General features: G+C 46.3%; 1 protein-coding gene across 1 annotated transcript; it reads left to right on the forward strand.

The window, feature by feature from the left end:
* The first annotated feature begins 16,464 nt into the window (after nucleotides 1-16,464).
* Nucleotides 16,465-220,731, forward strand: LOC144783337 (maestro heat-like repeat-containing protein family member 2A). The gene is made up of 20 exons (XM_078662362.1): nucleotides 16,465-16,606; nucleotides 94,592-94,719; nucleotides 96,414-96,536; nucleotides 100,459-100,621; nucleotides 102,094-102,192; nucleotides 103,531-103,652; nucleotides 128,346-128,438; nucleotides 130,063-130,141; nucleotides 130,592-130,705; nucleotides 131,366-131,427; nucleotides 133,202-133,321; nucleotides 134,473-134,580; nucleotides 135,758-135,878; nucleotides 137,308-137,348; nucleotides 137,651-137,792; nucleotides 151,367-151,419; nucleotides 158,752-158,859; nucleotides 163,680-163,799; nucleotides 165,408-165,506; nucleotides 220,633-220,731. Exons 1-20 carry the CDS (start codon nucleotides 16,465-16,467, stop codon nucleotides 220,729-220,731), a joined length of 2,136 nt encoding a protein of 711 aa, XP_078518488.1.
* Nucleotides 220,732-288,358: the final 67,627 nt, after the last annotated feature.

Consider the following 288,358-nt stretch of genomic DNA (forward strand, 5'->3'; position numbering starts at 1 on the left):
CCAGATCCGCGTAAAAATCCTGCAGGGTACTATAAAGAATTGTCGCAAACTGCTGGGTCATGTATAATGAATTTGGCCGATATCGATATGTTATTCGGGAACGTTGTTCCACAGCCGTTATGGGGAAAAATTCGTCATGTAGATCATGACCAGGAATTAGGTGACACGTGGGCTAATATTACTGCTGCAGATGCACGACAAGTCGGTGGTGCCAAGCCTGAGCCTCTGATAGCGGAACTACCTGGTAGAATAGTAGATTACATGAAAACGATAATGCCTGCAATACGCGTAAATTGGGATAAGTTATCTGCATGCAAGCAAAAGAAAGAAGAAACTGTGTCAGATTTCTTCACCAGATTTGAAGAAACATTCATTGACCACAGCGGTCAAGATATGACCACAGAAGGTGGTCAGAGATTGTTTGTCGATAAATTTGTGCACAATCTACTTCCAGATTTGTGTAGGAAATTAAAAGATTCGGAAAGTTCTTGGGCAGTCTCATCTTCAGCCCAGATATTAGCTACCGCACAGTACTACGAGAATAGAGACAAAGATGAGAAAGATAAAGTAGAAAAGAAAACTAGAGAACTCAAAACGAAGGTTTTGCTACAGCAAGCCTATCCGCCACGTGGTGGTGGTAATAAAAATAATAATGGTCCGAATCACTACCAGAACACTTTTCAGCAGCCTCAGAGAAACTTGCAGAGATTCGATTACAATCAAAACCGCGTAGGTCCCAACCAGTGTTTATACTGCAAACAAGAGGGTCATTACAAATATGACTGTCCTGCCCTGCCACAACGTGCAAATGGAATTTCTGGCGTAAGAGGTCGTGGTAGTCAGCAAGCGCCTAGAGGTAGAGGGCGTGGAAACGCCCCTCAGGACGCACGTCCCCTTCCACCACAAAACTCTATGAACATGTTTGACCAGCAAAATAACGTATCTGACAGGACAGCTCAATACTACGTTGATGAGTATTACACAGAAAATGAGCAGTGGGAGAATAATGATTGCTAGGACAGCCTTAGACAAGGAGAGGGAGTTGTTTCAGTTCCAGTAGATCAGAGTGGACCTTACGTTGAGGTGATTACATCGGGTGTGTCAGAACCTTTTCTGTTGGATACTGGTGCTACAAAGAGTTCTATTATGCACTCCAAACTCCCTGGCGCACCTTTGTCTGGCGAAATGAACGTTTCCGTAGGTTTTTCTGGCGCCCCGGTTAGAAATCCGATTTCTGACCCTTTATCTCTTTCTGTTGGTCCTTGTGAATTCGAAGCACCCCTTATTTTGACAACAGGTTGTGGTGAAAATTTGCTAGGATTAGATTTGCTAAAAAGATTGTATGCGACTTTGTACTGTTCTCCCTCAGGAGTACAACTTACTTTAGGTAAGAAAGTGGTTTCTCCCATGTATTTGTCGAGAAATGCACTTCCAGCAGAATTGGCACTTCTTCCAGATATTCTTTGGGCTACTGGTCCGAATGATTTAGGTCTTTTAGAAATTCCACCATATGTTGTAACATTGAAGTCAAATGTCAAAATGCCACGAATTCCCCAATACAGAATATCCAATGAGGGCGAAAAAGCTTTGCTAGCGATTGTTTACGAGTTGATTGAAAAAGACGTAATTGAAGAAACACAAGGCAATGTTTGCAATAGTCCTGTTCTGCCTGTTTTAAAACGAACTGACCCTTCTCAGCCACCTGTGTATAGATTCGTGATTGATCTTAGAGAAGTAAATAAGATAGTGGTGCCACAATTCCCAGTTGTCCCCGACATTACAACATTATTGACTATGATTCCAGCCTCTGCCTCCTGGTTTTCGGTGATTGACCTGAAGAATGCTTTCTTCAGTATCCCGATTGCTGAGGAAAGCAGGGATATTTTTTCCTTTAGTTTAGGTGGTCGCAGCTTCCGCTTTAAACGCGCTCCTCAAGGCTACTGTGAAAGCCCCTCAATATACAGTCAAGCTCTGAAAAGTCAGCTTGACACAATGGTTTTGCCCAAAGGTGCCACTCTCGTACAGTACGTGGACGATTTGCTCATCGCTGCGGATACTGAGAAAATCTGTAAAATGGCCACGTTGGCATTACTGCGTCATCTATGTGATCTGCATCACAAGGTGTCACTTTCCAAGCTTCAATATTGCCGACAAGAAGTGACCTACTTAGGTCATCTCTTATCGAAGGAGGGAAGGAAACTGACCCCAGAAAGAATTCAGGCAATAGCTAAATTGAATGTGCCAAGAACGCAGAGAGAAGTACGCGCTTTCTTGGGCATTACATCGTACTGTAGACAGTGGATTCCAAATTTTTCGTTATTAGCCAAACCCTTATTGGCACTAACGTGTACAAATACACCCAATCCCATTCCTTGGTCTGATGAGTGTCAGAAAAGTTTTCTCGAATTACGCACAGCATTATGTTCGGCCCCTGTGTTAGGTAACCCCAACTATAGTAAGCCTTTCACATTATATGTCCACGAGAAGGAGGGCTGTGCATTGTCTGTGCTGACTCAGTTATACGGAGATAGACAGCGGCCATGCGCCTATTTTTCGTCAACTTTGGATCCGGTAGCACGAGCATTGCCAAGTTGTTTAAGGGCCACAGCAGCAGCAGCTGTTTCTATTCGACAGTCTGCAGGTCTAGTAATGAATAATACACTAATCGTGATGGTCCCGCATGCAGTAGACACATTGTTAAATAGGACCAAGACACAGCACTTAACTAGTGCTCGACTGTCCAGTTATGAATTGACACTACTAGCAAGCCATGTGCACATAAAAAGGTGCAGTACCTTGAACATAGCCACATTGTTACCAATTGCTGAGGAATCGGATGCTTCAGAACAGCACGATTGTTTCCTCAGAACAGAGGAAGAGACGAAAGGGAGAGTTGATTTATTCGACACTCCTCTTGCTGAATGTGATGGTACATTATGGGTGGATGGTTCATGCTTTAAACTCCCAAATGGTAATGTGACTACAGCATATGCTGTCACAACTTTGCACACAATCATTGAAACTGCGCGAATACCACATGGTTTAGCTCAAGCCGCTGAACTCGTGGCACTGACGAGAGCATGTGTGTTATCCAAAGGAATGAAAGTGACTGTCTATACCGACAGCCAGTATGCTTTTGGAGTGGCTCACAGTTTTGGACGATTGTGGAGAGAACGTGGGTTCCTGACTTCGCATGGAGCTAAGATTCAGCATGGTCAGTTGGTGAATGAGCTTCTTGAGTCACTGACGTTGCCCCTGAAAGTAGCGATCGTGAAATGTAGTGCTCACAAGAAAGTGATTGATGATGTTGGTCGTGGAAATGCATTTGCTGATGAAACTGCTAAGGAAACTGCAAAGAATATGATGAGCCGAATGTATGTTGCGAGCCCAGAAAGATGGACTGGTGATGTTGGAATATGTGAAGACACGATAGAAAGTGTGAAGTCCATCCAAGCTGAGGCCACGGAGAAAGAGTTAAGCATGTGGAGAGAAAGTACAGGGAGAATGGATGCAAATGGTTGTTGGATTGAATCGACAAAGCAACAGAGATGGTTGTTACCCGATGCATATGGGCCTGCAGTGGTTACAATGGCTCATGGGATGGCCCATATCGGCGCGAAAGGGATTTGCGAGTTGTTGGCCCCAGTGTGGAAGAATTCAGGGATTCCCAAGTGTGCAGAGAATGTTGTCAAGAATTGCATGGTATGTCTGAAGCACAATCCTGGTAGGGGAACCCCAACTCCAGCTGGTCATTTTGCACCTCCTACGTATCCGTTCGAGGTTTTGCAGCTAGATTTCATACACATGGAGAGGTGCAACAACTTAAAATATGTGCTCGTGGTTGTTTGTGCCTTCTCAAGATGGGTAGAAGCCTATCCCCTAAGGGACAATACTGCCTTGTCCACAGCGAAAGCTCTTGTGAAAGAGTTCTTCCCCAGGTTCGGAATGCCTAGAATGGTCTGGTCGGACAACGGAAGTGAATTTGTGGGTTGTGTGATGAAAAGAGTGTGTGAAGGGCTAGGCATTAGGCAGAAGTTCCACGCTGCAAATCACCCCCAATCAGCTGGATTAGTGGAATGTTACAATGGCACGCTTAAACTTAAATTGGCCAAAATCCAAGCTAGCACAGGTCTTAAATGGCCTGACGCTCTACCCTTAGCACTCCTATCCACCAGAATGACTGTGCATTCGCGAGTGAAACTCAGCCCCTATGAAATAATCTTTGGTCGGCCAGCCAACATATGGGGAGTGCCTAGGCCCACGAAGTTTAGCGAGCTGCAACATCCCATTTTGCTTGACTATTTGTATGAATTGACGGCTAAATTGCGTGTTTTATATCAACAGGTCCACAACACCTTGCCTCCGGTCTCTGAGACACCGGGTCACTCCATTGACCCCGGTTCCTGGGTGCTGGTCAGAAATTTCCGAAGAACAAGAAACGACCAGCCCAGATGGACCGGGCCTCACCTCGTCCTCCTGTCTACAAGGTCGGCTGTTAGGGTGGAGGGGAAGGCCAATTGGGTCCACGGGATCCATTGTAAGAAAATACCCTTCCCTCTGCCACATGACCAATGGGTCCGGAAAGGAGGCACTGACTCAGAGCGCACAACTGATGAACGTGTAAAAGAAGCTAATCCTGATTATGAAAGTGGGAAAAAGTTTCAAGAAACTGCGCCACCACCAGAACAATTGAACTCTGTGGAACCTGAGCTACTATTTCTGGACCAGACAGTACCCGGGAAAAGACGCTACAAATTGCGACCAAGAAAAACAGACTAAAGTAAAAGTGATTTATTTTATGATCCGAGAGAAAAACCTGTGGACTAATAAAAATGTGTGTTTTTCCCCAAATCCTATTTTTGAAAGTGCAGATTCTCCCATCTAGGTAACTTGCTTATTTTTGGGTTTTTTTTCGAACCGCCATCCGGGTTCCGCTGCTAGGGTCGCGGTTGATTAAAGACTTTTGGGTGCAGCTGACGACGATAGGTCGCTGGTTCCAGTTGGTCCAAGGGAGCTGCCCTAGACTGACGGAAGCATCCTTTAGCAGAAACAACCTACCACCGTGGGCAGCACCTTAGAGAGGATGGAGTTTCCTGATGTGGAGAGGCCTGCCAAACAAATGAACTTTAAGCAGAGACTTTTGAAAACAATGACGAAGAAAATGTTTATAATAATGTGTGTTTTTATGCTATTTAGCGTAATGGTCTTTTTGATAAGCTATGTTTTTTTCTCTTTTCATGTGACATTTGCGCCCACTACATCACCCATACCTCCTCCTACTGTTTCCTCTCATTCTTTCCACCCTTTGCCTGACCACGATTCAAATAGGAGATTAGAGTTCATTAATAACTCCTTCGTTCAGTTATTACACCAACACCAACTTGTAATGAACACAACCAACTGTTGGGTGTGTGGTCTCATGCCCCACACCACGGATAGAGGTATCCCCTATTTGGTCCTGCCATTTAGTCACAATGGGTCAGTATGGGCATATAGGACAATGTTCATATATGCACGAGAAATCCAACCCCTACGTTCTGTAAAAGACAACCTCAAGACTAGCGCCCTAGTCAAGGGTATAGTTGACATGATCAAGAAAGTAACTTCTTACGAAGATACCCCGGATGATGAGATACTTGCATATGTAGGTTGGAATGTGACCGGATATGGCACTACATTAAGTGAGAAACAGCAAGCCAAGAGATCGTCCCCTATCTGGATCGTACCCCATCAAGGTCACCTGTGTCTGCAAGGTATTGGTAGGAATCCCAGAGCTCAGCTAGGGAAGAGTGTCTGTACAGAAACGTACGTTTTTGGATCCCAGACTTCCCCTGCCTTTTTAGCCGCTAAGGGTACTTATTTCATCTGCCATGATAGAGCCTATACATGGTTGCCCCCTGACTTCTCGGGCTCATGTTTTGTTTCATTCCTGTTACCTCCCACCTACACAGCAGCGGCGAATTACCATCGGACAAGGGTAGTTAGAGGTGTTTTGAGTAAAGAAGACACTGCAGGTCAAGAATTTGGTGACTTTGCAATGGGTGTTCTGCCGTTCTGGGGAGCCATGGCTAACAGCAGAAACATAAGGCAATTGACAAGGGTAGTTGAATCCACCGTGATTGAAACTGCTGGTGCCCTTAGTAACCTGACTGCTGAGCTCCAGTCGGATCGACTTATGACCCTTCAGAACCGGGTCGCTTTGGATGTAATACTTGCGGACCGAGGTGGAGTATGCAAATTGATTCAGTCCAGTTGTTGCATTTTTATTCCAGATAATGCTCCAACAGTATACGGGGCCATCTCCAAACTACATAAAATTTCCGACTCTATTCATGTGGATAAAGGAGATTGGTCGTTAATGGGATGGTTCTGGGGACTGATATCTGCCTGGGGATGGAAAATTCTGATGGTCATTGGGATGGTCTTAGCCATTCTTTTCCTGTTCTGTCTATGCATACAGTGTGCTCCTGCAATATGTGGCCTCTGTGCTACATTATGTGTAAGGAAGCCTGTGTCAAGACATGAGCTCAGCACTAGAATGATGTTGCAGCAACATCTCAATGACTTTAGGAATATAGATCTGGACTCAGATTAACATGAGGATAGATTAATTGCCTATGTAAGGGCAAAAGGAGGGTCTGTGGTTCTGAAAAATCTGGATCCATAATAGTTCTGGACCCGAGAATAAAAACTTCGTCGAAATAGGACGAATTTGGTATCAAAAGACCGAGAATGACGAGTACATCAAGTACATGTATTTTCGGCATATTCGAGTGACGATTTCACCTCGAAATCGTCATTTACCTTCTAAACCCTTAGCTGCATGTTGCCCTTTACATAGGCCTTAATCCAGTTGAATTTGATTCCACAAGGACACATACTCCTTAATCGACTTCTCCCTGACCCCAGTACAAGTTAGAACCATTGCCCCAGGCCGAACTCGTTAGGTCAGTTCCCTCCCAGTGGCCGAGCAAGATAGCATCTAGGCCCAACCAGCCATAAAACCATTTCAGCGCGCACACCTGCCATATCTCGCTCACATCTTTCTCCACTCCTTTTCTTCACTTACTTTATGATGGGGAGGTGACCATTTTTATTAGGGGTCCAGCGATATCTGATGAAATGTTGGGCCTTGCCGGATGATTTGTTATGGGCAGCACGACGTGAAATATGTACATGTCATCATGACTCTGCTTTCCTTTTGTAATCAGTAACCATAAATGAAATACCACGAATCCAAGGAATGTCTTGCCCAAGGCTGAATATTATGTATAAGAAGAGAAGCCTAACTTCGTGAAAGTGTGCAGTCTCCTGAATATACTCGTATTGTACTTCTAGGACCCTGTCACCTTGGTTGCAGCCAATAAACTAATCTTTGACTTCACCTAGAAGACTCTGAAGTTTCTGTAGGTCTGACTCAGGAGAACCCGAGGTCTCTGGGTGTTGATCCCCTGGCACCGCTGGGTTACCGGTTCTGTACCGGTTCTTAAAAACCCAGTACCTCACTCCCAGCAGTGCCCAGACATGAGAGGTGTGGGTGCACAGGACTCCCAGCAGTGCCCAGACATGAGAGGGGTGGGCGCACAGGACTCCCAGAAGGGCACAGTTATAGGGGGGGGGGGGGCATTGTCAACATCATACCACAACTACATGGGTGTATGTTCACAACCCTAACCTGTGAGAGTCCTGATCGTGCCATAGCAACACATCACTTACAGCAGTGTCACACTACACTGATGATGGATTTCTAACACACACAGTGTGACACACCACATGTGGGTGTGATGTCAGATCCCACATGCATATCCACCCATGGAGGTTGCAGGCTACCCACACACTACCATCATGACACAATAGTGTATAGTCATGGAACAGCCCCACAGACAAAGACTGCAAAAGGGAACCAACACTGTCATGTACAACCCTGGTCTGATATGGATGCCCAGGTGCAGGTCAGAACACCAACATGTACTTGCTCATGGAAGGAATACAGTTGAAAGGCCTCAGATACAATGCACAAAATTCGGAGTCATGTGCACAAAGACCCTGCTGAACCAATACAAACATGAGGGTAAGGCTGTGATTATACCTCTGCATAGTGGGACAAAGGGTGAATGTGTCCATTAAGGCATTTCTACATACTCTAAACACAAGTATAGTGAGTTGCATGGATGGCACACAGTAATGAGCACTAGTCATCTGTGAGCAGGCATGGCCATTGTTGATGGAATGTTCAAAAACATAGGGAATATGCACACATGTCAGCACAACCATTGTGCAACTGTCTGTAGTGAAGTTCTCATCGTATAACTGAGGAAGGGATACTCCTTGGGACAATGTCTGTAGGCAAACTGAACACACACAACCAAAGATAAATTGCAGCAACATTGTGATGGCACATAAGTACCATGGTCCACCTCATTAACATCAGAAAAATTTACATATTTCACAATCTGAAAACATTACCATGACATCAACTCCTAGTCACACCGCACCAAAAGCAAGTGCCTGAAATGCAATAGTTCAGAATGAAAAAATAAAAGGCTTTATTCAGCTCCATAGTAAAAGTAATTTGAAAATGAGTCCTGTCTGAAACAAGGCCAATGGCCGGTCCATTTCCAAGTCTGGTTGGGGGACGTAGTGGAAGTTTTCACCCCTAACTTGCCTGCACATTCCGGAGCTAAAGGCTGGTTGACCCGTGGGGGGCATCATCAGAGTCAGGGGCTGGCACCGTAGGGACAGTAGAGGGAAGGGTAGGTGTTGTGGGTGCAGTGGGGGAGGAATCCTCCTCAGTGGTTTGTGCAGCGCCGAAGGTGATAATCACTTCATCGCTGCACACTGCTGCCAGTTCCGCCAGACCACCACCTGCACCCGGGGACACAATGGGAGTGGAGGTAGAGGGCTCTGAGTCATGCATACTGTCTCTGTGGCTGTGTGTCTGCCGTCTGACCCCTGTCCCTGTGGGTGTGCCTGCATCGCTCTGAGACTCTGTGCCAGGAGATCTGCGCTTACACTTAGGTGGTGGTGGTTTGCTGGTTGTGCGTGTTGGCGTGCGTGATCTTGTGCATCGGTGTGTGCTTGGTACAGGTATGGGAGAGGGGGGTGTCGATGGTTCAGAAGGAGGGGGGGACTGACCACTGCAGGAGTGAAACTGCTGCCGTCAGTGAGGAGTCCATGGACGCTAGTATCCGACATTGGTCAGACATTGCAGCTAACATACCCTCCATGAATGACAACAACTGTGTCAGAATGGCAGTGTGGCCATGGAGGACAGTCAGCATTGATGTCTGACCAACATGAATCTGCCGGAGCAGGTCCACAGACTCGGCACTGAGGGCAGCAGGGGAGACAGGGCCAGGGGCTGCAGTGCCAGGGACATAGGAGACATGGGGGATGCACGGACAGATGGGACTGGAGCAACTGGGAGGGTGGAGATGGGTCTGGAGGAGGTGGGGACGGACACATTAATGAAAGATGGTGTAGCTGTGTATTCCCCCTCCTCTTGGGAGTCAGAAGCCGAGCCGTCCGCATGGTACGAGGTGTCGCCTTCCAAAGGTCCGGCCGCCTGACTCCCCTCATCCTCCGTGCCACTAGCTCCCTCCAACTCCTCAGCAATGGTGGCACTGCAGCTGGGTCCCTCCTCCTGGTCCGTGCTCATGTCTCCTCCGGTGTCGGTTGATGATGCTATGGGCATGGATAAGAAACAAAAATGCATCAGTCACCTGTACACATCTGACACATGAGCACAAAGTCAGTAGGTCACACTGCAAATCATGGCAGCCATCATGACTAATAGCCAGATAAATCATCACATAATTGAGACTAGTATTACCCAGTTGGTATACACACAATTCTACTTGGACACTATGATCCAAAGAACAGACCAGGCCACAACTTGAATTAGAGTCACACTGAGGAGCTTCTGTTTGTTTTCTGGAAAGCAGATCTATACAATGAAGTGATGCCACCTCAAGTTCACAAAGAAAAGAACAGTTGGGTTGCCCATCAGGGCAAACTAACACACCTCACTCACCAAGGTGACCCCACACTCTGAGCCCTATAACAACAATTTGGTGAATACTAATGTGACGAATTGTTGGCATCTTGGGACTCACCATACTTCACATATTCAACATGGATTGCATGTGTGTATTTGGCATCCAGTGAAGATAACACGTAGGTGCCTGCTTGAACGATCTCTCACAAGGAAATGCACACCAAAAACATAGACACATTCATTGAAACAGCTGACACACTGTAAAATGAAACACTGTTACAAAATATGGCGTGGCCCATATACCATATACATGGTCCAAGGGAGGTCTTGATGTCTTGACATGCATTAGTCTGTACAATTGACAACAAAGGAGTCTCAAACACTCCAGAACACTATGTGGACATGTCTATGTAGATCAAGGCGCACTATCAATCACTAACACTGGCCTCCACCCAAAGCTGTCTGCTATTCATAAACATTGCAAATGTAGTTTGGTGTGCACTACCTTGTGAAACAACTATAATGCAGACACATAAGTGTTACCTACACAATTTGTCAAATGAACACATTCAAAACATGAACAACTCTTAACAAGTGTTGGGAGTGCCAAGGTACATACATCAATGAGAGACAACTTCAAATGTGTCAGTCCACACAGGGGCATCTATCACCGGAGCAAACAGTTGCTCGCACATAAGAACCACTGGATGTCATTTGAAGTGGACCACATGTCCCAAATCTGGACAAAACGTAAGGTAGCGTGCCTGCAAATTTGTACTCCAAAACCATTGCTGCATCGTGGGCACACCCTTATCCTAATGCTATTTTTCAATACCGTAGTGTGCACACCAAGACAAAACAGCTTGGCACCAGAAATACATACATGTGGTCAAAAATATTGAGGCACAATCAACTCTGGAAGCAAATGACATATCCTGTAAAGCTCCTAATGAGAGCACTGTCCACCATCACAGGGAAAGTGCCTATTTAAAAATTCTGCCACACAATTTGCATGCCAGAGGCAAAAACTGCCAAGCCCAAACAGGCCGGCCCATTACACCGCTCCAGCACAACACCGGCATCACTCAGTCAATGTGATTGATACAGCTCAAGAAGTGAGAACTCAGATTCAGGGTAACACACACAGTGCAGCAACTTCACAAAAAGTACACCAATGTCACCTTGTGGGGATGGCTATACATATTAGTCACAACCAACCAACAACAGATTGTTGTGAATAGGCACACAGGCACTGGCCAGTGTGAGCATGCACAAGCCAAATCGTTTATCCATGGACATTGTGCACATGTAGCTGACACATGATAAATACAAACTATGCAAGGCACCAATGCCACAGACGCTGACCCATCCTGAACAAACATTGAATGGCCCCAGTGTTGGATGACTGTAATAATCCAAGGAAAAATAGGCTTTTAAGATGATTTATTGTACAGCACAGCATCAAGTCCTAGCACAGCAATGTCCAGGTTATAACTGACAAACAGTACAGAATGCTGTGTGAAGAAAGCTCTGTTAAGAATACAGAACATGAGAGGAAACATAATATGGCACATGCAGTTTAAGGGACAGTATAAATATACATGACACAATAGCTATGTAGAATATAACACATCTCCCTCATTAACAAGAATAAACAAAATTATTAATCATATAAAATCCTGTAAAGTAGAAGGTCTTCTTCTGACACGCATATCATCTTTGACTCTTGATGCTACTGAGTCAGAAAAGGAATTTGAACTAGTCTTATCAATGGAATTGTCACATTGGTCAGAATATCTCTGATACTGGAAACCTGCATCATTCTGTGTAGGACATTTTGCAACCTTGCTCAAATTCCAGACCTTGCCATCTTGGGTGATGATAGAATTACTGAAAACTCTTTTAACTTGAATTGGTCTACCATACTTACTCATACCTTTGCTAACCATGAAAGGTTTCAAAATCCTGACCCAATCACCCACACACACACTATGTTCCCTTGTCTTCCACTTCTTGTTGTACCACACAGCTGACTTACTTTGTTTACAACTAACTCTATTCGCCACACTTTGGATATCAACTTCATCCTCTCTCAAATTTTTACATCTTTCCTTAAACCACCAGGGGAAAATATTTGACGCAGGATCCCTACCTTTAAGTAATTTGAAAGGACTAACCTCCGTGGTGGTATGGGGAGTTATATGATAGGTCCAAAGCTTCTCCCTAAGCACATTCAACCAATTGCCTTTCTCCTTAATGGCATCAGCAACAAAGCTCTTCAATACACGGTTAAAGCGTTCAACCTCTCCGTTCTCATGTGGTTCATAAAGGGAAGTCTTTATATGTCTAATATTGCAAGTTTGCAAGAAAGATCTCATTTCAGATGAAACTAACTGTACACCATTGTCCGACACCAACACAGAAGGACAACCTTCCCTTGCAAAAACTTCCTTAAAGAAGGCAATAACCACCTCAGAAGTCACCTTAGCTACAAATTTTACTTCTGGCCATTTGGAATGATAATCAATCATAACTAAAGCAAAACGTGAAGCTTCTGGTAAAATGTGAAAAGGGCCTGAAATATCAAAAGCTATTTTATTCCAAGGTAACTCAGGCCACTTCACAGTTTTAAGGGGTGGAACATACAACTTTAACATTTTATCCTTGGTACAACATCCGCTACATTCTCTAACTGTGCGGTCAATATATCTGTCCATCCCCGGCCACCAAAAATTCAACCTTATTAAACGTTTCATGGCTGAAATTCCAGGATGAGTACTGTGGGCTAACTTCAGAATCAATTCCTGTACACCAACTGGCGGTATGCATTTTCCAGATTTAAAAATGAAATCACCTTCACAAAACAACTCATCAGCCACATTATAAAAAGGAAGTAAATCATCCCTGACACTGGTTTTATTGGGCCAGCCCTTAAAAAGATAGCTTTTTAACATTACCAATTTCTCATCCTCACTTTGACATTTCATCCAAAACTGTTCAGTGATATCTTGATACTTAGGAGAAACCACGTCAGATAAACTTAACACAAAATCAAATTCACTAATACTGTTGACTTTGTCTTCTTGACTACTACAAGGAAGACGTGATAAGCAGTCCGCAGTAACATTTTTTTTTCCAGGTATGTATTCCACAGTAAAATTATATTCCTGTAACCTTGATGCCAAACGTGCAATCCTTGCTGTGGAGTTCCAACCTCCACCAACTGATAAAATATGTACAAGCGGCTTGTGATCGGTTCTCAGGACAAATTTGCTTCCCCATATATAAATTCTGTAATGTTCAATGGCCCAGACACATGAAAGTAATTCTCGTTCAATAACAGCATACCTGCGCTCTGTCTCATTCAAGGTTCTAGATGAAAAAGCCACATTCCATTCCATGATACCATCCGTCTGAGATAGCACACAACCCAAACCATATAAACTTGCATCAGTGGTGATGATACATTTTCCCACTCTAAAAGGTTTCAAGGTTGGGGAATTGACAATATCATGCTTAATCTCAGTAAAAGCCTTATCTTGCTCAGCTTCCGAAACAAATTCATTACTTTGCCTCAATAATTTTCTTAATGGTTCCATTTTTGTAGCAAAATTGACTACAAACTTGCTGTAGTATTCACACATGCCCGAAAAAGACAGTAGCTGTTCTTTATTGTTCGGAGCTGGAGCACTGAGAATGGCTTCAACATTTGATTTCTTGGGAATCAGACCTTCCCCAGATAATGTGTGTCCCAGGTGCTCAACAGATTTTCTAAACAGTTTGCATTTGTGTGCTTTGAGAGTGAGACCATACTTTTCCAATCTATTACATACTTCGTTCAAGTGTGAAGTATGTTTCACCTCATTTTTGGAGAAAATCAAGATGTCATCCTGAAAACACTTTACGAACAAATCCAAGTCTCTGAAAATTTGAAACATAACCCGTTGAAAAACGGAGGCTGCCGATGCCAACCCAAAAGGCCTCCTTTTGTATTGGAAAAGGCCCATGGGAGTGATGAAAGCCGTATACTTTTTGGAATCTTCAGTAAGCTCAATTTGATGATACGCAGACCTAAGATCTAACGTGGAGAAGATCTGCGCACCATCAAATAGAGAAACAAGCTCATTATTCTTTGGAAGTGGATGACAATCAATAATAATGTTGGAATTAAGAGCCCTCAAATCAATGCAAACTCTCAACTCTTGATCGGGTATGCGCACTAAAACTATGGGCGAAACCCATTCTGACGATTCAATGGGTTCTATAATGTTGTCTTTCAGTAAATCATTCAACATTTCCTTTAACTCCTCTCTGACATTTAAAGGAACCCCTCTTAGTTTTTGTTTAACCGGAAGGGCACCTTCCTTCAGCACAATCCTATGTGAAAAGTTTTCTAATTTCCCTAACCGCTCACAGAAGACTTTGTTAAACTTATAGCTCCAAAATGAAATATCATTTTTACTTTCATCACTAAAACAAATAGAATTTATCATTTCCTGCTCACTACAAAGAGAGATTGGATCCTTGGCTCGTGGATTTAGTTTGATACCAAGTTCCCATTGGTCATGCCAACCCAGAACATTGACCCCTTTCAAGGCAATGTATAATTTGATAAGGGCTGATCTACCTCTAAAACTTAGCGGTACATTTAAAAATCCCTCAATGTCAATCTTGTTCCCATTGAAACCTTCTGCAAAAATGTCCGAAGGTCGTAAGGTAGAAATGTCACACACGGTTTGTAATTTCTCATTAAAATATTCTTTAGTAATTATGGTCCATGGAGACCCGGAATCCAACGTAAGTTCAATATCAATAGTAAAAACTTGAAAAATACATTTCGGAGATTTCTTACTTGTTAAAACTATACACCCACTTTGGATAATAGAAACCACATAACCACGGTCAAGGTCTTGTTTAACTTCATCAACAGTACTAATGGAAGATACTTTTGTAGGGGTAAAAGTACTAGGCGGTGTATGTGATTGTCCTGCTCGTGACTGGACATTAAAACGTTTTTCTCTACACACATTACTAAAGTGTCCAATTTTTCCACAAATATTACATGTTTTGTTCAAAGCGGGACAACCTTGAAAAGAAGCAATGTGTGATTTGTTTCCACACCTATAACATGACATAGAACCGCTAGAAAAATCTGTTCTTCTATTAATGGGACTATAAGAATTCTTCGCTTTCACTTGAGTAGGAATAAAACTTTTGGTTTCTACTTTGGACTTAACTAGACATACTTCTTCTTCAGCATTATTTTTGCTAGTGTTTGAGCTTTGTTTAACCACAATGTCCATCCACTTTTCAGACATCTCAGTGGATTTGGCAATAGCAATGGTTTCTTCCAAATTAGGGTCACCTATACACCACAATTTATCCTGAACTTTCTTGTTCTTGACATGAACAATGATCTGGTCACGGATCATTTCATCCGACATAGCTCCAAAATTACAATGTAAAGTTAGAGCTCTTAAAGCCGTGAGAAAATCATCAAAAGATTCTTCTTGTTTTTGTGCCCTAGTGTAAAATTTAAAACGGTTCAAAGCAATATTAGCCGTGGGCTTGAACCTTTTCTCCAATCTACTAAGGGCTTCAGTATAAACATTCATAGTATCACCACTACCAGTGGGCACCGATAATTGGGGTAAAGTTCTGAAAATCTCTTGTCCTTCGGACCCTAAACAATGTAGTAAAATACTTTTTTTTCTCTCAGCTCCCATACGTTCCCCATCTATAGCTCTCATATAGTTGAAAAATTCCTCCTTCCACCTTGACCAAGGCATAGGAGGATCACCCTTGACTTGTAAAAATTTAGCAGGAGGATCAAATTGCATTATAATAGAGAGAAAATTGACTTAAATATGCACAATATAATACAATAAGAAAAGTCAAAAGAAATTGTCAAGAGCATACATACACTGAAATAATGGACAAAATTCCAAATGGCATATGTAAATAAACTGAGAAAAAAAAATAGTCAATGTTCCTTGAACTGAAGTAAGCAAAAAAAACTAGGATCTTCCAAAAAGAATAAACAGTCAAAGTACTTGTAAAATGAAGTAATGAAATACCAAGGTCTTTAAAAGAAACTGGCTGGAACTCTTCAGGTCTTGAATATCGTGTAACAAAAATTGCATCAAAATAAACACCAATATATGAAATAATTAAACGTACTATAGGCTGCACAAGGTGAAAGCGCTGCTCTGGAATGGTTAAAAAGGAAGTCAAAACGCTGCTTCAATTTAAGGTGTTCGCGTTAAAACGCGAACATTTTTGTGAGCTGGTTGCTAAGAAACAGAGATAAACAAAATGGAGGCACGTTGCGTGACGCGCGTCACGTGATGGTCGCCGCCTACGCGATGATGTTCCGATGACGTTTCCTGAAAGTAAACACTGCCCGCACTGCGCAGTGCCCCGCGTCTCCTGCAAGCTCCGGTAATGGCGTCTCCTAGCTCGTGGCAATGACGCTTCGTCAAACACAGAAGGCACAGAATGCTTTCCGCTTCCTTCGCTCCTCGCATCAGCAGAACGAGGGCACACACTGGAAGATGACGCTGAATCAGCTGTTGCCAGGCATCAGTATGACGAGTGGTTGTCATGCAGGTAAGACGCTATGACGAGTAGACTGGAATAGCGGTGCAGCGGCCAGCAATACTTAAAAAATGCAGACGATGATAATATGAGTTCAAAGCTACATCTGGCTGATATTTGGGCTACATTTGGGCTCTTTCTGGGCTTACCTGCTATTCGTGAGGAGTCGGACTTAATTTGACTTTCAAGCACTGCACCTACTTAAGGATGTGAATGTTACTCACCATGATGACTACAAGTCCCAGAAATCCCGGCGGGTCGTTGTGGCCACGCCCACTACTAAGTGTAATGATATGAATAAAAGAAATTGAATGGTGAGCCCCGCAGTGTTTGGTGTGTCTGCCCAAGAAGAAGAGGCGCAATGCCTCGAAACGCGTCGTCTTTGTACAACCATTACAGGGCGCAGAGAAGCGAGCTGCAGCGAGGCTGATAATGATGAGAACGCTGTCGAGTGCCCTCCCGCTGCTCAAGGGCAATTTGTACTGCAATCAATTTTCACGGCTGCTCCTGCCGTGGGGATGAGCACCGTTTTCAGACCATTTTTCAGACCAGAAAAAGAAGTCAGACTTGTGCTGTGTGTTTCCTTGCTTCCAGCCATCTACATTAACTGTTCGCGACACCCGCTTCGCGGGTGCCGCTCACCGCCTCTTTTGCCCCGTCCTCCCTGGTGTGAGCGGATCCACAGTCCGTGGTGAGTAACGCGCTCCCAGGTTGAGGATTATAACAACAGTTTGTGCGTGGAGCCTACCGGGGGACTGCGAGGTCCAGCAGCCTCAGCTGCACACAGCTGCTGCCTCTTCCCCCGGCGGCCACGCCCCCAGCCTCCGCATTTAACACCGCCTGGGTTCCTGGTTCACTGGCGCTTTCTGGGCTTACCTGCTATTCGTGAGGAGTCAGACTTGTGCTGTGTGTTTCCTTGCTTCCAGCCATCTACATTAACTGTTCGCGACACCCGCTTCGCGGGTGCCGCTCACCGCCTCTTTTGCCCCGTCCTCCCTGGTGTGAGTGGATCCACAGTCCGTGGTGAGTAACGCGCTCCCAGGTTGAGGATTATAACAACAGTTTGTGCGTGGAGCCTACCGGGGGACTGCGAGGTCCAGCAGCCTCAGCTGCACACAGCTGCTGCCTCTTCCCCCGGCGGCCACGCCCCCAGCCTCCGCATTTAACACCGCCTGGGTTCCTGGTTCACTGGCGCTTTCTGGGCTTACCTGCTATTCGTGAGGAGTCAGACTTGTGCTGTGTGTTTCCTTGCTTCCAGCCATCTACATTAACTGTTCGCGACACCCGCTTCGCGGGTGCCGCTCACCGCCTCTTTTGCCCCGTCCTCCCTGGTGTGAGCGGATCCACAGTCCGTGGTGAGTAACGCGCTCCCAGGTTGAGGATTATAACAACAGTTTGTGCGTGGAGCCTACCGGGGGACTGCGAGGTCCAGCAGCCTCAGCTGCACACAGCTGCTGCCTCTTCCCCCGGCGGCCACGCCCCCAGCCTCCGCATTTAACACCGCCTGGGTTCCTGGTTCACTGGCGCTTTCTGGGCTTACCTGCTATTCGTGAGGAGTCAGACCTGTGCTGTGTGTTTCCTTGCTTCCAGCCATCTACATTAACTGTTCGCGACACCCGCTTCGCGGGTGCCGCTCACCGCCTCTTTTGCCCCGTCCTCCCTGGTGTGAGCGGATCCACAGTCCGTGGTGAGTAACGCGCTCCCAGGTTGAGGATTATAACAACAGTTTGTGCGTGGAGCCTACCGGGGGACTGCGAGGTCCAGCAGCCTCAGCTGCACACAGCTGCTGCCTCTTCCCCCGGCGGCCACGCCCCCAGCCTCCGCATTTAACACCGCCTGGGTTCCTGGTTCACTGGCGCTTTCTGGGCTTACCTGCTCTTCGTGAGGAGTCAGACTTGTGCTGTGTGTTTCCTTGCTTCCAGCCATCTACATTAACTGTTCGCGACACCCGCTTCGCGGGTGCCGCTCACCGCCTCTTTTGCCCCGTCCTCCCTGGTGTGAGCGGATCCACAGTCCGTGGTGAGTAACGCGCTCCCAGGTTGAGGATTATAACAACAGTTTGTGCGTGGAGCCTACCGGGGGACTGCGAGGTCCAGCAGCCTCAGCTGCACACAGCTGCTGCCTCTTCCCCCGGCGGCCACGCCCCCAGCCTTCCCCTTCATTACTGGCTTCAGTTCTACCGCGACGCGGGACGCGCGCGGGGCGACTACCGGGGCGAAGACCGGGCAAAGAGCGGGCCGTTTAAGGCCGTTCAAGGACGGCAGAGGACGGCCCTGGCCCAGAACTCTTGTGTCTTCGACCCTGTCTACCATAACGTCTAAAATGTCGACCATACGCAACAGAACTCGAAGTTGCGCGAAAAAAGCTATGGCGGTAGCCCAGGTGACTGGACCTATTGATCTTTTTATTTCACGCGTGCACGAGACTATTGACCAAAGTATTGTATTATTGGAAAAAAGAGTCTCTATGGACCTTGCAAATGCTAGGCGCTCATCCTTGGGCCCTTTGGCAAAGGTTAAATCTCCTGCGGTGCAGTCTTTGAATAATTGCTCCTTACCCGTAACTATGCCTACTAACAGTGTTCCGACTGTACTGAATACTGTTGATTTATCGGTTGCCCCATCAGACTCGGATCCGTCCTTTGAGGACCTGGAGGTTACACCAGATCTAGAAACCTGCCAGTCACCTGACAAAGGGGAGCTGAGTCTGAGTGGGTCTAATGATGCGGAAACAGCCCCTGTACTCACTGTTCCCCGGAGAAGGGCTCCTAACCCGCCTAAGGTTACATCGAAGGGCAAAAGTAAAGCAAAAGCACCAGTTAGGAATCACAATTTGATTTCCCCCACTCCACAAATGACTTCAGGTATTCCGTGCTGGGTACAAAACATGGTTACTGATTTAAAACTAGACCTTGAAGCCACTTTAGCAGCACAAATCAAACCTTTAATTTCTAAAGTGGATAGGCTTACTTCCTTAATACACTCCAAATGGCCACAAAAAAAGCAGGGACAAGGGCATGTTCAGTTACAAGGGACCACAGAATTAGCTCCCGAATGTTTAACGAACATCCAGTCCCCCAAAGACGTATCAACTGAGGTTCAAGGTATTGCAGCCCCTGGGAACCCAGTTATATCCCTTGAATCGCAAATAGTGAACAACTCGGTCCAACCAATAACTGTATCGATTCCAAAGGAGAATGTCCCTGTTCTGGCGAACCAACATCCAGTTGATGATAACATTGCCACTACAACCATTCAAGCTAAAGAAGTAGCAGGGAAACCCAATCTAACCTCTGCACAAAATAAACCTGAAGGGCCTAAGCCAAAGCAGGCACGTTTCAGGTCTATTAATTTACCACCAGAGGTTTCTCCTTTTGTTGTCGTGTTGACAGCAGTTCCCCCATTGAAAGAGGGAGTAAAAGAAACGTTTACCGAGCTTAGAAATAAATGTGCTCAATGGCTCCATCTACATAAACCCCTACCTAATAACATGAACGGTGAAATTCTTACCGTGCGTAGAGGGGATTGGGTGGGCAGAAGCAAGAAATCAATAGTAGGGGACGTAATAACTGTTAATTTTAGGGATGTAGGGGCAGCAAGCTATGTATGTAATGCACCCAATAGTGGTCCTGCGACCCAAATTAAACCACTTCCTTTGTCGTATTTTTTACCAAAGCCTGCACGACCTAACCCTCCCTGTTCCACTTTTCAAAGTAACAGTGGACCGGGGTTTTTCCCACAGCAAGCCGTTAAACCTTGGCTGCAACCTCCTTACCCGTCCCCTTTTTTCCCACATTATGTTAATTTACAGCAGCAACCATCAAATGCCTCACCTTTTCCTATGCATCAAGTCAAAGCCCACTGGCAACACCCTTTTTATTTTCCGCCACCTGTACCTCAGTCTGCTTACCAATGGCAGCAATCTTTTCAGCCATCACAATTAGACAAACACCCGTGGCAACAAACGTGGCAGGACCCGCCCCACCCCCAAGACCCCTTGTCTGCACAATTCGCCCACCCAAACAGATACGCTGTGCTAGATGAGGTAGACTGACTTAGCCCTCTAGAAGCACTGGATCTAAACATCCCTAAGTCCATTCTTGATAAGGAGTGTTCCTCTTCCTTTGTCACGCCTCCTGCTGCACCTTACAAATCTACTATATTGTCACTACCAATACCTACCCAGTACATAGATAATCAGGGTAGCTCTGATATATGTATAACTATTGCTAGCCCGAGCCAAAGTTCAGTTACCACCTTTCGGGAAGAGGGTCCTGCCTTTCTACCACTAGCAAATCAGTCGGAGCTATCTGTTGTTGGTAATTCCGGTAAACCAGCAGGAATTTCTCTTATTTCTTGGAACATCGCTGGTCTTGCCGGCAAATTAGGTACACCCTTTTGGACCAGCTTCCTGGGTGAGGGATTTGACCTAATCCTACTTCAGGAAACTTGGTGTCCAGACCCTATTAACATTGAAGGGTATGTATCCTTCTGTCTTAGAGCAACCAAATCTAGCTCGGGAAGGGCTAAGGGGGGACTTTTATTGTTAGTGTCAACCAAGCTGTGTGACTGTACGGTCAAATATAGTACGACCGTGGGGACATACAGCCAAGTTATTAGGATGGAGTGTAGGAAGAATATTGATTTAGTCATTGTTAATTTCTATAATAATATTTTTGATATTAAAAGGGGGGATATTTTACCGCCTTTAGAAAGGGAAATCATTAAGGCTCTGGACATCTCGAAAAGAAAGGTTGAGGTGGTTTGGGCTGGTGATTTTAACTTGCAGCCCTGCCATCTGTCCAATGGGAACATTTGTGGCTTCGATACAGCATTAAAAAGCCATTGGGGAGACCAGGGGGGGAGGGAGGATTCTCCTCACTTCAAACACTTTCAACACTGCAGTTATGGTTCCACTATAAATAATATGCTAGTCACATTAGACATGACCCTGTTAAACTGCAATGTCAATAATCGGGCAATTACATGCCCTACATTTACGGGCAGAGGTGCAGGTTCATTCATAGATCATATTTTGTTGTCTAGCAGTGGAGACTACACGGATTTGTATGTGAATGAAGAAAGTCTCAGTGACCACAATAGCCTACGTGTTACCCTCTTGGGGCATGGTACTTCATTGGTTCCGGGTGGTAAATGTACAAATGATATAGCACCTACCAGACCTAAGGGCTTAAGGGTCAAATGGACTGGCCTAAATTCCAAAGTCAAACAGAAGGAGGTCGTTACTCTCTGTAAGAACCAAATTAGTTATTGTTTGGATGATGACAGTGACTCTGGCTGCTTAATAGATTATTTTGTATCCATGAATAGCATTATTGATGGTATTTTTACTAAGATCCCGTCAGCTAAGGGCGGTCCAAAGCAGGGGTGGTTTGATAAAACATGTATAGTCGCCCTCCGCGACCTAAAGAATGCGCTAGGCACTAGACCACGTGTTAAGACGGAGATACAATACCTCAGGGCCTGTTATAAAACAGCCATTGGTAATAGGAAGAAGGTATTACAGTCTGAGGCATGGGACAAGCTGAGGGAGGCTGCTGAGACCAAAAACAGTAAACTTTATTGGGAAACAATTAATAGCCCGTTTCTTAATAAAGAAAATGTTCCAGAACTGACCTCTCACGTGGCATGTAGCGACTGGGTTACCCATTTTTCTAAAATATTTAATCCAGAAAGGTCAACCTCTGAGTTATCTCCACCAGATCTAAGCCCATGGTTGCCCCTTTCGATAGATATAACACTAGATGAATGCCAGGAAGCTATCTCTTTAAGTAAAGGAAGCAAGGCTCCTGGCCCTGATGGGGTTCCGCTGGATTTATACAAAGACGAAATAGTGTTATGGGCTCCCATTTTGACGCGGGTTTTTAACTGTGCAGCTGAAAGTGAATTTCCTTCTACCTGGGGTCAATCGATCATCATTCCTCTACATAAGAAAGGTGACAAGTCAGAGGCCTCTAATTATCGTCCAATTTCATTATTGGACGCCTCTGTAAAGGTGATGAGTAGGATTTTGCTGAAGAGGCTAGAAGACTGGGCAACTGATTTTAACATTTTAACTAGAGTCCAATATGGCTTTCGCAAAGGCCTGGGTACACTGGACCAATGCGTAAATCTGGACCTTTTAATCAGTAAATATACTGTGGCTAAAAGTGGTAACCTCTTTTTATGTTTTGCTGATCTGAGCAGCGCATTTGATTTAGTTAACCATAACATTCTCTGGGAGGTTCTGCTTGATGCAGGGGCACCAAGGGAAATAGTGAATTTTTTAGCTAGATTGTATGAAAAACTTTCATGTAAAGTCCGCTATGGCACCCTTGGTGAATGTACCCCGTTTTTTAGAGTGTCTCGGGGCATACGTCAGGGTTGTGTTTTAGCCCCGCTTTTATTTTCCCTTTTCATTAATGGTGTTGACCGATCCCTGACTGACATCCCAGCAGATGCCCCTTTGATTGATGGTAAACCTGTTCCGCTGTTACTTTATGCGGATGACGCTGTTCTTTTATCTCGAACACAGTTGGGCCTTCAGCGCCTAATTGATAATTTCATGCAATTCATTCAAGCTAGGCGGCTTCGTGTGAATAAAACTAAGACATATGTAATGTCATGTGGTCAGGCAGCCAAGCAGGTTAAGCATACCTTCTTCCTTGACAAGGAAAAGCTAACTTCTGTTAAATCCTTTTGTTATCTGGGAATAACATATAATAATAGTGGGTCTTGGAACGCGGAATTTGATGCCGTAAAAATAAAAATGCTACGGTCCACTAGTAGCATATTTCGTTTTGCCTCCAAACTCGGCTCACGAAGTATTTCTGATATGGTGAACATATACAATGTATGTTGTGTTTCCTCTGCTCTGTATGGGGCAGGGGTATGGGGTCACTGTGAGGGTATTTCCCTGCAGAAGGAGGAAAACAAGTTCTTGAGGAGGCTGTTATGTGTTCCCCCTTCTGCCTCCATCCAGTTGATCCATGAAGAAGTTGGGATCGAGTATATTTCTGACTTAGCAGCAGTTCGGCCACTCTTACTGTGGCGTTCTATTTGGGCTAAGCCAGAGACTCGATTCACCAAGGATATTATCCTTGATTGTATAGGTTTGGATCACTCCTCACGTGTACTGTGGTTAAGATACATACATCGTTGGTATCTACTTCTTTTTAACATTGATGTGTTCCGTGAGCCTGAAAAGGTTGTTTCCTTTTCAAAAAAAGAAATTAAGATTACGTTCCTTAATTTTCGAAAGGCCGAACGAGACAAAGCCGTTGGCAATCTTGTTACTATGAAATTTTATAAAGACCTAAATCTAGCACCCGGATTACAACCCTATCTTGTATTTGTGACTCGCCCTTCTCACCAGTATGTCCTAACACGGGTTAGATTGGGCACTGTACACCACTTGGTTGCCTTTCCAAACACTAAAACTAGTTCAAACATACCCTGTCCATGCGATAGCACCTCCAGGCAAAGTAGTTGCCATTTCTTGCTTTTTTGTAAATTTTATCAGTTTTTTAGGTTAAAATACCTTAAACTCATTTTTATTAAATATAACATTTGTACCACACAAACAGCATTGATATTTTTATCTTCACTAGAGAACGAGGAGACTTGTTTCTTTTTGGCTACTTATATTTTAAAATGTACAGCTGCCAGGAAAAGTATTGTATTATAATGTTGTTTACTTACCTGTCTGTACTTATGCTATACAGCTGCCAGGATCTGTTAATGATGATATTACTGTTAAACAATCCTGTCTGTATATATATGCTCTCACTTTTATGATCTATATCAATTCCTGTAAATAAGGTATTATAAAACATAAAGTGGTCCACTGTATTGAATGCTTACTTAATAATTTTAATGTACAGTTCCCATGAAAAGCCTAGTGAGCAACTCCTACTGATCCCCAGTTAGTCATTGTAAGAATGTTCGTATTTTGTAATAACATGATGACCTATAGAGGCATGATCACTTTCTACTTGATGCACTTTAGCCTCTTTTCTTTTCCTTTTAGGAATGACTATATGGCGTCCTTTTTAATATTTCAATTATGTATTTTTGCTTGTATGATTTGTATGTACAAATCGAATAAAAGCTTTTTGAATTGAATTGAATTGAGTTCAAAGCAATCCAAAGTATTTCCACTAAATAAAATATCGGTAGGTGACACCTCCTGGTGGAGAGACAGCACGAAGAGTTCTCTCAAAGAATGAGTAGCCAGAAATTTATTAAAAATATCCAAAATGAACCAAAATTGCAGTAATGGATCCAAACTCCGCTCCTGTGCTGAAGATGGCCCGAGTAGGGTTGTCCTCGTCGCCAAATTTTGTAATATTCCAAGGAAAAATAGGCTTTTAAGATGATTTATTGTACAGCACAGCATCAAGTCCTAGCACAGCAATGTCCAGGTTATAACTGACAAACAGTACAGAATGCTGTGTGAAGAAAGCTCTGTTAAGAATACAGAACATGAGAGGAAACATAATATGGCACATGCAGTTAAAGGGACAGGATAAATATACATGACACAATAGCTATGTAGAATATAACAATGACACACATTATTTGGATACCAGGGTGTCTCAGGGGACTGTAGTGGGAGCACAGATCCATGGGTCTAGGAATTGCTGACTGTCTCAGGATTACCCATCATGACAATATGCATATCTCACAAATGATGTCTGAGAGTGCAACATGGGTCATGCATGCTGCAAGGGTGTACATTTTACACCTCACACTCCTATATTGAGACTCATTATCCGTGCAAACACATATGTAGTCCAAACACAGTGCACAGGTCATGGCACAGGCAAGGTACCAACACATGTCACAGACGTCCCTCACACATGAGGCACTAAACAATGTGCAGTCTAATTACCTTGCACCCTAGAGGAACATGAGCAAATGTGAAAACACACAGATCAGGGGACACCTGTGGAGGAGGGGAAGGGATGAAAAAGAGCACCAGCTGAATATGGGGATTTGAAAATACAAAGCACAAATAGCCTGTCTGACCAGACACCCCAACCGTGGGAGTGTTTCCAGGATTCATAGCACCTCAAGTAGCAGCTGACACACAACACTACAAACAGGCATGTACCTACCCCCTCCTTGCTGCTGTCCCTCCTGCACCTGCCTATGGAGGTCTGGAAAGACCACTGCCAGGACCCAGAGCATCTGGGGGGTGAGGTGGCACCTTCCACAATGCCGGCGTGGTGCCTTCATCTTCAGCTGGACCCAGGCGATACGACGGGTCCAGCACCGGATGTCTTGCCACCTCTCCCGGATGTTCCTCAGCTTCCAGCGATGGCCCACTGCACTCCTGACAGACCTGACGATCTCCATCCATATCTCTCCCTTCTCATAGGCAGATACCTGTCATGAAGACCAAGTGAAACAACATCAGTACACCTGCTCCATGTCCCAGAGACACACACTTGCACACCATTGACAATGTGAATAGGGCATAGGATCCTGACAGGACTTGCATCATTGTCCATGTGAATTAGGCACATGGGTAAACCCCAAACACAACATGCCTTTGAAAGGCAACATATGGGCTTTGTAGGTTGGGGGAATCTGTCTTCTTGGTTCAAGGCTGCCCCTAAATACTGTATTTTGGGGGTTTATTTGGTATCTCGAAGTCAGTATCCAATGAGCTACTGACCTTAGGGTGACTACACCCTTGGTGTGCTCACCGCATGTGGGGAAGTGGGCACAATCCCTGATCCTGATTAGAGAATGCCTGCCATCTACAAGATGACAGAAACTGAAGCTTGGACTTCACTTCAACTCCTCCAACTGAGGGGTGGAGTTGACATAGGTGTACACACCTTCTGGACTGTTCTAATTTTTCCCACCTGTCTTACTGCCGAAAAGGAGGGGAGATTGAAAGGGGGCCTGCTTCTGATAGCAGAATAGGCTGGGGGTCAAGTTACAAATGCGACTAGGCCTGTAAAGCTCTCCTGCCATGAATGGCTCTTCTTGACCTGGGGGAGGTGTGACCGCCTCTGCCCAGGAAAGGCTTTGTTTCTGGGCTCAGTGATCAAAGGATCCCACCCCAAGGGTCCAGAAACATGTCTTGTGGTGGGAGGCTGGTGTTCACTAAGATGCCCTCTGAGTACATGGTATAATACATCCCACACTGGCATCAGTGTGGGTTTTTATGCTATGAAGTTTGCTACCAAACTTCCCCGAATTCAGTAAAGCCAATATGGTGCTGTGGAGTTTGTAACGAAAAACTCTCATTTTTTTTTTTTTCCCCCGGTCCTATGATTATGCCTCCAAACTTCAGAGTCCACGGTGGCGGAAATGGACCTCGTGGTAGTCCCTACCTTGATGGAGTCTGTGTCGGGTATGGCTGGTCGCCACTCTTCACGAAATACCTCAGTAAACCCAGATTCGGTCTACCGCCAGAATATTCTCCAAAGAGGTGGAGATTGTGAGTGCGTGCTATCCCGAGTCGCACGAATAGGTGGTTGGCTATAAAGTTTGTGGGTAAGAGGTACAGGCAAATGAGGACAAAAAAGAAAAAAGAATAAAAAAAAAAAGAAAAACTCCCAGCCCATATACTCTTTATGACTTTCCTGCACTTATAATGTCTAAGAATGGACTTAGACACTGTAGGGACACAATTCATGCAACTGTACCCTCACCAGTGTTATAGTGCACCCGCTAGAGGGGTGTCTGACCTATACCATAGGCAGTGGGTTGCAGGCATGGAACACAGAAATGTGTGCCATGTCGACTCTTCACTTTCCTCTGCACCAAAACATGCAGCCTGCAATGGCAGTGTGTGTGTGTGTGTGTGTTAAGGTACAGGACCTCTAAGGAGGGCACAATATGTGCTGCAGCCCTTCGAAGTCTTTACTGGTCATAGTGGCCTTAGTACCCATGATACCTTTAACAAGGAACTTACATTTGGCTGGAGAGGTGCCAATTAGGGGTACAAAGGTACAGTTTTGGGAAAGAACACAGGCCTTGGGAACCTGATTGGCAGTGACCCAGGGCACATCAAGTCAAAGTGCATCAGAAATCTGGCAACAAGTGAGAGGTTACTGCAACAGAAACCCAGCTTCTTACACAAGCCCCCACCTGCCGAAAGGCCAGGAGACTCGGCCAAACTGGGGAGAGTGTTCCCAGTCTTTCTTTCAGGCAAGGAAGAGTAGAGAAACCCAACTTCCTATAGAAGGAAAATGTATACATTTTTTCTATACTAAAAAAAAAAAAAAGTTAACGGAGTGCCACAGCAATGCCTACAAAGTACCATGGTACTTACCGGAAAAATAAAAAAAGAAATATGTCAAATTAAAGAATACATAGGATTTTTCTTACACAGTTTTTTAAATAAAATTCAGTAGTGCAGCACGTTATAAGTAGTATTGCAATGCTGAATTATTATTCTTTTTTGAAGTATAAAAAGAAATGTTAATTGTACAACCAGTTTGGAACACTGTAAAATATAGTATAGTACAGTGTATTTTTAAATTTTGTACATATGTATTTGTTTGTAATTTCTTTCAAGTTCCACTGTACTTCCAAGATGGTACCTTAGTACTCTGTGATTTTTTTTTAAATATCCAGAAACGTATAGATAATTTGCCATACCGAGTACCACTTTATTAAACTGGTAGTAGATTACCCAGAACATCATGCAATCATATACTGCTTTGTTGTTAACAAGTACCGCAAAATTACTGTGAAATTTAGCTGTGTTTCACGGCCTTATATATCACTAAGTTTAAATGCTTTATAACGTTTAAAATGTATTCACTACTTACCTACAAACAAGTAAAAAGTGTATTGAAAAGGAATGTTTCAGGAAGAAACGTGTTTTTGGAACCTCTGATTGCTTTGCACACCCTTGACCAAACAACATGAAACTGTGCATCATCTGCCAATGTAGTAAAAGCAATAGGTCTGCAAAGGTTCATGGAGAATCATCAAAAAGGCTTACATTTATTAATGCTCAAATATCTATGAAGTTCCTAACTCAGGGGATCCTAACTATAACTAAAGGGTGTCTACCACCACTCTGTAATACATCTCATGCAATGTCGGTATTGAAAGTAATTCATGACAAAAGACAGTCCATGTGCGCACCAAAAAAGAGTGGACCAAAATGATAACAACACACAAAAAGTGTACAATTTGATAGCCACTGGTTTTTAGGTGTTGGATAACATTGGAAACTAATGCAAGTTAGCCTCAAGAATTGCCAAAAAATACATCTTGAAATTAGGATACCTTTCCCATGATGTAAATGGTAAAAAAGCAATGTCTGCTTTTTCATTAGAGTGTATAGAAAAGTGATGGATGGAATGCTTGAAATAATCTCATCCACTGGTAATTACTCGGTCCGTATCCCAATCCATAATTATTTTCCATATCATGCTTGCTCAGTTTAGACTCAGCCGTATGCAAATCAGTCTTGATTATGTTTCAATGGGAACAGGAAAGGTTCTCCCTGAACCAAAGCACAAGCAACTGAGCACTTGTTTTGCCCTAGTTAAGACTCATCAGACAGGTATAGCTTAGTTCCATGACAAAGAAAATGTCCATGTCAGAAATGGGGTTACCAATTCTACAGGGGGTAGCATGGAGCAGAGCGGGCAGGCCAAACTTCAGAGGAAACGTGTGAAGCATCCACGCAGTACCCACAGACGACACACCAGGCACACTACAAAAGAGACACAACACTGCTTCTGGTTGGAAAAAGAATACGTTTTGTATTATCTCCAACCTGCAAAGGTAAATACAATAATAGCAGTAATCAGAAAAGGGTGCTAACTGGTGCCAGGGCAATGAATGCAAGGGAGAATATTTACAAGGAAAAATGAGAGAAATAAGAAAAAAGGTTCAGGTAGTCCATTAGTGTCCAGCTGAAATAAAAAGAATGTTATCAAATGCATAAAACATAGGGTCAATATTGCAGGGCAAACACAGGCCTTAATCCTCGGCATCACCTTAGTAGTAGCATACAAGGAAACATTAGGCATAAACACAGCCGGCCTGGCATTAGCACCTCCTGCAAAAGAAACATGCGACACCTAGCGTCAACATCAGGCCTCAATATGCCATAGACCCAAAACATGAGACCGGGAACACTGCACATAAAAACGGCATAGAACATCAGCAATATCACTGTGAGGGGAAGAAACACTAGGCATCAGCCTTTGGGCATGTCAGCATGAAATAAAACATTTAGGCAGGAAGGCACATCATGCATGAACTCAGTAGGCCAGTAACACTGTGCGTATAAACATAGCCTAAACACCTGGGGCTTAACCTCAGGCAGGTAAGTACACCATAGGCCTAAAAATGTAAGAGGCATAAACTACACAGGTACGCAGTAGACTCTGGGACTGTAACATTTCCTAGGTCCGTGCGCCAGAGAACACCTTTCCTATGCACCCGGTCAGCAGCAACCACGTTTCCTGATCAAGGACAGGCTGCAAAGAACACTCCCCTAGTCAGGGGTTAACTTTAGCACCAAAAGAAAACAGTATCAAGGACACCGGCCACTGCAGGGGGCTAAACAGAGCTTGTAGACGCAGCGCTGTAAGAGACAGCAGTCCTGGCATAAGACAGGTCTTCCCAATAAAACAGTTCCTTCAGGCCAAGCAGTGCTTCTGCCGCACAGCGCTTGGGGGCACAGTCCTCCTAATACAGCGCTTAGGAACCAACAGTTCAGGCAGTAACACTTCCAGCAGTGCAGCGCTTCGCAGGGCAACAGCTTCTTCACGGCACAGCGCTTTAGGGTTCTAGCGCTTAGAGTACACAGCAGCGCTCACAGCGCTTGGGCCAGCAGCAGTTCCCAGCGTAATACAGCGCTTAAAACACTCACAGCAGGGCAGTCTTGGTCACGGCACTTTGGGGACACGAGGCAGTCTCCTGCAGGCCAGCGCTTTCAAGGGCACAGTTCTAGGCTGGATAGCGCTTCCAGGCACACAGCGCTTCTTCTCAGCACAACGCTCCCCAATAGCAGTTCCCAGGGAAATACAGCGCTTAACACACACAGCCGTTCAGGTGGGCCCAGTTCCCTTAACACAGCGCTGTAGGATTCTGCAGTGTAGCGCTCCCAGATTATAGGTCCTGGGGGGACACAATCCTTTAGCTTTAGCGCTTAGCAGGCAGTACTCACGAGGCACAGCAGTTTCCAGTGGCACCCAGCCCAAGGGGAGCGGACAGTCCCAGCAGCGAGCCCCAGGGTAACTCTTCTCACCTCCTGGGTGGTGGGGTCCAAGATGCTTCTTCCCTTCTCGGCGCTTCTTTGCGCAGCTCTTGCGTGGTGCAGGGTCCCGGCAGCTTCAGTGACCTTGAGGGGCCATCCTTCTTCAGGGGCCCTGGGGACAGAGCAGTAGGCACTACTGGGCCAGGTCAGCAGGTAGTGGGGGCATCATCAAAACAGGGTGGTAGGCTTTCACCATCCCCACTGCAGCGTGGCCCTCCTCCTACACAGCAGCCTGAACTCCTGGAGTGGGGCTTCCATTAGCCCTGGGGACAGTAGAGGGGTTCTAGGTGTGTGCAGGGTCCAGCACACAGGCCCAAGTGGCGGTATCCCCTGGCAGCATGTCCCCTCACATTCATGTTCCTGCTCTGTCTCTGCCCATGACAGCTCTACTGCTCTCCCTATACCAGAAAGACTGAAAGCTACTAGAAGGTCCCTCAAAATACTGGGATTGCTGGGTACCAGACAACTAGACCGCTAACCCACCTCAGACAGGCGAACTAGTTCTAACTGGCTCAGGGGGGGGAGTAGAGCACCCTGGGTGCAAGGCTTTCCCTCCAAATGCAGGGGTGGCTGGGTATCTAACAACTAGACTGCCAACCTCCTGCAGTCAGGTGGCACAGCGCATAGCCTTGGCAGCCATTTTAAATGCAAAACACAAATGCAGCATTTCACCAGGGTACATGTTTACAATGGGGGAAAATAAATATACACACCATTGCATTGCATTTAACACTACACAGGGCTTCTCATACCTCACATGGCCTATTCAGTAACCTTTACCATGGGGGAGACATCCTACATGTTGGGGGGTGAAAGCGAAAAAATTGGGGGAAAAGGGCCAAGTCCAACACAACTCCCCCCAGCCAAAAGCCAGGGTAGACCAATCATTGCCTTGATGGGCTTCCCTGGTTGGGGCGGAAAAAGGTGGACGCAGGTCCGTAACTACAGGAGCACCTGCAGTTTCTTCTCCACTCTAGAACCCAATGGTTCACTCTCGCAACCCTCCCTTCACCAACTAAACCACCCCACTGGTGTTCTCTAGTGGGATGTGGCCAGGACTGGCCTCTAGGCCATCCAGAAGTCTCTGGCCCTCGTTCTCTCACAGAGTGGGAGGCGTTAGCCTCAGGCCCGTAGTACCCTTTGACCACTCTCCTCCTACCAAACTGCCACTGTTCCTCCCACCTGGGGTACGAACCCTCAGGCTGACCAGCACTCAGGGGTGAGGCTCTCCTCCCCCTACCTCCCCTTCTGGAGTTCCGCCCTCTCCTCCTACGCGGAGCACCCTCAGAACACCACTCTCTCCCCAACCTTGAGTCGAAGCTCTCAGGTTGAACTGGTGACAGGGGCGAGTCCTCCCTCCCCCTGCACCCCCTCCCAGAGTTCCACACCCTCCTACCTGGAGAAGGACCCCTGGAAGCCAAACCGGTAGGGACCTTAATTACAGGTACCCCACCCTCCAGGTCAGGCAACCCCTGAACCTGGAACCCCAGTCCAGGATCTAAACCCTGTGACTGGTCAGACCCCCGAACCTCTGGAGCTCCGATTACAGATACTCCGGGTTCTCCTGGCACGAGGGGATCCCCTTCACTGGAAGGCACATCAGGACAACATAGGCTCCCAACCTGGGGTCCTCTTATGGAACTCTCCAGGCCCTGTGACGGCGGTTGGGACACATCAGAACACCTCCCGTCTCACTCCCTCCTGTAGATGGGATGTGAGGCCCTACAACCCTCTCACTATCCTGGGACCTAGCTGGGCTACTCCTCACCTCTCCCGCCTCGCTGGGTCAGAAGATCCCTGTACCACTCCCTTCAGGATCACTCCCAACTGCCCTTTCAAACTCTCTGGCACATACCCAAAGGTCTGCCTCCCGTGAAAGTTCCCTGGGGTCCGAGAACCTACACTGCAACAGGTGGCGCCGCAACTGGGGAAAACAACTGCATAGTAGGCGCTATTTGATGACTACCTGGAACAACCCTTCCCCATCATCCACTGTGCAATCCACCAACCAATCCTCCAATGCAGTCCAACACTCCTCCGCAAACTCCTTCCAGGACTGGTGAGACAGCTTTCCCCTGCCCCTGAACACTAACCCGTCCCCCTCTTCCTGGGAATCAGGCACAGTCTCCTGGGCTCGGGGAGTGGGACTACCTGCACTGGAACCACTCTCGCTGCCACCACTGGATCCCACCCTCACTGGGAATCCAGACCACAAAAACACTCTCAGGAGACAACCTACCCACCTGAGCTGATCTCTCTCTGGCGAAGACCCTTTCCGCCATCCTCTCTTGCGCTAGGACCATTTCCGTCTCTAGCCTCTGCTCTTCCACCCTCAGCTGCGCTAGCTCCTTGGCATGCCTGAGCTTCTCCAGCGCCAGCCGATGCTCTCTTTCTTCCCTTCTATCTACCCACTCTTCGGGGGACTGGGAAAGGGATGGGGCAATGCCCCCGGGACTAACCCAGTGCGAGACTCCCTATCTATGGTGTCCACTTCAGCTACTGGCGTCTCTGCCCTATTTGCTTCTTCCTCCTCTTCATCAGAGTAACCACCCTCCAGGGTTATGGAGTGGGAGCCCTCCCTCTGGTCTCTACCAAATCCACCCTTCAAATACACGGAGGGGTAATCAGACAGGTCTCCCCAGGTCTCTAAGGGTTCCCCCCTCTTGATAGCTTCATAGAGGAACAACTTCCTTTTAATATTGCTTACAGGGGGTATCCCTCTCTCTTTGCAGAAATCCAAAATTTCCTGCTTGGTGTAATCCATGAGGTCGTCCTCATTATAAACCAACCCCATCGTGACAAGGTACACCTGGGACACACCACCCACAGGGCACAAGGGGACACAATTCAAAAACACTTTTGAGGAGGAAGCAATAATGATAAAGAAAACACAATAATCAGCCAAACAATAATCCCCCAAAACTGTGATTACTTCTCAGTACTCTATTTGCAATGTAACCTGTGGCCGCTGTGGTACTGCGCAAACGCAAGTCCTATACCACCGCTCGCCAACAATGTCAGAAATGGGGTTACCAATTCTACAGGGGGTAGCATGGAGCAGAGCGTGCAGGCCAAACTTCAGAGGACACGTGTGAAGCATCCACGCAGTACCCACAGACGAAACACCAGGCACACTACATAAGAGACACAACACTGCTTCTGGTTGGAAAAAGAATACGTTTTGTATTATCTCCAACCTGCAAAGGTAAACACAATAATAGCAGTAATCACAAAAGTGCGCTAACTGGCGCCAGGGCAATGAATGCAAGGGAGAATATTTACAAGGAAAAATGTGAGAAATAAGAAAAAGGGTTCAGGAAGTCCATTAGTGTCCAGCTGAAATAATAAGAATGTTATCAAATGCATAAAACATAGGGTCAATATTGCAGGGCAAACACAGGCCTTAATCCTCGTCACCACCTTAGTAGTAGGCTTTTAGCATACAAGGAAACATTAGGCATAAACACAGCCGGCCTGGCATTAGCACCTCCTGCAAAAGAAACATGCAACACCTAGCGTCAACATCAGGCCTCAACATGCCATAGACCCAAATCATGAGGCCGGGAACACTGCACATAAAAATGGCATAGAACATCAGCAATATCACTGTGAGGGGAAAAAACACTAGGCATCAGCCTTTGGGCATGTCAGCATGAAATAAAACATTAGGCAGGAAGGCACATCATGCATGAACTCATTAGGCCAGTAACACTGTGCGTATAAACATAGCCTAAACAACTTGGGCTTAACCTCATGCAGGTAAGTACAACATAGGCCTAAAAATGTAAGAGGCATAAACTACACAGGTACGCAGTAGACTCAGGGACTGTAACATTTCCTAGGTCCGTGCGCCAGAGACAACCTTTCCTATGCACCCGGTCAGCATCAACCACGTTTCCTGATCAAGGACAGGCTGCAAAGAACACTCCCCTAGCCAGGGGTTAACTTTAGCACCAAAAGAAAACAGTATCAAGGACACCGGCCACTGCAGGGGGCTAAACAGAGCTTGTAGACGCAGCGCTGTAAGAGACAGCAGTCCTGGCATAAGACAGTTCTTCCCAATAAAACAGTTCCTTCAGGCCAAGGAGCGCTTCTGCCGCACAGCGCTTGGGGGCACAGTCCTCCTAATGCAGCGCTTAGGAACCAACAGTTCAGGCAGTAACACTTCCAGCAGTGCAGCGCTTCGCAGGGCAACAGTGTCTTCACGGCACAGCGCTTTAGGGTTCTAGCGCTTAGAGTACACAGCAGCGCTCACAGCGCTTGGGCCAGCAGCAGTTCCCAGGGTAATACAGCGCTTAAAACATTCACAGCAGGGCAGTCTTGATCAGGGCACTTTGGGGACACGAGGCAGTCTTCTGCAGCCCAGCGCTTTCAAGGGCACAGTTCTAGGCTGGATAGCGCTTCCAGGCACACAGCACTTCTTCTCAGCACAGCGCTCCCCAATAGCTGTTCCCAGGGAAATGCAGCGCTTAACACACACAGCCGTTCAGGTGGGCCCAGTTCCCTTAACACAGCGCTGTAGGATTCTGCAGTTTAGCGCTCCCAGATTATAGCTCCTGGGGGACACAATTCTTTAGCTTTAGCACTTAGCAGGCAGCACTCACGAGGCACAGCAGTTTCCAGTGGTACCCAGCGCAAGGGGGGCAGACAGTCCCAGAAGCGAGCCCCAGGGTAACTCTTCTCACCTCCTGGGTGGTGGGGTCCAAGATGCTCCTTCCCTTCTCGGCGCTTCATTGCGCAGCGCTTGCGTGGTGCAGGGTCCCGGCAGCTTCAGGGACCTTGAGGGGCCCTCCTCCTTCAGGGGCCCTCGGGACAGAGCAGTAGGCACTACTGGGCCAGGTCAGCAGGTAGTGGGGGCATCATCAAAACAGGGTGGTAGGCCTTCACCATCCCCACTGCAGCATTGCCCTCCTCCTACACAGCAGCCTGACCTCCTGGAGTGGGGCTTCTACTATCCCTGGGGACAGTAGAGGGTTTCTAGGTGGGTGCAGGGTCCAGCAAACAGGCCCAATTGGTGGTATCCCCTGACAGCAGGTCCCCTCACATTCATGTCCCTGCTCTGTCTCTGCCCATTACATCTCTACTGCTCTCCCTATACCAGAAAGGCTGGAAGCTTCTAGAAGGTCCCTCAAAATGCTGGGATTGCTGGGTACCAGACAACTAGACCGCTAACCCACCTCCAACAGGCGAACTAGTTCAAATGGCTCAGGGGGAGGAGTAGAGCACCCTGGGTGCCAGGCTTTCCCTCCAAATGCAGGGGTGGCTGGGTACCTAACAACTAGACTGCTAACCTCCTGCAATCAGGTGGCACAACGCATAGCCTTGGCAGCCATTTTAAATGCAAAACACAAATGCAGCATTTCACCAGGGTACATGTTTACAATGGGGGAAAATAAATGTACACACCATTGCATTGCATTTAACATTACACAGGGCTTCTCATACTTCACATGGCCTATTCAGTAACCTTTACCATGGGGGAGACATCCTACATGTTGGGGGGTAAAAGGGAAAAATATGGGGAAAACAGTCCAGATATGGTTTCTGTGACACTTTGTAACTGGAACAAATCTTTACCTGTATTGGAAAGCTTCTTGGCAGTTCCTTATTAAGGAACTATGACGTCCTCTGCATTTTATTTAAAGCTAATCCTGCTTCTTTTGTTTGTTGGAATTTCCCACACACCAGGATTCTCAACCTAGTCTTCCACCCCATACAGATTCTGTGTCTGTGACATCATCAGACATTGCCAGGTAGCAGAAATGGAAACATAACAAGCAGATGGTTGTTGACAGTGTCATGATGGCTCCATTGCTGTTGCCTAGGACACTGGGGATGAGAGTTCTAGATCTCAGGCACAGTGGTCACTTTCCTTGGAAACTTGGAAAGAGGCGGTTGGAGCTGTGTTAGCTTGTGAGAACTGCAATTCCTTTCAACACTGACATTTATTAGTGTGTTTGAATACTATTTCTACTGGTAAGTTCATTTGTGTATTAGATTGCTTGTCTGAGGGTCCTATTAAGAGTACGTGGATTATATACTCAGTCAAAATGGGACAGATACTTCTTCCGCCATATTACATGTGCCTTAGACTACAATACACTTGGAATATGATGGCTGGGACTTCTGTTACATTTTGACTCTAAATCATTATGTTCATATTTAACTAAAATAGAATTTAGACACTGTTCTACTTCTGAAGGCCTATGTATTTTCAGAATCCATGCACACTTACATACACACATACTGGGGACAAAAGATGAGACTTTATGTTAAAGTTCAGGGATGAGGGATTATGCAATAGGGGAATGGATGTGAGGGTAAGGGGTTTGAAATTTGTGGTTTTCGGTTAAGGGTATAACAGTTAAGGTGCTGAGGTACAGGTTTAAGTTTTAAGGGCTTTAGATATAATGTTAAGGAGTTAAAGGGTAGGAGTTAGAGTGATGACAGTTACAGACGATGCAGTTTGATATTGTTTGATGTATGGTATAAGTATTGACAATTCTGGGTGTAGAGTTAGTGGGTTAAGGGAATAGAGTTAAAAAAATTGAAAAATAAGGTATAGGGACAGAAGTATGGCTTAAGTATTTAGGGGATCTTTTTAAGGTTATCGGGGAGAGGATTCAGGGTATGGGTTACAGGATTAAAGAAACCCTGCTTTTATATTTCTTTAATAATAAAGATGGAAATGTTTTAGATATGAAGTACGCTATTGAGTGATTAGTGAATTTATTGCCCATCTGTAAGAAAAATATGCAGGTTCACTATTCACAAGTAACATTGCACTTAATTCATCTCAATGTGAAACACTTGACTTTACCGGTAATTCAATTAGAAGTGTTGCAAAAATAACTGGACCTATTTCGCAGTAAACAATGTGAATATCAAGGTACAAACACTCACTCACGCACCCCTTGAGTACATAGTTTTATTGTTATCTATAATAGTTTCTATGACAAATGTGTACGTCTCTACAATCTTCTTCTTTCTCAGCTTTCAATTAAGTACCCAAAGATATTTGTGCACCATGTGCCAGTTTAGATGATTTCTCACTTCGTAAAAAGATTATGATTTATGTTTCCATGTTTAATTTTGTGATTGATTTTATATATTCTTTTGTATTTTGAAAACATCTAAACATGCATTAATTGAGCGTGAAGTGTTTTAAGTGTTAGGGGCTGAAGGCTGTAAATGGTATGCTTTACGTAATTTGGAAAATTCTTTTATCATCAAACATTCCCTCAGTGATTTAGAGTTGTTTTTTTTTTTTAAATGAAAACATATTTTTTGTGATTTATTGCCCACAAAATTCTATAGGCATCTATTTTTGCAATGCTATTGCACACATTTAGGTTTTCTGATTAGTTTTGGTTTTTGCTGCTCAGTTGGGCTGGAATTGTTGTTAATAAACTCTGCTCCTCCTTCTGTTCATGAGAGTCTTGTCCTTGAGGACTCCCAAGTTGTACATACTTGTTATGAACCTGGGTAGTGTTACAGAACAAGAGGAAAACCTACAGGCTGTAGTGAAGTGGAAGAAGGATTACTTGTGTTCTGTTCAAATACTATTTTTCATCTAGAGATATCTAATACATGTTTACATTAGGGCTGGGCTTGTATACCTATCAAAGAGAAAAAAGAATAGATGCTTTTGAGGTATTTTTGCAGCTAATCAATGTCAGTGGTGATGGTTTCATATCTGTTGTTCAGCCTTACAACCTGCCAAAATATAAATATTCAGTGAGCCGATAATATTTGTTCTAGATGTTATGACCAGGAACAGAATGAGGTGGTGTTCAACTTGGCCCTGTATGCAAGGTCACCCCAGATTTTTTCCATCATTTTCTGAACCCGTTTTTTGTTAGCTTTTAGGACTCTGCGCACTTTGCTCCTGCTAATCAGTGGTAAAGTGATTTTGCTCTCACATCAAAACAGGGTAAAATTGGCCTATGCCTGATTGATTACATTTACTTTACATGTAGGACCCAAGTTTATTGGACTAAATGTACACAGGGCTTGGATATTATATGCTACTAGTGGGCTGTAGCAGTTTTTGTGCGCCCCCCCACTGAAGAAGCGCTGCAAAACATATCTCAGGCCCCCCACTGAAATCTGTAGTGCCTTTTAAAAACTGCTATTTACCCCCAGGGAAAACAAACCTTTTGCCAAGCCTAAACCTTCTTGCTTAATACTTATAAGTCACCCCTAAGTCCGACCCGAAAGGCTCATAGGGCAGTGTGCATTGTATTTAAAAAGTAGGCCATGTTTATTTCAGTTTTACATGACTGGACAAAGAAAAAATCCTAGAGGGAGTTTTCAATGTTGTAAAGCTAGCTCTCCCATAGACTAACACTGGGTTAACTTATTACACCATAACTTACATTTTGGACCTGAGAAAGAAACACTGTCCCACTCAAATAAATTGTAATTTGAAATACTCTTTAATGGAAAAGCCGGATTTTAAATTGTTTTCTGAAAAAGCCAATTTTAGACAGTGTGCATTTTTCTGCCAAGGTCAAGGATCACATGACCGTGAATGCCTCTCCTATGGTGTTTTGTGTATTACTTCCAGATACGGGGGCAACAGGGCCTTCTGACCAGGTAATCCTAGAAAGTTGTGCTCAGCCTTCCTGAGCTTCAAAGCATCAAAAACATTTTTGGATAGGCAATGTTGATGTTGCCTCAACACGTTTTGTGCCCTTGCATGTCAAGGGTACTTGGGCCTCCCACACAAGTGAGGCACCATTTTTATCATGAGACCTGGGGGAACACTGGGTGGTAGGAAATGTGTGTGAGTCCGGTGATGCCACACTTTCCCACACAAAAATGTATGAACAAACTGATTTTTTCAGCTAACATTGGGGGTTTGCATGGGATTCTGGGTAAGGGAAGGTTGGGGGATCCACGCAATCCATATCTTCTTGGAAGCCCCCGGGTGTCTAATTTTCAAAAATGTGTGGGCTTGGTAGGTTTCCCTAGATGGCCGCAGAGCACGGGGCCAAAAACTTCAGTGACCCGCATTGCAAAAGCAGGTGGTTTTGAGATAGGCATTTTTGATGTCGTCTCACTACGTTTGGGGCCCTTGCCTCTCGCAGGTACTTGCACCTTCCTCACAAGTGAGGCACCATTCTTATCGGGAGACCTGGGGGAACACTGGGTGGTAGGAAATCTGTGTGAGCCTGGTGATGCCACATTTTCCCACACAAAATTGTGTGAAAAAACAGTTTTATTCAGCTAAAATTGAGGTTTGCAAGGGATTTTGGGTAAGGGAACTTTGGGGGATCCACGCAAGCTATACCTCCTTGGAAGCCCTCGGGTGTCTGTTTTTCAAAAATATGTGGGCTTGGTAGGTTTCCCTAGATGGCCGCTGAGCACGGGGCCAAAAACCCAGGTGAGCCCCCTTACAAAACTAGGTGGTTTTGAGATAGGCAATTTTGATGTCACCTCACTACGTTTGGGGCCCTTGCCTGTCGTAGGTACTAGGGTCTCCCACACAAGTGATGCACCATTTTTATCGGGAGACCTGGGGGAATGTTGAGTGGTAGGAGATTGGTGTGAGCCTGGTGATGTCACACTTTCCCACACAAAAATGTGTGAAAAGGCAGATTTTTTCAGCTAAAATTGAGGTTTGCAAGGGATTCTGGGTAAGGGAACATTGAGGGATCCAAGCAAGCCATACCTCATTGGACTCCCCCGGGTGTCTAGTTATCAAACATTTTTGGGTTTGGTACTTTCCTAAGATGGCAGACGAGCTTGGGGGAAAAATCTCACGTGCTCCCCCCAAAAACGTTTTGCTATGGGTAATTTTGAAGTCTCCACAGTACGATTTGGGCCATTTCCTGTTGTAGCCACTATGCCTACCCACACAAGTGAGGTACCATTTATATCGGCAGACTTGGGGAAACACTAGGTGGGAGGAAATTTGTGGATCCATGCAGATTCCAGAACTTTCCCACACAGAAATGTGAGAAAAAAAGTAACTTTTTTGGCGAAATTTGCAGGTTTGCAGGGGATTCAAGGTAGGAGAATGATGGGGACCCAGGCAAACCATACCTCGCTATACTCACCTGAGTGTCTAGTTTCAAGAAATGTGCAGGTTAGGTAAGTTTCCCTAGATGGCCATGAGCCCTGAACCAAAATACCATGGGACCCCCCTTGCAAAACTAGGTTGGTTTGTGATAGGTAATTTTGATGTCGCCTCAATAGGTTTTGGACTCTTGCCTGTCGCGGGCACTAGGCCTACCCAAGCAAGTGAGGTACCATTTTTCTCTGAAGACTTTGGAGAACGCAGGGTAGGTGGAATTTTGTGCACCCACGCAGATTCCAGAACTTTCCACCACAGAAATGTGAGGAAAATGTGTTTTTTGGACACATTTTTAAGTTTTGCAAGGGATTCTGGGTAACAGAACCTGGTGAGAGCCAGTCAAGTCACCCCATCCTGGATTCCCCTGGGTGTCTACTTTTCAAAAATGTACAGGTTTGCTAGGTTTCAATATGTGCAGCTTGGGCCCAAATTCCACAGGTAGGCATATTGCTATAAAAAACTAGTCGGCTTTCTGCTGCCCGGGAGGGGATATCGGGGGGGGGGTTGCCCCATTATGCCCCCAAGGGCGACAGAAAGACTGTGGATATTTTTTGGGGGGGTTGGGGGCATTGGTATGCCCATTCTGGGCAGCCACCACCCCCATGCACAAAAAAAGCCAGCATAATCGTTGGTGACTAGTGGGCTTTTTGCCCCCCCCCCAGATGGGGCAAATTAGGGGCTAATGCCCCCATCTGCCCCCCAGGGGGGCAGAAAGCCAACTAGATGGAAGGGATTTTTTGGGGCAAATTTTAATTAGGGTGGAGGCTGCCCAAAACAGCAAGCCAATGCCCCCACCCTAATTTAAATTTTCCCCAAAAAAACCCTGGCGTCTAGTGGGCTTTCCCCCCCGAGGGGCAGATTGGGGGCTACTGCCCCAACTGCCCCCGAGGGGGGGGCAGGAAAGCTGTAATTTATGCGGGGGAGGGGGTGGGGGCATCGGCATGCCTGTTTTGGGCAGCCCCCACCCTAATAAAAATTTGCCCCCAAAAAATCCCTGCCGACTAGTGATCTTCCCCCCCTGGGGGTGCAGATTGGGGGCTAATGTCCCCATCTGCCCCTCAGGGGGTGCAGAAAGCCTACTAGGCACCTGTGATTTTTTTGGGCAAATTTAAATTAGGGTGGGGGCTGTCCAAAACTGTATGCCAATGCCCCCACCCTAAAAAAAAACTTCAAAAAACAAATCCCAGTGGGCTTTCTGCCCACCCAAAGGGGCAGATTAGAGGACAATGCCTGCCTCATCTGCCCCCCAGGGGGGGCAGAAAAACTGTAATATTTGCGGGGGTGGGGGCATGGGCATGCCCATTTTGGGCAGCCCCACCCTTATTTACACTTTCTAAAAAGAAACCTGGTGTCTAGTGGGCTTTCAGCCCCCCTTAATCGGTAGATTAGGGGCCAATACCCCATCTGCCCCCGGGGGGCAGAAAGACTGTAATAATTGTGGGGGTGGGGGCATGGGCATGCCCGTTTTGAGCAGCCCCCACCCTTATTTTAAATATATTTTAAAATTCCTGGTGTCTAGTGGGCTTTTTGCCCCCCGGGGGGGGGCAGATTAGGGGCTACTGCCCGCACCAGAGGGATTTCCAGGGGTGGGTGTGATAACGAGCTGAGCTCGTCATCAGCACACTAACACTATGTGCCATGAAAGCTCTGCTCGTCATCAGCAGGGAAGGGGCTAACTAGGCGTGTCCACCCTTTTGTTACCTTAGATAGTTTGGAGCCAAACACAGGAAAGAGGGACGTTTAGACAAAGGAGGCATCCCTCGCTTGCAGGCTGGCACTGAGGATAAAAGTGGCACTTTCAAAACCTCTCATCAAAACACTGCTGGACCTGTGGAAGATTCAGGAAAAGGACTACCCTGCTATCTGAAGAAGGCAAATGGGACCTGCTTGTCCTAAACTAAGGCTCTGCAGAACTGATTCCAAGAGTCAGTTGACCAACCTCCTGTTTGAGATACAGGGAATAAACAAGCTTCCACAGGCCTCCCTGCAACTATGAATCTGACCGGCACCAAATGGAACTGGTTGAGCCCTGGGGCTGGCCTCTGCTGAAGTGAGCGCTGATCCTAGAGAGGTGCCCATCCAGGTCCAGGACCTCTAGCTGGCATCAGAGTGTTCTCTCTTTGCCTGAAAAGCACAAGTCCTGAGTCCCAAGTGAAAATTCTAAGGTTTTTGGTACATGTGCAATTGGATGATATGTCACATAGATGACCTCAGAATGAATCTATCCTTTGTGGCATGGGGGCCAGTGATGCAGGGTTTTCAAGGATCTTTATTCAGACCTTTTCTAACTGATTCCCACTAATAATGATTTGATCAGACAATAAACAGAACACTCCTTTGCAAGACAAGACCATTGGAATTTCATGTGCACCTTGCAACAGAAAGTTATTGTCACGGTGTGCTATCATCAATTGTATATTTTCCCCAAAATGATTTAGCTATAAAGGACACTGTTCTTCAAGTTTAAGCTGAACCACAAAGGACCATCATCCTTTACAGGTTATATTATTCCTATTGACTGAATAATATTTATGGTCAAATGAATCGTGTAATCCACAAATAAATGCTAACGCTGATTATTGAATTAGATCCATTGACATTTCTCATGGATCAATGTAACATTATGACTAGCAAGCATTTAACACAACCCAGGGATCCCAGGTAGTATCAAATAGACAATAAGATCAAAGCTTGAGTTGTCTACACTGTATTTCAGTACCCTGATACAAAAACCATTGCCTTACTCAATGATAAGCTTGGTATTTTGCCTCGTCAGGTGGGGGCTGAGAAAAATGGGGGGTCCCAAAACACGTTTTCCCCATGTTAATTTCCATAGGAACTTTAGACAAAGCTACAGCCCGAACTGCTGAAAGGAATTTCGCCAAATCTGGCAAAAGGGTAGGTCTTGGTTCAGAAAGCGTGCTTTTTGTAAATGGTGTAAATCCGTTCAGTAGTATCTGAGAAATTAAAAAAATTTAAATATCGACACCTGAGCATGAGGAGTAATTGCGACTCCTCCCGAGCACAAGCTTCATTCTAATTGGCTGCCAACACTCCAAACCAAGTGTTGGTAGCCATCTTGTGACTCGGTAACTGAGTCACAAGAAAACATTAAAAAAAGGTAAAAAACAAGAAAAGGGGCTGGGTAGAAACACCTTGACCGCCTAGGCCTGCTCAGGGAGTCCAGGGCCAAAAAAAGCATTTTTTTAAATGAAATCGGCAGAATTCGCTCTTGGTACAGGAATCAGGCTGAAAATTTAAAAAAAACTAAGAAAGGTCTCCTGCGCTTCATTTAATTAAGCCCCTGCGTGGGCCAGGTCCCGGGGGTAATCACAAAATATAATGCAGGGGCATGTGGGAGCCCCCGAATCCCCGGGGACCACCACCTCGCTTGAGCCATGCCGATTATCTACGGGGGCACGCAGCCCCCCTGCAGTACCGGGGACAGCCACCACCCGGGGCTTTATAATAGTTAAAAGGCATAGAGGGGATTATGCCTCCCCCCATGCACGCCCAGGGGCTACCACCCCCCCGGGGCTTTATTAATTAAATGTGGGGGGCACGTAGCCCCTGCAGCCCCGGTAACTGCCACCTCCATGGGGCTCTGATTATAAAAAAAAGCACCCCCACATGGCCCCAGGGACCGCCACCTCCCCGGGGCATACTTCATTTACATATTGGAGTCTGTTGCAGGCCCTGGGAACCACCACCATGCTGGGGCTGTGCAAATGATGGGAGGGGGGCCACACGGCCCCCCTCCTGGAGCCCTCAATGGCCCTGGGGACCGACACCTGCCAGGGCCAGCTCCTGCAATGTCCCGGGGTAACCACCCCCGGGACATTGCCGTTTGCTATGGCAGGGTGGGAGCACGGCTCCCCCCCTGCAATAGCAAACTCTGCTTTGCTTCTTGGAAGCAAGAGCAGGGAACCTGCGCTTGCTTCCAAGAATCAATGCGGAATTGCTTTAGGACAAGGGAAACTGCATTTCAGCAGCTCCCCTGTCCAAAAGCAATGCCAGCTCCCACGGGAGGCGGGAAGCTCGCAGGGACCATGGGGGCATTGGGTCTCCCCCCATGGTCCCCATCAAAGAGGCCATGCCCCAAGGGATGGAATCCCTGGGGCCATGGAAGGGGGGCCACACCCCCCCTCCTTAAAAATATATTTTTTTAACAAAAGTAAATGTGTGGCAATGCCCCGGGGGATGGGGTCTTGGGGCTGAAATCGGTCATGGGAGGAAGGCCAGCGGCTCTCTTCCCATTTTTTAAAAAAAGGGGAAAAATGCTCAGGCTCTGGTGGACAGGGCTCCCAGTGCTCACAAATATTAAAGGGAAGCGGGGCCACACAGCCCCCTTCCAAAAAGGAAATTTTTAAAAAGCCGTTGTCTCGTGGGAGGCCCCGCCTCCTCCCTGCACCACTGTATAAACACATCTCCTGGCGCGATTTAAGTTGGGGGATTAAGTCCCCATGAATCCTAAGGGTCCCTGGGGGCCAACTAGCCCACCAGGTACCTCCAGTAAGCCACACACAGTGGGATTGTTGAGAGGTCGTCTGAGGCCATGCCCCTTTTTATACCTTTTGGCACATTGCATGTGGGGTAATGAGGTCTTTTTGTGTCCTGAGGACCTCAGGACTAAAGAGGACCTCATCCCGAGACAAAAAAAATAAGGAATCACTGATGAGCACTTCTGGACCTTGTCAGAGGTATGAGCAGGGCCACTTGATTATGCGACTTTTTGGCTGCACCAACTTTGGCACAAATATACATTTTCCGCATTAGCCACATAATTCATCATCTGCTGCCTAATCTGCAGATTTGAACAAAAAAGCCTTGTTTCTAACTCAAACAAATCAAACGTTACCAAAAATGCAGCTGCAAGTGTTACAGGATGGTGGAAGGTCCTTTGTAAACCTAGAATGGTCACCTGCTACTTATTGCTAAATGTGGGTGTTAAATTCGTACTAATGGTGTGCAAGCCACTCTTACTTCTTTCTGCACCTCTCATGCCCCTTTCTGCAATTCTGTTGCATCTTTCTGCACCTTTCTTTCTTTTTCTTCACTTCTCTTGCTGCTTTATGCTTGTCTCTTCTACTTTATGCACCTATTTTGTCTCTTTCTGCATGTCTGTTGCTTCTTTTTGCACCTCACTTGCTTCTTTGTGCTCCCCTCTTGTCCCTTTCTGTACCTCTCTTGCTTCTTTCTGCACCCTCTTTCCCTTTCTGTATGTCTGTTGCTTCTTTCTCCACCCCTCTTTCCCTTTCTGCATGTGTGTTGCTTTTTTTGTACTTCTCTTGTCTCTTTCTCCACCCCTCTTCCCTCTTTCTGCAACAGTTGCTTCTTTCTGCATTTATCTTGCATCTTTCTGTACCTCTCTTTCTTCTTTCTGCATCCCTTGTGCCTCTTTCTGCACCCCTCTTCTCTTTGTGCACTCCTCTTGCCTATTTCGGCACTTCTTTTGTTGCTTTATGTACCTCTCTTGATTCTTTATGTACCCCTCTTGCTTCTTTCTCCACCCCTCCTTCCCCATTCTGCATCTCTGTTGCTTCTTTCTGCACACCTTGTGCCTCTTTCTGTACCCCTCTTCTCTCTTTCTGCACACCTCTTGCCTCTTTCTGTACCTCTGTTGCTTCTTTCTGTACTTCTTTTGTTTCTTTCTGCACCTCTCTTGCTTCTTTCTGCACCCCTCTTGCTTCTTTCTCCACCCCTCCTCCCCCATTCTGCATCTCTGTAGCTTCTTTCTGCACCTCTCTTGCCGGTTTTTGCACCTCTGTCGCTTCCTTCTGTACTTCTTTTGTTTCTTTCTGCAACTTTCTTGATTCTTTCTGCATACCTCTTGCCTCTTTCTGTACCCCTCTTCCCTCTTTCTGGACTCCTCTTGCCTCTTCCTACACATCTGTTCCTTTTCTGCACTTCTTTTGTTTCTTTCTGTACCTTTCTTGCTTCTTTCTGCACCTCTCTTGCTTCTTTCTGCACCCCTCTTGCCTCTTCTGCACACCTGTTCCCTCTTTCTGCACCCCTTTGCCTGTTTCTGCAACTCTCTTGCCTCTTTTTGCAGTTCTCTTGCCACCTTCTGTACCTCACTCGCCTCTTTCTGCACATCTCTTACTCTTTCAGCACCTCTGTTGCTTCTTTCTGTACTCTTCTTCCTTCTTTCTGCACCCCTCCTGCCTCTTTCTGTATCTCTCCTGTCCCTTTGTGCACCTCTCTTTCCTTTTTCTGCACCCCTCTTGCATCCTTTTGCACCTCTGTTGGTTCTTTCTGCACTGCTGTTGCTTCTTTCTGTACCTCACTTGCCTCTTTCTGCACTTCTCTTGCTTCTTTCTATACCTCTATTGCTTCTTTCATCAATTCTCTTGCCTCTTCTGTACCCCCCTGCCTCTTTCTGTACCTCTCTTGCCTTTTTGTGTACCTCGCCTAACTCTTTCTGCTCCCCTCTTGCCTTTTTTAGCACCTCTCTTGGTTCATTCTGCACTGCTCTTGCTTCTTTCTGCACCTCACTTGCCTCTTTCTGCACTTCTCTTGCTTCTTTCTGCACCTCTGTTGCCTCTTTATGTACACTTTCTTCTTTCTGCACCTCTTGTACCTTCCTAGTGCTTGGGGATTGATCCAGGAGGGCGATCCCCAAGCAGGCAGCCACCTACTAGGCACCAGGGAGGGGAGAGCAGCCCCTTTGGCAAGGTATTTTGCTCCCCCATATGAATTTGGGCAAATGTAGTCTTTCTGCACCCCCTGTGGGGCAGATGGGGCAGTAGCCCCCAATCTGCCCCCCTGGGAGGGCAGAAAGCCCACTATATACCAGGGATTTTTGTTTACATTTTATTTAGGTATGGGGTTGCCTAATATGGGCATGCCAATGCACCCATCCCCGGCCACAAAATCACAGTCTTTATGCCCTATGGCCCCCAACCTGCCCCCCGGGGGAACAGAAAGCACCCTAGATGCCAGAGATTCTTTTTTTTCTAGGCTCGGGGTGGCGGCTGCCAAGAATGGGCATGCAAACGCCCCCACCCTACCACCCAAAGAAATCAAAAGACTTTCTGCCCCCCGGGGAGGCAGATGGGGCAATAGACCTCGATCTGCTCCCAGGGGGGGCAGAAAGCCCACTAAGTACCCGGGATTTTTTATATATATGTGTAGGGGTTGAGGCTGCCCAGAATGGGCATGTCAATGCCCCCACCCAAATACAAAATGCTACAGTCTTTCTGCACCCCCCTGGGAGGCAGATGGGGCAATAGCACCTTATCTGTACCCTCCAGGGGTAAAAAGCCCACTAGCCACTAGGGATTTTCTTTATTTCCAAAGTTCGGGGTGGGGTCTGCCAAAAATGGACATGCCAATGCCCCCATCCACCTCAAAAAGATGCCAAAGTCTTTCTTCAGGAGGTTCTGGGTAGGGAAACGTTGGGGGATCCACACAAGCCATAGCTCATTGGACTCCCCCTGGTGTCTAGTTTTCAGAAATGTGTGGGTTTGGTAGGTTTCCCTAGATGGCCGCCGAGCCCGGGGCCAAAAACCCAGGTGACCCCCTTTCAAAACCAGGTTGTTTTGTGATAGGTCATTTTGATGTCTCATCAATCATTTTAGGCCCTTGCCTGTTGCGGGTACTAGACCAACCCACACAAGTGAGGTACCATTTTTATCGAGAGACCTTGGTAAATACTGTGTAGAACGAAATTTGTGGATCCACGCAGATTCCCGAACTTTCCCACCAGAAATTTGAGAAAAAATGATTTTTTTTCAGCTAAATTTGAGGTTTGCAACTGATTCTGGGTAGGGAAATGTTGGGAGACCCACGCAAGCCATACCTTGCTAGACTTCCCTGGGTGTCTAGTTTTCAGAAATGTGTGTGTTTGGTAGGTTTCTTTAAATGGCTGCCGAGCCCGGGGCCAAAAACGTATGGTACCCCCCTTGTAAAACCGGGGTGTTTTGTGATAGGTAATTTTGATTTTGCCTCAATAGGTTTTGGGCCCTTGTCTGTCGCCGGTACTTGACCCACCCACACACGTGAGGTACCATTTTTCTCGAAAGACTTTGGGGAATGCGGGGTGAGTGGAATTTTGAGGATCCACACACATTCCAGAACTTTCCACCATAGAAATGTGAGGAAAATGTGTTTTATTTGGTGCAAATTTTGAGGTTTGCAAGGGATTCTGGGTAACAGACCCTAGTGAGATCCATACAAGTCACCCCATCCTGAATTCCCTTGAGTTTCAATTTTTTCAAAAATGTATAGGTTAGCTAGGTTTCCCTAGGTGCTGGCAGAGCTAGAGTTCAAAATCTACAGCTAGCACAATCTTTGCAAAATAGTGTCAGCTTTCATTGGAAAATGTGCTGTGTCCACGTTACGTTGGGCCGTTTCCTGTTGCAGGCACTAGGCCTACCCACACAAGTGAGGTATAATTTTTCTCGTAAGACTTTAGGGAATGCGGGTAAGTGGACCCACCCACACAAGTGAAGTACCATTTTTCTCGGCAGACTTTGGGGAATGCGGGGTGGGTGGAATTTTATGGATCCACGCTGATTCCAGAACTTTCTACCACAGAAATGTGAGGAAAATGTGCTGTTTTTTTAACCAAATTTTGAGGTTTGCAAGGGATTCGGGGTAACAGAACCAGGTGAGAGCCAGTCAAGTCACCCCATCCTGGATTCCCCTGGGTGTCTAGTTTTAAAAAATGTATAGGTTTGCTAGGTTTCCCTAGGTGCCGGCAGAGCTAGGGTTCAAAATCTACAGCTAGGCACTTTGCCAAAAAAGGGTCCATTTTCACTGGGAAAATGTGGAGTGTCCACGTTGCGTTTTGGGCCATTTTGTGCCGCGAGCACTAGGCCTACCCACACAAGTGAGGTACCATTTTTCTTGGAAGACTTTAGGGAACGCAGGGTGGGTGGAATTTTGTGGATTCACACAGATTCCAGAACTTTCCACCACAGAACTGTGAGGAAAATGTGTTTTTTACAAAGTTTTAAGTTTGCAAGGGATTCTGCGTAATAGAACCTGGTGGGAGCCAATCAAGTTACTCCATCCTGGATTTCCCTGGGTGTCTAGTTTACAATAGATATAGGTTTGCTAGGTTTCCCTAGGTGCCCGCAGAACTAGGGTTCAAAATCTACAGCTAGGCACTTTGCAAAAAAAGGGTCCGTTTTCACTGTAAAAATAAGCGTAAAAATAAAGTGTATCTACGTTGCGTTTTGAGTTGTTTCCTGTTGTGGGCACTAGGCCCACAGGTATCATTTTTCTCAGGAGACCTAGGGTAACACAGAATTGTAGAGCAACTGTTATTACCTATTGACTTTCGATGCATTTCTGCCTTGAAATTTGAAAGACAATGTGTAAAAAATAAGTATTTTGAAAAATGAGCTATAATTCTCATGCTAGTATGGGTACTCACAATTTCGAAAATGTGCAAATATCTACTGGTTCTAAACTCTATATTTTGTTCCATTTTCGAAATTCATAGGTGTTTCTCATACTGATTTTTCAATGTATATATTTTCCCACATTAATTGCGGTATACCCGGTACATAATAAAAAACTCTTGCAAGACGCTGCTCAGCTATTGGCTCTGGGTTCGTTGGGTTCTTGATGAAACTACAAGTCCCATATATCCCCACAACCAGAAAGGCCCAGCAGATGTAACAGTATATTGTTTTCAAACTGCTGTCATAATTAAAAGAAGTTACAGGTGAAAATGTTGAGACAAATGGCTGTTTTTTTCAACTAATGTACAATTTTGCCTATATTCAACTGTTAGTTTCTATAAAGAAACCTCAACTGATCTACACACATGACCCCTTGCTGAATTCAGATTGTTGTCTACTTTTCTAAAATGTATAGGATCTATTATTGCTTTCATACCCATTTCTACCATCAACTGGAAGGAGGTTGAAAGCACAAAAATAGCAAAGATAGGCTATGTCCCAGAAAAATGCCAAAACTGTGTAAAAAATGTTGGCTTTCTGACAAAAGTCTGCATGTGCCTGAAAGCTGGGAAGATGGTGATTTCATTACCATGCCCCCTTTTTTGATACCATTTGCAGGGTAAAAAATCAGACGCTTTCGTCTGTAGCCCTTTTTTCCCATTTTTCCCCCCAAAAAACAAATTTAGCTGTATTTGGCTAATTTCTGGGTCTCCTCCAAAGGAATCCACAAACCACGGGTACCTTTAGAATTGACATGTTGTTGGAAGAAAAGGACGCAAATTTGGCGTGTGTGCCTTATGTGGTCAAAAAGGTACAGGGACCTAAGCGCAAACTACCCCAAATAGCCCAAAAAAGACTTAGCATAGGGGAGGAAAAGGCCAAGCAGTAAAGGGATTAATGTATATGTATACATATATATATTTGTTCGCATTGCTTGTGTAGCAGCCACCGCAAACTCCTGACCAGAGGGCGTGTCGTCACGGGGGCTGCCTTGCAGAGACGTGTAAAGAGGCCACGCCACTTTTTACACCTCTCTGTAACGCAGCCCCCTCGCGCATACTGGAGGTTCCTAGTGGGCTAGTTGTTGGCCCCCAGGGACCCTCAGTATTCAAGGGGAATTAGTTCCCCCTCTGATAACGCGCCAGGGGGCTGCCTTGCAGAGATTTGAAAAGAAGCCATGCCCCTTTTTACACCTCTCTGCAACGCAGCCCCCTGGCGCATACTGGAGGATGTATGACGTTACAACACATACTTTTACAACGCATGCCTTTACAACGCATTTTTTACAATGCAACATCCTTTACAACGCATTCCATTACAACGTATGCCATTAAAACGAATTGTCTAAAAACTACCTGTACAACGCATTCCATTACAACGCATACTACCTTTACAACACATACCATTACAACGCATACCATTACATTGCATGTATGATAAGTATTGGATAGTATAGGGGTAAAAATTACTATTCTAACACCAGGGGGTACAACAGTAGGGTAAGTGTTGGATAGTATAGGGGTAAAAATTACTATTCTACCTCCAGGGGGTGCAACAGTAGGGTACGTGTTGGATAGTGTAGGGGTAAAAATTACTATTCTAACTCTACGGGGTGCAACAGTAGGGTAAGTTTTGGATAGTGAAAGGGTACCATGCGTTGTAATGGTATTCGTTGTAATGGTATGCGTTGTAATGACCGCGTTGTAATGAAATGCGTTGTAATGGTATGCGTTGCAGTGTCATGCATTGTGATGGTTTCGTTGTAGTGGCATGCGATGTAATGGATCTTGCGTTGTAAAAGTTTCGTTGTAATGCTAGTGCATTGTAAAAATTGCGTTGTAAAGGTTGTTTCCCATACTGGAGGTTCCTGGTGAGCTAGTTGGCCCCCAGGGATCCCCAGTATTCAAGGGGAATTAGTTCCCCCTCTGCAAACGCACCAGTGGGCTGCCTTGCAGAGATGTGTAAAGAGGCCACTCCCCTTTTTACACCTCTCTGAAACACAGCCCCCTGGCGCATACTGGAGGTTCCTGGTGGGCTAGTTGGCCCCCAAGGACCCCCAGTATTCAAGGGGAATTAGTTCCCGCTCTGCAAACGCACCAGGGGTCTGCGTTGCAGAGAGGTGTAATGAGGCCACACCCCTTTTTACACCTCTCTGCAACGCAGCCCCCTGGCGCATACTGGAGGTTCTTGGTAGGCTAGTTGGCTCCAGGGGACCCCCAATATGCAAGGGGAATTAGTTCCCTCTCTGCAAACGCGCCAGGGGCTGCATTGCAGAGAGGTGTAAAAAATGGCATGGCCTCAGAACACCTCTCTGCAACACAGCCCCCTGCTGCATACTGGAGGTTCCCGGTAGGCTAGCTGGCCCCCAGGGACCCCCAGTATGCAAGGGCAATTAGTTCCCCCTCTGCAAACAGGCCTGGGGCTGCCTTGCAAAGAGGTGTAAAAAGGGGCGTGACCTCATTACACCTCTCTGGAACGCAGCCCTCTGGCGCATACTGGAGGTTCCTGGTGGGCTAGTTGGCCCCCAGGGACCCCCAATATGCAAGGGGAATTAGTTCCCCCTCTGCAAACGGGCCAGGGGCTGCCTTGCAAAGAGGTGTAAAAAGGGGCGTGGCCTCATTACACCTCTCTGCAACGCAGCCCCCTGGCGCATACTGGAGGTTCCTGGTGGGCTAGTTGGCCCCCAGGGACCACCAGTATGCAAGGGGAATTAGTTCCCAATCTGCAAATGCACCAGGGGGCTGCATTGCAGAGAGGTGAAAAAAGGGGCGGGCCTCATTACACCTCTCTGCAACACAGTCCCCTGGCGAATACTGGAGGCCCCTGGTGGCCTAGTTGGCCGCCAGGGACCCCCAATATGCAAGAGGAATTAATTCCCCCTCTGAAAACGCGCCAGGGGCCTGCATTGCAGAGAGGTGTAAAAAAGGGCATGGCCTCAGAACACCTCTCTGCAACACAGCCCCCTGGTGCATACTAGAGGTTCCTGGTGGGCTAGTCGGCCCCCAGGGACCCCCAGTATGCAAGGGGAATTAGGTCCCCCTCTGCAAACGCACCAGGGGGCTGCGTTGCAGAGAGGTGTAAAAAGGTGCGTGACCTCATTACACCTCTCTGCAATGCAGCCCCCTGACACATACTGGAGGTTGCTGGTGGGCTAGTTGGCCCCCAGGAACCCCCAGTATGCAAGGGGAATTAGGTCCCCCTCTGCAAACGCACCAGGGGGCTGCGTTACAGGGAGGTGTAAAAGGGGCATGGCCTCATTACACCTCTCTGCAACACATATTTATGGTCAGTGACATCACACATGACATCACTGATGACATCTCAAATGACATCACTGATGACATCATCCTTGTGAAAGAGTGGTAGACCTCCTCTCGGCATAATATAACCTTTAATACACACATTCAAAAATAGAAACTACAATTTTCAAAAAAATGGAGATACCAATACCAGTAATTCCACCACCTACATACACATCCACTCATTCATCAACAGTTCTATATAGTCACTCATACATGTACTCACTCATCATTTGTGCTCATACACATATACATCATGTTACACACCGACACTCATCCATAGAGTTACTCACACACATACTCACACATGCAATAAACTATCAAACATCCATTTATTTCCATATACAGCTATACACACACAACTACACTTACTTTTACAGAAACGTACACATACTTACTCTCTTAAACAATGACATTTAGAAACACATAATTATTTATACAGGAACTCTTCCAATCTCTCACTCTCACATATAATCACTTATATACATCAATTCTCACATATACTAGATTAAAACATATGTAGTTACTCATAAAGATACTATTGAGACGGTCATTCTATCACTAACACACCCATACACACACTCATCCACCTATACAGTCCTGCACACATGCTGTCTTCAAAACACATACACAAAATCAATCAAAGGGCTGTCCCTGGATAGATACAACAAAAATTCTAATTCCAGCATGAGGGGGGTATTATAACCTCATCCACGACTCCCTCTAGGACCTACTGGTCGCTATACTGTGGTGTATTCTAATTCAAGAATAAACTACCATCAAAGACCCACCCATAAACTGAAAAATGTGTGGGAAGGAAAGAAAGCACCTCACGGTTGCAACACCAAGGGGGATGCTGACTGGTACTCGCCAGCAAACCCACAGACTGAGTGAGGAATTGCTCACTGAGATACTTGAACTCGAGAGACTATTAAAAGAGACAGCGCGATCACAGACGCTAAAGAACAACTAGCGAGAATACAGGGTGATTTACTGGAATATAAGACCTACATGGTAAACCAGAAAATCAAAGGTTTAACAAGGAATTTGGACGTTTCACACACAAGTGGGCATACCCGTATGTAGAAGACAGATACTACCAGACAACAACTGAGCAGGTTCACCATCAGAACCAACAGAGGGGTGGTCGTAGACAGACAAGACGAACCCTGTCCAATTGGACATTTGACCACACCTGTAGCGAAGAGAAAGAGCAAGGAGAACAACAAGCTACAACTTCCAATCAGAATAGAGTAAGATTGACCCCGGACACAAGTTCTAACGAGGACCTTGGCGATTTGTTGAGGTCTTTGTTAGGGCAACCCCACAGGGGGAATCTGGGTGGCGAGGGCCCAGCTCTGAGAGGCAGAGGCAGGTGCAGAGCAACCCACATACCAACATGGCAGACATACTCTCCCCGCAACACGCACAGTCGAGGCAGAACACATCAGTAGAACCTTCTGGAGCTGCTGCGCGCTGTGCCCAGCACTATGACAATGATATTGTGGTGAATCTGTCTAGTTACACACTGTCCCGGGATGACTCTAGAGTGCTGAACAAGGGTTTGGATACACGTAACTGGGTATGGGCTCCCAGGCAGCAAGGCCAAACCCTGCCTAAATTCTATTATAAAACAACTGACAGTGCTGCCAATGTGAATCACAATTCCTATTTATATCAACCACATACGAATTAAACGCTATGTAGGCGGACTCTTTTTTCAAAATTAATCTCTTTGATTTTAATTTTCGTTCACTTTATCATTTTTTCATTTGTTTAAGCAACTTTTTCGTTTTCAAAAGAAACATTTCGACAAAACATCAATCTATGTACATACACTTTATACAACATTAAACCCTTTCATGACTTTCATACACATTCTCTCTCAACAAATTTCTAACATTAAACACATACACACTCAATTATTCTAATAGCAAAAAATATTTTCTGTACAATTTGTATTATTTTTTACAGGAACCATAGTATACAGTTTTTGAAATAAATCGATCCAAATACAAATATCATTTATATTATCCTTATGGTTCAAACAATAGTAAGGTCTACGCTTTTCGAACTCTCCTTTGTTATGGGGTTCTCATCAGGACCGTAAACTCTCTATTATTGTTTCTGGTTAGAATTTCTTTACAACGACGCTGAACCTCTTATTTTCTGTGGATGATATTCTTTCACTAATTTAATTTTTGTGAGCGCCTCTCGTGTTAGGGGCTAAGACCAAGACACCTCCGTTAAGTGCCGGGACGGAGAGACCGGACCGCTTTACGGCGACGAAAGAAAATATAGAAAGGGGAGTTCGAAACGCGTAGACCTTACTATTGTTTGAACCATAAGGATAATATAAATTATATTTGTATTTGGATCGATTTATTTCAAAAACTGTATACTATGGTTCCTGTAAAAAATTATACAAATTGTACAGAAAATAATTCTTGCTATTAGAATAATTGAGTGTGTATGTGTTTAATGTGAGAAATTTGTTGAGAGAGAATGTGTATGAAAGTCATGAAAGGGTTTAATGTTGTATAAAGTGTATGTACATAGATTGATGTTTTGTCGAAATGTTTCTTTTGAAAACGAAAAAGTTGCTTAAACAAATGAAAAAATGATAAAGTGAATGAAAATTAAAATCAAAGAAATTAATTTTGAAAAAAGAGTCCGCCTACATAGCGTTTAATTCGTATGTGGTTGATATAAATAGGAATTGTGATTCACATTGGCAGCACTGGCAGTTGTTTCATAATAGAACAAGGGTTTGGGCTTTGTTTCAACTCCACGCCATGATTCGTTTAATTGTCGGACAGAAATTTATGAGTTAATGAGAAAGATTAAAATTCATACATTTTTCAATGGCAAAGACAGGGAAACCAGTCCATGTTTTCCACTGATTTGCGGAGACCGTCGAGCTTTTGTCCGCCCAGTACTTCAGTTGGCCCTGAGGTCGCTGTGTATGAGCAGCGGGTACTACATGACATAGAGGACCTTGAGCAGTCTTCGGCACAGGGCCATCAAAATAATATGAGCAAAGATGATTGGTTAGCTATAAAATCTCTACAGGACAATAAGCTCATTACAATTAAATCAGCCGATAAGGGCGGTGCTTATCGGCTGATTTATGGGTGGATCTTTGATGGTAGTTTATTCTTGAATTAGGATACACCACAGCATAGTGACCAGTAGGTCCTAGAGGGAGTCATGGATGAGGTTATAATACCCCCCTCATGCTAGAATTAGAGTTTTTATTGTATCTATACAGGGACAACCCTTTGATTGATTTTAAGTGCAGTGAGTGGGGGGCTGGCTGTCCTTTTGTTGCCCCTTTAGCTCCTATTGTATTGATGATTTAAGTACGGTGGCCCAGCCGTGAGAGCATTTCTTTAAAAAAGTTTAAAAAGAATAAAAGACAAAAGGAAATATTGTTTGATTGCGCCAGCAGTGAATCACACACCCTGTGCCTCTTCACGCGGTCCCTCTGCTCAGTTTTGAGCACAGGGGCTTCATTCCCCTACATTTCGATAAACTGGCCAAAGGGGTGGTATTGCTAGTGATATGGACAGGAATTGCCTTGCCTTCACCGATGAGGAAATAGCACTTAGTCTGTCAGGTACTTCGCTCCTGCCTGATGCGCCATTAACTACCAATCTAACGGCCAGAGAAGAGTGGGAAAAACGATCTAACACAAAGAAGAGACAGGTCCGTATTGCCCTTCATGGGGCGCTTATGACAGAATATCTTCAGTTTGGAGCGGCCCCACCCAATTTGTTGGTAAGGATTGAGCCTAAAATCTTTTTAGAGGACAAACAGTTCCGTGTGGATTGGAGCTACATAGCGAATAAGTGTACACGGGACTGGTTGGTTCTCATTAGTACCACCGCCAAGAGACTGAGTGAGGAATTGCTCACTAAGATACTTGAACTCAAAGACACTATTAAAAGGGACAGCACGATCACAGACGCTAAAGAACAACTAGCGAGAATATAGGGTGATTTACTGGAATATAAAACCTACATGGTAAACCAGAAAATCAAAGGTTTAACAAGGAATTTAGACCGTTTTACACCCGAGTGGGCATACTCGTATGTAGAAGACGGATACTACCAGACAACAACTGAGCAGGTTTACCATCAGATCTAACAGAGGGGTGGTGGTAGACAGACAAGACGAACCCCGTCCAATTGGACATTTGACAACACCAGTAGCAAAGAGGAAGGAGAACAACAGGCTACAACATCCAATCAGAATAGAGTTAGATGCACCCCGGACACAAGATCTAACGAGGATCTTGGCGCTTTGTTGAGGTCTTTTTTACAGGGGGAATCGGAGTGGCGGGGGCCCGGCTCTGAGCGGCAGAGGCAGGGGCAGAGCAACCCACATACCAACATGGCAGACCTACTCTCCCCGCATCATGCACAGCCGAGGCAGAACAAATCTGTAGAACCTTCTGGAGCTGCTGCACGCTGTGCCCAGCACAATGATATTGTGGTGAATCTGTCTAGTTACGCACTGTCCTGGGATGAATCTAGAGTGCTGAACAAGAGTTTGGGCTTTGTTCCGACTCCACGCCATGATTCGTTTAATTGTTGGACAGAAATTTATGAGTTAATGAGAAAGATTAAAATTCATACATTTTTCAGTGCAAAGACAAGGAAACCCAGTCCGTGTTTTCCACTGATTTGCTAGCTTTTGTCCACCCAGTACTTCAGTTGGCCCTGAGGTCGCTGTGTTTGAGCAGCGGGTACTACGTGACATAGAGGACCTTGAGTAGTCTTCGGCACAGGCCCGTCAAAATAATATGACCAAAGATGATTGGTTAGCTATAAAATCTCTACAGGACAATAAGCTCATTACAATTAAATCAGCCAATAAGGGCGGTGCTGTAGTAGTACTTAATACCAGTGACTACGAAGCAGAGGTACTTAGGTTGTTGGGGTCCCGCACTAACTACCATCAATTGATGAGGGACCCCACACCAGGTTTACAAGAGACCACCAAGGCCTGGGTGGTGGATGCATTGGAGAAAAAGTGGATACACATAAGGAGGCAGATTTCTTGATCAATCAGAAACTGAGGGTACCGGCATTCTACATCTTGCCGAAGTTTCACAAACCCTACGCCCACCCCCAGGCGGCCCGATTGTCTCGGGTATTCAGTCAGTATTAGAGCCCCTGTCCTAATTTTCAGATTTTTTTCTGAGGTAATCAGTTATTAATAAGCCTTCATTTGTGCAAGACACGACTGATGAATTGAATATCTTAAAAACGGTGGAATTTGATCCTAGGAATCAGTATCTGGTGACGATAGATATTGAATCATTATACACCAGCATACCCTAAGATGCTACGCTGGTGGCAGCAGCGCGGGCACTTGGGGCTATGGATTGGTATTATGACACCCCCCAGTCATTTGTCTTGAAATGCATCGAGTTAGCCCTCACTAAAAACTTTTTGGAATACCAGAACCAGCTGTATCTTCAGGTGTTCGGTTCTTCGATGGGGGCCACATTCACCTCGAGTCTGGCCTGCATTTATGTGGGCCAGTTTGAGGAAAATGTCATCTATCATCCTGCTTATCGCTTCAAAGAGAATATTTCTCTTTGGAGGAGATATATTGAGGATGTCCTCTGCATCTGGACTGGATCAGAGGATCGTCTGACTGCATTACTTACGTGGCTCAATCAGGCTGATGGCAGCTTGCGCTTCACTTGGGCTTACAGTAATACAACAGCTGTGTATCTGGATGTAGATATCACAGCTACCGATCAAGGTCTGGTTACTAATGTCCATCAGAAGCCAAGGAACTCTCTGTTACTTTACCGTTCCTTTCACCCCAGGTCCCTCCGGGACAATCTCCCGGTGGGGCACTTATTGCGTTATCGATGCAATTGTTCCACAACGGAGAAGTTTGTGGAACAGTCTGAGGAACTAGTGGGGAAGTTGCAAGCCAGAGGGTATCCTGGTAAAACCATCAAACAAGCATGTAAATGGGCATTGAACACCCACCGTGATGCCCTTCTGCAAAGAAATGTAAAAACTAAGTCTGAGTGTCTTCCAGTTGTCACTACGTTTGATCCCCTTTCAACGAGAGTGAGGCAAATAGTAAGAAAGCATTGGTCTATTTTAGATTCTCCAACCAATAAAATGCCGCTGCCTCGTTTTGCATTCAAAAGGGCTCCCAGTCTTCAAGACAAATTGGTGCATACACGTACACTGAGTACACCTCTTGGTTCTAAACTTCCCTCAGGCCATTACCCCTGTGGGGGGTGCACAGTATGTAGCTTGACGAAAGCTACGAAAAGTGTGGTGCTGGAGGGAGGGCGTGAATGGTTTTTAACCAATTTCAGTAATTGCAACACCAATAATGTTATATATAGACTGACGTGCAACTGTGGATTTCATTACATTGGTTTATCTTCAAGAAAAGTCAAAATCCGGATACAAGAACATCTGAGTACCTTAAAAGCCAAATAACGAACCTCCCGGTTAGTTCAGCACTTACAAGAAAAACAGCATGACCCCAGGGATCTGAGGTGGACTGTTCTTGAAAGGATCTTGGGTGACACCCATAATATTGAATCAATTCTGGTGAGAAAAGAGGCCAAATGGATATTTTCTGAAAAGACAGATAAAGTGGGATTGAACGACCTAATCGAGTGGAACAAGGTCACCAGGCATTAGAGTTGTCAATTTTGCTTTGGGTTTAATTCTGTTAGCTCATACTCCACATGCATTTGATTACAATTGTGCCTTTTTCTGAGAACAAGTAGGGCCCCCCCGCTATTTCATGAGGATACCCGGGCACTTGTATGCCTTTTCGAACTAGGGTCCTTGAATTACCTCGGGGAACATGCCTCACAATGGTGTTGAGTACTACACAGCATGCCTATATGTGCTGAAAACATGCTGCCCCGTGGAAGTAGATACACCAGGGGCAAACTTGCATGACTATCTGCCTTTCTCCCTTTTATAAAATGAATAGGTTCTTCACAAATAAGGAATATAATACCATGTGAAATTGTTTTTGAATTATATGCAATTCTGGAAATGTCCCCATTGTTAATTTCGGTGTTTAACTTTGTTTATAAACCGGTTACTGAAGTAGTAGGGGAATACTGACTAATGAATTAAAATCGTGTGCCCATTCCAGAATGGCGCCCTCATGGGACGCGTCCCGCGTGAATCACGTTTCGCACGTGATCAGGGGCGTGCAGGAACATCTATTTCTATCCTTGCCTGTTGTAACTGTGGCGGGATGATTTTGGACGCTGCCGAATCCCGGTTGCGGTAAACGATAGCGGGGAGTGAGACTAACCGGCAGGCATTGTGACGCCATGCTAGAGGCAGTTGCTTGTGGTAAAAGACCGGTATACCGCATTTAAAATAGATGGAATACTGGTTGGCATTGCTTTTGTTAACATTAGAGCAATGGGGATACGACATTGTGTGAAGTCGGCAACATGTGTGATACGGATAAACGTGTCGCGATGATGCTAGATGTAGTAACATTGCTTTCGTTAACATTAGAGTGATTGGGCTACGACATGGTGTGAAGCCGGCAGCATTTGTGATATGGATAAACGCGTCTCGAGGACACTAGATGTATTCACATTACAGAGTAATCACTATTTAAAAATGCGTGATGCGGAGAGAGAGTGCAGTGCTCTTGTGGGGGCTGTGTGGGCTAACATTGAACTCTGAGGTTTGCTCTGTCTCTTTAATTCTTACAGGTGACAAGACCCTTTGGCGGTCACTAAGCGGGCACGCGATCATCTGACGCGTGTCCTCCACTTTTTAAGGTTGCAGGTATGCAGTCTTGATGCAACCAAACGGAACGTACCATTTTTAATTCCCTGCATGAAGAATCATGCCACTACTGGGTTGTAATGTGTTTTACAGATGACGCTTTCTTTTGTTTTGGCTTTTACTACCTTCATAGGTTTGATGTGAACCCCCCATGAAATTCTAACTTGAAACCCCACTAGCCCTGAAGAAGTTGCTTGAAATTTGTTACAGCAATGAAACATGTTGGCTAATAGTGATTGACTATGGCTCTACGTGAGCCATTTTTAATTTGGAAGAGCTTACAGCACTGAATAAAAGTTATCATAAGCAAGTAAGCTTTACCAATTTTTAACTGTGTGGATTATTTGTGTATATTCTCATGGGGTCCATAATTTGTGCATTTTTATAGCATGTATAGGAAGTACATTCACATTTAGGTTTCTTCCATTCTGTTTGGTTTCATTGGGTTTTGGTCTACTTTACAAGTGCGCACACATTTATTTTCTGGAAAAAAAGCAACCTATGATGATAAGTGGGTTTGCTGGCGAGTACCAGTCAGCATCCCCCTTGGTGTTGCAACCGTGAGGTGCTTTCTTTCCTTCCCACACTTTTTTCAGTTTATGGGTGGATCTTTGATGGTAGTTTATTCTTGAATTAGGATACACCACAGCATAGCGACCAGTAGGTCCTAGAGGGAGTCGTGGATGAGGTTATAATACCCCCCTCGTGCTGGAATTAGAATTTTTGTTGTATCTATCCAGGGACAGCCCTTTGATTGATTTTGCTCCTATTGTGTTGATGGTTCAAAACACATACAAATAGTGAGTCACTCTTTCATGCATCTATGTGCTAAATAATACTCCCCACCGAACCATACAGAGACTCATACTAATACTCAAAAAACCAACTAATATCCCATATAGACACTCATGTAGCTACTCACCAACCCATCCAGCCACGTATAGACAAAGTGAGACACTGATACAGATATCTACATATTTAAAATTACTCGCTAATACATGTATTCACTAAGATACACTTAATAAGTTATGTTAAGTTATGTTATGTTATGTTAATTTGAATTTGTTGAGCGCTTAATACCAAAGGTCTCTAAGCGCTATAAGAAGATTGGCCACGGACCCAGACAGATTAGCAGGACTATTATGTCCAAGCTTCTGTGAACAGGATGGTTTTTAGTTGTTTTCTGAAGGGAAGAAGGTGGCTTTCCGCATGGAGATGGCTCGACAGCTTGTTCCAGAGAGTGGATAGGAGGCTAGAGAAGGCTCGTCCCCCTTTGGTGACGTAGTTGGAGCATGGGCATTTTAAAAGGCTCTCCGTGGAGGACCGTAGCGAGCGGCCTGGTACATATTTCTGAAGACATTGTTTAATATACACGGAGGCCTGACCGTGAATAGCTTTGTGAACGATGCAGAGGCCCTTAAATTTTGCTCTTTGTTTAAGAGGCAGCCAGTGAAGGCGTTAAAGGAGGGGTGATGCTTGCGTGTGCCTCGGTAGTTTGAAGATGAGACTGGCGGCATCGTTCATAACTCAGTTATGCAATAAGTCAGTTATGCAACCATTTTTACAAAAAAAACATCCATTTAGACACTTATTTACCCATTTATTCTTCCATCAACCTTTAGATATACATAAATAAAAAATATTTATTTTTCAGAAAGACACACATTCACTGGATGATGTCATCAGTGATGTCATTTGAGATGTCATCAGTGATGTCATGAGTGATGTCACTGACCATGTCATGAGTGATGTAATATGTGACGTCATCAGCAGTGCATTGCGGGCGCGCAAGTTATAGTTAGCTGAACTAACTATAACGGGGGAATTTCAATGGTTTTGTATGAGTGATAATGTCCAGCTAACTATAACATGTGTAAAACCGATGTTTTTTTCAGTGAATTTCTAAGGTTTTTTAAATGCTAATTCCTAACTATAATGTGGCTGCAACCTATGGTTTTTTCAGTGAATATATATATGTACATGGGCGGTCGACACCTTGTTAATAGAAAATCTTTAACCACAGATATCTCTATTATGGTTCACACAAACCTTTCCCTATGTCTATATTTTAAGAAATGTCACAATTTTAATGAGATTTTTTGTAATATAGTGTACAGCACAAAAACACACTAGAGGATGAAAGATTGTATGTTTGATCAGTCCACTTATAATAAATGACAGCAGCGGTGTTCAAGCCCATTGTTTCAAGCCATAGACCCAGATTTACCACTGTTTGTACATAATGTTGACATTTTGATATATATATGTAATCAGTGCGCTTTAACTCCAGATCATTTATTTTTCTTGCTTCGTAGTATTCACTGGTAAAAGAAAAATCCTGAAGAAGGCATTTGCCGAAACGCGTTGGTGGTATTCTGAAAATCACTACCAGTGTCTTTTTGTCTTTTTTTGTTTCTATGTTCACAATATGTTCAAATTTACTGTATAAAATGAGATAAGATGCAAAAACTCTGTCATATAATCCTAATTGTGATACCCAAATCAAATTTGTGTTTGAACTTATTGAAGTAATATATGCAACAATGTGTATTTTTATTCATGTGCATAATAGAAAAGTGAATGTAGATATATAGTATGTTTTAGATACTAAACAAAAAACAAACATTAATAAAACTATAAATATTTTCTTAACTGGATTGATACAGAGTTTATTATGTTAGAAAGTATCTACAGTTAGCGCGCAGATTCTTTGTATAAACAGCACTGAGCCCGGTGCTATTGCTTTTTTCTAAAAAAGTTTATTTCCCTGTTAGGGTTTATCCTTGTTTCAGGGTGTTTGTCATAGCAAATTTGGTGTAACACCACGCTCCAGCATTGTTTTGTAAATATGCCCCTTATCTTATACTGTTTCCTAATTGGGAGGATATGTCATTGATCTCAGAATTTCCCAACTCGTGGAATGTGTGGCAACTGAAGTTCTTTTATTTCACACACTAACTTTTTTTTAAATTCCTAGCTGTTTGCCTACCGTCCAGTTGGGTGAGCACCAACAACCACAGCTGACATTTGGATTTTACTCAATTCAAGATGTCCATCAATGTGAGTTTTTATTTCATGCCTGTGAGTGTAAATGAGGTATCATGCTTAGTTGTCATTATCAGGGTTTGAGTTTCTGAAATACAAAAGCGTACTCTTAATTAATGTGAAAGGTTACAGCTTAAGGGACCAAGACAATAGCAGCAAATATAGCAGAAAGAGCTAAAGTGAGCAAGGGAAAAGCATGAGACATATACATGTTTTTAAAATAGGAGAGGTATACCATGTAGTGTCACTAAAAACACAGGGATCGGTAATAGATTTTGGAGTAACCTTTAAACTTTGTTTTTGTTTGGTAACTGAGAAATGATTGGAGCTAGACATATGGTTCCTTCCCAACTCACAGCATGATTTTAAAGGATTGGGAGAATAAGTAGTGAGTAAATTATAGTGCTCACTTTAAAGTTAACCCCTTGATGAAAAGAGTTTGTCGATTGGGATGTTCACAGATTTGTTCACAGTTGATTCAGTGTCTCCAAAAAAGTGTCGGAGATTGATCTTTTTACCAAAGTTGCACAAACATCATGTTTAGTTCTCACCCCACTACAGGCCTTCAATGTGAAGTGAAAGAGTTACACAGAACAAAAATATTTACTTCCCCTTCAAGGCATGGGTGAAATATAGGGCAGCACACCAAGGAGGCTCAAAGAATGTGGTGAGGCCAGTAACATGGAGACCACGGCAGTTGAATATGTTGGTGTTCCTATGAGTAGTTAGCTACTACATTTCAACAAGAAGGTGGCTGCACAGGGCGTAACACCGTATAACAACATGACTTAATGGCAAAATCTAGTTTTAGAGAGAATGAGCTCATGATTTTTCCTGCTTCTCCTGTAGTTGCAAATACGAGCCCGCCTGGGGTCAGTAATCCGCTGCTGTAGACCATATGCAGTGCCTGAGGGAGGTAAGTGGTCAAAACCAAAACCCCTCATTACCTCATGGTACTAGACATAAATGTACTCTGGGTGGTCTCCTTTTGTGTGCCCTTTTTGATTGTTTATAGTTGCATGTAAACAAATGAATGCAGTTTCTGAAACAAGTAGAAATGCAGCACAGTACAAGCTGTCCTTGAAGCTATTGTGTAATATCATAGTAGATGAAATGCAGGGGGAATCAACCACTCAATATTGAAGTACATGGGGGTATGGAGGCAGCAGTCATTCAATATGTGTGGTGGATGTATTGGCGGCATCAATCATTCAGTATTTCAACTTTGGATTGAAGTCAACCCTGGGAGAACCATACGACTGCTAATGTTTACAATTTTACTGCATACTCCCTTCCCAACTGGTTCGTAATGCCCATGGGGCTTTTAAAAACACCAATTAAAGTCAGTTTAAAAAAAAAAAATTCAATCATTCAGTATTTCAGTTTTGGGCATATGGGGCCATCGGTCATTGAGGTGGGAGGTACTTACTGGGTTTCAAATCCTGGCACCACCCCCAGCAGAATGCTCAAAAGACAACCAAATGCAGCACTGACAAATTATTAGAGCCCTATGGCATGTGGGTGGCGGACTTGGAGGCCACAGGATGGATAGGCAAGATGGCCCCCCTCCCTCTCAAGAGACCCCATGGGAAAGTGAACTTTCTCTCTATTTGATCTCTGGCTATTCTAATTCTGTATCTATACTCTTTGCCTACTGCTGCAACTGACTATTTTTTCCCTGTGTCATTTTAAAGACTTTTGACAACCTGGTCAAGACATGTTTCAACTAGTTATGTGACGCTGTTAACATATAATTTAGTACTGTTTGGCATCATGTGGGCTTGAATTACCAGGAAATGGGTAATGCAATTCAAATTTGTACCGTACAGGGGCCTTTATATTATGTTTTGCCCAGGACCCACAAAATCCTTAAGATGACACTGAAAATGATCACAGGTAGTGTGGCCTTTGAATGCATGCTGCCAAATGTTGGTGATGGCCGCAGAGCTACGTTACACAACAGGGGTCCTTTGGAAGTACCTAGTCTACAGAGTCCAAAGGGACAATGTATGCTGATGGGAAATGGAGAAGTCTGCTCACCTCAGCATTCCTCACTCTCAAATCACACTTTTCTTCAGTGTGGCAAAATTAGCACAGCACTCCTCGTATTTGGATAGGAGTTCCGTGACCCTAGAATTCCAAAGCAAAATTACCAATTGTAGATGTAGCAGTTTCAGGGTTGCCGTAAGTAGATTCATTAGTGCCTGCCCAAAACAGTGACCAAGAGACAATACATTTGGGAAACTGCCACTACAACGCAGCCGTTTCCACGTGTAACCATAACCATGCATCCACACATGCATTACAACGCATTTGTGGTTACAACGAATAGCCTTTACCATGCATACCTTTATTACGAGTTACATAGTAAAGGCATGTGTGCAAAAGGTACCAAAAAATATTGGGGCTTGGAGGGGTCTCCCCCCTAAAAAAAAACAACAACATGGGTTTAGAAAAGGGGGCTTGAAGGGGTCTCCACCCTCCCCCAAAAAAAGAAACGCACCTGATTCCGTAAAATTATGAATCTGAAGAGAAAAAATCGGGAGGCAATAGGCGTCATTAGAGGAAACAGAAAGACACTTCTGTTTTCTCCTAACGATGTGAAACATCACCTCCGAAGTGCTTGGAGTGGAAAGGATGTGGAGAGGTAAGGGGGAATGAGGGGGTGGTGTTGCAAAGGGGAAAATTATAAGGGTTAATTTTTAGGGTTCATAAATAGTGATCGGAGGTATCCTTTAACATAAAAATGCCATTAACATGCATACAACGAAAATCATTGTAAAAGTGTGCGTGTTAAAGGCATCTTCGTAGCAAAGGCATGCGTTGCAACAAATGCGTTGTAACATCATACTAAAGAATTCCAATGGGGTGCATGAGAACAGGCACGCCACTTGTAAACCTCTCTCAAAAAATTTGATACTTCGCTGTAAAGGCAAATTAGAAGAACCTTCTAAATTAATATATAATCAATGCAACAATCAGAAATATGTTTTGTGTTTTGTTGTGTTATGTTATAATTTGGTATGTCATGTTGTTATGTTTTTTTATGTTGTGTTATGTCATGTTATGTTATGTTACATTTTGTTATGTTGTTATGTTATGTTATGTTATGTTATGTTATGTTATGTTATGTTATTTTATTGTTTCAAGCACTAGCAACTTGGGCCATGAAAAGAGGACCATCTGTGATCTACTATCTTTAGGTTGTGCGGTTATATGGGACTCTGTAATTCGAAATTCACATTGAATCTAGTGATACTAATGCCCTTTATCTAACCCTAATTTTTGACCATAGGCTCTTTTTGATTAACAAATATCAAAGGTTTCCAATATGATGAACTCCAATCAAGGCCATTTTATATAGGTTAGAGAGCTCATGGGGTCTGTTGTCTTGTATGCTGGAGGGCTTTTGCATAACATAACAATTGAGGAGTCTGACTACAGAAATTAGGAGTAACAGTGCCAAAACCTCTTGAAGAGGGCCACAGGGCATGGAGGGACTATTGGAGTCAACTGTTGTGGTTGAGGTCTTCTTCTCCTGATCTCCCAGGGTCCGACCTACTATGGGTCCTGATCAAGTGGACCTAGTACCCCTGTTGCACTTGACTCTCAGTGATAGCTGTGGATAACCAGTTAAAGGATCCCTCGTGGGGGAAGTGTAGATAAACACGACTCACAACTCAAAGTGAACTCAGTAATGTCAATAAATCAATGACCAGTGAAGTATTTGTTTTTATATTAAAAAAAGTATTTCAGCATTCGAAAGCAATAACACAATCCCCTTGAGGTCGGGGCTCTAGTGTTTAACTGGCAAATCCCGGTCTCACACATTTTCTTGTAATGTGGTTGGAGGTCGAAGGGCTGGTCTTAGTGCTTCTTTTTGACCTGCAGGTCGCAGCTTCAGTATACTCAGGCTACATCCCAAACATTTATAGTACTGGGTACTGGTAATCCCTCCTGGCACATGGGGTTGCTGCAGTACCTGCTGGCAAGACATCAGTTTGTATTTCGCAGAAACATATACCACAACAGCCCCTCCTGGCATACGATGTCACCGCTAAGGCCCGTACAGGTCTTTTCACTTTGTTGGCAATAATTACTGACATGGTGGCCCCTCCTGGCATACAGAGTCATTGCAGCCAAGTGGTACAGGCTGGGTTTAACACTCTTGACACAGCTCCTGATTCACTGCTGAGTCCACGGTGGCCCTCTCTTGGCATCCGGGGGTCGCTGATTTGATCCTGCACATAGACAAGGACCCATCCAGTGCACAGCTGTCTCCTCAAATCTCACACTGGGAGTTTTTGTCAGAGCTCCCTCCTGGGCCTCGCTCCCTTCAACGCGCTCCTCTTCCTCACAGGGCACACTGATCTTGGCAAGCAGGCAGGCGATGATGCTCCAGGCTCCAGAGCAGCTAGCCTTGGTTTCAATGGGTGATGCCCTCCTCTTACCCAGCAGGAAAACTAGCAGGCCTTGGCCCCAAGTCCAGGTCACAGGCAGAAGTCATGCGGAGCTTCCCTTCCTCACGCAGCCAGACGGGCTGCTTGGCAGAAGACACATTTGGGGTCTCAACCAACCTTTCTCATACTCTTTTACCAGACGCCAAATGTCATTTAGGGTCTGAGTCTTTTAAGTTTTATGTTGGAGTTCTGCTTCTTTTAGAAGTGTACTCTTTCCTCTCTCTGTTTTCTCTTGAAAGGCTGTCTATTATAGCAGGAGAGACTCTGAAGCTGATAGTCACACAACAGAGGCCATAGGAGTGACTAGAGTTCACACCTCGATGCCAACCACAGCAACATGTGCATCAAAAGGTTACACCCAGGCTCCTAGCTCTAGTCTTTCTGAGACATTCCCTTAGCCCCATCGCCTTCCTGAGATGTGTCCCGGCCCTTTCCTTTGTGATTTATTACAGAATGAAAGTGCACCCATTGAAGTGTACTGGGGGGTCTCTTTCTCTCCCTTCTCCGGTGTGTCCCACCCAGCTCACAGGAATGCAGCCATACACAAAGCTCTCTGAGGGGAATCACCAACTACTAATATCTTCATTAGGCAGGCCAGAGCTTCCCAAAATGGAACCCAGGGTCTTCTATATAATGTACCATTGCGGGCACATTTGCACTCAGTGTATGGACACAGTACACACTCTATGCAGTACTGTTACTTTCATGCATAGTGCCCTCACAGGCACACATGCATTCAGCACACTCATTCACTCTACTCACTGTTCATTACTGTAGCGTTTCTGTGTTGTGCCATGATGCGCTACTTGAAAACACACACACTTCCAGTACACATATTTATCAGGCACGTATTGCACAACACTTAACCTTTCATGTATTGTACTTTTCACAAGCATCTATATATCCAGTACATGCTTCCACTGTGCTCAACCTGAACAACACTACAGCTCTCATATCCTGTATTCCTCACAGGCATACATACAGCCAGTACTGCACTAACCATGCATGTACTGCACAGCACTCCTCTACTGTTCCCAGGCACACGTACAACCAGTGCATAGTCACCACTTCTGTGCAGCACTTTAGGCATGAAGGCCAAGGGTGAGCTAGGACCACAGCAGTGAAACTTTTAAAATGGTGAGTGAGCCTTTAGGCCAAACTCCAGTGACACAGGGTAAAAAGGACCTGTAAACTCATATAATCACTACACAGTATGCTGCCACCACAGCACTCGTGCTGCTTAATGTCTGGTGGAGGTAGTGGCCTTCCAGCACTATTATGTTCCATATAGACACTCAATATAGACTCAGGTAGCAACCTAACCCCTCACCTATATTTTCATGCCATTACACTACATAACAGTTCTTGGGACTGACCTTTAACCTAGTTATGGTGCTGCTAACAGGTTGTGGGCTTTTACCTGAAACCTAGCCTCATTTATTAAGTATAAGGATTCTTGGAAACTCAGCAGGACTACCATGTCCTGCATAATAACTATGTAAAAGGGCCATTCCTTCCGTCATTCTAAGTCTGACATGACACAGCAAGGTAGATCCTATGAGGGTACCACGTTGGGTATACAAACACCATATCTTTGCAGAGGAAGGGAGAGGATAAAAAGGACTTCCATGCTGACACACTGACACAAGATGCTGAAATTCCTGCACGCAGACACTCCAGCTCACAGCGGTCTAACATCTCTTGCGGGGTGTCCATCTCGAGACCAAGAAGGGGTCCCACAGCCTCCCACTTCATGTAATGGGGTTGTTTTTATCCAAGCAGGATTCTTGGATTTACACCTGCATGCATGCTAGGTACATCTAGTTACGGTTGCATCGTAGGAGTACGCATTATTACTGTGATGTATTTTTATACCTGCCTGTATTCATTGTTTTAGCACTATGGTAGAAATCTACCATCCTTTTACTCTGTCGCTGAATATATGTTTCTGTCAAATGGTTGTTTTAGCATACCTATTTTACACTAGAATGACGCTGGTTCAATAAATGCTAATTGAAAACATTCCCACCGTTTATTCTGTGTATCTCTCTGAGACAAAGTGAGCACGAGTGACTGGGTGAAAAGTACTGTAGCCCCGATCCCCGATGGGACAGAGTTGTCTTGTTCGATAGGTGCCAAGAACTATTCTCTCCTTGGTAAGAGGAGTTTACAGTGGCACTGTGAGAAATCTGGTATTCAGGGTAACATATCCGGTGGGGGTGTCTGGAATCAGTCCGGACACCAATCCCACATTCTATGTTGTCTAAACACGCAGACCCTATATAGGTTTATAGGAACCACACAACAGCACAATGAGGGTAGTTCTTTGGGCGCCCCTCCAGGCCCAACAAGTACGCAATGTGTGAGCCAGATCTATGTCATGGAGCAAACGCATGATATGCAATTGCTGATAACAACCAGCATTAGGGATCCAGGCAACAGTACAGTTGGGCACTCAGGGCAGGGATACAGGTACTTTACCATGCAGAGGACTTTTCCGTTCCAACAAACAGCTCTAGCAGTATACCCTTATGGGTACTTTCAGTACATCTGCATATTTATGGACGTTTTGTTGTAGTTGTCAACCAATTAAACAAAAACATAAATAATGTGTAGTTTGGTTAAAAAGCCACGACTGAAAATGTAAAGGAATACATTATCACATTTATGGGTTTTTAGATGCCAACACCATGGAGGAGCAATTCTCATTGCAATTCTCTTCGTAGGCTTCCTCAGGTGGAAGTTATAGTTCAACCAATCAGCTGTAAATAAAAGTAAGATAAGGGAATTATCCAAAGTTGAGCATTTACCATCTGCATTTCTCCCAAAGAATACTCCAAAGTAAAATCAAATACTCTAGACAGAACATATCACTTAAATACAACACACACTCATGATGAATCTATGATCAGCTATCACGGAGGTCACAACTGCACTTAGGAAACACCTTACACAATTCCAACACAACACATAAGAAAGAACATATTTCACAAACCCAACTCATACAAGATATGTAATTTAGCTGGCTAGCATGTGACTCACAGCAGCACTACCGTTTATGAAACACACCAAGTTCCAGAACATAATAAATAGAATAGTACAAACATATTCAACATGCAAAGTAGTACAAGTATGCAGTATAGATGGCTATCACAATAGCCATTCAACAGAAAACATTAATACTCTTAACCTTTTCGGTGTGTCGGATGGCCCCCGGCCATATGATGTCGCGGTGGGCGTAATTTTTTTTCAGCACGCGGTGGAATATCCGCAGCTGCGAAGCGGTTAGCATACATTGAACACAGATTCAGATACACTATATAGTAGGCTTTTGCAGTAAACAAAAGCACCAACGTTAAAAAATACTACACACACAAGGCATACACAGGATTCAAACTCATGCACATGTATGTTTAGCAATGCAGATAATGTATGAACAGTTGGGGAAGACTTACAGCCTTAACTATCCACCTAACCAAAAGCATGACCAGCACACAAATGCAATAACATATCTTATTTTTTGGTAAATGACACAGGTCTGCTTTATTACCACCAGCACCATGTAGAAAGCCACCAAACTGTGGAAAGCCCCATAAGACCAGCCAAATGCAAAATGTGCACTATGCAAATGCCTGAAATATAGTTAAAAATGCAGATACATTCAGCAGTAGCTGATGCATTTACTTAAATATGAGACAACCTACAGTTGCAATGCAAAATATCAATTATTTAGCTTTGTACCCCAATATTTAGGTTTTGAGTTTAGAAAAGGTTGATATATGAAATTTATGATGAGATGCTTTTAAGTCAATCATTGGAGTATTCACAAGTTTTTCATCAAAATATATATTGACGTGAACAAATCATTCCACCATTATTTTGCTATAACATTCTCTCCCCTTCCCACACGTATGTTTCATTTTTTACGCATTTCCTCATTATTTTGGTGCCGGTCCTCTGTTATGTTAAGCGGCTACATTGTTTTCCGCGGCCTAATGTTCAGTTTTCAGACAGGAACTACTGTCCCCCCGCCTGACCTACTTGTTGCTTCCTTCTTAATGAAATATTGGTCATTTGGAAACCTGGGTATGCATGATCCTCAGGGAGCCACACCTACCTGCACATTGTCTAATGCTGCTTAATCTAACTGTTCCTTTTTACAGCATCTATTACATCTTACACTGCTTATCTTAAGTTCTGAAAATGTAACTCAACTTTTCTTCAGGATGAATTATCACACCACTTTCATCTAGCAAGCCTACTCTAAATGTATAATGACCACTGTGCACAACCTTCCAAACAGATTGAAGAGAGGATCAATTGCCAAACACCACATGCAAGACTAAAGGCTCCATGGCATCTATATTTATTTATTTATTTGTTTGTTTTGTGTTTTATATAGCACAAACGTGGCCCTTTAGTGTGTCAGAGCGATTAACAGAGATTTAGCGGTCCCGAATGCGACCAATAGCAAACAACATACACTTACGCATACAGATAACATAAAACTATAAAACCAGTGGACGGTAAAAGTTCTCAGGACTTACAATAATATCTGAGACTGAACGAATACATCAAATTACAAATGATCTTTTACTATCAAAAGACCCTCTGATTTATAAATCTACAGTGAACGGAAGGTGATTCGATCGACAGATGAATTAGTTGATTCTTTGTATAGAGATATGGCAGGAATTTCCCCATTAGGAATGTGGTATATAAATAAATAATACCGGGACTATTTTTGAATTACATTAACAATAACAGATAGCTCAATAAATAAGAGGCAGGATCCGATGTGTCCGAGTCAGAAGGATTTATTCAGGCAAAAAGGGAAAGGGACTGGATCGGGACAGCCTGAAATAAAATAGAGAGGCAGCTGCAGCGCTCGCTTACAATTAAACATACATATATATAGTAAGACATTTCCATTACATTGCATACAGTAGGCGTAACTAGTGACAAGCGTAAGATAAGAACACATGGGCGTGAAAAGAAGGCGTGAACATAGACATGTGATGAGGAACGTCACAGAAGTGTCATGAATGGGGCGGAAACATGGAGGGGGCTACCTGAGCAGCTGGGACCTTTAACCTAGTGGTGCGCGCAAACGGGCAATGACGTGTTACCGGGGAGAACTGGGGGCTATGACTTCTACACTAGAAGAGGAGACTAAAGTCTGCGGTGTCAGGACGACATGTACCTATAGCATATCTGGTATCTGGTGTTTGGAGTACATGTTGATAGAATCCAAAAGTTATCAGGGCAAAGGCTACTTGACACTAAGGCTGGTGCATGCATATATTCTACATGTATTGCGTGTGCTATGAATCTTCTATGAATATTAATACGGTAACTCTCTTGCATGGAGACAGAAAGACTAGACTATAGCTGAAACTGTTTATGCGGTTCAGCAGCTTAGGAATGCGAAGAAGGAAAGCTGGACTGATAACTAGAAGCATAACATATTCTTGGCAGACAGGCAGGCAGAGCCAGGCCGGGCACCGCGCTGCTTGGCAGGAAGTAAGTGAAGGGTCAGGGATGCAGGTGGGGGCTGCATCGCTCCTCGGAGTGGGTTCAGGAGACTGGAGCTTGAATCTGGTGTCCGGGCCCTTTTGAGGCCTAGGAACAGGGACAATGCGGTGAATTAACGTGCACACTGTAAAACGTGGCAACATAGGCCTAATACTCGTTGCTTTCACGAGAACTGGATACTGGCATACTAGAGCTGGACACAACTATAATTGCGTCTTTAATCGATCATAGGGGGATATATGCATATCGATCATGCACATATAACATAGGATGGGGAACACGTAGGCACATATAACAGGGCAAAATTCACTTTTCCACATTCCCTCCTTGTGCCCTACGGTTCCATCAGGAAACATCAATATTCATGCTACACTCTATCTGTTCATATAGCATCATTTGCTCGTCTCGAATTGTCTTGGAACGGGACTTAGGACTAGGAATACAAGAGGTAGCACACATGCCGCAAATCGCAGGGCCACATTGTGAACAGAGGCAGCAACTGAATATGATCATTACTGCTATACCTAGGAATGACAATACTTTCCATCCCCAAGCAGATATAATACTCCAGAGCCAACCGGACCATGTCCAGGTGCCTGGATTCTGGTGTAACTGATGGGCAATTTTATGAAGTCTGGTTATAGCTGAATAAACAGACGGCGCGTTATTAGGAATGAAAATGCAGCAACTAGATCCGATGACTCTACAAGCTCCTCCTCTATCGGCCAGTATGACGTCAAGAACGAGACGATTTTGGAGCACAACAAAACGCATAGCAGATTGCTCTTCGGTTAAGTTACCTAGAGCGGAAGTAGTCTCATTCACTACTGCTTCAAGGGTTCTGGTTAGCCTACGTATTAGCTTACTATTCTGGACAGGGCCTATGAAGAAAAAGAAACCTTTATTGAAGTCTTGATACTGTTCTAGAGCAGTTTCAGTTTGATCGACAATTGGGGACTCGGTCTCCCTTCTATGTCTAACGTGTACTAGATGTGTGTTTCTGTGATAATCAGATGGGGCTAGAAAAACTGGTGGCAGTAGGAAGGCAATATAACATGTTCCATCCCAATCGAGGGGCAGACGAACATATGCGGTCTGACCACAAACAAAATAAGAAATGACGTGAGGCTTTGAAAATAGATTTCCCACTGTCACTATACTTGACCACAGTAGTACAATCACTATGTCCTACATGTGCGGAACCATTCTTTCTGACACATAATTCGCCTTTGACTGGTAAAACTGAGATAGCAGGCAAGTCTGGAGTAGTATCGATATAAACAAGCACAAGATCCTGAGCTGGAAAAAGTTCAAATAAGTTCAAGTAATCAAGTCCCAATATTTTAGGTGCTCCTCATTTTATTCTTCATGAAAAGATTTTTCTTTCATTCAATTGATGGAGTCCAATCTTCGTATATTTACAAGTGAAAAACCACAACCAACGCCAACACGTGTTTCGTCTAGGTCGTTAAGACCACTAGACTTCGTCAGGGCAAAATTTATCAATAGCAAGCTTCACGCCGTGATTTGCAAAGGAAGGTACTGTCTCTTCAACCTGGACCCCGTACTCGGAGGATCTATTAGGAGCTTCGGATTGGAAGGATATATGTTTTTGATCTGAGGACTGACTGTCCCTTACCTGGGACAATTGCCTTGTGCTAGACGCTCCATTTTGGAAACTTATTAATTGTTCTGCCTGAACAAATACGCCTACGCTTACTTATTGGAAGCTTGCTATTGATAAATTTTGCCCTGACGAAGTCTAGTGGTCTTAACGACCTAGACGAAACACGTGTTGGCGTTGGTTGTGGTTTTTCACTTGTAAATATACGAAGATTGGACTCCATCAATTGAATGAAAGAAAAATCTTTTCATGAAGAATAAAATGAGGAGCACCTAAAATATTGGGACTTGATTACTTGAACTTATTTGAACTTTTTCCAGCTCAGGATCTTGTGCTTGTTTATATTGGTTAACTGTGGCCCCTTGGTGTCGCAGGTTTTGACTCTGGTGGGGTGACCAGAATCTGATCCTTGGAAGCTTACTAATTATTGTGATTGTACGCATTTTTCTTTCCCAGCGCATGTTATCCCCTGTTCACCCCTCTTTTTGCTGTTGCTGTTTTGTCTGGAGTAGTATCGGACTGAACATTCAGGACCATGAAATTCGAGGAATAATTACCTAAATTATATACTTCGTTTTCTAGATCTAACCCTGTTCTATGGGAAAGACCTTGCTTGTCTGGAAAACATGTTCTATTCAGAAGGGACATATCAGTTGAGGATGACGTTAACGTGGACCATGCTCCACACGAACCATTATGTGAAAACGGATAAGGAAAGAGTGGCAGAACTCCCTTCGGTGTCTGGAAAGGGGGGAGTCGACCACACACCCAACAATTAGTGGCATTGCTGGTCTGGTGTGAATAGTGCAGCATTCGGATAAAAGTATTATTACGCATAGCAAGACGATAGGATAACTCGTGAGGAGGCAGATCACTAAATGTGTGCTCTACTGTAACATTAGAAAACATATGTACATGTGAGATAGGAAAACATAAATGTAAAGCATAACTTATACAAGTAACCATAAGACTCAGGAACAATAAAAAGAACAGAGTAACTATACATCGGCTGCAAAGATTCTTTCGATAGCGTATTCTCTTAGAGTTTTGACTAACTCTCTCACTGTGTGGGTCTATCTCATACATGTCAGGAACCTGTCTAACCGTTTCACCCGAGAGGGACTTAGACAATTAAACTGGCTGACTTACTAGACCTCAACTTGGATTTATACTCCTGCTGCGGAGTTTTCTCTAACAGGGGAAGTTTAGATTCAGAGTCTGGGCAGTCCTTGAGAACGGGGCAGTCCTTGAGAAAAGTCTTTGCTTTAAGTCCATGAAACTTTTTCACATGGCTGGCGTGTAGCCACCCTTTTCGGTTTTCCAATTTCACTGCTGTCCGGGTGGTGAGAAGAACGAGGCGGGGCTCCTTCCAGCGGGGCTCCAGCGGACTTGAACGATCAAAATTGCGAACCAGCACAAAATCACCCGGAACGACTTCATGCGGTTTTACTTCGGTGTTGTCTGGAAATGCAGCGGCAACCTGTGAACGACAAGATTGTAGTGCAGACATCAAGGAGGCAAGGTAATCTGTCAGCATATTACTGTCAACATCGATAATGGTACGGGGTCTAGGTGTACCCCACATGTTTGGGGGACGACCAAACACTATCTCATACGGAGATAGACCTGAACGGGAATGAGCAACCATTCTCATATAAAAAAGGGCAACTGGCAGTGCTACTATCCAATCTACACCTTTCTCTGCACACACTTTAGCAATGCGGATTTTCAGGGTCTGGTTATGTCTCTCTACGAGACCGGCTGCTTCAGGATGGCGTACACAATGGAACTTCCACTGGTACCCTAACAGAAGGGATACTTGTTTCATGAGCTCGGATGAGAATGGCTGTCCGTTATCTGAATACACGACCCTAGGTAATCCATAGCGGGGAAAGAACTCACGAACCAACTGCCTGGCAGTGGTCGCAGCTGTGTAATCTGGAACTGGATATGCTTCTGTCCATCTGGACAAAGCGCATACAACTACGAGGACATACTTGAAACCTCGACATCGCTCCATCTGAATATAATCCATCTGGAGGACTTCAAAAGGGTGGTCAGGAGGATGGAATCCACCTTGTTCCACCGGGACACCTTTACCTGGATTAAACTGACAACATATCATGCAGGTACGCACTTTCTGTTTGGCTGCTGCTCGTAAATGCTTGTTGAACCAGAGGTTCTGGATGCTGTCTAACATGGCTTTTTCTCCTAAATGTGCTGGACTATGTGCGGTGTTAATAATGACTTGAACCATAGAGTCGGGGAGAAACCATGTGGCTTTTCCCTTCGTCAACCATCCTTGATCTGTCTGGACCCCTCCTTGTTCGGACCATTTCTTGATTTCATCGGAAGTGGCATGTAACTGAATATCTATGATATCTTGTGTAGGGTCCTTAACTGTCATACAAGTAGTCTGATCTGGAGTGAGTGTCGGTATCGTGTTAACTGTAATGTCTGGAGTCTGAGCTGTAAGCTTGGCTGTTCGATCTGCTAGATCGTTACCCTGGGAAATGATATCAGTGGCTTTCGTATGTGCCTTGCACTTCATGATAGCGATAGCTGTCGGTAAATGTATTGCATCTAACAGAGCTTGAATGAGGGGACCATGCTGAATCTTGGTTCCATGAGAAGTCATAAAACCTCTTTCTTGCCAGAGCACTCCAAAGTCGTGTACGACTCCGAATGCATAACGTGAATCTGTGTATATGTTAACTTTCAGGTTCTTGGCACGTATGCAGGCTTGGGTCAGAGCGACGAGCTCTGCTGCTTGAGCAGACAGGGTATCAATACGATGTGTTTCTATAACTTGGGTTTCAGTAGTCACTGCATACGCGGCTACTAGTTCTCCTGTACTTGTTCTCATACATGAACCATCCACATAGAGTGTCAGGTCGGGATCAGGTAATGCAATGTCTGTCAAGTCTTGTCTTGGCTTTGTCATGGTGTTAACAACTTCCACACAGTCGTGTGTGGCAGGATTCGAAGTAACTGACGGTAACAGTGTAGCTGGATTTAAAATGTTGCAGCGTCTGATTTCTATGTGTGGCTGGAACAGTGTCAGTTCATAACCTGTTAAACGTGCAATTGTCAAGTGCTGAGTCTGTGTTCGGTTTAAAAGAACTTCCACGGAGTGTGGAACTTGTACTGTCAGGGAGTGTCCTAACACTATGGAATCACTTTGTCTGATAGCTAGAGCTGTGGCTGCAACTGACTTGAAGCACGCAGGCAGAGCCTGGGCCACCGGATCTAATGTGCTAGAAAAATAAGCACAGGGCTTGTATTGTCCTGCTTGATCTTGTGTAAGAACAGATAATGCAGTACCATCACGTTCAGTAACAAAAAGTGTAAAAGGCTTACTGTAGTTCGGTGTTGCTAGTACAGGTGCTTGGCATAAAGCTTTCTTTAACTCATTAAAAACAAGTGTATGTTCCTGGGTCCAAGGGAGGACAGTCGATACGGCTGCCTCCTGTGTCGTTAACTGTATCAGTGGCTTGGCTAGAAATGCATACTGAGGAATCCATTGTCTGCAGTAAGAAGTGAGGCCGATAAAAGCTCGTACCTCCTTCTGTGTCTTGGGCTGCGGAAGATGTGCTATTAACTGGATACGGTCAGGTGTCAACTGCCTACCCCTCTTGGACAGTAAGTGTCCTAAGTAGACCACTTGCTGGACACAGAATTGCAATTTGGAAGGGGACACCTTGTGCCCCATTTCGGCCAGGAAATACAGGACTGTAAGTGACGCACGTTCGCAGTCACGTTCAGAACGGGCTGTGATCAGTAGATCATCGACATACTGGAGCAGGGCAGTGTCAGCTGGCATGTGAATATTGTCTAGTTGTCTTTTAAGTGCTTGACTGTAAATACTAGGACTTTCTGTGAAACCTTGAGGTGCTCGTGTGAATTGATAGCTTCTTCCATTTAAACAGAATCCGTAAAGGAACTGGCTGTCTGGGTGAATGGGCACACTAAAGAATGCGTTCTTGAGATCGATAACTGTAAAGAATGTGGCTTCAGAATCAATGGCTGTCAATAGGGAAGAAATATCTGGGACCACTGGGTACTGGGGTATAATACATTTATTAAGTTCTCGAAGGTCAATCACTAATCGATATACTGGAGGTGCATTTGGATCAGTACGTTTCAGAATTGGAATGATAGGAGAATTACATACATTGGAGTCAGTTTCTGCAACCACTCCTTTAACAATAAGCTCGTCAATAATTTTGGATAAGGCTGCTACAGCCTCAGGTGGCAATTTGTACTGTCGGATTCGTGGTAAAACGACACCTTGCTTCAGGGTCACACGATGGGGTGTGATATGCATACAACCTACATCAGTTGGACCTTGCGCCCATAAATGCTGTGGTACATTCAATAATCTTGGATCAAAATCACGTAATACATAATGACCTTTAAAATCACGCAGAAACAGACGTACCCCTTCTGGGGAGCAGCATATTACTGCTCCTATTTCTTTCAGTGTTTTAATGCCTAATACATTTTCTGGACAAGATTTCGTGAGTATCAAGTCTGTAGTTCGGGACAATGGACCAACTTCTAGAGTAACTGGTTTCGATATTTCATTAACAATAGGCTTTCCTGAAAATCCAAGGGAAACATTTCTAGAGCCTGAGAGCGGAGCCCCTGGAACCTCGTCATGACTGATGGTAGTCCTACTTGCCCCTGTATCAATCAGAAACTTTCTGTCTTTCCCTAATACTTGACTATGTACATAGGGACCCTCTTGATCTACAGGAATCTCGATGAGAGGCAAGCCTACCTCCCTCTCTAGGCTGTTTCATGAATATGGCTGATAATCTGGATATTCTGACTGTGCATACTGGTACATCTGTTGTGTAACGTGTTGTGTGGCAGCTATAGGCTGCGGTACTGTAACTGTCTGTTGTGCATTCTGTGGTGGCTGGGAAGTCTGTGAAACTTGTTCTTGTCTAGACGGACGTGGTCTTTCTTTAGTCTTACCAGTAGCTATGTTGTGTTTCAGAACTGCACATTCGTTTATATAATGACCTGGCTGTTTACAGTAATTGCATGTCCCTTTAACGGGAGCTGCAGGATGACTGGCTTGATTTGGACCCCTCTTCTGACTGTCTTGCGGAACAGACTGTGCAACTAATACTTTCATTTTCGTGTCTTTCATACGTCTCCTTTCATGTTCCTGCTCTTCCCTGATTCTGTTCTGGTGATACTGGAGCATCTGGAACATCTGTGACGGAGTATTAGCTTGCCAGGTACTTTCGACTTTCAGTACTCGATTTTTAACTTGTGGACTTGAATTCTCGACTAGCTTGGTAACAAAAAGATGGGGATACGACTCACTACTTGTTTTCAGACCACTATTAATAATGAAACATTTCTCAAATCTAGAATAAAAATCACTAGTATCTTCGTCTTGTTTCTGTTTACAGGCTGAGATGGCATCCCAATCTTCCTTTTTCGTGGCTAGTAATCTTGGCAAAACTTGTATTAACAATTCGGGCAAAGCCTTGGCTTTATCCCCAAGACCGGTACCTGGTACTCGTGTATTATCTTCAGTTTCTAATGCTGTCCAATCTATCTTTTTCTCTCCCACCTCCCATTCTTTTTCTTTGAGTTTTTCATATATGCCCGCAGGCAACAGGACCTTTAACATTTTAATGATATCAGGATACGTGTATTCTCCCATACGGAGCATGTCCTTTAATTCACGGTGAAACCCTGCTGGATCTTTATCATGACAGGGAATTAACTTTTTCATTTCCAAGAGTTCTATTTTCGTGATAGGGGTGTAAACAAATACTCGTTCTAGACCACCCCCCTCTTTCTTGACTGGATGCACTTCTCGTAACGGATTCTGTCTATCTATGTAGACTGATTTTCCTTCTGGGGGTGAGACATGAACAAAATGTGGATTCAGAAACGTTCGGTATTTGTGGCGCTGTTCTAGAATGACACTAATTAAATCGGTACCTAGACCTTTCCATCTGTTCTGGAGTAATTCATTTAATACATCATGTAAAGGACCTGGATCAGAATGCTGTTCCTCATACAGTGTAATGAGGTGCTGAATCATATACGTACCCACCAGTCGCTGCTCGGCTGGGGGCAGTTTCAGAAACGTTTGGGCCACTATTTCATCTGGAAACGTGGTAGAATCACTAGTCCATCGGACTGCTGATCGGGCTAGTTCTTGTTCATGCATGGTACTGAGCTCGCTATAACCTATTCGTGATTTCAGGATATGATCGGTAGCTTGGAATATTTGCTCAAGAGAACACTGTTCTGGTACTGGAGGAGGAAAAGTTTTCTTGTAATCTAGGCGTGAATGTCGGTCGGAAAGTCTAGTTCTACCTACATACGCTATTCTGTCGGGATTCTCGTTGTCTACCTCTTCAGTAGAAGAGTCATACTCTTTCTCGGTTGCTCTTTTTGCTTCTCGTTTCTCGTGTATACTTATGATTTCCCTACGAATTTTCTTGTACATACTCTCTATACAACCTTGTGTCTTGTGTTTTCCATCGGCTATATTGTCACTCCACCTAGTCAGGACTTTCATTTCCTCTTGATCTTTATCTGGACAATCTTGTTCTCTTATTAAACAGTTAATCAAAAACTTTAAAATCATGAGCTGAGTCTCGACTTTTCTTTGAACCATGGCTTCGTGAATACTTCCTGGATTCTCTCCTGTACGGATAAAACGATATATTCTGTCTAGATGTTCTCCCATATCGGGTAGGGTGACCAAATAACTGGCAACCCGTCTTAAACGCAATGAATATATGACCATGTGATCTTCGCCTGGAACTGGATCATAACGACAGTCAGTAAGAAGTCGCGTGATATCTACGTATGTAGACACTTTTGGCGTACGCTGTAACGCTAGGTCATGGAGCGTCAGACGTCTTGGCTGAGGCGGGGTGCGAGGAGAACCTCCCCCCGCGGCACCTAAACTAGAATCGTCGGTGAATACTGTACGGGCTGGTAGAGTGACTGGCAAAACGGGTACATGTAATGTGGGCTGATCCGGGGGTGCCGGAGCATGAACTTGGCCCCCGGGAACAGTGGTTGGCGGGACAGGAATTACATTATTAACGGGAGCAGGCGGAATAGGATTTGCATAGGCTGGGACTGTGTCGTCCAAATAGGACGAAAGAAAAATATCAGCTGCGGTCGGTTTATGACGTAGCTTAGTCGGGACCAATGGCGGCGGTAAATTACAGGGTGCTTCCGGGGTTGCCTTCGGCAAGCCCTCGGCAAGAAGAGGATACATACCTTTAATAAGGGCATTTCTCTGTCTGTCTGACTGTTCTGATCTAACTCGTTCACCTTCTTCTATTAATTCCCTTTCTTGGGCTTTTTCTGCGGACTCCCTACTTAATTCTGTTTTTCTGAATTCTTTTTCGGTTCTTTTATGAGATTCTTTGCGCCATAACTCGATGGCATCTTTCTGGGACTGTCTGGCTTTCTTTTTCCATAATGCTTCTTCTACTCGCATGATGCACTCGGCATCCCATGTACCTGATACAGGCCATCTATATTTCTCTTCAAGATCTTTGGTATAGTCCGCCCATAAGTCTAGATATAATATGGCATCTAAGCCATGCTTGTGATACATAAAATGTCCAGGACTGTCCCTAGGGGGGACAGGAACTGCTTCTTCGAGTAACCCTTTTCTGGTCTTTATCTGACGTAATTTCGAGAACAGAGGCATTTTCAGGAGTTTACTTGCGAACACAATACACAATAATCACAATAAATAAATGGCAAACAGATCACTCATACCACGACATAAAAATACATAAATAACGGTTGGAACAGAATACTACCTGATACACATACACATGAATTTCTCGAGAACGGACTTACTAGAGTTACTGGATGCACTGCTAAAACAGTACAGAACATACCGGTCCCATAAAGAGACACGTCATACCGTACCCACTTTTAGGTGAATACTTCGTAATGGATCTGCGTATCCAAACCCAACGGACCAGGAACAAACTAATGATCCTGTCTAGATACTTCCCCCGCAACGGTACTCACCGGGAAGCAGAAACTGGAAGGCCTCGGACTGGACTGGACTGCTACGACGTCGAACTACGAACTTCGGACTTCGGAAACAGGTGGGCCTCCGGATACTTCGGACCTTGCACTCTCGGCTTGGGCTCTGGTCGGGACGAACCGCATTCCACACCGCTTCGTCTGGATGTCGGACCGCAGTCTCCGTCTCCTCCGTGGGCCTGAGGGAGACTTGAAGCAGAAATATCTGCACGTGCACGGTATTGTTCCGTCACGGCTGCAGAGGGTCAGGGGACCGGCGTTGCATCGCCAGCGCGTGAGGAAGGGGCTCGTCCCTATTCGGGCGCCATTATGTGGTATATAAATAAATAATACCGGGACTATTTTTGAATTACATTAACAATAACAGATAGCTCAATAAATAAGAGGCAGGATCCGATGTGTCCGAGTCAGAAGGATTTATTCAGGCAAAAAGGGAAAGGGACTGGATCGGGACAGCCTGAAATAAAATAGAGAGGCAGCTGCAGCGCTCGCTTACAATTAAACATACATATATATAGTAAGACATTTCCATTACATTGCATACAGTAGGCGTAACTAGTGACAAGCGTAAGATAAGAACACATGGGCGTGAAAAGAAGGCGTGAACATAGACATGTGATGAGGAACGTCACAGAAGTGTCATGAATGGGGCGGAAACATGGAGGGGGCTACCTGAGCAGCTGGGACCTTTAACCTAGTGGTGCGCGCAAACGGGCAATGACGTGTTACCGGGGAGAACTGGGGGCTATGACTTCTACACTAGAAGAGGAGACTAAAGTCTGCGGTGTCAGGACGACATGTACCTATAGCATATCTGGTATCTGGTGTTTGGAGTACATGTTGATAGAATCCAAAAGTTATCAGGGCAAAGGCTACTTGACACTAAGGCTGGTGCATGCATATATTCTACATGTATTGCGTGTGCTATGAATCTTCTATGAATATTAATACGGTAACTCTCTTGCATGGAGACAGAAAGACTAGACTATAGCTGAAACTGTTTATGCGGTTCAGCAGCTTAGGAATGCGAAGAAGGAAAGCTGGACTGATAACTAGAAGCATAACATATTCTTGGCAGACAGGCAGGCAGAGCCAGGCCGGGCACCGCGCTGCTTGGCAGGAAGTAAGTGAAGGGTCAGGGATGCAGGTGGGGGCTGCATCGCTCCTCGGAGTGGGTTCAGGAGACTGGAGCTTGAATCTGGTGTCCGGGCCCTTTTGAGGCCTAGGAACAGGGACAATGCGGTGAATTAACGTGCACACTGTAAAACGTGGCAACATAGGCCTAATACTCGTTGCTTTCACGAGAACTGGATACTGGCATACTAGAGCTGGACACAACTATAATTGCGTCTTTAATCGATCATAGGGGGATATATGCATATCGATCATGCACATATAACATAGGATGGGGAACACGTAGGCACATATAACAGGGCAAAATTCACTTTTCCACAGGAAGATCTTAACTTCCTTCTTGAATTTTGAATAGAATGGTATTCTTTTAATGTTTGGTCGGGAGCAGTTCCTGATTCTGGGTGCGGTGCCTGAGAAAGCTTTCTTCTACTGGAAGCACGGCGGTTCCAGCACAAGATCTTTTGCGCCTCTGGATTACCTGCCTCTTCCGAATATCATCACTTTCTGGGCAAGGTATGCCGGTGTTTTTGAGTGTAGCGCCTTATGTGTGATACAGGCCAGTTTGAGTTGTACTCTGGCATCTTATGGTAGCCAGTTCAGAGCTTTTAAGTGTGGATAGATGTGATCACAATTTCTAGATCTAGGTATGAGTCTTGTGGCTGTGTTGAGACAAGCTTTTAGCGGTGCTGTTGAGGTCTTGGGCAGGCCAGATAAAGTTGAATAACTGTATTCGATACTCGTGATGATCAACGCCTGAACTGCCATTTTGAGGTCTGACGTTTATAGGAATGGTTTCAGTTTTCTAAGCCAACTCAGGTGGTACCAGGCGTTTTTATCCGTCAAGTTGATGTGGCTTTGCATGTTAAGGTTCTTGTCCAACATGATTCCTAGTGAGTCGACTAAGGTCTGGGTGCAGTTAAGCACGGTGATCAGTGTGGTCATTCCTTTATTTCAGAAGAGATTTTGCAGGGGGGGATTCATTAGAATTCAGTTATTTGCTCATTTTGTTTACGTTAATTACTTATTAGCAATTGAATGGTCATCGTTAGCGCTTCATTCATCGACTTGATCTCCTCCAGTGATGAGACTTTAATGTAGATCTGTGTGTCGTCAGCATACATATGAAACAAGATGTTGGCTGTCATAGAATCTCAGCCAGCGGTTCCATGTAGAGGTTAAAAAGACTTGGGGAAAGAGTTAATCCTTGTGGTACACCAATTGTAATAGGGGATGGCGATGATAGCTTTCGATTACCTAAATTACCTAAATATGTTTGTGATGTATTCTCCAAGAATCTATATGATAACATGCCATATGCCAGCCACTGACTGGTACATCACTCAAAAATTAAATCAGTTGTTCCACCTGCCCCAATAACCTAGAAAAAGGAGTCTGTCTGACTCTCTTGTTTTGGGGTTATTTTTAGGTCTCTTTAGTTTTAGATGTCTATTGTTGAAGACCTATTGAGCAATACAAAACCAAAAGTAGTCTTTGTGTTTTTTGTCAGTTCTTTCGTCATGATTAGATGGTTTTCTTGTCTCTCTCACTTCTCTGCTACTGTTATGATGGCTTTCCGCCCTATTATTGTGCTTGTCGCTCATTTGAGCCTTTTCTACTAACTCAGTTTTGATTGTATGGCATGACTCCTTCCACTACAGGCATCAGATATTGCACTGCAGTGCATATGAAGTATTATTTTCTCTTCTTTTCTCCTGCTGCCAGATCTTCTGTTACCACCCTCTCTTTGTTAAGACTGCCCCCTCAACATTCCCTTGACCCTCCAGAGACTTCGGGCTCTTAGCTCAGCAAACTGTTGTATTGGGAGACAGTAATCATAAAATGTTTTTAAACATTCCAAGATGTCTGCCGGTGCTTCCACATGCACAAGTATACCCGACAGACATTTCCCAATGCATTTTTATCAGCTTTAAAAAAATCCATTCTAAGATGGCTGACATGGCTGTATGTTCATGTGCAGGGGTCATCTTTGAATGGATTTTCTTAAAGCATAAGAAAATCCATTCAAAGCTGACAACTGTGAATGTGTGTACATCCTCTATCAAGGATATACCATCCGACCCCGCAGGTTCTCAAATTGTAAAACCAAGAACGTTGTTTATCTTTTGGTTTGTCCCTGCGGATTAGGTTATGTGGGTGAGACAGCGAGATCTTTTTGCATCAGGTTAACTGAACACCGATCAGCGATACATACTTCGAAAATCAATGCACCCCTAGTAAAACGCTATGTTGACTGCCAACATAAACCAAACGACATACGTTGGTTTATTATTGAAAATTTTGAGAATAATAGCAGTATCAAAACAGAAGACTACCTTAAAAAACGGGAGGTCTTTTGGATCTTTTCTTTGGCAGCAAACATCAAGGGATTAAATAACGACATCCCTTGGGAAAATGCAATTAAGTATAATACCTGACATTTGAGCAACTAATTATTTCGACATAGCAGAATCTTTTTTGGAATTTTCCAATTATTGAGCCCTTAGTCACGTAATGACATAATAGTACTCTGTTCTGAAATTTCCTAGCAATCACATTAATATTTACATCCTCTTTTCTTTTCGTATTATTAATTTTAGTATCTGTTTTAATCTTTTTATTCAGTATTATTCACTTTTATATATTACCATCGATACATTTTTTATCTCAGCGGATACTTGAAATATTCGTTACGGAATAATTCCTCTATTGCCTATTTTCATCATTATGCGCATCTGTTTGTTTAAATTCTTTTGTTTAAATCCTTTTCTTATTTTTATTATTACATTGCTCGGCGCTAGTCCTTCCTTAGGCCAGCGCACCAGTTATTTTATGTTTGTATCCTCTATCCGCTTTTTAAGGTCTTTCTTTTCTTTTTATTATTATATTTGATTGGCGCCAGTCTTTCAGTAGGTTAGCGTACCAGTCATCCTACGCTCGTATCCTTAATCAAATGTTTTCACATTGCGTCTATTATTCGTGCGCTTTCTTCTCAGATGCCAAACAAGATTTGTGGCTTTAAATACCGTGCTACTAAGAACCGCAAACCATTTATCCTGGCAGCCGATTCCAGGCTGGTCCACATACGCGAGGCTCTAAGTAAGTACTACGTGATTTCTGTTTGAAGTCTGACTGCATTGGGTAATTTTTGGACATTGAATTAGGACCCGTTCAAATATCATGTTTTTGGCAACTTTAAGTTATTATTTCCGGCCTTGCCCCTTTTGTGCGATACTCTGCCAATAATTTCGGCAGCTGACTTCAGGCAGGTCCTATTTCGTGAGGTCCTTCTTTAATATTCCTTCTATGTGGTCTACTGTTTCTTTCACTGGGTACTCTCTGACATTTTAAGGGGACTCTCTGTAGGTTGTTTTGACATCGTTCTGTAGTTTTACATAACTGACACCACCACGGAACTTTCGACCTAAGATAGATGATTTTGGGGGAATCGAGACCCATATTCATCTTCTTTAGATTAGAGTCAGCCCACCCTCATTCAAGTTATTTTTCACATGGGGCGAGCAAAGATAGTCTCTACTCACCCTGTACATTATAATTTTGTTATTAGCTCCAGGCGAGGTCGCCCCCACCCACCGCTGCTCCTGCCCCCTGATTGCCAGTGCGCTGCCTGCTGCCTTCTGTGTACCTCTCCTCTGACTGCGATTGCCCTCTGTGTTCTTCCCCCCCCTCCTGCTGCCTCCGTTTTTGCCGTCTGTATTCCCCTCCGTTTTGCCTTCTGTTCTCCCCTTTTGCCTGTTGTATTTTGCCTCCTGTACTCCCCTTCCCCTTTTGCCTTCTGTACCCCTATTTCCCCCCTTCTGCTGCCCTCCCCCACCTGTTAGCTGTCCTTCTCCAGCCGCCAGACGACCCAGCCGCCTCTGAGCCGCCCTCGGCCCTCCTTCCCGCCACTGACCTCCAGGCGACTCCGCCCCCCCCTGCCCACTGGCCGCCCCACTCCCGCCACCCAGCTGACCTGCCCTCCCGGCTCCTTACTTATGACGCCCCCTGAGCAACCGCGCAGCGGACGCGCGCAGCGGGAGCACCGATTGAGCGCCGAAGGTGCGCCAAAGGTAAGCCCGTCTGCGCCCATCCGCGCCTGGACTGCGCCAGCGCCAGACCCCCTGACCCCCGCAGACCCCAGTCCACCCGCCTGACCTACGACGCAGCCACCCTCAACGCACTCAACCCCGGCCGGATCCCCGGTTGCTACCGAGCCACACTGAGACGCACCCACGGACCCTTCAGCTGCCACTCCTGCAAGTTCACCTGCATCCGGACCTGCACGGCACCAGCACCCACCAAACCGAGCACCAGCAGCAACCACCTGAAGTGCATCCTGCTCAACACTCGCTCCGTCCACAGACACGCCGTCCAACTCTGGAACCTGATCGACACTACATCCCCAGACGTCACCTTCCTCACGGAAACCTGGATGAATGCCTCCTCAGCGCCCGACATCGCCATCGCCATCCCGGACGGATACAAGATCACCTGGAGGGACCGCGTCAACCAGACCGGTGGAGGCATCGCCATCGTCCACAAGAACACCATCCGCATCATGACCAACACCGACGACACCCTCACAGCCGCCGAGCACCTACACTTCCAGATCCACACCGACCCCAAGACCACCCTCAGAGGCACCCTCATCTACAGACCCCCGGGACCGTGCACACAATTCAGCGAAGACATCGCCGACTTCATCAGCCCGCACGCCCTCCCCTCCGCTGACTACATCCTCCTCGGGGACCTCAACTTTCACCTGGAGAACAACAACGACCGCAACACCACCACCCTGCTGGACAACCTCGCCACCATCGGTCTCAAGCAGCTGGTGACCTCCCCCACCCACTACGCCGGACACACACTCGACCCCATCTTCTCATCCAGCAAGCACATCGCCTTCAGCCACGCCACCGGAATCCACTGGACGGACCACAGCTGCGTCCACTTCAGCTTCAATAAGAACACGATCCACCACCACCAGCAACAGGTCGCACGCAGAAACTGGAACAAGATCACAGCCGACCAGCTCGCCGCAGCCCTGAGCCAAGACCCCCCCACCAGCTCCACGAACTCCAGCCAGGCCGCCAACAACCTCACGAAGTGGATCAGCAACTGCGCAGACGACCTCGCCCCACTGAGGACCCCGCCCAGCAGACCCGGCAGTAAGAAAGCACCTTGGTTCACTGACGAACTCAAGAGCTCCAAGAAGAACTGCCGTGCCCTCGAGCGAGCCTGGCGCAGAGACCCTACACCAGACAACATGACCACCCTCAAGCTCGCAACCCGAAAACACCACCAACTGATCCATACCACCAAGAAAACCGCATTCAAGGAACGACTGGACAACAACGCACACAACAGCAAGGAACTCTTCAACATCGTCAAAGAGCTCTCCAATCCCAACGCCGGAAACAACGACATCACCCCATCACAAGACCTCTGCAACTCTCTCGCCTCCTACTTCCACAACAAGATCGCAGACATACACAACAGCTTCAGCACACAACCGAAGCACCCTACGACCGCACCAACGACCTCCACAACCACCCTCCGCGCCTGGACCCCGATCACCACCGAAGACACCATCCGCACGATGAACTCCATCCACTCCGGATCCCCAACCGACCCCTGCCCTCACCACATCTTCAACAAGGCCGACGCTGTCATCGCACCCCACCTGCGAGACATCATCAACACCTCCTTCACCACCGCTACCTTCCCAGAGAGCTGGAAGCACGCCGAACTCAGCGCTCTACTGAAGAAACCATCAGCGGACCCCACCGAACTCAAAAACTACCGCCCCATCTCGCTCCTCCCGTTCCCGGCCAAAGTCATCGAGAAGACCGTCAACAAGCAGCTTGCCGCCTTTCTCGAGACGAATGGATCCCTCGACCCCTCGCAGTCCGGCTTCCGGGCCAACCACAGCACCGAGACCGCCCTCATCGCAGCCACCGATGACATCCAAGCCCTGCTCGACAACGGAGAAACTGCGGCCCTCATCCTCCTGGACCTCTCCGCAGCATTCAACACTGTCTGCCACCGCACCCTGGTGCAGCGCCTCAGCAACGTCGGAATCCAAGAGAAGGCACTAGATTGGATCATCACCTTCCTCGCCAGAAGGACACAGAGAGTCCGCCTCCCCCGTTCAGATCAGAAGCCACTGAAGTCATCTGCGGTGTTCCTCAAGGCTCCTCGCTCAGCCCCACCCTCTTCAACGTCTACATGAGCCCCCTCGTGGCCATCGCACGCCAACACAACCTCAACATCATCTCTTACGCCGACGACACCCAGCTGATCCTCTCCCTCACCAGTGACCCCGCCACCGCCAGAGCCAACCTACGCGAAGGGATGACAGACGTAGCCGAGTGGATGATGAACAGCCGCCTGAAACTGAACTCAGACAAGACGGAAGTCCTCATCCTAGGCCCATCACCCTCCGCCTGGGACGACTCATGGTGGCCCACCGCCCTGGGCAGCGCACCCAATCCCACAGACCACGAACGCAACCTGGGCTTCATCCTGGACTCCTCCCTCTCCATGACCAGACAAGTCGACGCCGTCTCCTCGTCATGCTTCAACATCCTGCGCATGCTACGTAAGATCTTCAGGTGGATCCCCACCGAGACCAGGAAGACGGTCACCTAGGCCCTCGTCACCAGCCGACTGGACTATGGCAACTCCCTCTACGCCGGAACCACCGCCAAACTCCAGAAGAGACTCCAACGGATCCAGAACGCCTCAGCAAGACTCATCCTCGACATCCCCCGACACAGCCACATTTCCGGACACCTAAGAGACCTGCACTGGCTTCCGGTCAACAAGAGAATCACCTTCCGTCTCCTCACCCACGCACACAAAGCTCTCCACAACCAAGGCCCAAGATACCTCAACAGCCGCCTCAACTTCTACACTCCCACACGCCAGCTTCGATCGACCAACCACGCCCTCGCCGCCGTCCCCCGCATCCGAAGAGCCACCACAGGAGGAAGGTCCTTCTCCTACCTGGCCGCCAAGACCTGGAACACCCTCCCGACCCACCTCCGCCTGACCCAAGACCACCTCACCTTCAGGAAGCAGCTCAAGACCTGGCTGTTCGAGCAGTAGCGGACCCCCCCTCCCCAAGCACCTTGAGACCCTCCGGGTGAGTAGTGCGCTATACAAATGATTGATTGATTGATTGATTGATTAGTTGGCAATTTAGTGACAACGCATTATCCTTTATTGCAGATTATCATAAGTAGGTGCCTTTGACGTCATATTTAACGAATCCACTGATGAGTTATCCATGACTCAGAATTTTCATTTGGTCTGCCGTCATACAGGTAATCACAGTATAGTACATATAGGATGGCAGTCTACTTTAGACATCTAAATGCAAGTGCTTATGTGGCTTTACTTATTCATTGCAGCTCCTTTGTGCCCGATCATCCGGCTATCTAGTCTTTTTACTTGAAATCTACTATACTGAATCTCTTGTTGGAGTACCTCAGAACAGAACAGGTATTTATATGACTCTGCCTGTCCCTTCCTCCACTTTGATATCCTTTTTTTGGGCAATTGGAGTGATCAATTCATAACATTTTATGGAGGCTCCAGGTTGCTTTATTGAGATCCATCTGGTGCGTTGACGTCTATCTTTGACTTCGCACCTTCATTGCCATTATTAGGTACCTTGGCATGATCTTTTTTTATTCTTCTCAGTTGGTACTGCGGTAGTACACCTCATTGAATCATTTCACTCTTTCTCTGTTTTAATAGCGGCTATATCAGTCAGAGCATGCTACACCCAGCACTTTCTAGTACATAGACTGCGATCATTGTTAGGTAAAGCTCCATGCCTTCTTGTTTCTTCGGTATCTGGGGTGCACCTCGCTTCTTTGCACTTTTTGTGCACGAGCAACTATTTAACGTATCTTTTTTCTTTCTGTACACTACCTATACTCCAACCTTATCAGTGGTAATTCTTTCCTCCTTCTAAATTCAACTTCTATTGCACATGTATAACTTTAATGTCGCTTATTTCATTGTGTTGTTAACACTACATGTTGCAATGTTAATTTATAGTCACTTTTTAGTCCATCACTCGATCTCTTGCACCAAGTTTATCCTAATAGCCCCAGTATATAGCATTGTGTTATACAATTATGTATGTTCATGTGTATATATTTTTGTTTATATTTCGAATCTCAAGAGGAACTCCTGAAGAAGGCGTTGTTACGCCGAAACGCTCGTAGAGAGTGTCACCGTATCTACTTTAATTCTTGAAAAACCCTTGTCATTTTTTATCTTTAGAAACACAAGTTTTTTAATGTATTATTGATATATGTATTATTTGGTATGATTGTATGCTGATGTTGTTTTAGTTTTAATAATTGATTTATATGCACTGAAACAAAATAAAAAAATATATATATTTTCTGAAAAATGTTTTTGCTGTGTTAGTATACTGAGGCTTTGTTTATTAACTGTTTGTGTGAAACCTTATCTTTAATAGGTATTTTGTTGTCTAGGAACTGTTATTATTGAATTTACTGTTGCCCTGTCCTAGGAACATTATCCAGACTCAGGGGATCCCTTTTTATTACACTGAATGTACATCCACAGAAGTCATCTAAAAAAAAGTTGGCAAAACAAATATGGTTCAGGGGTAGGGTTGCCACCTAACTTCTTTCCTATCAGCACCACTGTCATTTTAATGTATCAGTCGGAACAAAAATAAGCTAAATCACCTAATGCAGGAATTTTTATGCCTTATCTGTGTATACTTCAAAGAGCAAATATAAAAAGAAAACCAATTTAAATGTGTTCTATGCGTGAGTTATTGATCCATGACAAATGATTAAAGTAAACAAAGAAAGAAGAGTCATTTTGCGAATTAATACATACAATTGTTTTTAAAGTCCTATTTTGGGTCTCTGCAGACTCTTGAAACATCAACATATTACTGCATTTTTCTCTTGGAAGGAAAGGTGGCGACCAAATTTAGGGGTTGAGATCTATTGCCTATGCCAATGCTAGTTTTACCAGTAGTTCATAAGCAGATATATATAGAGAGCATAACACCTACATTCCATATGTAATCAAGCCGTAAAAAAATAACATACAACATAAATTGCACAAGCACAAATGAATCTTGGACATCTATCCTACCTTTAAAAATTCATGCAGATTGCGCTGCGAGTTACAAATGTCTTGTGATACGTTTTTCTAAATGACTAAAGAGCAACATCTGCCTAGACAGTATTCATACATGTGTCTGTTTATTGGGGTTGTCATTACAGTTCGACTGATGGAATCGGTCCGGCGCTTGGACATAGAAAGCCTAATGGGCTTTTTGGATACGTCTGCTTCTGTCCAACCAGATGAGACCATTTTATTGGGTTGTAAAATCCTGGAACATCGAAAAAAGGTATCTGTGAGTCTCCATTGCTTTACATGACACTCAAGGCAATGAGAGGCAGTGAGCTTTAGCTACATATGTGGTTGCCTAACATTGTGTTATATTGTGTAGTGCTGTAGTGTGATATTCTAGGCTTTACTGTACTGTGAAGGACTGTGTGGTGTGAAGTACAGCGGTAATAGCTTAGGTTGTATTGGGTTGTAGTGCAGTGAGTTGCTATAATGTGCAGTATAAATAAGTTATTGTGCGATATTGCAGTGTTATATCACATTTCTGCAAACACAAGGAGATGACGAACAGAGCGCTGAAACCCTCAGTCACTCAGCCCAATCACAGATTTGGGTTGAATCCATCATAGTTCTTTAGCTCACTTCGCAAACCCAGTTCAAACCCAGCCATATGCAAATTAGTCTTGACCCTGTGCCTCATTGTAACAGTCCAGCCCAAACTGCCAAGCCAGGTCTTCCCCGCACCCGAAAACAAGCATCCTGGGCCCCGTTAATGTTGAGTGTCATATAAAGGAGAGATTTCTGAGAGAGCAAGCATTCATGGCTTGTTCCTCCTCTGGGTATGGATAGTTGAGAAAAATGAAGCACCAGAAAAAGGTCAATGATTACCAGTACAAAAGGACACACACCCACACACACATACATGTGTACATTTACTCTTAGACTTTGTAGTAACTTTACTGCTTTTGTCACTTCACCATTTCCAAGCATATATACATGTACAACTATTCTCCAAAGATTGGCCTGAGTCAGTGTTATTGCTTAAAATATGCTGACAAGGTTTACTACAACTTAGGTTCAATGGGACAACACAGAGCACTCAAGGGATCACAGTTTGTTCTTAAATTAACAAGTAGACGCATTTCGGCATTGCCTGTTTCAGGCCTTGCTTAACAGTGAAAGGAACATCTTAAAAGAGTGTATTTTTATATGTGAAACCCATCATACATCCCGATAGGGGGATTTGAAAATAGCAAAGGGGGAAAGAGGGCTGCTCTGAAAGAATCACCCGGGAAGGCACTCCGTGAAACAAAATGAAATGTAATGAAACGTAGCAAGTGGCAGACAAAACATCTATGCGTTTGGCTTGTGAAGCCTTGATCTATATATAGATATATATATATATATATATAGATATATCTTTTTTTAAATTCAAAATAGGTTCATGTATTTCTAACATTTATTTCTATTGGGTTTTATTTTACGTCCTTATCTCCATTATTTGTTATGGAATGGTGTTCCAATTTCAGTGGTTTGCTATGTGTGATTCTGCACTTACTCCAGATCTGGGCTGAAAAACATTTGTAATTGTTTTATGACCTTTATGGCTTAAGTAATAACGTAAGTACAGTTTGTGAATATCAACAAGCTTACCTTGTTGTGGGTAGGTGTTTGTCCCTCCCTAAACACCTCTTTAATCCTTCCTTTACCCCCTTACCTTTTCCAAAATCCCTCCCATTTTATAATAAATGTTCCCCATTTTCCAGCCAATCACCCCTATCCTTCCTACAGATAGAAAAAAACAGTAGGTATACATGAGGGGCATAGATCTCCTCGTAGAATAGATAAGAGAGTTGGAGGCAGAAGTCTTCAGATATAGGGTTTGAGAAAAGCATTTTATAGTATGTCACAGTTTGTGAATAAGTCCCTGATTGACCCTGTTGTTCAGATGCATAAAATGTGCTTTTTACCCAGTTAACACCCCTGCAGGAACTAGCTATTGTACATTCTATGTACACTACCATCACTCAAAGGGATTTGACAGAGAGCAACATGTTGGTGATTTCTGACACTCTGGACAGCATCCTGAAGTACTCGGTAAGCAACAGGTTATCCCCGACAGCTGGTAATTATTCACTCAATCTTGGGAAAGCTCAGGAGCTTCAGGGCAGGAGTTGTAAAACACTGCATCTTTACCTGTGTGGCAAAGCAGAATTACTACTGATCATTCAGTCAGACCTTTAGTATCCCAAATAGTTCTGTTGTGATCTGTAGTCAGTATGGAAACAAGCAGATGTGCCATTATATCGTTAACAGGGTTATACAGATGGCTCTCCCAGAGGTTCTGAAATAATTTACACAGGATGATTATCTTGATGCCACAATGGATGTGAGTAGAGAGCCCAGCTGAAGAAATGCATGGGAGATCCAATGGGGCACTAACAAATAGCAAGATATTCCTGACATGAAAAAGTTTAATTAATTACCCAGTGGCAATAGAAGGGATTTTTTAGGATGTACCACAGGATTGGTGATATCGTGGGAGCTGCAAGAAATATAACAGCTCTTGAAAAGAGAGCACCAACTTAGTTTTACAGTGGGTGGGAATGTAATAATTAATAGGATTATATATTGGAATATTACATATAGAATATCACTTGACATCAATATCCTGACCTAAATGTGGTGATAACTTCTATCAACAATGTTTAGTACAGAATATGTATGCCAGACAATATACTGACAAAGATATTCTAGTAAAACAAACAAGATGATGGACGGAATGTGGCACAATGGCAAAACATTCACCCCCAGTTACAGATCTGGGTTTAATCCATCGTTATTTTGCTCACCAAGCCACCCAGGTTCAGACATGGCCATATGCAAATCAGTCTTGACCCTGTGCCTCATGTGAACAGTCCAGCCCGAACTGCCAAGCCATGTCTTCCCTGGACCGGAATTAAGCATCCTAGGACCGGCGTCTGGCTATCAGCCATCTTCAGCCAGGATAGCTTGACTCCAGTGGCTTAGTGAGCACGGGACCCACGTCTGGGCATACCCTTCGCACATAGGGTGAACAGCAAAACACACAAGATGATGGACGGAATGTTGCACAGTGGCAAAACATTCACCCCCAGTCACAGATCTGGGTTTAATCCATTGTTATTTTGCTCACCAAGCCACCCCAGTTCAGACATGGCCATTTGCAAATCAGTCTTGACCCTGTCCATCATCTTGTTTGTTTTGCTGTTCACCCTATGTGGGAAGGGTATGCCCAGACGTGGGTATGCCCAGACGTGCTCAGTTGCTACATTTATTCACATATTGCACTGGCTCCCAATGGATAAGAGAATCCACTTCAAGACACTGTGCTTTGCACACAGAATCCCTACTTCCCCTATCCTATCAAATGTATTATTTCCGTAAGTCCCACGTTGTGAGCTGTGTTCTGCAGAGCTAAACTTGGCCTCTGTTCCCCCAAGTCAGAAAAGCAAGAGCAGGAGGGCGCTCGTTCCGAGATAAGGCACCGGCCTTCTCAAACATGCTCCCGGTGACCATCAGGAGTATCCAGAATCATTGGGCTTTCATGAAGGCAGTGAAGACTTGGGAATTTGTGGCCTATTTCTCAACCCCTTCTCTTCTACCACAATATGACCTGGAACTAACGCTGGGATGCCCTATTGCTGGGGCAGCAAAGTGCTTTACAAATTCATTAACATACCATAACATTACAGGGAAGAGAAAAGAAAAAACCCAAAAGGAAAGAATGATAGAATGAGGGAAAAAGAAAGAAAAGAAAGAAAGAAAGAAAGAAAGAAAGAAAGAAAGAAAGAAAGAAAGAAAGAAAGAAAGAAAGAAAGAAAAAAGAAAGAAAGAAAGAAAGAAAGAAAGAAAGAAAGAAAGAAAGGAAAATAAAAAAGACAGGCAGCGAAATATAGGAAATGAAAAAGGAACAAAATTAAAGAGAAAACTAATGAGGACAAAATAATCAGAGAAAAGAGCACAAGACAGGAAATTAAGGAAGAAAATAAATGAAAGATACAGAAACCAACCTTGAAAGAAATGATTGAAAAGAAGGGAAGAAAGAAGGTATGGCAAAGGAGGAAGGAGAAGTAGAAAAATGAAGAGCACAATAGAGAACGCAAAAAGAAAGAAGGTAAGAGAAAAAAGACAACAAGAAAACTATGGAAAGAAATTAAAAGAAAAAAATTAGAGAAAGAAATTAAAAGAAAACAGAAAGAAAGAGATAAGGTCAGTAGTAGATGAAGAAAAGGCAAGTAGTTGACGAATAAAAGAAAAGAGGGTAGGAAAGAAAAAAGAACAATAAGTAAATACAACAAAAGGAAAAAGACAGAAAAAGAATAACAGACGAGGAAAGATGAAGACAGAGAAAAAAGATAAGACTGAACGAAAGGAGGGAGAAAAAGAAACAATAAGAGAAAAAAGAGGAGAAAGAAAGACATTGAAAAAGACAGAGTTAGGACAAATGAAAAGAAGGAGCAAAAGCAAGTAAGAGTGGAAGATAGAAAAATAAACAGAGAAAAACAGACATGGGAGAAAAAAGAAAGAATGAAAGAACAAAGTAAATAATTACTGAGAGAAACAAGGAGAGAAAGAAAGGTGAAGAAGAAAGAATTAGCCTGGAAAAGAAAAAAGCAGAGAAAAATAGGGAAACAATTAAGAGATTGAAATAGGAGAAGAAAGAACAACTTTGAAAGAAACAAAGAAGGGGGAAGTGGAAGAAAAGTAGAAACTAGAGGTAGAAATGAAAAAAGAAAGAAATATGGCAATATGAAACTTTTGCCAAAAAGAAAGAGAACTGAAAAAGAATGCACACCAAAAGAGGGAAAGGAAGAAATAATGTAAACAAATAGTAAGAAAGTGAGAAAGAAGGAGAAATTAAGAGAAAGCAAGAAAGAGGGAATAAAATACATTAAGACAGGAACAAGAGACATGAAAGCAAGGAAGAAGAAAGAAAAGGAAAGAAAGGCTAGAAAGAAAGTAGAAAATGAAGAAATTATTTTTCAGAAAAGGGTATTCTGCATCATCCAGCACTCTCAGCTTTTGAGTAAATCTTAGAAACGGGCACAGTGTTTTAAAAAGCTTTGTCATCTGTATGGCACCTGCATATCCTCAAGCTTGTTGACAGGCAATTATCATATGTGAGCTACTCAGTAGCAGCCTGCGAGCTACTAGTAACTTGCGATCAACCAGTTGGAGACCCCTGTTTTTAATCCACCCATAAGAAGCATGCCTTTGTAAACTTTTAAATAGCCTACATTCCATCACCTACAATTCTTCTCCTTCTATGCCTTACACTAACACGTACACCAGATATCCTATAAATCTTACACTATTTTCTTCTTATCAACCAATGCCACCAACATTTCAAACTCACATTATTTAACTCACATTATTACCTATACCCCACATACTGACTAACAACCGTTGCACCACCACAGTCATTCTCACCACCCTCCAAATCATATGTCTCACAAAATTTGGTAAACGGCTGTCAAACCGAGGTTGGCCATCAACCAACCATTTTGTACCTAGAAGGAAACTCTAGGTACCAAAATAAATGTAACAACTCAAGTAACATCCACTGACATCCTGGCGAACCAAAATGAGGAAGTGCCTTCTGTGAGTACCAAAATGGTAGTAAGTTTAGGATTTTGTCTTAAGTTAGTTCTGTGAATCGGGCCCTAAGTGTTTGGTAGTCAGCGATATTCTGTTACAAACTTGAGGGACATCTTGTCCTCCATATTACAATTCCATTATATCCTATGGAACTTGTAATATGGTGGACGGCATATCCATCACATTTATGACGGAGTATCCCATCCGCCAAACTCATAATCAGGCCCTTAATGATGTGTTTAGGCATCTCCTGTTTCACTATATTGTCTGTATACCTGATACTTTGTACTTAATTCTTGTTTTGGATTTGTTTATCTCGTCTGGTGTTTTTGTCATAAATCATTTAAATGACCAATATTTCATATTTCTGCATATTTAGGAGAATTCTGCTGAACTTGAAAGGATGGCTTTAATGTGTCAAATTGCTCTTACCAAGGGGATACCAATGTCAACATCTTCTAGGATTGTAAATCTATTTATGGTGCCATCTATTCAAGAGGAGATTGTGTTTTGGGCCATCCATCAAATGACAATTCAATACGGTAATTTCAAAAATGCTATGTTGTTGTGGAACACTGTCATCTGTGGCAATCTATCGTATTCTACATTGCTTTTAGGTCTGACTGCAGATAGTATTATCTGACTTTGGCTCATGTCATCACACCACTCAAATACACAGATAGTTGGCTTTGAAGCATGCCCTGACAGATGTTGGCTTCTTCTTTCTGGTCCCTTAATAAAGTGTTTCACATTTTGTATTAGCCCATGGTGGATTAATACATTTTACATTGGTTTTTGATTGTGGGTCAATCACTAGCATTGCATTTCTATGCAAATTGAAAGTGGAAAGAAGCCACACAGGGTATATTTAAGTTATTTTCTACATATGTTTCAAACAAATAGTGGCATTGAGAATAGAAGCCCATGACTTTGTCTTTTCAACCCACATAGTTGAAACACTTAATTTGTGAGGAAATTGACAATGAACAGGAAAATAATATAACAGCAACACTATCTGTTGCGACCCCATGTCATAATGGTTATGCAAATCAACTCTAAGATGATTACTTCTCAGACAGTGCTCATTAAAGAAACAAACATCTCAGTGCTAATTCTATCAGGAGGCTTCAAATATGGAGCTCCAGCAATAGGCTTTTGAAGTGAATGGTTGCATCTTAAATATAGGTCCACCGACAGCAATTCTTATTGGACAAACATGTATTGCTACTATTTTGGTTATTATGTTAAAATGATACATATTGTTTTAGATTTGTTGTCGTTCGTAGTCCTTTCACTTTGCAGATTCACATTTTAGCACCATATACCAGCACCAGATGTTCCTTACAGGTGTTGTTTCATTATGTCTCTTGCTAAAAAACAGTTAAAAACTAAACAGCTCCACACAAACTAACTACATAACTATGAAGCCTTTCTTCTTACAAGGATTTTGGATTTCTGTAAAAATGCAGCAACCCTGCTATAATTCCGCTCTCCTTCATCACCCTTATAAAAAGGTGCAAGTGAATCCAGGGAATCCAGGGTAAAGACAATGTGAAACTTTCTTTTCCGCTTACTGATGGAGGCTGATTGCCTTATATGAGCTGTAAAAAGTTGCTTTGTCTGGAGCATGTTTTGGCTAAATGCCCTACTTGCTTTCTCCAGCAAAGTTAGTATAAACTTTGCTGTAGATGCAGAAATGCATCAACTGCTCCAAGATGCAAAAATTGTAGTTAGGTCTTACTTGTGGGAGCCATGTTAAAAAGGAGTTGCAGTCATTTTGTCAAAAAAGAAAGGCGCCCATTTTCCTATATCAAATCTGGTGAAATTTGGTTCCCCTTTACCTCGGAGGTTTGAAGTTTCATTTGCTGCTGAGTGGAAAATTTAGAAAGCCATGCATCAAGTTATTTTTTAACATGTATCATAAAAAACACATGAGCTTTGTAGCACACTCATCATTTTAAGTTGGTATTCGTCTTTCTTTTCATTAATAATGATTTTTTATTTTCTCTTGCAGGACCAGAAATTGAATCACACCTGGGTCTGATTCTCAGAACCTTCTATCCTGTAATGAAGACTGCTTCTACAGTCAACCAGAAATATTGGTTTAGCCTTGGTGTGTACCTGCGCTGGTGGAAGGGTGGGGTTCTGTATGATGGTTGCGGGAGTGTGGGGAAAGGACACCTTTATTAAGAGATGCAATTTCTTATGTCTGATTGGTGCAGAGAATAATAGTCCATAGTCATCCCATAGTTTTGAGCAACTTCTAACTTATCTGCATTGAATACTCATTTGTGGCCCAAATCAGAATTCAACTGCAACATTGGTCTGCATAAAGTGTAACTCCACTACTTTCTAGTACATCTGCCAATTGAACTTGCATGCTGAGCTGCAGTGTCAAGTTTGCCATGTCAGAAGGGGAACACATCTCATGTCTGAAGAGCACACCTCCAGGAAAAACCTATTCTTTTTAGTAACCAAAATATAAGGGCCTGATTTAGAGTTTGGTGGACAAATTGCTCCATTGCAAACTTTACGTCTGTTCCCGCGGACTTATTACAAGTCCTTTATATCCTATTATACCTGTAATTAGACAGACCAGTTCTCCATCACGTGTGTGACGGGATACCCATCTGACAAACCCAGAATCTGGTCTTAAGTTATGAAATTACCTCCATAGGAAGAGGAGCATTAAAACCTGCAGAAACCGTGCATCATTTTCAAGAGGTATTTGTTTATTTCATTTGCACAGGCATCTCGCTGCAACCTACAGCTCACACAATTGCAAACTAAGCACCATATTAAGTAAATGTTTTGACTGGTGCAAATCATGGAGTTAATATATTTTAACCATTTTTACCACTTAAAAAATAGAGAATGCAGGAAGCAAGTTTTGCTCCCAACTAAACATTTACAATATTAGGACAGGAAATTTGAGTCTACATTTTTTGTAATGTTTAAAATAGAAAATTGAGTGAATCAGATGTATGAGATTAAATTGGTTCAGTTTCTTCCTTCCTGAGGAGCAAAATAGTGCAAAATCATTACACCACTTTTTTTACTCTGGTGATACCCGAACCAGCACTTCTTTGTTAACCACATACAAATTTAAGTAGAAAGCACCCTTGTGATACATATTTGTCCTTTCATTCTTTTGAGTTCAATACAGTGAGTTGCAGTAATGTGGAATGATTACCATGTAATGTCTAGTGTCTAGAATGCTACAAAAGTACAATAGGATGTAGGATTGAAATGGATGCCATTACATGACCCATGAGAGTCAGAGAAAACCTATGTGAATTGAGTCTAATTCATGCAAAAAATCATTTGCTGTCAGCAAACACATTGCACTGTTTTTGTTCAGTATGTCCTACCAGGCAAGGTGGTGAATGTGCAGAATAATGCAACACTTAAGCCTTTGATCTTTAACTGTGATTTTTTAATGTTTCTGCAGTCATTGAGATGTTAGCAGGCCAGTTTGCTGCCACTGTAGATGCTCCCTTAGTCACACTTTTCTTTGAAGCCTACTCAGCCTGCAAGGTCTTTCTTCTTGAAACCATCCCCAGTCTGCAGGAGGTGAGTTGGAAAAGTGGGGAAATAACAGAGCGCAGAGGGTGATTTATTAGAGCTGTACCGTTTTGTGAGAAGACTGATTTATACACAAGACTCCCTCTGCCTTTGCATATGCACTTCATTTGATGAACTACAAACAAAATGTAATTCCTTCTCTTGATCCAGACTTGCAATCCCTATTCTTGTAGATTACTAAAATGTGTAAAAACCTGTATTGTACCATACCAAGTATCCAATGCATATCAGGCAGCTATGTAAAACAAAATTAAAGCTAAACCATGTCATAATACTAAAGTACTAAGGAACAGTAAGTGTAATAAGTATTTTTGAAAAAGAAAGGGACAGAGTGAGATACTAGGGTAATTTAATAAAATCGGAGTTGCAGGAGTCTCTGTTTTACGTCTACCACAATCTTAACAGGTAGAGGAGGCAAGGAGAACAATGGGTATTGGGATAAAATGATGGTACAGATTTAAAATGGTATTGAGGATTAATGGCAGGAGTGGTAGTGAGGGGCTTCAGGGAAGAGATGACTTAAGTAGGGGAGTAGGAAACAGGTGAGAGACGTGGTGGGTGGCAGGGAAAACATATAAAATACAAAAGTGGAGGAGGGGAGTAAACAGGGAGAGTGGATGTAGAACTCTCATCCAAATAACACAAGTGAGGGTTGTGAGGGATACGGAATAGGAAGGGTATGGCGGCGAACCCAAGGGTCTATGCACTTTTAAAAATGGAATTGGAGGTAATTACTCCGATATTAAATTCATTAATCAGGATAAATATAAACACTTGGAATTATAATATATTTGAAGTATTTGAGGAAACAAATTCATGGATAAGATTTCTATTTTTCAGAATCAGTCTTGTCTAGTTTTTTATACTGCCAGTAAAAACAAGCCTCTGCCTTTGTAAGTCAAAAAAACGTCTTGGAGAACAGGTGTCAGGTGCAGCTGCCTCTACAGGGAACCACCTACTTCCACATGTGGCTCTTGTTTTTTAGTAGTTAATGTCTAGTGTGGGGTACTGAAAACCAGGTGTAATTTAAGTGTAACGCTTGCCAATAATTCTACCCTCACTTACGCTAATAACCAATGCCCCCAAACTCATAACCCCATTTCTAACACCCAAACCACCTGTGCCCTCCATATTGCTCTTCCCTCTATTCACCCATTTTCCCCTACTCTTCATCCTCTTAACACACTTCTCCCCCAAACCCTGATGGTACCCTTCCTCACACCCCTCTCGTCCTCTCCTCTCCTCCTCTTCCCCTTCCCAAGCCTCTACTTCTAATCAATCGCTCTCTCCTGAATCCCCCCTTGACATCCCCAACTCACTCTGCATCTCCCCAAATCTCTTGCTCATGAACAAACCAAATCCCACGCCCTCTAATAACACTCCCGCCAACTCCCATTCTCACCTCTCCAACTCCCAACCCCACCTCCTGCCCCAGCTATACTACCAAAATACCCCTCATTGCCCCTCACTCTATTACACACCCTTCTCCGAGCCTCCCTTTTCTTAACTACACTCCTTCTCCCACATTGATGTTATTTCTCCCCACACTCATTTCGACCTCTTACCCTCTACTCAAAACTATCTCCTTCCTCTCTCAGTGCCCCGCCCTCCTCCACACCCCCCTCCATGTCTCGACATGATTTTACGTCCCTCACCTACTCCCGACAACCTTCCCTCCCTGAACATTAACTTCCTCCTACCAACCAATACTGAAAATACACCCTTCCCCACCCCTGCCCCTTCTGTTCCCCCGCTCACCCTCCTTACCCAAACACTCATCAACATTGACTGAAATATTACTACCTTAGTGACCAAACTCTCTCTACTTAGAGAGGATTATAAACAACTTCTATCCCTCAGCCCCAGGGCCCCCCACTTTACTTCTACTTCTCCCTACTCTGGCTTTCAAAAGGTCACTGTCAGAAATAGGGTTACCAATTCTGCAGGGGGTAGCATGGAGCAGAGCGGGCAGGCCAAACTTCAGAGGACATGTGTGAAGCATCCACGCAGTACTCACAGACGACACACCAGGCACACCACAAAAGAGACACGACACCGCTTCTGGTTAGAAAAAGAATAAGTGTTGTATTATCTCCAACCTGCAAAGGTAAAACACAACAATAGCAGTAATCACAATGAGGTGCCAACTGGCGCCAGAGCAAGTATACCCGGGGGATTATTTACAAGGAAAAATGGGAGAAATAAGAAAAAGGGTTAAGGAAGTCCATTAGTGTCCAGCTGAAATAAAAGAATGTCAGGAAATGCGTAACACATATGATTGATATTGCAGGGCAAACTCAGACCTTCATCCTTGGCCTCACCTAGAAGTAAGTTGTAGGCGTAAAGAACAAGTTACTTACCTTCGGTAACGCTTTTTCTGGTAGATACTATATCTGCCTGTGGATTCCTCACCTTGTGAATACCCCCTGCGTCAGCAACATTCGGAAATTCTTTTTTCGTAGCCTTGCGCCGACGTGGACTCCTGACGTCATAGAGACACGACCTCGCTCGCGACTCCGCTGACGTCACCGACGCCTATAATAGGCCCACGCCGGCGTGATGACATCAGTTCCGCCCCTTTTTTCCGTGCCATCGAGGCACACGGACGGACCAATGACAGTAGAAATATACAAGTATACACAGTACACAATACTCAAGGCAAAACACACAGTGTTAAGCAAAAGCAGGAAAGCAATTGAAACATTTCCTTGACAACAAAATATATATATATTACATTACAGTAACTCTGGCATAGAAGAGTGGACAACGGGGAGGCGGGTGGGTCAGTGAGGAATCCACAGGCAGATATAGTATCTACCAGAAAAAGCGTTACCGAAGGTAAGTAACTTGTTCTTCTGATAGATACATCTGCCGTGTGGATTCCTCACCTTGTGAATAGAGTCCCACAGCAGTCCCCACTCCCGGAGGAGGGTGTCCACTCTTCTAAACCAGGAAATCCTGAAGGACAGAGCGAGCAAAGTGGCCGTCCCTCCTCACTTCGGAATCCAAGCAGTAATGCTTCGCGAAAGTGTGGAGGGAAGACCAAGTTGCCGCCCTACAAATATCCTCAACAGGTACACCTCTAGCCAATGCTGAGGATGAAGACTTAGCTCTTGTAGAATGAGCCCTTATACCCTCTGGTGGTTCCTTACCGGCCAAAGAGTAGCAGATCTTTATGCAGAGGACGATCCATCTCGATAAAGTTCTTTTATGGACCGCTCTTCCTTTCTTGCAGCCAGCAAATCCAACGAAGAGCTGGTCTTCCAAACGAAAGTCCTTGGATCTGTCCAAGTAAAAGGACACCGCCCTCTTAGGGTCCAGACGGTGCAGTCTCTCTTCCTCCTTGGAAGGGTGAGGGGGAGGATAGAAGGTAGGAAGGGTAATGGACTGTCCTAGATGGAAGGGAGTTACCACCTTAGGCAGAAAAGCAGCCCTGGTCCTAAGAACCATTCGATCAGCATGAATGGTCAGGAATGGGGGCTTGGAACTAAGAGCTTGAAGCTCACTAACCCTCCTTGTTGAGGTTATTGCAACCAGGAAGACTGTCTTAAGGGTAAGAAGCCTCATGGGACATTTGTGGAGAGGCTCAAAGGGAGCACCCATCAAAAAGGTCAATACAAGATTCAAATCCCACTGAGGCCCAATGAAAGGTGAAGGAGGGAACATATTAGTAAGACCCTTCAAAAACCTTAAGACCACAGGAGACTTAAAGAGAGAAGGCTGGTCAGGCAAGCAGAGAAAAGCCGACAGCGCCGACAGGTAACCCTTTACCGTGGCAACCGCAAGACCCTGCCGCGCCAAAGAAAGGGCAAATTGGAGAACATTAGACAAATGGGCCTTCAAAGGATCAACAGACCTTTCCCCACACCACGTGACAAATTTCGACCATCTATAAGAATAGATGGACTTAGTGGAGTCACGCCTGGCTGACAAGATGACATCCACAACGTCAGGCGGAAGGGAAAAGGAATTCAGGTTGCCCCGTTCAATCTCTAGGCATGAAGGTGCAATGTCTGGAGGTGGGGGTGTAGAACCTGCCCCTCCATCAGAGAGAGGAGGTCTGCCCTGAGAGGGAGACGGAGCGGCGGGTGAGAGGAGAGGTGGAGTAGATCTGTATACCACACCCTTCTTGGCCAATCCGGGGCGACCAATATGACTTGGGCCCGGTCTTGGCGAATCTTCCTCAGAACCCGAGGAATCAAGGGTATGGGGGGAAACGCGTAAAGGAGTTGACCTCTCCAACTCAACTGAAACGCGTCCCCCAAGGCTCCTTGCATCGGATACTGGAGACTGCAGAACGACAGGCAGTGCGCATTCTCGTGAGTGGCGAACAGGTCCACCCGAGGAGTCCCCCACATCCGAAAGATGTCGTGAACCACCTCCGGGTGAAGCCTCCACTCGTGGTCGGCAGAGAACTGCCGACTGAGACTGTCTGCACGAACGTTCAACACACCGGCCAGATGATTCGCCATCAGACAAACCTGATGGTCCTGAACCCAGGACCAGAGATGCAGAGCCTCTCTGCAGAGACACTGCAACCCTACCCCTCCCTGCTTGTTGACGTACCACATCGCGGTCGTGTTGTCCGTCAGGACTTGAACAGACTGACCGCGAAGGGAAGGGAGGAAGGCCTTGAGCGCCAAACGTATCGCCCGCAATTCTAGAAGGTTGATGTGAAGCAACCTTTCCTCTGGAGACCAAAGGCACTTGACCTCCAGATCCCCCAGATGAGCACCCCACCCGAGAGTGGATGCATCCGTTATCACCGTGGCCACCGATGGGGGAAGTTGAAAAGGCTTTCCTTGGGACAGATTGCCTTCCACGCCCCACCAAGACAGATCCGCTGCAGCTTCTCTGGAGATCCTCACTGACTCCCTGAGATCTCCGCTGTGCTGATACCCTGCTTGCGGAGGCACCACTGGTGCGCCCTCATGTGCCAGCGTGCATGGTTGACCAACAGAATGCATGAAGCCATCAGACCGAGCAGGCGAAGGACCTTCAGGACTGGAACGACCGCTCCCTTGTAAAACAAAGGAATCATCTCCCGTATGTCGCGAATCCTTTGAGGGGGAGGGAATGCACGACATACGGTTGTGTCCAGTACCGCACCTATGAACAGGTTGCGCTGGGAGGGCACCAGGTGAGACTTGGGTACATTTATTGAAAAACCCAACCTGTACAACAACTGGGTTGTCTCTCGCAAATGATGGAGCACTCTCTCTGACGACTCCGCTTTGATCAGCCAGTCGTCCAAATAAGGGAATACTGGAATCCCTGATCTCCTGAGATGCGCCGCCACCACTGCCCTCACCTTGGTGAAGACTCGAGGTGCAGTAGTAAGTCCAAACGGAAGGACCGCAAACTGGTAGTGCTGCGATCCCACCGTAAAACGGAGATACCTCCTGTGCGACTTAAGGATTGGGATGTGAAAGTAAGCATCCTGCAAGTCGAGCGACACCATCCAGTCTTCTTCTTGCAGCGCTTGAAGAACCTGAGCAAGGGTGAGCATCTTGAATTTCTCCTGCTTCAGATAGAGATTCAAGATCCTGAGATCCAGGATTGGACGAAGCCTGCCATCCTTCTTCGGAATCAGGAAATACCGGGAGTAGCATCCCTGACCCCTTTCCTGCTCTGGGACCACCTCTATCGCACCTTTTCTTATCAGAGTCAAAACTTCCTCTTGCAGAAGAGACAGATGCTCCTCGGAGCAATACCCTTGGCAAGGAGGGAAATTGGGAGGGAATTCCCGAAAGGGAAGGGCATACCCATTTTCTACAAGATTGAGAACCCAAAGATCTGACGTAACCGATTCCCAATCCTGTAGAAAATGGGTAAGCCGACCCCCAACCGGACCCACATGATCCTGAATGTCGGATCTAGGGCTGCTTCTCAGGGGCAGGGGGGTTGGAGGAAGTGGAGGAGGAAGAGGCCTGACGTCCACGAGGACGCACTCTTTGCTTTCCCCTGTATGACCTGTACAAGGAGTTTTGCTGCTGCTGTTGTTGCTGCTGCTGCTGCTGGCCTTGCCGGAAATTCCGAAAGGAAGAGCGGCCAAAACCCCTGAATCTTCTGCCAGTTGAAGAGCCTCTCACTTGAAGACCCAAGGATTTAGCAGTCGCCCTGCTATCTTTAAACCTCTCAAGGGCCGCATCAGCCTTCTTCCCAAAGAGGCCTGAACCATCGAAAGGAAGATCTAATAATGTCGCCTGAACATCAGCCGAAAAGTCAGAAGATTTCAACCAGGCAGACCTCCTAGTAGCGACAGCAGTGCCCATAATGCGCGCCACAGAGTCTACAGTATCCAAACCGCTCTGAATGACCTGGCGAGCCGCTGCCTGAGCGTCAGAGATGACTTCCTCAAAATCCTTCCTGCTGTCATCAGGAATTTTTGGAACAAGAACACGCAAAGAGTCCATCAGAGCGTGTAAATATCTCCCCATCAAGCAAGTGGCATTTGATGACTTCAATGCCATACTGGCAGAGGAGAAGGACTTCTTTGCCACCTGATCCTGCTTCTTTGCCTCCTTCTCAAAAGGAACCTGAGGGAAAGCACTAACGTTCTTTTTTGAGCATGCAGCCTGAATGACCAAACTCTCCGGTGAAGGATGAGAGGTTAAAAAGGCAGGATCCTCAGGGGCAACCCTGTATCTTCTGGCTACACTTTTAGAGACAGCTGGAGCCGACAAAGGTTTTTTCCACACCTCTAGAATGGGCTCTGTCAGAGCATCATTGAAAGGAAGAAGAGGTTCCACCACTGAACTCGGAGAATGCAATACTTCAGTCAGAATATTAGATTTGAATTCTGCTGTAGGCAAAGTCAACTTAAGGAGACTGGCAGCCTTCCTCATAATTAAATGATAGGGTTGAACGTCCTTAGAAGGAGTGCTAGAACCTGAGGGTAACTCCCACTCTGGAGAGAAATCCAGGCTTCCTGCTTCTGCCAAATCCTCAAAAGCATCTTCATCCAATTCACCCTCTTCAACGTCAGATTGTGAATCCAAAAACCTCCTTTCCTCCAGAAGGCGTTGAGCCTCTCTTCTGGATCTCATCTTGACTCGTTTTGCCATCGGATCCACCACCGGCTCCGACGGATTCGGAATCGACGTCGGGATCGAATCCGAAGGCTCAGAGGGATGTGTTCGAGGACGACTCGGAGCAGGCGAAGCCGGAACCGGCGTCGACGGCTTCGGTGGAGCCGGAAAATGCCACGGCGGCGTCCGAGCCGGCATGTAAGGCATAAACGGAGCCGGAGGGTAGGAGTGAGGGACTCCTAAGCTAAAAGCCAAAGGACCCATGGGACCCGAAGGTGCACCAGAGGGGTGCCACGCCCTCGAAAAGACTCCGTACATCGCGTTGAGAAACGCAGAAGGGTCCTGGCCTGGGGCAGGAAATGGTGGATGAAAACCTTCAGGCCTGTCCTGAGGAGCGTTCGGATTCGGCTCACCTAAGGGCGCGGAACCCCCATCCTTACGAGGCTCCTCCTCATCTCGGACCGGGGACGCGCCGGAGATGGACTCGGAGCCGGATTCGGAGTCGGAGACGGAGCCGGAGACGGCGCCCGTGACTCAGAAGGGGAGGCCTCACCTTCAGGTTCTGGATCCGAAACATCAACGGTCACCACCTTCGAACGTACCTTCTTCGGTGACCTCGACCTCGATCCCGACTCCTTACCAGAACGACGTCGGGACTCATGTCTCCTCTTCTTATGTTTCCTCTTTTTTGAAACACGATCAGAAGCCGACTTCGAAGACGACCTTCCTCGAGATCCAGACCTCGACCTCGATCATGACTTCGACCTCGCCCTTCGAGAACGAGACCTCGACGATTTCTCCTTTCCAGCTTTCATCTTAGCCACCAGGAGCTTCGCCTCTCTCTCCCTCAGGGCCTTCGGGTTCATCTTCTTACACGAAGAGCAGTCCTCCACATCATGGTCCGAGCTCAAGCACCAGATGCAGTCGCTGTGTGGGTCGGTAATGGACATCATTTTGCCGCATTCTCTACATGGCTTGAAGCCGGTCTTTTTCGAAGACATTGTCGAAGAGACAGGATACAGAGAAGCAGAAAATGGCAACAATATAGACAACAAAGTATCCGTTGGCTACAGAGATTCCCGATAACCGTTAGCGTCGACGACGCGGAAAAAAGGGAACTGATGTCATCACGCTGGCGTGGGCCTATTATAGGCGTCGGTGACGTCAGCGGAGTCGCGAGCGAGGTCGTGTCTCTATGACGTCAGGAGTCCACGTCGGCGCGAGGCTACGAAAAAAGAATTTCCGAAGGTTGCTGACGCAGGGGGTATTCACAAGGTGAGGAATCCACATGGCAGATGTATCTATCAGAACTCAGGCATTAGACATAAGATACACATTAGGTATGAAGGTAACTCCTGCCTGGCGTCTGCATCCACTGCAACAAAAGGAACATTGAGCAAACAACATTACATCAGGCCTAGAAAGGCATATTCACATTTACCATGGGCACCAATAACTCTTTGGAGCATCCTGGGGCAAGTAAGTACACCATCAAATCAACCTTAGGTGCCGAACCTTAACATCAGGCAGGAATTCACGAGCACCTCCTGCAAGAAAAGAAACAATGGGTGCATAACATTGACATCGGGCCTACAACCTCAGTAGAGGGACCTCTGGGCATCAGGCAGGAGCCTTATCCTTGGGCAGGAATCACGGTGCTCATAAGATTTGCAGAGCACACATCCACATTGGCTCAACTAATCATGAGTAGGGGCACAGTGACCTAAGCACCCAGCCTTAACCGAATAGGGGCTCAAAAGCACTTCCCGGTGACATAAAAACACTAGGCACCCAAGACCGGCATTCCCCCCCCCTCAACAGTGGTATCACACATGAGGCAGGACCATCTGCAGCTAAACTTCCATAGCCTGACTTCCCCTATTGGCCTGGAATCAGGCAACTAACTACTGCAGGCACAACCCAGGTCCCTGAACCACCCGGGGTCCATACCTCCGAGTCTCTGTCCTGGGTCTACTGGCCCAACGTTGCAGGTGCCCGCTGCCAGGCGGGGCACCTGGAGAACAATACTGTTCCTGGGGGCGGCAGTTCACCACGGAATGCTGGCATCGGGGGTTGGGCACCGACAGTATGCCCCGATACACCCCCCAACACAGTCTGTTTGAGCCCCACACACACCGGGCTCTTGGCAATGTCTCCACACTTCTGCTCCTCGCTCCGGGCTTCCTGGGCAGTAGGGTGGGAGGCAGGCACCGACAATGTGCCTCGATGCCTCACCAGACAGACGCAGACACTGCTCCCCGAGCGGAGGTGGGGTAGGCTCCTGCCCTATTTACAAGGCTGAGAGGCGGTAGCGCTTAGGAACACAAAAGCAGCCTCTTCCAGCTGCGCAGCGCTAGCCACCACACAGCGCTTCTCCTCAGCCCAGCTCCTCATAAAGTGCTTCTAGATCACAGAGCTTAGCAGGCAGCACTTATCCAGGGCCAGGCAGCCCTTCCAACAGTCCAGCGTTTGGTTGAAGCGGCGCTTTGCAGGCACACACAGCAGGCAGTACAGTTCAGGCACTTCAGGACTACCCAGGGCTTCTGCAGCACAGCGCTTCCAGGATTATAGCGCTTGGCATGCAGCGCCTCCTCCAGGCCCAGCACGTCCAGGAGCACAGCGAAAGGGGGCGGACAGTCCCAGCAGCAGGCTCAGGGTAACACTCCTCACCTCCTGGGGGGGGGTCCCAGATGCTCCTTCCCTTCTGGGCGCTTCTTTGCGCAGCGCTTGCATAGGGCAGGGTCCCGGCAGCTCCAGGGACCTAGGGGGGCCCTCCTTTCTCAGGGGTCCGGGGGACAGAGCAGTAGGCACTACTGGGCGAGGTCAGCAGGTAGTGGGGGCATCATCAAAGCAGGGTGGTAGGCGTTTACCATCCCCACTGCAGCGTGGCCCTCCTCTCACACGGCAGCCTGAACTCCTGAAGTGGGGCTCCACTAGCCCTGGGGACAGTAGGGGGGTCCTAGATGGGTGCAGGGTCCAGCACACAGGCCCAAGTGGCGGTATCCCCTGGCAGCAGGTCCCCTCACATTCCTGTCCCAGCTCTGTCTCGGCTCATCACATCTCTACTGCTCTCCCTATACCAGAATGCCTGGAAGCTTCTAGAAGGTCCCTCCAAATGCTGGGATTGCTGGGTACCAGACAACTAGACCGCTAACCCACCGCAGACAGGCAAACTAGTTCTAACTGGCTCAGGGGGAGGAGTAGAGCACCCTGGGTGCCAGGCTTTCCCTCCAAATGCAGGGGTGGCTGGGTACCTAACAACTAGACTGCTAACCTCCTGCAGTCAGGTGGCACAACGCATAGCCTTGGCAGCCATTTTAAATGCAAAACACAAATGCAGCATTTCACCAGGGTACATGTTTACAATGGGGGAAAATAAATGTACACACCATTGCATTGCATTTAACATTAACATGGCGTCTCACACCACACATGGACTATTCAGTAACCTTTACCATGGGGGAGACATCCTACATGTTGGGGGGTGAAAGCGAAAAATGTGGGGGAAAAGGGCCAAGTTCAACAGTCACTAATCCCAAACACTGGAGAACTACTCCCCTCCGCTGCAGTACTCATAGGCCTCATCGCACATTGAACGGTCTCTCAAACTCTGACCTCTCTGCCCTTTGCAAATCTTACCTCCCTTCAACACCGCCTAAGGATCTCTCCCCCTCACTCTCTCATCCCAGTTATCCTGGGGACTAGTCGAATCCCCCCTCTCCCTGCTCCCCCAGACTCCCCCTTCAACATACCACCATCCACTCCCGCTCTCTGCCCAAAACTTACCCTAACCCCCTCACCTGTATGCCTGCTAATGGCCACTCGACCATTTGCCATACATCTGAAATCTCTCACCTTCCTTCAACACCGCCTAAAGATCGCTCCCCCCTCACTCTCTCATTACAGTTATCCTGGGGGCTAGTGGAATCCCACTCTCTCCTAGCTCCCCCAGACTCCCCCGCAACATACCATCATCTTCTCCCACCCCCTCAAAACTAACCCTTATCCCCTAACCTGTATGCTTGTCAACTGCCGCTCGGCCGGTTGCCATGCATCCGAAATCTCTGAAAATATCTTGAGTGAAGTTATTGATATCGCCTTCCTCACTGAAACATGGCTGAATGATCACTCATCACCCATCCTTGACCTACTCTGCCCCCCTGGCTACTCTATCATCAGAAAGGACAGACCAGTGGGGAAAGGAGGGGGAATAGCTATAATCTTTAAAAACCAACTCCAACTCTCTCTTGCCAAGAATACTGACTACTCAACTTTCGAATACCTAGGTGCTGAACTCAATATCTACCAACTCTTGGTGGCACTCCTCACTTTGTAGACAAATTATCCAACCTTCTTACTCAATCCTCTCTATCTAACTCCAAAGATCTCTTCCTTGGAGATCTCAATCTCCACTGGAATGAACAAGATAACCCCTCAGTTACACTTCTTTCCAATCTCCTAGAGATTAACGACCTCAAACAACTCTGCCTCTCCCCAACTCACTCTAAAGGCGCCATTCTTGATGTCATCATCTCTAACAATGACCTGGCCTCCCTTTCCAACATCATCCCTATTGACTAGTCAGACCACCACCTCATTCGTTTCACAATCTCCCCCTCGGCCCCGATCCCCCCACCGAAAAACACCATTACTGTGAAATTAATTCGAAACTTTGATCTCATCCCCCCAGGAGTATTGGAGTCCAAACTCAACTTCGCCTCACCCCTCTTTCTCTTAACACCAATGAGCTCACCGAGCATTTCAATAAATCGGTCTCTGAGGTTCTAGACCAAATAGCTCAATCTAAACTTAAAACAAAAAAAAAAATCCCCTCTAAATCTTGGTTTAACTCAGACCTCAACATAGAAAGACGTGCTCTCAGAATGACTTAAAGAACCTGGAAACTAGACCCTTCTCCCTCCCATCTTGCCCTCCTCAGAGCTGCCAGATTCTCCTACAAGAAACACATCTTTAATGAAAAGGTATCTTTTTTCTGTTCGCAACTCTCAAGTGCCAAATATAGACCCAGAGAACTGTTCAACATTGTTAGAAAACAAACCTCCGCTACCCCCTTTAATCTTACGGCCTCCACTACCAAATGTGAAGAAATCGCCAACTACTTCTCTGAAAAATTGGCAAGATTGATCAAACTTTTGCTCAAATTCAGACCCCTCCCAACTGACAGAGTACCCCGGAAGCCACCCCTGTACTCCCTGCCTTAGCCACACTGCCCCCTGTTTCATCCCCACTCCTTTCTGCTGCAATCATACCTGAAACCAACTCCGCCCACCAATAACTTAAAAACAAAGCCTCATTTCATAATTTCCTCCCTGTATCCAAACTTGAAGCCTCTAATATCTTGTCTAAACTAAAACCATCTTCTCACACAAAAGACCCTCTCCCTTCTAACCTTGTCCAAGATCTTAAACATATCATTGTCCCATACTGGACCATTATCATCAACTCCTCCCTTACCTCGGGGTGTGTCGTAGTCTCCCTTCAACTTGGTCAAATCACCTCCATTCTCAAAAACCCTAAAGCTGATCCTGACGATCCTAACAACCTCCGCCCTATCTCCAACCTCCCCCTCTTCTCCAAAGCCCTTGATAAATATGCCCTACTCCAACTGGACAAACACATTGACACTTTCAACCTTCTTGACCCTCTACAATCCGGCTTTCATAAAGGCTGTAGCACTGAAACCGCATTGCTAAAAATCGTTGATGACATCCACCATACCCTGGATACGGGTGTGTCCTCCCTACTCATTAACCTCGACCTCTCTGCTGCATTTGACACTGTCAACCACACAACCCTACTTAACACACTCAAATGTTGGTTTGCCCTTAATGGCCCTGTCCTTAACTGGTTCACTTCCTATTCTCAACATAGAACTCAACAAGTCAAAATCAAAAATTGTCTCTCAAACCCTTCTCAAGTCTCTCATGGTGTTCCCCAAGGTTCTGTTCTCTCTCCAGCACTTTTCAAACTCTTTATGGAACCCCTCACTGCCATACTAAAACAAGCCAGAATTAACTAGTACCTATTCGCCGATGACACTCAACTATACTGTAAAATTAAATCCCATTCTGATGTCCTGCACCTAAATCACACCTTGATTTTGATCCAATCCTGGTTCCACTCCAACCATCTCAAACTCAACCCTAATAAAACTGAAATTATTCTTTTCTCCCCTGAAAACAACTCACTCCCTATGCAATCATGGATCTCCGATCTCAATGCCCTCAACTGCCCACTCTCCTTATCCAAAACAGTTAAAACTCTGGGCATTACATTTGACAATAAGCTTACTCTCAATTCCCATATAAAAAACTAGGCTAAAGGAGCACTCTGCACTCTCTGCCAGCTCAAAAAAATAAAACCATTAATCCCAGATGAAGATATCAAATCCGTACTGCTAGTCCTCTCGAAAATTGACTACTGCAACGATATCCTTTCCCGAACCCTCAAAGTCCACCTTGCCCCCCTCAAAACCATAATCAACCTGGTGGCCAGACTTATAACGGACACTAGACGTTTCAACCACATCTCTCCTGCCCTTAAAGTCCATAAATGGCTTCCTCTTGAAGGCAGATCTGCCTACAAAACTGCCTGCATTACACACAAAGCCCCTCACATTAAGTCCCCGATCTACCTCTCAAGCAAACTCAAAATAGCAGGCTGCTCCCATCAGTTGAGAAGCACCAACACACTCCTCCTCGTCCCCCCTCTTCAAAAAAGAAAGCCTCTAAATCTCGTTCCTTCTCAGGTAATGCTCCCAACATATGGAACACCCTCCCTATTGATTTATGCTGGAACCCCTCTTACTTCAGCTTCAAAAAAGACTTCAAACTCTACCTGGTTCACAAATATTGGGGCCCTTAAATCTTCTCTCTTCTCGTCTACGCCTCCCTCTCCCCAAACAATCCACCCCTCCTCCTCCCCCCTGACTTTTCTTCCCCCTCTCCCCTACCCTTTCTCCCCCTCCCCATCTCCGTGATCCCTTCCTTCCACTCCTTCACCCCTCCGCGCACATCAAACCTGCTTCCTATATACACTAACCAAGTAGTTAATCCTCTTGTTGCTGTAAATAATTGTATGTACGCACTATATCTTTTCCTTCAAGCAGTTCCCTCTGTCGCTTATTTACCAACGCAAAATGTTATGTTTACTTTGTTCCCTATACTGAAAAATGTTATGTTTACTTTGTTCTCTATACTGATCTTAACTTAACACCGCACTTTATTACTGTATTTTTTACTTTATGATGTGTATTTCTTCGGATACTTTCCGACTGTATTATCTTCATACTTATGTAAAGCGCTCTGATACCCATGGATGTAGCCAGCGCTATAGAAAACCTTTCTAAATAAATAAATAAATACATTTATCTGAACAGGTCTGGGGGCAGGTTATCACCACTCTGGGACATTTGGCCTCCGTCCTGCCAGAGGAGCAACTAGATAAAGAGCTTCCATGGTTGGTTAAAGAGGTTGAAAGCCTCCAACCCCAGCTGCCTGCTGATATGGCATTTCGTTGGCTCAAGGTGAGTGTGACCTCGATTTGCTGTCCATGCCTGCCACTGCAACCATTCCCAAGTGATCCGCTCCATAATGAACACCCTATCCCATAGTGAGAAATTAGCTTCAATGAAATAATAAATTATTGAGAAATGAGGACCAAATACAGAACTAAAGAATTCCATTGGTGAGTCACTTACACCACAGGTGGAGGTGTGCAATGGTTCTGGCCTCCCTCATGTGCACTTTGGGCCAAGATATTGGTATTCCACACCTGACACTACCAATGTTCTGAGTATCAGTAATTTTGAGTTACAGGAAAAATGTATGATTCCAAGTTTGCCCCGAAGGTAACCATGAGAAACGGAAATACCACATCAATTCAGACTGTAATTCCCCACTATTTGGAAAAACTCACACCTGATAATTTCTTCGGCTTTGAGCTGGTGTATTGAGTGGGGAGATGAAGGGATTACGGTGAATATAGTTTCTGATAGATACATCTGCCAGTGGATTCCTCACCTTGTGAATATCCCCCTTGCGTCAGCAACATTCGGAAATTCTTTTGTAGCTTCGCGCCGGCGTGGACGTGGATGACGTCATAGAGGCATGGTATCTCACGCGACTCCGCTGACATCACCGACACTACAATAGGCCCACGCCGGCGTGATGACATCAGTTCCCTTTTTTCCGCGTCGTCAACGCTAACGGTTTCAGAATCTCAGTAGCCAACTGGTGACTTTGTTACATTATTAGCTTTCTGCTTCTTTGTATCTTGTTTCTTCACGATGTCGACAAAGAAGACCGGCTTCAAGCCCTGCAGGGAGTGCGGGAAAATGATGTCCATTACTGACCCGCACGAGGCCTGCATTTGGTGTTTGAGCTCTGACCATGATGTGGATGGATATTCATCTTGTCGGAATATGAACCCGAAGGCCCTGAGAGAAAGAGAGACCAAACTCCTGGTAGCGAAGCTGAAGGCTGGCAAGGAAAAATCTTCGAGGTCTCGCTCTCGACGGGCGAGGTCGAGATCGAAGTCAAGATCCAGATCTCGAGAGGAGTCATCTTCGAAGTCCGCTTCAGGCCATGCTTCGAAGTCGAGAAGGAGACATAAGAAGAAGAGGCATGAGTCCTGACGTCATTCCGGTAAGGAGTCGGGCTCGAGGTCGAGGTCACCGAAGAAGGTACGTTCCAAGGTGGTCACGCTGGATATCTCGGATCATGAAGGTGAGTTCTCGCCTTCGGAGTCGCAGGTACAGTCGCCGACTCCGGCTTCGAATCCGTCTCCGTGGCCGTCCCCGGCCCGAGATGAGGAAGAGGTTCGGGTGGATGCGGATTCTGCGCCTGTCGAAGAGCCGAATCCGAACCCTCCACAAGACCAGCCTGAGGGTTTTCAGCCACCCTTCCCAGCCCCAGGCCGGGACCCATCAGCGTTTTTAAACGCTATGTATGGCGTCTTTTCAAGGGCGTGGTACCCCTCTGGCGCACCTCCGGGTCCCATGGGTCCTCTGGCCTTCAATTTAGGAGTCCCTCACTCCTATCCTCCTGCTCCATTCATGCTTTTTATGCCGGCTCCGACGCCGCCATGGCAATACCCGGCTCCGCCGAGGTCGTCGATGCCTTTTCCGGCGTCGCCCGCTCCAGATTGACCTCAAGAGCATCCCACTGGGCCATCGGATTCGATACCGACCTCGATCCCGGCTCCGTCGGAGTCGTTGGTGGATCCGGCTGCGAAGCGTGTAAAGGAGAGGTCCAGAAGAGAAGCGCAACGCCTTTTGGAGGAGCAAAGATATTTGGAATCACGTCCTGATATGGAGGAAGGTGAATTGGAGGATGATTGTTTTGAAGATCTGGCTGATGCTGGTAGTCTGGATTTTTCTTCTGAGTGGGAGTTACCATCCGGCTCTGATACGCCTTCAAAGGACGTCCAGCCTTCTCATGTGGTGATGAGGAAGGCAGCAGAACTTCTGCAATTGACTTTACCAACAGTGGAGTTTAAGTCTAATCTTCTTACTGAAGTTTTGCATTCACCTAGCTCTATGGTGGAACCATTGCCTCCGTTTAATGAAGCCTTAACGGAACCTATTATGGAGGTGTGGAAAAAACCACTGACAGCTCCTGCAGTATCCAAGAGTGTGGCGAGAAGGTACAGAGTTGCACCTGAGGACCCTGCTTTTCTGACGTCTCATCCGTCACCTGAGAGTCTAGTCATACAGGCAGCCGGTTCCAAAAAGAATGTGAGTGCCTTTCCTCAGGTCCCTGGTGACAAAGAGGCAAAGAAACAAGATCAGGTGGCTAAAAAGACCTTCTCCTCTGCAAGTATGGCGTTGAAGTCAACTAATGCCACTTGCCTTATGGGGAGGTATGTGCATGCCCTTATGGACACTATGCGTACTTTAGCTCCTAAGATTCCTGATGACAGCAGGAGAGATTTTGAGGAGGTTTTATCAGATGCACAGGCTGCGGCACGCCAAGTGATACAGAGTAGTCTGGACACTGCAGACTCGGTGGCACGTATCATGGGCACTGCGGTTGCCACTAGGAGATCGGCTTGGCTGAAATCTTCAGACTTTTTGGCAGATGTTCAGGCGGCTTTGCTGGATCTGCCGTTGGATGGATCTGGCCTCTTTGGCAAGAAGGCTGATACGGCTTTGGAGAGATTTAAAGACAGTAGAACAACTGCTAAATCTTTAGGGCTTCAAATCAGAGGTTCTTCAGCCAAGAGGTTCAGAGGTTTTAGACGCTCTCCCTTTCGCAACTATCGGCAAGGTCAGCAGCAGCAGCAGCAGCAGCAGCAGAACCCCTTGTACAGATCTTATAGGGGAAAGCAAAGAGCTAATCCTCGAGGTCGTCAAGCCTCTTCCTCCTCTACCTCCTCTAACCCCCAGCCTCAGAAAAGCAGCCCTAGATCTGCCATTCAGGATCATGTGGGTCCGGTGGGGGTCGGCTTACCTACTTTCTACGGGATTGAGAATCGGTTACATCAGATCTTTGGGTTCTCAATCTCGTAGAAAATGGGTATGCCCGTCCCTTTCAGGAATTCCCTCCCAATTACCCTCCTTTGCAAGGTTTTTGCACGGAGGAACATCTGTTACTCCTGCAGGAGGAGGTGCTGACACTGTTGAGAAAGGGTGCGATAGAGGTGGTCCCAGAGCAGGAAAGGGGTCAGGGATGCTACTCCCGGTATTTTCTGATACCCAAAAAGGATGGCAGGCTTCGTCCAATCCTGGATCTCAGGATCTTGAATCTCTATCTGAAACAAGAGAAATTCAAGATGCTCACCCTTGCACAGGTTCTCCAAGCGCTGCTGGAAGAAGACTGAATGGTGTCGCTCGACTTGCAGGATGCGTATTTCCACATCCCGATCCTGAAGTCGCACAGGAAGTATCTCTATTTTATGGTGGGATCGCGACACTATCAGTTTGCGGTCCTTCCTTTTGGAATTACTACTGCGCCTCGAGTCTTCACCAAGGTGATGGCGGTGGTGGCAGCACATCTCAGAAGGTCGGGGATTCCAGTATTCCCCTATTTGGACGACTGGCTGATCAAGGCACAGTCGTCAGAGAAGGTGCTCCAGCATCTGCAGGAGACAACTCAGTTGTTGTACCGGTTGGGTTTTTCGATAAATGTACCCAAGTCTCACCTGGTGCCCTCCCAGCGCAACCTGTTCATAGGTGCTGTACTGGGCACAACTGTATGTCGTGCATTCCCTCCACCTCAAAGGATTCGCGACATACAGGAAATGATTCCTTAATTCTACAATGGAGCGGTCGTTCCGGTCCTGAAGGTCCTTTGCCTGCTCGGTCTGATGGCTTCCTGCATCCTGTTGGTCAACCATGCACGCTGACACATGAGGGCGCTCCAGTGGTGCCTCCGCTGGCAGTGGTATCAACACAACGGAGATCTCAGGGAGTCGATCAGGATCTCCAGAGAAACTGCAGCTGATCTGTCTTGGTGGGATGTGGAAGGCAATCTGTCTCAGGGAAAGCCTTTTCATCTACCTCCTCCGGTGGCCACAGTAGTAATGGATGCATCCACTCTAGGGTGGGGTGCTCCTCTGGGGGATCTGGAGGTCAAGGGTCTTTGGTCTCCAGAGGAAAGGTTGCTTCACATCAACCTTCTGGAATTGCGGGCGATACGTTTGGCGATCAAGGCCTACCTCCCTTCCCTTCGCGGTCTGTCGGTGCAAGTCTTGACGGACAACACGACCGCGATGTGGTATATCAACAAGCAGGGAGGAGTAGGGTCGCAGTGTCTCTGCAGAAAGGCTCTGCGCCTCTGGTCCTGGGTTCAGGACCACCAGATTTGTCTGATTGCAAATCATCTGGCCGGAGTTCTGAACGTGCAAGCAGACAGTCTCAGTCGGCAGTTCTCGGCCGACCACGAGTGGAGGCTTCACCCGGAGGTGCTTTGTCACGTCTTTCAGACGTGGGGGACTCCTCAGGTGGACCTGTTCGCCACTCGCGAGAATGCTCACTGCCCGTCATTCTGAAGCCTCCAGTTTCCGATGCAGGGAGCCTTGGGGGACGCGTTTCAGTTGAGTTGGGACTCGCAACTCCTTTACGCGTTTCCTCCCATACCTTTGATTCCTCGGGTTCTGAGGAAGATTCGCCAAGACCGGGCCCAAGTTATATTGGTCGCCCCGGATTGGCCAAGAAGGGTGTGGTACACGGATCTTCTCCACCTCTCCTCTCGCCCGCCGCTCCGTCTCCCGTTCAGGGCAGATCTCCTCTCTCAAATGGAGGGGCAGGTTCTACACCCCCACCTCCAGACATTACACCTTCATGCTTGGAGATTGAACGGGGCAACCTGAACTCTTTTTCTCTCCCACACGATGTGGTGGATGTCATATTATCAGCTAGGCGTTACTCCACTTAGTCCATTTATTCCTACAGATGGGCTAAATTTGTCTCTTGGTGTGGGGAGAGGTCTGTTGACCCTTTGAAAGCCCATTTATCTGATATACTACAGTTTGCTCTTTCTTTAGCGCGGCAAGGATTTGCTGTTGCTACGGTGAAGGGCTATCTTTCGGCATTGTCGGCATTTCTCTGTTTGCCGGACCAGCCGTCTCTTTTCAAATCTCCTGTAGTTTTGGGATTTCTGAAGGGACCCACTAATAAGTTCCCTCCTACTCCTTTTATTGTTCCTCAGTGGGATTTAAATCTTGTATTAACCTACTTGATGGGTTCTCCCTTCGAACCCTTACACAAGTGTCCCATGAAGCTTTTGTCTTTTAAGACAGTCTTCCTGGTTGCGATCACCTCGGCAAGGAGGGTAAGTGAGCTTCAAGCTCTTAGTTCCAAGCCCCCGTTCTTGACCATTCATGCTGATCGAATAGTTCTTAGGACCAGGGCTGCTTTTCTCCCTAAGGTGGTGTCTCCCTTCCACTTAGGTCAATCTATTACCCTTCCTACCTTTTATCCTCCCCCTCATCCTTCCAAGGAGGAGGAGAGGCTACACCGTCTGGACCCCAAGAGGGCGGTGAGTTTTTATATTGATAGAACTAAAGACTATCGAATGGATGACCAGCTCATCGTTGGGTTTGCTGGCTGCAAGAAAGGAAGAGCGGTACATAAAAGAACTCTTTCAAGATGGATCATCCTTTTTATAAAGATCTGCTACTCTTTGGCTGGTAAGGATCCTCCAGAGGGTATTAGAGCCCACTCTACTAGAGCTAAGTCTGCAACATCTGCTCTTTCTAGAGGTGTGCCTGTTGAGGACATTTGTAGAGCGGCTACTTGGGCCTCCCTCCACACTTTCGCAAAGCATTATTGCTTGGACACTGAGGTGAGGAGGGATGGCCACTTTGCGCGCTCTGTCCTCCAGGATTTTCTGGTTTAGGAGAGTGGACACCCTCCTCCGGGAGTGGGGACTGCTGTGGGACTCTATTCACATGGTGAGGAATCCACTGGCAGATGTATCTATCAGAAGAACAAGTTACTTGCCTTCGGTAACGCTTATTTTGGTAGATATAGTATCAGCCTGTGGATTCCTCACTGACCCACTCGCCTCCCCGTTGTCCACTCTTCTATACCAGAGTCACTGTAATGTATTTATTTTATTATCAAGGAGTTGTTTATTTCAAATGTTTTATTGCATTTGCTTCACACTGTGTGTGTTAACTTGGTATTTGTACTGCGTATACTGTGTATATGTCTACTGTCATTGGTTCGTCCGTGTGCCTCGAAGGCACGGAAAAAAGGGCGGAACTGATGTCATCACGCCAGCGTGGGCCTATTGTAGTGTCGGTGACGTCAGCGGAGTCGCGTGCGATGCCGTGCCTCTATGACACGTCCACGTCGGCGCGAAGCTACAAAAGAATTTCCGAATGTTGCTGACGCAAGGGGCATATTCACAAGGTGAGGAATCCACAGGCAGATACTGTATCTACCACAAAAAGCGTTACAGAAGGTAAGTAACTTGTTCTTTTCAAGCATTCATTCTAAATACTGAACCAGCTAAATTCTGATTTGTACACAATGTGTGAAGACAGCTTGAGAAGCAAAACTTGTATTTTTATTTGTTACATATGAAATCAGGATAAATAAAGGAAATATGTGAACCCAAACAATTGTGCTAGAATTAAAAAAGAACATCAACCTTGCTGTAATTTTTCCACTTGTTGTGATACTGGGTAAGTCAAATTTGGTTATTTAAGTGAAATCAAGCATACTGACACCCCATATTGGTGCGTTAATCACAACAGAACAGCAAATCTTCAGTCCCTAGAGCCCAGCGATAGGTCCTGAGCAGCTATGAGGCATCCTGAAGCCTCAGTGACCGCTTAGAACATACAGAGGGACATTGTATCTTCTCTAGTCTGAGGGGCTGCTTACAACCTTTGAAATACAAGTTGGATACCACAAGTACATTGAGGACCTTCACTAAAGAGCACAATGACTTTGCATTACACTCCTGGTGACCAAACATACAGGTAAAACAAGGTAATTGTGAGAGGAGCCCTGGAATTGTATCATGTTGGTAATCAATAATTTGTTGCCATTATTGAATACTACTTTTGGTTGCTATGTGAGATTTAAAAAAAAAACATTAGCAAAGGAAATAGTCCACATATACTGGGGTTCATACTGTATTTGCTGAAAAAGCAAGAGAGACGTAGAGCTTGGTGAAAACATTATTGGGATCATTATCTTGAATCTTCCAATTTTCATTTCCACAGAAATATTGTTTGGAGAGGCTTTAGAATAAAAGATTAGTGCCGAGGCTCTAAGTGGGCCAGTTTCTGCAGGGTCTGATCACTTATAGTTCCAAGGACAAGATGTTCAAATTTCCTTACCAGGCCTTCTTTTGACAGGCTCCACTTGGAATAAACATTTGAAAGCCAGCTAAAAACCAAAAACAAATCACAAAAGTTTGGTGTAAGACATACTGACTATGCACTTAATTTGCGCCATTTTTCCGATGATTCTTCTGAGTCTTCACTGTAGGTGAGAAAGAGAATTCTCCTCATTAGCATCGGTGAATCTAAATGTGTTCCTAAAACAGTGTTTAGGCACACATCTTTTGTCCTGCAGCTCCTGCCTCCAAGTTACTGGAGATTCTCATAAGCAAATGCTCCCACATTTAGGGACCTCTGTACTCCCTTGGTGCACAGTCTGCATGACTGCAAGGGGGACATTGAGGAACCTTGGTCCACAAATGTTAAAAGTGAAACAGGTGCAGTGGCACTGGGATCCAGGGCTTAGAAGAACACCCAAATTAACACTGTATTGTACTATCTAACAGAAAACAAGAGGCTGATTTCCTTTCAGTTGTGCCCATCTACCTGTGCTACATCTCAGTGTGCCCTCTAGCTGGAGGTTTATCTGGTTGACTTTGTATGAGGATATATTGTGGGGTTGGAGCACTTGGAAAAGCAGGCAGATACCTAAAGGTCCTCTGCGATGAAGAGGGAGAACCAGGGGAATGAATAGGAGGTCACAGAGATGAGGAGGAATTAATGGAGGAGGAGGACCAGGTCCACCAGCTTGATTAAGAACACAAGGACCTGTCCAGGAAAATGAAGAGAAAGCTATAGCAGGAGGACCATGAGAAAGACCTGGAGGATCACACAGCCAAAGACCAGGATGACTGGGACCACCAGGACATGAGGATCAGTGAGCCGAACAAAAAGAGGAGGCTGAGTAAAACTAGGTTGAGAAGTAGAATGAGGAAGCCCAGAAGGACCAGAACCAGAAGGCAAAAAAAGGGGAGAAGGATGGCCAAGTAGAAAAGGAAGACTATCAGGAGGACGAAGACCACCAGAAGAAGAAAAAAGATGACCATATCCACAAGGAGAACCTAGACCACTACGAATACCGCACACAGGATGAGGAGAAGGAAGATGACCATGAGGATGACTAGTAGGGCGTCAAGTGGGGAGAGAAGTTGGCCTAATGACTAGGGCGGTTGACCTTGAATCTGGGGAACCGGGTTTAAGTTTCGGCAATGACGCTGAACATCCTGTGATTCTGGGCAAATCACTTAATCTCCCGTGCCTAAAAAAAGGAATGTGACCTCATGTAATGCAACTGGTGCTATGTAAAGCGCTCTGACACCCGATACCGGGTCAAGTTCACGCTGTATAAAACTCCATACATTTTTTTTACAAAGATGCCCATAAAGTTTTGGGATTTCAAGACCACCAGAAGGATTTTGAACACTAGAACCAACAGGGGACAAATACCATGCCCCAGAACTAGGAAAACCAAAAGGATCAAGACCAGGAGGACAGGGAAAAGGACTTCCAAGAGGTAGGAGAAAAAAGAAGAAAACCAGGAGGAGGAAGACCAGAAAGAGGAGGAGGACCAAGAAGAGAAATAGGAGGTCCAGAACAACAGTCACCACCATGACCATCCTGAAGGCCAACACCAAGACCGCTAGGAGGAATAGCACCAGAAGATTTGGAGTACCAGGATGAGGATGACCAGGACTAGCAGGACCACAAGCATAAGGACAAGGAAGATCATGAGGACCAATAGGACTCAGACCAAAAGGAAGAACAACTAGGACGGGCACAGCAAGAAGCACCATGGTGAAGATAATATTTACCAACAGAAGGATGGTCTCAGGAGGATGAGGGCGACTTATGAACAATGAACAATACCCAGGAGGCTAGGACCAAGAATATGTAGATGAAGACCAGGAGGAGGAGTTTGAGGAAAACTACGAGGTGGCAGAAGGGAAAGAAGAGTAAGAGGATGTTCAGGAGGAAGAGATCTAGAAAAAAGAAGAGCATGAAAATCAACACAAAGATTAGGGGAACTAGGAAAAGGAAGACTTGGTAAACCGGGAGCATGAAGATGAAACCCTTCAGGTGGGATACCAGGAAGAGGAGAATGACCAGGAGCGAGGGACAAAGGCAACTAATAAGACCAGGAGCACTAGGATTACCAGGTTCACCAAGAGAATTGGTGGACCATGACCAGGAGGATCAGGACACAACCACCAAGAGATTCACAAGAAGAAACATCAGTTGGGCTAGGTACAGGAGTAGCAAAGGCAGAATGAGGATTTGAAAAAAGGAAAGGGAGAGCAACAAAGCTGATTAGTGCCATCAAGACCAAGACCAGCATGAGGACCAGGAACAGGAAGACCAAGACCATGAGGAAGGGACTACGATGGCTAAGTGGATCTAGACAACAGTACCATAATAAGCAGGAGCAGCAGGCAACCAAAAGAACTCGAACCACCAAGAGAATTAGGACAACCGAGACAAGGGCCATTAGCAAGAGTGGCTAGGAATACAGGGCCTACAATGACAAGTAGTGATTCTGAGCTACGTGTTAGGGCATGCCCCAGTTAAATGCTGCATATGTTCGGTTGTGGTTCCTTGATAGACCACAATCCAACATCTGATGCCAACAGACAACACTACTATGTGAAGCACAGCGAGTCAAGAAAACAGACAAACCAGTGAAGAAATACTTAAACCTATGAATGGTCATCTGTCAACATGTACTTGTGGTAATGTCTATTAAGAATTAGAACACATGAGAGCTCATTCAGACACAAACTCACTCTGGCATTCATACAGAATTTACACTTTAAAGTTTGTAACTCACCACTGACCATCAACATTTCCTCAAATTGCCCTCTGGCTTCATCCCAGTTTTCTTATCTCCTTACAGACCCTTGAGTTATGCATGCAGGCAGCTGTTACTAAGAGTTGCAGAGGCCTGAATGGAACTGTGCCAAATGTTCTTGCAGCCCTGCATCACCTGGTAAGTATATACATGAGGATATACAAAGTATCTCAGTGGGAAACAACAGTCATTTCCTATGTAACATATTGTAACAAATAAAAGAACCACATTGTTCCCATTTATAGCAAGAGTGTTTTTAAAGGAGAACATTTGGGAAAAATTATTAAATTATAATCCATAAAAAGCCTTGTTAAATGCAATCTCAGCAACTGAAAAAAGAGCATATGCCATTTGCATTTTTCGATGTAACCAGGGCAGGAGTCATGCCTCTCGAAAGCAATCAGAGCAGGTTGTCTTCACACCGCTACTTGATAGTGTGGGATCTTCACTTATTCACCACCGGGTATTCCCTACTGTGAACTAGATCCCCACATGTAGACCCAGGATCACCAAATGGTAGCAAATGTACAAAACGAAACATGAAAATCTGCTCATGCGTACAACCCTGATGTGAGCTTCCATTATATTGGTTTGGGTCATCCTGTAGTCAGAGATGGTGAAAGTTCTAATGGCCTTGTACTTTTCCATCCCACTACATCATTTTTAAACATTTTCCCGACACATGACAAATTTCAGTGTGATTCATGCCAGACCAACACACATAGTCTCATCAACATGAACCAATTATCATCAAGAATGCAAAGAAAGAAGATTATTGCAAAAACCATGTCAGAACTGTCAGCGTAGTGAGGTACTAGGCAGGAGCCACCCATAAATCCACCTCTCTGCAACTATGGCTCTCATAATAGGTAACAGAGAAGGATACCGACCTGAAAGAAAAACGTCTTACCAAATAACAATGGTTTACAACAGAGACATAATCGCTAACAAAGCTTATCTCGGAGGATCAATTGTCCATCTAGACTTTTCTATATAACATTTACTGGACTCTCTGTGACATTCCCAACAACAGGAAACCCAATGCTTATACGGTTGATACAAAGAGTTTTAAAAACATCACATGTCATAAATCGATAGGTTTAATAATACATAGTATATATCATATACATCTGATTAATAACATCAATTGAAGGAAATTCATTAGTTACCCAACAGAAAAAGTTCCTAATATAGGCACCCACAGATAGACACGCTCCCCCCTCTGCCGACCAGAAACCTGGGATGCAAAAGGAGCAAAAAGAGCACAAAAGATACCCGCTCTGAAAAGCATGCAACCCACCTTACCTGCCAGACACCTCGGGATGGAAAAGGAGAACTCACTTACTGTCCCCAAAGATACAAAAAAGTTGAAGTGCAACAACAGTGTCCTCCTTCATTTCCTTGAATAGCTGACACGTCCCTAGTGCCAGCTGTGTTAAATAGCATTCTGTACGACTGTCTGCTGCAATATCGTGAGACTTCAGAGTCTCCAAGCCATACAAAAAAACATTTGAAACTAAGGTGCCCATCTTAGAGTGGTAACTGAGGATTTGCAATTCCACCAATATTGGACTCCCAGATAATGCTGTTTTCCATGCAATTGAATTTGCTGTAGCGCTGTATGGATCATGGCCCCACAAGGCCTCACAAACTCTTATGCTGTCATTCCCCCACTGAAAGTTATTTGCTGTCTGGATGTACGGGATTGGCTTTCAGATAGCCTAGCTTCCATTATTGTTTATTATTGCTTTGTTATTGACAGATCTGCACACCCTCAAGGGGAGTTTCCGATGAAAGGGAAGAGCCACTCAAGGTGTCCACAGCCATTATCCTGTCACTGGGTAAGTTGGTCAAAAATGCATGTATGTACATATTTGTGATACTGCAAGTATATTATGGTCTTTACTAGGGATCAGGTCCCCAGAAACATTCATTTCTGTTCACTGCCCTGCATATAACTTGATCTTCCTAAAAACTAATTTCTGATAGATACATCTAATATTGGTTCAGTTTTTATCTCCCTTCCCAGTGCATTGGTTGACTTTTACTGGAACATGGAGTCCACTTTACTATATACAGCTATAGTAATCACATGAGTACTATGTGCTCCTAAGATCATCATTAAATGTTGTGTAGACCATTGATATCGTACCTCCTGGATATGAGTTGAAGAATATCTGTATATTTGGCCTTGATGACCTGCTCCCCTGCATTGAGTTTCTCCTTGCATGATTTTATGTTGTGTTAATTTTCATTTATGTCTATTTTTTCTCTTCACTGTACTCTTGCAGCCCATTCTCACTCTAGTGAGGTCCTTAAATATTTTGAAAGTAGCTTGATCCAGATGGGTGCAGAGTCCCGTGCAGTAACAATACAGCTGCTCTGCAAGCTTCTAGCTGAAACTGGTAAGACTGACAGTGGGTAGGTGGTAGTGTGTGATTTAGTTAGACATGGAGAATAGTTAAAGGACTAAAATTTGTGTCATGGAATCCGGAGCCCTAAATTATAGTTCCAACGTACTCCCTTACTTAACCAATATGGTGCAGCTCTGAGCAAATCAGTTCAATTTCATATTCCTCAGCCATATTAACTGCAAATCGTTTCTGTTAGAGCACTGTAATTAAAGATCAAGCCTCCCTTCCATCATCTTCAATAACATGAATTGTGGTGAAAAAAAAAAGTACTGGTCAAACAATGCCACCTCTGTCTTTTCCGTTAATTGTTCCCATTGTGAGCCATTAATGGGACATGGACACTGTGAACAGAGATCCTGACATAGATACTGGACAGGAATAAAAAGGGACATAAAATGTGGAGCAGGAAGACAAAGACACGCTCAGTGGGACATGATGACACAGACATGTACAGTGGAACAGGAAAGCATTGATAGGCCCATGGGACTCACAGTCACAGACTCGCAAACCAAAACTAAAAGACAGGACCCTCAGGGTGGTCAGCACAGTTGATAGCGGAAACTTCTTCTACTTATCTATTAATCTTGATCTTACTAGACAAAGACAATATCTATGTGTTATGAACATTTGGTGTATGGCTTTATTTCATAGATTCAGAAGGTGCCTCTTATCTGGATGCTGTCTGTCACGTGCTTGAGGATGACAATCGCAAGGTACCATCAAGCTATTATGTGTGAAGCAATCTGTGTTAAAGCAGTTTCATACCCAACACCTCAATCTAATTAAAGTTCTGCACTTTTTGGATAGTGCAGTATGCTCTACTTACAAGGACCCATAGCAGTGGTATGCATACCACAGTCTGTTGATTTTCTCCAAGGCAAATCTTCCTGGAGTCGTTGGGTCATGGAACCTCCATTCATGTGTGTCTGTTCAGTGCATCCTGTGTACCATTGTTTCCCTGTCCAAGTGGACATATCCCAGTTTTCCTGTCCTACGCGCTGGTCCCTAATTATTGAATAAATGTGTGTTAAGAAACAATTCTTTTGTGCTGTCCACGTGTTTGGTCTGTATTTCACATTGAGTTGGTCTGTAATACCCTTCACTTCAAGAAGAGAGTGTTGATGATCAAATCGGGGAGTTTGAAGTTTAGAATAATAATATCTGCTCAAACCTTTAACAACCGGGGAGTAAGATATTTTGCTGATGAGTCAAAGGTCTCTTCCAAGAATGTTATTTGGGCTATGTCTCAGCAAAATCTCACCAAACGTGGATCAATAGTTCAGAATAATATTCAGTATGCACATTTGAAAAGTCAAATTGTGATATAAAAGATGTATGGTCTGTAGAGATTGGAATATATGTAACTTTCTTGACGCCATATACGTCCACAATGTGCCCAACTTCAGTGACATTGAGAATGCAGGTAACTTCAATAACAGCATCACCATGGTCAGCATGTAAGAAAGTACAGGACATAGGCATAAAGTAAAATTGAAAAAGTAATTTTCTTTTGATAATCAACAAAACCTGTATTTCCATAACTGGGTCTCTATTGTATTCTCTTTGGGGGGTGTAATGGGTTTGTCATTTTTAACCTCATGATATAAACCCAGTTGACTTTAGATACTTGACAGACTAAACCAGAAACATGAGAGACAGGACTCTACGAGGAATGTTAGAATCACAGAAATCAAACATGGATGTTTTCTTTGGTGGTTAAGCCACTGGGGCCAGCTTGTGCAAATATGCAGCATACAGAGCCATATTAGGGACGTGAATTTTAACCCTGGTACGTGGATTTAGGAGACTGTGACTATTTACGGTCTTGAGACCATATGACTTCTTGAAAGTGATATGGACCAACCAAACAACAAGGTGTGGGATAATGGACTTTCAGTACTTTAACCCATTTGTTAACTGATGGCAGAGTGGGGATGGTGTAGGTTTGCTATATCCTGCGGGCGGAGTTAGAAAGTGGCCATCATTCTTCCCACAGACTACTATTGGTTGTTTTCATTCCCACAGTAGTGAAATCCACAGCCTATTTTTCAGTCTCATTTTTTGTAATCAATACCAGGTCCTGAGAGGTTCTTTGTTGATTGTAACCTACCTGGACATATTGTGCAATCTTTTACCACGTCCCAGGCACCTAGTGAAGGTGTAGTCTACCTGGAATGTTTGAATATTCCCTCAATTGCACTTCGGTCAGACACTCTGTAAAAACAGTTACATTAAGTTGACTCCCGTTTCATTCTCAGAGTGTCTTAATAACCCTTTTCCAATATTTTTATAAAGGTTGCATCCAGTTACTAGCTTTCCACACATAACAAAATGTATCTTTCTATCCTCTGTGAACAAAAGGGAAGGAGAGATTGTATGGTTTCCTCACACTCCCTTGCTGCTCCCTCACCAGAATGTGGGATTTGATCCTATTTATATGCCAAAAGGGTTTCTCACTAAACATGCTTACCATTTTTTTAATTATAGGTTATTCGTGCTACTTTAAGTTTAATATCCAGTTTAACATCCAAAGGTTATTATGATATAGACGGAAGAGCTGTGATTGAATATGTGCTCAAAAAGTACAACCTCCTCACCAAAGAGAAAGTAAGTGGTAGATGTACATATTTGTTTAAGTGAATGTGTTAGGGAACATCAACCATAGTCAGTCAAAAATAAATAAGGGTACCTTTTAGCCCCCTTGTGCCCCGATGAAGCTCCTATGCCATATAAAATAGATCTGCAGTGTTCCATATTTGCCCCAGGTGGTTGAATATAGACCTTGTGTCCCTCTATTTGGTTCCCATAGCCCCGCCTTGACATTCCATGTTCTGAGCCTAATGTTTCCCCACTACCACTCCAGTATGTCTTTCATCCTCCCTTGCTTTAAAGGTCTCCCTTGCTCCATCTATCTGCTTACATTTGCACCTGAAATAAAAATGCTCAGACACTGTGGGAATGGCACAGGATCCAAAGCAGTGCTCACAGGCAGTGCAGAGGCCTACCACACAATCCAGCCTATGAAAGGCAACTGACCATTAGGCTTTACCAGAGCTTCTAGGGTGATTGGGCAAGGCACAAGGGCATTCCGCTACTGCACTTAAATGATGTCACTGACAGTGTATTATTATCCTGTTACATACCCTTCTTTACTGTTCAAATGTCTGACAGGGCAAACTTCCAAATCCTGCACAAAGTAGCACAAATATACTTCAAATCAATATTTCATATCAACATTGTCTCCCAAAAATGTAGTTCCTGGTATTCTTTTGTCCTTATTGAGAGTAAAAAGTCCCATAATATAGCACATACTTCCCCATCAAGTGGTGGGGGCAGGGTGCATGAGCAGCCCAATCCCTGTGGTAAGCATGAGAGACTACCTTGGGGTGCCAGAGGTGCAATGTCTCAGGTATAGTGTCCCATGTATCAGACGCTTACATATTATAAGTGAGTCCACCAATATATCTGCAGTATATGAATGCTATACCCTTCCCAGACAAATTACTGAATAATAATACAGAGCAGGGCATGAGAGCATAACCTCATTTATACATTTTTATTTGCATATTTGAGGTGATTGTTTTTGTTTTCACATTTGAATTTAAGCCAAGAGATTCTCTTTGGCTTGCAACTTGGATTAGGAAGTTGTAATGTTTTGACTCTCACATCTCTTGTCCCTCCGTAAAGAGAGAAAACATAGTGAAAATGATGTGAAAATACATGTTCCTTTACTTCTCTTGCTTTCCACATTTTCACAGTGTACTAGTCACATGGATCATGAATCTGATGTTGAGGAAGAGACCATCTGCATCCAAATCTCTCAGTTCCTCAATAAAATTGCATTACGCCATAGAAATACTGATGAGGTAAGTGAGAAGGGTGTGGAACAAGGTGGGACATTTAACTAGGAGTGTAGAAAATATAAATTGCAGAATATCCAGAGAGTCCTGATTTCCCAGGTGATCTTAATTATCCTCCACCTCAAATACAAGCATGTTTTAGTAAAGCTCCCTCTTCTACAGGGTTGTATGTGGGAACCATGCAGGCATTCATCACGCCTGCCTTAACAACGTGGTCTGAACCACAAATGCGTGTTTAAAATGCATTCCTTTACCACACAAGTTGTTACGATGACTTGCCTTAGGGAAAGCGCTGGACTTTGGAATAGTACAATCTACTATTCCAACTCCAGTCTGCGCAAAAGTAGGGAAAGTGTTAGATTTAAAGTCCAACACTTGTTGTAATGACTTGCATTTTTCAAAGGAAGCGTTGTAAAGATGCATTTGTGGTTTGGACCACGTTTTTAAGCACGGAGTGGTTCGAGACGCGATGTAAAGGCTGTTTCCTCTGCTGCTGGGATGGAGGTCTGCTGTCCCATGCGGTCCTCATTCCCAGTGTTAGCAGCATTCGGGGAAGATTGCTAATCAAATCCTACCTCATTCATTTTAATGAGGCAGGAGGTTTTGCATTCTTCTAAATAACCAGTTTGAAATGAGACTGAATGGTACATGAGTGATATTGCAAAACATTGCTACTCAATTTGCATCTAATATTTGCTATCTGCCCCATGATGCATCAGTCACCCATATATTACACATCAACAGGGTCTTGCATTCCCAGCAATGGCTTTGCATACTCTGGTACATTGACAAAGATAATTATATGACGATAACAGCAGATAATGAGATCATTTGCAAAGTTCAGCTCACTTGCAGGGTTTTGGAGAGTAAATGTTGCATACATTTTCTAAAAATAATGTCTCCATTCTCCTTGGATGCAGAGCCACAGATTGTAGCATTAAACAGTGTTGGTGCTACATGAGAGTAATAGTAGGCATCTGCCTTGCACACCGTCAGCAAGGAATGGTATAAGGAAGGGGAAGAATTAAATGTAGCCCCATCTCCAGGAGAGGTGGACTTAGAAAATGACACATGACCTTAGGTGCCAAAAACCATCCCACCAGGAATGACTGTTTATCTGTGGATATAAAGCCTTATTAAATGCTAATGATACGAATAACGCATTTGCCGGTCTTTCTTGCAGGAATTTTGGAAAGAGATTTTGAGCTACATGCTGGAAGAGGACTATACTTCATCTGTGCCAGCTCTGTGCCAGATGCTACTTGTTGTGGATAAACAAGCAAGCATCAACTTTCAGAAATGTGGTGAGTCTTATGCATCCCACTCATTGATACTGTGGGATTGTTCATTGAAGGTGGTTAAGGCTTCCTCCTCAGCTCCCCAGATCACCTCTTACATAGTCATGATATGGCATGAGGTGAAAAATCAGTCCATTAGCTCAGGAGTTGTGGTTGTTTGATTTATTATAGCATGTGGGTGTCCTTCTTTCAAATAACAGTTTTTGCTCTCCTTTTAGAGATATATGTATCTGTCCCAATGTTGCTTCTCTCTACATACTTTTTGCAGTTTGCCAGCCATAAAGTTACTTTCCTTTTGGTTTCATCTCTTCATCTGGTTAATGCTCTCAACCCCTGTCAACTGTCCCAGGTTTCCACACTCTGTGAGGCTACTCAGTCCTCTAATGCTCCTCTGCATACCTTGGAGTGTTTTTGCTCTCTTTGGAATTACTTCTGTCCTGTATGCTGATCAGACCCTTCTGGGTATGGTACCTATTTATACGCGTTTAATTTTGTTGACAGCAACAGGGGTGTATTTTATTCCTCCATGGAGTTACTTTTAGTTATTATATTTTTCTCTGCAATGTTTCTGGTTCAACATTTTGGACCTCAGATCCAGACTAGAATACAAGTATTTGGCCCCCACTTGACTTATGGACCTGGTACACAAGGATGCCTGCTCAATGAGGGTAAGTGAAAATAATTATTTTGACTGACTCCAAGGTTAGGAGGAAGATTTGCATCTGTGGGTGAGTACCTGTAATTGCAGACTGCATTTCCAGGGTTATAATTTGCTCTCCTCATTCAGTTTTCCATTGGCTGTGTTGCTAAAGTACAAGTGACCTGGACAGATGGTATCATAGTCTATTTCTTTGTCACCTGTGTCACGGGGTTGTAAGCAGAAGAGAACAGGCAATATGTGCCCCTATATTGCCTGCCTCACAGGTCATTAACATTGTTAGAAAATGGATTTGCAAGAACATGTTCTGGAGTCCTATTTTCTTATGGGTATCCGCTGTCACAGAATGACATGGTCCATTCAGGATGCAAAGCAGGTCCACAGCTCCTGCGGCATCCTCTCTTATCCCAATGAAGACTTTTGCCCCGCAATGACAGCTGCAGGGGGGATCTGTGCATGACAGCTTAGGTCATTCCTTGACAGCAACTGCTGGGGGTGGTAGAGCCGAGCATTGTAATATAGGACATCGAGGCACCTTACAACTCTAGCAGCAACCTTAGTGGTAGGGGACCTTTGCCAGTATCTGCAGTGATCTCAAAGTATCCTCATGACCTCCAGAGCATCAATGAAATGTCACCCATCATCCTACCCTCTTCTTTGCAGATACACCTATGTGTCATAAGTGTGTGTATCAGCAATATATCTTTCTTTAGCAAGTGTTACTCAGTATTTTATGACCTGAGTATGACACAGCTTCTTTCTTTTATATCTAAACAGCTAAAGGCCTTCCAATGCGCAGCCTGTTCATCAGACTAATAGTGAGTACCACATACCACCCCCACCATATTCCACCAGATCCCTTTTCCCAAGTTATTTGCTGGCATTTCTATACAACTTGCCCATGAAGATCTTGAATTCAAGTCAGCTTGTATCCATATGAATTTGATGGTTTTATTTCCAGTCAATTGGTTATCAGTACAACATACTGCTTACATTGTACAGAAACAGCCAAAATGTGAATTGTATAGAAAACAATATAGCATTTACAGCTACTTTAAAGCCCAGAGAGTAAGACCTGATGAAATTATCACGTTTTGAATACTTTGTTGTCGATTTTCAGGTAATTTCTTCTAATCCCCACTGGGATGTCGAAAGGGGAACCTCGGTGTTGGCACTTCTCGAGCACCTGATTCCTGCAAACTACCCATTTCTAGTGGGACTCGCAAAAATGAAGATTCCCCCCCTGATAGCATATTTAGAAGGTAAGACACCAAAGCATGAGCCAGTGAGCACACAAATTAAACAAGCACTAATGGCATTTAAACAAGCATTGGCAAAGCCAATAATTCTGGTGTTCGCTGCTAGCTTTTAGGCTTTGTCACGCTTGTGTTTTGTAACGGTTTTTGTAAAACTTTTATTGTGGGAGGAGACGTCAGGTACTAACCAAGATAAAAAAACATATTTTCTAAAGCATAAAATATTGTTTTAGTCTTGAAAAGTCCACATTCCCATAGTAGTCCCAGGAACTAATGAAAAATACTTTGGGTGTGAATATACTCCTTGTGTAAAAGTAGAATGTCATCACTCAGTGAAGTTAGCCTAGGGCTGATTGGCCCATTGTGAATGCTGTGGAGGACAGAAGAGAATGTTTTGATATGACACAAGAGATCCACATATGAGGAGGTCTGTATAAGTAAGCAACAAACAAAAAATAGAAAGAAATACACACAGTCATTTTTTGTAGCCGGCTGCTGCCATACTCCAAACCACATAGAAAGAAGCTTCATGCAAGTTCTGGGTTCCTTCCTCATGTTGAGAGCGTTGGTTTGCTGAAAATCAGTTAGTGACAAAGCTTCTGCAATGAAGTGCTTCAGCTGTCAGACGCAAGCTTGATCACATAAAGAAGCGGTATCTTGAATCCATGTTTTAAAGTGCACATTTGCTCAAAGATTCCATGAACATAGAAAAAATACTTCTCCAATATATCCAAGGCCATCATGATTATTAAACCTCTCAGATCCGCAACAGGTCTTATATTTCAATTGTGACTTATTTTAACAATGTAATATCACCACTTCTTCAAAATTATTGAGCTTGAAAAAAGATCACAGGTGGCTTCAATACAAAACACATTTATTAACACCAAACGTTGTCTCTACTTTTATATTAGAAGCAGGTATTAGTCAGGGTACATGGGAGGGTAGATTAGCATACTTGGGCATAACATTGTTTGTATGAAGAGTAAGGCTGAACAGGGTATTTCCAGAACTTAGCAGCTGTGACCTCAAAGGATCAACCACCAGCTCTAACTTTTTTAAATCTAGGGATTTTTATCAGTTTTGCCCCAGAGGAGCGTAATGCTCTAGCAGGAACATACCACTCAAATTTGCATTGCAAGGAGATAGAACCCATTCCATGCAAGCCTTAAATACCAGGCAGAGCGATTTAAACTGGATTCTTTCTTTCACTGGCAGCCAGTTCATCTCCGCCAAGGCCAAGGAGGCAGAGGACCGTCGAGAAATGCCTAGTGCTAGTTTAGCTGCAGTTGACTGTAACCTCTGCATCCTAGCAAGTAAAAATTTGGTGACTCAAGGAGGAGGGCATTGCAGTAATCAACTCTGCTAAGTACCGTGCTCAGAACTATCAAAGAGCGCGCCAGAGGGGGCAGCAGAGGTAGGATCTTCTGAAGAGAGCGGATAATAGCCAGACAGCAACCTACTACTTTCGTCACATGCGCCTCCAAGGTAAGATTACAGTCAAATGTCAACCCTAAGTTGCGGACTGACTTCACAGGCTGAACCAGGACACTGGTTCAACCATTAGTTGCAGTTACTTTATTTATTTATACGGAAACACATGAGTCGGTTGAGACAGAAACACAGAGAGAGAAAAAAAAAAAAAAAAAAACAACAACAGTGACAGAGGAAAACAATTTGTTTTGATCCAGTACATCTCCAACAGTTGACATTTTGCAGCAAAACAGAAAAAAACGACATTATAAATGAGCACAATTATATACGTGACACACTTAATTAAATCCACCAGGAAATTATACAAAATCAAGATAAGTCCCCCCCATTTACATCTCGAGATAGTTTGTAACCAACCCCCAAATCTGTTCCCCAATCTTCTTTCTACGGGAGCTCTTTAAGGCATAGAGACTATGTTCCATATTGTGTATTGAAAAAAAGCGAGCCCGCCAGGCTTCAAAAGCGGGCGGTTCTTGTTGCAACCATGCAGATGCAATACATAGCCTGTACACTGCAGTTACTAAAAAAAAAAGTTTAGCATGTTTCTTCAAGATACTAGTATTCTCTGTGCCCATTTCAACACCCAGTAATATCTGTGTTACTGTTAATTGTATCGGGCTACCGACTATTGCCGAGACACATTTTTCTATCCGAGACAACACGGGAGCTAACACAGTACATGTACAAAATATATGGACATCATCCGCTGAGATAAACCCACACCGAAAGCATTTACCTATAGCATCACCCGACCATTTAGACACCTTATCTGGGGTATAATATAAATTATAAATTGATTTAAAATGTTGAGCCACCAACTTTGCTGACAAGAATAAATCTTTAGCCATAAATAATGAAGTTTCTATTTGGATGTCCTGTCTGCCTAGTTTTGCACACCATTTAATATTCTGTTGCTCAAGATCATTTTCTTTAGTATCTAACAAATGTTTATATAGTACTCCAATTCTTACCCCTTTCATAATGTCTTCAATTAAAGAATCCGGTTTGAAGTTACCTCCCAAATCCATTAAATAATTACGAATCTGTAAGTATTTAGCGAAATGGTCTCTAGGGAGAGAATATTGTTCTCGTAATTGTTCAAAAGATTTACAATAACTAGCATCATACAAGTCCCCCACCACTCTAATACCTTTCTCCCTCCAATTAAGTACAATTCTATCCCAGATATCTAAGGGTAGGAAAAACGACGAAAGAAATGGGGTATACCAGGTTATTTTCCCAAGGCCCAGTAGCCTCCGAACTATATGCCAGACCTTATATACAGCTGTCATTGTCTTAAAACGTGTACGTTTGTAGTAGCTTTGTTCAAGATACTTAAATAAACAATTCTTGACTTTTACCCCCAGCAGCATTTGATAAATCGATGGAGAATCTGCAGGTCTTGCAGGATCTTTGCCAGTTAGTAAAATTCCCATTCCTTGCAACATACACGCATAATAATAAAGTGTGAAATCTGGAACCGACCAACCTCCCACCTTTCTTGGGAGAATCATGAAGCGCCTAGTCCTTCTAGCCTTCCCTCCAGACCATATAAAACGCATACAAACTGTCTGCAGTTGTTCCAAACTGGTCTTCGGGACTTCTAGGGGTATACATCGGAAAAAATATAGAATTTGAGGCAGAATCAGCATTTTTAATAAATTGCAACGACCTACTAATGAAAGATGTAAACATTCTGCCTGATCTAGTTTTTTCTTAGAACTAACTAGGAGCTGATCCAATTAGTTTTAACTAAGGCAGTTATACTAGCCCGCAGTGTGACTCCCAAATATACCACCTCCTGACATAGTCTAGCATCAGTGTAGTTTGATATATTTATACTGAGTAACTGGGTTTTTGCTGTGTTTAATTTGTATCCGGATGATTTACCAAATTCTAGGGCCAGATGTTCTATAGCCTGCATTGCCATGATGGGTTTGGACGTGACCACTGCTACATCGTCAGCATATGCTAGCACCTTAGCGTGATATATATGTACTTTTAATGGAGTAATGTTAGCATTGGAATCCAGCATTCTTAAGAAAGGCTCAATGTATAGAGCAAATAGTAAGGGGGAGCAGGGACACCCCTGTCTGGTCCCCCTACCTATTTGCACTGCTGCTGATTCCAGGCCCATGGCTTTAATCCGGGCTACCAGTTGCTGATACAGAACCTGTATTGATTTGATGAATTCAGGACCAAAACCACGACTCTTCAAGTTATCCCACAAAAAAGACCAAGCCACACGGTCAAAAGCCTTTTCGGCATCCAATAAAATTAAGCAAAGGGGTTCCCTAGTTACCTTAGCATAATCAAGTAGTGTTATCACTCTTCTAACATGATTAGTTGTACCACGTTGTGGAATAAATCCATGTTGTATTTTGGAAACAAGACCCGAAATACCCGAAATAACCCCAGAAAGCCTGTTTGCTAAAATCTTAGAATAAATTTTACCGTCTACATTTAGTAGCGATATAGGGCGATATGACCCCGGTAAGTTACCATTAGTTGCAGTTAAAAGAGATGTTTTAAATGTTGCATAACTGAATTCTACTATGTGAGAATTTCAAAGTGAGGGAGAGAGTTGGTGATATTACGTTGGTAGTAATGAATTGATATGTATAACTTTCTGATGGATACATCTGCCAGTGGATTTCTCACCTTGTGAATATCCCCCTGCACCAGCAACGTCATAGGAGCACGGCATCGCGCGCGACTCCGACTGACGTCACTGACTCCTTATTAGGCCTACGTCGGCGTGATGACATCAGTTCCCTTTTTTCCGCGTCGTCGACGCTAATAGTTTCGGGGAATCTCTATAGCTGTTGGTAACTTTGTTACTGTTTTCTTTGTCTTTTTGATTCTTTGTCTCGTCGAAGATGTCGGCTAAGAAGACCGGGTTCAAGCCTGTGGGGTGTGCGGCAAAATAATGTTGATAACGGAACCACACGAGGAATCTATCTGGTGCCTTAGTTCGGACCACGATGTCAAAGGCTGTTCTTGGTGCAAGAAAATTAACCTGAAGGCTCTTCGAGGGAGGGAAGCTAAACTTCTGGTGGAAAGTTGAAAGAAAAAAGGAGAAGAGGACTTCGAGATCGCGTTAAAAAAAGGCGAGGTCGAAGTCGAGGTCGAGGTCAAGATCCCGCGCAGAGTCGCCTTCGAGGTCGTCTTCCGAACATGCTTCGAAGTCAAGGAAGAAGCATAAAAAGCGAAGACAGGGTTCTCGACATCACTCCGGTAAGGATTCGGACTCGAGACCGAAGTCACCGAAGAGGAGACATGGAAAAGGAGATGAAGTGTCTCCTTCTCCAGAGGCCTTGGATCCAGAAGGTGAGGCTTCACCTTTAGAGTCACCGGTTCATTCTCTGGCTCCGGTTTCGAATCCATCTCCGGCGCCGTCTCCGGCTCGAGAGGAAGAAGAGGCTCCAATGCCTGAGGGTTCGAAAACTCCGACCCATCCACCTGTAGAGGAAGAGGTGAATCCGGAGCCTCCAAGGGATCGGCCTGGGGGTCCGTACCCTCCCTTCCCAGCTCCAGGTCAGGACCCTACTTCGTTTTTAAATGCGATGTATGGAGTCTATTCTAGAGCCATGTACCCCTCTGGTGCACCTTCGGGTCCCATGGGTCCTCTAGCTTATAATTTAGGAGTTCCTCACTCCTATGCTCCGGCTCCTTTTATGCCTTTCATGCCGCCACTGACTCCGGCTTGGCATTTCCCGGCGCCGCCGAGTTCGTCGACGCCGAAGACTTTGATGCCGATGCCATTGTCGCCGGCTCCGATTCGACCTCGAGAGCAGAGACCTGTGTTTCCGGATTCGATCTCGACGCCGGCACCGGCTCCGTCGGAGTCGTTCACGGATCCGACGGCGTGGCGCTTAAAAGAGAGGTCCAGAAGGGATGCTCAGCGTCTAATAGAGGAGCAAAGATATAGAGAGGCTGAGGCTGAAGTAGAAGAAGGTGAGCTTCAGGAGGACTGTTTTGATGATTTGAGGGAAGCCAGTGGTTTGGAGCTTTCCCCTGAATGGGAACAGTCATCTGTGTCTGATGCCCCTTCAAAGGACGTTACACCTTACCACATGGTTATTAAGAAGGCTGCGGATCTTCTATACTTAACCTTGCCTACAGTTGAGCATAAATCTAATCTCTTGACTGAGGTCCTCCATTCTCCAAGTTCAATTGTGGAACCATTACTTCCTTTTAATGAAGCTCTAACTGAGCCTAAAATGGAAGTGTGGAACATACCTCTAACAGTTCCTGCAGTGGCTAAAGGTGTTGCGAGGAGGTATAGAGTTGCACCTGGGGAACCTGAATTTTTAACATCTCACCCTTTGCCTGAAAGTCTGGTTGTTCAGGCAATTTACTCGAAAAAGGCTGTTGGTGCATTCCCTGAAGTACCTGGGGATAAGGAGTTCAAGAAACAGGATCAGACTGCCAAGAAAGTCTTCTCCTCAGCAAGTATGGCCTTAAAATCGACCAATGCCGCTTGCCTTTTGGGGAGATATATACATGCCCTGATGGACTCAGTACGGCAGTTGGCACCTAAAATTCCTGAGGACAGCAGGAAGGATTTTAATGAGGTGTTGGCCGATACCCAGACAGCTGCACGTCAAGTGATTCAGAGTGGGCTTGACACTGCTGATTCAGTTGCTCACATCATGGGAACTTCTGTTGCTTCTAGAAGGGCTGCCTGGCTGAAGTCGTCTGACTTTTCTGCAGATGTTCAGGCAGCATTGTTGGATTTGCCTTTTGATTGTGTTGGACTGTTTGGTAAGAAAGCTGATGCAGCTCCGGAAAGATTTAAGAACAGTAAGGCTACTGCCAGATCTTTGGGGCTGCAGACCAGAGGATCAACAACTAAAAGGTACAGAGGATTTGGACGTTCTTCCTTTCGTCCCTATCGTCAATCCCAACAGCAGCAGCAACAGCAGCAAAATCCACTGGATAAATCCTACAGGGGCAAACAAAGAGCTAGTCCTCAAGGACTCAAGCCTCCTCCTCCTCCTCTTCGTCCTCTTCTACCCACCCCCCTCCCACAGCAGCAAAGCAGCCCTAGATCCGCCAGTCAGGATCATGCGGGTCCTGTAGGGGGTCGGCTTACTCATTTTCTGCGAGATTGGGAATCGATTACATCAGATCTTTGGGTTCTCAATCTCGTAGAGAATGGATATGCTCTTCCCTTTCGGGAATTTCCCCCAAATTACCCTCCTTGCCAAGGTTTTTGCTCGGAGGACCACCTGCTTCTCCTGCAGGAAGAAGTCCTGGCACTATTGAAAAAAGGTGCGATAGAGGTGGTTCAGGAGCAGGAAAGGGATCAGGGATGCTACTCCCGGTATTTCTTGATTCCCAAGAAGGATGGCAGACTTCGTCCAATCCTGGATCTCAGGATCTTGAACTTTTATCTAAAACAGGATAAGTTCAAGATGCTCACCCTTGCGCAGGTTCTTCAGGTGCTGATGGAAGAAGACTGGATGGTGTCAATCGACTTGCAGGATGCGTATTTCCACATCCCTATTCTGTGGTCTCACAGGAAGTATCTCCATTTTACGGTAGGATCGCAGCATTACCAGTTTGCGGTTCTTCCGTTTGGTCTTACTACTGCACCTCGAGTCTTCACCAAGGTGATGGCTGTGGTGGCAGCACATCTCAGAAGGTCAGGGATACCAGTGTTTCCTTACCTGGACGATTGGCTAATCAAAGCAGAATCTCCAGAGAAGGTGCTCCATCATCTGCAAATGACAACTCAGTTGTTGTTCAGCTTGGGTTTTTTCGATAAATGTGCCCAAATCCAACCTGGTGCCCTCCAAGCATAACCTGTTCATAGGAACAGTACTGGACACAACTGTATGTTGAGCATTCCCTCCACCTCAAAGGATTTGCGACATACAGGAAATGATTCCTTTATTTCACAATGGAGCAGTCGTTCCAGTACTGAAGGTCCTTCGCCTGCTCGGTCTGATGGCTTCCTGTATTCTGTTGGTCAACCATGCACGCTGGCATATGAGGGCACTCCAGTGGTGCCTCCGCAGGCAGTGGTATCAACACAATGGGGACCTCAGGGAGTCAGTGAGGATCTCCAGAGAAACTGTAGCGGATCTGTCTTGGTGGAGTGTGGTGAGCAACCTGTCTCAAGGAAAGCCCTTTCATCTGCCTCCATAGGTGGCCACAGTAATAACGGATGCATCCACTCTAGGGTGGGGTGCTTATCTGAGGGATCTGGAGATCAAGGGTCTTTGATCTCCAGAGGAAAGGTTGCTTCACATCAACCTTCTAGAATTGCGGGCGATACGTCTGGCGCTCAAGGCCTTCCTCCCTTCCCTTCGCGGTCGGTCGGTCCACGTCCTCACGGACAACACGGCCGCGATGTGGTATGTCAACAACCAGGGAGGAGTGGGGTCGCAGTGTCTCTGCAGAGAGGCTCTGCGTCTATGGTCTATGGTCCTGCGTTCAGGACCATCAGATTTGTCTGATGGCAAATCATCTGGCCGGGGTGCTGAACGTGCGTGCGGACAGGCTCAGTCAGCAGTTCTCCGCCGACCACGAGTGGAGACGCCATCCAGAGGTAGTTCTTCATGTCTTTCGGGCATGGGGAACTCCTCAGGTGGATCTATTTGCCACTCACGAGAATGCTCACTGCCCGTCGTTCTGCAGACTCCAGTATCCGATGCAGGGAACGTTGGGGGATGCGTTTCAGTTGAGTTGGGGCTCACGACTCCTTTACGCTTTTCCTCCCATACCCTTGATTCCTCGGGTTCTGAGGAAGATATGTCAAGACCCGGCCCAAGTCATATTGATCGCCCTGGATTGGCCAAAAAGGGTGTGGTACACAGATCTTCTCCACTTCTCCTCGTGCCCGCCGCTTCGTCTCCCTCTCAGGGCAGACCTCCTCTCTCAGATGGAGGGGCAGGTTTTACACCCCCACCTCCAGACCTTACACCTTCATGCCTGGAGATTGAACGGGGCAACCTGGATTCCTTTTCTCTTCCACATGATGTGGTGGATGTCATCCTTTCAGCTAGGCGTGACTCCACCAAGTCAATTTATTCTTACAGATGGTCGAAATTTGTTACTTGGTGTGGAGAGAAATCTATTGACCCTTTGAAGGCTTGTTTATCCGATATTCTTCAATTTGCTCTTTTTCTAGCTCAGCAAGGGTTTGCTGTGGCTACAGTCAAAGGATATCTTTCGGCCTTGTCGGCATTTCTCTGTTTGCCGGATCAGCCGTCATTGTTTAAATCTCCTGTTGTTTTTAGTTTTTTAAAGGGCCTTACAAATAAATATCCTCCTACTCCTTTTATTGTGCCTCAATCTGACTTGAATCTGGTGCTTACATTTCTAATGGGTTCACCTTTCGAACCTTTACGTAATTGTCCCTGAAGGTTGTTGTCTTTTAAGACGGTTTTCCTAGTTGCAATTACCTCAGCAAGGAGGGTAAGTGAGCTTCAAGCTCTTAGCTCCAAACCCCCATATTTGACCATTCATGCTGAACGAATGGTTCTTAGGACCGGGGCTGCTTTTCTGCCTAAGGTGGTAACTCCTTTCCATCTAGGACAGTCTATTACCCTTCCTACCTTCTATCCTCCCCCTCACCCTTCCAAGGAGGAGGAGCGACTTCACCGTCTAGACCCTAAGAGGGCGGTGAGCTTTTATCTTGATAGAACAAAATACTATAGAGTGGATGATCAGCTCTTTGTGGGATTTGCTGGCAGCAGAAAAGGAAGAGATGTACACATTCGTACTCTCTCAAGAAGGATCATACTATGCATCAAGATCTGCTACGCACTTGCTGGTATGGAACCTCCAGAGGGTATAAGAGCTCACTCTACTAGAGCAAATTCTTCTACATCTGCTTTGTCTAGGGGTGTACCTGTAGAGGATATTTGTAGAGCGGCAACTTGGGCTTCCCTCCACACTTTCGCGAAGCATTACTGCTTAGATACCGAAGTGAGGAGGGATGGCCACTTTGCACGTTCTGTCCTCCAGGATTTTCTGGTATAGAAGAGTGGACACCCTCCTCCGGGAGTGGGGACTGCTGTGGGAATCTATTCACAAGGTGAGGAATCCACTGGCAGATGTATCCATCAGAAGAACAAGTTACTTACCTTCGGTAACGCTTTTTCTGGTGGATACAGTATCTGCCTGTGGATTCCTCACATGCCCACCCGCCTCCCCGTTGTCCACTTTTCTATATCTGAGTTTATGACAATGTTTAAATGCATTTATGTGTTTATATGGTGTTTTTCATATATTGTCTACACACTATGTGTGTATTTTTGGATATTGTGTACTGTGTACATTGTATATGTATATGCCTACTATCATTGGTCCGTCTGAGTGCCTCGACGGCACAGAAAAAAGGGCGGAACTGATGTCATCACGCCGACGTAGGCCTAATAAGGAGTCAGTGACGTCAGTCGGAGTCGCGTGCGATGCCGTTCTCCTATAACGTCGTCCACGCCGGCGTGCTACAAAAGAATTTTCCAAACGTTGCTGACGCAGGGGGATATTCACAAGGTGAGGAATACACAGGCACACTGTATCCACCAGAAAAACTGTTACCGAAGGTAAGTAACTTGTTCTTCTGATAGATACATCTGCCGTGTGGATTCCTCACCTTGTGAATATCCCCTTGACTCAGCAACATTCGGAAATTCTTTTTGGAGCTTCGCGCCGACGTGGACTTGGACGTCATAGAGACACGGCATCACACGCGACTCCGCTGACGTCACCGATGCCTACAATAGGCCCACGCCGGCGTGATGACATCAGTTCCCTTTTTTCCGCGTCGTCGACGCTAACGGTTTTGGGATACTCAGTAGCTTTTGGTAGCTCTGTTACTTTTTTTCCTCGTTTTCTTTGTTCTCTTGCCTCTTTATCTCCCTAGAATGTCGACAAAGAAGACTGGATTTAAGCCCTGCCGGGAGTGCGAGAAAATGATGTCCATTACGGACCCACACCAGGACTGTATTTGGTGTTTAAGCTCCGACCACGACGTGGATGGATGTTCGTCGTGCCAAAAAATGAACCCAAAGGCCCTGCGAGAGAGGGAGACCAAACTTCTTGTAGCGAAGCTGAAAGCCGATAAAGTAAGGAAGACTTCAAGATCCCGCTCGAGGAAATCGAGGTCGAGGTCAAAATCAAGATCAAGATCTCGAGAGGCATCGGCTTCGAAGTCCTCGTCGGATCATGCTTCGAGGTCTCATAAGAAGCACAAGAAAAGGAGGCATGAGTCTCGACGTCATTCGGGTGAGAAGTCGGGCTCGAAGTCGAGATCACCCAAGAAGGTTAGATCGAAGGTGATCCCACCGCAAGAGGCTTCGGATCGGGAAGGTGAGGCCTCGCCTTCGGAGTCACAAGTTCAATCTCCGACTCCGGTTTCCAATCCGACTCCGACGCCGTCTCCGGCTCAAGAAGAGGTGGAGGAAGTTCCTAATGAGGAAGAAGAATCGGCGCCTGTTGAAGAGCCGGATTCGAATCGGCCTCGAGATCAGCCTGAGGGTGATCATCTACCTTTTCCTGCACCAGGTCAGGATCCATCAGCGTTCCTGAACGCTATGTATGGCGTATTCTCGAGATCATGGTACCCCTCTGGTGCGCCTTCGGGTCCTATGGGTTCAATGGCATTTAATTTGGGTGTTCCACACTATTATGCCCCTGCACCTTTCATGCCGTATATGCCAGCCCCGACGCCGCTGTGGCAGTACCCGGCTCTGCCGAGGTCGACGCCGGCTCGACCAAAGTCGACGACTCCGGTACCGGCGTCGCCCGCTCCAAGCAGGTCTTTGGAGCATCCATCTAGGCCTTCGGATTCTGTACCGACGTCGGCTCCGGCTCCGTCGGAGTCAGTGGTGGATCCGACTGCGATCCGTGTAAAGGAGAGGTCCAGGAGGGAAGCACAACGCCTCCTGGAGGAACGGAGGTATTAGGAGTCTCACCCAGACTTGGAGGAAGGTGAACTGGATGAGGATTGTTTCGAAGAGCTGGCTGATGCTAGTGGCCTTGATTTTTCCCCTGAGTGGGAGTTGCCATCAGGTCCGGATACGCCTTCAAAGGATGTCCAGCCATATCACGTGGTAATGGGGAAGGTAGCAGGACTTTTAGGTTTGACATTACCAACTGTTGAGTTTAAGTCAAATCTGCTTACAGAAGTACTCCGTTCACCAAGCTCAGCTGTGGAGCCGTTACTCCCATTTAATGAGGCGTTAACTGAACCTATTATGGAGGTGTGGAAAAAGCCTTTTTCTGATCCTGCTGTCTCAAAAAGTGTGGCGAGGTGATATAGGGTGGCTCCCGAAGACCCTGCCTTTTTATCATATCACCCTTCTCCTGAAAGCCGGGTGATTCAGGCTGCGTGCTCTAAAAAGTCGGTTGGTACTTTTCCCCAAGTGCCTGGTGACAAGGAGGCCAAGAAGCAAGATCAAGTGGCCAAGAAAACTTTCTCCTCCGCAAGTATGGCGTTAAAGTCAACGAATGCCACTTGTCTCATGGGGAGGTATGTGCACGCACTTATGGACTCAATGCGTTTGTTGATTCCAAAGGTTCCAGAAGACTGCAGGGGTGACTTTGGAGAGGTGTTATCTGATACTCAAGCGGCAGCTCGTCAAGTTATCCAGAGCGGTTTAGATACTGCAGATTCTGTGGCACGGATCATGGGCACTGCGGTTGCCACAAGAAGATCAGCTTGGCTGAAATCCTCGGATTTATCTGCGGATGTGCAGTCTGCACTGTTAGATCTACCATTTGATGGAGTTGGACTCTTTGGCAAGAAGGCAGATACAGCCTTAGAGAGGTTTAAAGACAGCAGAGCAACTGCTAGATCTCTTGGTCTTCAAGTAAGAGGTTCAACGACCCTCTCCCAAAGCACTTTTGCTCGGTTAGTTGTGGCTGTCAATTCAATTCAATCAGGACGTGGTAGCCTCTGAAAGGAAATCGCTCCCGCTGCTACTTGGGGTTCCGTGTCGAATGCATTCGACACGGACTTTTCTAAGCCTTTCAGTGTGCAGGAGAATGTTTGGACTAGTGCTGATATATGAGTCCACTACACAGACCATTGGTGAACGCGAACATTAAGAAATCCATCCCCTACGAAGGTGTAGACTAGAAACAGGATAATTTTTTGGGTTTCCCTAAATTCTTTTATTACCGCAACTACAAGTGCGCAAGCAAACCCACGGCAGAGATTCATAGTCCCCCAAGATACAACCCCAAGGGGAAAGTGTACAGACCCCTCAGTACGACAGACTACAAAGACAAGTCTTGATAAAGGTGGACTCCATTTGTACTGAACCACCGAAACGCGTCAACGCTTTTGATTATGGTACAATTTAAGTCTCCATCACCCTTGTTTATACAAAAGATCAATAGTGGTAAAACATAGGTGTTTGTATCTGGGAGCTCCAAATGTACTAACTGTATTCAACAATGTTTATGTTTTACAATTTTTTGTCTGTCTTTTCAATTGTGCAGGTCATAATTGATAATATTATCATCAGTCTGTTTTTTTAACCATTTGTTTAGGTAATCATGTTATGTGTAGAATTGTAATTATCTGTTTTTTAACTTTTTGATGTATAATAAATATGTTATAATTTATATATCTGTGTGTTTGCAACAGTTCTTAGACTGTCTTGTGACATTTGAGGCTATGTTTTAGCTTTTAGTTATATCAACCTCAAGGGAATAATTCCTTTCTTCAGGTTAGACAACCTCAATTCCCTTGACTGTTTTAAGGGGTTCCTCTCTCTCTCTTTATATGTAATTTTAGAGCAAGTATGCACTTTTTAACTCTGAACTATAATGGTGATCCTCTTTGTGATCACGGTTGCACCTGACAGCCGAAATGCTTAAGGGCAGAAGCTCTGTAATACACTGATTTAAGGAGTTAAGAGTAACATCAAGTGCACATGAATAAGTGAGGGCCTTGAAATCAATTACTAGGTGAGGCTGAACCAACAGACACATTTTTCACACTTTGAATTGTGTGATTGTACTCCTGCCAGTGCTTGGTATGTAAGCCCATGGCCTTTAAAATGTGTCTTGACGTTTACCTTTACTTACCTATATATCTTTTTTTCCAACTTCTATTTCAGCTTCAACGGAAAGAACCTTTGACTTGGCACAGTGGAAATGCATCCTTGTTTCAGTAAGGATTATTTGCTAATGAATGTCACACATGACTCTTGACTTATTGTTTTCTTCCATAACCACTCATTCAGAGTGAATATATGCAGATATTTAATTCACCCCTTCATAGTGCTGTTCTGCTACGTGTTTGCAATATTTTCACCATATTTCTATTGTTTCTCTGGATTATGATCCTTTCTATGACCTTGATTATGATTGGGCACAGAGGGGGAGAAGCCGTACTGGGTACACAACATTTTCTTAGGATGTAATATCTACCAGCAGCATTAATAACCTCTTTGGCCCAAGTTGACACTCAGAAAATTGAAAATTACGTACTTACTGCACCTAGTCCTGTATGTATCAGAGTGTATCCCTGTGTATCTGCTGTGATTAATCCATTACTCATAAATTTGACTGCTGTTGCACAGGGCTAAAAATGTAGCCACACATTGGTAATCGGGTACTCTGTCTATTTTTGTCCCCAGGATAGTCACAGTAGCACAAAGTTCTTTTTTTCCATGGATTGTCACAATGTTTCTCTTCCTGCTCTGCCCACTGCTTTTTGAAGTTTCAGTATGTTCATATTATGCAGTCGTCTTGGCACATGATCATTGCTCCCTATCTTCGTCTGAATTATCACTCTGTCACTGTTCCTGTTCAACCTTGTGATGGCCATATAATAGCTTTCTCTATTCATCCCTTGGTCAGCCCACTACTACTTGGTTCCTTTTTAATTCCCAGACAGTCACATTAACTGTATGTATTTTGACGAGGTCATCACACTCCACTGTGCTATTATTGTGCTCCTTGTAGGAAGGTGGAATATGACTACATGGTTGCCCCCACTTTTTTCCTTGTGTTTTGATGGTTTTTGACCTAGTTTGGCTGGGAACCTGCTAACCAGGTCACCAGCCTGTCTGCTTTCTCTTATAAATTGATTCCATGTACTTTAGATACACTCCAGATTGGATTCTAGGGTACCCTCATAAATCCCTAGTATATGGTATACTATGTACACAGGGCATAGGTACCCCAGAGGCCTCCCAGGGGCTGCAGCATGTATTATACCACCCCTGGGAAGCCTTCCAAAATGACATAAAAGGTCTGCTACACCAGCCTGTGTAAGGTGGTGTATGCACCCCTTACTCATATATAGGTTTCCTATATCTACCTTATCACTACACATATGTACCTATCAGTCACCCCTATGGCAGGCCTTATCAATCCTGAAGGCAGGGTGCTGGGATTTGTGTGAGAGGGTGCCCATGCATGAGCAGAGCCCCTTTGCAGCCTTCGGAATCTATCTTCTGGGGTTGCTAGTGATGCAACCTAGACCATATACTCTTAAGTGCGGTATAACCTCGTGGCTTCACAGGACTATGTGGTTTTTGGGGTAAAAAACACCTTGGAACCATACCTCAACACCAGTAACTGGTGTGGGAGGTATGATTTCTCGATGGTAGAACCACTAGTGTGGGGCAGCGGGCTACCCGGTACTAGCTTTCCTTAACCCTGGCATCACAAAATGGATGCTGCAGCCACAGACATGAGTCTGGCCTCCTGCTGCGGGACAAAACTCTGGCAGGGGAGGCCTGGACTATAGGTTTCCTGTCACAGGGAGGTGTAACCACCTCCCAGACAGGCTTTAGTGTATGTGGGGCTGTGCAGGTGCACTCCAAGCGTGCTATGAAGTCTGCACTGGGGGCACATTTGGTGTCCCCATGCATAGTCCAGTTCATACCAATTGCAGGGGCTACCAGCCCCTGCTCTGGCGCGAAACTGGACAAAGAAAATGGGTGTAGCCACCCCTCTTCCCAAACCCTCCCATAGGTGGGTCCCCAGAGTATGTCCCGCCCCTTCCTTGGGTATAAAGTAGGAACCCCTGACTACAGTACTGTAGATTTACCTGGACAAAACTCTGACACTGAATCCTGGAACTTCGACGATCTACATGACACTAGATGACTGAAGAATCTCCATTGGAGTAAAGGAGTTACTCCCCTGCGTGGAAGGCACCAAAGACGCATCTGACCGGTTTGCATCTCCGAAGCACCCTCCAGACTCAAAAGAATTTGCAACACAGGAGGTGGGTTTCCAGACTTCCCAGAGGCTAACCCGAGCTCTCAGTAAGGCTGAGACCCGTAGCCCTCGTGGGGACAGTGGAACCGGAACCCCTGGACACCATGCACATTTGCAAGTGCATATGCTTCTTGGTGACCCTCAAGGCTGTGCTTTGGGTTACTTGTAGCCCAGACCCCGAGCAGCATTTCCACCAAAGATTGTTGGCCTACACTCCACGAGTGTTCCGTGAGCCGACCCTTTGTGTTTTCTCTCGAGGTACCTTCCCGATCCCTGGTTCATTGACCTGTGGGTCCCTGAGAAGGCAACTTTAACTTTACTTGGGCTTCCCTGGTTGCTCCAGATGTGCCCTGACTCTTAATCACTTGGTGATCCCCCTGGACCCTGCTGATCCACACCGAAGCATCTTTTCTCCTTCTGCGTGGGTTGCTGTTGCTAAGGCTTGTGTTCAATCCGAGCACCGATGCCGCAGCACTCGACATGCTTTGTGGGACAGCTCAAATCCAGCTCCTGGTCATCGTCTATGCCTCCGGGTCCTCTTTGCTGCAGAGTCAAGCTTCACCTCTTCGCACCTGAATCACCCGACATCGGTGGGCCTCGTCTATCATGCCCCTGTTCACTGGCAAGTGACCCAAACTCTGTCCCCTCTGCTTTCAGGTTCTTTACATCTTCAATCCAGGCTTGGATCACAGTGGACACTTTCCTTCTTCATGGCAGCAGCACTTTGCAGCAGGTCGCCATTGAAAACAGCAACAATTCTCAGCACCATTTGACACCTATGCACCCGGCTTCCCTGGGTGAGGTAACTTGAGTTCTCCGGTGCACCTGTGGGTGTTGGCCCTAGAACCCCTTAAGTCTAAAGGGGTCTGCTCAAAGTCCTCTCCTAAGTGTCCTTAAACTTTAAAATTTCGATGTGACTTTCCCCATAGAAGCTAACGGAGCTCGCGGCTGTGTTCTCTCACTGCACACGTCGCCCATGGGTCCCCTGTGTCACTACCTTGGGTGGTTACTTGGGGTCCCGGCAATTCTACAGTCTCAAGGCCTTGTGTCTAGTCAAGTCGTGGTTCTTATACCACTTTCTTAATATATGGTTTGGTCTCCCCGTGGGGCCCATTGTGTATTGTGCTATTTACTTAAGTTCTATTGTGTTTATGTTGTGTACCTGGCTCTGTAATCTCATAAAGAGATTACTAGAGAGTGTTTAGTAATCAATACATACTATATATATATATAGTACCTACTGGCGATAGCCAGTAGGTATATATAGTTAGGATTGTTTTCCATAGGGAAATCGCAACATTCTATTGGGAATAACTTTGGCGCCAGTTGAGGAATCTTCCTGAAATTTTCCATAACTTTGCCTCGTGGCGCTCCGGTCCTTCCTTGAAAGTTTGGGGGGGATTCGTCAAGCGGGGGCCGAGATAAAAGGGGGGTCCCTAAACGTGTTTTCCCCATGTTAATTTCCATAGGGAGGTTGGACTCACTTTTAGCCCGAACGGCTGAATGGTTTTCCACCAAACTTGGCAAAATTGTAGGGACTGGTAGCCCGATGTGCCTTTACTATGTCTCAAGATATGTGCTCCAGTGGTTTTTACGAAAATTAACTTTGAAAAATATATATTGGGCTACATCGGGCTATATATATGTTAGAGCCCAAATGTAGCCCAATGTAGGCCAATGTAGCCCAAAGATGGCCACCAGAGACAAAAAAAATGTAGCCCAAATATCAGCCAGATGTAGCCCAACTATAGCCCAATGACAGAATGCCCCAGAGTGTTCTAAAGAACAACTAGAGCGCTAACAGTCTTACTTATGACAAAAGCATGGCACACCTGAAGTCATCTTGATTGGAATAAAGTGTTAACACTTAAAACATTTAATTTGCAAAGGAACAAAATGAGGGGGTTCATTTTGCCATAGAAATTATGATAGGTGCTGAAGAAAAAAAAATTAGGGCACATTTTGAGTGACTTCTCAAATCCTCTTATATTTCATTAAACAAATTCTGATATGCAGTCTCCCAAGATGGCCACCAGAGACAAAAGAGCCTGTGCTTAAAAACTCTGTTAGCAAAGCAGGCATTTGAGATTTAAAAAACGTTTTAATATATAAAAACGTTATCCGCTAATAGAATTAGCATTTAAAAAACCTTTGAAATTCACAGAAAAAAACATAGGTTTCAGGCCTTATATAGTTAGGAATTAGCATTTAAAAAAACCTTGCGAATTCACTGAAAAAACCATAGGTTTCAGGCCTTATATAGTTAGGAATTAGCATTTAAAAAACCTTTGAAATTCACTGAAAAAAACCATAGATTTCAGGCCTTATATAGTTAGGAATGAGCATTTAAAAAAACCTTGCGAATTCACTGAAAAAACCATAGGTTTCAGACCTTATATAGTTAGGAATTAGCATTTAAAAAACCTTTGAAATTCACTGAAAAAACAATAGGTTTCAGACCTTATATAGTTAGGAATTAGCATTTAAAAAACCTTGCAGATTCACTAAAAAAACATAGGTTTCAGGCCTTATATAGTTAGGAATTAGCATTTAAAAAACCTTTGAAATTCACTGAAAAAACCATAGGTTTCAGGAGTTATATAGTTAGGAATTAGCTTTTAAAAAACCTTTGAAATTCACTAAAAAAACTATAAGTTTTAGTGGTGTTATAGTTAGCTGGACATTTTACTCATACAAAACCATTGAAATTGCTCCTATATAGTTAGTTGTACTAACTATATTTCGCGCACCCGCAATCCACTGCTGATGATGTCACATATTAGATCATTCATGACATGGTCAGTGACATCACTGATGACATCTCAAATGACATCACTGATGACATCACTGATGACATCATCCACGTGACAATCACATACACCTTTTCATACACTATTAAAATTTTTCATCACTCTTTGTAAAATACAGAGTATCATATTTAAATCCATTGTCACAGCAATACAAGTATCTAAAAATCCACTCAGTGATTCATAGATGTATACACACATCTAATCACTTACCTATGGATTCACTCATACATGCTGTCAATGAACAATAGAACACTATCAAAAATACTTATACATCTATATCGACATTAAACAACAGCACGCATCCTATTCACATTTGAAGTCATCCTACTCACTTATGCAAACAATGGATCATACTTACATATTTACTTAGCAAAACACTTATACAAACACCACTTCTTCTATTCATTTAGATAGTAAGTCATACTTAGTGAATTATAAAATCATTATTGCAAGTATACAGTTATCCATACAGTCACTCACACAATCATTGTGTCTTATGTATACATATTTATATACAACAACTGACACATACACTGCCTTTTATTTTTCTAGTTTGTTGGACCTGTACCATTGAGAAATATATTTGCTCATCACCACACCCATAAAGATATTCACTCACCCAAACAACTGTTAGAACATGTAGTTTTAACTTCATATATCTACTGAATCAACTATTCACACATCTTTGGACAGTCACACACCCCCCACCGAACCACACACACTTTCACACTCCCATACAAATACTCAGTTAACTAATCAATAACTAATATAGACTTTCACATTGCTAGTAACCAACTGTAGAATCAGTTTACACAACAACTGACAAAGTGATACAGATATTCACACAGTTTAGTCACTATCCACTATATTTAGTGAGACATTATAAATTGTTCAAGTAAACAGTCAATTACACTGCTACTAAATCCTCCATCCAAATATTTATTTATATATATATCCACTTATTCTTCAATGCAAATTGCTATATATATAATGCATATTTAAATAACGAAGCAAACCACATTCACTGGATGATGTCATCAGTGATGTCATCAGTGATGTCATTTGAGATGTCATCAGTGATGTCACTGACCATGTCATGAATGATCTAATATGTGACATCATCAGCAGTGGATTGCGGGTGCGCGAAATATACAACTAACTATATAGGAGCAATTTCAATGGTTTTGTATGAGTAAAATGTCCAGCTAACTATAACACCACTAAAACGTATAGTTTTTTGAGTGAATTTCAAAGGTTTTTTAAAATCTAATTCCTAACTATATAACTCCTGAAACCTATGTTTTTTTCAGTGAATATATATATATATATATATATATATATATATATATATATATATATATATACCTTTTGTGGTTCTCCTTTCATTTAGACATTCAAGTGGGTATGATCTGGTAAACCAAGCTGCTTTACACTCCTTCAAGACTTAGCCTAAAAGCTACTCTCCATAGCTACGACTAGGATAGCTTTCAATAAAGTTTGTCTTAACCTACCATCAATAAGGGTTGTTTGGACTGGTGCAAGTTGCCCACTATAACTAGTGGACAGCTAGTCCTAGAGGCCCATAGAAATGAATGGGAGGGCATTCTCAATTTGCAATTCATCATTGTGAATTCGCAAATTGAGAATGCAATTTCAAGGGTGCAGGGGTGTCCAAAAGACACCCTGTTGCACCCCTGAAATTTGCTTTTGGATACATCTTACACACACACATGCTCCAAGGGCACGAGTGTGTGTAACATGTAACAAAGAAAAATGCATTTAAAAGCATTTTTCTAGATTTTCGCAAATTACCATGAAGGTCTACTTCATGGTAATTTGCATTTCTAATTTCAAAATTCGCAAATTCTAAAAGTATGATGAATTGCATTTAAGGAATCTCAAATTGAGATTCCTTAAATGCATTCGCGATTTATGAAATCGCAATTGTGCAATTTCTTAAATTGCGAATTTCTGAAAAGGGTTGGTGCATCCCAAATCAGGAAATTGCATTCGCAAACGGCCGAAAAATGCGATTCGCACCGTTTGCTAATGCAATTTACCTTGATGCATGTGGGCGTATATGTTTGCATTCTGCTCCTAAGTATGTGATATTGTTGCACAGTCTCCATCTGCTTTCTATGTGGATCGCTGCACTGTTGCTCTTTTCACAGTAATTTGTTGGCAGCATGCTTTTGTTTCGTGTGTTTCTTTGTAAATCATGGACACTGTAAAGGTCTCCTTGTTATTTCTGACCACTGATTTCACACCATACTAGTTAAGCGCTGCTGTATGTGTTCTCTGGTTCTTCTGCCATCATAATATTTCGTCATTACTGAGGTTGTTGTTAGCCGTAGTTTGTTCACTCATCTTCTCAAAGTCAATGCACCCAGACATCAGCTGTAGATAATGCATTTAAGTTTATATTACTGCGTTAAAGTTTCTTTCTGTTTTCTTTGCAGTTCCTGGGGTCTATCCTGAAGCAAGTCCCATACAGAGAGTGGCATGTCTCATTAATGGAAGAGTTCAGCTTTCAGATTCCCAGTTTCGTCCATCATGAGAATGAGGAGGTTAGTGCTCTCAAAGGTCAGCATTGAACCACTGGGGAAGTCAATTTAACACAAAGGCAGAGAAGGATAGAACTGTGTATTCCAATTGCACAGTTATTGGTAAAGTTCATTTTTATACTACGGGTACACAGGACTGGAATAGACCAGTCGGAAAAATAAGGTATGGTTCTCCCACTCCCTGTAAAAGCCGACCTACTAAGAATCAGATGGAGATGAACTCCATGAGGTAATTCCTCTCCACCTGGATCATTAGGAGCCACCACATGTCAGGGTTATACTCATTGCCCCAATGGATCTCCTTCAGCTAAAAGGTACTCTTCGTGTTAGAGCCACTCTCCATTCAATGGACCTGAGGTCATATTCATGCAAAAAGCAGTTTAGGTATTGTTCCTATTAAAAAGCAAAGAAGAAAGACAGGCAAACAAAGAAGGGGGGATTCCTAAGGATTGTTTCCTGGTGCCCTCACACATCCATGAGGATGTCATGCATCATAGTGCGCGTTCTGTTGGTAGGGTCAGCACTGCAATGCCCCATGGGCCCCACAAAGTGCCTGTATGTGGGCATTTTGAATGTGAGTGTGGAGTGAATGTGTGCAGTGAAGTGAAGGGAGACTAAAACTGGCTCAGAGATACCAAACTTGACTTTAATGTAATGGTTCCCTTGGAAGGATTAAAAAAACATAATTTGATAGGGGCTACTACAGTAGTGTGATGTACCCAAGTAGCCTAAATCTGTGAGTGTGGCCAGGTTGACATCTTTGGCCCCAAACAGCCTAAAAAGATCTACAACACTTCTTCAGGACCCAAATAAATGGGGAAACCCTTCCCTATATCTAAGACGTGATATGCAATGTAGGTATTCCCTCAGAAGAAAATACCTGTTTTAAAATGTTTAAAATCGATTTTCCAACCTAGACAATAAATTATGAAAATAAAGAAAACACACAGTAAACAAATGTTTTGTATGTATGGTCCAATACGCCACCAGAATCGCTTTTTCAGCTCACTGTATCATAGTGTCTCCAAAGGTAGACATGTACATGCTATTGTTGGTGCTGATCAGTCGCCACAACCTGAAAGATGTGAAAAAAACAAGCTAGTGCACACAATATAACAAAACAGGCAAGTAGACATACGTGTAATGTGTAATTGGAGTGATTGTTCTCAGGTGTGGTGTGTACGGCACTGGGAAGGAGGGATGACCAAATGGCCAATGAGGAGGGAGGGGCGAGCTTGAGCCAATAGGAGCGAGTCCCCTCGTATGCTAGTGCAACAAAAGTATCATCCCTCAATGGCGGCCGTCTCAGAGTGTGCAGCAAGCAAGTGCAAGCCGGGCTGAAGACGGCTGGAATGCCAGAAACGGGTCCTCGGAAGCTTGTTTCCGGTCCAGGGAAGGCATGGCTTGGCAGTTCGGGCTGGACTGTTCCCATGAGGCACAGGGACAGACTGATTTGCATATAGCCATGTCTGAACTGGGGTGGCAGAGTGGGCTAAAGAACGGTGATGGATCAAACCCAGATCTTTTGACTGGGTGTGAGTGTTTGATTGGTTCATATGCTCCGTCCATCACCACCCCCTTTTGTACCGCTTTGGCCGCCATAAGTGTGGCAGGGTATGCTCAGACGTGAGTCCCTTGCTCACTTTGCCACTGGATTCAAGCAAGCCGGGCTGAAGACGGCTGGAATGCCAGAAACCGGTCCTCGGAAGCTTGTTTCCGGTCCAGGGAAGGCATGGCTTGGCAGTTCGGGCTGGACTGTTCCCATGAGGCACAGGGTCAGACTGATTTGCATATAGCCATGTCTGAACTGGGGTGGCAGAGTGGGTTAAAAAACGGTGATGGATCAAACCCAGATCTTTTGACTGGGTGTGAGTGCTTGATTGGTTCAGATGCTCCGTCCATCACCACCCCCTTTTGTACCGCTTTGGCCGCCATAAGTGTGGCAGGGTATGCTCAGACGTGAGTCCCTTGCTCACTTTGCCACTGGATTCAAGCAAGCCGGGCTGAAGACGACTGGAATGCCAGAAACCGGTCCTCGGAAGCTTGTTTCCGGTCCAGGGAAGGCATGGCTTGGCAGTTCGGGCTGGACTGTTCCCATGAGGCACAGGGTCAGACTGATTTGCATATAGCCATGTCTGAACTGGGGTGGCAGAGTGGGCTAAAGAACGGTGATGGATCAAACCCAGATCTTTTGACTGGGTGTGAGTGTTTGACTGGTTCAGATGCTCCGTCCATCACCACCCCCTTTTGTACCGCTTTGGCCGCCATAAGTGTGGCAGGGTATGCTCAGACGTGAGTCCCTTGCTCACTTTACCACTGGATTCAAGCAAGCGGGGCTGAAGACGGCTGGAATGCCAGAAACCGGTCCTCGGAAGCTTGTTTCCGGTCCAGGGAAGGCATGGCTTGGCAGTTCGGGCTGGACTGTTCCCATGAGGCACAGGGTCAGACTGATTTGCATATAGCCATGTCTGAACTGGGGTGGCAGAGTGGGCTAAAGAACGGTGATGGATCAAACCCAGATCTTTTGACTGGGTGTGAGTGTTTGATTGGTTCAGATGCTCCGTCCATCACCACCCCCTTTTGTACAACCTATGTTACACCAGCATGTGAGGGGCTTGCTCCTATTGGATCAATATCGCCCATCCTCTCCTGTCCTCATTGGCCATTTTGTCATCCCTCCTTCCTGTAGCTACACGCACCTCACCTGAGATCAATCACTTCAATACCCGCATCTTAAAAGGCAGGTCTTCTCCTCTGCTGAGTCTCTATCCGGGTGACCGGAGGAAGGTAGGTCTCTGGCACTCTCTGCGCAGAAACCACATGAGTATGATTGCTTCTCTAGAAAACTCTCAGCTTCTCCTTTTCTTTTCACCCTACGGTCATTTGGGTCCCCTTGATGTACTGTTTCTTTATGCTGAGTATCATTGCTCTTACCACAGTTAGCAGCTAAGCTCTACCCTCTGCTTTTGACCTATGGGGCATTATAGATTTATCCAAAGGAAAAGACACGCCATACACACCTGAGGACAACTAATCACTTATGATACACTGTGTAACACCAACACAGATTGGTTTTATGTTGTCTGTTAGACCAATGTCTACTTGCCTGTTCTGTTATATTTAATGTATCAGTGTGGAATGTATATTATTAACCCGCTGTCTTATTCACGGAAATCACAACACAGTTGTTACAACAACCGTGTTGTAATTCTGCATACCATTACTCCGCAAGTCGGAACAACGACTTGCGGAGTGGGGCACTGGATGTTGGAATAGTATAATTTACTATTCCAACTCCAGTCTGGGCGGACAATAGGGAAGGTATTGGATAATAATCCAACACCTCCCCCCCCCCGGCAAGTCGTTGTTCCGACTTGCGGAGTAATGGTATGCGGAATCATAACGCGGTCGTTGTAACGACCGCATTGTGATTCCCTGCTGGGAAAAAGATTTGTGGTAAATGCTGTTTACCATCAGTGTGTGCTTCACTTCTTTCACGTTGTGGTAACTGATCAGCGCCAACAATAGCATGAGCATATCTACCTTAGGAGACACTATCATACACTGTGCTGGAAAAGGGATCCTGGTCTGGTGACGCATTGGACCATACATTCAAAACATTTGTTTACTGTGTGTTTTTTCTATTTTCTCATTCATTTTCTAGGTTGGATGATCAATTTTAAACTTTTTGGACAAGGTATTTTCTTTCAGGGGAATATCTACACTGCATATTATGTCTTAAGTGTGGGGTAGGTTTATCCCCCTTTTCTTTTAGGCCCTGAAGAAGTAGCAGAGATCTATTTTGGGCCATCAGTCGTTAAACATGCCATCCTGACCACACTCACAGGATACATCATGTCCCTGTAGTAGCCCCTACCAAATTATGTTTTTCTTAATCCTGCCAGGAGAACCATCACATTAGTTCGGTGTGTCTTAAATTTGAATTTGAATTTAAGGGTATTTGTTGAGCGCACGTTTACCAGGCGGTTTCTTGGCGCTGTTGAGGAGGAATCCAGAGTTAGATGGTAGGCGGATTAGATATTAAAAGCCTGTGAAAACAGAGTAGTTTTCAGGGTGCTGCAAAACTCCAGATAGGATGGCATTGCTCTCATTGGGAGAGATAAAGAGTTCCAAAGTTGCGGAACCAGGACAGAGAACTTAGAGCCTCCCATTCTGCTCTTCTTGAACCTGGGGACCACCAAGAGGGACAGAGATGAGGACCGCAGTTGTCTGCTGGGGATAAGACAGCTTTAGTGTCCCTTTATTTCAATATACACATTCACTCCACCCCATACATTCAAAACGCCCTCACACTGGCGCTTCTCATCAGACGGCAAAAGAATAAAAGGTCTCTGCTAAAGCGACCCTTTGTGGAGCCTTACGAGGAGCAAGTCCAATGATGATACATTACATCCTCATGGTTGTGTGAGGGTACCAAGAAATAGTTTTTAGGATTCCTGCTTCTTTGCCAGCATTTTTTTCTTCTTCACTTTCTAGAAGAAAAGTACCTCCACTGCTATTTTGCATTAGCACTTTCTGAGCCTAGGTACAGGACCTTTATTGGCTCCCACCCCTCCCCCTTTTTGTTGTTTTGAGTCCTGTTCATGGCCATGTACGAATCTTTACAATGTCCATAAGATATAACATAACATTACATAATAAACATTTCTCTCAACTCATTAAACGCAATTTCAAAGTGAGAGACGACATGTGTAGAGTTTAATCAAAGATGAATGCTCCTCTATAAGTAAGACTCTCATAGAGTGGGCAGGAGTTGCTGCTTATTCTGAACTCGGACTGTCTTTAATTCACTTCCATATTAGGGTTTTATTTTCCGGTGCATCGGTAAGTGCCTCGCCGCCTGTGATGATAATGCGCTGATCCTACACTTCCTTCGAAGCATGTTCTTATCTGCCCGGTTCATCTTAACTCCGAACCATTCAGTAAGTACCAAGTGTATTTCTTACAATAATCATAGATCTATTCCCCTGAGATAAAATGTCCCCCTGTACGACTAGAACAGACACATGTTGAGAAGGAAGTCATAAAGGACTGAGGAGCATCTGGGTGTACATTGTTCAGGTTTGTAACTTCAATACAGGAGCTTGACGGTAAATTAATAATGACTATGAAACCTTCCTCACTCAGCACTTCCACTCATCCCAAAGTGTGATATCTACTCCATGGTTAGCCAAATCATATCAGACTGAAAACCCTCCACAGAGTAGATGAGGACTAAGGGCCCGATTAGGATCGCGGACGGACTTGAGTCCGTCCGCGACCCCTGAGGAGGTGGGAACGTCCGCAGGGGCTGCGGCGTTCCCTCCGAGCAGATTAGGATGTGACCGCCAGGGTGGCGGTCATATCCTCTATCTTTAACATTGTGGCGGGTGCAGCTTCAAGCTGCACCCGCCGCAAGGTTCAAAATGCATGCAGCGCATTTGCATGCACAAAGCAGCAGGCACCGCGCTGTAGGTACCCCCCATGTGCACCCCCCACCCCCCCCTTCACCCAGGGGGCCCGGAACGGGCCCCCGAAGTGAAAGTCCGTATGCTTTCCCACGGAGGGAAAGCCGCCGAGGAAAAGCATGTCTTTTCCACAATCCTAATATGGCTGGCGGTGTCTGATAGACACCGCCACCATATCAGAGCTTTTCCGCCGCGGTTGTAATGCGACCGCGGCGGACGGAATTCCAGACCCACCAGCCATCCTAATATGGTGGTGGGTCTTTGGAGGCTCCGCAGCGGTTGTTCCGTATCCTCCGGTGGCTTCTGCCGGCCCGGAGTATGCAGAAAAACCGCAATCATTATCGGCCCCCATATTAACAGAAACTAGACAAATAGTTCCTTTGTTCGGGTGACCACTGCTGCATTTCATCAGGGATAGTTAGGCACCTCTTAAGGTGATCTCTCCTGATAGATGCAAGTGATTGAATAAGATTAGCCAAGTTTAATCAATATAGCAGATAAAGCGGAGGAAGGTCTAAAGCTATGTAAAAGCTTTGACATGATTCTCTCAGAGAGACCTACAAAAAAGACAACAAAGCTGTCTGTTTCTACCTATTGTCAGGGGGGGGGGGTTCTCAAGGATTGAAGGGCAAAACCGAATCTGGTGTATTCCCTGCACAGTAGACTTGAGGAAGAAAGGAGAAGCCCTCCTGCTAAACAAATCTCACTCCTGCGTCACAAAGAAGGCTTGTGAACTGAACTTTCCTTGCAGTGCCTTTATGTGAACAGTAGAGAGAGAACCTAGTGACGGAGCACAGATAATGACTGAACTCTAATCTTCTTATCCAAAGATGCTTCTTCAGTCCCATGGTAAGAACACTCCAGCATATTTGTATAAGAGTATCCTTAAATCATGCTTTCTGGGCACTGAATATATTTGCTTTAGTAGTGGAGAATCATTCGCCAATGCCAGTTGTAAACACTGAAGGTCCAATCAAGAACCCCATATTTAGCTTTTCTTTCTAATATGGAATCTCTTGTCCTAAATATCTGTGTTTGGTTAATGTTTCCCTGAGGCTGTGAGTTGTCTTTCATTCTTTGCAGGATATAGTAATTGGCTTTCAAACATGTGCCAGAGCTCATGAATTCGAATGCCGTCAAGTACTTGAAGAGTTCAATGGTTCCCTTTTAGCTACTGAGCGGGTAAGAACCATGCATCTCTTTCTGTGTCATATTTTGAACTTTTCCCAGCAGCAGCGGTTAACATTTGCAAAAGTGTATTTTAAAATTAGATAAAAGTTTACAAGGAAAAAAACAAAAATATGTCTAAAGACTTATGCGGTCTACAATACTGAAAACAAAAATGTATCAAATAGATGGTCAGTGCAGCCTCCCGTGCCTGATGTGTACCTAACATTTGTTGAAAAAATATTGAAATGTGTATAAAAAATGTATTTTGAAGGCACTTATGATACTGTGGCGGGGTATCAAAATCAGAAGGTAGACCAAATCGTTTCAAAAAGGGTTTTATTTTTCCCAACACTTTTTTTCATTATCTAGATAGTCTTTCCCTAGCAAAGGTTCTTCCTGTTTGTAGATACGGGGGGATGGTATGGTGAACTTCTCCTGGACCTGGCAAATCTTTTCTTCCCAGTCTCGAGGTCTCCGTATCAGAATGGTCGGAACCCAAAATAAAGCAAATAAAGAAAGGAGAATCAGGACGACCGTCCTACAATCTAAACCAGGGACCAGGGGAGTGAGGAAAACTATATCTCCCAGAGTGCACTGTGATGAACACTCAACGAACGTGAATGGCAGTGCACGTGAGGGTGTAAAGGACAACAGCGAGTATATACAAAATTAAGTATATACAAGGGGCTCGCACATATGGAGAGGAGCACGGGTTCACACAGTCGGGCGTTCCTTTCGTCCGACCCAGTCCACCACCTGGCCCCGTACCTGTTCAAGCCACACTCCTCCCCTTGGCACGTGGCAGGGCGTGGGGTCGTTTGCCTCCTGGCGTTTCCGCGCTGGTTCCAGGTCCCGACCTCGTCTCCTCGCCGTCTCCTCCTTCTTCCAGTCTCCGGTTTCTCCCACTCGCTCTCCAGCTCGCGACTTCTTCCTCCTCGGGATACACGCCGCCTTCTTCCTTCCGGGAATCGTCTTCTTGAGATGGGCTGTACCATCTGACGTCAGTTGTGGGAGGAGTCTCGTCATGTACGAAGCTCCAATTAAAGGCGCCCGCACTTTGTTCTTCCTCAGCGCTTAATAAAGTTTGGTTTTGTGTTCTCCATGGTTCCTGCTGAAATGGGATAAGAGGGGGTAAGTCGTCTGTGGCAGCCCACCATTCCCGCACGTTCTTCCCTTCTTCACCTGGCTGGTCCGCCCCGTCACACACCTCCCCCCCTGGATTCTCCCGTTTGGGGAGACGAAAGACCTGGGACAGGTAGTCAGCATTGTTATTGTCTTTCCGTTTTTTTGTGGCGTACTTCAAACGCAAAGGCCTGTAAGGACAAGAACCAACAAAGTACAAGTGAGTTTTGCCCTTGGTTTCTATACATCCATTTCAAGGGAGCGTGGTCAGTGTAGAGGATGAATGGCTTTCTCTCTAAATAATAGCGGAGTTTGTCGATAGCCCACTTAATGGCTAGACACTCCCGCTCTATCGTTGGATATTTGCATTCCCTGGGAAATAGTTTTCTGCTTACGTATAGAACGGGGTGCTCGTGTCCGTCCCCCCTACCTGAGATAACAAGGCCCCTATTCCTGTATTAGAAGCATCAGTGGCTAGGATGAACATTTTCTCAAAGTCAGGGAATATGAGAACTGGCTTTGTTGTGAGAAATTTCTTTAGTTCTCTAAATGCACCTAATACTTCTGCTGAAGGATTGAGAAGGGTTTTGGGTCTGACTTCTTTCCTAAGGAGATCTGTTAGGGGAGATGCTATCTCTGCGAATCCTGGAATGAACCTGCGGTAATATCCTATAAGGCCCAAGAATGCTCTAAGATCCCTTTTGGTTGTCGGAAAGGGTGTCTCTTCTATGGCCCTTACCTTCTCTGTTTGGGGAGTAATCGTTCCGTCACCCAACACGTAACCCAGGTATTTTACCTTCTGAAAGGCTCCTCGTGATTTTTTTTCATTCACGTGTAGGCCTGCGCGTTTGAGTGCTTCTAATATGATCACCAGGTGTTCCAGGTGTTGGGCCAGCTACTACTGTATACCACGATATCGTCCAAATACGCAGAGCTAAAGGAAGGGTATGGACCTAGAATGTTATTCATCAGGCGTTGGAAAGTGGCAGGTGCACCGTGGAGACTGAAGGGAAGAACGTTACATTCAAACAGAACCTCATCGGTGATAACTGGGCTTTTTACGGTCTTCTTCACGGAGGGGCACCTGCCAATAACCCTTAGTGAGGTCGAATGTGGCGATATATGACGTGTCTCCGATCTTCTCAATTAATTCGTCTACCCGTGGGATAGGGTAAGCATCAAATGTGGAGATGTCGTTGAGAGCCCTGAAGTCCATGCAGAAACGCGTCGACCCATCTGGTTTCGGGACCATCACTATTGGCGAGGCCAAGTTGCTGTTAGAGGGACGAATTACCCCCAGCTTTAGCATCTCATGGACGTCACGTCTCACTGCTTCCCTCCTGGTGGCAGGTATTCTGTATGGCTTCTGTTTTACCAGCTTTCCCGGATGTGTCTCAATCTTATGCTCCTATTACAGGAAATAGCAATAAAAAGTGGCTATCAGCGCCTACCAGTGCTACATGTGACTAAATCTGCTGTGTCAAGCAAAGGAGGAATGAAGTGCAACCCAGATGAAAAGAAGAACCCTCAGGTACCCTCCGAAGATGGGTAGCCGTTTGTCTTCATTGGGTTCTCGAGTTAGTGCATGTGGAAAACATCATACCAAGAAAAGGTGCAAATTAAAATGAGTATAGACCACTCCCTCAACCAACATTTTTAATAGAGGGGTGATTCGAACTCAATTAAAAACAATGTGCAACAAGCATTTACAATGCAACGGTCTCGCCTTTGCCAAAGTTAGAGCTATTGGCATTGTAAATGACAAACTTTTTATTTATGTGTTGGTTTTAAAAACAGATAAATAAATGGAAATGTCATTTACAATGCCAATAGCTTAATCTCTCTCGTTGGAGCGCTTTACATGAGCACCGTATTTACATTACACATTCGGGCACGAGGAGATTAATTGATTTGCCCAGAATCACAGGATGTTGGCGCGACCTTGAGGCTCGAAACCTGGTTTCCAGCACCAGCGTCAGGCGTTTATGCCGACGGACCACATCCTCTCAGATTCTTGCTGTTAACGCCCGTCAGTTGCACGCTGAAAGTCAGCAGCCTCGCCTCTGCTTTTAATGTGCAAATCTGAACACACGTGGTGTTGCCTGCACAGTTAATAACTGTAACATATTCCTGATTTCAATATGTAAACAGGTTAAATAATCATGAAAAAGAGACCGTGCCTATACATCAGAACATAAAATACGTCCGCCGTAAGCTACCGGTAACCTAACACTACATTATACAAGCATTGGAAATGCAATAAGTCTCGCATTTGAAAAGTTGGAGCTATTGGTCTTGTAAATCTAATAATTTTTTAAGTTATTTTTATGTTTTTATAATAGCAAATGTATTAATTTTGTTATTGTAAATGCCAATATTTATAGAATTTGCAAATGTGACACCAATAGCATTATTTAAAAAATGTTTGTGTCATTTGTAATAAAGCTTGAAACATTGAGAGAACATATTTGAACAAGTGATGCTGTGGTGGTGCTGAGGTGGTGCTGAGTGATGCTGTGGTTGCGCTGAGTGATGCTGTGGTTGCGCTGAGTTATGCTGTGGTTGCGCTGAGTGATGCTGTGGTTGCGCTGAGTGATGCTGTGGTTGCGCTGAGTGATGCTGTGGTTGCGCTGAGTGGTGCTGTGGTGGTGCTGAGTGATGCTGTGGTGGTGCTGAGTGATGCTGTGGTGGTGCTGATTGGTGCTGTGGTGGTGCTGATTGGTGCTGTGGTGGTGCGGAATGATGCTGTGGTGGTGCAGAGTGGTGCTGTGGTGGTGCTGAGTGATAATGTGGTGGTGCTGAGTGATAATGTGGTGGTGCTGAGTGATAATGTGGTGGTGCTGAGTGGTGCTGCTGAGTGTTGTGGTGGTGCTGAGTGGTGCTGTGGTGGTGCTGAGTGGTGCTGTGGTGGTGCTGAGTGGTGCTGTGGTGGTGCTGAATGATAATGTGGTGGTGCCGAGTGATAATGTGGTGGTGCGTGGTGGTGCTGGGTGGTGCTGTGGTGGTGCTTTGTTGTGCTGAGTGGTGCTGAATGATAATGGGGCGGTGCTGAGTGATAATGTGGTGGTGCAGAGTGGTGCTGTGGTGGTGCCGATTGATAATGTGGTGGTGCTGAGTGATAATATGGTGGTGCTGAGTGGTGCTGCTGAGTGTTGTGGTGGTGCTGAGTGGTGCTGGGTGGTGCTGTGGTGGTGCTGAATGATAATGTGGCGGTGCAGAGTGATAATGTGGTGGTGCTGAGTGGTGCTGAGTGATAATGTGGTGGTGCTGAGTGTTAATGTGGTGGTGCGTGGTGGTGCTGGGTGGTGCTGTGGTGGTGCTGGGTGGTGCTGTGGTGGTGCTGAGTGGTGCTGAATGATAATGGGGCGGTGCCGAGTGATAATGTGGTGGTGCTGAGTGGTGCTGTGGTGGTGCAGAGTGATAATGTGGTGGTGCCGAGTGATAATGTGGTGGTGCTGAGTGATACTGGGGTAGCGCTGAGTGAGTCTTAACAGAGGGCAGAAGGTCAGATAAACAATGGAAAAACGAGTCTAACAGAGGGCAGAAAGGCACAAAAACCGAGCCTAACAGAGGGCACAAAGGCACAAAAAAAGAGTCTAACAGAGGGTATTAGGGCAGAAAAAAGGGAAAAACGAGTCTAACAGAGGGCAGAAGGGCACAAAAACGAGTCTAACAGAGGGCAGAATGGCAGAAAAACAAGGGAAAAAACAGACTTGAATGTAAAAAATAAAAGTACACTGGGAGGGGGAGGCACACTTAAAGCCCTGGTACTAATGAAACTGTCTCCCCACCTGTCATTCGGTTGTTATATAGTTTTATAGTATGTTACTAAATCTCAAAACAAGTTATTTGCAGCTGCGCTTAATCTGGCCACAAACGGAGAAAAGCAATGCATTAAATTTGGGAATCAAAATCAGTTCTATAGGGAAACGGCCACCACAAGCTATCCACTAACACTGAATTGCTAAAGGCAAAACTGGCATTCCAAAATAAGTTATGCTCCACATACTAGAACAAGCGAACGTAACTTCTGTTTACGCTAGCAAATTAGCATTTTAAAAAAAAAACAATGCAGTTTCGGAGATAAAAATACTTGCACCTAGGCCGATTTTGTGCACAACAGACAAACACGGAATACTAATACTTGGTGAGAACCTTTGGATTCTGCCTGCACTGCGATACAAACTGGGAGGCCAGGTAAATGGCAGAACGTCACATCAGCGGAGGATCTGGGTTAATAATGCAGCAGGTTGGCTTTTCCCATCAAAACTTCCAAAGCGTCCTTGTTCGCTCAAGTGTGAAGGTCTTTTTTAAAAAACGAGTGAAGGCTGAGGAACGCTGGAACTCAACATCGGTAACTCGCACCAAGAAAATACAGTCAAAAGAAATAAATGTGCGATTGCTGTCGTTTTTCGAAAGAAGCGGGACAAACAAGCCATGCCTGTGTGACAGTCGGAAAAGGATCGGCATGGTCGCACATTAGCACAATAAACTGCGTCCTGGTGGTAGTAAATCCATGACCTGCTCTGCTTTTCAAGGATAGACGAACTGGCAAACGGGGTAAAGGGGAGGCTCAGAAGCAAGATCGTGTGTCAGGCGCACAGAGGGGATTTAGTAAAGGGGAGGCTCAGAAGCAAGATCGTGTGTCAGGCGCACAGAGGGGATTTACCGGCAAGGCTTTCGACACATGCTATATGAAGCAGTATGAATGGCACAGGGATCTTTTGCCAAACTGTACAAGAAGGGGTTGCAATCAGTGCATGGACCGTGCTTTGCCAGTAAAGCTTTGCCCAGTCCGTGGAGGTGCTAAATAGCAGCGCTCCAGCACACAACCACACTCTCCAGCAGTGTCTGCGGTCCAAATCTAATTTAATGGCTGGTCGCATTGTGCAGGCTGCCTGCAGCTGCAGACCCCCGCTGGCTACCAAACTGCTGCTTGCTGCATGGGCAGCTGGCTGGGTCCACCTATGCTGCTGGTGATTGGGCCAATGAAAACATGAGTGAAGACTCCCTCGAAACTGCCTTGGTGTCAGTGAAATGTCCGCGGTGTCGGGTAAAACTTTGTAGCCAGGCCCCAAGCCTGCTGCAAGTACTGCACGCTGCCAGCTAAGCTTTGCGAAGTTTGTAGGTGCTAAATAGCAGAGCTCCGGCAGACAGCTGAGGCGCTATCAATGTGTGACAATGCATTTCAGTGTGGTGATGTGGACTACCACACTGAACTGCATTCATTTAACCCATTGATGATACTAGGAGTACGGCCCGAGGAGCACTGGGCTGCCGTTTACTCGACTAAGCACTAACAATAAACAAGGGTGATTAAATCAGAGCTGGATTCACCTGCTGCTCGAAATGCCTGAGACACGCAGCTGCGGAGGGAGCGTCCTACGCTGGCTGGAGCTTTCAGCGGGACGGCTCTGCTGCGGCGGGCTCTCTCCTCATTTCAGGTAACAAGCATTGGCGGCCGCACAAGCATTGGCGGCCGCGAAATGAAATAAATACAAGCAGAAACAAGTGAAGGATAACGACGTGAGCATGCACCTCAGCTGTACGGGAGCAAGTCACGCTGTGCGCGTTTCCATGTGCCGTGAACATGCACATCGGACGTCTAGGGAGCTCGTCATCACCTTCTGCGTCGCCTGCTGTTGCCGAGCCCGAGCAGCTAACCCTGCACACCTGAGGAGGAAAGACCGGCCTCGAGAGCAGCGGGGGACTCCTGAGTCAGCCCGGTGAGTAGGGGGGGACGTGTAAATACTGTGTTTTTGGTGCATCAGGCTAGCGAGACAGGAGATGGGCACTTCGAGTGTGTGGATGCGCGTGTGACTGTGTGTGTGTGCGCGTGAGCCCGTGAGTAGGTGGGGTGGGTGTGTGTATGCAGTGTGTGTGCCTGCGTGTGTGTATGCAGCGTGTGTGTGCCTGCGTGTGTGTATGCAGAGTGTGTGTGTGTGCGCGCAACTGAGAGAGGCATGGCTGACTGAGATCGGAGATGTGCACGGCTCCGGGGGCTGGGCTGGGCTGGGCGTGCGCGCCCACGCTGGGATATCGACGCTCGTGCACCTGTCTGTCGCTGCTCGTGCACCTGTGTATGTCGCTTCACAGGCAACTCAGCTGCAATAGGTCTACGAGACCTAAAAACGGACATCGAGAGTTAAGCAAGTTTGAGCTCCCTGTCCTAAAAAACGGTCGACATGTTTCAGCTATCTGGTCATTTTCGACCCAGCATTCCTCAGGACCAGAAATGTAAACTCACCCGACCGGGCAGTACACGCCCTAAAGTGCCTACTCACGATGGGTGGATATTCACAAAAGACGCATAAATACCCACTTGAGGATCTATGTCTTGTGCAAACCTCAATTCAACGAGGTGTACGGAATCTGTAAAGAAACCCATAAAACACATATGAACAACAGACACTCCTCTATCATATGCATTTTACCAACAATTATACTTATTTAAAATTCGTTTAGTACTTTCGGACCCCATCGCTTGCCCAGTGACACAGTCAGATAAGTAAAGTGATGCGAAGTCCCACCACAAAAAACTTCAAACATTACCATAGCTGTTATGCTTAAACAGTGTATGTCTACCTTTGCTGTTGGCCTTACTTGCTCTGGTAGAGTTTACATTAATCCTCTGAGTATTTTTTCAGAGGTGAACAGTATAAGTCCCAAGTAAAACCTCTGACGTTTGTTCCACCTATGATCGGGTTTAAGGACTTTAAATTTAAAATTAGCAGAAATCCTTCGAGAAATGTGCGCAGTCTAGAAAGTCTATATATACAACTACATTCAGCGTTATGCACTAGAGACTGAAATCTCACATATATTCTAATCATGTCGTGTCAAAATGGCAACTCACTTGGTTATAATCCCATAATGATCTTACGTGTAATAAGGTCTGAAACTTGTCTTTTTGGGCTGTATTGTAGAGGGAGAGAAAACAAAGGAACAAAAGGAAACGTCCTTTAGAATACAAAGCTACCTTGACAGGTTGATTACCAAGAAATAGAAACATATTTATATTAAATATGTCAGGAGATGTCGTTAGCTTATCTCTCCTGAATAAAAAGACTTACTTCAAATCTCCCCAAATGAAGACTCCATAAGACCGTGGTGATGGATATCTTCACGGCAGCACCTGTTAGAAGTTGGACGAGGTTGTAATTTAAACCTGTTATAATACACTCGCCCTGCTCAGTTCAAAAAGCCCCTCACTACCATTCGGAGGCGTTAAAGATTTCATTAAGTATTGTCTTGAGGGAGACGCCAATGCTTTTAATGAGGAAACTTTCGAAAACACAATAATCGTCACAGGTACAATTGTGAGGTGACTAATATATTGTGTAAACCATCACTCGTTCGAGCGGTAAAGTAATCTAATGAGCCATTAATAAGTGTTATAAACAACCACTCGGTAGAGCGGTAAAATAGTCCAATAAGCCTCTTCAAGTTGTCAAAAATAGGGGTTAAAAACGCGCAATGGCGAAACCACTTACTATTAGGCTGACGACTCCCCGTATTTCCACCTAGGTTCGGCTCATCCACGGCTCGGAAGACGATTCGGGCCGCGGTTGAGACCGGTCTTATCACTTCCTGAATGGGCGTGGTTATCATGACAAATTACCACGTGATCGGGGCAGCAACACAACTTTATTCATTTAAAGGCGCAGTACCACAGTACACTCTCTACCCTACACCGTAGTATTCAAATTCCTGAAAAGGTGTATTAATTAACAGAGACCCATTAGCCAGTGGCGTCTCTCTTCAGATAAAGGTAACGTATCCTTATAAAAAATATTAACAGAAAAGACATATTTGATATCTCTTCATAGGATTAAGTCAAGGTTCTATACACACATGTTACCAGGAAATGGAATAATACCGGGGTCCTCAGAGGTAAAGAGATAATATCACAGATCATTGTACATAAAACCAGGTGGCACTCAATGTAAGGAAATACCTGGTAACCTCACTTTTTGTACCGGCGGGTCAGATTAGCGCTTCATCACTGTCCCCCACGGTACCTCATCATTAAGACCTTGCCGATGGGTTGCCAAACGGTGTACCCACCTTTGCTCCTTTTCAAACAGGGTACTCTCATTGCTATATTCCAAATGTTCTATAATCAACCATTTGACATCATTCGGACTATGTCCTTTCTCCAAATAATGCGCTGTCAATTTTGTTGTATTTCTCTGGCATCTGATATTACTGCGGTGTTCCCCTATGCGCAGTTTAATTTTTCGCGTGGTCATCCCCACATAACGGAGCATACAGGGGCACACTATCAGATAAACCACATTGCTTGTGTTACAGTTTGTATGACTCCTCAGATGCCAGGTTTTTCCTTCTTCTAGAGCCAGAGTTTTAGTTGCTGTTGTCAGGTGGCAAACACTACATCCTCCGCATGGGTAATGTCCCACTACCGGAGGTAACCCCCAAATGGAGAGTACATTCGCATCCCGATTGGGAACCTTTCTCTCAGTGGGGCGGGTCCGTACAAGTGCATCTTTGAGACTCTTCTCTCGTTTATAAGAGAAAAGCGGTTTTTGCAATTGAATGCCATTACTGGTCAGAATTCGCCAATGTTTATTTATTGTCCGACTCACTGTGTTTGAGATATTTGAATATGTGGTGACACATGTCAATGGGATTTCCGGTTCTTCCTCTCTTACATTTTCCTCTAATAGGGCTTCACGATTTTGGTTTCGTGCTCGTTTGCAACTTTTCTTCAAAATTGATGCTGGATATCCTCTGTGTGAAAGTTTCTTCGTCAAGTCATTGGCCTGGTTCTTAAAATCAGTGATATTACTGCAATTCCTACGAATACGTAGGTACTGGCCGAATGGAAGATTTTCCCGCAAGGGAGGCGGATGAAAACTGGTAAAATGCAGTAGATTATTCTTACTTGTTGGTTTATAGTATGTTTTGGTAGTGAGGTGGTCACCAGTCCTGGTGATTGTCACATCCAAGAATTCAATGCTATCCCTGCTATGATGGTGAGTGAACCTTAAATGGGGATCACAAGTATTAACCCAATCAAAGAAGGCCAGTAAGCTCTCCTCTGACCCTTTCCATATTAGCAGCACATCATCAATGTACCTCTGCCACAGGATAACATTGAGAGTGTAAGGGTTGGTATTTGCCAATATGTGGGTTTTTTCAAAGTTATGGACGTAAAGGCCAGCTATGCTTGGAGCAAAAGTACTGCCCATAGATGTACCTGTCTTTTGTAAAAACAACTTGTTTTTATATTGAAATTTTTTTCGTTTTAATGCCAGAGTGGCACACTCAATGACAAATGTTTTGGAGGTGTTATGATCCCAAGGAGTTTCATCCAAAACATCTGCCAAGACCTTCAAGGTGGCATCTTGAGGAATGCAGGTATAAAGGCTCTCTATGTCTAGAGAGACTAAAAAGCAGGGTTCCTCTGGAAGTTTGACAGTTAGGAGCATTGACAGTAAGCTCTTTGTATCCTTGATATAAGTACATGTGGACTGTATCAAGGGCTTAAAGAAAAAGTCGCAATATTTGGACAAAGGTTCTAACAAAGACCCTATACCCGCCACTATGGGTCGTCCTGGGGGAGGAAAACGGTTCTTGTGTGTTTTAGGTAGACAGTAAAAATATGGGACCTTCCCTTCGGAATTTGTCAGGAAATCGGCTTCATGCTTACTGATACAATTGTCATGTTCTGCAGTCATCACTAACTCCACTATCTCATCCTTGAGGGTGGCAGTAGGATCTTCCATAAGGACTGTATAACTCGAAGTATCACTGAGAAGTCGTCTACACTCAGCATCGTAAGCTACAGTATCCTGTATAACAATTCCCCCACCTTTGTCGGCACTCTTAATCGTTATGTCGGGATCATTTCTCAATGATTCGATTGCTTTGTATTGTGCTCCAGAAAGATTTTTGAACATTGTAGGTTCTTCCACTAGTTCAACTTCACGGAACACTACCTGTTCGAAGGCAATTAGTTCTGCAGGAACTAAATGTGCAGGGGGGGTAAAGGAAGATCTTTTTCTAAAGTTCTAAACCTGGCATCTGAGGAGTCATACAAACTGTAACACATGCAATGTGGTTTATCTGATAGTGTGCCCCTGTATGCTCCGTTATGTGGGCATGACCACGCGAAAAATTAAACTGCGCATAGGGGAACACTGCAGTAATATCAGATGCCAGAGAAATGCAACAAAATTGACACCGCATTATTTGGAGAAAGGACATAGTCCGAATGATGTCAAATGGTCGATTATAGAACATTTGGAATATAGCAATGAGAGTACCCTGTTTGAAAAGGAGCAAAGGTGGGTACACCGTTTGGCAACCCATCGGCAAGGTCTTAATGATGAGGTACCGTGGGGGACAGTGATGAAGCGCTAATCTGACCCGCCGGTACAAAAAGTGAGGTTACCAGGTATTTCCTTACATTGAGTGCCACCTGGTTTTATGTACAATGATCTGTGATATTATCTCTTTATCTCTGAGGACCCCGGTATTATTCCATTTCCTGGTAACATGTGTGTATAGAACCTTGACTTAATCCTATGAAGAGATATCAAATATGTCTTTTCTGTTAATATTTTTTATAAGGATACGTTACCTTTATCTGAAGAGAGACGCCACTGGCTAATGGGTCTCTGTTAACTAATACACCTTTTCAGGAATTTGAATACTACGGTGTAGGGTAGAGAGTGTACTGTGGTACTGCGCCTTTAAATGAATAAAGTTGTGTTGCTGCCCCGATCACGTGGTAATTTGTCATGATAACCACGCCCATTCAGGAAGTGATAAGACCGGTCTCAACCGCGGCCCGAATCGTCTTCCGAGCCGTGGATGAGCCGAACCTAGGTGGAAATACGGGGAGTCGTCAGCCTAATATTAAGTGGTTTCGCCATTGCGCGTTTTTAACCCCTATTTTTGACGACTTGAAGAGGCTTATTGGACTATTTTACCGCTCTACCGAGTGGTTGTTTATAACACTTATTAATGGCTCATTAGATTACTTTACCACTCGACCGAGTGATGGTTTACAAAATATATTAGTCACCTCACAATTGTACCTGTGACGATTATTGTGTTTTCGAAAGTTTCCTCATTAAAAACATTTGCGTCTCCCTCAAGACAATACTTAATGAAATCTTTAACGCCTCCGAATGGTAGTGAGGGGCTTTTTGAACTGAGCAGGGCGAGTGTATTATAACAGGTTTAAATTACAACCTCGTCCAACTTCTAACAGGTGCTGCCGTGAAGATATCCATCACCACGGTCTTATGGAGTCTTCATTTGGGGAGATTTGAAGTAAGTCTTTTTATTCAGGAGAGATAAGCTAACGACATCTCCTGACATATTTAATATCCATATGTTTCTATTTCTTAGTAATCAACCTGTCGAGGTAGCTTTGTATTCTAAAGGACGTTTCCTTTTGTTCCTTTGTTTTCTCTCCCTCTACAATACAGCCCAAAAAGAAAAGTTTCAGACCTTATTACACGTAAGATCATTATGGGATTATAACCAAGTGAGTTGCCATTTTGACACGACATGATTAGAATATATGTGAGATTTCAGTCTCTCGTGCATAAGGCTGAATGTAGTTGTATATATAGACTTTCTAGACTGCGCACATTTCTCGAAGGATTTCTGCTAATTTTAAATTTAAAGTCCTTAAACCCGACCATAGGTGGAACAAACATCAGAGGTTTTACTTGGGACTTATACTGTTCACCTCTGAAAAAATACTCAGAGGATTAATGTAAACTCTACCAGAGCAAGTAAGGCCAACAGCAAAGGTAGACATACACTGTTTAAGCATAACAGCTATGGTAATGTTTGAAGTTTTTTGTGGTGGGACTTTGCATCACTTTACTTATCTGACTGTGTCACTGGGCAAGCGATGGGGTCCGAAAGTACTAAACGAATTTTAAATAAGTATAAGTGTTGGTAAAATGCATATGATAGAGGAGTGTCTGTTGTTCATATGTGTTTTATGGGTTTCTTTACAGATTCCGTACACCTCGTTGAATTGAGGTTTGCACAAGACATAGATCCTCAAGTGGGTATTTATGCGTCTTTTGTGAATATCCACCCACCGTGAGTAGGCACTTTAGGGCGTGTACTGCCTGGTCGGGTGAGTTTACATTTCTGGTCCTGAGGAATGCTGGGTCGAAAATGACCAGATAGCTGAAACATGTCGACCGTTTTTTAGGACAGGGAGCTCAAACTTGCTTAACTCTCGATGTCCGTTTTTGCACATTGTTTTTAATTGAGTTCGAATCACCCCTCTATTAAAAATGTTGGTTGAGGGAGTGGTCTATACTCATTTTAATTTGCACCTTTTCTTGGTATGATGTTTTCCACATGCACTAATTCGAGAACCCAATGAAGACAAACGGCTACCCATCTTCGGAGGGTACCTGAGGGTTCTTCTTTTCATCTGGGTTGCACTTCATTCCTCCTTTGCTTGACACTGCAGATTTAGTCACATGTAGCACTGGTAGGCGCTGGTAGCCACTTTTTATTGCTATTTCCTGTAATAGGAGCTTATTATTTTTTGTTGCTGTATATACTCTCTTGTTGTTTATTTCTGTTCTACCCCGGGGGCGGGAGAGTATTTGTACTAGCCCTCTCTCTCTAGTTATTGATACATATCAATCTTATGCTCTGCTAGACTTTTTTTACCTGGAAGGTCCGAAAAGATGCCAGAAAAGGGTAGGAGAACATTTTGTAGTTCTTCCTTCATTTTGTTGGTAAGGTCTTCATTGACTACGAGGCTCTCCAATGTGGATTCAGGGCCGGTGGATTAGGGTATCAGGAGATTATATACCTTAGGTGGGGGACCGGGCCACTTCTTAAGCATATTAATATGATAGCACTGCTTCTTGGATGGTGTTACTTGTACCCTATATGTGGTATCACGAATGGTCTCGATTACTCTGTAGGGGCCCATACACTCACTTTTGAATTTGCTGGTAGTAGATGGGAGAAGTACCCACGCCCAGTCTCCAACGGCTAGCATTCTCAGCTTCTTCCCGCGATCGTAATACTTCTTCTGTTTGGCTTGAATTTTTTCCAGATTGGAGTAGGCGAGATCTTGTAATTTTCCCAATCTTGTCCGTAGTTGTTGTGTATATTCTAGCAATGAGCGCTGTTCCTGCTCTTCTTCCGTCTCCCATGCCTCTTTGGTCATCTCAAGCCAGGATCTCGGCTGTCTTCCGTAGACGAGTTCAAATGATGAACAGCCTAGGCTACTTTGTATTTGGGATCATAATACATAGAGAGCCAATGGCAGGAGGCGGTCCCATTCACGTCCTTCTGCAGTGAGAATCTTCTTTAAGGTAGTCTTCAGTGATTGATTATATCTCTTGACGAGCCCGTCCGTTTGGGGATGATAGACTGATGTCCGCAGATGATGCACGTCTAGGGTTCTGCATACCTCTTTCATCATGCGGGACATACAAGGGGTTCCTTGGTCTGTCGCTACTTCTTTGGGGAATCCGACCCTGGAGAATAATTCCATGAAAATCTCAGCGATGGTTTTGGTGGTAGGTGTCCGGAGGGGAAATGCTTCTATGAACCTGGTGGCATAATCCATGATGACTAGGGCGTAAAGATGTCCTCTAGCTGATTTGGGTAACGGCCCTATCAGGTCCATCCCGACCCTTTCAAAGGGGGTTCCGATAATAGGCATAGGACATAGGGGCGCTGCGGTCAGTCGGTGGGTGTTTTTCTTCTGGCATACTTCGCAAGTCATGCAATACTTCTGTATGTCCTTATAAATGCCGGGCCAGAAGAAATGTCTCAGCACATTTTCAGACATCTTCTCTTTTCCTGCATGTCCGGCTGTGAGATGGGCTTGAGAGAAGGACAGAATCTGTTCTCGGAAGGGCAGGGGAACCAATAGCTGTGTGGGTCCTTCCTTTTCCCCCCTCTCGGTATAAGAGCTCATTTCTAATTATAAAATGGGGATAAGTGAGGCTCTGGTTATTCTGAGTCACATGAGCGTCTTCCCAGGCATTAAAGAGTGTATTGTCGTTAGCTTGGGAAAATCGGAAGCTGCTATCTATCAGCCAAGGGTCTTGGGTTATTAGGGCCGGAGCAGGGCTATCCACACCACCTCTCTCCTCACCTATTTTACCCTGGAACAGGGAAAGAAAACCGGGATTATCCACCCCCGGGATAATATCTTCAGGAAGGTTATCAACTACTCCCACTTTTACTGTACAGGCACCTTTCTCTATGGGATACATGGTGACTAGGGCCACGGGGTAGGGCTTAACGTCTCCATGCACACACCGGATATGTACTATCATTCCTGGGAGGTTTTGGTTGGGTAGTATGAGACTTTTCTGCACTACGGATTGCTTACATCCTGAATCTAAAAGTGCTTTTACTGATTTGCCATTCATCCTTACACTCACATTAAAGGATGCTCCCATCTCGGCTGAATACAGAACCGCTTTTGGCAGGTACCCGACTTCCATTGGCTTCTCAGCAGGCTTTCTTCTGGGGCACATGCGGGCAATGTGGCCCCATTCGCCACATTCGAAACACTGGTGCCCCCGAACAGGTGGCAAGTCTATTCGAACTTTTTTAGGTCTGGGATGTTCTATTAGGGGTTTTGTCTTCTTCTCTGCTTTGGCTGGTATACTGGTTTTATGTGTCTTCTCTGGGTCCCACCCCATAGTCCGGGGCTGTCCTCTGTTGTAATTTGCTGCCATTTCAATTGCCTCTTCTACTGAAAGGTTTGATTGTTGCTTTAGCCATCTTTGTGTGGCATATGGTAGAGCCTCCATGAATTGCTCCAAATAGATTTTCGCCATGACTTCTTCTTTGGTGCTAGTGAGGGGTTGTAACCACTTATCTGCAGCCATCGTTAGGCAAAAAAACCAGCGTTTTGGGATTCTCCCCCCGGTGTCTCTCGCTCTTTTCGAAAGCGTACTCTATACGCTTCGGCGTCTAATCCGAGTTGGTCCAATATTAACGCCTTAATATCTTGGTAGCTTGTGTTTCCAGCGGGGTTAGCTACTTGGTATGCGAACTGTGCTTCGCTTGTAAGTAGAGGTGCCAAAAAGAAGGGCCATTTGTCTTCGGGCCATCCGCACGCTCTGGCCGCTCTTTCGAAATTCACTAAAAACGCATCTGGGTCTTCCCCTGGTACGTATTTCTGGAGAGCTATTCCTGTGGGATTGGGAACATGTGCCCTTCTCTCCGTGGGCGCTGGGGTACCTGGGTCTAATGGGGCTTTTTGTAGACTTTCTATGTGGGCTGTTATGGTGTTTTGGAACAACTCACGATCCGCTTGGACAGATGACATCTGCCTTTCAACAGCCCACTCTAACTTTTCTTGTCCTTTAATCATGTGTTGGATAAGGGCGTCCATCTTGGTGTGGCAGACGGACTGAGATGACGATCCCACTTCTGACACCAATTCTGGCGGAGTATCAAAATCAGAAGGTAGACCAAATCGTTTCAAAGAGGGTTTTATTTTTACCAAAACTTTTTTTCGTGTACAAGATAGTCTTTCCCTAGCAAAGGTTGCGGGATCCGTCTTGTTCTTCCTGTTTGTAGATACGGGGGGAGGGTATGGTGAACTTCTCCTGGACCTGGTGAATCTTTTCTTCCCAGTCTCGAGGTCTCCGTATCAGAATGGTCGGAACCCAAAATAAAACAAATAAAGAAAGGAGAATCAGGACGACCGTCCTACAATCTTAAACCTAAACCAGGGACCAGGGGAGTGAGGAAAACTATATCTCCTAGAGTGCACTGTGATGAACACTCAACGAACGTGAATGGCAGTGCACGTGAGGGCGTAAAGGACAACAGCCAGTATATACAAAATTAAGTATATACAAGGGGCTTGCACATATGGAGAGGAGCACGGGTTCACACAGTCGGGCGTTCCTTTCGTCCAACCCAGCCTGCCACCTTGCCCCGTACCTGTTCAAGCCACGCTCTTCCCCTGGGAACGTGGCAGGGCGACTCGTGGGATCGTTGGCCTCCTGGCGTTTCTGCGCTGGTTCCAGGTCCCGACCTCGTCTCCTCGCCGTCTCCTCCTTCTTCCAGTCTTCGGTTTCTCCCACTCGCTCTCCAGATCGTGACTTCTTCCTCCTCGGGATACACGCCGCCTTCTTCCTTCCGGGAATCCGCTTCTTGAGATGGGCTGTACCATCTGACGTCAGTTGTGGGAGAAGTCTCGTCATGTACGAAGCTCCAATTAAAGGCGCCCGCACTTTGTTCTTCCTCATAGCTTAATAAAGTTTGGTTTTGTGTTCTCCAGGGTTTCTGCTGAAATGGGATAAGAGGGGGTAAGTCGTCTGTGGCAGCCCACCATTCCCGCACGTTCTTCCCTCCTTCATCCGGCTGGTCCACCTGTCACAGATACCAAATGCAACAACCTCTTAAATTCACCATTAATGACAAGTAATTCAACATTCACTTCCTCCTTTGGATTACTCATGACTTCAGAAGTGATAGAGCACAGACGGAAATGCCGCTCTCCAAGACAACTCATATTTAGGAATGTGGGTGTTCAATACAAGACCGGGTCTAAGACCAGGCCCTGGACTGAAGGGTGGTGGGGTGCAGAGGACCAAACGTCAGGCATGGGTAAAGGCTGGGCTCTATATCCCCAGAATACAGAATACAGTTACATTGAGGAATGGGACAGGGATAAGAATATATTCAATAGCACACAGCTTACTGTGTTCAAAACTGCTGCTGAAAAAGTGACTTGTCCTGGCCAGGAGGCAACTGGTACTGACCCTGGTGTGTTTTGTTACAGGATTACCAGTCCTCTCTTTTGGCAAGGTGGAGGGGACTTCATAAGGTCAACGTGAACAACCCACCCTGACAAATGGCAGTGTATTGCAGTGTGATTGCATTATACGGTGTGAGAGCATAGTTCTGATAGCATCCAATGCTATGTTGGCTAAAATACTGCTTCCAAGTTTTTCAAATCAAATCGGAGCGCTCAGTCAGATCTCATTTGAAGCAAGCCTGCCTATAAGACCCGGCAATGAGATCTTACATGGGACTGAGAGGGGCTGCAAGCAAGACAGGAAAAGTTGGGGAATAAGCTGCAGAGGGCTGCATTCTTCTCTGGAGGTTTTGTCCTCACCGAGCAGAAACACGTGGTTTACTTGTGTACTTTCTTTCTGGTCTCTTCCTTTGACTTTGTACACCTGCTCATTTTTAACAGCGTGAACACTGTAATAATAATAAATTACGTTCTGATAGATACATCTGCCGTGTGGATTCCTCACCTTGTGAATATCCCCCTTGCGTCAGCAACGTTCAGAAATTTTCTTCGTAGCACGCCGACGTGGACGACGTCACAGGAGTACGACCTCGCGCGTGACTCCGCCTGACGTCACCGACTCCTTATTAGGCCCACGCCGGCGTGATGACGTCAGTTCCCTTTTTTCCGCGTCTTCGACGCTAACGGTTTTCGGGATCTTCTGCGATACTTAGTATCTGACTATTATTTAATCATTACTGTTTCTCCTTTGCGACTTATTTCTTCATCAAGGATGTCGTCGAGGAAGACAGGATTTAAACAATGCGGATCTTGTGCCCGCATGATGTCAATCACCGACCCACATAGCGATTGTTTGTGGTGTCTGGGTTCAGACCACGACGTTAAGAACTGTCGATCTTGTTTTAAGATGAACCCAAAGGCGCTTCGAGAGCGTGAAGCAAAACTACTTCTCGCGAAGGTAAAGGGAAGAGATGCTGGGAGATCTTCGAGGTCGACGTCGAGACGCTCGAAGTCGAGGCAAATGTCTCGATCGAAGTCGAGGTCGACGTCGAGGTCCAGAGCGGGGTTGAGATCCAGAGCGAGGTCGAGGTCCAGAGAGAGATCTAGATCTGGATCCAAGTCGGCTTCGGGTCACGCTTCGAGCTCCTCGAGGAAAACGCACAAGAGGAGGAAGCACAGCTCGAAACATCATTCAGGGAAGGAATCTTCTGATTCGAAGAAGAAGTCTCGCAAACACCATAAGGACTTCGTTTCTCCTTCTCCTGCTCAGTCAGTCGGAGGTTCCCCGACTCCGGAACCGGAACCGGATCCGGTATCTTTACATTCTTCAGAACATGAGGAGGAAGAAGAGGTGATTCCTCAGACTCCGGCTCCGATGGAGACTCCTGTGGACCCAGAAGGTCAGAATGAACCTGTGTCGGAACGACCTCCTTTAGAGCATCCGGTAGGTTCGTACCCTCCCTTTCCTGGTCCTGGTCAGGACCCCTCGCATTTTCTCAATGCGATGTTTGGAGTATATTCCAGGGCGATGTACCCCGCTGGAGCACCTGTTGGTCCCATGGGTCCATTATCGTACAATTTGGGCATTCCTCAGTCGTACGCCCCAGCTCCATTTATGCCTTTTATGCCGGCGCCTCTTACACCTTGGCTCGGTACGGCACCGCCCAGGTCTTCGACTCCGCATGCGGCTTCGCCGACTCCGGATCGACCTCGTAGTTTGGATCGAGGTTCCACACCTGTCCGTGAGTCTCGTCCTCCTGCTGCCCCGGCTCCTCGCTCGACGTCGAATCCGGCTCCGTCGGAGTCGTTACCGAATCCGTCAACTTCGATTCGAATAGAGTGGTCGAGACGAAGGGCTCAGCGTCTTCTGGAAGAAAAGGGAGATGAAGATTCAGATGTGGAAGAGGGTGAGCTTCTTGATCATGATGATGACTTTGAAGACCTACGTGATGCTAGTGGTCTGGAGCTCTCTCCTGAGTGGGGTTTACCTTCAGCTTCTGATGCTCCTTCTAGGGACGTGGCGCCATATCACGTCGTTATTAGGAAGGCTGCAGATCTTCTCAACTTGAAACTACCCACGGTTGAGTACAAGCCCAACATCCTTACTGAAGTTTTGCACTCTCCCTCTTCTATTGTTGAACCTACACTGCCGTTCACTGATGCCTTAACGGATCCAATAAAAGAGATTTGGAAGAGACCGTTGTCTGCTCCTGCAGTTTCGAGATCTATTGCAAGACGCTATAGGGTGGCTCCTGATGACCCTGCGTTCCTCTCTTCGCACCCCTCTCCAGAAAGTCTTGTGGTGCAGGCGGCATGTTCTAACAGGGCTGCAGGTTCTTTCCCTCAAGTACCAGCGGACAAAGAATCAAAAAAGTTGGATCAGTCTGCAAAGAAGACTTTCTCTTCAGGGAGCATGGCTCTTAAATCAGCTAATGCTACTTGCCTTTTAGGAAGATATGTCCATGCATTGATGGATTCTGTGAAACAGTTATCACCTAAGCTTCCTGAGGAAGATAGAAAGAACTTTAATGAGGTGGTCTCAGACACTCAGGCTGCTGCACGCATGGTTATTCAGAGTGGCATGGATACAGTTGATTCTGTTGCCAGGATTATGGGCTCTTCTCTTGCGACCAGGAGGGCCGCGTGGTTAAAATCCTCTGATTTCTCTGCGGATGTGCAATCTACGTTGCTGGACTTACCTTTTGAAGGGACTGGCCTTTTTGGTAAAAAGGCGGATGTCGCCTTGGAAAGGTTTAAAGATAGCCGTGCTACTGCAAGATCTTTGGGTCTCCAGATGAGAGGGTCGACAACTAGAAAGTTTAGAGGCTTTGGTAGATCCTCTTTTCGTCCCTTCAGACAAGGTCAACAACAACAGCAGCAACAGCAGAACCCTCTATATAAGTCCTATAGAGGTAGACAGAAGGGTCGTGGACGTGGGCGTCAAGTCTCCTCTTCCTCCACTTCCTCCAATAATAACCAACCCCACCCGCATCAGCAAAGCAGCCCTAGATCCACCATTCTGGATCATGTGGGGCCAGTAGGGGGTCGGCTTACTCATTTTCTACGAGATTGGGAATCGGTTACATCAGATCTTTGGGTTCTCAATCTCGTAGAGAATGGGTATGCACTTCCTTTTCAGGAGTTCCCTCCCAATTACCCTCCTTGCCAAGGTTATTGTTCAGAGGACCACCTGCTGCTCCTGCAGGAAGAAGTCCTGGCTCTGTTCCGAAAGGGTGCAATAGAGGTGGTTCCAGAGCAGGAGAGGGGTCAAGGGTGCTACTCCTGGTATTTCTTGATTCCCAAGAAGGATGGCAGGCTTCGGCCAATCCTGGATCTCAGGATTTTGAACCTCTTTCTCAAGCAGGAGAAGTTCAAAATGCTCACCCTTGCTCAGGTTCTTCAAGCGCTGATGGAAGAAGACTGGATGGTGTCGATCGACTTGCAGGATGCGTATTTTCACATCCCCATTCTGAAGTCGCACAGGAAGTATCTCCGTTTTACGGTGGGATCGCAGCACTACCAGTTTGCGGTCCTTCCGTTTGGACTTACTACTGCGCCTCGAGTTTTCACCAAGGTGATGGCAGTGGTGGCTGCGCATCTCAGGAGATCGGGGATACCTGTGTTCCCCTATCTGGACGACTGGCTGATCAAAGCAGAGTCGTCAGAGAGAGTGCTCCATCATCTGCAAGAGACAACCCAGTTGTTGTACAGGTTGGGTTTTTCGATAAATGTACCCAAGTCTCACCTGGTGCCCTCCCAGCGCAACCTGTTCATAGGTGCGGTACTGGACACTACTGTGTGTCGTGCATTCCCTCCACCTCAAAGGATTCGCGACATACAGGAAATGATTCCTTTATTTTTCAATGGAGCGGTTGTTCCAGTCCTGAAGGTCCTTCGTCTGCTCGGTCTGATGGCTTCTTGCATTCTGTTGGTCAGTCATGCACGCTGGCACATGAGGGCACTCCAGTGGTGCCTCCGCAGGCAGTGGTATCAACACAATGGAGATCTCAGGGAGTCAGTAAGGATCTCCAGAGAAGCTGCAGCGGATCTGTCTTGGTGGGGCGTGGAAGGCAATCTGTCTCAAGGAAAGCCTTTTCAACTGCCTCCATCAGTGGCCACAGTGATAACGGATGCATCCACTCTCGGGTGGGGTGCTCATCTGGGGGACCTGGAGATCAAGGGCTTTTGGTCTCCAGAAGAAAGGTTGCTTCACATCAACCTTCTAGAATTGCGGGCGATACGTTTGGCGCTCAAGGCCTTCCTCCCTTCCCTTCGCGGTCGGTCGGTTCAAGTCCTGACGGACAATACGACCGCGATGTGGTACATCAACAAGCAGGGAGGAGTAGGGTCACAGTGTCTCTGCAGAGAGGCTCTGCGTCTCTGGTCCTGGGTTCAGGACCATCAGATTTGTCTGATGGCAAATCATCTGGCCGGGGTTCTGAACGTTCGTGCAGACAGTCTCAGTCGGCAGCTCTCTGCCGACCACGAGTGGAGGCTTCACCCGGAGGTGGTTCACGACATCTTTCAGATGTGGGGGGCTCCTCAGGTGGACCTGTTTGCCACTCGCGAGAATGCTCACTGCCCGTCGTTCTGCAGTCTCCAGTATCCGTTGCAAGGAGCCTTGGGGGACGCGTTTCAGTTGAGTTGGGGAAATCAACTCCTTTACGCGTTTCCTCCCATACCCTTGATTCCTCTGGTTCTGAGGAAGATTCGCCAAGACCGGGCCCAAGTCATATTGATCGCCCCGGATTGGCCAAGAAGGGTGTGGTACACAGACCTTCTCCACCTCTCCTCTCACCCGCCGCTCCGTCTCCCTCACTGGGCAGACCTCCTCTCTCAGATGGAGGGGCAGGTTCTACACCCCCACCTCTAGACATTACACCTTCATGCCTGGAGATTGAATGGGGCAACTTGAGTTCTTTTTCTCTCCCTCACGATGTGGTGGATGTCATTCTTTCTGCCAGGCGTGACTCCACTAAGTCCATTTATTCCTATAGGTGGTCTAAATTTGTTTCTTGGTGCAGGGAGAGGGATGTTGACCCTTTGAAGGCTCATTTATCTGATATTTTACAATTTGCTCTTTCTCTGGCGCAGCAAGGTTTTGCTGTGGCCACGGTCAAGGGGTATCTTTCGGCCTTATCGGCGTTTCTCTGTTTACCGGATCAGCCCTCTCTTTTTAAATCTTCGGTGGTTTTAAGTATCTTGAGGGGTCTAACGAATATGTTCCCTCCTACTCCTTTTGTTGTTCCTCATTGGGATTTGAATCTTGTGCTGACCTTCTTAATGGGTTCTCCCTTCGAACCCTTGCACAAGTGTCCATTGAGGCTTCTTTCTTTTAAAACGATCTTCCTCGTTGCAATCACCTCGGCAAGGAGGGTAAGTGAGCTTCAGGCTCTTAGTTCCAAGCCCCCATTCCTGACCATTCATGCTGAAAGGATGGTTCTCAGGACCAGGGCTGCTTTTCTGCCTAAGGTGGTTACTCCCTTCCATCTTGGACAGTCCATTACCCTTCCTATCTTCTATCCTCCCCCTCACCCTTCTAAGGAGGAAGAGAGACTGCACCGTCTGGACCCTAAGAGGGCGGTGTCTTTCTATCTGGACAGGACTAAAGACTTCCGGGTGGACGACCAGCTGTTTGTTGGTTTTGCTGGCTGTCGGAAGGGCAGAGCGGTGCACAAGCGCACACTTTCCAGGTGGATAATCCTGTGCATCAAGATCTGCTACTCCCATGCGGGTAAGGACCCTCCTGAGGGTATTAGAGCACATTCAACTAGAGCAAAGTCTGCAACATCTGCTTTGTCTAGAGGTGTACCTGTTGAGGACATTTGCAGAGCCGCGACTTGGGCCTCCCTCCACACTTTCGCGAAGCACTACTGCTTGGATACCGAGGTGAGGAGGGACGGCCACTTTGCGTGCTCTGTTCTCCAAGATTTCCTGGTGTAGCGGAGTGGACACCCTCCTCCGGGAGTGGGGACTGCTGTGGGACTCTATTCACAAGGTGAGGAATCCACACGGCAGATGTATCTATCAGAAGAACAAGTTACTTACCTTCGGTAACGCTTTTTCTGGTAGATACAATATCTGCCTGTGGATTCCTCACATGCCCACCCGCCTCCCCGTTGTCCACTCTGCTATACCTGGTCTTTCTGTATATATGGATTATGCTATTGCTTTGATTTTGTTTTATATGTACTGTGTACATTGTATATTTGCATATTTGCTATCGTTGGTCCGTCCGTGTGCCTCGAAGGCACGGAAAAAAGGGCGGAACGCCGGCGTGGGCCTAATAAGGAGTCGGTGACGTCAGGCGGAGTCACGCGCGAGGTCGTACTCCTGTGACGTCGTCAACGTCGGCGTGCTACGAAGAAAATTTCCGAACGTTGCTGACGCAAGGGGGATATTCACAATGTGAGGAATCCACAGGCAGATATTGTATCTACCAGAAAAAGCGTTACCGAAGGTAAGTAACTTGTTCTTTTCATTTATAGGTCTTGGAGCTGTATTTTTGTCGTTTCATAGCGTTGCCACATGTCTTGAAGATACTATTTTTTATAAATTATTAACCCAGGCACAAATAAATATCGCGTAGGCCCAGGGCTTTAAGTGGGCTGGGTCTTGCTGGTGCACCAGCTGTTCTAAAAACCATGTGCGGGGACGGCTCCTTATCAGGCTCTCTATTTGCCCACATCCTCTGGGCAGAAACCTCAGTTTTATCTGACTCCTGTTTTCCCTGAAATGTCTGCTCTGACCCCGCTGCTTGAAGAACTAATGTTCATTGCTGCTGACAAGCCTGGCTCTTTTTCCAGTGCAGCGCACTGTGCAGAACAGCAAGCACTTTCTAATATAATGCAGAGTACATCATTACAGTGTTCACCATAAATGACATTAACTTTCATTGTCCTAACTAGAGAAAGTTTCTACCCTTCATACGCTTATATACTTTTACAGTCAAGGCAACTATGATACTTACATGCTGTTGTTACACAAAAGGATATATTCCCCAGCCAGGGCAATCCAAGGCCACGTTATGCTGTTCTCTGTTTTTTAATCTGTCAGTTTATATAGAGCGAGCTTTGTCCGGGGGCACTAAAGCACTTTACATGTAAACAATACGTTTTGCAGGAAGAAATGCTTTGAGTGTGTAATCACACCGGGAAACCTCTTGGAGTAGCTGTGCGCCTTACAAATTTAAAATAATAATAATAATAATTGGAACATGCATTTTGTTACAAGCCAATGTTGCTAAAAAGAAGTTGCCCTGAAAAAATAGTTATGAGGGAAAGGCAAGGAATTTACTTGAATATCCTTCTTTAAAAACAGGACAAAATAGGAGAGGGCCTATTTAAACTAACCTTTGCAAATCCACCCTTTGAGAGAGAAAAGACATAAAAGGAAACAAATTATTTGAAAAGGACCAAGCATGTTTACCCTCAGATATAGCCAACAGAAAAACATAATATTGACAAAGCCGACAACCCTGGCATGTTGTATATGCAATGTTACTTGCTGCAGTATATATCTGGATGCAATGACAGAAGCACCAAAATATCAGTGGGGCGGCACACTATGCAAAAGTACATATTTCTAGCTTAAGTGTCTTAAGCCACATGCTTATTTATATCTGCCTCGCCTCTTTGAGAGACCCACCAGTGTTTTTTCATCCCACATAGGCCCTTCGTCGCAGGCCAGGGTGTATTTCACAAAGCATGCCCTGAACAGTAACTTGCTACATTCCATTTCTTTTCTTTCTGAGCATGATGAACTGGAAACTGTGGTAAATGTTTATGCATGTGGTAATTCTGAATTATTCAAAGCTGGGAGAAGCATAGTGATATCGTGTTGGATATTTGCATAATGCACCCTGGCAGCTGGGGTTGTTGCAAATTGCTTAGGGGCTTTGTTTCAATTATTTTGTGGCTAATCTTGTTAATTGTTCTCTGATTCTAACTCCTGTGGCCTTGCACCCCCCACACTCCAGTGGAACTGAAAGTGCAAGCGATTAATTGTCCCTGGCCACTGCCCAATCTGCAGGTAGGGCCTTTCAGTGCATAACGTGGCCCACACTGAAGCAGCCTCTCACTCCGTGTGCCGCCTGTTCAATAAAATGCGAACATCTGCAATTTTTCTTCGAAAGTAAATGTGGGTGAAAAGGTTGGCATGTGTATGGAAATGAGTGGCAAACCCTACGGTACCACACTATAAACATTTTGGCAAAAGTGGAAGTTATTTTACAATCATTATCTCATCTGAAGAAACTTTCTACATATGTTTCTTTTGTTAAATGGGATTATACTGTAATTGCATGTACAGGTGATTTTCCTAAGATTACCTTTGTACTCGTGTGCTGCTTTTGTGGGCATTGTCCCATGGGCATGATGACATGTTGCACATATATTAGCACTTATAATTTCTGCATCTACAATTTTGTCCACTGCCCCTATATCGTGGCCAAAGCACACGCAGCCATTTTCTTTAATGGGCATGCTGCTACCACCGATTCATAAACCACAATATCTGCTTGGTCGCTCTAGCTTGCTCTCTGCCTCACTCTGAGAACGGGGAAGAGAACACATGTGCACTGGCAAAGGCAAAGCATTGTAGCGCTATTCAAGTATCTCAAATTGAGACGTACTGCATCTAGTATATGGGCTTACGCCTGCCCATAAGGTTCCGATTTGCTGCCACCATCGTCGCTCTTCAATTTTGTCCACATAATTCCACTGCATACTATGCCACATATCTCCACTACACAACTTCATACCACGCCACACAATTCTGCAACAAATAATTCCAATCTACCACATCTCTCACTTGTACTATCACCAGCCCTGTCACCTCTCCCCTATATACCCACTGCCCCCTCATCTCTCCCTCACACTCCCGGTACTCCCTCTCATCTCAATCCCACCGCCCCTTTCATCCCTCCCTCATACTCCCTATCTCCACTCTATACTGCCTGCTCACACAGGCTACCTTCCTGTACCACCTCACGCTCTGCCCTGGTCCAACTCGCGCCTCCCCCATATGGGCCCCTTTTACTCGTACCTCCATCTCTCTCTGTCTCTTACTTTCTCTCACCCTTCTCTCTCGCTCCCTCACACTCTGTTCTTGCCTCTCTCATATGGTTCAATTCATGTCTTCCAGCACAGTTTCTTTCCTGGCCTTTTAAAAAAATGTCCATCCCTCAAAGCTGCGCTGTCCTCCTCTTCTTTGGGTGTATTCTGCGTACACATGTGCTCCCTCTTTATGCATCTGTGGCTTGCTCTCCCATTCTTTCTCACACTCTCTTTCTGGTCCTCAATCTCAAATTCAATCATCACTTGGTGCACAAACTACTTATTCCTGTGTATCCTCCTTTCTATCTATTCTGTGCAGCTCTCCCCCCTTTCTATTCACCATGCCACATAATTCCACCACAGAAATACACCATACAATTCCATCCCACACAATTCCACGACTAACAATTCCAATACAACCCACATAATACATCTCAACACCACACACATCCACTACACTCCAAACCAAGTCACATAGGTAAAAGATTTTGTCATTTACAATGTCAATAGCTCTAACTCTCGCAAAACAAAGACCTATTGTATTGCAAATGTTTGTTAAATTATCCAAGCCAATAACTGCGCAGGTCTCTGCTTATTGACTGAGGGGTATGACAGGGGTGATGAAGATGCTCAGTGGCTAACAAAAGCAAGGCAATGAAATGCTCAGACTAGATGACTAGTTTAGAAAAATGCACCAGCACCAAAAAGTAGGTGCCTACCTTAACCAATAGCTGTCGATCCAGAAACATGTAATATGATTCTCTAAGAATACGTCAGCCCTGTCTTGCTGCCGATGGCTTCCGCTCGTGCATGAAAGATCTTGCCGAGTGGATGGCTATCAATTGTTTGAAGCTTAATGGCAACAAGACAGAGGTGCTGGTGGTGGGGAGAGCCCAGTCTGCTTGGTCGTCGGCATGGTGGCCTCCTTGTCTTGGACCAACCCCGACCCCCTGTCAAGAGGCACGCAATCTCGGGGTGTGGTTTGATGCGGATCTTACTTTTGGCCCCCAGATTAATCGGGTGGTAGGAGTCTGCTTCGGGATTTTGAAGAAGTTGAGAAAGGTCCTCGACCTGCTCCCGATTAGCGCCCGTCAAACCCTGGTTCATGCCCTGGTGACAGCTAGGTTGGATTATGGGAACCTGCTGTACCTGGGGGCTTCGGAGAAAAGCATGGCACGCCTGCAAGTGCTGCAGAATGCGGCAGCTCGTTTGATTCTTAGGCTGCCCAAAAGGGCGCCTTCTAAGGCGGCGCTTCAGAAGCTACACTGGCTCCCTGTAAGGAGAAGAGTGGAGTTTAAAGCCCTCTGTACCTGTCATCGAATTTTGAATGGCAGGGCACCCGGCCCTCTGAATAAACTGATAGAAGTGTATCAACCAACACGTGCGCTTCGATCCGCAGGGGCCGGTCTCCTTAGGATCCCTAGAGTCAAGAAAGCCCGTATGGGAGGCAGGTCCTTCAGATGCTTGGCGGCCAATAACTGGAACAAACTACCAGTGGACCTGCGCTTGGAGCCGGAGGAAGCCAGGTTCCGAGCGAGACTGAAAACATTCCTCTACACAAAATAATGGTCGGCTCTGTCTTTGTGATCCCTGCCTGCTGCCTCTTCCTCTTTCAGCGCGTGGACACGCCGGTGTGCGTAACGCAGCGCTCTACAAATGTCCCAATAATAATAATAATAACAGCCACAACAGCAGTCCCAACTCTTTCTAGGTAACCTTTTCACACTGAACTGGTATTGCATGCATGCATGCAGAGATATTTCTATAATCTGAACATCAGAAATATTGGAGCATTGATGGATGGGCCAGCCCATCAAATAATGTACTCCATTTGGACAGGGCAGTGTAGGAATGTACTCCACTGACCTGGCAGACATACAGCCCACCATATTGAGGGATTTCTGCCAGCCTGAAAATTCCATACTAGTTTGTAGGACTGGAGTCAATAACATCAAAAGTTCTGGTAAAATCCAGCTCGCACAACTGCAGGTCCGGGTTTGACTGTGAAGTGAACAGATTAGTGGTGTTTCATTGCTGCATTTCACCCTGATTCGAGAGCAGCTATTGCACAAGAGGCAATTCTTGTTGATTTGTTTTGTAGCTGGATAGTAATTTCTTTCTTTAAAAAAAATCTTTTGATTGAATTTTTAACAACGTAACATTGCTTTGTCATCCACCCCATGCTCCCCTTGCACAACAACCCTTTTAGTTCAAGAATACCATGAAGTAGACCCCACTTAAGTCAACTGCGACCAGTCCGGTAAACTATGGCGGGATCTGTGCTCCAGACAACTGTGTGCTTTCCCCAAGAACTTCCTATGGGTTGTCTACTCTGGGTATTTTTTGCTGCTCTTTCCACAGTCCCCAGAGTCTATCATACTTTTGTGAGCATCCTCTGGACCTATACACTGCTTCCTTAACTAAAGAGCAGTAATCCATCCCTCTTAGCCGGTTTGAGATTGGGGAGGCCTCATGGATCCCCAATGGCCCGCTATGTGACGTTTAGCCAAAACACAACCTATCCCAGCCATCATTTTTTGCCCCTTTACCCATCCCATCCGTGGAATACTTCCATGATTCCCAATATGGGGTTGCATTCTATAAAAAATCGACATACCATTTCTAGGTTGGAGAAAAGCAGGTTCAAATACACCTGAATGACCCAGCATTCCTATACCACATGCATAAGAGAACCTCTGGCCTGTCCGCAATTGAGACATTCTGATAGATACATCTGCCGTGTGGATTCCTCACCTTGTGAATATCCCCCTTGCGTCAGCAACATTCGGAAATTATTTTCGTAGCCTCGCGCCGACGTGGACTTGGACGTCATAGAGACACGGCATCGCACGCGACTCCGCTGACGTCACCGACGCCTATAATAGGCCCACGCCGGCGTGGTGACATCAGTTCCCTTTTTTCCGTGTCGTCGACGCTAACGGTTATCGGGAATCTCAGTAGCCAACTGATACTTTGTTATCTATTTGTTGCCATTTTCTGCTTCTCTGTATCCTGTCTCTTCGACGATGACTTCAAGGAAGACCGGCTTCAAGCACTGCAGAGAGTGCGGTAAAATGATGTCTATTACCGACCCACACAGCGACTGCATCTGGTGCTTAAGTTCTGACCATGATGTGGATGATTGTTCCTCGTGTAAGAAGATGAACCCGAAGGCCCTGAGGGAAAGAGAGGCTAAGCTCCTGATAGCTAAGCTGAAAGCTGGGAAGGAGAAATCGTCGAGGTCTCGTTCTCGAAGGGCGAGGTCGAGGTCGAGATCGAGGTCGAGGTCTGGTTCTCGAGAGGGGTCGTCTTCGAAATCAGCTTCGGATCATGTTTCGAAGTCGAAGAAGAAACATAAGAAGAGGAGACATGAGTCCCGACATCGTTCCGGTAAGGAGTCGGGGTCGAGGTCACCGAAGAAGGTACGTTCTAAGGTGGTTACTCTTGATGTTTCTGAACCTGAACCTGAAGGTGAGGCCTCACCTTCGGAGTCGCGAGTGCGATCTCCGACTCCGGCTCCGAATCCGTCTCCGAATCCGTCTCCGAATCCGTCTCCGGTGCCGTCCCCGGCCCGAGAAGAGGAAGAAGGTCAGGAGGATGTGGATTCCGCGCCTGTTGAAGATCCGAATCCGGACACTCCCCGAGGTCAGCCTGAAGGTTTTCAACCGCCCTTTCCTATACCAGGTCAAGACCCATCAGCGTTTCTGAACGCAATGTATGGTGTCTTTTCTAGGGCGTGGTACCCCTCTGGTGCACCTTCGGGTCCCATGGGTCCTCTGGCTTTCAGTTTAGGAGTTCCTCACTCCTATCCTTCAGCTCCGTTTATGCCTTATATGCCGGCTCCGACGCCGCCTTGGCATTTTCCGGCTCCACCGAAGTCATCGACGCCGATTCCGGCGTCGCCTGCTCCGAGTCGTCCTTGAGCACATCCCTCTGAGCCATCGAGTTCGGTGCCGACGTCGATACCGAATCCGTCGGAGCCGATGGTGGATCCAGTTGCAAAACGTGTCAAGGAGAGATCCAGAAGGGAGGCTCAACGTCTTTTGGAAGAACGGAGATTCTTAGATTCACATTCTGATATGGAAGAAGGTGAATTGGATGAGGATTGTTTTGAGGAGTTGGCTGACACAGGAAGCCTGGATTTCTCTCCAGAGTGGGAATTGCCCTCAGGCTCTGGTACGCCTTCTAAGGATGTTCAACCTTATCATTTAGTTATGAGGAAGGCTGCTGATCTCCTTAAATTGACTTTGCCTACGGTGGAATTTAAATCCAATATTCTAACTGAAGTCTTACATTCTCCGAATTCAGTAGTGGAACCTCTTCTTCCATTTAATGATGCTTTGACAGAGCCCATTTTGGAGATATGGAAGAAACCATTGTCAGCTCCTGCTGTCTCTAAGAGTGTAGCCAGGAGGTACAGGGTTGCTCCTGAGGACCCTGCCTTTTTGACCTCTCACCCTTCACCGGAGAGCTTAGTCATCCAAGCTGCATGTTCTAAGAAGAAAGTTAGTGCTTTTCCCCAGGTTCCATGTGAAAAGGAGGCAAAGAAGCAAGATCAGGTTGCAAAAAAGACCTTCTCTTCTGCTAGTATGGCATTAAAGTCAACAAATGCCACTTGTCTGATGGGGAGGTATTTGCATGCCCTTATGGATTCTTTGCGTGTTCTTACTCCAAAGGTTCCTGATGCCAACAGGAAGGACTTTGAGGAGGTGATGTCAGACGCGCAGGCAGCAGCTCGCCAAGTTATTCAAAGTGGTCTGGACACTGCAGACTCTGTGGCGCGCATCATGGGCACTGCTGTCGCTACTAGAAGGTCTGCCTGGTTAAAATCCTCGGACTTTTCGGCGGATGTTCAGGCAACTTTATTGGATCTTCCCTTCGATGGGTCCGGCCTCTTTGGGAAGAAGGCTGATGCTGCCCTTGAGAGGTTTAAGGACAGTAGGGCTACTGCTAAGTCTTTAGGTCTTCAGATAAGAGGCTCTTCGACCGGCAGAAGATTCAGGGGTTTTAGTCGCTCTTTCTTTCGGAATTACCGACAAGGTCAGCAGCAGCAACAACAGCAGCAGCAGCAAAATTCCTTATACAGATCGTATAGGGGAAAGCAGAGAGCACGTCCTCGTGGACGTCAGGCCTCTTCCTCCTCCACTTCCTCAAACCCCCCTGCCTCAGAAAAGCAGTCCTAGATCCGCCATTCTGGATCATGTGGGTCCGGTGGGGGGTCGGCTTACCCACTTTCTACAGGATTGGGAATCGTTTACATCAGATCTTTGGGTTCTCAATCTTGTAGAAAATGGGTATGCCCTTCCCTTTCGGGAATTCCCTCCCAATTACCCGCCTTGTCAAGGTTTTTGCACCGAGGAACACCTGTTGCTTCTACAGGAGGAAGTGCAAACTCTGTTAAAAAAGGGTGCGATAGAGGTGGTCCAGAGCAGGAAAGGGGTCAGGGATGCTACTCCCGGTATTTCCTGATTCCCAAGAAGGATGGCAGACTTCGTCCGATCCTGGATCTCAGGATCTTGAATCTCTTTCTGAAGCAGGAGAAATTCAAGATGCTCGCCCTTGCTCAGGTTCTTCAGGCGCTGCTAGAAGAAGACTGGATGGTTTCACTCGACTTACAGGACAGGGTACTTTCACATCCCAATCCTGAAGTCGCACAGGAGGTATCTCCGTTTTACGGAGGGATCGCAACACTATCAGTTTGCGGTCCTTCCTTTTGGACTTACTACTGCGCCTCGAGTCTTCACCAAGGTGATGGCAGTGGTGGCAGCGCATCTCAGAAGATCAGGGATTCCAGTATTCCCTTATTTAGACGACTGGCTGATCAAAGCAGAGTCGTCGGAGAGGGTGCTCCATCATCTGCGAGAGACAACCCAGTTGTTGTACAGGTTGGGTTTTTCGATAAATGTACCCAAGTCTCACCTGGTGCCCTCCCAGCGCAACCTGTTCATAGGTGCTGTACTGGACACAACTGTATGTCGTGCATTCCCTCCTCCTCAAAGGATTCGCGACATACAGGAAATGATTCCTTTATTTTACAGTGGAGCGATCGTTCCAGTCCTGAAGGTCCTTCGCCTGCTCGGTCTGATGGCTTCATGCATTCTGTTGGTCAACCATGCACGCTGGCACATGAGGGCGCTCCAGTGGTGCCTCCGCAAGCAGTGGTATCAACACAACGGAGATCTCGGGGAGTCTGTGAGGATCTCCAGAGAAGCTGCGGCGGATCTATCTTGGTGGAGTGTGGAAGGCAATCTGTCTCAAGGGAAGCCTTTCCAACTACCTCCATCGGTGGCCACAGTGATAACGGATGCGTCCACTCTATGGTGGGGTGATCATCTGGAGGATCTGGAGGTCAAGGGTCTTTGGTCTCCAGAGGAAAGGTTGTTTCACATCAACCTTCTGGAATTGCGGGCGATTCGTTTGGCGCTCAAGGCCTTCCTTCCTTCCCTTCGCGGTCGTTCGGTCCAGGTCCTGACGGACAACACGACCGCGATGTGGTACATCAACAAACAGGGAGGAGTGGGGTCGCAGTGTCTCTGCAGGGAGGCTCTAGCGCCTCTGGTCCTGGGTTCAGGACCATCAGATTTGTCTGATGGCAAATCATCTGGCCGGGGTTCTGAACGTTCGTGCAGACAGTCTCAGTCGGCAGTTCTCTGCCGACCACGAGTGGAGGCTTCACCCGGAGGTGGTTCACGACATCTTTCAGATGTGGGGGACTCCTCGGGTGGACCTGTTCGCCACTCGCGAGAATGCTCACTGTCCTTCATTTTGCAGTCTCCAGTATCCGTTGCAAGGAGCCTTGGGGGACGCGTTTCAGTTGAGTTGGGGAAATCAACTCCTTTACGCGTTTCCCCCCATACCTTTGATTCCTCGGGTTCTGGGGAAGATTCGCCAAGACCGGGCCCAAGTCATATTGGTCGCCCCGGACTGGCCAAGAAGGGTGTGGTATACAGACCTTCTCCACCTCTCCTCTCACCCGCCGCTCCGTCTCCCTCACAGGGCAGACCTCCTCTCTCAGATGGAGGGGCAGGTTCTACACCCCCAACTCCAGACATTACACCTTCATGCCTGGAGATTGAACGGGGCAACCTGAATTCCTTTTCCCTCCCACCTGACGTTGTGGATGTCATCTTGTCTGCCAGACGTGACTCCACTAAGTCTGTCTATTCTTGTAGATGGTCGAAATTTGTCACGTGGTGTGGGGAAAAGTCTTTAGACCCTTTGAGAGCCCATTTGTCTGATGTTCTCCAGTTTGCCCTTTCTCTGGCTCAGCAGGGGCTTGCTGTTGCCACGGTTAAGGGTTATCTTTCTGCTTTGTCGGCATTTCTCTGTTTGCCTGACCAGCCTTCTCTTTTCAAGTCTCCTGTGGTTTTAAGGTTCTTAAAGGGCCTCACAAATAAGTTCCCTCCTACTCCTTTTATTGTGCCTCAGTGGGACTTAAATCTTGTCTTGACCTTTTTGATGGGTGCTCCCTTTGAGCCTCTTCATAAATGTCCCATGAGACTTCTTACTCTTAAAACAGTCTTCCTCGTTGCAATAACCTCGGCAAGGAGGGTAAGTGAGCTTCAGGCTCTTAGTTCCAAGACCCCTTTCTTGACCATTCATGCTGATCGAATGGTTCTTAGGACCAGGGCTGCTTTTCTTTCTAAAGTGGTTACTCCTTTCCACCTTGGTCAATCCATTACCCTCCCTACCTTTTATCCTCCCCCACACCCTTCCAAGGAGGAGGAGAGGTTACACCGTCTGGACCCTAAGAGGGCGGTGTCTTTTTACTTGGACAGAACTAAAGTCTGTCGTTTGGAGGATCAGCTCTTCGTTGGTTTTGCTGGCTGCAAGAGAGGAAGAGCTGTCCACAAGAGAACCTTGTCAAGATGGATCGTCCTCTGTATAAAGATCTGCTACTCTTTGGCCAGTAAGGAACCACCAGAGGGTATAAGGGCTCATTCTACAAGAGCTAAGTCGTCAACCTCTGCTTTGGCTAGAGGTGTTCCTGTAGAGGATATTTGCAGGGCCGCGACTTGGTCTTCCCTCCACACTTTCGCAAAGCATTACTGCTTGGATTCCGAGGTGAGGAGGGACGGCCACTTCGCGCGCTCTATCCTCCAGGATTTTCTGGTTTAGAAGAGTGGACACCCTCCTCCGGGAGTGGGGACTGCTGTGGGACTCTATTCACAAGGTGAGGAATCCACACGGCAGATGTATCTATCAGAAGAACAAGTTACTTACCTTCGGTAACGCTTTTTCTGGTAGATACAATATCTGCCTGTGGATTCCTCACTGACCCACCCGCCTCCCAGTTGTCCACTCTTCTATACCAGAGTTACTGTAATGTAATGTTTATTTCTTTTGTTGTCAAGGAAATGTTTCAATTGCTTTCCTTCATTTGCCTTACACTGTGTGTGTTTGCCTTGACTATTGTGTACTGTGTATACTTTGTATATATCTACTGTCATTGGTCCGTCCGTGTGCCTCAATGGCACGGAAAAAAGGGCGGAACTGATGTCATTACGCCGGCGTGGGCCTATTATAGGCGTTGGTGACGTCAGCGGAGTCGCGTGCGATGCCGTGTCTCTATGACGTCCAAGTCCACGTCGGCGCGAGGCTACGAAAAGAATTTCCAAATGTTGCTGACGCAAGGGGGATATTCACAAGGTGAGGAATCCACAGGCAGATATTGTATCTACCAGAAAAAGCGTTACCGAAGGTAAGTAACTTGTTCTTCAGGGCTGCTGTCGCTCCCCATCCTCCACAGCCTGTCAGGAGTGTAATAGATTCTTGGAAAGTATTTAACCTGGTCTAATCTAAAGCAAGGCAATATTTATAATTCTCCAGTTGCCATTGTTTGCCTCAACCCATTTGTTATAATCCAAGGGCCGCAGGTCTGACTCCTGCAATTTGTTTAGCAGGTCTGGATTGTTTATCACCAGAGTTCTGTATAAGCAGGATCTGTCCTTCCTACCAATAGCTGACATCATGAGTCAGATTTCTTATGGGCTGTACTCTGTGAGAGCTGATATGTGTGCATTGTGCCCGACCGCCAATTGGTAATTTTGATTATGCATCATTAATTAAAACTGTTACATACACATAGTATAAGTGATTAAATAGGATTGACTGTGTTAAATAGCAAGGTTAAAGTGAAGGTTAAAAGGGCCTTATTTGGCCAATTATGTCCATTTAGTGATTCTTTGGGTTAAAATCGAAAGAAAGGTGCTCTGTCCTCCATTTGTACTTTCCCGTGCCGATGTTATTTTGTCTGAAAGGGAATCTTGCATAGATTTGCGTATAAATAAGTCTTGTGCGAAGTGCCGCTATGCAGACTAGGCTTATGAGATTCGTAGGACCAAGTGTCTCCTATGATGGTCTTTCCGCTAAGCAGTCCTTTGTTGTGTGTTGGCTGTATTTTAATGCTTACTGGAGTTGTGCAATGTGCCGGGCTAGAATGGTTCTAACTTTAGTCTCTTCTTTTAAATATTGAGAGATTTTGTAAATCAACAGGTCAATTGCATGTTGACAGATATGAAACAAATCAGCACTGCCTGTCTGCAGGAACAGATCCCGTATAGTTTAAAAAGAGGTAGCTAGAGTAGATGTTATTCTTGTACTAGGCTTTTGCAGTTGCAAATTATCAGCGCAAGATCTTCCGTTCCGAGGCTACATAGTTGACATTTGTTGTCTCTGGGTTTCCTCTTCCTTGGTGGAAGGTGTTGTAAGATCGGCAGTATACCCATCCTCTATTGTAAACATTTCTCTTTTAGATGGATATTGAATTCATAACTAAAATATTTTGGTAGTTTGGCTTCTACATATTTGTTTAGTACGCACCAGGCTTGTACACTCTTCGCAGGTGCAGGCTTAGCTTCTTCCATTTACAGTGCTTTGATGGTCTTCTTAACCACTCCCTTGAAGCTGGTGTGGGACACTGATGTTGCCCATAGGTTTTCCAGACCAAGGGAATCTCTAAGATACATTCCCACCGGTAAGTTCTTTCTTAGTGATAGTTCAACCCAAAGTTGCCAGTTCAGTGTATCTTGCTCTGCCCCTGTGATCTTGTGCCAGCATTTTATAAATGCACCCCTTCTGGCCAGTAAATGCTTCTGTAACCCAAACTCTATCCTTATGTGGGCAGGGGAGGTGTATTTCGGGAGGCTGAAGATTGTTCTAAATGAGCTGGTGATTATTTTTCTACAGTAGTGGTATCTCTTCCTCTCATGGCCTCGCTCCTGTATGTTATAGTTGGCAGGAGTTTGACTTGGATAATCTCTAATAGAGGGCTCAGAGAGGGTCCAGCAATCACTTTTTAAAAAGTTTTCTTGGTGAAGGATATTGTATTACCTTTTTGTTTCAGTGTTTCCATATGAGGGTTGAAGGAGCCTTTGTTATCTAGTAGAACACCCAAGTATTTGTATTCCTTTGCTGATTCTAGTTGGTTTGTGTCTAGCAGCCTAACTGGTGCATGTAAGCGCTCTAAGAAAGAACTGGGATATGTGTAAATCGTATTAAGCTTTGAGTGGATCATAGATCATTATATGGTGTGTCTGCCAGACATCTCCCAATTTAGGGATCCCCAACTTATCTCAGTGCCCTGGACCCCTAACATTTTCTATAGCCATGTACTAATCCACAGTGGCTTATTCCTAGTGGGCACCCTCCACTATCCAACCTACTGCAGTGCCTCTTGCCAGCTATTCACAGGAATGGCTGAAATAGCCGGGAGAGTGGGCAGGGGGGACTCCCCATACAGCCAAAACCCTGGGTCCTGCCCGGTTAAGAGAGTCCGCTCGAATCTCGTAGCTGGGTCCCTCCGATCCCCAAAGATCCACTCATTAATCGCAAGCAGGTGGACCGACTAGTATTACAGTCTGATATCTACTGCCCCTAGTCTGCCATCATAAGGGGATTGTATGCACTTCTTATGGGAGATTCACAGTGCGATCCTCCCTACTTGTAGCTATTGATGTTGGCCAGTAGGGTTGTAAATGAATGGGTACAGATTTTGTGGGGCTAGTGTTGCAAAACTTATAACAGCTATGGCAAGGCCACTATTTTTAAGTGGGCTATACGCCCCATAATGATCGGGTGAGGGAGCTCCATCTTGCCATATATCCCTTAAATTTGCAAGTCAAAGGGGTGATTATCCTGTCCCAGCGTTCCTGTGTGTCTCTTGATATGCGCATGCTCTATTGTTAGACAATTGGTTTCTGATTGGCAAAAGTATGCACCCTGTCCAAGCAGAAGCCATAATCTTGGTCAGGGTAAGCTAGAGCCACACTTAAAGATATCCTGTGCTTACCCTCTGGTGAGGCTTCTCTAAAGAGGCAATGTGTAAAGTATTTGTGCAACACACACACAGTAACACAATGGATACACGATAAAAAGACTCCAAACAGGTTGAGAAAAATCAGGTTACCATATTATAAAGAAAATAAGACCAAAATGACAAAAATCCAATGTACAGGCTTTGAGATATTGAATTTTAAAGGCATAAATGCAGTAAAGTGCTTAGAAGCAAGTACTGCTAAAAAGGTTACTTTAAATCGTGCTGGACCAGGTCCAAGTCAAATATCAGGCTGACCACATGGAAGCGCAGGCCAGCTAAAGAATCCACGCAGGACCTAGTGAACAAAGCACCTTTCCTGATCGCAGATGTGTCGATATGCGCCATATAGTGAAAGCGATGCGTCAGCTCCGAAGACGGGTGCTGGAGTCAAGAGGTGTCGAACAATTTGTCGCATCGGATTCTACCACACAGTCGAGGGGATGCATCACTCTCACCAAGCAGCAGTTGCGGTGTACTCTGTCTGATGCATCGATCGCTGAAGGCAAAGTGCTGGTTCCAATGTGATGTGCTCATTTTACTTGCGCAACCGGATCGATGCACCCGTTCTGATATACACAGACAGAAGATGCATCAAATTCGGTGCAGCAAGTATCTGGGTCACATCCAGTGAGTTCAGGCACAGGAGTAGGGGTAGAAACTTTGATATCGCTGAGTCTCAAGCAAGAGGAGGCAAGCCTTGGAGATCACTTGTAGGGAAGGTAGAGTCCAGCTCTCCTTCTGCAGAGTCAAAGAGCAGCAGACAGCAGGGAAACACAAGAGAAAAGCAAACCTTCCAAGCCTGCAGTCCAAAGATTAGTTATTTAAACAGCACAACAGTCCTTATAACAAAGATTCAAGTTCAAGATCCATAAGTGTCTTATTTTTTTTGGGGGGGGGGGGCAGAAACCCAGTACTTATACCCAAAAGGGCCTTTGTTGTGGCATGGGATGACTTCAAGGCAGCTCTCTTAAATGCATATGTTCCCCTTACAGGCCAGACCTGTCTGCCAGGCTATCTGTGGGGGGTAATCAGTCCTTTGTGTGGGGACAGGATACTACCTATTCAAGTGAAGTCTTAACCTCTCCATTCCATCCAGCCCAGGCAAGGCCATCAGAATGCAGATGTATGTAGATGGGTACTCAAACCCACCTATCCTTCCTGTTTTGTGGCTGTCTAGAGGGAATGCTTTTGAGACGGGCTGTCAGAAACACAAAGCAGTAAGTGCAGAGAAATGTCCACTTTCTAAAAGTGGAACTTCTAAAATAGTAATGGTAAATTAAACATCACTACCATTCCAAACATATGAAACAGGAAACAGCTACTCCTCTCTGATCAGGAATTATAGCTTAAAAAGTATATTAAGGAATTCCTGAAGCTAATCTATGAGAGGGGTAGGCCTCACTGTAGCGAAAAATGAAATATGCTGTTTGTCACTACCAGGACATGCAAACTATAAAGTAAATGTCCAACCTTTAGCTTACATACCACCCTGCCCTAAGCCTACCTAAGGACTACCTTAGGGGTGACTTATATGCAATAAAATGGAAGTTTAAGGCTTGGAAAGTAGTTTTAAATGCCAAGTCGAAGTGGCAGTAAACTGCCCACAAAGGCACTGCAGTGGCAGGCCGAGATGGGTTAGACAGGCTTCTTCTGTTGGTGGGACAATCATGGCTGCAGCACACTAGCGGCAGTAAATTTACAGAGGCTGGGTATATGGTATACCACCTTACAAGGGACTTACAAGTAAATTAAATAGGTCAATTAAGTATACACCAATTGCACACATGTTTAGGGAAGGAGCACATGCCCTTTAGCATTAATTAGCAGTGGTAAAGTGCTCAAAGTCCTATGGCCAACAAAAGATTAAGCAAAATGTGCAGCCAAAAAGATTGAGGTAAGACCACCATAAGAGTGACAAGTCTAACACCAAGTATTTAAAAACTCCAGCTTGCCGGGGAGTCTGGAAGCAAATCTGGAGGAGAACCCACCATAAGGTGTATGGCTGATTCCCCCAGTTCACCCTCAGGCCTGACACTTCTTTGCAGATTTTTAGAATATAAATTAGCTTTAGGATGGATTCGTTTAGGCACTGGATATACAGGAGGACATTGTCTGCATACAAAGAGATGCAGCCCTCTAATTTTCCGCCATACCTCAAGCTCTACACCTGCATGTCCCGCCAATCTATTTGGCATGTGGTTCCGCTGCAAGAGTGAGCAGGAGAGGAGACAGCAGACCTCTGCCTATCTGGAACTGCTGTGAGTAAATCCTGTTCACTCTGACCCTAGCCCATTGCATAATGTATAACAGCCTCACATACTAAATCAATCTAGGACCAAAATTTATATTTTTTAAGATATTGTGGAGGAAAGACCATTCAAATGGGCCAAAGGCCTTCTCAGAGTCAAGTTGCATCATGGTTGTGTGGTCAGATACAGAGTGTATGTGGTCCAAGTACATATTTAGCCTCCTAAGACAAGGCCTTGTGCTTCTGACTGGCATAAAGCCATTTTAATCGCAATGCGCTTGGGGTCTCACCTTTTTAAAGTGCCTGATAGTAATGTGTGATTTGTAATGGGTCACCCCACTGTCAGGCCCCATGTCTATGGGACAAACCTGTCTTCCAGAGTTGGCTGCAAGCCTGTTTAGCAATTATCCTGTCTTGCCTCACATTCGTACTCTCTGTTTTTAAAAATCAGACACTGGTGCCCTGGCATGAGTCATCAGTTTCTTTTTAAGGGCCTCCTTAGTAGCCTCTAGACTACAAAATGTGTCATGATCTCTCATTTGGTTCAGGCGATATTCTAATTCACCAATCTGCCTTTCGAGTGCTGTACTTTTCTTTCTCCTCCCACAGGGTATGGAATTGGAATTGGAAGTGGATTTGTAAAGCGCGTAGCTACCCGGGGGTGTCCCTGGGCTGGACTCGAGGAATTAGATCGGCAACAGAAGAGACCTAAGAGAACAGCCAGGTTTTTAGGAGCTTACGGAATTTGAGTAGGTTGGTTTCCCTGCGAATGTTGAGGGGAAGGGTATTCCAGAGCTTGGAGGCATTGTATGAGAATAGGCATCCTCCTGACCGCGCTTTCTTGATTCTGGAAACATTTGCCAGAAAGAGGTGGTCGGATCTTAGCTTCCTGTTGGCTTTGTATGGTTTGATCAGGGATCTCAAGATTGGCGGGCCCTTGTCCTGTAGAATTTTATGTGTAATACAGAGGGATTTGAAATTGATCCTCTCATGGATTGGGAGCCAGTGTAGGGAGCTTAGGGCAGGCTTAGCAGAGCATCGTTTTTGTGTGCCTGTTAGCAGCCTAGCTGCAGAGTTCTGGACAAGTTGAAGTTTGTTTATGACCGATTTCGGGGCGCCAAGATATAGGGCGTTTCCATAATCCAGTCTGGACAGGATGAGACCCTGAATTAGGAGTTTTCTGGAGTGGGGGGGTAAAAAGGGAAGGATTTTACATGTGGTGCGTAGGAGACCAAAGCAGGTTCCCGCGGTTTTCCTAGCTTGTGTTAGAAAATTGAGGTCCTGATCCAGCCAGACACCCAGGCTTTTTATTTCTTTTTTTGGGGCGGGAACTGGTCCCATGCACGATGGCCACAAAAGTTTTGTGGTGAGTTTAGATTGATTGCCTAGCACAAGGATCTCTGATTTGTCTCCGTTTAGTTTCAGGAGAGATTTGCTCATCCATCTGGAGATTTCTTTGAGACAGGAGCATAGATTTTACTAGCAGTGGTCCGTCTGATTTAGAGAGACGATGAGTTGGGTGTCGTCGGCATACGTGGCCACGTTGATGCCGAAAGGGGCTATAATTTCCTCCAGAGGGGACTTATACACGTTGAAAAGTGTAGGGCTTAGGGATGAGCCCTGAGGCACCCCCGTATTGGAGTGGCACAGCTCTGGATCTAATGTTGCCTTCGGCGACCTGAATGGTTCTATCTTCTAGAAAAGATTTGAGCCAGGATATTGCTGAACCTGTGAGTCCTATTCTGCTTAGACGATGGACAAGTATAGAGTGGTCCACCGTGTTGAAGGCAGCGCTTAGGTCTAGGAGGATCACTGCTGCAGGACCATTCGTGCCTCTTCCACCACTGCCATCAGGACGGTGTCTGTTCCCTGGCCAGGCCGGAAGCCTGTCTGTGAGCGGTGTAGGAGTCTGTTGGATTCGAGGAAGGCGGAGAGCTGTAGGTTAACAAATTTCTCCGCCACCTTGCTGATTTCAGGCAGTAAGGATATGGGCCGGTAGTTGCCCAGCTCTAGGGGGTCCAGATGGGATTTCTTTTACAGTGCTCTAACTGTAGACCTTTTCCAATTGAAAGGGACGGTGCCCAGTTCTAGGGAGGTGTTAAGTTAGTGATGGGGGGGGGGGGGGGGTGATGGTTGGTGTCATGAGTTTCAGGATGTTGAAAGGTGCGGGGTCGAGTGGGGAGCCACTTTTGATTGAGTTTAAGATATGGGGGAGCATCTCCCTTATCAGGAGAGAGAAGGAGTCAAAGAAGGGGGCGTTAATTGCGGGGGCTAGGAGAGGTAATCTGGTGAGTAGTCGGGGACGGGGAGTGTTTTTAGGATATTTAGAATTCTAGTGGCGAAAAACTCTGCCAGTTCATTGCATCTGCGACCCGAGGGGTGGGTGACGGGGGGTGGATCTGAAACTTTCAGCAGTTTTTTGACGATACAAAATGTTTGCCTAGAGGAGTTGGCGGAGGCTTGGATTTGTTCTTTATAGAAGGCTGTCTGGGTTGTTTTTAGGTTAGCTTTGTAGGACCTGATGGCTGCTTGGTATTCTATTTTTTTGTTATTGGCCCAGTCCCTCCTGAATATGCGTTCAAGTTTTTTGCATTATTTTTTCAAGTCGCGGAGTTCTGGGGTGAACCAAGGGGATTTGAAGGTTTTATTTTTTTTAGGTAAGATTTTTCTTGGCAGTACTTGATCTAATTAGTTTTCTATCCAAGTGGAGAATTGCTCGTCTGCTAAGACTGGGTCTGTAATGTAAAGTTGGAAGAGGAGCAGGCACGAGAGATGATGGCTTCCATCAGGGAGCTACATGTACTCCTGGTGGGCGGTACAGGAGAATGCCCGAAAGTGATTGTAAAGGGGAGAGTTGGATGATAAAAAGAACGTTTTCACAATCAAGAATCGGGCTGTCTGGGGGCGTGGCTTGGCGGGCGAAGATGGCGGTCGCAGCCTTGTAGAGCTCCCGCCGGCCCGGACTTACTCTGTTCATTTATCCTGGCCCCCGAGCCCGCAGATGATACCTAGCAGGTGACATCGATCCAGGAGTGTGTCCTGCCTTCTCCGGTGTTTTGCTCCCGCGACTTCATCCCCTCTGGGACCCTGAGGCGCCGACGGCGGTGTGCGGCCTAGCGACTGGCCGTGAGCCGGGGACCTCGATTTTCGGGACGCCGAGTGGCGGCTGCAGGCGCGCTGCTGACGGTGGCATCTGCGGAGCGGACCTCGGCCCGGCCCTGCAGCATCCTGGCCCCCGAACCCACAGATGGGACCTGGCAAGTGACATCGGTCCAGGAGGGGGTCCTGTCTTCTCCGGTGTCTTGATCCCGCGACTCCATCCCCTCTGGGACCCTGAGGCGCCGGCGGCGGTGTGCGGCCTGGCGACTGGCCGTGAGCCGGGGACCTCGATTTTCGGGACTCCGAGTGGCGGCTGCAGGCGCGCTGCTGACGGTGGCATCTGCGGCGCGGACCTCGGCCCGGCCCTGCAACATCCTGGCCCCCGAGCCCGCAGATGGGACCTGGCAAGTGACATCGGTCCAGGAGTGGGTCCTGTCTTCTCCGGTGTCTTGATCCCGCGACTCCATCCCCTCTGGGACCCTGAGACGCCGGCGGCGGTGTGCGGCCTGGCGACTGGCCGTGAGCCGGGGACCTTGATTTTCGGGACGCCGAGTGGCGGCTGCGGAGGGTGGCGTCGGCGGCGCGCACCTTGGCCCGGCATTGCAGCATCAGTTGCCCGAGGATTGCGGAGGTGCCCTGCCTCCTCTGGTTTTATGAGGACACTTGTGGGCAACACGGTGTGGTGGAGGCCTGTCCTGCCCCTGTGAAGCCGGGGCCTCGAGTTTCGCGACGCCGGATCGCATTGGCCTGCCACATCTTCCTTCGAGGGCACCAGAGCCGACGTCTTGACCCGGGGCCAGAGGCCTCCTGCGCCCATAATAGTGGACTTGCTCCCGAAGGCCTGCTGCACCTTGTCGCGGGTGGCGCCCGCCCCGTCCAGTGAGAGGACCATCTGTGTCTGAGAGCGGCCATGACCAGGGGTGGTGGAGGTGGCCCGCCTAAACATGGCCCTATTGATAAGTTTACCGGGCCCAGCGGTGGCGCCGGGGCATCTGGCGGCAGTGGCGGATCGGGGCCGGACAATGCTGCAATCCTTGCGGCCATTACCCAATCCCGGGACATGCTTGATGCTAAAATCGGGGCAGTGGGAGCGGACGTTACGCTGCTTCGCCAAGACCTCCGAAACGCGGTGGCGCGGATCACTGAGACTGAATCTCGAATCTCGGTGACCGAAACGGACATTGGCGCCCTGAAGAAAAGGATGGCGGAGGTGGAGTGTGTCCAGAAGACTCTTGCGGCCCGTGTGGAGGATGCCGAAGGGCGTGCACGGAGAAATAACCTCCGTTTTATCGGCTTTCCGGAGCGGTGTGAGAAAGATGGCATGGAACGGTTCTTGACCCACTGGCTGGAGAGCTGGATCCCCGAGGGGACACTGTCTGCGTGCTTTGTGGTTGAACGGGCACACAGGGCCTTGACTCAGCGGCCGCCAGAGGGAGAGCGTCCTCGGCCGGTTATAGCTCGGCTGCTGAACTATCATGACCGCGATGCCATACTGCAGGAGGCGAGGAACAAGTGTGCGCTTACATATGAAAACCACGCCATTATGATCTTCCCGGACTATACGAAAATGGTGCAGCAGCAGCGACAATCCTTTGTGGCCGCCAAGGCTAAGTTGCGAGGCCTGAAGCTCCAATACTCTCTCCTGTTCCCGGCCCGCTTGCAGGTGGTACACCAGTCCCGGACACACTTCTTCGATACGCCCGAGGAGGTATTTCGTTGGACCGACGAGACGGTGCAACTTAGGCCGCATGCCCAGCCGGGGCTGAACCCTGGCGGGTCCCAGAGATCGTCGCCGGAGCGGACGGACCGCACAAGCCGAAAAGGACGACATCGGAGGTCCCGATCTAAGAAACGGTCAGCCTCCGCTAGTGCGACACAGACTAACGGCACGATGGACTCTGAACACTCTGATGCTGGCAGTTGAACCCTGGTGGAGCCTGGACTTTGGTGTTACCCTATGTCGTGATGGATCGGCTGGTGAGACTGTTCCTTGAGACTCTATTCATGCTTATCTGTATGCTCCTGAGACACCCTGAGGTTCTTAGTTGGGACGCTATGGGGCTCGGGAGGCGGCTTCTATGGGCCTTAGACCCTCACGAGTGTGTGGGTGTTGCTAGGGGGGTGGTGAGTGTGTGATGATTGGGGTGTTGGGATCCATTGGTATGGCGGGCCCTGGGTCCTCTGTTTTGGACCCGGGTCTCTCCATGCCGCGACAGATACTTCACTGTTTTCTGAGGTATTGGGGTTGGGGGTATGGGGCGAAGGGGGGTGTTGTTTTGTTGTTGGTGTTCGGGGTAGTTCGGGCCTGGGGTGGCCTGGTGGGTGTTGGGGTTGGGGGGGTGGGACCACACGTGTATATTGCTACTGCTCCGATCAGATGGTGGGATGCACCGGGGTGGCCCGGCGGGTCGGATGGAGGGTACTGCCTCGATGATGGCTGATAGTACGACAATGTCTCCTCATAAATTCATTCGTGTTGTGACTTGGAATGTGAGGGGGATCCTTGATAAAATCAAACGAGGGGCTGTGTTGCGCTGGGGGAAAAGAGAGGCTGTAGATGTACTGTTGCTTCAGGAGACCCATATGTTGGGCTCCAAGGTCCTTAGTCTCCAGAGATTCGGCTTCCAGCAAGTATACCATGCGGGCTTCACGAGAGGCTCCCGGGGAGTCGCCATACTGGTACATCGCAGGGTGGCGTATGTGCATGAGAAACAATGGATTGACCCTCAGGGCCGTTATGTTTTCATTAAGGGGTTGCTGGGTACTGAGCAGGTGGTCTTTGGTAGCGTGTATGCCCCCCCGCCCATGCAGTGGGCCCTGGCTGAGAGACTGTTTACTTTATGGGACGAAATCCCAGATGTGCTGACTGTGGTTGGGGGTGATTGGAACGAGGTTATGGACGTGGGATCAGACCGCCAGAGACGGATGCCTGTTGTGGTGGACCCCTCCCCGGTGGCTGCTCATACTAGATTGCGTGCGACGGTGGATGGCTTGGGCTGGGTTGATGTTTGGCGCCACTTTCATCCTGCTGCGCGTGAATTCACGTATGTGTCGGCAGTGCATAGTTCCTTCTCGAGACTTGATTATCTGTTTGTGCCTGGTGCCTGCTTGAGTCGTGTGAGGGATGCCGCGATACTCCCCAGGGGTCTGTCTGATCACTCCCCAGTTGTGGCTACTGTGGACCTCCCCTCGAAGCGGCAGCCGTTTCGTTGGCGGATGTCGCCATGGCGTCTACAGCAACCCGACTACGTGTACCACTTGCGTGAGGCGATCGATAATTATTGGAGGGATAACCTGGTGGGCGATGTGGACGCGGTGATGGTGTGGGAGGCGCTGAAGCCCACGATATGGGGCGTTGATATTGCTTGGTGTTCGGCTGCCCGGCGGACTCATCGGGAGACCATTGTGGCTGCGGCCGCTCGAGTAGAGGAATTGGAGAGACGTGGCCGGGATGGGGGCGGTGAGGACGTGGTGCGGCAACTCCTGCAGGCCCAGCAGTCGTACGCCTCGGTCCTCTATGACGAGGCCCGGCAGGCGTGGCTCGCTACGCGTAGCAGGATTTATCAATGGGGCGACAAGTCCTGTACGATGCTTCACAGGCTGTGCCAGGCGACTTTCCAGCCTCTCGCGCTGCCGGGTCTCACGGCGGACGACGGCTCGGTAGTAACAGACCCGGACGTGCTTGCTGCTAGCTTTGCCCGTTATTTTGAGACACAATACGCCTCCCGGGACCACCTGGAGGCAGAGGAGATCTCCACCTATCTCGATGGCCTGCTGCCACAGGCCGTCTCGGACGAAACTAGGACTGCGCTGGACGCCCCTCTCACGGCCGAGGAACTCGGGGAGGCTCTGGGGCAGCTGAACACTGGGAAGGTGCCGGGCCCGAGCGGCTACCCATGCGAATTTTACAAAAAGTTCCACCTCCAGCTGGGGCCTCAGTTCAGGCGCGCGCTGGAGGCGGCGAGGGCCCGGGGGGAACTGCCGCCTGACTGGCGACATGCCGAGATCGTGGTTTTCCTGAAGCCGGGCAGGGCGCCGGACAGACATGACTCGTACCGGCCCATTTCTCTTTTAAATATCGAGGCCAAGATCCTGGCTAAGGCCTTGGCGAACCGGCTGCTGCCCCTTATTACTGACCTGGTTCATCCTGACCAGGCCGGATTCATGCCCCACAGGGCCACTCGTCATAATATTCGGAGGGCGCAGGCGGCGGTTGACGTCATGGGCGCTCGGGACTAGCAGTCGGCGCTCCTGCTGGCGGACATGGACAGGGCCTTTGACTCTGTAAGCTGGGCTTACCTGTTTGCCCTGTTGACCCGCCTTAACCTCGGCCCAGTGTTCCTGTCGTACCTGCGGTTGCTATATACTAACGTCACGGCCTCTGTTAGAGTGGCCGGGGCCACCTCCGGGAGCTTTCGAATTGGTCGGGGCACTCGACAGGGTTGCCCACTGTCCCCATACCTGTTCGCCCTTGCGATGGAGCCCCTGGCGTCCCGAGTGCGGGCGGACGCTCAGCTGCGCGGTTTTGTCTGGAATAACGACCTCACGGATAGGATCGCGCTGTATGCGGACGATGTCCTCTTCTTTCTCACCGACCTACAACGCTCGGGTCCCCGGGTCCTAGAGGTCATGCGCGTCTTTGGCGAGATCTCGGGCCTTCGACTCAATCTTAATAAATCGACCCTGTGGGTACTGGGCGGCGGAGTTGTGACTGACCCCTGGGCGGAGGGACTGAGTGTGGCGACGGATGGTCTGAAGTACCTAGGCATATTCCTGTCGGAGTCGCGAGTCGTGGCTTGGGCCCGTGGAGTCCTGCCGGTGTGGGATCGAGTCCAGGCTGATGTCAAGACTTGGTCCAGGATGCCCCTCACCATCTTTGGCCGATCGGCCATCTTTAAGATGGTGGCGCTTCCGCGTCTCCTATATCAGCTTCAGAATTTCCCGTACCCTATCGGCCAACAGTGGTTTCGCCAAGTTAACTCCGTGCTCGGTCGCATTGAAAACTTGCTTCTTGTCTACTTATTGTGGTGGCCTGGCTACCTCAGATCTTCTCTCCTACTATCAGGCTTCCCTCCTGCTTATTCTTAATGACTGGTGGTACGGAGATAGGGGGGACCCGGCGTATGCCCTGGAACGGTCGCTGATGGGGGATCGGACACTCCACACTATTCTGTATTCGGCTCGTCTGCGCCGCGCATTGCCGTCGGTTGCCAGAGTGGTCTTTGCCGTGTGGAGGCAGACCCTGCGCCGCATGGGCTGGTGGGGCAAGTTGACGGCTGAGACGCCGCTCTGGCACAATGGTTTGCTCCCGGAGCTGGCGGCCCTGTCCGGCTTTGAGGGCTGGGAAGCCATTGGTATCACGCTGCTGGGCCAGGTCATATCCGGTACCACTCTTAAATCGTTCGAGGAACTCCGTACTGAGTTCCAGATGCCTCAGTCCCAGTTCTTCCGATACCTGCAGCTGTGCCATGCTCTTACCCCGAGCATTACTAACCTAGACTCTCTACCGGAGTTCAGCCCGGTTGAGGCAAAAGTGTTTATGGGGGATCTGGGAGACAGAAAGGTTTCTCAGATTTACCAGACGCTGGTCACCCATTGCTCCTCTACCCTACACTCTCTTCGGGCGGCATGGGAGGTGGATGTTGGCCCTCTGGATGAGGACGATTGGAGGGAGGCGCTAGAATCCCCACGTGGGACCGCCATTGCTGTCCGGCTCCGACTAATCCAATTTAAATACTTGCATCGGGCCTATTATACTCGCGAACGACTGTGGAGGGCTGGGTTGATAGCTTCCCCGGAATGTTTGCGTTGTGGGGCGGTGCCTGGGTCCCTGATACATACGGTGTGGTCGTGTGGTCGGCTGTCTGGTTTCTGGAGAGGTGTGTGGAGCTGTCTGTCCGAGGTCCTGGGCTGGGACCTTCCCCGCAACCATCGGCTGGGATTGTTGCATGTCATGGATGGTATTGGTGGGATCGTTTATAAACGTCATCTGCTGCTTTTGGGGCTGGTTGTTGCCAAGCGGGACTTGGCCCGGGCATGGAAGGCGGTGAGAGCCCCCCCCTGTCTGCGTGGCGCGCTGGGCTGGACTATTTCATGGGCCTGGAAAGGCCGATCTTTGAGGCGAGGGGCTGCCCGCGCAAACATTACAAAATTTGGAAGCGATGGGCCGACTACCGGGGTTTGTTATTGGATCCCCCGGCGGAGCGAGAGGAGGACGTTTGATGGCAGAGACATCGCTGGCCCGAGGCTGTAACGCCCTGTGTGCACTACACCTCCACTTGCTGCTGTATGGATGTATGTGCGCGTGTGGTCCGGGGGTGGGGGTGGGTGTTTGGGTGTTGGAGGGGTTGGGGTTGGGAGACAGGGTGGGTTGGGGGAGTTTTCTATACTGAGCCTATTCTTAACACATGCTCGACCATTTGCTACCTGTGTGATTTACTGTACCGAAATTGTCGTGGTGATCTCTGGTCTTGGGGGTGCCACGTTCTTATTGTTCATTTGCTCAATAAAATTGGTTGTGAAAAAAAAAAAGAATCGGGCTGTCTAGTATGCGGCAGGAGAGGTGACTTTTGTGAATGATTGCGATTCCACCGCTTTTCCCAGTGATTCTGTCGAGGCGTTGGGTGAGGTATCCTGGGGGGAGGGCTTGAACTGTCTGGCTCTGAGCTTGGGGATAGACAAGTTTCTGTCAGAAACAGAACATCTAGCTCTGTGTCTTGGAGAAGCATATTGACTTCCAAGGAGCCTTTGGGTAGGGACCTGCAGTTCAGCAGGGCCATGCTGATTGAGTGCTCGATGGGGGGTGAGATTATCTTTGGAGATAGTGATAGAGTATAGGAGCAGTGAGTGTAGTTGCTTTGTCGTTCCTCCAGGGAAAATGAGTGGAGGCATGGTGTATTTGTGAACTGCCTGAGTTGTAGTAGTGTCTCCTGAGTGTAAATTCTAGGGGCTGATGGAGGGGGGCAGCTATTCCTGGCCCTGGGCCAGTTCTGGCGCGGATGGGCACAGACGGACTTGCCTGTGGCGCGCCTTCGGCACGCCCGCTGCGCACGTCCGCTGCGCGAACAGAATGGCATCGTTCTTTTATGGTAAAACAGGGTAGACCAACTAGCCTGCTAACTTGCGCCGCAAGCGAGGGGAAGTTGTAATCACTTCCGGTCCCGCCTTCCCTCCACAACAAATCTGACTACGTCAGTGGTGGACCGGGGAAGGGGGTGTTTGACAAGGTGAGCGCTGTGTGACTAAAAGACGAATTTAGCTGATTAAAAAGTGAAAGAGCGCAAGGTCTCCTGAGCAGAAGTGGTTTAAAATCAATGGGAGCCCTTTGCCACTCGCTCCAGCGATGTGGCAATTCGGTCTCTGTTACCTGAATGGCGAGTCTGCCACTATTAACCCCCAAAGAACCGCTTTCATTGCCTCCCACAATGTGATTAGGGAGACTTCTGTTGTGGAGCTTGCTCTTAAGTAGAGTTCTATCTTTTTCTTTATGTGCTCTTAAAACCAAACACCCGTCAGCCACCCAACCTAAAGGCTCCAGTGCATGTTAGACCTACACCTCCCCAGCCCCATAGTTAATTAAATCGGTGATTGGCCCAAGAGTACCCCTGCATGAATTGTAACTCCTGACGACTATCAGAGTCCAGCAGCTGGGAGGAAGAAGTAGTCTAGTCTTGAATGTGACCTATGGGAGTGGGAATAATATGTGAACTCATATGCTGACTTGTTCTTTGCTCTCCAAGGATTACAAAGCCGCAGGGACTCCACCTATAGGGTGCAATGGTGTAGCCCCTCTTTTCAAATCAAGTTGTAGGTACATGACATCATTGAAATCCCCCCTACGATAAGCTCCTCATCCAGGCCCAAGGTGATAACTGTCATCAGATTTTTCATCGTGGTCGCCTGCAGGGTCGGTGGAATATACACAGACACTACTGCCAATGGAATGCCAAACAAGAAGCCCGTAATCACCACATATCTATCTATGGCATATCAGATAGTGTCCATGACCATCAGGGGAAAAGTAACTCCTCTGGAACCCCTAGTGAACCCTGCATGATTAAAGACTTAGGGCCAGATGTAGGTAATTTCTATTTACCGACTCCTAAATACCGACTCATACCGAATCGGTATTTAAGAGTCGGTAAATAGGAAGGAGGCAGATGTAGGTAAAAAATTACCGATTCTGTAAGAGTCTGTATTTACCGAATCTGTAAATACCGATTCGGTATTTCACATTGATTCCTATGGGCCTTGAAGCCCATAGGAATCAATGTGAAATACCGATTCGGTATTTACAGATTCGGTAAATACCGAATCCTGCAAGGGTGCAGGGGGTGTCACTTTGACACCCTCTAGCACCCCAAGTACATGCATGTGTGCCATGTGGCACACATACATGCCCTAAGGGCATGTCTGTGTGCCACATGGCACAGGTGTGCATGCACAGATGTGCATGCACACCTGAATTCGGTATTTTACCACCCAATAGGATTGGGTGGTAAAATACCGACTCTTAAGGGCCTGTGGCACTCTTAGGAGTGTCACCTACATATGGATTTACAGAATCGGTATATTTACCGATTCGGTAAAATACTGAAGTGGTAAATTTACCGAATCGGTAAATATACCGATTCTGTAAATTCAGACCCACCTACATCTCAAAAGACAAATACCGGTCGGTAACGTCCGAAATCGGCCGTTACCGACCGGTATTTGGCGACCTACATCTGGCCCATAGAGTCCAAAAAGGAACCCCCTATTCCCAAGAAAATGTGTCTCTTGCAACAATGGAACCACTGGGACCAGATTGTGGGCCTTTCGAAGGATTGTTGTGCATTTTATTTTATCGAGCAACCCACTGAAATTCCAAGACAATTGCTTGTAGTGGATGGTGCTGTTGCAAGAGGTCTTGGCAGGTCATTGCGCCCTTTTGACTGGGGTCCGCAATCTGTCTTGCATGAGACGTAGTATTGTGACCTAATCAACCCTAAAGTACCCAACTCTCCCCCCAACAACCCTCTACTCAACACCTCTAAGTGGAAGCATTTTTCACCTCTAAAAAATCAACCCCAATAGAAACAACATACAATACAATATAATACTAAATCAAAATAAAGTAACCACAATAATGTTGTGTTGTGGGGAGTTGTTTGCCTCGGGCCAGCCCCTCTCCCCAGAGGCAATGTGTCTCTTATCCCTCCGTGAATGAGAAAACACTTGTAGCTCTACATGGAGGAAAGAAAGGAAGGGGACTAAACCCCTCCTCTATGCCGCTGAATAATATCTCATCATCCACTAGTAGGGTCCCCTCCCTGGTACTCACCAGAGCTCTATGAGGAGAATGCCCTATGTTTATCCTCCTGTTATAACCAGATTTTGCCTCCTATCAGTCTGCTGCATTTCAGCCTAGAGTGGGATGGTTGACACCCTTCAGTCTCCCGAGATGTCATTGGCTCCTTTGTTGATATGGGCAGTTATTTCATCTCCGACGCTCAGATCCAGGTCTCTTACGGGCTTTAAAATAAAAATGGTTCCCTACTGATACATAACTTTTAGTTTGGCAGGGTACATCAGCACATTCAATGTACATAGCCCTGACTTTCCACTTAACCTATAAGAAACATTTACGAAGGAGCTGCACTTAACTGTGTAATTGGGGAAGCACATAAGCTTGGAGTCGGTGCAAAGGACGTCTGGATGTTGGCATGCCTGCCATGGGATAGAGTCTCTGCCTAAAAAGTTCAGTACCCTAATGATAATGGCTCTAGACTGTGTCACCGGCAGAGGGCATGGGGCCAGCGCTCTGTGTGCCCTTTCCAGAACGAAGTAGGGGGATAGCTCACAATCCGGGACCCTGGTTCTGAACTATTCTGTGAGGAATTTCTCTGGGTGCTGGTCCCCCACGCCATCTGGCAGGTCTACCAGCTGGGAGGGTCCTCCTTACACACAATGCAAGGGACATCTGCCCTCGCTTGTTTCTCTGAGGCCATGTCTTACTGGCCCAGTGCTGGGGCACTCCCTCTCCCCTCCTCTCTCCAGATGTCCTCCTGAGACGCCACGGTGATCAGGCGTGGAGTAAGGCTGGGCTTGTGTGACCATAACTGCCCCCCCATTGGCTGTAGCAGTCTCCCAGGGCTTCTGGGCTCCCAGAGGGGGATCACCTCCTGAGGTTGAAGCCATGTACCCAGTCTCCTACCTTTGGGGTGAGACATCTTGTGTGGGTCCCGGCCTACCTGGGCTGTAATCTAAGTCCTGGATGTTCATGCTGCCTATCCAATCTCCTCTACTCTGGCCCACCAATTTGGCTGTCACAATCCGATGTGGCTGCCTAAACATGAAAGCGGCCCCTACCACTCCCCTCTCATGTGGCTGTTTCCTTAGTGCCCCAAGAGTCAATACGGAGGTAAAGATGGATCGCTGCTGTGGGATTGCAGCTCCAGGATGGGTACGTTGGCAGCAGTCCAGTCTTCCGACATGTCGTTGTTTGCCTAATGCTTTTCTCTTATCCCTGGCTACCTGCATGGACTTGGGTAGGACAAAGGGTACAAGAGTAGGGGCCACAACATGGATGTTTGCATCAGAGAAAAGGTTGCTCCATAGTCGGCTCGCCCAGTCTGCAGTTGCAGCCCTGGCCACGTGTGGCGCCCAGTCCGGCTCCTCCACTCTAAGGTACCTGTTCTGCTGTTTCCAGCCACCTCTTGGAAGTGAAAGCGGCTTCGTGCAACACCCCGGCCACTTGGCTGTCTTCTCTCCCTTGCACGACCCAGGTGTCAATGCACAGGGAGGTTCACCATTGTGATTTCACAGCTTCAGGTGATGTTTGTCACCAGCAGACACGTCTCCAGGCAGGTCGTACGAACTCCCAGGCTGTCGATCGCCAAAATTGTCTCTCATCCCAGGCTCCCTGGATGGGCTCCGGTGGACCAAAGGTGGTTAGTATATGGGCCACCGCACCAGTACTTACGGCTGAATAAGGTAGCCTAAGGGTCGGATTCAGCAGGATTCTCGGAACTGGCACGGAGCTCGTGTAAAATGTAGCCTCCATCTTACACTACTTGGCAACTCCTCCCAGTAATTTCTTTCTTGATGCTCTTTGCAATGTAGTCGAGGTGAGTGATTTGTCAATAGTAGGCGAGAACTTTGAGAGCCAGGATGGTATTCATCAGATAACGTAGATACTGTATTGTTTAGAAAGAGACATACACAATTTCTTGGGTCAAGAGCAGAGTAACCACTTCTGGTAGCAGCACACTTGTACACTGTCAGCTTACCATTATTCACTGTTTCTGCATCTTTGATCCATTACTCGCAAAAGTAATAGTTCTGCTTTTAAAGGGGATGAACACAAGGTGCTAAGGCCGTGAAATGCCCAATAGGAATCGAACATAGTGTGCTTTCTCTTGTACAAATGTTTTCCTTAGTTTTTTAGTTTCTTGAGGTGTGCAGCCTTTTGTGACTTCTGTCTCTGTGAGACGCATGAGAGTCTAGATGTGTTGACAACGGTCTTGGTAATGCTGATATTTTAATTATATTTTCAGGATCCATCTATTCTGCTTGAAGAAGTAACACCACCGGAACACAGGGATGCCTTCGACATGCCCACCATTGCAGCTGAGAAATATGTGAGTCTTCTTTAAAGTTCTATACCAGCAAGTTCATGTGCCCTCTCTCTGAAACTTTGTCGCTTCCATTCTATCTACACAAAATAAAGTAAATACACAAGATACCAAAGAAATAACTGCCCATGGAAACTGTACTCCATTCTCAGAAACAAAAGGAATTCAATACAATATTACCAAGGAGTGAATGGTGTAGTAACTCACTCAGTCTCTCATCCAGTGGTACCCTTAGAGAGCTAGAACCGATTTCGTAACTTCAACGCTGGTTTTAGTGCACAGTGTAAACGGATAGAGGTGGAAGCTATCTCTTGCTGGAAACAGGAATTAATTAAAACAATCACCCTTCTGACTACAAGATTAACCTCTTCTGTGAGAGAAGAGAACAAAGCACACAGGGGTTGATGGTATTTGTGGACGAGCAAGGAACTATGGGATCGAAAATTCCCTTTCACTGTAGGAGCAAATTTAGCTTTTTCTATCCTCACTTCTAAACCAGGAAAAGGATTCAGCTGCATTGGCAATGAGCAACAGAGAACACAATCTCCTATTCCCTGGGATAAACTAGTTACTGGCAATGCCCACAGTTTACCATTTTTTTGAAAAATAAGTCATCTGTTATGCATGTTGTCACATCTAAATAGCCTTCTCGTTTCCATTCTCTCTATCTACCAGCTCGAGGACATGATCAAATGTATGAAAAACACTCTCAAGTTGTGCGACTACATACTTTCTAAGTAGGGTGAGGTAAGATTTTGATGCTTTTGTTTTTTCTGTCAATGTCGGTGAGAGTGTGAGTACTATCAGATTGAAAGGATCACACAACAAACCATCACTAATCAATGGGGTCACTGGAATATAATGTAAATGCAAGGTGGATATGTACAGTGCTGCTTGTCACCCATGAGGGTAGCCAGGCGCTTCTTCCATACAATTTTGGGTTTGCTGTACTTACCAAATAATCCACTCTATGCTACATAGATTACAGATTTCCACAAATAAATGTATTGATAGTTTAGAATAATCAAAAATAACACATGGTGCTGCGCCACGGCAAACATTAACTACTCACCAGATTACCTCACCCACGTGCTATACTGGGATACGAGAGGCAAAGCTTTTTGGGAGAACAGCATTAATGTGTGATAAAATAGCAGAATAGTATTCTCACAGAATGTAATAAATTATGCTGCATAATTTTCACTGTGTCCCATAATATAGCCTTCCAAATGTGCCTCCTGAACATTGATATTGTCAGACACTAATATAACTGACAAAAAAGCGAGCCAAAATATTAAAAGGTAAATGTGAACAGATTTTCTGTACCTAATTCCACAAATGTGTACCAAAAATAAATATACATATGTCTTCATTTATGTGGAGTTAAGAATGGTAAATATATCTGCCCCTCTTTGCATTTACCATTCAATATTTTGTCCCTCGATATTTTGTCCATGGCATTAGTGTGCCACAATATTCTTGTACCAGACGTTCAAGAGTACAATTGGCCCTTCATAGTCTCATAATTCCAGAAGCACTTCTGACAGAAGGCCTTTGATTAATGTTTTAAATTACATTCCAATTGGGTGTGTTGAAAAGGAACGAAATACATAGGTTTTCAAGTCTAGAGAAATATGTAGAGAAATATGTAACCAACAATGGACATGGAGAGACTGAGGGATCACATCCCATTGGTGCTGGAGAAGGAGTGATTCTGGGGTAGGGTTGTCCAAAGCAGTTGTCATCAAAGAAATATGTCTATGTTGGGAAAGATTGGGTGCAAAACCTTTTAGAAGAGAAAGACAGTGGACCTTTACTTTTGTGAACCAGGCCCTTTTTGTTTTTATGAATTCATAGATGTATCATCTGAAAATACAGCCACCAAGAGCTTGGCTGTAATCCCAGTATGGATGCTTGTGATTTCAAAATAAGAGCATAATAATTCTGAAAATCTAGTTCAGATGCAAGAGGGGGCTATGAGTAAGCATGGGTATCTGCCCCCTTGAGTCTAAGACTGGCATTTATCAGGTCGAGATCACATTGTTAAAAATAATTCATCTGATTACAAAACACCTACTGCCTGTTTAGGGACTTCACAGAGTCTTCAATTCTGTAGAGTATATACTGTGTAGTAGAGGGTGTGACACTGAATAGAGCAAGAAGCAGCTGCGGGAGTACAATATTTGAAGGCAGCACATTTTTATGAACTAACTTACCTCTTGTCATATTTGAAGAGGCACAATCTTTTCAGTGCTGAATCCCCTTCACCTTGGTTAAATGTATTCAAATTCTTTGCAACCCAAAGTTGGAAACAAGCCAAAATATATCTTAAGAGCTCATGGTGCCTCAATTGCTTGCTGCTGTAAGGATGGACAATTGCCTACTTGACCTATCTGACCATGTACCTTTCGACTTTCAGGTACCAGCCTAAGTGCCATCTCTTTGGCCTTTGATTCGGACCACTGTGGCTGATATCACCGATAGCATTTATTGAGGATCCCTCACCATCTCCCAGTCTGATAAGCACTCAGAGCTGAAACACCATATCCCACCAGAGGACATGCAGAGAACCATTAGAAATCATTGAACAGTAAAGCTTCACTAGCCATAGAGAAACACGAAGATTCGACTTTTGTGATTTGGTGAAGGATGATGACCCTATCTCAGGAGTACGGTTGAGGATCACCTTGAATGACAACGAAGTTTTGCTTCCTCCGGTCTCGGGCTCCTACATCAAATAATTAACTGATATCAGTCTGGACACGTTGGTTCATCACAACTTGAGCAATATTAAGCAGTTGTAAATAGTTATTGTACAGCCATGATGAATTTTAAATTGCCTACTATTTGTAATGTGGATCGGACTCTATTAAAATATTTGTATTGCGAATGTTGTTTCCCAGACCCACTGAATATAAACATTGTACATTGTTTGTATGTAATCTATTTTTGGGGCCCTTTGCAGTAAATAATTTTTGTTTTTAAATAAATCACTCTTGCCTTTAATGAGAACTCTCATATATTCTTGGCTGCACAGTAATCCTTCAAGATCGAGTTTCAAAACTAAGTAGGTGTGGGGCCCATTGCATCACTATTCGTCACTCATTGAAAATCACTCTCAGCAAGGTTTTTCTATGCAGAATTTAAGATTTGGATTAAACATGTTTCTTCAATCACATTCAAAAGTTTGAAACACAGGGACCCACTGATCTTTGTCTATTAATTCACGTAAGTCAGTCCTGTGCAGGGGAAGCAATATGAAATAAAGAATTCCTTTCATTAGCCTGGGGGGTAAACTGCTCCACTCGCAGAGTTTGCAGAGTTTTCCCCACTCTGCTCTCCGCACAGAGTGCAGAGTTTCGAAACAACTCTGTGTAGTAGCATGGAACTGAGATTTTCCTCTCGGGTGGGTTGCCACTCTAATTTGGCAAGAGCAAGCTAGGAAAATCCACTGCTAGACTATATCCCGGGGAGATTTCTCAACACGGGCGGTCACAGCAGGTGATTACCGCTCACATTGAGAAGCCTGCCACTTGCGTTGAGAAAGCTGCCACTCAAGTAGAACATCAGCTCAAGGGGCAGAAGGAAGCTGTACCCTTTTGTGCTGCAGGTGGTGCCATGTGTGCTGTAATAATCCCAGTACGAAATATCTGTAGCGTGACCTAACTCACTCCGCCGCATGCAGAGTTCAGCGGAACACAGTGGAGTTTTTTTATGACCTCGTGAACTCCGCCAAGGCCTAATAATTTGCCCCTTGTTTATGTAAACGCTTATGCCAGCAATTAAAAAGCCATGAAGAACCTAGGAAATCACATTTACACAAATTACCATAAAAACAATCAATGTTGATTACATTTATTAATGGTCTTCAACTATTTTCAACCCTCATCACAATTAAGGGTGTTTCAATGGACAAAAATAATCTCACTCTGTGAATTGTTGTGCAGTATCCTTGAGCGGGGTAATGGGCACATACATCTTTCTTGGGACAATTGTTTTAAAAATTGACCTCAAATGACTTTTTGTACTCTTGACTCATTCTAAGAAGAAGGCAGAGATGTAACTGAGGGTCATATGGCTTCTCTGGCATTGGTCAGAGACAAGGTAATTAATTAGTAAACAACCCCCAGTTGCTGTCTGTCTCAAAATGTCCTTTGGGAGAGAGAATTTGCTTGTTGTTTTGTAAAAGGGGGAGGGATAGAATTAAATGTGCAGGATGAGGGTTTGGTGCTTTTTATGGCAGACTGAATTCAGCACTCTCTAGAACGGATTTCTTTCCTTGCGATGCACCGTGTTACTTCCTCTTTACTTGAGGTATGAAAACTCATATTATTGGGGATAGTGCCTCACTAAAGTCCCATACCAACTGCCTTTTGGGGTACAAGTCTTTAAGGCCTAAGGAGGATAGCTTGATTCTAGTGGCTGAAAGTCCGAAACCGGTCCTAGGATGCTTGTTTCCAGTCCAGGGAGGACCTGGCTTGGCAGTTCGAGCTGGACTGTTCCCATGGGGCACAGGGTCAAGACTGATTTGCATATGGCTGAGTTCAAACTGGAATGGCATGGTGAAAAAAAAAACGATGGACTTAGGCCCTGATCTCTGTACTGGGGTGAATGTATGACATTGTTCTGCATTCTCTCCATCAACTGTTGTTTTTGCATTTGTCACCCTTATCCATCAGGGCTTGTTAAGTGTAACAGATATAAAAGAAACCTCAATGTTACTAAATCGTGACTGATGAAGTAAATATTCTGCAGAAAGTGCATCCTGTGGTTACAGCCTACTTGGCAGGGAATAGAGTTCCTACTGACAGAAGAAGAAGTCACATTCATTCCAGGGACATGTTCACTCGTTAAATCTATTATTAATGGGTAGCTGTAGCTGCAGCCGATGATAACACTTGATGAAAAAAAATTACTTGCTATTATACCTGCCCAAATTACCAATGCAAAGAGCTTCTCTTAACATATTCAGAGCATATTAAGTGAAATCAAGGAGGGTTACCACATGTCATGGAGCCAGGGTGGGCGAGTCCATTAATGTTACCTGTCAGCAATGCCCAGCATTAGTAGAATACACCTCTCACCTACCAAGAGACCAACAGTAATTAGTGGTCGGCAAAGACATTCTACAAGAGATTATACAAGTTTACTGACAGCTGAGACAATATGTATTACATGAACTGAGACTGCAGCAGGCCCACTATACTTGTTACTCCTACCCCGATTAATCCACTGACTATAACTTACAAAGCAAAATGAGATGTCTCTTAGGTAGCCTTTAAGACAAGTTGTATCATTTTTAGGCGGCCCAAGACAGAAAATTGTTACTGATCTTAATTTATAACAATGAGAGCCTTTTACCAATGGCGTCCTGTGGCTAAGCTTACAGATGGACCAAAAATGAGCAACAAGTATACCCTTTTAACACTAGGCCCTCAGGGTAGAGAAGTTGAGCAGACCAAGGCTTGTCAGGGAAATGGTCAATCGAACAATCAATCAGGATTTATAAAGCATGGCTAATCACCTGATAGAATATTCATGGGCCTGCAGGCCCCACAGGCTTATTCGAACAGCCAGGTCTTGAGAGCCATTTGAAATTCTGAAAGTGAGGTGATTGTCCGGAGGTATGTGGAGAGGCTATTCCAGGTCTCTGCTGCGATGTGTGAGAAGTAGTGTCCTCCACTTCGGCAGATGCAGGCAGTACGGGCAAGTGAAAGGGGGGCAGAACGTGGTGTTCTTTTTTTTTTTACTTTTTTTATTGGCATTTTGAATCAACTTACTCATAATTGGCACATCACAGGTAATTTTCCACCCCATCAAGCACCTCCCCGCCCCTCCGCCCCTCATCCATTTCAGTGATATTGCATACAGCAATTCAACATTGTCCATTCCTAGCCCATCAAACACCAAGTCCCTACATGTGGCATCCTTCAAGGGGGGTCCCTTAGGTCCCAGTGTCATGCACCACAAGCCGTGGACCACAGCAAACATCCTAGCCTATGTGCCGAGAAGCTTTTCAATCAATCCCCAATCCCACATCAAATCCATGGTACTTCCTCCATTTCCCCCAAACCTTATGAAACTTTTGGGGGCAGCCCATAGCTTTATATGTCACTCTTTCTGCCGCCATGTACATGTCCATTCCCCTCCGCCAATCTCCCACCTTTGGAGGTAATTGTGCTCCCCATGCTCGTGCTAAATCTCTCTTTGCCACTACTAGCGCCAGCAAGGCAAAGATCAGGTGCGGGCGAGTCAGACCTATCTCCATGGTTATTCCCAGTAACACAAACTTAGGGTCCATCGGTAACGTCACCTCCAAAATGTTACTCAGCTTACCCAAGATACGTGTCCAATAAGTGGTTATGATGCAGAGCTCCCACAGGGTTTGGAAAAATGTACCCTGGGGGAGTCCGCATCTCAAGCAACAAGGGTCACTAGCCCTGCCTATGCGGTCCATTCTAACCCTGTCATAATAGACCCTGTGCAGTATTTTGTATTGGATGAGACGAAGTTGGGTTTTGATCGCTACCTCCCTGTGGTGCATCAGGGCCGCCTACCAGTCTACGGGGTCCATATCGCCCACGTCCCGCTCCCAGATTGTCCGCAGTTTCCCTAACCCGTCCGGTGCATTATTGTTCAGCGTTTTATAAGTCAAGTATACAAGTTTATTGGGGACTTGTTCTTGTAATAGTCGACCCTCCAGGGTGGCATACTCCGGTAGTGGAGATGTTAACGCTACCTCCACCTTCCAGGCATGACGCAAACGCGCATATTTGAAGCACTGCGCTGGGGTCAGCCCATATTCCGCCCTTAGGGAGTCATACGTCTTAAGCTCTCCTTTTACCACTAGGTCTCCGAGCGTTGAAATCCTTATGGTGTCCCACCGGTAAGTTTGTGCAGCTCTTTCAGCCACGTACAGGTCCAGATCGGTGTCTGCTTGGTCGGTTTGTGTGTCCATCCCATCATCTTCGTCGGGCCCATACATCTACGGTAATCTGTGTGGCCGGTAGCAGCCGTCGCCTCCCAGTTCCCCCGTATAAATAGTGCAAACTGGTGCGGTGTGTAATGGTGGCCCTCTCTAGCCTATAGGTTGGGTGGTCTGCCGGTGCATGTAGCCATTCATTTATTGGTGCAAGATGCTCCGCCCAGTAATAGGTCTCTATATCCGGCAGGGAGATCCCCCCATTGTATTGAGTTCATTGGAGTGTAGTTAGGGCTATTCTAGGTTGCTTCCCTAGCCATATGAGGGCGCGCAGTTCGGCATTAATTGTCTGAATTGTCTGGTGGGGTAGGGGAAAATATTCATTCTGAGCGGCATACAGAAATCGTGGTAGTGTAATCATTTTGAACTTTGCCGCTCGGCCTCAGATCGTCAGAGGTAGGGACTTCCATTGGAGGGCGTCTTCTGCAAAGTTCTTACTTACCCTAAGTATGTTCTTTTGATAGGAGACTTGTTTGTCGGTTGCCAGGTGGACCCCCAGGTATTTATATCCAGACTAGTTGACCTGTAGGGCTCCCGGTAGTGGGGGCCAATCTTCTTTGGGCGTGGGCTATATAGAATCGATTTGTGCCAGTTTATCTTGTAACCTGAGAGGGAGCCATATTTGTCTAGAAGTTCAAACAGCGTCGGAATCGTAATCGTCGGCTGTGTCACGTATAGGAAGATATCGTCTACATATAACAACATTTTCTCCTCATGGAGGCTCGCCTGAGTGATTCGGAAGCCGTGCACCCCCTCTGCTTGACGGATATCACATGCCACTATTTTGCCCGTGAGGGCGAACAGTAGCGGGGAAAGGGGGCACCCCTGGCGAATCCCCCTCCGAACTGGGAAATCTACCAACATTACACCATTGATTTGTACCCGGGCCCTAGGATCTGTGTACAATAGACCTACCCATCTTCGAAAATTAGGGCCGACACCGAACGTGATCAATATCGCTTCCAAAAAGGGCCAGTGGACCGCATCAAACGCCTTATCGGCATCTAGGGAGAGGAACATATGTGGGTCTTTCCTGTGTTGCACCTCCATAAGCCAGTTATGGATCAGTCAGAGGTTTTGCCTTGTCGCCCTATCCGGTAGGAACCTCGTCTGGTCCTGGTGCACCAATCCGGAGATCACCTGGCGTAAGAGGAGGGCCAGAACCGTAGCCAGCAGATTGGCCTCCACATTGAGGAGAGATCTGTCTATACGACTCACAGGCTTCTGGAGGCCTGCCCTGTTTATATATCAGTACAATTGTGGCCATTCTCAGGTCTGGCGGGAGCTCACAGTCTTGGGCTGCGTCTCCATACATCACCAGAAGGTGGGGAATTAAAAGGTCAGCTCCTTTCTTAAAGAATTCCGCTGGAAGCCCATTTGGGCCTGGAGCCTTCCCTTCCCTGGCCGGAGCCTAGTTATCGCTTCCCTTATTTCCATGGCCGTGATATCGGCCTCAAGGGTTTCTTTGTCTTCCTCAGTTAAGACTGGGGTGTGGATCTCAGCCAGATAGGCCGCTATGTCACCAGTATCTCCCAGGCCCCGAGCCGCATAAAAATCCAGAAAATAGGAGGCAAACGCCTGGGCTATCTGGGGGTCTCCCCTCTGCAATCGTCCCTGCCTATCAGTCACTCCCTCTACCCATCGTGCGTCTCTCTCTCTCTCTGAGACTCAGCCAAGCCAGGAGCTTCCCAGATTTGTCCCCGACGTCGTATAACCTGTGCAGGGTTGCAAGTGCCTGTGCCTTTGCCTTATTGGTGGCCAGGTCCCTATACTGTTGCTGCGGTTCTCTGTCAATCAAGTGCTGTCGTTCAAAGCCTAACATTTTAGTTTCAAGTGCGCACAACTCCTCCTGGGCTTTCCGTTTCTCCCAGGAGTCCCTATTCTGTGCCTTATCTCGAAGGACCATTTTGTAGGCTTCCCATAAGGTCACCCCTGACTGCATGGAGCCTAGATTTTCGGCAAAGTATACCTTTGTATCAGCCTGGAGGCCCTGTAAGATTGTGTGGTTTTGTAGGTCCCATTGTGTCAGTCTCCAGCCCCCTGTTTGTGGTCGCGGCCTTCCTCCCAGCCAGACCAGCAAAGGCGAGTGGTCCGAAATACCCCGGGCTAGATACGCAGCTTCAGAAAGGGGGTTGGGAGCACACTGCCTCACAGTCCCAGCACAGTTTGCCCCATTGCATCCTTGTAAATGCAGTACACAGTTCAAACTTACTTCAAAATTAGCTGGAGTTTTTCACCAAAGTTGGCACAGACATTGCTGTATATCTCTCGACACATGTTTCTGGGTTGAGCCCGTCGTCAGTAGAGAGCAGCAGTATTAGAGAGCAACAAAAGAAAATCATCTGGGGTTGCTGGAAAGGCTGCCAAGTTCCTCTTAGGTCACAGTACCACTCACAGGCACACAGGTGCATCTCCAAAGCTCGTCAGCTTGCTGCCTCAAGGGAGCCTTTTAAACAGAAAGGGGGTTGGGAGCACACTTCCTCACAGTCCCAGCACAGTTTGCCCCATTGCAGCCTGGTAAATGCAGTACACAGTTCAAACTTACTTCAAAATTAGCTGGAGTTTTTCACCAAAGTTGGTGCAGCCATTGCTGTATATCTCTAGACACGTGTTTCTGGGTTGAGCCCGTCTTCAGTAGAGAGCAGCAGTATTAGAGAGCAAAAAAAACATCATCTAGGGTTGCTGGAAATGCTGCCAAGTTCCTCTTAGGTCACAGTACCACTCACAGGCACACAGGTGCATCTCCAAATCTCGTCAGCTTGCTGGCTCAAGGGAGCCTTTTAAACAGAAAGGGGGTTGGGAGCACACTGCCTCACAGTCCCACCACAGTTTGCCCCATTGCATCCTGGTAAATACAGTACACAGTCCAAACTTACTTCAAAATTAGCTGGAGCTTTTCACCAAAGTTGGTGCAGACATTGCTGTATATCTCTTGACACGTGTTTCTGGGTTGAGCCCGTCTTCAGTAGAGAGCAGCAGTATTAGAGAGCAAAAAAAAATCATCTGGCGTTGCTGGAAATGCTGCCAAGTTCCTCTTAGGTCATAGTACCACTCACAGGCACACAGGTGCATCTCCAAAGCTTGTCAGCTTGCTGGCTCAAGGGAGCCTTTTAAACAGAAAGGGGGCTGTGAGCACACTGCCTCACAGTCCCAGCACAGTTTGCCCCATTGCATCCTGGTACATGCAGTACACAGTTCAAACTTACTTCAAAATTAGCTGGATTTTTTCACCAAAGTTGGTGCAGACATTGCTGTATATCTCTAGGCACGTGTTTCTGGGTTGAGCTCATCTTCAGTAGAGAGCAGCACTATTAGAGAGCAAAAAAAAAAATCATCTGGGGTTGCTGGAAATGCTGCCAAGTTCCTCTTAGGTCACAGTACCACTCACAGGCACACAGGTGCATCTCCAAAGCTCGTCAGCTTGCTGGCTCAAAGGAGCCTTTTAAACAGAATGGGAGTTGCGAGCACACTGCCTCACAGTCCCAGCACAGTTTGCCCCATTGCATCCTGGTAAATGCAGTACACAGTACAAACTTACTTCAAAATTAGCTGGAGTTTTTCACCAAAGTTGGTGCAGATATTGCTGTATATCTCTAGACACATGTTTCTGGGTTGAGCCCGTCTTCAGTAGAGAGCAGCTGTATTAGAGAGCAAAAAAAATAATAATCGGTCGGCAGGGAAGATGGCGGCGGAGTAGGACGTGCTTCTGTGTCCCTCCGGCGCCACATGTACATTAGCTTTGTCCAGCACCCTCTTTAGGCCACCGGACACCGGCGATTTTGCCTCGCCTGATCTTCCGTTGCTGCACGGGGATGGCTGGTGGTTTAATTTTCGCCGGCCGACCTGGTATTTGCCATTACTGACAGTGCGGCCTGAAACGCGGCGGAGCCCGGCCTCCGGAGTAGACCCTGGCAGCGGGAGGCCCGAGTTGGATGCTGCGGCGAATCCGAGGTGCCACCGGGACGGAGGCTGGCGGATCCTGCGCTGATGTATGCTGAGACTGGTGAGAGGAAGCGCTGAGAGGAGCGGCGTCAGTGAGCTCCAGCGCCCATGATTGTGTGGAAAGGCGGACGGACTCCGAGCGCGGAGGGCAGGGCCTCGGCGCAGCTGCCTACTCGAGGCCGAGGCTTCTGGGCCTGTGCGGGCCAGCTCACTTGGGGAAGATTGGGATCGCCACGCATCGCTGCACCAGCGTGCCCTTAGAGAGCGAGGCAGCGGTGAGTGCTCACAGCGCTGGTCACGGGTGAAAGACAGTAGGGGTGCTACCTCCGAACAGGAGCTACGATCGGCATTACAACCCCCCTGGAGTACGTCGATCCCAGGGTGAGCCCATTGAGGAGCGGAGGCGAGCCAACATTAGAGAGGCCTGCGACCTGGGGACGCCTGGCTTCGAGGGAAGGAGTGCCAACCAGCCCCGGCCGGGGTGCGAGTGAGGAGGTGAGAAGCAGTGACGTGGGCATGCTTCGCGGCCACCGGAGCAGTGGTTGGCGACTGGCGGACTCCCTGGAGCCAGTTCATGGAGAAGGCGCAAAGCTGTCCCCCCGGCGCTACCGGCCCCTCTCGCTCACGCTTACTGTCTGCGGTGCGGCCTTGGGAGCGCAGTTACGTGAAGTGGAGGAGCGGCAGACTTGCTGACACGTGGAGCTCGACCCGGGAGCAGGTGCGACGGGCACGGACGGCTGTTCATCGGAATCCCCCCACGGGCGGACCACAGCAACACACCCCTGTTCAGTTGAGGTAATACCCCTCGGCCTACTGCGGGACTTGGTAGATGGAGTTGGCAGTGGGCGCCGTGGCGGCAACTAGGCTGAAGAAGGACAAACTAGGGAAGGAAGGGGTGCTGAAGGGGGCGCCGCATCCTACATAGCCTGGGGCCGACAAGTCACCACGCCGGGGCGAGAATGACAAGCCCGCAAGTAAAGCATTTATGATCGAACTTTTTGGGGCCATCAAGGAGGATATCGCGGACCTGCGCTCACAACTAGCTTCGGACTTGCGGGAAGTACGGAGAGATGTGGATGGAGTGGGAGAACGCGTGGCGACTCTGGAGGAACACGATTTGGGGATGGCAGAGGACATACTCCAGCTCCAACAGGACGTTTTGCGGCTGACGGAACAGAACCTGGACCTTCAAGCCCATGCGGAGGACTTGGAGAATAGGTCCCGCCGCAACAACATACGGATTCGGGCAATGCCTTGGAAGGGGGAGGGGTCGGACTTGAGAGAGTATGTGGAGGCCCTTTTTAAACATGTCCTGAATGAAGAAGATATACAGGAGATACGAATGGACCGAGTACACCGAGTTGGCTTGCCGTGGGGCCCAAAGGCTCCACCCCCCGATATACTGGTGTGCGTCCATGATTTTCAGCTGAAAGAGCGGATCCTTAGGAAAGCGCGGGACCTCAATCCCTTACAGTTCCGAGACCATCGTCCCTTGCTATTCCAGGTCCTGGCAGCTTCGACCCTGCTGAAACGTAGAGAATTTAGACCTGTTACTGCCTACCTGCGGGAACACAAGGTGGCCTACTCCTGGGGGCATCCATTTCGACTCATCTTTCGTTGGCAGGATAAATTGGTCCAAGTGCGGTCCCTAGCGGCGGCCATGGAAATCCTGGGCCTGGTGCGCCCTGATACCAAATCCGAAGGTGGTGACACAACCAACAGGCGACGGCGACGCTCCTCGGACTGGCAGAGAGTCGGCAGGCCCATATCGGCAAAGGGGCCCGACACGTCGGCATGCCTTCAGGAACGAGGGGCTGCGCTAGCTTCCGTGGCCATGGTGACAGATGCAACAGCGGACGGCGGGGCGACGGCCCGTGAAGGTCTAAGAGGGTTGATCCCTGGCGCCGGAGGGGGCCACCCCAACAGGTACCACTTGTGCTCTATGTCCTTGAGCGAGAGAGAGTCCCGCATCGGGAATTGGAAGAATGTTGACTGGTGCCACATCCCCCTGCCTTTGGGGTCTACTTTACGGACTGTCGTTTGTTGTTCTCTCTTTGTCCTAACTTGTTTCGGGCTGTTGGGTCTTGGTCCTTTGGGTGGGAGGGGGGAGAGAAGGGGGTGGGTAGGGAGTTTGGGGGTTGGGGGGAGTCGGGGGTGGGTGGGTAGGGTAGGGGGAAGGGGGGTGGGGGGCAGTGGTGGTAGCGAAGGTTTGTTTGTTTGCAACTTTCTTTATCTGGGATGTGATGCATGCAGAGGGGGGATGGGGTGCGGGGGGTTATGGGTAGTGGATGGACGATGTGGGGGGGGATTTCTGAGATTGGCCGGTCCTGGGGTGCGTGTTTTGAGTGGGGGACTGGGGGCACGAGGTGCCGAGTCCGGTGTGAATGGTGCGGTGGGGAGCGAGGGGTCCCTCCTGAAGTGCAGTGTCAGCTGTCCCATCCATGATGCCGCTCACTTTAGGGACGTAGAATGTGAAAGGGCTGAATCCCTCCCAGAAACGCCAGAAGGTTTGGAAATATATCCTTGATCACCAGCTGGACATAGTTGGCCTCCAGGAAACCCACTTGTCTAGATCGGAGGAATCGAGCCTTAAGCATAAACAATTTCCTTTTATTTATAGGTCCTCGGCCCCCACCAAGCACAGGGGAGTGGCGCTTATGTTTCGCTCGGTCTTGCACTTCCAACCTATGGGAGTTCAGAATGATAAAGAGGGCCGCTGGATCATGGTCAAAGGCATGCTGCGTGGTAGGCTCTGCACTTTTCTGGTTCTGTATGCTCCCAACGCGGGTCAGAATGGATTCCTGCAGGTTCTCCTGCGGAAAGTCTTAGATTTTGCGGAGGGTCCACTGATTGTAATGGGGGATTTTAACCTCGTGTGGCAGAGAGATCTGGATAGCACTCACCAACAGAGATCTGACACCGGCCTGTTTTCCGCCGATACGCAGCAGATGCTCGCGGATATGGGCTTTGTCGATGGGTGGCGTTCCCTCTAGCCACGCTCTAGAGTCTATACCTTTTTCTCCCATGTTCACCACTCTTACTCCCAATTGGACCATTTTTTCTTGAGTCAATTCCTTCGAGGGGACCTGCGTGAGGCCAAGATCTTCCCGCCATCGGTCTCTGATCATAGTTTACTCGCTGTATGCCTCCACTGGGGCGTAATCAACAAATCCCATCACAAATGGTACTTTCCGGCATCATTGGTCCGGGACAAACCCTCCTGTAACACTCTAAGGAAAGCTATCAATGAGTTTTTCGAGCTTAATGACGCGGGCGACACGTCAGTCTTCAACACGTGGGACGCCTTCAAGGCGTCTATCCGCGGGAGTTGTCTAGCACTAAACGCTGCCCTTAACAGGCTACGAGGGAGAGAAAGGGAACATTTGGAGGCGGAGCTCTCCGCTTTAGAACAAGCACACAAGCAGACCCCTTCCAGACTGACCCTGCGGCAGCTGACGACAGTCAGAGGCAAACTCAGGGCCCACTATAACAACAGGGCGGAATACACGTTGCTGAAGCTGAGGCGCCTTTCTTACTCCCAAGGCAATAAGGTGGGACGACATCTTGCCCGGCAACTCCAAGATAAGAGGGAGCGGCAGTACATTGGAGGTATGCGAGATGCCGCGGGGGTCCTGACACACCAGGATGAGGCCAAGGCTGGCCTCTTTGGGGACTTCTACAAGTCACTTTACACTGGGGAATTCCTAGATGCCGAGGCGCAGATGGAATATCTGCGGGCGCTACCGCTGCCCCAGGTGTCGGCGGAATGGAACGAGACGCTCTCTGCTCCCTTCACCAGGGAAGAGGTTCTGGCTGCTATCAAGGCCCTGAAGCCTCATAAGGCCCCGGGGTCGGATGGGTTTACGGCCACCTTCTACAAAACCTTTGCCTCTGGACTTTGTGACTATCTCGTGCGCTTATTCAGCAGCATGGTAGAGGAGGGGGTGACTTCGGGTACCATGGCAGAGGCACTGATATCGGTCATTCCTAAGCCTGGAAAGGACCCTTCTAAATGTGCCTCATACAGACCAATTGCCCTACTTAATTTGGGCGCTAAGCTGTACTCTTCCATCATTGCGGGTAGGCTCAACGACTTAATGCCAGCGCTCATCTACCCGGACCAGTCCGGATTCATTAAGGGGCGCCAAACCCATGACACCACCAGGAGAGTAGTGCACTTGATAGAGAAGGCCAACAAGTACAAAATACCAGCAGTCCTGGTGTGCCTTGACGCCGAAAAGGCGTTTGATAGGGTGGACTGGGGGTTCTTGTTCCAGACTTTGACGGCCTTCGGCTTCTCCTCTAAATTCTTAACGATGATTAGGGCAAACTATAGCTCCCCTCGGTCTAGTGTAGCAGTGAATGGGCATCTGTCTGCCTTCTTTGAGCACTCTCGGGGGACACGGCAGGGGTGTCCTTTATCCCCCATACTTTTCGCCTTGAGCATAGAACCATTAGCTCTTGCGGTGAGGGAGAACCCCGATATCCGGGGACTTCCCTTCACGGGAGAGATGCACAAGATTACCCTCTTTGCGGATGACGTCCTGCTCTCTCTTTCAGACCCTGCCCACTCTCTTACTCACATGCAGGTGGCGTTGAAGCGATTTGAAGGGGTAGCGGGATTCAAAGTCCACTACGATAAATCCTATGTCCTTAGCCTTACTCTCCCTCCGGCTGAAGTCCTTCGCCTTAAGCCACTTACGCCACTACCGTGGGCCAGTTCCTCTATCTAATATCTGGGGATTCACTTGACCCCCACGGTCGGGAAGCTCTATTTGGCCAACTTCCCCCCCCTAGTCGCTAAGATCCAGGCGGACTTGGTCCGGTGGAAACCGATGTTCATATCCTGGTTGGGGAGGATACATGCGATTAAAATGTCCCTTCTTCCCAAGCTGTTGTACCTCTTCCAGGCTCTTCCTATTGGCCTCGAGGGGGACTTTTTCCAGCGCATTAAAACACTGATGCTGCGCTTTATTTGGCAAGGGGGCCGAGCTCACTTCTCCTTCGCCACCCTACGGCGGCCGAGAAGGGAGGGGGGTGCGGCTGCCTGACATTCAACTTCGCTTGTTGGTGGAATGGACTCAGCCTGAGTCAGAAAAACATTGGTTACACATGGACAGGAGCATCGCTGGGAGGACGATTTGGGACTTGGTGTGCAAACCCAAATACGATAGGCCCCAGAATGCCTACATTAGTACTCCCACTAGCACTACTCTGAAGGTTTGGGACTCGGTCTCTAGAGATGAGCGGTGGACGACATTTCCCTCTCCCTTTACGCCCTTACATTTCAACCCTGCCTTCCCACCGGCGATGACCGAGGGCCCCTTCGAGACTTGGAGGAAGGGGGGCTGCCTGGCACTCATGCACCTCTTCCACGGCGTTGCTCCACTCACCTTTGTTAATTGTAAAAGGGATTATGGGGTTCAGGAGACCGAGCGATACCATCATGCCCAACTACTCCACTGGGCGTTGTCCCCTCAGGTGAGAGATGCAGCTACGAGGCCACTTACGTCATTTCAAGCCTTTTTGTCTAGGACCTCTACCATGCGAGGGGTCATTTCTTTCATCTATGGGCTCCTCCTGTCCACTGCCATCTCCCCTAGACCCCGTTATATGTCCATGTGGGAGGGGTTGCTCTGCCGGGATGTCTCTGAGGCGGAGTGGTCGCATTTGTGGTCCGACATAGTTAAGTTCAACCACTCCGTGTTACTTCGGGAGGCGCATCTCAAAACCATGATGGACTGGTACCTATACCCGGCCAAGTTGAAGCAGATTTTCCCTGGCTCTTCCGATAGGAGTTGGAGGGGTTGCGGGCTACTGGGGGACTTTCAGCACATTTGGTGGGACTGCCCTGTTATCCGTCCATATTGGGAGGAGATCCTGTCCCACATTAAGGAGGTCCGGGGGTATCCTGTTTCGGACTCAATGGCCCATATTTTGTTGGGTCTTCGAGATCCGGAACTCGAACACCAAACCAAGGCTGACAAGAAAATAATGTGGCTCTGTGTAGGGGCGGCTAAGCTCACCTTAGCTGCGGCATGGAAGAAGAGGGAGGCCCCCGCTATTTCCCTTTGGCATACGCGCCTGTGGAGGCTGTTGTGTTTGCTGGGGCCCCCTGGTTAAGTTCCTCTCCAGGGGTCTTCCGTCTGCGGTTTGTCCTCCCGGCGTTCGAGCTCTCCATCTGTTTCAAGTATGAATGTTGGTCACTCCTTGGCTGGGTCTTATCTGCCGGGCACTGCTACCACCACTGGGGAGGGGGGTCTTTCTGGTTATTGTTTCTGGTTACTGTTAATGGGACACTCCAGCACATTGAAATTGTCGTGACACTGCTGCCGTGGCTCTCATCTTGGACAAATGTCCCACAGACTCATTGACTGGCAGCGGTGCCCGCTTCTGCTTGGGGGCACCTGCTTTATCGCTCACCCTATTGGGCGGACACATGTGCTGAGCTTCCCTTGCTCCCCGAGGCTGAGGCCTGCCGAGGGCCTGGTTCCACAAGGTCGTCCTTGGGTCATGATCTATAGAGACCCTTACGGGTGATTGTGCGCTTTACAAATGTGGACTTTACTTTACTTTATATTTAATTTTGATTACGACTAAGCCCCCTGCGTGGGAAGTTGTTCGGGACTGTCGCATGTTTTTTGTTGTTGTTTTTTTTGTTCTAAAAATGCCAATAAAAACAGCTTTTACAAAAAATAATAACCTGGGGTTGCTGGAAATGCTGCCAAGTTCCTCTTAGGTCACAGTACCACTCACAGGCACACAGGTGCATCTCCAAAGCTCGTCAGCTTGCTGGCTCAAGGGAGACTTTTAAACAGAAAGGGGGTTGGGAGCACACTGCCTTACAGTTCCAGCACAGTTTGCCCCATTGCATCCTGGTAAATGCAGTACACAGTTCAAACTTACTTTAAAATTAGCTGGAGTTTTCACCAAAGTTGGTGCAGACATTGCTGTATATCTCTAGACATGTGTTTCTGTTTGAAAAGGCTCCCTTGAGCCACTGAGCTGACAAGCTTTTGGAGATACACCTGTGCACCTGAGAGACTGTGGCAGCCTTCTCAGCCACCCCAAAATGAGTTTCGTTTTTGATCTCTACTGATGAAGGATAATATCCAGAAACGCATGTGTCTAGAGATTTACAGCACTAACCTGCACCAACTTTGGTGAACAACTACAGCTAAAAATCAAGTAAGCAATCACTGTGAACTGCATTTACCACAATGCTAAGGGGCAAACTGTGCTGGGAGGTGAGGCACTGTGCTCCCTTCCCCCTTCTGTTTGAAAAGGCTCCCTTGAGCCACTGAGCTGACGAGCTTTTGGGGATGCACCTGTGCGCCAGGGAGAGGTACTGAGACCTGAGAGACTGTGGCAGCCTTCTCAGCCACCCCAGAATGAATTTCGTTTTTGATCGCAACTGATGAAGGAAATTATCCAGAAATGTATGTGCCTAGAGATTTACAGCACTAACCTGCACCAACTTTGGTGAACAACTACAGCTAAAAATCAAGTAAGCAATCACTGTGAACTGCATTTACCACAATGCTAAGAGGCAAACTACTGGGAGGTGAGGCAGTGTGCTCCCTTCCCCCTTCTGTTTTAAAAGGCTCCCTTGAGCCACTGAGTTGACGAGCTTTTGGAGATGCACCTGTGCGCCAGAGAGAGGTACTGAGACCCGAGAAACTGTGGCAGCCTTCTCAGCCACCCCAGAATGAATTTCGTTTTTGATCTCTACTGATGAAGGATAATATCCAGAAACGCATGAGTCTAGAGATTTACAGCACTAACCTGCACCAACTTTGGTGAACAACTACAGCTAAAAATCAAGTAAGCAATCACTGTGAACTGCATTTACCACAATGCTAAGGGGCAAACTACTGGGAGGTGAGGCAGTGTGCTCCCTTCCCCCTTCTGTTTTAAAAGGCTCCCATGAGCCACTGAGTTGACGAGCTTTTGGAGATGCACCTGTGCGCCAGAGAGAGGTACTGAGACCTGAGAGACTGTGGCAGCCTTCTCAGCCACCCAAGAATGAATTTCGTTTTTGAGCTCTACTGATAAAGGATAATATCCAGAAACACATGTGTCTATAGATTTACAGCACTAACCTGCACCAACTTTGATGAAGAGCTACAGCTAAAAATCAAGTAAGCAATCACTGTATACTGCATTTACCACAATGCTGAGGGGCAAACTGTGCTGGGAGGTAAGGCAGTGTACTCCCATCCCCTTTCTGTTAGATACGCAGCTTCGTCGTCAGTTCCTAGGGGGTGTCGGGGAAGGAAGACATAATCTAAGCGGGAAATTACGTTGTGTGCCCCTGAGTAGTAGGAATCATTTTTCACGCCGGAATGCAACAGTCTCCAGACATCCATCAAACCCATCATTCCTATGGTCCTAGCTAGGGGCATCGCGTGGAAGCCGTCAAATCTCGTCCCAGACCGGTCCAGGGGGGTGGACATAACATCATTAAAGTCACAGCTATAATATGTAGCCTATCAGGCGTGTCCAACAATATTTCTGCTATCCCGGTCAGTGTCCTGGCCTGTAGTTTCGTGGGGGCATAGACCAAGACTAGAGTGATCCGTTGTCTCCTCCATGTTCCTGTCACCCCCACATAGGTCCCCTGTAGATCTACCCAGGTTCGAGTCACAGTAAAGGGTGGGGATTTTTTTATCAGGATAGCCATCCCCCGTGACCCGGATGTATATCCCGCATGTGCTAGGACTGTGTAGGCTCCTCGTACCAGGAATCCACACTTCGTGCCCTTAAGATGAGTCTCCTGGAGGCAGACTATGTCTGGGTACAATCGTTCAATATACGCTGTTACCAGCCCTCGTTTTACCTTGTCCCCCAAACCATTGACGTTCCATGTGAGTATCGGACAGGGTCCCGTCTCCCTACTACCCCAGGGGGCATTGTGTGTGTTTACAGCAGTCATATCGTAGCAGCAGGTAGGTGTGGACCACAGGCGGGTGCGTCAGCGTGCGTGTCCCGTGGTGGGGAGCTGTATGCCATATGCCAATCAAACAAAAAATAGAACACAAAACAACTGTCTGGTAACCGAGAACCCATTGTAAACCTCTCCCTCTCCCGACCCCCCCCCCCCTCCCCAGCGACCCCCTCCCGGCAGCATTTCATTGAGGTAGACTCTAGGGCAGGTGGAGGTCTGTCGCCCTCCCACAGCAAACTCAATCCACAAGTTCCAACTCCTGTGGGTACCCTTAAACCATCAGGGACGAGCCCTGAAGACGCAAACTTTAGGAGTTATAACACTTAGGAAAGAAAGTAAAGAACGAGATAGGGAAAAGAAAGGCAAACAGAGTCAAATTTGAGAAACAAAACAAGCAAGCAAGGGGGGGGTGTCCAACTTGCGTGCTCTAGGCATGTTCCATCGTCTCTTGGTCAGCCAACTCGGTCCTAGCTTCATGAGTTACAGTCCAGGGGGTCCCCCTGAGATGCCGCTGTGTCCGGCGTCTGTCCCTTTTCCAGTTTGTGTATTTCCAACGCCAAAGGGTACAGAGACTGCCCGTCTGCCTCTTCTCCTTCAGATGCGGTACCTTGTGGATCTTCTTCCTACTCAGAGCGTGCTTTTTCCGCCAGACACTGATAGCGGGATCCCGAGGGTCAGGGGGAATCCAGGGAGACCGCGTCTCGATGTCTTCGCCTTGTAAGCCCAGCCGTGGAGTATGGAGTCGCCGCCAGGGAGCAGGCCCCCCTTCCCTGGCGAGAGCTATGTGGCCTCGTACCTCTCTATGGCCTCCTGCCGGCCTCTCCGTCATAGACTCATTCCGTGCCGACGGCGGGCACTCCTCCAGCCAGTGCCAGGCCTCCTCCGGGGTCTGAAAGAATAGTGACTTGCCCTTATAGATCACTTTTAGTTTTGCTGGGAACAGTAGCATATATTGAATTTGGAGGTCTCTTAGTTTGGATTGAACTGAGTCATAGGAGCGTCTCTGCCTCTGCACTTCCTGGCTGTAGTCCGGGAAGATCATTATGTGGGCATTATCAAGACGGATTTCCCAGAGTTTCCTCACCTCCCGTAGTATCATGTCTCTGTCTAAAATGTTTAGAAAGCGGGCTATGACCGGCCTGGGTCTCGCTCCCACTGGCGGTTTAGCCAGTAGTGCGCGGTGAGCCCTTTCAATGATGAAACTGGTCGAAAATTTCTCCTTAGGGAAGGTGCGCATCAGCCAGGAGTGCAGGAATTCCGCCATGTTGGCTCCCTCGATTCCTTCTCTAAATCCCACAAAGCGGAGGTTGTTGCGTCTTGCCCTGTTTTGGGCATCGTCCACCTTCCACTGTAGTTGCTTATGGGATGATTGAAGCTCCGCCATCCCTTTTTTCAGGTCGTGCAGTGTGTCGTCCGCGTCACCTAATCTCGTTTCCGATTCTCTCACCCTTGCCGCCAAATTTCGGAGGTCCTGTCGCAGGAGAGTTACGTCCGACCCCACCGCTCCAATTTTATTCTCCAGGGCTTCGTGGGAGGCCTGTATTGCGTTCATCAGCAGGGCCATATCTGAGCGGGTGGCCCCAGTATCCTCCTCCAGCGGGAGCCCCGACTTAGTTAGTATAGCTATCTAGTATCCCCTGCTTGGGATGCTTGGGGTCTTTATCCTTTAGCCTGTCCATGTTGCCTTGCTGCACAACACGCACCCCCAGGTACCTCTTTAGTACAGTGCCGTCCAAGCCCTTCCTGCGACCCACCACCCTCAGGTCTCTTGGTTGAAAGGTCGTCCTGCGTGCTTACAGAACGTAGTCTTCTTGACGGTTGGTGGAAGTTCAGGCGGTGGTTAATGTAGGCAGGTCCTTGGTTGTGTAGAGCCTTGTGTGCGTGGATCAGCAGCCTAAATTGGCATGTTTTCTGTACAGGGAGCCAGTGGAGTTTCCTGAGGTGGAGTGTGATATGGGTTCATCGGTGAAGGCCAATGATGAGTCTGGCTGCAGCGTTCTGTATGTTCTGAACTGTCTGTAGGAAATGGGTGGCAATTCCTACATAGAGGGCATTGCTGTAGTCCAGTGTGAGAAGTTGGCCTGGTAGGGGATGTTTCCAATTCTGGAACCACCTACTACCTGACCAAACAATCCCTTATGGTGTCTGGTTGTAAGTCAACCTTATTAGACAAGCTATCCTAGGGGTAGCATGGACTAAGCAGCCTAAAGGCTTAACTTAAGAGGTCGTGTTAAGCGAGCTGTTTTACCACATACAATCCTGTAATACCAAATGAAAGGACACCACACAAGTATATATTATAAAAATATATGTGTTTATTACTAAAAACAATCCCCAGTATTCTTTATGAATAAAGGGGCACAAGCGTTAAATCAAAAGCACTGTTTAAACATACAAGTTGCACAATTATGGATGAGGGCGGGTGGCCACTCAAACCATATACTAAACAAGTGGTATAAGAGAGGCCACTCGAACAGTGGTTAGGCCTAGGGCCTAGGGAATCGCTGGGAGCAGTCAGGACAAGCAATGCTGAAGTCGGGAATGGCCCTCGGGATTCGGGAGATGTGCGGAAAGCGCACACATGCACCAATGTTAACCAATGGTGCGTAAAAGTCATAGAGTTAAAGTTTAAGGACACTTCCGCTGAACCTAGAGGAACAAAACTTAACACACAGACCCTAGAGGTGTGCACCAGTGTGGGAACACCGGCGGAGCAAAGTTACCTCACCCACAGGAAGTGGGTGCACAGGGTCGAAGTGGCGTCGGGTTTTGACACGCAGGCTCTTGGTGCTTGAAGCTGAAAGGGCTGCAGGCGGGTGAAAGATGAAGTGTCCGGTGGAGTCCAAGGGTGGACTCAAGTTGTAGAGTACCTGAAAGCAGAGGGGACAGAGTCTGGGTCACTCAGCAGTGACCAGGGTGGAACCAGGACGGAACCAGGCAATGTCGGGCGCAATCAGGTGGTCGTCGAGGAGCTTCTCTCCGCTGTCACGTGGGCTCTGGGGCATCTGCGACGTCCAGGAGCAGGTCACGATCTGTCCCACGCAGGCTCTCACCGTCGGTGCAGTCGGCTTCAAGTTTGGAGCAAACAAGCCTTGGTAAGAGCAATCCACGCGGGATCGGAAGATTGCTTCTCACTCGGACCAGGAAGGTCAGAGTCGGGGCTCCTTTTCAGGGGAGCTGGTGTGGATCTGGAGCAACCAGATTCACGAGTCTTCTTAGGTAGTTCGTCGGCACAGGGACCACTAGCCAGCTGGCAAGTGACCGGGCCAACGCGTTGAGCCAAATAGTGCCAAAGGGCCCCACGCAGCACTCGTCGAGTGTGGAGGGCTGAACTTCGGCTCAGGAGTAGCTCAGGGTGGGGGCTTCTCAAACCCCGGTGCACAGCTTCGAGGGTCACTTGTGGGCTGCACGGTCAGCGTCTCGTGGTCAATTCAAGATGGCGTGCCCCACGCTTCCGGTCGCCTCCACGGGTCTCAGCTCTGCAGGGACTGTGGATCGGGCTGTTGGAAGGCAGGCAAGCTTGATCTCGTCGATCTCAGTCGCTCGAGTTCCGGCGGGAACTGCAACTAAGTAGACGTCGAGGGCTGGATGGTGCCTGCTGCTGCAGGGTGGTCACTCCTTGACCACAAGGGAGATTCTTCGGGCTTCCACGATGAGATGGAGGGCGAAGGGTCCAGAATTGCGTTTCAAATGTTTCTTCCAGGAAATCTGATGTGCATTGGCACTGCTCCCACTCTTATTCCAATCTGGGGGGCGTGATTACCTGCTAGGTCCCCTCCTATGGGTGGGACCCAGGAAGTGGGTGGATACACCCCCTTCCTTTGATCCAGGCCGCCCTGGCACGAGGTCTGGAGTGCCCCAGAACCGGTTTGGCCGGATTATGCAAGGGGCAGCCTTGTGCGCCCCAGGCAGTGTCTGGTTTCTTTCAAACCTCCCTGCTACAATACACTATCTCCTGTCTGGAGGGTGGTGACACCCTCCTGTGACAGGAAACCCTTTATCCAGGCCCCATCTGCTGAGTTTCGGTCAACTGCAGGGGTCCAGACATTTGTCTGTGGCAGAGGCATCCATTTTGTGGATCTTAAGGTCTTTGGAGAAATTAACCGCATTTAGTAAAGGAACATGTCTTACCCCTCTAGAGGGGTGGAATGCCATCCCCGTCGCCAGAACTGGCGAGGGGATGGTATTCCAAATCGTATGACACCTTACACGACATGTTTTGATAAAGCCAAACCAAAGTTGCTAAATAACCGCGAGGATTATAAGGCACTTAATAGTATATGGTATGGCATTATCCTGAAACAGCTTAGGGAGTTGTTCCCGACAGCTGCAGACAGGCTCAGCTCATGCTAGAGCTCCATCTCACATGAAACCACGCACTCTGCCTCCAGGATTGATGAGGCCTTCCATAGGAGTGGCTCACAGGTTAATATGTGTCCAGATATAGGTTTAGATATAGGTATACTATATCTAAGCAAGGGGTGATTACACCACCTTACCCCAGCTGAGTGATCAGCCAGTTGTGTCAATTTAAGAACCAGCCAGGGGTGGCAAAAGATATGCTGCAACCCCTGGTAGGCCTTGGTGGCCCCTATGCCCTGGGCACCTATAGTGCATTATACAGGGGCTGACAAGGGGTCCATTTCCAATTGGGGTATGTACCTAGGGTACATGGAATCCATTTTACAGAGAGAGCAGATGGCCTGGGGCCCTGATTAGCAGGGAACCAGGTCAACTAAGTCAAAAAACCAGCTAAACACAGGAAAAAAATCTGGGGTAACCATAGTCAGGTAGCCACCTTCCTACATAACCCCCCCCCAAACGAAAGGAGATAAGGCTATCCTTGGCCAGGTAAGCCTATATTGCCTGAGTGGCCATATAAGGAAGTACCTGCACTAGCATGGGTACCCCCTGTCTCATGGTCCACTAAGCAGTCCCTCACCCTTTGGGTATTAGAGGGTCTCCACCATAGGGAATTACTACCTTGGGTGTGTTTATGCAAAGTTAAAGGCTGGTTTGGATATGGAGTATTGAAGTGAGGCTCTACTAAGTTAGGGCTTGGCTTCCTCCAATTATCTTCCACCATGTGTGCCTTTCTTTCTTTAACTGAGTTGCACTGTGCTCTCAGGGTCAACCTCTGGCTACCTAAAGCTGGAGGTTGGGTCCCTCTGTTTGGCTTGCTGGAGGGACAGTTCAGGTTTGGGCCCTTTGGGTCCCAGGTTTGGCTGTGCCCAACAGAATCCATCTGTGGGAGGTCCCTAACTGTTTTTAAGGGGGCTCCCTCAGGAGTATTTAAAGTTTTCACCTTACTAGGGCTACTAGTTTTGGTGCACCTAATCTTTTGATGGGGGTGCTTTATTTGACAGGGGGCCCTCTGGGTCTCACTGTCCTTCTTGTCCTCTGCAGCCCTGGGCTGGCTAAGGCAAGGGAGAGAGGGGCAGGTTACCTGCTCCAGACTGGGTCCCACCTGAGAAGGGTCCACTGACATCAGGGGTTCTGTCAGGCTAGGCCCAACCACCTCTGGGGCAGTTTCTTCATCAGGGGTAAGATCAGTTCCCTGAGGAGGCTGATCCTGTCCTAAAGTCTGGTGAGGGGGAGATTTCTCTTCCTCCTCCATGCTCTCAGTTGGTGTGGAGTTATCCATCATTTCAGGTTTCACAACACACATCTCAGTTTGAGTTTGGGCTGTGGCCATCACAGCCCCACCAACCTTTTCAGGAGGAGACTCAGTTTGGGTTTCTGCTGTTACCATAACAGCTTTGCTATTCTGTTCAGGAAGAGCTTTGGCTAAAGATGGGGCGGAGAGTTTCTCAGCCCTACCAACCTTTTCAGGAAGGACATCTTGCATTGGGGCTGTAGCCATTACAGCCCTACTAACCTTTCCATTGGAATTTACCATTCTAGAATGGGTTTCCTGTTCAACCTCAGCCCAGGCTGAGATCTCCAAATCATTACCAAGTAGGCAGTCTACAGGCAAGTTTGGTGACACTGCCACTCTCTTTGGGCCAATGACACCTCCCCAGCTGAGACTTACTACTGCCATGGGATGATTTGTTTGGATTCCATCAATGTTTGTAACCTGGTATGTGGCACCAGGTAAAAGTTGCTTAGAGGGGACTATGCCATCAGCCACCATGGTGATGCTAGCCCCTGTGTCTCTAAAAGCTTCAACTTTCAAACCATTGATGATGGGTTCTTGTCTATACTTGCTCAAAGTATTTGGGCAAGCAGAGAAGTTGGCAAACCCCATGCCAGTCTCATAAACAAGATCATTGGGTGATGGGGACCTGGATAGGCCAGGGTCCACCTGAGCTCCAACAGTAAACCCACCCAGATTCCTGGGTGTGCTTCCACTTCCTGGGGGATTACTGCTGACAGTAACAGGAGGTGTTGAAGCTGGCTTGGGAGGTATATTTTCTTTATTGTTATTCTTGGGACAACAGTTGTCTGTTTTGTAATGCCCAACCTGTTTACAGGCATAACAATAAGGCTTTTTCTCAGTTGAAGAAGTGTCTTGGGACCCACCCCCATCCTTGGAGTTTTGGGGCCCTGGGGAAGTCTTTTCTTTATTTTTATCCCCACCCTTATCTTGAGGCTTGGTAGACTCCTTCTTCTGGTTACTGTCCTGATTCTTAGGCCTAATCCTGGTTCTGACCCACTTGTCTGCCTTCTTTCCCAATTCTTGGGGAGAGGTCAGATCAGAGTCCACCAGGTGCTGGTGTAAGAGCTGGTTCTGACAATTACTTAGGATCTGCTCCCTCATAATCAAATTATACAATCCTGTAAAGTCATGTACTTTGCTGCCATGTAGCCAACCCTCCAGAGCCTTAGTTGCACAATCAACAAAATCAGTCCAGTCCTGAGTCTGTGTCTTCTGGGTGTCTCTGAACTTCAACCTGTACTGTTCAGTGGTTAAGCCAAACCCATCTATCAGAACACTCTTCAGGACTTTGTAATTGTTTGCATCCTCATGTCTAACAGTGAGGAGCTTATCTCTCCCTTTCTCTGAAAAGGAGTACCATAAGATTGCTGCCCACTGTTCCTCAGGAACCTGCTGTACCATGCAGGCTCTCTCAAGAGCAGTCATCCATTTGTGGATGTCATCCCCTTCTTTGAAGGGGGGCACAATCTTTGTCAGGTTTCTACTATCATAGGACCTGGGTTTCTCTTTAGGAATATTGCTGCCACCAGTGGCACCTAAGCCACACAATTTTTGCTCTCTTGCCAAGGCAAGTCTAGCTTGAGCCAAGGCTACCTCCTCCCTCTCTATCTGGAGTTTGACAGCCCTCATTCTGGCCCTATGCTCTAGCTTTTGAGAAGCACTCATGCCTCTCTGTGATTCTCTGGAGGCACTAGAAACATGAGAGTCCCCTGAGGGAGATCTCACTCTTCTGTTGCCTGGGAGAATAACCTGTTGGGTTCTGGGGAGGTGCTGGCCCTCTCCATTCCCCAGTAGGTCCAAGTTGGCCTGGCTAAGCCTGGCAACTGGAACCTGGCTACCCTGATCCTGAACTCCTAAGTCCTCAACATCTGAGTCCTCATCTAAGTCATCATCATCCTCCTCCTCCTGAGGGGGATCAGTTTCAGGGGGGTTCCCTCCACTTCCTGTGTCTAGGGAAGCTGCCTTTGCCTTATCTAAGTCATCCTGTTCTAGGATTTCTACCAAGATTAGGCAGGTGGGGCTTCTGCCCCTTTTTAACCCTCTTGCTTTGCACAAGGCAATCAAGTCTCTGCGGGTTAGTTTGTCATATCCAAAAGTTGCCTGGGTAGGGTCAACTGTCACAGGAGCAGACCCTGAGGCTTTTCCTGTGTCAGACATGGTTACTAGTGAGGTGTAAGTGGTGCACTTACCTACACTAAGTGTTTTCCTACTGTACCTTGCTAGTTAGTTGTAGTCAGGGTGTGCTAATCCCTTCAACCTACAACTACTAAGTTCAGTAGAACTTAATATGCTAAGCTTTTGATTTATATGTACCTAGAGGTACTTGATGTGATCTTTCAATTTGATATAAAGATTGCAATGGTAAAACAACAGCAAGCTCAAATCCGCACCGCTGCCACCAATGTGAGAAGTTGGCCTGGTAGGGGATGTTTCCAATTCTGGAACCACCTACTACCTGACCAAACAATCCCTTATGGTGTCTGGTTGTAAGTCAACCTTATTAGACAAGCTATCCTAGGGGTAGCATGGACTAAGCAGCCTAAAGGCTTAACTTAAGAGGTCGTGTTAAGCGAGCTGTTTTACCACATACAATCCTGTAATACCAAATGAAAGGACACCACACAAGTATATATTATAAAAATATATGTGTTTATTACTAAAAACAATCCCCAGTATTCTTTATGAATAAAGGGGCACAAGCGTTAAATCAAAAGCACTGTTTAAACATACAAGTTGCACAATTATGGATGAGGGCGGGTGGCCACTCAAACCATATACTAAACAAGTGGTATAAGAGAGGCCACTCGAACAGTGGTTAGGCCTAGGGCCTAGGGAATCGCTGGGAGCAGTCAGGACAAGCAATGCTGAAGTCGGGAATGGCCCTCGGGATTCGGGAGATGTGCGGAAAGCGCACGCATGCACCAATGTTAACCAATGGTGCGTAAAAGTCATAGAGTTAAAGTTTAAGGACACTTCCGCTGAACCTAGAGGAACAAAACTTAACACACAGACCCTAGAGGTGTGCACCAGTGTGGTAACACCGGCGGAGCAAAGTTACCTCACCCACAGGAAGTGGGTGCACAGGGTCGAAGTGGCGTCGGGTTTTGACACGCAGGCTCTTGGTGCTTGAAGCTGAAAGGGCTGCAGGCGGGTGAAAGATGAAGTGTCCGGTGGAGTCCAAGGGTGGACTCAAGTTGTAGAGTACCTGAAAGCAGAGGGGACAGAGTCTGGGTCACTCAGCAGTGACCAGGGTGGAACCAGGACGGAACCAGGCAATGTCGGGCGCAATCAGGTGGTCGTCGAGGAGCTTCTCTCCGCTGTCACGTGGGCTCTGGGGCATCTGCGACGTCCAGGAGCAGGTCACGATCTGTCCCACGCAGGCTCTCACCGTCGGTGCAGTCGGCTTCAAGTTTGGAGCAAACAAGCCTTGGTAAGAGCAATCCACGCGGGATCGGAAGATTGCTTCTCACTCGGACCAGGAAGGTCAGAGTCGGGGCTCCTTTTCAGGGGAGCTGGTGTGGATCTGGAGCAACCAGATTCACGAGTCTTCTTAGGTAGTTCGTCGGCACAGGGACCACTAGCCAGCTGGCAAGTGACCGGGCCAACGCATTGAGCCAAATAGTGCCAAAGGGCCCCACGCAGCACTCGTCGAGTGTGGAGGGCTGAACTTCGGCTCAGGAGTAGCTCAGGGTGGGGGCTTCTCAAACCCCGGTGCACAGCTTCGAGGGTCACTCGTGGGCTGCACGGTCAGTGTCTCGTGGTCAATTCAAGATGGCGTGCCCCACGCTTCCGGTCGCCTCCACGGGTCTCAGCTCTGCAGGGACTGTGGATCGGGCTGTTGGAAGGCAGGCAAGCTTGATCTCGTTGATCTCAGTTGCTCGAGTTCCGGCGGGAACTGCAACTAAGTAGACGTCGAGGGCTGGATGGTGCCTGCTGCTGCAGGGTGGTCACTCCTTGACCACAAGGGAGATTCTTCGGGCTTCCACGATGAGATGGAGGGCGAAGGGTCCAGAATTGCATTTCAAATGTTTCTTCCAGGAAATCTGATGTGCATTGGCACTGCTCCCACTCTTATTCCAATCTGGGGGGCGTGATTACCTGCTAGGTCCCCTCCTATGGGTGGGACCCAGGAAGTGGGTGGATACACCCCCTTCCTTTGATCCAGGCCGCCCTGGCACGAGGGCTGGAGTGCCCCAGAACCGGTTTGGCCGGATTATGCAAGGGGCAGCCTTGTGCGCCCCAGGCAGTGTCTGGTTTCTTTCAAACCTCCCTGCTACAATACACTATCTCCTGTCTGGAGGGTGGTGACACCCTCCTGTGACAGGAAACCCTTTGTCCAGGCCCCATCTGCTGAGTTTCGGTCAACTGCAGGGGTCCAGACATTTGTCTGTGGCAGAGGCATCCATTTTGTGGATCTTAAGGTCTTTGGAGAAATTAACCGCATTTAGTAAAGGAACATGTCTTACCCCTCTAGAGGGGTGGAATGCCATCCCCGTCGCCAGAACTGGCGAGGGGATGGTATTCCAAATCGTATGACACCTTACACGACATGTTTTGATAAAGCCAAACCAAAGTTGCTAAATAACCGCGAGGATTATAAGGCACTTAATAGTATATGGTATGGCATTATCCTGAAACAGCTTAGGGAGTTGTTCCCGACAGCTGCAGACAGGCTCAGCTCATGCTAGAGCTCCATCTCACATGAAACCACGCACTCTGCCTCCAGGATTGATGAGGCCTTCCATAGGTGTGGCTCACAGGTTAATATGTGTCCAGATATAGGTTTAGATATAGGTATACTATATCTAAGCAAGGGGTGATTACACCACCTTACCCCAGCTGAGTGATCAGCCAGTTGTGTCAATTTAAGAACCAGCCAGGGGTGGCAAAAGATATGCTGCAACCCCTGGTAGGCCTTGGTGGCCCCTATGCCCTGGGCACCTATAGTGCATTATACAGGGGCTGACAAGGGGTCCATTTCCAATTGGGGTATGTACCTAGGGTACATGGAATCCATTTTACAGAGAGAGCAGATGGCCTGGGGCCCTGATTAGCAGGGAACCAGGTCAACTAAGTCAAAAAACCAGCTAAACACAGGAAAAAAATCTGGGGTAACCATAGTCAGGTAGCCACCTTCCTACATCCAGTCAGCTGGTGAGTATGGATTGTGTCACGGTACACCTCTTGTTTAAGGGGAGTAACTTGAGGATCTTACATGGCATGGGCAGAGTGAGGAAAGCAGGCAGAGGAGAAGGCGTTGATCTGTGAGTTCATGGTGAACTTGTTGTCAATTAATATTCTGAGGTTTCTGGCATAGTTAAAGCGAGTGAGTGTGGGTCCTAGGTTTGATGGGCACCAGGAATCATTCCATGTGTTGCTGCTGTTGCCAAAATCAGTACTTCCATTTTGTCTGTATTTAGCTGCAAGCAGTTGTTTTTCATCCAGTCGGTGACATTTGTCATGCATCTGTGGAAATTGGTTCTGGTGGTGGTGGGGTTGTTGGTGAGTGAGAGGATGCGTTGGGTATCCTCTGCATAGGAAATTAAGTTGAGAACGTGCGATCTGACAATGTTTGCCACTGGGGTCATATATGTGTTGAAGAGTGTGGGGTTGAGGGAGAAGCCCTGGGGGACACCGCAGGTGACCTTCTTGCGTTCAGAGGTGAAGGTGGGAGGTCGATCCTCTAGGTTCTTCCTGTGACGAAGGAGGTGATCCACCTGAGTGTGTCCCTTTGGATGCCGATATAGTGGAGTCTTTCAATCAGTGTGTGGGTTTATAGGCTGCCGAGAGGACAAGGAGGATCAAAGCTGCTGTTTCTCCTCAATTGAGGAGGATTTGTATGTCATCGGTGGCTGCGATCAGAGTAGTTTTGTTGTTGTGTTTGCTGTGGAAGCCAGATTGGGAGGCGTTGAGTAGCTAGTTCTGCTCCAGGTTTGTCATGAGTTGACTCAGCATTTTCCAGTTTCAGGAAATGTTGCAGAGGTGATAGACGTAGTGAGTAGGGTGGTGAGTTCCTGGTCTTTCCTTTGGTTTTCAAGGTTGAAGATGTTGTGCAGGCATAGGTCTGTGGGATGAATTTCATGGTGGAATTGGTGTCCTGCATATAAAGGATGTTACAGGCGGTCAGTGTGTGGTTCATGTTGGTTATGGTTGTGGCGTATCTGTTGAGGACGTCCATAGGTGTGGGTTGGGGTTTGAGCTTTCTGTATATGGTTGCAATCTTGTCGATGAAGAAGTGGGTGAGGTTGTCGCACAGCTCCCGTGAGGGTGTGAGGCTTGGGGAGTTACTTAATTATTTTAAAAAGTTCCTTGTTGTTTTTGGCACTGGTTTCGATGCATGCGGCAAGGACTGTCTTCTTTATTGCCCACAGCAGGCAGAGGCTAGAGATTGAGGGAGGTCTTGAAGGCTGCCCTGTCTGAGGTGTCCTTGCGCCAGCTCCTCTACAACTCTTTGCTATCTGGTTTCGCTGTTCTGAGTTCTTGGGTATACCAGCTGGCCTTTTTGGAGGATTTTCTCTGGACTTTGCTCTTGATGGAGACAATGCTGTCTGTGCAATTGGTTATCCAGGTGTTAAAGTTTGTCACTCACTGTTCGAGGTTGGTGGCGCTACTAGGGTTGGAGGTGTTGTGGGCGTTCGCCCAGCTGGCCTCTGAGATTTTGTTCCACCTCCGGTGGGGGGTGTTGACCATCTTGGGGGTGGTGGTGCAGGGGCTGGAGATGCTGGAGTGGATGATGGAGTGATAGGTCCATGTGAATTCTGTGACATGGTTGTATTTGACACAGTTGCTGGAGGTGAACATTGGGTCCAGCGTGTGTCCTGAGGTGTTTGTAGGGTCGTGCATGATTTGGGTATATCCGGGGCTGCTCATACTGTCCAGGAGGTGTGCAGTGGGGTCGTCGATGTGGAAATTTAGGTCAATATGAAACACCTAGTCCTTGGAATCTAGCACTGGGGGTGCAATGACGTCTGTGATGAGGTTGCACAAGCTGGAGCATGGTCCTGGGGAATGCGAGGGTGCCCCCAATGGTTGTTTTGTCATCCGTGTGGAGCTTGAAGTTGAGATGTTCCATGGAGGTGGTGGTGGTACACTGTATGGTTTGTTGGTGCGGTCCTGGTGAGTGATTTTATATGCGTCTGTATCACTGTGGCAATGCCTGGGGTTAATGTGGGGTTGAACTAGGTCTCAGTGAGGAAGACGATGTTGGGTGTGAGGATGGCAATGAGGTCCTGTAATTCAGTGGAATGCTTGCATAGTGAGCGTGTGTTGAGAAATGCACATGCAAATTTGTGTTTTTGGTCAGGTGGTGTCTTTGGTGTATTCATGGTGGGGCTGGTTGTTGGGATGGTATGTGTGCAGTGGCAGGTGAGGTGGCAGTGGGTGCAGGTGAAAGGTACTACTGTGGAGCGTGGCTCGCGCAGTGGCAGTGTTTGTTGCGGCAGCCAGGTTTGAGGGTATAGAGCTTGGCAATGGTATATATTTGGGGTCAGGAGAGCCAGGGGACATGGCACTGGGTGCGGTCCATGAGCAGACGGGCACAGACAGGCTTGCCTTTGGCGCACTTTCGCCGCATTAAGCGGGTCCTGGGGTGGGCGAGGCTCCTGTTGGTTGGAAGAATGCTAAGTTAGGAAAACCCCTGCGGTGTCACTAGATCAGTCTTTAACAAGCAGGAACTAGAGGCAACAAGCAAGAGGCAAGCCAGGTGCCCAGGTGCCTACTAAATGGTGTATGGTAAAGTCAATGAGACATCCAGTGTCAGCAATAAATCCAGGTCTAGCCATTGTTTTCACTCAAAAAGAAAAAGTAATTCACTTCTAACATACAAATGTATACAGTTCATAAATTTGAGAGAGTAAGCAAATAATACACAGCTATCAAAGCAATAATCGCTGTGAGCTGAGACTCGTAGAACTAATCTAGGCTACTCCTCTGAGAAAGGTATCACATAGTTCTTCATTGAATATTAGGACATTAGCCCTTATTGAGTAAGCGGTGGGTAACATTATTATTTTTACTCTTTTAAGTCAGTCTATAGTACCCAATGACAATTCTTCGTGGGTGACATCACCTTTCTATCGTTATTGTTTCTCAGGCAGACCAAGGCTGTGAGTGCCAGTGAAAGGCAAGACCTCACTGAATGTTGTCTTTCCTACAAATCCACCAAGCGGGATCACAGTGGCTCTGCCTTAGCCCAGCTGATATTGCCACAGACCTTCCCTTCTACATGTGGTGCACCTGCCCCTGTCTGATGAAGACAAGCAGCACCAGCACGAACAATGAGGAGACTGCAAACCGCTCTCTGGTTGTGTTCCATTGAATATTCACTGGGGGAATCTTCCTCGGACCCAAACACAACCCTATAACCCAAATGACCTGTCCATCCTATGTTGCAGCAATGATCAGGAGACGGAGACAGAGGCCACCACTGATTCTGGAGAGTGGTCTGACCTAGTTCTAAGCTGCTTACTGCACTTCAGTTTTTCAGATAAGGCTATCAAATGTGATCAAGATTTTCTCAGTTTCCATTAATCACAAGCTCCATGTCTTCATGGCAGGAATACCACAAAATGCATTTGTGGTATCCCTGGTCATGCCTCAGCTACAGGAGATATATTCATGGACACACAGCAGTGCCACTAGGGTCTCAAGGCCTCTCCACACAGCCTGAGGTGCAGATACTTCTCTGTTTAGCCGCTCGCATCTTTCAGTTCCTTCTCTCAATTCCTCACTGTTCCCTCCTGATCTTCTTCATGTAGAACCCTTCCTCAGCAGTCAGCCAGCTGCTTTCTTCAAGGCGGACTCCAGGCATCTTTTTTCCCGGCAGACTGCAGAGCATCAAAGTTCATATTCTCACACATGACAGAGGGTAGCTGGAATTTAGAAGCCCCAACCCTCAAGCAAAAAAGAATTTCTGAGTCTCCATTGCTGTGGGACCCTGGATTCTGCAAGACAAACCATGAGACACTGCCTGGTAGTTTCTGCCTCACATGAATACCATGTTTCCAAATGGAGTGTGCATACTCCAGAGTCTAACTCGGGTATTTGTTTCAGGCATTTCCTGACTTACATGTATACCTCCCAGACTAGGGGGTTGATTATGATCTTGGCGGATGGGATACTCCATCGCAAATATGGCTGATATCCCGTACACCACATTACAAGTTCCATTACATCCTATTGAACTTGAAATACAGCGGTAGGGATATTCATCACGTTTGTGATGGAGTATCCCATCCGCCAATATTGTAATCAGGCCCTTTGTTCCACAGTGTCAGTAGAAAGGAGGGGTAGAGTTGGGAGTCTCTTCTAAGGCAAACCCAAAACAAAGGCACAGAATCGTCACTTAACCACCTCTGAAATTATTGCGGGCAACACTTCTAGCGAAGAATTAAGCAGCAAAAAGTTAACGATTTTCCCTTTACAATAAAGGGTCCTTCTATCTCCTAGCCTACATACTCTGGAGTCTGGTTCATTACAAAGGAACTAAGAAATGCTGGATGATAGCCCTGCCATTCACATTGCCGCTTACAGCTCTATCCATCTCTCCACCCACAGCCTATTGCACATAGATGGATCACACACGCTCACACACATGGATCATCCGTGTCACACTTTGATGGAACAAATGACTGGCAGTCCAACTGAAAAAATGCAGACCACAGTCCAGCAGAAAACTCTTTCTGACACATAACTTGTAAAAAGGCCTCTACAATCTTTTACTGCCACCAATGGTAGTTTCTACAGTCCTGCGAGTTGCAGGTAGTTACACTCAATGAAGGAAGAGGCATCCACTCCAGACCATTCTATGTCACAGAAAACCCTCTGCACACACAGTTTACTTCAGAGAGTGCACTATTTGTGCACTGACCTGTAAACAGTGTCATCCAACTGACATCCCATAACATTCTTACATTTCTGGGTCGGAGGAGTTGGGCTCTTGCGACTCAAGCTCTTCATGGGAGCTCTAGCTTAACTTCCATTTTTCCTAGAGTTAAAATGTTTAAGCAAAATGGAAGCTAAGCACAGAGTTGCCAGGCAGCAAAAACAATAACACATCAATCTCTACAAAGCACACGAAAAACAAAGAGCATACTATGTTTTGAAGAGTACTTATATGTTTTCTACCTCTCTGGGGCCTGTCACTATCTTTGAATCTGTGTGGATCTAAAGACCTGCTCTTGTCTTTCTTTCACTCACAACTCACATGAATATGCTGAGGGTGCACAGCTTTGGTGGTAGAGTAAGAGATCCTGATGCTTCAGGGCTGTCCTGGTCGCATGGATCACAGGATTACTGTGGTTGGCTGGGCCTTGGAATAGGCTTCTCTGGCACCAATGATTGGTTGTTGGCAACTGGAATAATTACAGATGCTCCGTAACAGGATCTGACTCTTTGACGCAGCACACACTTGGATAACCTGGTGCCAAGAACTGGATGCATCAAAGTTCTCTTTCTGTTTTTTCATGAATTGGCCGAAGAAAGGGTGACTTCTCCTAGGAGCCACTGTCTCATCATGTAATAAGTTATATACATTTTTCACTTGAAGATACTAGTATCAGACGTTAACCACTGAATTATCATAGATATGGCCTCGGACCTGGGGAACTGGGTTCGACTCTCGGTAATGACGACAAAAACATCCTGTGATTCTGGGCAAATCACTTTATCTCCCCGTGCCTAACAAAAATGAATGTGTGTCCTCATTTAACATAACTGGTGCTATGTAAAGTGCCCTGATACCCGATTCCGGTCAAGTTTACACTATATTAAACTCTAAAAAAACAATCTTTTTTTTTTAAATTACTTTTATTTCAAACATTCTGTCACAAGCAGCTTATTGTCATCCCAAACAGTACAATACAAAATCTCATAAGAATTAATCAAAAGCATGTGGTTATGCCGTTACAAAGACTCAAATAGTAAGTAAGTTATTATTGAACAAAGGATGTTCTACAAATCATCATTAACAGCGTGAATTAATACAGTTGTAACTGGAACCTAATTTCAAACGCGTAATTCTGAAAAATGTCCTGCCAAAATGGGTTTCACTGTGTTTAGCTACCGCTTCATCAGGGCTGAAATTTAAGAAACAAACACAACTATGTTTAGGAAACAACAATTCCCATCCAGATAGTTTGTAATCCACAAACAAAAATTCCAGTATATCTACCCACAATTGGGATCCCATTTGTGCTACATAAACGCTTTCTCTTGTGCTATACGGACAATGTCACTCCTCTTATATTCCTTACGTCATAGTAATAAACCTAAAAGTACTCAAAATCTTTTCATAGTAAATTTTTTCTTAAATTAAGCACCTGTTACTCTATGTTTATATCATGTGTTCACTACAACTCAAGGTTACATTGGCCTACTCTCTTCAAAGGACTCCAAATCTTTTTACAAGACATTCATTTAAGAGCACCTATTACTCCATACTTACATCATATGTTAACTGCAATTCAAGATAACATTGACCTAATAACTTCAAAATGTTAATCCTCATGCTATGATTAAACAAAATCTCAAGAGATTGAGAGTTCTCCTCCTCTCCTGTTACAGTAATGGCTGAAAAAACCCTTGACAAGTTCAACTTACCTGTATTCTAAATCATTAGAAATGCCTGATTCACCCCATTGTTTTATGCTCCTAAAACTCCAAAGTACAGAGAATTATAAAAGGTCTGAAAAGAAAAGGAAGAAAGGGATAAAGAATATGATAACAATTTAATTTAGCATCGTTCTACCATTCCTGTCATCAGACACAGATATTACCCACTGCTTTACGCTAGAACCTAGTGTCTCTCTTTCCACACTTTGAACTATAAATCAATTTCAAACGTCCCTTCAAATATTACCATTACAGCTTCACACATATTTACCAGGGGCATCCCAATCTCCTATAGAATCTACATCCATAATGTTAGACCTGGCATCTTTTGGCATGTTTCCACTGTCTTTTTGCTTTTTGACCTCTCGGTTTTGACAGGGTTTGCTGGTTTAGTGTCTCTGCGCACTTTCTCATTGATGTTCAGTTTTGAAGTGCAAGTGCTCCTATTGTGAATTGTGTTTTGGATTGGTGTTTCCATGATTGGCTTATTTGATTTACTAGTACGTCCCTAGTAAAGTGCACTGAGGGTGTCAGGGCCTGTAAATCAAATGCTAGTAGTGGGCCGGCAGTACTGGTAGTACCACCCACACAAGCAGCACTGTAAATCGTACTCAGACCTGCCACTGCAGTGTCTGCACGTAGTTTGTAACTGCCATGTCAACCTGGCACGTGCATCCACTTGCCAGGCCCTAATCATCCCTTTGCTTTAACCCTGTGGGCATGGTGCTGTGTAAATTAAAGGTAGGGCATGTACTGGTGTTTGTGTGACATGTCGTGGTAGTAAATTACAGTGTATGTCATTTTTCACTATGGAAAGGCTATCTGTCCCATAGGATAGAATGGGAGTTTGCTTATAACATCTAATAAACATAATCTTCCCATTGGGACAACATAGAGAAATGGGGCTTAGTATGCCTAAACTCAGAATATAAAAATGCATCGTTTAGTAAAGATGATTTTTATGTTCTGTGTTTGAAAATACCACTTTTAGAGAGTAGGGGCCAGATGTAGGTGGCCATTTACCGACCGGTAAATGCGTATTTGGGATGTAGGGGGCCAATTCTACCGATTCGGTAAATTTACCGAATCGGTAAATTTTCCGAATCGGTAAAATACAGAATCGGTATTTCTACCAATTCGGTAACTTCGAGAAGTAGGTGGGACTCTTCTGAGTCCCAAAGGCCTTTCAGATTCGGTATTTTACCACCCAATCCAATTGGGTGGTAAAATGCCGAATCCAGGTGTGCATGCACATGTGTGCATGAACACCTATGCCATGTGACAGACAGACATGCCCTTAGGGCATGTCTGTGTGCCTAATGGCACACATGCCTGTATTTGGGGTGCTAGAGGGTGCCAAAGTGACACCCCCTGCACCCTTGCTGGAATCGGTATTTACCGAATCGGTAAATACCGATTCGGTAATGCCCATTGATTCCTATGGGCTTCAATGCCCATAGGAATCAATGGGCATTACCGAATCGGTATTTACCGATTCGGTAAATACCGATTTTTACAGATTCGGTAATTCAATTACCGAATTTACCTGAATCTCCCTCCTATTTTACCGATTCATAAATACCGAATCGGTAAAATTCGGTATTTATGAGTCGGTAAAATAGAATTACCTACATCTGGCCCTAGGTATTTTCTTGCTTAGCCATCCTCTGTGCTTCTGCTGAGAGTGTGGATTGACTGTCTAGCTTTGGAGTGACAGGTGCTGGGGGTGTAGATGCTCTTTTGACAGCCACTGGGGGGGGTTGAGGGGTGTCCTGCCTTTGCCGATGGAACAGGGCTGGGCTGAACAGACCTGAGCTGCATTCAGAGTAGTGGGAGACCTACTTGCACCTGAATGGGCCTGGTCAGCCTCGGGCAATGCTGTCTCCACCTCCTGCCAGGAAGCCGGGCCAGAGAGGACAGAACTGGTTTGGGCGGGGCACACAAACTCTCTGCCCAGAGAACAAAGGGAAATGCAGTATAAATATTGGGGCCCAAACCCCAGAACTTTAGAACTCGCTGGAATCAAGGAACCTGCCAAGAAGAAGAGCTGAAAGAACAGCCAGGAGGAGTGCTACCCCTTCGCTATGTTGTTGCTTTGTTGTATTTAACCTGCAGTTGCTGCTTCTGCCTTGGGCAGTGATAGGACTGGACTGAACTTTCTTAAACTTGTGCTGAGTATCTCCACGGGCTTCAAACTGAACTTGCCTCCTGTTCACGAAGTCTCAGGGACAGCACGGACTTATTTTACCTCTGGGTTCTGCCTCTAAACCGCTGTTTCAGTTGCCCAGAAGGGAAAGCAACAGACTCCGTGTTCTGAAGGCAGTGCAGAGAGCACCAATGCACTTTGCACCGCAACCCTGGTCTCAAAGACGACGGTGACCGCCGCCGCCGCCGCCACCGAGCCGCTGCTTGCACTGCTACCTGTGGGCACTGCACTCGGCACTGCCTCGCTTCACTCTGGCGCCCTGGTCTTACCGACTATGTCACTGCCCGCTGAGCATGACACCTGTGACTGCACTGTGGTTCACTGCTTTTAAAGGAACAGATTTAAGGCTAGCCACGCCTTGCAATGTAATGTTGATTTGCAGAGCGCTTCTTGTTACCCGTGACGGAATCAATGCACTGAGTAGATGACTGTAGGCTGGGCCTTAATACAGGCCGTCTGACGGCCCCCGCATGAAGATGAATAAAATAGCCAGGTCTTCAGCTTCTTGCAGAATTTAAGAAGTGAGGAGGAGGCCCTGATGTGTTGGGTGAGGTCATTCCAGGATTTGGCAGCTTGGTAGGAGAATGATTGACCTCCCGTTGTGCTTCTGTGGATGCTGGATGTGTGTGTGCAAGTGAGATGAGAGAAGTTGTCTGGTGGGTTGGTGGAACTGAAGCTGGTGATTGAGGTTGAACTAGGGGGGCGTGGCTTGTGCACCGATCATGGCAAAGGAAAGGGATTGACACTTTTGTGTGTAGGCATAAGTTAGTAAGGCTGCAGGGTTGGAGTATAGTCTATAGTGTGTAATATTGTGGCTTAGGTATTATGTGGTTGTTGTTAAGGGTAAAAGAAAGAGGGCTAACAGTGTGGGTTGCAGGATTAAGGAAACCCTTAATACATTTTATGAGTAATAAAGATATAAATGTTGAAGTGGGCGTTGCCTGACGCCGATGGAGACGGGAGCCTAAATCGGAGCTCCCGTCAGTGATCCCCTCTCTGGCACTATCCTGACAGCTGTGGGGGAGCCCTGAAAGCGGAGACCGGCCCCGGAGACGTCGGAAGGATAGGGGCGGGGGGGACAGCTGCTGCGGAGAGCTGCTCTAACGTCGATAAAGAGCAGAGAAGCTGGTGCGGCCGCGGGCCGCACAAGATGGCGGCAACGCGGAAGTAACGGCTCCTGGAGCATAGCCGAGAAGGATGATTACTTGGGGGTCGACCTGAGCTGTCATAATGGGAGCTGGCACGGTGGCGTGAGAGGTTGGTGGCGGCTGGCGCCCGAGCAAGCGCTGGTGAGGTGGAGGCACAGGGAGGAGTTGCGGCGGATCCCGAGTCCAGACGAGTGCCCAGCCGCCGGAGCGGGGCGTGAGGGACCGCGGAAGCGGTGAGGGCTCTGTTCCCCGCCAGGACCGGTGCTGACTGCAGCGCACATCGGCAGGTGCCCCCCCCCCGCATGGTGGAGAGATCGAGGGAAGGGGAGCTGCTGCCCTGAGCGCGGTGAGTGGAGGCAGCGCTGTGGGGCGGAGGCTCTTGGGCCCTGAGGAAGCAGTGGAGCGCGAGGAGATGGCCCTGGGCGGATCTGGTGCTGGATGAGGCCTGTGATCAGCCTGGAGTGAAGGCAACGGCTGGAGACCGAGAGAGGCACTAATGGGGCAGAGGGACTGATTGTGAGCTGCAGTGTGAGGCCCCCTCCGCAGAACTGGTCGTGGTGAGCCCACAGTGAGGGGGGCAGGCTACTGCGAGACAGTTGTGCTGGCCATTGCTGGGCCCGAGGGCAGATTCACAACAGGGCATGACCGTGAGGACCAGGTGTCCCGAGATGAGCTGGGATGCCCGGGGACGGGGAAATGACAGGCCGCCACAGAGGGTCACTTGCTGGGTGACGCCAAGGGACATCAGCTGCAGGAGAAGTGTCCAGAGGGCAGCCTCCGCTGATGCAGTGGCTAAGTTGGGGCTGGTGGAGTGAGCAGGAGTTAGAGCAGGCTCACTGGCCACGTGGTTTCCTCGGACTTGAGGAGGTGTGGCTGTCGCGAGTTGGGAGCAGCGGTAGCATATGCACATTGTTATTGCGCTGGTCCTGTACACTGCTGTGGACTGTGGTTGCCTATCGCGTGAGGACTGCGTTGTGCATTGGAGGGGCCAGTCATCACTCCCCCTGCAGGGACGACAAGTAGAGGGGAGGCCACCTTCACCTTATCGTAGCTCACGCTGAGCGTGAGATTCACAGACCAGGGAGCGTCATGGGCCGGAGCACCAAGAGGCGGGATACTGAGCAGCAAGAGGGGGAGAAAATGAACCACGGAGACTCTGCCTCATGCCCGGGGCCCAGGACGAACGGAGGGACACCCCAAGCAGAACTCTCTCTCCATGATATCCTGCAGGCCATAGAACGTTCCGGGCTAGCGGTGGAAACTAAGACAGACACCATCAGAGAGGACTTGGGCCTCCTCCACGCGGACCACAGAAAGCTGGCCGCCCGTGTCACAGCCACAGAAGCGGAGATAGAGAGCCTGCGGCCGCCAGTCATGGCAATGGCAAGCAAACTGGTGGCCATCGAGAAAAAGAGTACAGATACTGGAACAGCGAGCAGAGGATGCCGAAAACAGAACCTGCCGAAATAACATAAGAGGTCACAGGCCTTCCCGAAAAAGTCAAAGAAAACAATATGGTGGCGTACCTTGAGCGCTGGCTGCGCACGGAGGTGGCGGAGGAGGGGTTGTCCACTTTCTTTGCCCTAGAATGGGCGCACAGGGTTCCAGCTCAAGCCTCGCGGGCTGGCGGACCGCCGCGGCCAGTGGTGGCCCGCCTCCTGTTCTACAAGGATAGCGATCATGTGCTGGGGCAGGCTCGCCTTAAAGGGGCAGCTAAAAATAGACAACAGTGTGGTACGGACCTTCCCAGACTCCTCCCCGGAGGTGCAACAACAGAGAGCATCCTTTACGGAGGTCAAGTGGAAACCGTGCTAGATGGGGGTGTCCTACTCCATGTTTTTTCCAGCCAAACTACGCATAGTGCATAATGGAGGGACTATCTTCTTTACCCTACCACATAACGTATGGGGCTGGATTGAGGAACAGGATCCCCGAGGGCACCAGCGAGGAGGAGACGGCCCAGCGGACAAAGCCTTGCCGCGCTCACCTGACAGAGGGGCAGCTTCAAAGACCCACCCGACGGTGGAGGAGGCAAACCGAGCTAGGGCTAGTGCGATCGCCGTGGTGGCCTCGTTGAGTGCGGTGGACAATCGGGAACCACCATCACCAGCTGGAGCAGACCAAAGAGATTCGGATTCAGAAACCAGCTCGAGTTTGGTTGGAGACGCCAGCCAGGTTCTGCCGCATGTGACTCCCAGATCAGCGGATGACCTGATGTGAGATGGGCCGCACCCGCAAGTATACCCGGGACTATGCTCGGGGGAAATGGGAGGAGCTGTCGGTGTCAGGGCCCTGAATCTCTCTTGCCGGGGTTCCCTGATGTCTGCCTGAGCTATGTAAGCCGGGGTGGGGGGGGGGGGTCCGGAGAGGCGGAGAGGACGGCAACCCTCCAGGTAGTCTTTGGCCTAACCACCACCTTTGAACACTGTCTGTTTGAGCACGGAAGTGCACAGTTTGGATAGGAGAGATGTTCTCACTTGTCCTGGGGAGGGGGAGTTGTTATTTGGGTTCATGGGGAGGGATGCTGCAGTCGACGGGGCGAGAGGCCAAGACAGGCTACTCTGCAAGTGGTCCTTGCATGCTATGCATAGATATTCTGGGTCTCTGGGCCTGTCGGGGGGTAAACATGAGTTCACATGCAGCAGACACAGACCACCTATAATATATTGTCGTGGAATTTTAGAGGCATGCACTCCATGAGTAAAAGGTATAAAATATTCTCACAACTAAATAGGAGAGGGGTGCATGTAGCAATGCTCCAGGAGACTCATACATTGGACAAGGAGGGTGAGGCACTGCGCAGGCGCTGGAGAGGGCAGGCGTTTTATACGTCATACTCAGCATTTGCCCGGGGAGTCTTGATATGGGTGCGGGAGGGGGTCCCCTTCCAACCTATTGAGTATAAAATAGATCCAGAGGGAAGTTACCTGATTGTTGCCGGAAGGCTTGACGGGCAGGATGTCACCCTGGTTAATGTATATGGTCCGAATGTGGAGCAAGTTCGGTTCCTGGAGCAGCTGTCAGGGGTTCTGGCACCGTACATGACTGGGGTGGTGTTAATAGGAGGGGATTTTAATTGTTGCAGATCCTGAGATGGACCGTTCACATTCACCGCTTCGAGATTCTCCAGTACATGTAGTGGCCCGGGCTTTTAGTGACTGGCAGGCTCGCTGGGGGCTTGTGGATGCCTGGCGTAGGGCACACCCGACAGATAGAGACTATTCGCACCTATCCCACACCCATGACTTACACGTCCGACTGGACACTTTTTTAAGCACACAAGGCCTCTACACTCAGCTTGGGGGGGACAGAGTACCTGACCAGAATGGCCTCAGACCACAACCCACTCATTATTTGATACAGGGGGGGGGGGATTCTGCAACCTATCCCTACATGGCGCCTCAAACCAGAAGCTCTCAAAGACCAGGTCTTTCAGCAGGAGACTAGGGAGCACATCATACAATATTTTGCTGACATTGCGGGCACCACTGACTCTAGAATAACGGAATGGGAGGCCTTTAAGGCTGTGATCAGGGGAAGGTGCATGGCTACATCTATTGGGGTGCAAAGGACGCTCACAGCAGACTTAGAGAGAGCAGATGAGGCACTTAGGAACCTAGAAAAGAGGAGGCCAGAGCACCCGGAACTGAAGCAGAAGCTCCTAGCGGCTAAGGAGGAGGTGGCAGTGCAGGTAGAGAGCCTACGGTGCTTTGATTTCCAGAAATACATGGACAGGACACATGGTGAGCAGGATAAAGCGGGGCGATCGCTGGTTTGGCTCGCTAACCCGTCCCGGAGGGGTAGTACAATACTGATGATACAGGACAGGGGGGAGCGCCCATTACATACGCAAGAGGAGATTAAGGCAGGTTCAGGGAATACTACACCCGCCTGTACAGAAGCACTGGTACTCGCGACATAGACGGAATCACAGAATACTTGGCACCTTTTCCGCTCCCTACACTGGAGGCAGAGGAGGCGGAGTTAGTAGGAGCAGCGATTACAGAGCGGGAGATCAGGGGGGCAGTCAAAGCTATGGCAAGAGGGAAAACTCCGGGCACCGACGGGCTGCCCCAGGAGTTTTATGCCACGTACTTGGTGGAGCTGGCTCCCAGGTTGGTGGAGCTATACGCGGACGCAAGGGAGAATGGAAACGAGAGAGGCGGTAATGGTTCCCCTGCTTAAACCCGGCAAGAACCCTACAGAGTGTTCTGCATATCGTCCACTGTTGATGCTTAATCTCGATTTTAAAATCCTCAGTCAGATACTGGCCACCAGGCTGCTGCCGCATATCACCTATTTGGTACATGCTGACCAAGCAGGATTCATCCTTAGCAGAAATACCACCCTGAACATTAGGTGGTTGTTCGCGGTGTTGCAGCGGGGTGCGGTGGAGGCGCAAGAGGGGGTGATCTTCGCCATTGACATCGAGAAAACGTTCGATAGTCTTGAGTGGGATTTCTTATATGCAATCCTTGCGAGGATGGGGTTGGGACAGGGGTTAATCCAATGGGTCAAGTTACTCTATAGGGACCCGGTGGCGCGGGTGCGTACGGGCTGCACCATTTCCGTGCAGTACAGGGTAGAGAGGGGCACACGTCAGGGGTGTCCCCTCTCCCCCCTGCTCTTCACACTGGCAATAGAGCCGCTGGAATGTGTGGCACGATTGGGGACGCCGTATGAAGGTATTAGGTTGGCGGAGCAGACGCACCATATCGCATTATATGCAGATGACTTGTTGCTTTTCCTGAAGGACTCAGGTACAGCGTTGGAGGGAGCCCGGTGCATGCTAGACGAGTTCAGAACCCTTTCCGGCCTTTACGTCAACTGGCAGGAGTCACAACTCTTCCCGATAGCCAGGGAGGCTCTACCGCCAGCGGACCTGGGGGACCTCCGATGGGAGGCACGTTGTTTTGGATACCTGGGGGTTAAGGTGTATCATGATCTCTCTAATGTCCAGGAAGGAAATATAGGGCGGGTTCTCCGAACCCTGAAAGGCAGTATGGCGTTCTGGGGGACGTTGCCCCTATCGGTGGCAGGGCACATATCATTGCTGAAAATGATAGTGCTACCCCGATTGTTATACTTTTTTACCACGCTCCTCGTGTGGATCTCCAAGACATGGTCCCGATCCCTCGACTCTCTTCTGGACACTTTTATTTGGGGTCCCAGCAGGCACAGAGTGGCGCTGGGTACGTTGCGCAGAGCGCATGCAGAAGGGGGCCTAGCAGTACCTGATATGAAAAATTACTACCTAGCGGGGCAGCTCCAACGCTTTACACAGTGGGTAGCAGGAAGACTAGATCCAGACAGGAGGACACCCTCCTTCACCCCGATTAGAACAGATGTCCTGAGTACACTCATGGGTACCATTAAACAGCGAACCATCGAATCCTCTGAACATAGGGTAATAAGAAACTGCTGCGTCAGGTGTCTTCAGAAAACCAAAACCAAGCGCCCTTACTGTTGTTGTAATACTTTATTCGATAAAAAGATTTATCATAAAAGTAGATATAATTTCATCATAAAAGAATAAAATTCATATTAATCATATCATGATACAGAGATAAAAATGTATTACAATGCAGAATCAATCAGATTTCAATGCAGTCTGTGTGGGAGAGATGTAGGGACAATCTCTTGACACTAGTCATATCCTCCCTAATGATGGATCTGCATCCCCTCACATGTCAAAGCCAGTGAATTGCTTTATTATGGATGGATTCTCTAGTTTCATGCCCGGAGTTCATGTTTGGTTTTCGGACCCCGGTCAAATAAACTATTGCACTCGGATTTCTTGTGGCATTATCTATTGGAGCAATATTTAGATCAATCTTAGGCTTCCCGGTATTATCCAGCCTGGGATCAATAAAAGATGGTATACTCAGATGGGCAAACTTGTTTCCAGATACTGTACCCCGTGTTCTCATAATTTCAGCATATGACCTGGAACTAAAACTGTGCTGTCTAACGGGGAGGTCCCTATCGTGCGGCCTTTGGTCCAGGAGCCCTTTCTTTAATAGCCCACCTTCTGTCAATAAACTAGAAGTTAGATTTTCTATTGGGTTGAGTGATGTGAATACTGTTTTAGATGGATGGATTTGTGGAGTTTTTGACTTTTTGGTGTTTTTCCCCTCTGATAGTGCCTCCAACATTTTTTTATGGAGAGCATATCCTCTCTAGATTCTCTAATTTCTTAAGGAGTACTCTATTAGAGAGTGAACAATTTGGGCAATCCCCATGTGCTTCTGCGCTTATCCCCATAGCCCTAGCAACCCTCTCGGTGACTTGAGCAATCACATCCAAAGCATCCCCTGATTCCCCTTCTAAGACCGCGAATCTATTAGAGAAATTAATAGCTATCTCCCCTGTTTTCACCTGAGTCTTCCCATGAGCAGTAGTTTCCGAAATAACACTAGGTAAATTAATCCCCTTAGATGCCTCTATTGGGTCTAGCCTAGCAGGCCCTTCTAATTAATTATGGACTTCACAGATTGGAGGGATACGTGGGGATTTTTTATTGAAAATAGCAGGGATCACTTTCCCTCGATGCTGGTTTGACACTTCTAAAAGGGGATCAGAATTTTCCTCCTGATAAGTACTAGAATTTCCTGCCAGAATCTCCTCAAATTCGCTGACAATAGTTACAATTCTTGTCAGGGTGCAATTGGAGCCAGGATGCATAACCTTTTTTGCCTTTTTCCCCTTTTTTGGTTGTGACAGCTGTGCTCCCCCTTCCATAGTCTTTCTCTTGCCCATTGCTTAATCAGTCAGGTTGTGGTAAGCACTCTCAATCAATAATTTGCGATGGAAGAGTCTCTACAAAACAGGAGAACACAATCGCAGCTTTTTGTTAACTTATGATAGCCCCCTCTTTTGCCCCACAGTACCTTTTTGTCCTTAATGTGGAATCCTCAAAGGTCCAGATGTTAAGGGGGTAGCCCTGCCCTGCCTCTTCCGGTCGCTGACGGGCGCGGGACGGGCCCGCCCTTGGCCTGGGCTTCGACTGGGCAGCGCCCGGGCATGCCCGCGCTCGACCGCGCTGCGGGAGGGCCGGCCGGATTTAAATGCCACCGGCGCCCTCCTGATGGTGTCAGCAGAGCGCGCCTCGTGCAGCCCCCTGGGAGATGTAATCACGGGGGCTGCGGGCGCAGGCGCGGGATTGCACAATCCGGGGCAAGGAGCGAAAACAGGGCAGTGAGGCAGCCGGATGGTCCCCCGGAGCCGTTCCCCTCATGGCAACACCGACAGCAGGAGGTGAGGCTGGTCCTGATGAGCGCGTCCCGCGCTGCGGTAGGGCCGGCCGGATTGATTTAAATGCCACCGGCGCCTTCCTGATGGTGTCAGCAGAGCGCACCTCGCGCAGCCCCCTGGGAGATGTAGTCACAGGGGCTGCGGGCGCAGGCGCGGGATTGCACAAGCGCCCTTACTCCCCGGAGATGTTGGTGGCGCTGTTGGAGGCGCTCCCGCATGGGGGTCAGTGGAGAGGGCTAGAGGAATGGGCGCAACCGGGAGTTACTAAACTAGGAGATTTGTACAGTGACGGGGAACTCCTCACATTTGCGGCCTTCCAAGCCAAATTAGAGATTCCACAGGGTCATTTTCTGCTATATGGGGGGGGTCACGGGTGTTATGCGCAGGCACTGAGGTCAGGGGGCGACGGACCCCCCTTCACACTCTACAGGTGAATACATCAGCTTGGCTGAGGGATGTCATTAAAGCGGTTTCATGTATCTATAGAGCCATCCGGCGGGACTCCACAGGGCCCCGGAGAGCCTGAAAGATAAATGGGAGACAGACATTGGGGGCCCTATCACGGATAAAGACTGGGAGAATACACTGCCCCGGGCCACAAAGGTATCCCACAATGCGCGATTCCAATTAATTCGTTTTTACACTTTGCATAGGGCATACATTACCCCTTACAGAATTAACTGTTATTTTAATTGGATGGAAGCGATCTGCCCCCGATGCCAGGAAGTTGGGGCTAGTTATATTCATATGATGTGGAGTTGCCCACAGGTAGAGGGGTATTGGCAAGAAGTGGTTCGGGAGACAGCTAGCCTCACTGAGAAGGAGATCCCATGCACCCCAGGTCACGTGCTGCTCAACCTATTCCCTCACTCCGCTAAAACTAAGGTCACGGCCAGGTTTCAAGATCTGGCATATATATTGGCAAAGCGCGAACTCACTAGTAAGTGGAAGGCCCCGGCAGGTCCGGGGATAGGCAGCTGGAAAAGGGAGCTGGTGAAGTGGGCAAGTTGTGAAGATAGAATACTACTTCGGAATGCAAAACGAAGCATAGGGCGACTGGAGAGGGTGCAGGCCTGGGGGGAGTTGGTGGAGGATCTGAAGAATGAGGACCGGGAGTCTGCGCCTAGCACACCACAAGAGGGGTCCCAACAAGCTAGCCCTAGGGGACTGGGGCAAGGAGGGACTGAGGGTGAGGCATGACCGGACCATGGCACTCTAGTATCCACGTACATAGTGGACTCTCTGCACATGACACATGGCACACGAAGCTTTGACAGAGACCCAGGTCACGTATACAGGGGGAGGTAGCTTGGCAAGTGGGTCAGCAGCAGCAGGGGAGGGGGGTACTGGGGGGGTTCTGGGGGAGGGGGGAGTTGTTGAGAGGTTAATGTTTGCTGAAAACCTCATATTGATAGCGCTGCTTAGGGCGGTAGGCAGGAATAGGAAGGAAGGAGGTTTAGCGAGGAGCCATGATGCCCGGTCGGACTGGACACTCAAGAGGATCTTGCAGACGCTCCGTCATTGAATGAGAAAATGTATGTTGAATGCTGAATTCAAAAATGTCAATAAAATATGTAAAATATATATATATATATATATATATATATAAATGTTTTAAATGTGGTGTAAGCTAATGGGTGTTTTGGGAAATGGTAGCCCATCTGTATGAAAACATACGCAGGTTAACATTTCACCTCAACATTGCATTAAATGAATTTGAATGGAACACACATGACTTAGCAATGTAGAAAAACACACCTACATGTACAAACACACACACACACACACACACACACACACACAACTTGCCATATCTACATCGTTATCTATAATAGTTTCTAGGACAATCATGTACACCTCTCATATCATATTCTTCCTTAGTTTTAAAATAGGTAACAAAAAGGTTTGGGTACTGTGCATCAGTTCACATGATTTGTTTTTGAGGGGGAAAGCTAAGGTTTATGTTTGAATGCTAAATTTTGCTTATGGATGATTGTGGGTGTTTTGTATTTTATTAAACATTTAGAAATGTAGTATTTGTTTGTAAAGTGTTTTAACTACTTGGGGCAAAGGCATGTAAAGAGTTACATCTTAACTGATTTATAGAATTCCTTCATTGTCAAAAATTATCTTAGTTGTTTAGAGTTGATTTTCTGAAGTGAAAAAATATTCTTAGTGATTTATTGTTCTCAACATTTTGTAGGTATCAGATTAGGTATTTTGCTTTGGTACTGTGGATAAATACATTTTCTGGTAAATTTTGTTTTTTTTGCCACTCTGTTCGGCTGGAATCGCTGTTAGTAAAATCTGCTCTCCCTTTTAGCTGTTCTTGTTAGTTTTGTTTTTGAGGGCTGCCAATCTGTTAATCTACGTTTTGAATCTGGGTAACGGCAGGGTATAAGTGTCGAACTTACAGGCTGTGGTGAAAAGACAGAAGGATTATTGGTGTTTGAATACAACCCTATTCATCATATAGAGAAATCACATATATGTTTGAATTAAGCTGGGCTTGCTGACCTATTAAGTAGTAAAAAGCAGAGAGGTTTCCTCGATATCCATACTGAATACCCACATATTTGCATATAATTAATTTCAGAGGTGATGGCATGAATATTCACTGGTCAGCATGACAACCTGCTTCGCCATTTCTATTTGATGGGCCCTAACTATGAGCTTTAAATGTTATCAGGAAGAATGGGAAAAGTTGGTCTATTTAATTTAAGATTTGATACTCTAAGTCGAAAGAGAGTAATCAGTAAATGCATGGACATATTCTCAAATGCACAACAGTCTTTTAAATTAGTTCACATGTACACACCTCATATTTAATCTATCTTTTGTAGCATGGGGGCCAATGAGGCAGGGCTATCAATTATCTCTCTTCATATCTTCTCAAAAGGATTCCTTCTAATAAAGATTTGATCAGACTTCATTAACGTAACACACTTTGAAAAGAGATTACCCAAAGGAATTTCATGTGCACCTTCCAACAGAAATGAAATGCCACATTGAGCTACACTAATTTTGTATTTTCCCCAGGTTCAAGATCAATTAGCTATGAACGTCACTCTACTCCCAGTTTAACTTGAACTGGAAGATGCTATCGTTCTTTACACGTTTTTACTTCTATTAGCCAAATTATATTTATGATCAAATGCTTTATTTAGCCACAACTAAATGTTGATGCCAGTTATTCATTGAATTAAATTGCTTATGGTTTCTCACTGAGCAATGAAGCATTTATGACAGACAAGCATTTCACACAACTGTCTAGACGTTTTGCTTCCATGGGTCCTGAGTGACACCAAACAGAAAATTAGATTGAAGCTCGAGTTGTAAATGATGCCTCTCAGAATCCTGAGGTGAAAAACATTGAATTTAATCACTGATACCCATCTACACTTTTATGTAATGTATGGCTCACCCAAATAATATGTCCCAGATTTCACCAGCTGTGCAGGGGTAGAGGAGTCATGGGAAAGCCACTGTAGCCTCACCTCCCTCAGCACCTTTTCCTGTGTTACATTTGGTGTCCTGAAACACATCTCATCAACCTCTGCCCATACCCACATCACCTCCATCCAAAGAAAGAATACCCGTTATCCTGCCACAGTCCAGACAATCCTTAGCATTACTTTATCCTTTCCTTTGAAAATATTTACAACAAATTCACCAGGTGTCTTGCTATCCACCCTCAGCATCCTCTGCATCTAGTGTCTCCTCCGGTTCCAATTATCTTTTTTTATTTTGAAAAAACTGGTGTTTTGCCTCCCACTCTTTTAGGATTTCTAATATATGAAATGTATTTTTCAGAGCCATTAGCTGCATGGCCAATAGTATATCTGATTTGTTTTCTCTTGCTGTAGTATTTCAGTTGTAGCCTCAGACAAATGAACTTAACCTTATTAATACTAAGAAGTGTGATGGCCTGATTACATGTGTGGTACAATTGCACCGGCTCAACGCGCCTCCGCTGCCCCAAACCCGCGCATGGACCACTGGCCGTATTGTGAGCTGGACCACTGGCCGTACTGTGAGTTGTATAAGTACAGCTCTTAATACGGCCGCGGTCAATTTAATACAGCCGGCGGTCCTTTGGACTTTTTCATGGCGGTGCCTTGGAAACAGGCACTGCAATGGGAACAGCCAAAAAGTTCCTGCATGACATACACAGTGACATCCATGCTGTGCTGGAACTGGGGGGAATACAGACAGGGGGCATATCTTGTGCCCCCCTGAATTAAACTCCATGGCAGAAGGGACATGGGGACACTGCAGGTCAAACACACAAGAGAGCAAAACACACAAGATGATGGACGGAATGTTGCACATTGGTAAAACATTCACCGCCAGTCACAGATCTGGGTTTAATCCATCGTTATTCTGCTCACCACGCCACCCCAGTTCAAGACATGGCCATATGCAAATTAGTCGTGACCCTGTGCCTCTAAGGCATCTAAGTTTGGCTTCACGATCCCCTCCTCTTTTTGGCGGTGGGACAACCAAAACCAATTTTATATTAGAGTTTGACTGTAAACAGCTGGGAGGCCTCAAAACTAGCGAAGATCTCTATACCTATTTATGATTTAATGATGATTACATCTATGCACAGGGATTAACTGGGAGCATAAGTGGGTCAGTACTGACGAAGACATGGGGGTATCAACACAACAGTGTATATCTCAATGAATCTCAGGGAATACCGTTATAGGATTATAAATGTGTATTCACACTACCCTCTTTGTTTGAATCTATTGGCATGCATACCAACTGATGCCATTTTCTTCGTGTCAATGCAGCTTTCGAAACTGCAGGAGAGTATTTTTATATGAATTGTATGGATCTTTTTGTTTTTTTGGGTAGCAATATATATATATATATATATATATATATATACATATACATATACACATATACATACATATACATACATATACATGCATATACATGCTACACCTACATATCTAGGCTAGGTACATTTAGGCAAATTACGTAGGGAGCGCATTTTAAGAGTATGCAAGTGCTGTTGTTTTTCTTCTTAGCACTATGGTAGAAATGTACCTACTGTTTATTTTATTGGTACTTGCGATTTCTTTTGTATGCTTCTGTCTCCTAATTGTCGCAGCAAATATATTTTACACAAAACTGGCACTAGACCAATAAATACTTATTGAAACGTCCTAACCACAATTCTGTGTATTTTCTGAGAATAAGCACGAGTGACTGGGCGAAAAGTACTGTACTGTTTTCCACGATCCCCGAGGAATAAGGATTGTCATGTTCAGTGTTTGCCAGAAATTATCTACACCTCTGTAAGATACGGGGGAGGGGTGATAGTGGCACTGTAGAGCTAGCTGCTCCAACGGGTGACATATCCTGTGGAGATGTCCGGAAGCAGTTTGGACACCAAACCCTCACTTTAGGTCATCCAAAACACGCAGGTCCTGGGGATTCCTAGAAACTACACGACAAGCAAGCATAATAACCTTCTCTCATTGACAGAAAAGACTGCACCTTCACATCCATTACATTTATTAGATTTTAACAGAGGAGATTTTAGCTCTAGGTGATTGTAAGATCAAAATCCATAGATAGACAGAGGGACCTCTAACTTAAAATCAATACTACCCTATACCAGTATGGCATTCTTCAAAACAATGGCTCCATACTTTAGAAAAAATGACTATTGAAGGTTTTTTAAATACCACTTCTAGCTCCAGAAGACATTGCTACCAGAGGGAATCTACATACAGCCACATGGGTACACATTGATCAGACTGTTAGCAGGTGTGCTTTTGTGACTATACATACTGCTTGTTGGTCTGTGTGCATGTATAGCTTTATTTTTGTGGTTCTGTCCATACACGTGTCTTTATGTCTGTATGCATGGTTGTCCATATTGTTCTGTGTGTAAGTGTCTATATCTGGAGCATAGAAACAGTTGCACAGAGGTTCCTTGCAAGATAGGAAAGTAAAATTAAAAATGTCAGGCGTGGCTCTTGGTCAAGCTGGCATAACATACTAAGTTGAGGCCCAGACCCCAACCCACAAACCTGACTGGGATCCTGCTGCTGTATAAGATGCCTGCCTGCCTGTTTTATGGTAGAACTGGCTGAAGTGTACTATTTACGTGAGATCAGTGGAGTGAGTGAGGGTTACATAAGGCCTGTGTACATATACAATGTCCTTCCATCATTGTCTTGCAGTTCTGGCTCTTTAATGAGCCCGTTTACAGGCTGAAAAGCAATGTGCACGTCTTGCACCTTTAATAGAAACAAAGTGCATATACACACTCAACTTAAGCATGTCAACACTTACAATGGCTTTCCAAAGAGGGTCAGTGATAGTATTTTCTTATATTTGTTTTGTTTTAGATGTGCTATTCAAAACTAGCATTTGCAATGTAATAGGTCTCGCATTACTGAAAGTTTGAGCTATTGGCATTGCATTATTATTCGCAAAGCCAATAGGTCAAACTTTCAGTAATGCAAGACCAATTGCGAGCCTCCCTTCTGTGCACACTCCTCACTGGGGGTCAGCTGCTCCCTCCAACCACCGCTGGCAGTAATGAGACATGTCTGACAGCCCGAGGTCGGCAGGGGGGCTCTTCTGACTCGGACTCAACATGCTGTCTGAGAAGTGAGGCAGATGAAGGCGCCCCGGGACCGTCCAGTCAAACCGAGGCAGCCCCCCACGTAGCCGCGGGATGGCACGATTCGAGGTGAGGACTTCCTAACCACTAAATTACAGTGGCCTATTCCTCCCCACCCGTAAAAGAAGGCTCATGGAGCACTGACTCCTACCATTTCTAGCTTACTTTCAGAAATACTGACTGAGCTTACATGCTAACAATACAGACTGGGTACTGTATTTAATATCACTCTTTGTACATAGCACTCTTTTATTTTGCACCAATTGATAGCAACATAGTGAGCACTAAAGGGCTCATCTTTAGTCCTGATGAAGAAGCCTTGATCCTTCGAAACATGTTGACTTGACCAGGAGTATCCGCACATTAAAACGCGGGTTATCTCCGAACTTCCATTTTAACAGTACCAGCCTATTACCTATTAAATTCTTTAAGTCTATAAGGTCAGGTACCTTTTAACCCACTCACCTCATCCACCCCTGACCCTTTCTCTCACTACACATACACCACACATAGCACTACAATAACAGTGCTCCAGCATAGTCACTAGTCGGAGCACGCCCCGTCCCACAGCGGGGCGGGAAGACCCCTATGATGAAGCATGACACCAAGGGCCCTTTTGGTGTGTGAGGGGTATTTAAGCAAACACTGTGTAGTTGGGGGAACCCCTTAAACCAGAACGGATGGATCTGAGAGGATGCAGAGTAGTGAAGTCAGAGGGTGTGAGGGGCTGGGCACAAGGTAACCATCTCCGCCTGCAGCTGAGAGGCCTTCTTCACCACGCAAGGAAGAGCTGTCTGTCTGTCCCAAGATCCACCAATGGGCTCTGGAGGTGCCTCGAGGCAGAAAGTGCCACAGTACACATTGCATCACTCACTCAGTCTTCTTTTACAGCCAGCGCCTGAGACTGACAGGGGAAATGCAAACATTTTTTCTTTCTAATGGTTAGCAATATTATCAACAAGCATAACAGAGCTCTCGCAGGGTGGCGCGCAGTTCTCGCCCTGAAGTGAGATGTCAGCCTGGCCATCAGTCAGACAGGGAAGAGGCGCGAGAGACAGTCATTGAAAAGTAGGCACTTTGGGGGAAGAAGGCGGGTGTGCAGAAACAGAACAGCAGAGAGAGAGAAAGAAAATGACGCAACTAGAGTGGGTAGCAACGAAAGCCGACTGACTGAAAAAACATAGTGCTTACCGACTAATGAAGGAGACCGTGTAACGCCGCAAGTAAAATCCAGTCTGGATGGGCGGTCACAAAAGGAGACATGGTGGAAACAAGCAGGGACTAAGAAGCCTCATTATCAATCGGAACCCAGCGTTTACTAGAGACAAAGCCACCAGCCAATCAAAAATATGGGCGTGCTTCTATAGCACTTCCACATCAGTCCCTACTACAATATGCCTCGCAGAGCGAGCGGTGCATGCGCTGCAACGCTAGGCTCGACCTAATAAACCATACCTGTTACATAGAAAACTGATGCCATGGGACTGTCCTGACACATACCAGGTGGCCCCCCTGTGTGGACCCTTGGCAATGGCCCATTTTGACTATGCTTTATTGACTACTCTACCATCAAGGTCTTTACTGGACAGATAAGAGAGGCCCAGAAGCAGTGTGTTCACGCTGCATTTCATCCTGTTGCCTTCATGCAGTGCCTTCACTGATGGTAGTGAAGCTACAGGAGAGGCGGTTCTGATGATTCCTAAGTCATATTAGTATCCTTCAGTACACCCGGGTGTGCACGACAACCTCAGCCCAGCCCTCCCTTGCTTCTGTCTGTCCCTCTGCCTCAGTCTCTTACTTTGGAGACAGCTACGGTTCTTTCAGTTTCAGTATTGGTAATGCAGGCAGGGTTGAGGCCGCAGGTCATGACACTGTCTCAAATGTCAGGCTTACCCATATATTTATTAAATACCAGAACCTGAAAGTTCGGGGCTTTCAGTTGGGGGGCCAGAGCACATTATGGCCTGGCCGCGCCCCGCTCACCCCTCCACCCCCCATGGCTACAGCCCTGCCTTGACCTCTCTGCTGTGGGCCTTGCTCTGCCAAGTTCTGCCAAACGCAGTACTCGGACCTTGGAAGTGAGTTTTTGTGCCGCAACCAGGAAACCAATATGCCGACTCCACTGTGTCATTTTGAAACTGGTGCATCACCACTGCCTGCACCGAAGACGTGAAAACCATTCACCAAGTGCATGACGTAACAACCTCAACTTTCAACTAAGCTCCAGCTTTGCAGCAGCATCTCCAGAGAGCCGCTGCTGCATGAGTCTCAGACACTGCATCACTGACATCTGTGTTGTACCGTCCTAATTCCGAACCATTCCAGACCCTGCATGGCTTCAACAGACGCATCGCCTTCAGCCCAGCGGTTCGACTACGACACCACGAAATCGACACATCGGGCCCTTGACATTGACATATCATTGATGCTGCACTGCCTTCAGAAACTAAAGCCTCGCACATCCAACCGATGCATCACCTCCTTTGCGCAACGCATCGTCCCCGGGTGCCAATGCCTCAACAATCTTGAACTGCCTCCAGGAACCGACATAACACAAACAGTAATGAAATGAAAACACATAACAAGAAAAATCACAACCCAATTTTGAAAACTAAGATATATTTTAATAAGTAGAATAACACCAAAATAAAATGAAATCCTATAACTACACCCTTCTTTTTAACTGTTTATTGAAATCTAGCACCTACAAGACCAAAATGCCAACTGTGTGTATCTGGTTGCGTTAGACTAGGACAAAGTCAAAAGTTAAAGTTGACCACCATGAAGCACAAGTCAGCTACACAAGGTGGATTGAGCCTGGTCTTTGCTGATCTTTGGACTGAGATTAATTTTTGAAGAAAAAGTCCAGGAGAAGGTAGAGTGCAGCGGGGCAAGACAGCAGGCTGCATCCAAAAAGGAGTTGTCATCACCGGGGAGCACTGGATGAAGTTTTAGTGACCCAACGGACAATAGCAGGGAAAAGGTCTGAGCAGAAGAAGCAGGATTTCCTGGCTGAGGAGTTTGTCATCATCAATGGGGAGCTGGTCCCCATTGAGCCCGGTAAAGCTTTTTACCTTCTGACTTAGACAACTTTTTGGAAGCCAAAAACCACCAGCGGGACAGAGCTCCAAGCTGTAGCAAAAGAGGGCTCCATGAAGCCATACACTGTCACTGAGAGGTCGTGGTGAACAGGATGTTCTGCTGCGTAAAATAAAGTAGCAGAAGCTACTGCAATGTCAGACCAACTGTCAATGCACCTTGGGTGGATCAACTGTCAGGTACCTCTGTCTTCTGTCAGTTCTTCTGGTACTTTCTGTGAAACTTTTTCGAAGTCCCACATTTTTGGGCTAGGTAGGAGCAGGATCTCGAACACCACTTCCAAGAGTGCAGGACCTGGGAGGCACCACATGGTGGGGGGATTAAAACTCTCCAGCAAAGAAGAGGTGTTGAGTTCAAGGTCTCTGGAGCTTGTTATCTCCCTGTAGTTCACACAGAAGGTCAGCAAACTATCCCTTGGACTCATGTCTGGTGATCCTGTGTTCATGAAGATGGTCCAGTTCTCCTTCAAGCATCAAGGCAGGCCTCTAGAAGCAGGGAAGTCTTTTGGTGAGCAAGGCATTCCTCAAGCAGCAGAGCAGTCCTCTGTGAACCGGAGAGAGGATGTGGCCTAACGGCTAGAGCGGTTGACCTAGGAGCTGGGGAACTGGGTTTGAGTCTCGGCAGGGATGCTCAAACTCCTCTGATTCTGGGTAAATCATGTAATCTCCCTGTGCCTAACAAAAATGAGTGTGTCCTTCTGTAAGGCAACTGATGCCCATGTAAAGCGGTCCAATAGTCAAAGTCAAAGTCAAAATTTATTATGTTTTGGCTCTCATTGAGGGCCACATAAAATTATACACACAATTATACACACAAGAAATGCATAAATGACATCATAAGGCAAAAAGAAAGAGACACTACTTATCTGCGAGTAAAGCTATCATCAACATCTCCCTGAACTTCATTAATAAATATCTAAAATCCCTTTAAAATATTTAAAAATTCTGGAACAAAACATTTCATTAGGAGGGCAATAAAGTGCATGGAAAAACATTTTTACATTTACAATTCCCAATTGTAAACAAATTGGTTTTAACCATTTTTGGCGCAATGGGCGCAATACAGGACAAATAAACAAGACATGATTACGATCCTGTACAGCATTATTACAAAAATTGCATAGAGGAGATACCCCATACCATTTTGCTAAAAGTGAATTGAGTGGAAGCAAATTATGTCTTAAAAGGTACCATAGTCTGCGGACACCATGAGGAATATTCCAAATAAGATATTGTTGGGCTAGTTTTGGGGTTTATGTTTTTACCAGGGCTTCCCTTTCTTTTTGACTAGGTTGGGCAAGTATATCCGACTTATAACAGAGTTCCCAAGACATACTTTTTAGTTTCAGCTTTAGCTCAGATGGTGAAAGTAAGAATAACGTACTTTCATCCAGTTCGAGCAGCGATACCGCTTTTCTAAATTTTTTTACCAGCTGCGAGAACTCGTTAAAGTTGCCCAGGAGTTCCTTTTTAAGGATTTCTCGTAAGGTACCCGGTTTACCTCTGGCCAAACAGGCTACCCATCTTACGAGGGCAGCCAACCCCTGAGCCCAACAACTTCGGAGTCCGAATTCCAGCCTGCATGAAGATGTAGAACAAGCTGTGTTAAGTGAAGAGATTTTTCTAAGTACCTTTCCTTCCATTTTTTGCATGAAACCCCATTGTTTCAACTCCACTAGTTCAATTCCATATAGAAGAGTTGCAGGAATTTTCGCTCTAAATACATCCAGACTAAGCGAGAAATGCCTCTTCCCAGTAGCGTTATACAAAGAGCATAACCCCCTACCATGGGCCAGCGCTTTACGAGAGTTATGTTCAATGTGAGGCTTCTCACTAAGATTAGCAGATATTACTTTACCTAAAAACGTATAGGTTTTGACCACCTCAAGTTTTTGTCCGCTAATATTCCAATTATAACTACTAGACCTGCATTTCTTCTTACCAAAGATGCACATAATTTTACTTTTAGTACTATTAATTTTCATATAATGTGCTTCAGCAAATTGATTTAATGCATGTAGACGATTAGATAGACCCTTCGGGGTCAAGTCTAAGACAAGTATATCGTCCGCATACATTAGAATCGATATGGCTGACCCTCCAATAGACGGGGCTAATCCCTCACAGGCTGCAATGGAAGTTGGTAGATCGGCCGTATACAAGGAGAACAATATGGGTGCCAATATACACCCTTGTTTTAATCCATTCAGAGAGGGGATAGATTGGGAAAGACCCCTCTCACCACCTTGTAACACCTTACACCATGTATTCGAATGTAAAGACTTAACTAGATCGAGTAAGTATCCTGGCATCCCCAGTGCAGCCAACTTTCTCCACAGCGTGGGACGATCCACCTTGTCAAACGCCGTGGAGAAATCTATAAATGCTACGTATACGCCGCCACCTCGGACACGAGCATATTTATCCATAATCACCTGTAGTAATGTCAGATTATCTAAGGTTCCATGCTCTTTTCGAAATCCTGTCTGTTCCATAGGTAAAATACTATTTAGATCTGCCCATTCCATTATTAACATTAATAAAAGTTTAGCGAAAATTTTTCCTATTGAGTCCAATAAAGCTATTAGACGATAATTAGAGGGTTTATCCCGATCTCCCTTTTTAAATATAGGGATCAATATACTTCCCCGCCAAGAGTCGGGGACTGTTCGTAATTTAAAGCATGCTAGGAATACTGGAAGAAGAATCCTACTCCAAACGGTAACATCTTGCTTAATTATAGACATGGGCAGTTCGTCAGGTCCCATAGCTCCGGAAGAGCGCATGCTCTTTATCGCGGTAGCTATGGATTGCTCCGTAGGAAGTTCCATTTTAGAGTCACTATTTAGGCCTGGGTCCCATGTATCCCCCCCTGCACCATTAGGTGCATATAAGGTAGTCACAAATAGGGTCCAGACATCTTCTGAAATAGCGATTGGAGTGGAAGTTGTTATTGAACCACATCCTTGTCTTATTATGGACCAGAAATCTCTAGATTTATTGCAAGTTGAAGCCTCTCTTAGCTTGATCCATAGAGAATCTTCTTTTTCTCTTTTTATCTTGGATCTCAATCTTACCCTCCTTCTTTTTAATACAGCTATCTGATACTCATTTTCCCCAGATCTATTAAGGTATAGTTTCCTGACAAGTTTATTTATCTCCTTATTTAATATTAATAGTGGACTAGGATAGAAATGTATCTTTTTAGGATTTCCTATAGTCCTGGCCATCGCGGTGACTTTTTTAAGGAGATTTTCAAGATAAAGAAATTCCATACCTTGCCAATAATCTAGTTCTAATAACGATTGGGCAAGGATATTTTGTACGTCGTTAATATTGGTAGATCCCCAATAACATCTACCAGAGTTACACTTAATAGAGAAACCTCTATTCTTTAGGGACCAAGAATTAGTTTCAGGGGGAATTAATGAGACAGTTATATTAATAATTTTATGATCACTCAAGGGGGAGTGAGAGATCACCACATCTTTAAGAAAAGAGAACGTATCATAGTCCGTAATTACATAGTCCAAAATAGATTCACCCCTAATGGATCCATGCGTATAGTTAGCGGGAGTATCTGAGGGCATCCTGCCATTTATGATAAGTCCCTCTAGGGAACTAAGTTCCTCGAGGAGAATCTTACCCCTTTTATTAGTTTTTATTTTAGTAGGCAGGAGTGCTTGAGGTATATTATATGCTTCTTCCTTAGCTTTATTTCTAAACATGTCTAAAGTGAAATTAGACACTTTACTATTTAAGTCCCCCACCAATAATATATATGGGGGGTGATCCACCTCTAATAATTGTTTAACATAGGAAAACATACGCTTTAGCACTGTAATAAAATTATCTTCAGGAGGAATGTAGGCATTTAAAATTATAAACGAGGACCGTTGGGCTGCTGAGGCTAGATTAGAAATGGTTATAGCTTGGAAAAGATTACTCTTGTCCGTATAGTGGGAGAATTGCCATTGTAGAGCATTTGATAACAAACAGGCAATTCCTCCTTTTGCGTGGCCTTTTTTAGAGGGAGTCGCAGGAGCCTCCAGGACAAAGTAATCTTTCCCTCCATATGGGAGATTTTTACACCATGTTTCCTGGATACAATACACATCTGCGTTCAAAGAGAATAGGAAATCAAATTTTTCGGGGCAATTAGACAAACCAGCTGCATTCCAAGAGACAATTTTTAAGTGAGTGTTAAAGATGTGAAAATAGTCGTGGGTTTTTCGATGTAGTATTTGAAAGAACTCCTGGTAACCAGTTCCACATCGAATTGTCTTCAGTTAAAGGAATATCTGTGCTATCAGGTAATGGAAGTACCTGAGAGACCATTCGTTTACCTCTGGAGACCCAGATTTTTAGATCTTTATTGCAGGTAGGATACTCATCCTGCCCAGAGGGCAACTTTGTATTTCTTTCACTAGAGGAAATACACAAATTACTATTAACATAAGGTAACACGTCAATTCCTCTACATTGAAAAACTTCGCTTGTTGAAGAACAAGATTAGCAATTATTTTAGAGTAAAACTTTACCCTTGTTCGTTGCCCATTTATAGATCTTATTGGGAGAACTAAATCAATGTCATTCGTTAAAATTAATTTTAAGCTTTCTATCTCTTTAAAGCAGTTAAGCAACCAAGATCTGTTCAGTTTTAGATCAGAATCAAATAATGGGAGAAAATCCAATGACAGAGTATCCACATTAAAGATAGGACTTTTTACTGGCTGAATAATTGAACTCCTGACTACTTCAGGCTGTGGCCGAAAAATGGGTGCAGATGGATTAAATACCCTTGCTACTTTCGGCTTGTTTATAGTATCTTCGGTAATTAAAAGTAAAGGATCAGGCGGATTTACCACAGGGCATGGATCTACCCCCCTCAAGGTTGGTTCAATCGGGGTACTCCCACATTCATCATTAGTAATACATACAACTTCCTCTTTAACGGGGGTATCTGATTGTGAATTATGTCCACTTTCAATAATATCAGGCACTTCAGATATTATATGTTTTTGAAAAATGATTTGCCTGGGTCTTTTCTTTTTGTATTTACGTAACTGCTTCCTGTTTTTCCCTTTAGTTTTTACTTTTAAGGCTCTAATAGTCGTCAAAGAACCTTCTGGTTCTTTTTTTTCTTGGATAAAAATGGGAAAAAGTTCATTACCCCCCATTTGTAACACTTCTACCACACTATCTTCCTTCCCAGTCAACACTGAATCTTTTCTCTGTAACAAGGAAGATGAGGTAGATTGGTTAAGGGGCTTATGAATATCCACCTTTATAGACATTCCCAAGGGTGGATTTCCCCCCACAACAGTAGTGTTATCAACAACTTTTTGGACAACAGGATCAATAGGATTAATAGGAGGAATAATCACATTCTCAACATTTTTAGCCAGTAATACCTGCAATATCTCAGTAACCGAAGACAGAATACAGTCGGAGCTCACAGCAAATTTACCAAGTAAAAGTAATATGGAGGACAAAATTTGCTCAAGTGCTATGAGTGACTCAGAGATAGGTTTCTCATTTTTTGGGTAGCTAGATGAAGTAAAAGCGCAAATCCCCGATAGGTTAAATTGCGGAGATTTCAAATCACTCTGCATTGAGAGGTTATCATTGGATTTGAAAGAAGGAGTGCTGCTATATAGTAACAATCCTGAAGGCGTTTCTCCAGCTGGTGTTTTACTATCCACGAGATGAGTCAAAGATCTATTGTCCACATATCGACCACAGAGCTCCAGATCGATGCTAGTAGCTATAGACGCATCACCCATATCTTCTTCCACGTTATCATTTCCCTTAATAGTATTATGGTACAATGATTGCGATTTTATTAACGAGGGATCAGAGTCAACTACATTTACTGAACATGAAGGGAGGATTACCTCCTTTGTCTGACTCAGAGGCATATTTGTTTCCTTCATAGGATCAAACTGATAATCTTTCTCCATATTAGATAGTAGTTCCGATTTTGGTAATGAGTCTATGTCAGATTTTATGGAAACTTCTAAGGATTTATTCAAGCTTTTTTCCCAAATTTGTACCAGCTGCATCTGACCTTTCAAAAGAGCACTATTTTCGTGCTTTTTCTTCAAGTGAATAGATCCAGGATTTATACAAGGTTTCTCCACTAAAACTTTCCCGGAGCGTAGTTTCTTTGCCTCCATAATACCGGAAAAGAGTCTAGTCCTACAGCAAAATTCACAGTCCCGAATAAATAACACAGGTAAAATAATATGAATTCACAGGGGGTGAGGGCAAGGCTCATACAAGCAGATAACGTACTTTGTGTCTGTAGACCTATCTGCGTGTTTACATAGAAATGAGAATAATAAGCTAAATCAACAATAAAAAATAAAAATATAAATGCCAGGGCCCAGCCCGGCCTACCTCGGCCACTGAGGGCCACAGAGGGCCCGCCCTTTGCCCGGGCTTCACTCCGGGCGTCCCGCTCGCGTCCCGCGAGGGACGTGTGCCTCTGTTTTAGTACGCCTCCTGGCGCTGACGAGTGACCACGCGGGTTGCGTGGTCTGCTGGGAGGTGTAGTCCTCCTCCTGCACTCCACTCGGCAGCCGGCTCCCCAGATGGCAGTGGGAGCGGGGCTGCGGGATGCAGGGGCAATTCAGGGGCAGTTCAGCTGCAATTGAAAAAGGCTGCTAAACTTCGAAATGCTCGAAGGGGCTCCTGTGACTCGGAAGAGTTCAATACCAGCAGCGGCGGCAAGTAGGTGAATTTTGAGAGCGTTCCCACCGCTCTGCAGGTGTGCCTCTGTTTTAGTACGCCTCCTGGCGCTGACGAGTGACCACGCGGGTTGCGTGGTCTGCTGGGAGGTGTAGTCCTCCTCCTGCACTCCACTCGGCAGCCGGCTCCCCAGATGGCAGTGGGAGCGGGGCTGCGGGATGCAGGGGCAATTCAGGGGCAGTTCAGCTGCAATTGAAAAAGGCTGCTAAACTTCGAAATGCTCGAAGGGGCTCCTGTGACTCGGAAGAGTTCAATACCAGCAGCGGCGGCAAGTAGGTGAATTTTGAGAGCGTTCCCACCGCTCTGCAGGTGTGCCTCTGTTTTAGTACGCCTCCTGGTGCTGACGAGTGACCACGCGGGTTGCGTGGTCTGCTGGGAGGTGTAGTCCTCCTCCTGCACTCCACTCGGCAGCCGGCTCCCCAGATGGCAGTGGGAGCGGGGCTGCGGGATGCAGGGGCAATTCAGGGGCAGTTCAGCTGCAATTGAAAAAGGCTGCTAAACTTCGAAATGCTCGAAGGGGCTCCTGTGACTCGGAAGAGTTCAATACCAGCAGCGGCGGCAAGTAGGTGAATTTTGAGAGCGGTCCAATACCTTTGGGTCTAGTTTGCACTATATAAAAAACACATTTCTGTTTTTTAAAAGGCGGGCCTCAACCAGCAGGGCGGTCTTCTTGGGGTCCAGGAAGGCATTCTGAAGTCTTCAACAAGTTCAGAAGTGTACTGAAGAGGTGTTCTGTGGGTGCAATATTTATACTGTGAGCCAGTCTTTGAAGCGGGGAATTTCCCATGCTACCCTCACATCTGGTTATGGAAAGTTCTTCCCTTAACCTACCACGGCACCAAGAAGTCTGGGGTGAAAAAAGGCCAGTACCAGATTTCCTAGTTTGTGTGCTGGAGGCAGACCTTTGAACTGTAGGTGGGCAGGGAAAAGCTCTGCCCCCTGCCATCCTGGCAGGTTGGCCAAGTCTGCTAACACCTAATCCTATTTTTGTCTCACTGGGAGGAATACACAAAGCCCAACAGCTAAGCTAATCGCAGTCATGTGACCAGCCTGTCCAAGTACCACACATCAGGCGTTAAACTAACGCATTTCAAACAAATGCATTGTTACACATTTATAGCAAGCTGGAGCCGAGTGCTGCCAATTAAACCACACTGACAGAGTAAGGCCTGCTGGCTGCACTGCACTGCTTGCTACAGGCTTGAAGGCTGAGTCAAATCGCTCAACTGCCTACAAAGTATAACATGATATTTACCCGACACTCTGCCGCAGCACCAATGATTAACTCAGGACGTCAAAAGGCTGAGACAGCTTTGAAGGGCACACTGTGCGAGAAGCACACCTACAGAATGCGGGTGCAGGTGAGCTATAGTTTAACTTTGGAAGCCTGCCTCACAGCTGGGAGACTGCCACCACTGCTGCAACAACCACTGCAGTGCGCCTCTTGGGCCAAAAAGGACCCAGAAGCGTAATGATCAACCAAAATCGACTCTCAGCTGACTTGCGGCGGCCAACTGAGTGGTGCCCTGGTGCCATAGCAGTGCAGCTTGGCCCCTAGGTAAGTAATTTTCACAGCTTCAGAGCCTGGTGGCTTTCTGTAATGTAATTCCTTTTGTACTTCACATCTCTTTCTCTGACATCAAGGAATGAGGTTGTGTGTCTTTAATAAAGCTACCTATTCTTTTGGGCAAGGCCCTCTGATGTGATTTTGATCACTGTGGTGTCACAATAAACTGAGGAGGCCTCACAGGTGAGTCAAATAGAAGAAGAAGGAGGAGTTAGTGACAGGAGATCCTTGGCACGGGGTGCAGTTCGTGCAGCCTCTGCTTCATAATCTCCAGTGTAATGCAGCACCTTTTCATTCCGTCATAGTAAGTGCTGCAAGGGCCGAGTGCATGACCCTGTAACCTAGTCTGGTGCCAATATATGGTCTAGAGGAACCCTTGCTCACCTCCAAGAGGCGAGGCCCGCCACTGTGAAGGACTGGATCCCCTGTGGCATGACTCCCCCTGACTGAAGCTGTCAGAAGAACTCGGGCCAGTCCATAAGTATCTGTAGGCCCGAACACCAGGATCCCTGTGCAACCCCTAGAAATGTGAGAGACGCCACAGATTTAGCAAGGGTTCCAAGCAGTAGTACCCACATGACATGTCTGTGATGTTAAATGCGCAGAAGGGAGAACAGCATACTCCAATTAATAACATGAAGACCTAGCGGGAGATAAGTAATAAGAGTCCATGCACAAGCAATAACAACATGCGGATTGAATTCTTTCTCAGAAGAAAGGATGCACATGCTTTAAGAAATCAAAGATTTAGCTACAATGCATGGTGTCAGCAACATGTACAAATGGGGTCTCTCTGATAAGTGCACAAAGTGTGAAGCATTATGTTTCAATAACAGAATACATTCCATGTCTTGTCTTTAAAGCAAGTTGTATTTATCACTGCTCAATCTGTTGTATCAAACATCTTCAGTAAGGTCTGGCTTTTTAGTCAAAAGTGCCCAGAAAAGTTACACTACATGTCCCTGAATGCAACTTTATATTGGGTAAGAAATGTCATAAATGGCTGAAAATTTAACACATTATGAGGCTACTTTTGGAAAGCAGTTCACCTGTCTTGGTACGACTTAATGTTGCTCTACATCCATCAGCTCAGGTCTCACTCCCTGACTTTCACATGAGTGCACCCGGCTCCCGAACGCGTAATTGAAACCATCTAGGTAATTGAATTCTGCAATGCGGCTTTTGTTTGTACTTTATGATACAGTTCATATTTGCACTCTTTAGAAGATTTTGCTCACACCACCAATCCTGTAGTCTCTTAATACCATGGCTACACATTTGTTTAACAGGCAAGTTGTTAGGGCACTAATGCCTTTCCATTTCTGATACTATCCAGCAATTTTAGGATTTTCTTAGAGTTTCTTGTTGCTCAAATGGGTATAATTTCTGACATTTATATGTTTCCCTCGTCTTCATTGCTTGATTTTGCTTGTGAGAAAGTGTCACTCATAGTCAATGAATGTCACTTATAATTACACTGAAACTATGAAAATATCACACATAAGCAATCTGAAACCTTGGCAGCTATGTGTGACCCAGGACACTCGCAGCAGGCAACGAATGCTCTACCCTTCTTCTCTACCGCTCTGTTCTGACATTTACGGCCAGAGCTGTTCAAGTCTCAACATCTGCTCTACATTCTGCGATTCTGGGCAAATCACTTAACCTCCTCATGCCCCCAAAAAATGTGGCCTTGTTTAATGTAATTAAGAGTATAAATATTGCTGATATGAAGCGCTCCGATATCTTACGGTTCAGTTTGTGTTATATGAAAATTGCAGAAAAATTCATAAAGAGGTAACACAAAGCCTTAAAATAATAAGGAGA

Source organism: Lissotriton helveticus, chromosome 9 (assembly GCF_964261635.1).
Source record: "Lissotriton helveticus chromosome 9, aLisHel1.1, whole genome shotgun sequence".
In the NCBI taxonomy this organism is placed as follows: domain Eukaryota; kingdom Metazoa; phylum Chordata; class Amphibia; order Caudata; family Salamandridae; genus Lissotriton; species Lissotriton helveticus.

What these genes read in the sequence shown, in the direction of transcription:
- LOC144783337 (XM_078662362.1), top strand. Translation starts at nt 16,465, where the DNA reads ATGACGCTTCGTCAAACACAGAAGGCACAGAATGCTTTCCGCTTCCTT. An exon ending in GAAATATTGGTTTAGCCTTG is followed by an intron (nt 102,193 to 103,530) that starts GTGTGTACCTGC and finishes ATGTTTCTGCAG; the next exon opens with TCATTGAGATGTTAGCAGGC. An exon ending in TTGAGGATGACAATCGCAAG is followed by an intron (nt 131,428 to 133,201) that starts GTACCATCAAGC and finishes TTTTAATTATAG; the next exon opens with GTTATTCGTGCTACTTTAAG.